Raw genomic sequence first — 257,432 nt, forward strand, 5'->3', positions numbered from 1 at the left:
GTTACTACCTGCAGTATCAAACTTCCTCCAGGATCTACAACTGCTAATGTGGCATTCAAAATACAGGGGCCTAACCAATGCTTCCTCCTTTTCCTTTGCACCTCTATCTTATGGCAGGGTTTTGTGCTTGCCCTTTTCCAGTGTTCTGATCCTTGTCTTTCCACCCAGCCCTCAAAGGCATTCCCTTAAGGCTGCCTCAGAAGGGCTAGAGCAGAGTACTTTGGAGATTTTAAGACACTGAAAGTTCAGACCCACAGGGTGGCCATTATATGAAGAATCACAGTCTGACTGTAACAAAAAAATCTACCACTGCAATGGCATGAATCCTTTCAAATCACATCACACTCCCTCTGCGGCCACAAGGGATTCCTCCAGGAAAGCCTCCTCCTCTACAATCTTCACCATACTGTCTAGAGAATGAGGGAACCCTTATATTTGCTCAGCTGCAGTGATTCTCTGTGAAACTCCTCAGTGGAAGCCAAAGGACAATGGGGATTATAGAGAAAAGGAACAGTTCAAAGATTCAGGAAATCTTAACGCAATTTTGTGCAGCCAGAACTGTGCAGTGAAAACAGATCTCTGCTTTCAGAAAACCTGTCATGAGAGTTACTTGCTACTGATCTCTACTAAGAACACTGCTGAGCACAAAATTCTGGGAGATGAAAGGGACAAGAGTCTAATAAAATTATTATGTAGGATTTCCACTGCTCTCTTCTAAACTGGTCTTATATCAGAAAGTTTGACCTTTGGGGAATTGCTTCTTGGAACAACTCGTTCTGGAGCACAGGGGGGAGAGGATGTTCTGACCCTTGTCCTGAAAACACTCGAGCCTGGTCTGGCACAGCTCAAGAAGCAGCTCTAGGGGGGCTGCTAGTGACAATTACCAGCACAGAATCCATGCAATAGCCTTAAGGAGCAAATTGCTGGGGACAGGGGCAACATGTCAAAGGAATGTTCAATCTAGTAGAGGGATACCAAACTCTAGAAAGAGGAACTTTTTTCAAACTTGACTTTGTTAAAGGCACCCTAAAATGAAAATATGCAAATAGAGGTACATAGCAAACAAATTTTGATTTGTTTGAATCAAAAATCTATCCTGAGAAAAGAGAAATCCACCCCATACTGCTCAGCAACCTTAAGTAAACTAGGAACAAGAAACAAATCCACTGAAATATTCCACATGACTCACAGTCAGTGATCAGAAGGATGTGACTCTGATAAAATTAAAGAATTAAATTAATTTCCCTCTATTCCCATAAAGTCACAAGTGCTGATATGTCCTCTGTTTGTTCTGCTAGGTTGTCCAGGATGTGGGAGAATGGAGCTGGGTCTCACCAGCTAGAGTGACACAGAAAAAAAATGGTCTAGCAGGTACTTTAAGGCATAAATGAACTTAAAAATAACATTAAATGAATTGGTTATCAATAAGTTTATGAACCACACCTCAAGTGTACAGTTTGAAAACACATAGTGTTATGTATGAGAAAACAGTTTGTTTTCTAGAGAGGGAAATTTTGAGCAAAAAGTAAAGGACAAAAAAGGAAATTCCTCAGTAAATAAAGCTGTATTATTGCTATAGGTTAGAGGGTTCCTTGTGTCTTCCTTTGGAGACTGAGATGGTGCTAGCCTTTGGGACAGGGAGCTTAGGTGTGGCTACAAGTACCTGTGCAGAGAAGTGCACCTAGCACCAGTACTTACAAGCACAGCAGAAGGCAAAAAGCCACACTGTCTTGCAAATTCATGCAGGATGTTATGGGACATGGCTCCAGGTTTCTCAAGGCTCCTGTACTCTCTGCTGAGTACAAGGTACACATTGATGTCTTGAGATATCTTCATAATCACCTTCCTCCATAACATTTTTCTACAGCATCTTCCCTTCTTTAAAGGTTCATTTGCCTACATCCAAAGGCTGCTCTAATACCACACAGCTGTATAACCTTGAATCCAATTTCCATAAAGGCAGGGGAGGTGTGAGAGGCAGGGTTTGTGCTTTCACTGTGCCCTGACTTTTTCTCTTGACCTTGGACCTGCCTAGTCCCCAGACTTGTCTGGTGATCCCTGGACTCTACTCTGGACCTGGGTATTCCCACTGGACCTGCTGCTCCCTCTTTCAGGATGAGCCTTGTCAGAGGGGCTGCTGTCTGCCTGCCAGCCCAGCTGTCACCCCCAGCTCCCTGGCACACATGGCACTGCACCACAGGCATTCCAAGCACCTCCTGAGCAGTACCTGTGTGCAGCTCATGTGAACAGCCCAGCACTGAGCCTCTGTTAGATCAGAATTTTTAATTCACTGCTGAAAGTATCAAGGCTGCAGAGTTGCTTCATCTTGGGAAAACTAGGGAGAGCTGGACTGATGTTCATGTTGTGATGGAAAGTTTTTTTGGCTGACTTTGTGGGGGGTGGTTTCCATCCCTTTGTGGAGCCATGGTTTATTTTGTTTCTTGATAGTTTGCCAGCATTCTCTGGGATAGATTATTCCTCAGCATTTTCTGAATCTCTGTCAGTACAGTCCAACACTTCCTCCTCCCTGCTCTCATACATGCAATGACTCAGCCCTGGCTCTCACTTTCCCTTTGCTGAACTTTGTGACAATTTTTTCAGCTGCATTTCTGTGTGGCCAGAAGAAGTATGTATAAACTGTGCCAAAAAGGCATTTCAAACAACAGAAAGAAAAAGCAAGAAAGCTATTTGTTTCTCTTGCCTTAGAATATATCTGCATTTTGTGTCTCAAATCTGTGCATATAGGGACACTCACATTTATCTGTGCAGGACAGGAGTGACATGTAAGATGCTCAGCAGTTGCTAAACCTGCAGAAACATTTACTCAGAAAAGTTTAGAAGAACAATTTCTTGCTTCATGGGCCTCACATCACATTATCATCAGAAGTCACTGACAAGAAACATCTGAGATTTGAAAAAGTTGAGTGATGAAAGGAGCTGCAGTGGTGGAGTTGTGGACATACAAAGTAGCTTAAGGCAAAAAGTTTCTTTGAATTACAGGCATAGAATGGGTTGCAAGCAAACAACCCATTAATGTTTACTAAACTCAAGCATGACAGAATTAATGTCCACAGCATCATAGAGAAATACCACAAGGAGTCAGTGATGTCCCCAGTCGAAAAGGAAGGATGGCATAGCTGGAGAAATTGTGAGCCACTCTAAGGTAACTTCCAATTGGCCTTTGAACGGGCAGAAGCAGGTAATAATATTCTTGTTCACATAAGCTTAATTCTATTTTACCCAATTCTATTCCAGTTAAAACATACAAGGAAGGAAAACTCTTAATGACCAGGGCACTGTGAGGGTCGGGGAAAGCAATACAGGTACATGAAATCCTCAGTTTCTGGCATTACCCAATCCCCAGTGAAAATCCACATTTAAAAAAAAACCCTTTATACTGCACCACATCACTGTATGTTTATTGTAAGCTTGATGCACCAGTGTTTCTGAACCTATGGAACAATTAATTCTTCTGTGAAAGGAGCCTGGAGTACCATTAAATTCCAAACTGAAATCTTGATTCAGGCTTACTAGAATAGCCTGAACTTTTTCCAGGTTTCAAAATTTAGTGAGAAACTCATCAATTAAGTAGAAGTATTTGATAAGCTGTGCACATATTTTTCCATTCTTTCTCAGACTAGCTTTGTTACAGTTCTGCTCTGCTACAATATTTTATCCAGTTGCTGAATAACAATAACTTATCTTGATCTCCCAGGCAGAGCCCAGTCTCTTTTGATTTCATGTGAACCCTCAAACACACAGATGAAGCCTTTGCCTTGGCATAAGGAAAGCACTCCAGCTCTTATCTAAGAATTGCTTGTACCATTGCTGCTGGCCAAGGCATCCACCTCTGCTGGAATCTTTTGGACTTAGTTCTCTTGTAAAACTTGACCAGTGCTCAGATTCCTAATTCCATGAAGACTTGTTATAAACAACTCCTCCTCTCACCATTTTTTCTAGGTGACAGTCAGCCACCTTCCCTGGGAGGGATGTGCTGCTGCCATGGCCTTTCCTTAGGATATCACTTATGTGACAGTGCAATCTCTGCAGTGACACAAACCTCCTGCATTCTGCAGCAGCATGGTGTGTGAAACCTGCATCCTCCAGGAAATCATGGCTCAGCTCTAGCAATGATCTACTTGGCATCCCAAGCTAGAGATGGGCCTGAGCTAAAACTGTGGTCAGATTCATGTGTTCTCTGGAGATCATGACTCTTAGTATGTACATAAACCACTGCCAGGTTGTTTATGTACATACCACAATGTAAAAAACACAGTGTTTTTATTCTACCTCCAGAACTGCTCCCAGCTTGACAGAATCCATTCCTGTGCCATGGTTTAACCTGCTCAGCCTTGAAAACAAGAACTTTTTAATTAGAGCATATTTATCTGTCCTTCAGGTTAGCTGTAAGGAAGGGTGGGAAATGTGGAGGCAGGAGAGTCTTTCATCCACTATTTTACTGTCAAATAGTTTATAAACCAATAAATACAGATTCTGCTCCTGCCTGCTAACATTCAAAGAAGTTAAACTATTTAAAGTAAACAAACAGGGAGAAAAGTAGAGGCAACTCCCTCCCATTCTGGCAGCTGGTGAACAAACAAGCTCACACTGTCCTTGTGACTACATGGTATGGTTTCTGTCTCCTTCCTATCTACACTAATAATCTTGAATGGAAAAAAAAAAGAGCTTCAAGAAACAATGATGTTTATATCAAAATGCCTTGGTCTTGGCAGAGCATGTTCATTTTAATAAACAGTTATTTCAATAAACTTCAGCATCACATAGAAGCTTTCTGATTTCCTTAAATTATGATTTATGGCATTCTGTACAGTGATAGCACTGTAAACTATGGTTTAAGAAAGATAGGTTTGTGTTTGTTAAGCTAGGAATGAGCTCATTCACACTAGACAGGATTCTCTAAACCTTGCCTGATTTTAGGAGTTTAATAATATTTGAGATTCCTAAAATCCCAAGTGCCCTGAGCACAAGGGCCAGGTGAGAGGCTGGCATAGGGAGCCAGCTGAGCTGGCAGAGCCTGTTCTGCCCCAGTTCTGCCCCATTGCCAGCCCAGGCACGGGATGAGGCAGCAGGGGGGAAGGAGGAAGATGACAGGGACCAAAGGAATGTGTTAACTATATAGAGGGCACAACAAGAAGAGATGTTTGTGCTGTGACATCAGAGCTGCTGGCAGGACACTCAGCACTCAGTGTGGGAATTGGACTTCACATGAAGAATTAACTCTGACTCCCAGGTTACTCATTAGGAGCATTTTGGGTATACTACTATCTGCAGCTTTAAGGGACTTGGTCTCTTTGTTTTAAAAAACTGATGTATCTTTACAATTTCTATTTGATGATATGAAGGGAAAGCAGAACAAGAAGAGGGAACTAAATATCTGTTAGACTATGTGTACAAAATTGTGCTATATCAGGGAAATTATTTTTCTTTATCTAGTGGAATAACATTAAGCTAATTTCCCCCAGTTCTGCATAAAAATCTGAAGTACAGCTTAGGTGACTATTCCAGGGCAGATCATCATTTTTTAGGCACAACAAAAGAGGGAAAGACTGTTGTTTTATTCAGGCACAAAAAAGTTAGAAAATGGAATTCACTAAAAATTTACAATTTGCTGTATAAGATGTATAAATCACCAAGTAAAATAACACAAAGTCAAATCTATTATTCTTCTGGGGCAAAATTGAACCAACTTGACATTTTTACTGAGGAATGGGAAGGTTTTTGCAAAGAGTGCACCATTTCTATTCTACTCCACAGATTTCTGTAAGGAATCAGAAACAGCAGGAGGTTTTCTCCAGTACAGTGGTAGCAGAACTTATCCTGATGGGTCATGGTGTCTGGTTCATTAGCTTTATTCTATTCTGTTTCAGAAGTTACTAACAGCCTGTAAGTCTTTCACAAGCAAAACATATTTGGAACATTATTCTGCTTTTTAAGGGGACAGCTCAATTTATCACATGTTTTAGATGTAATTCCTATCACACACAAGCTAGGAGACCACTTTCAGTGGTCTTTGAGTTACAAAAACTCAAAGAACAGTTGAAAATCTGGATTGCAGTGTTTCTTTTCTGGTTTTGAATGTAAGTTTTCCAAACTTGGCAGTAAAGAGAACATTCAAGTGGCCGGTTTTCTCAGTCTTACCAGATCACAAGAGTGTGATGCATCAAAGAAAGCCTTTCTCAGAGGCCTGTAGGGATATAAAGGGATATTGACCTCAGGTAATCTAGAGAGGCATCTTCCCATGTAATGTTTGTTATAACTAATGGGAAGGATTGTGTGGCTACTGAAACAACCAAAGGCATTTTGCATTTATTTGCAAACCCTCCCTAAAGACAGACATTTATCTGATCTTAAGTTCCCCTCTTATTATCTCTTCCTCCACAACAAGATCACAGAGCTCCCCAGTAGTAAACCTTTGTTCTGAGGATGGGAATCCACTATCAACTTGCCCATGTTGGGTGACTGCTGACTGAAAAAGCCAGGAAAATTGGAATAAATCACTGTGATGGCTTGCCATCCTCTTTTAGTGGCAAAGAACCACAAATTTAACTTTGCTGTGTAGCTGACATGAGAACTGGCAGCAGAGAAAACCCGTTGCAGACACACTGAGCCCCACTGCCATGGACATGGCCAACAGGGAAAGGCTGGAGAAACCACAATGAGGAACTCTTCTGGAAATTTCAAGTTACAGCAAATATGGGAGCCCCAGGAACTCTTACTTCATGGGCAAAGCTGTAATTTAATGTTCAGACTGAATTCATTGCACTGTGCATTGGGGAGACAGTGTGGTCTGGAGGTTACAGAGGAGGGCTGGGAACCACAAGTATCCTCTTGGGATTCTATCCAAAACGAGCTGCTCGCTGCGTGACTTGAAGGAAGTCACTTAATCTGATTTCTGTATGCCTTAGTCAATTTAGATATAAAACTGGATAGAAAGCAGAACAAAGCTAAAATTTCCTGTTGCTTCGGTTAGACCTTATCTATGCAGAGTAAATAAGTCCTTTTGGCATAATTCATTATGGAAAGGAATATCAGAAGATAGGTGACCCAGAAAACAGCCTGGTTTGTTAACAAGAAGCAAAACCAGGCACAAAGAGAAGCAGCATTTTCAAATATTGAAGAATGTATAAAAACAGTACAACAAACACTATATTGCTCACAGAGCCTGCAGAGAGGGGCTTTTGGATGGGAAAAAAGTCTGAGGAGCCTCAGTGGCATTTTGTCATCCATTCATGAGCAATCAGAGTGGCTTTGTTGGTGCTGAGAAGAGGGTGCTCATTTGGAGTAATTAGATCAACAGTTTGCAGTATCCACTTGTGAGAGAGAAGCAGAGAATATCAAAGCTGTAAGTAGATGTCTTGCTGCCCTGATGGCCTGTGGAAGAGGACAGAGCAGCCCTACAGGGTCACACAGTATCCAAAGGCATTCACAGCCAAGCAAAGTGGATCACTGTATACTCTGCTGCCTGTTTGGAAGTCCATGATTTTCTTTCTGTAGCTGGAACCAGGGTATTAGAGGTCTGGCTTTATCACACTGAGGGCTTTCTAAAAGCTGTTAATCTGTTTCAGCTCTGAACATAAATGATCATGAAAGAGAATCGAACTCCCCTCAGGATGGAGAGTTAAATAACCATAAGATTTTAAGGCAAACAAACAAAGCAACCAATCCTGGCTACCCACAAAGTGGCCTACAAACTGAAGCCCGGATCCATATTTCAAAATATTCTGAAAGTTTAAAGGGTTTTGCATGGAAAACTACTGAAAGAGAAGTGTGGATCCACCATTCCAAATATGAATTCAAGAAGCAAAGACAAGCAGAGGAATTGCAGATCCCTGTTTGATAAAGGAGGGATTCTGAACCCAGTAAAGTATAGCAACAGTTGATCAACAGATGGAGATTTTAACCCCTGGATTTTCATATATTAAATTATTCTTTATATATATATATGCATTTTATTTCTCAGGAATACAGGCTCCACATTAGAGTAGCATGGGCCTGCCTGTGAATAGAGAGCATATCAGTAAAGCTGTGGTGAGCAGCAGAAAGATGTTCCATTTGGAAAGTCTGCAGGAGCCCAGCCATCATCCAAGGAAATTTTACTCAAAGAATCCTGGACAGAACTTAAAACATTAAAAATCATTCAATTAATCTAATCCAGTATTCTCTGAAAGCTGCACCAGGATCCAACCAAATTAATGGCCATACATTGAGCCAAAAAAAAATAGCCTTAGCTACAGCAAGATTTCCCCCTCTCTTAACATGCAACATACTGTCAACTAATATAAAAAACTGTACGATATATTTTAATTGCATTGGTACTATTTCTATGTTAATTCCTTTAAAGCATACTCTTTAATATTGCCTTTAAAAGTCATGTCAAATGAATATGATGGGAAAACATTCTGCAATAAGCTTGCATTCTCCCTCTGCTCACAAATGGCTTATAAAATTCAACAGTAACATTTTGGCAATCAGAACTATTTACATAGGAGACAGATGACTAGGCATGGGAAAGCAGCTTTTGTTCACATCAAAGGACCACATACAAATTCTCACATGGAACTCTCATTTTAAAAAATCTTCATTTTTATTTGCAGAGAAAAGAGATTGAGCAACTTGATAAAAACATGAATGGTGAGAAGGACAGTATGTTGAAAGAGGGAGAATGCTGCATTGCTAGTATAGCATAAGGAAAAATTGTCTTATTGCATCATATAGGAAAGTGTCTCAGAGTTCAACCTGGGGACACAAAAGCATGGCTCCTGCACCATCTGCACTCTGTAAATGTCCTGCAGCACAAAAGAGCTTGCTCAGTGATATTTCTTATTTTGACTACCTCCTTACAGCTATCTCTTGTAACTGCTGCCTCACATCAATACCCTTTCTCACTACAGAAAACTCCCCAGTTTATATAAGGAAAAAAAATGGGCATAGAAACCCGCTTTTATATGTTTGGGGAAAATTATCCCAACAGGATATATTGTATTTAAGAAATTCTTTCACAAGCAGCTCTCAGCTCTAAAGTTACTACTTCACACCATGGCCACTTCAGCTTGATTGAAGAATTTTTAGGAACCTAGTTTCAATTACCATGTGGTATCACGAGTGCTTTTGGTGATGAATAAAAGAACCTATAACATACCACCTGATCATACAAAGACTTGCACATGATAAAAAACTTTACTACTTTTTCCCCCTCCCTCAATGGCTGCTGGATTTTTTTGAGAGAATTTGGTCCTCCCAACTTCAATATGAATTCCAGCAATTTTAAACGCCTAAATAATATTTTTTTCATGATAGAAAAATGTAGTTTGCTGTGCACAAACTGTGAACCACTGAGGTACATTGGCAATTAGTGAGCAATGACAGTTCAAAATCCCAAGGTATCTCAACAGTATGCTGCCATTTCTGCTCGTGCATGCACATACACATTATGTAAACACAGGGTGTTTAACCCAGAAATGGGCACTGAAGCTCTTAGAGGCTCCAAGCCTGCCCTCAGACTGCCCACAGTGTATACCCAAAATGTAAAAGGCTATTTTCCTTCTGTAATGAGGACTATGCTCAACACATTCATTCCTTGGGCATGGTGGAGCTCTCTACAGTAAAGGCCAGAGCTTGTCTTCTCTGGAGTCAGACATCCGTCAGAAACAGCCAGAGACTATCTAGAAAACTCCCCCAGGAATGCAGGATCCTCACAAGGCTCCTTCCCCTCCTATTTTGACCACTTGTGTCATTATTCCTTTTTTAACACGGTTGCGTAGCAATGTGTGTTTAACAAGCACAAACACAGCCATGACACTTCACATCATTGATGCTTCCCTTCAGGGAGAGGATGACAGGCACCCTGTCCTGTGCCAGATGGTGGTTATATTATTTAACATTCCACTGGAAGACACTGAGATATTCCTACAGATGGTAGGAGAAGCTTTGAAGGGAAGAGTTCCTACCCTGTGAAATGAAGGAGGCAGACACCATTACTTGCTGCAAGACCACTCATTTTCCCTTCCCTGGATCTGGTGTAGTCCCATGTGCTCTTTCCAACTAACAAACCAGAGCACATCAGTCCCAGAGAACTGACTTGAAGGGACTGACAGCTCAGACTTCTTGCCCACTGAATTGGCAAATTCCCCGTGGCTGTTGCTGGCCTGGTGTGGATCTTTTCCAGCTATTCAAGCACAGTCTGAGCCTACAGAACTCCAGACAGTGCAGAGTGCCTGATGGCAGCAGCTCTAATCACTGTCCACCTGCAGCACACGGACCACAAAGCTACAGCTCACTCACTGACTCATGGGCAATAGTCATTTTTACCCACTATTTTACCAAATGTAAAACATCTCAAGTTTAAATTTAACCTGTGGCTTTAAATTCCACATAGATGGTTGTTTCAGACAATTTGACCTTCTCTGGTCAGGGATGAGTGACTTGTGGATGGGAGGAGCATTTCTAATACTAAACATGAATTTAGAAGTAATTCAATCAAATTGTTTACCAAAGGAAGAGATGTGTTTACTGTACAGTCAATACTACTTGATCTTAGAGAAGAACAGACTGTAAGGAAGGAGATTAAATGACTCATTAAAAGTTGTAATATGCTTTTTTTTTCCTATTCCCAGGGAATAAAATTTTCTCCCATTTTATGAGTGAAACTCAAAGTTCTGGACATGCATAGTTCTTTCTTTGGTGCTAAATTGTTTTTTTAGGTGCAGGCTACTGATCTGGGAAATAAACTTTCCACCTTTATTGCATAGATATAGGCATCTGGAAGCAGTCAAAGAGTATCTCGATTCCTGATAAACTAAATCCCCAAAAGTAGACCTTTTTCCCAGGTATAATTGCAGTAGCAAGGTACAACTGTTGCTATGGAATCACTCTTATCAGATAGGAAATGCTGCTTTTATATGCAGGTCACTTACTTGCAGAGCAGTTTTGACTAGAAAAATGTTTGGAGAAGATGGGATGCTAAACTTGCCTTTTCCATATTGGTGGCGGCTGGAAGCTCCAAGGATTAACCAGACCATTCCACCACCTTATAAGGGACCATGCTTAACTTCTTCAGCAGCCAGAGGGGATCTGAAATCCAAAGAAGCTTTCCCAAACATTTTAAAGTATTCCACAGCTCCCTCAGCCCTTCCCCTAAGGGCCATTTTACTTTATATAACTTAGAAAAGCAAAGAGCTGAGTGGTTAAGGAGATGCAATGTATAGTTTGAACTCAATTCAGAAGAACTGTGACTGAATGGGTTGGATAAAAAAGGGAATAGCAGCTCCATTTAACATCTCCACAACCACCAAGGGGAAAAAAATTATCTTAATTTATTCCTTATTTCAGAAGTGTTTTCATTCGAGACCTCTGGTTCAAAAAGAAGCATTTTAATTTTGGCCAATAAAAAGCAATTCATTTTAAATCTAATCTGTCTAAGAAATCTTTCTAGCTGTTGAACTTCAAAGACTGTTAGCACAAACCAGAATGCCCTTTATTTGTCTGAGATTGTTTAATGTGCATCAGTAGCAGGACAAATTTTCTTAACCCTCAGCAGTTATTTCACGAGGAAAGGAGTTTTAATAGAAACCTAAGTTTGTTGCTGTCTTTGCCTGGCCTGCATGGTCCATAACTGTTGTCTTCCGAGACCAGCATTGGAGCAGTCTGGGCTCTTGCAAATCAGTTTGAGAATTTTTAAATCCAGACATAAAGCCTGATACAATGTGAAACTCAGTACATTACTGAAAAAAAAAAATTGGAGATGCATTCAAGTTCAGTGTTGAATGATAAGTAGGGTCAAGATTCTTGTTTTCTCTAAAATGTCATAAACCTCTCAAGTTTTGGCATGACACCCTTCAGCAGTGCAGCGCTGCAGCCTGGTCCCATTGGCTCCCACTCAGGTGGGATAAGGCACACGTGGCAGCAGAAACCTTTTCCTGGCTGAGACAGACAAGTTTATGACAAAGCAACCAACCTACTCTTTACCTTTTATTAAAGAGTTGTGTGTAACAAATTACAATCCAAAGGCTCTCCTAAGCAGAGTGAAAGGTTTCAAAGTTTCAGCATAGTAAATACCACTTGTCACTCTCTCTCTCAGTGAAAACATTTTATGCAAGAGCTAACCAAAATAAAAAACCTGCAGCCAGGAAAACAAGTGTTAAATCATGCTGACAGTCTTGTCAATTTTACATATTTTCACTGGAAACAAAGGCACTCGCTACTTATTTAATTCTACTTTAAAATATGTTAGCATGCTAAATAAGCAGTGCAGCCTAAGATAAATAAGACATAAATAGTTACTAGGATAGTCTAGCATCATTTATTATTTTTATTGATTCTTCTTTTTCCTGACAGCTACAGATCTGTTGTTTCTTCACTTACTTCTTTGTAAATTTCCTCCTAAGAAGATACACTTATTTCTTGGGCAATTACAAAGAAAGACTTGAAGAAATTTGGTGACAATCAGACACCAGTAGACCTCGTGTGAAAATCTTTGCTCACTTCTGTCTTAAACAATTAAAAATAGTTAAAATATGAGTATATATTGATTAAGAGCAGGACTCACAATTCTCCTGAGTGACAGTGGCAGTCTTGGAGTATCCAAGGTCCTGTGACACTTTCTGCAGTGCACAGAAAACCCTCAGCTTGTTTCCAATTCCAGCTTCACCTTGATTATGGGAGTGACTTCAGTCATTCTAAACATGGACTTGGCCATACTGCTGGTTATGGTTTTGGGAAAATACATCTCAGGGTTTTCCTCCATAGATTAAGCTGCTCCTCACATGAAGAAGAGTTAAGCTGAAGAACTCCACTGTGGGATATTATAATGTTAAAAGTTTACAAGTGTTCAAGGGAAAACTGCATGTGTTCATGAGAGGGAGATTTATTGAGTGTTACCAAATACAAAGGAGTTCTGATGGCTCAGGAAATCTCCAAGCTGGAAATGGGAGCCTGTGAGAGCATTCACAGGGAAATTGTGCTCAATAATTCTGCTCCCACATTCTCTCCTAGACAGGCACCCACTTTCAGTCACCATCAGAGAAGATGCTGGGCTGGGTAGGTCTTTGGAATTAAATTAAGGTTCTTATGTTATTGTTTCCTGTAGATTGGAATTTCTTCACTTGTTATTTTCTTAAGCTGTTGCTCACTGCTGTTATGCACTGTCTCAAGAACTGCTTTCCTCACCGAGGCTTCTGCATTGAACTGCTGGATCTGAGGTAACCATTGAGAGTATAATGACAACAGCACATGAACAAACTGCTTTACAGACCTCTACACAAGCTCCAACCATGAAATAACTGAAAACAGTACCAGCAGAGCCTGCTCCTGATCTCTCCTTCTAACAGTTTGTAAAACACAAAATTATTCATGTGTCTTTCCAAGCCTGCAGAGAATTCAGCTACCTGATAATGAACAACTGAGCTACACAACGTCTACCATAACAGCTAGACTTGTTGTTCTGCGCAGTACTTCAGTTCATCATGCAATTTTCACTACAATCACTGTAATTCTGTATAAGCATGGAAGCTCTGCCTAGTTATCCCTGGCAAAATACACTGTTCCATTCATTTCCCAACAACAATTGTTTATTTCTTCTTCCTAATAACATCAGCTGCTTTCAGCTCTGTTGAGCAATGTAAATTAGTTATTCTACACTAGAAAGGGAGTGAACAAATAGGCCTTGCTCACAATAGCTTCTCAAGCAGGAATCATTTGCCAGAGATCAGAAGATGAGCAGCTAATTGTGGCTTTCTGGAATGCTTTTCACATCCTCCACTACAGAAGTAGTCTTTCTGCTTTATTTAGCTGGCAAACTCTGTCAGAACTGTCCCTGTGGAGGTGGGCTGAGCTTCAAGACAATGATCTCAGCTCTCTCAAAAGCTCAGGTGTTTTGCAATCTTAGATTTTGGTTTTTCCCCTTTGCAGACATTAAAGTCATCTTCAAAACTTCAAACTTACTATTTATCAAATTTCAGGCTGAGCACTATGCTTCTGAAACATTTTGAGGTACTAGAATGTTAAATGACGTTTTCTAGGGATGAACACAAATCTTTCTGCTGCTGGAGGTCAGCATACCTTAAACAGTTACAGAAATCACAGAGAATAGATGCTCCCATCCATGCCACATGGCATCTCTTGTTTGAAGCACTTTTCCTTTATAGATTCTGCCTACAGCACCCACCTAAAGTAGAGGCCAAGCCCAGCCACGATGATAAATTGACCAGAGAATGGTGCCAAGGGTTAGAGAGCCCACAAAAACTGACAAGATAAAGAAACTTTGGCTACCTCCATGCTAACTGAATGAAACCCATGGTGGCATAATACAGAATTTTAAATAAGCTTAGAAATAACCTCAGAAAACACATGAAATGTGGTTCTCAAGCACAGGACAGAGCTCAAGCTGGATCACTGAAAAATTGCTCTTTGATGACCACATTGCTGTCAATTCTAATAACATTACAAGAGAGAAAACAGGCCAGAATTCCACCACAAAAATATTAAATTTTCTAAAGGAAATTATAGAAAAATTATGTGGTTAATCTTAGTTGAAAGAAAATTTAAATCAGCAGCTACAAGAGCAGGGCAATTGCATGCAGCAGGGAAGCAACTCAAAACATTACATAAAGCCTCTCAATTCACAGCCATCTGAGGGAAAAAAACTCCAAAAGCAGCAATAAGAACAACAGAGTGGTTAAACTTCTGAGGAAGGACAGATATCAGAAGATATATTTTAAAAAAATTAGAAAATGTGGAAGATCTGTCTAGATGGAGAACACAGGAAAAGGAATTAATTCTGTCAAGTTAAAGGTAAAAGCACATTAAAAAATATTTTCACTGTTGGCATAAAGTACAAGTTGCTGTAGGTATAAAGACTACTAATAAGAAAGCTTTGAAAAAGTACTGGAAGCCAGGAGCCTGCCAGAAAGTTTCTGAAACCAACAGATCACACAGACATAAACACTTGAGCAGATAAGCCCGTTTCAGAAACTCTACTGAATTCTTTCCATGTGTGTGCAGCACACGGAGGTCAGGCAGGTTCACCTGCTGAGCCAGGCTGCCAAGGAATCAGGCTGAGGAGCTGCCTCCAGCCCAAGTGTCCAAGAGCAGCTTTTTCCCTGCTGCAGCAATTGCCAGGACCAGGGAGGGCTCACCCTGGAGTTCCAAGGGACCCAAGTGTAAAATCTTGCCAGGATATTACAGTGCACATCTTGTCATGTAAATCTTCCTCACTTGCAGAGGGGTGTAGTGGGCAAACACCTCCCAGCTCTGCAAAATGGATTGAGGCTGCTCTTGCACACAACAGACCAAAGAATTTAACTGCTTATGTAAGTCAGTAAAGCATTTACTGTATGTCAGAGTTAATAGATACTGGGATAAATGTGATTTAAGAAAGAGTCAATGAGCCTTCCAAGCACAGTGATGCCTAGGACAGCTATCAGAATGCTTTGAGAATTGATCAGTGTGATCAATAAAGTGATTCGGTGTACTAGGATTTCCACCCACAGATACTGACCAAGGTTTGTGAATGTTCTTGAAGCCACTACTCTTCTGTGGACTCTGATTTTGCTCTAGGATAAAGCAGGGTCTTTAAAGAATTACTGAGTTCAAATGACAGAAACAAGGGGTTAATTTTCAGATGAAATACATCTTAAGAGGAGTACTCCAAAAACCAAATGTGGGACCTGTGCTACTCAACATTCTCTTAATCTGAAAAGGCCAAACAGGGATAGAAACAGAGCAAGAGAGTTTGCTAATCATAAAAACAGGCAGGAAAAAAACCCCAAAATTAAATCCCCATTCTGGACTGTTAAAACTTAAACTGAACTATGAAGGATCAGAAGCTTCCCAGTATTTGATAATTAGCTCATTAAATGAAAATAGAATTTATTGTCAATAAAAAGAGAGTAATGCACATGGGGAAAAGCAGCTTTAACTGTTCCTGTGTGATGATCTGATTTTGCCATTAGGATTCACATCTATTATCCAAATTTTACTTCAGGTAACAACTAAAATAGCAGATAAATTGTCAGAAAGTAGCTAAAAATACCCAATCTAGTGGTACAAATTATTTTGACATGAAGAGGTAAGAAAACGTGTTCTAGTCAAAACCCATTGTTCACATGTTAGACAATATGTCGAATTCAATATTTTCTTTTACTGCTCTCTATCTGAAAAAGTTCCTTAGAAAAGGAATTGGAGAGCATTCTGAGGAAAGGATCACCTAATAAATGACGAGGGGAGATGTTGTTTTGGTTTTTAAAATTTTTTGTTGGTGTTGTTTTGATGGGTGCACTGTTGACTTCACCAGGACTCAGATTTTATTTTTTCCATGAGGGAGATAAAGGAATGGATGTCTTTATGCATATATAAAGACTTTCTGAGAGGTTCTCAGCAATACAGAAAGCAGTGCATTTCATCAGAGGTCTCCATCTTTCATGCACAAGTTGCACCTCGCAGAGCACAGTGCCAAAAGCAGGTAGCACCATTTCCAAACAAACCAACTCCTGGACCATTTTGGTGTAAATAAACAAAGCAGTGCATGATACCAAGCAAAAGAAAACAAAAAAAACCCAACCCAAAACAAAAACAAAACAAAGAAACATAAAAACAACTCCCCCAGAAAATCTTAGAACTCACAGCCCACAAAAGCTCTAGTTTCCTGAAAGCTCAGTATTTCTAATTTTTAAGCATCTTTGGACAAGAAACAAACAAGAAAATACTAAGTAGGGGAAAGGGAACACAGTCTTAATTTTGGAAAAACATAGTAGAGAGCTTTCCTCAAATAACTTGGCAGCAGGCTTCTGCTATCTTGGATGTCCACAAGCAACTGCTCTGAGCCACATCACAGCCCAGCATCACCAAATCCCACTTGGAGGAGCACCAATCCATGCAACTCCTCCCAGCCCCAAGACAGCCATTTGATCACCACCAAACCCAGCAGAGAAAAAACAGGTTTATTATGGTCCTCAGAGACTATCACAGCTTCATTCCCACCTCTCTCACACAGGAGCTCAGGGCTCAGAAATTTGAGAAAATCTCAGGCGCTTGCAGCCAACTCCTTTCTTCTCCCAGTTCTCTCAGCAAACCTCCACCTCATCCAAGTCCAAGCAGGGACAGCAAATACCTGAGTGACAGGCAGCTCCCTCCTCACATGAGTTTCTGTAAAACATCACTTTTCCACACCACTATTAGAGAAGTCAAAATGCACCAGAGCTTCTCGAGTGAATCCTTCTGTTAGAGTTCATGTAACCTAATCTGCAAATACCAAAGTAACAGAAGCCTTTTGCCAGTTCTATGACACAGGTTTATCTTCTGCCCAAACCTGGTTACAGCCAGCTCTCCTTCACCACCGTGCTCACTACTGGCAAAGTGGGATTACACATCAGTCACCCCTCACACCCTGTGCCTTTCACTCTGCCAAAAGCAGGGGGAAAATCCCACAAAGCAGCAGCAACAACACACCAGGAGCTGCAGCTCTTGAATTTGAGACAAAAACAAAATGGAACTGACTGACAAACAAACAACAAAACTATCTTTTCCCTTTATCTTCAACATTGGGCAGTGGGAAGATGGACAGAAGAAAGGAGAAGCTGTCCATTTTCCCCTCAAAGCACACTTTGTAGGCAAACCATGTCTCAAGGTACGGGAGAAGTTTGCTAAGTTTCACCTTGCTAAGGAAAACAACCTGAAATTTGGATATTTTTTTAAATAAGCATCATTCTTTGTCAAATAATTGGAGAGGAGATCTCTCTTAGAGATACTGTATAAGCAAAAACTATACAAAGTAGAAACTTTGAGTTTGTTTTGCTTCCAAAAGAAAACTGATATTTGTAACTTCAGCTAGAGCTCAGCAAGCAGAGCCTTTCAGTGCTAACTCAGATAATTTCTGTGCTGGTGGTGCAGCCAGGCTCCCTTTGCAGGAAGATCAGCCGTGGCTGAAAGATGCAGTGTGAAGGCACAGTCACAAACTGAGCCAGTGCACACAGACAAAGGGATATTCCTTTTCCAGACAATAGTACTCAACAGGAACAAGGGGTATTTGCCCAGGGGAACTTCATAAAGGCCAGCAGTACCAGATTTCCTCACCCAATTCCAAGGAATGGATCCAAGGGCTCCTGGGAGAGCTGCCCCAGCCTGGGAGGGTGGCGCATTCATTGAACCTGCTCACTGCTTTGCTGTGTTCCCAGCAACAGCATGCTGAGCATTCAAAATGTACAGAAAATTAAAACCATGCATTGAATTCTTTTTCTAAAGATGGCAGATCCAATTACTCATCTGTTTTTTACTTCCACAGCTGCTCACTAAGTGTCGAACCAGGGCACAGACAAATGTTAAACTACCAACTGAAACATTTTCCATATGGTATCCAATTACGTGGCTTGGATTCTTTTAGTTTGAAGCTGAATATTTGAATATTTTTAAGTCTTTTTAGGAATAGCATACAGGAAATAAAACCAAATTGCCTCAAAAGTCAGGATAAAAATCAGTCTAATAGTCACCTGCTTCAATGAATCTGCGTAGTTGATAATCACTAATGTGTATGAAAACAGAAAATAATGGACTCTCAGGAGTGCCCCCTGTGTTGCCTGCTGCTATCAAATACATAAAAACACCATCACCATATGGAGATTGCAAAATTTCTGTGTTCACTCGTGCTTAACTCTGTTCAAACTATTTTTTTCTGAGTTTCCCATGTTTAGATATGAAGGTGGATTTTTTTTCTGAAAAGTCTGAGATAACTTCTTTCAGCTGTTTCAGAAACATGGGAGTTAAAACTCTGTTTAAAAGAAAAACCCAATAACCCACCAAACAAACAGCCCCCTCCACCAAAACAAATCAAACCCACCCTCAAAAATCCTCCTTTTAAATGGCAGTGGATAAAACAGCAGCAGCATCAACAACTGAAATATCTCACATACCCTTCAGTTATTTGTTTAATTTTATGGTAAAATTTTAGCAGGTTTCCTGTGCTGGGCCTCACACATTGGATATGTGTCTCAGAGAATCTGCTGGTTGGGGATACAAAAATGGAAAATTCATCTGGCAGCATAAAGCACACTGCAGGATTAGCAGAAATCCCACCAAGCTTAGTTTATTCACTGTATTAGGAAACCAAGAGGTGAGATGAGCTGCCTTCTTTGTGAGGAGGACTGGCAAGGACACTGGAAGTGGCTTTTATTGGCTTGGCTTTCTGTACACCTGCAGCAGCCAGACTTTCACAGGGCAGAGAGCTGGGGGAGGACAGAGGCTTCCTTGGAGTATACCAGGGAGACTCCCCAGCAACACTACACATTCAGGGTCAGGTCAAAGATCCCTCTAATCTGTTGCTTTCCCCCAGAGCAGCTGGGATGCCTAGAGAAAGTAGCACAAGTACACAGTAATATTTCCCAAGTGTATCCTCCCAGCTCTGAACTTCCTCAGCAGAGACTGTATCTACTGTTCAGGAGCCTTGGGTGGAATTTTTTCTTCCATTGATTTGTGTCATAATGGTTTGGAACATTTGGCCTTCAAAACATCCTGTGGCCAGGCATGCCATCATTTAATTATGTTTCTATGGAAAAAAAAAGTAAGGGGGGTTTTGTTTGTCTTAAACTTGTCAGCTGGTTATTTCATTATGTACTGATAGACCCTGTGTCATGAGAAATATTGAATATGCCTTCACTGGCCACCTTTTCCTATCTCTGAGTTCATAAACTGCCATGGGCTGCCTTTCCCACCCTCTACCTCACATCATATCTTTCAAGTTTAAGGAATGCCACCATTTCCTACACAGAAACTTCTGAACACTCTGAGAAGTCCTAAATTGCACAAAGTGAGACAAAAAAAAATCAAAACAAAAAACCCCACAACACTATGAAGATATTCTTTCCCTTATTTTTCCTAATTTTATTTTTCTGCCTTTTATATTATTGCCAACCACCATGGAAAGCTAGTGCTTTACTCCTAACTCAGTCTCTGTGAGGAACTTTGAGGGTGTGTTTTGGGGTTTTTTGCTTGTTTTGGGTTTTTGTTTTTGTTTGGTTAGGGTTTTTAAGTAGTTCTAGTACTCTAACATAGACCTGATGGAGAATTAACTCCTTAATCATTGAGACCTTACAAAAACATCATAGATGTGAGGCATGGCTTCTTTGTGCAAATCTCTCCTCCTCAGCATGTCTATATAACTACTAATTCTATTGTTTATTATCATTGCTTCATAGTTTTCTCCTGTACAAAGTCATCCTTACCCAATTAATCTTGCTGGATTCCCTTAAGAATCAGCATCAATTTGACATCTTGCTATTCCTTTGGCACCAAAGCTAATTTAACTCCTATATTATGCACCACAGCAGCTCAACAATTTCTGTTTGACTACCTTCAGAACACCCAGGCTACACTGCTCAGCTTTGAATATTTGTTACTACCCATTTTTATGGATTTGTTACAAAAACTTCTTCTGACATCACAATACCTCTCTGAGAAATAGTTCAAGTCAGTTAGACCAAGTCCCCCCAGCACACACACACATGTAAGGGTGGAGACTGCCCCCCAGAAAAGGCTCCTCAGAAAGGGCTGGGTGCCACAGGGATGTATTCTGCAATTAGAACACAACATTTACCTTAGAAGTGTAAATGCCCATTTTGGAAAGAGTCAGAGACCCTTACCTTCACCCACACCAACAACATTAATGTTGACACCATTTATAACTCACCACAGGAAATTTCCAAGCTGACTGGCAAAACTTTTTGCTAGTTCTATAAAAGTGTGCTATAAAAGCCTGAAGACTAAACATTACACTAAGCTGTAAGCAATACCTCCCAGGATCACATTAGCTGAGGCTAGGGAGAGTACAGAATGTCAAGACTGAATGAATACCTTCCAAAGATAAGCAAACAACAAAGTGCTTTGTCCTCAGGGCCCTTGTTGTTTTGTAAGAGATTGCTAGCAAAGCCAAAAACCACATGCTTTCAGGTTTAAGCTTATGCATGTAAGTCTTACAGTATGAAAGTAAAGTTTCTTGAAGTTATATAATGAAGGTTATTTGAGAAAAAGGAAAAAAATAATAAACTGAGCTATTTGCACAAGCACCCTTCTTTTCCTCAGCCTCATTCTTTCCACTTTCCCCTACTTCACATTTGAGTTCCTTCTGCTTATAATCACATCCCAACATTGCTTCTTTAGCGTAGATGTAAGTTTTGGTTAGAAAGAACCAGCCCAAACAGAACAACAACTGTGCTCATTGCAGAGCCCTAATGAAGCGTTCCTGTTACAGCTCCTGGTTTCCAAAGGACCCTCCAGTTTCACACTCCACCTTGGAGCTGTTGCTGCCATTTAGCTGATGATTTGGACCCTCACTAAAACTGATGCCTTAGTTAGTTACTCTGGCAGCTCTCACACCTCTGCTGGACAGGCTTGGCCCTCAGCTCTGTATTTGTATGAGATTATGACAAAAACAATAAGGACAGCCTAGCTAACAAACCATACTTCGTTATCTAGAAGCCAAACAGACAAATAGGACTCATCCCTTAACCTACATCCTTGTTCTCCTGACATCATGGGATCCCTGCACAAAGCAAAACCCCTTTCAAGGACTGCCCCTCTGCCTGACCCCAGGACTGTGATGCCCAGGGCTTTAGAGGGAGGTGGCAGAAGGGCAGGAAAGAATGAATTGCCAGCACTGATTAGTTCCTTCTTGATATATCACCTTCAGGATCACAAGCAGAAAGGCAAAATGCAAATCCCCACACAAAAAAAAATCCCAAACTATCTCCATATGTAGGAAATCACATAATTTCACTAAATCTAAAAGTCTGAACCCTGTTGAGAACGACTTTTCACTTGGGTGAAATGGCATTTGTTTGCTCACAGGGGAGACTGGAAAAAAGGAGGATTTCACATCCTCTGACTTATTTTGTCAGGTTGAATTTGATCTTACCCACATCATCTGTTCAGAGAGAGAACACCAAGAGCTCCAAGGGAAAGGAAACCAGACAGTTCATGAGAAGAAATCAGATCTTTTGAACATAAATATCACAGAATATCCCATCCTATCAGGCATGTGCATGTGCTAAAAAGTGCTTACCATCCTCAGCCTGATGCAGTTTCTATCTACATTGCTTCTGCTGAAGGAGCACCATTCCTACCTTAATTCATACACTCCCACTGTCCTTTCCCAGTGGGTTTCTAAAACCTGGAGCCCCAAATAAATATCTTTGTAGGAATTTTCACAAAAGCCAGAGCTAAAGCAACTCAGCCAACACCCCACCTGCAAGCCAAATCCCTCTGCTCCATCAGCAGGGAGAGAAAGACAACAGTGGGGAGTACAGAGTGCAACAACCCAAGCAGGCTTGGTCCTTCTCACATCCCTGGCCTGGAGGCTCAGATTTGACTCTGAGCATTACAACATGAAGAGCTGCCACCTTACAGCTCTGCAGGGACCAGCTGGCACTGGAGGGGTGCTCAGGTCATGGTTTCAGTGATGTGCATTCCCATAACATGTGCAAGGCACATCCCTGTCCTTTCCTTGGGAAACTGGGGGTCAGGTCAGGAACTGAGCAAGTGAGGGAAAACTTCAAATATCTTTCCATTTCCAAAAAAACCACATCACAGCTCTTTTCATTAGCACTAATACTCAGACCTTCAAATATGTTAGTGTGCTCAATTCCTGTTGAATTTTTTACAGATAAGGCAACTAAATATCTACAATCCAGTCTTGATTGAATTAGGTGATGTATGTGCTTTCTTTAGATATTTAAACAATCTCTGAGTCATAATACAATAGAATAAAGAGAGGAAAACACATTGGCAGAGACATCTCAAAAATAAAAGGGAACAGGAATTAGCAAGCCTAAAAGCAGCATCCATATGATAGATCCAATGACATAAGATAACATTGCCTCTGCACACATTTAACACTTTGCTCTTATCCACTCTGGAAGATAAAGCTACTGAGGTTTTTGAGTTATTTTTGCTCAGACTTTCTGCTCAGTTAAGAAAGATAGGTATGAGCCACAAGAATCTTTAAATTCCGGCCATAAAATACAACAGGTGCAGCTTTGTCTCAGGACAACAAACTGCACCACACATGTTGGAAGGATCTAGAGTCTCTATATACATAGTCCCTACTCTGGAATTGCATGATTAGGCCATGTGGGTCATTATTAAGAACAAAATGAACTGAAGGATTTTGCACAGTCAAAGAAGAAGAAATGGTAGAAGCTTTAAGTAGGTTTAACAGACTGAAATTCAAATTCAGAGTGCTTTGGGATTAAACTGAGGTTTTAAGATTAGAAATCCATTTAGAAGATCTGGTAGGACTGAAGAAAATGCATGTCAGTGTTCCCTGGCACTGGAGAAAGCAAAGCACCAGGCAGCAAGAGGAGAGTTGCTCTCTCAGCATTACCCTTACATTTTACAGGTCTGGTCTCTCCATATCACTTATTTATAGAGAACACTGGAGACATCTCAAGAGCATGTGGGGCATCCACAGCAAAGTCCCTGACAAGCCAGCGAGGTGTGTGCAGCAAGGCCGGTGTGCCCCAGGGAGCACTGGGTGTCTGAAGTGCCTGCTCTGCTCCTCATGCACAGTGAGCCCACCCCAGAGAACACCAGGGCTGGTCTGTGGAGAGCATGGAACCATTGGAGCCACTCTCATCAGCCCCAGCAAATGGAATTCTTCAGGGCTGCTGCACATGAGCACAGCAATTTCACATACACTGGCTTTGGGGCAAGTTCAGAAGTATTAAACCAGCACACCAGGGACCTGCACAGAGCCTTAGGTCACTGTTAGTAAATGCACCACTCTGAGGAGCCCTTCCCCAAATCCTGCCTGGTGCTTACACAGCACACAGTCAGTGCATTCTCCTTGCCTGGCACCATCTATACCCACAGAGGAATGAACTGTTAGTTACCCAGAGTTTGGAGAGGTCATGGACACCTCAATGCAGACCACTGCTCACCCAAGAGCTTCACCCAGAGCCTCTCACCTCTCAGTATGCTGTGGTTTGCAGTGGGGCCAGGACCCACCAAGCACTTGCAAACAGACCCAGACACATGAAAGTTGTGCCCAAGGGCAGACCTTAGCAGCACTCAGTGCTATGGTGATATGAGAAAGCCAAGACTTTGTAAAAATAACCAGAACAGCAATTTCAGAACCTTCATGTAGTCAAAATTCTTTAAATTCTGTCCTTAAGTAGACCTGAAGGTTTTGACTGCAGTGATACAAACCTCCCTTATAGCAAAGATAGATACCCAAGCCCTTTATTTGCCTGCACAGGTGACACACAAACCCAAACAATCCTCCTTGACTTTTAAACAATTATTTCACTGGCACTGAGGGCAACCAGTTTCAGCTACCCCTTATGCCTTACATGTCTCAGAATGGACCCTTTTCTGAAAGTGGCACATCACAGGGAACCACACCACTTTTTTGGAAGCAAGTGGCTACAAAGGAACTTAAGAGTTTAGGTAACTTCATCATATAGACAAGATAAAAATCAGCTCTTAATTTGAAAAATACTCTTCCCACCTCTAAGGGTCTCTGTCTAAAATCCCCTATCCACAGAGCTACCAGTGGGCTAAACTCCAGCAGTGTCACAACCTGCTTTCACTACAGGTGTGGCCAGATTCTCTCTTCTCCCCATGACCTGTGTTTGGTTGCACCTGCCTTTCTGTGCACCTGTGAAGGGCCAAACTGTTGGGAAGTCATGGTTTACTGACATAATTATTCATTTGCAAAGCCAATAACAGCTTGCAAGCCTCTGGCTGATCTGAGCAGTGTGTGCACAAACTACTTTTTCTCATGGAGATACAATTTTACTGCCTCACATCTGCTGAACCTGCAGCCTCTCTGAGAGTGACACAAAATGTTATCATTCTGTGTTTCCATGCATGTCAGCTCAAGGCTTTCAACTACCAAGTTCTGCTCACTTTAGCTGTACAACAGGAAGAATAAATGTCTCTTTCAACTTTTGCAAAAAAAAAAAAAAAATAAAAAATATTTGCAGAATAAAAGGATATAAACTGCATTAGCAGATAATAACCCCTTTAAAGTCTAGGTGTGATTATCACACTATGATTATCCAAGAAATTTGAGCAGCTTACAAAATCAGTAATGCAATAGCTTGTTAAAATTTTGTAAATATTTTAATAAGCTTTTTCTGTGTAAGCAGTTATTTTTCCCCCTAGGTAAGGTATATGTGTAAACCTTAGGAAGATGATAGTATTAGCTTAGGAAGATGATAATATTAGGCTGTTACCTGATAGACCAGAAGAGCCATCTAGCACAGTATCTCCAAGAATACCCTGGAATGGATGCATACAGAAAGGAATAAAACCAAGGGAGCACAGGATAAGGCTTGCACAGAACAGTCTCTCACATCCTGACACGTTGCTCAGCACCTTTGTCAGCAAGAGACCACAGTGGTCAGTTTGATAACTTCAAACCCTAATAAAGCTGTGATTACAAGAATAAAATCAGGGAATGTGCCTCTAGGAAAGTGGGATTGTGCCCAAAAATGAGAGAAAACTATGAATATAAGCCAGGTGGAGCACCAAGACCTGCATTGGCTGAGTAGTGCCCAGACTGCAAAGTCCTGATGGCAGATCCCACTTCAGAGAGGACAAAATGCCAACAAGGGCTGTACTGCCATTTCACAGAAAGGTTCAGGGAGCAGGGGGGTGACAACAGCAGCAGACAATCTACAGAATCATGTCTAGCACACCTTGATGGCAGCTTACACCTGCATGGAACAGCAGCAGCCCTGCCTGCAGGGACTCGTGGGGTGGCACCGTGCTCTCTCTCAGAGCTGAGGGCAGCACAGAGAATTCCTTTTACATCCACAGACTGCTCCAGTGCCATGGCAACATGAACAACAAATGAAAAGCAAAGATAATATGAACTTTGGGTAGAATTTGCCATTTTCATAATTTACGATTTAAAAAAAGGTTTTGAGAATTTTTTGCAAATTTTTGTATTTTTTGGAACCTCTTCTGTCAGTAATTTATTAGACTCCGAGATTAGAGCTTGACTTCACATCACTTTTCACAGGCAGATCCCCAGGTAATTATTATTTTATTATTATTACTTTATTCTTTATATAAAATCCTTTGGCAGGTTTTTTTCCAGGCAACTTTTCCCATACATTTTATAAAAGCAGTGCCCAAAGCCCAATCCACTGGTGATAACTGTCCTTTGCAACTTTTCCCTCAAGTTCCAGGTGGCAGCTGCTGCCGTGAGACAAAGTCACACAGAAGCTTGGGAAGAAAGGCAACAGGAAGGACCCATTAGCATACTCTACAGCTTCTAGGGAACAGATACTTAAAAATAAAAACATCCATTTCTTTCCACCTTCAGTTTGTCACTCTCGGGGTTCTCTGCTCATTGTGCTCCAGAAGAGTTTTGCCTCTAACACTTCCAAGAAACTCATGCTTTGGGGCAGAGCCAGGACTCTCACAGATGATGATGCTCCACATGAAAGAGCAAAGCAGCATACTGGAATTGCCACCTGGTTCTCAGCTCACCCTGACTGCTCCTTGGTGTACCCTTCCCTCCTGCCAGAGGTTCTGTTCTTGCACCACAGGAGCACACAGACAGAGGGGTGAACACAAATGGGTTTATAAATGATACAACTGAAATTCTGTGGCATCTTTCATTGACTCATCTTCTTAGAGCATTTGATTGCCTCTTAAAGAGAGTTTTGAAATATTTATCCACAAACCTTCTGCCCAGGTTTAGTGATGATTGAAGGGACTGTCAGTGAAAGGGAACTCATCATTGAATTTGCACAACTTTCTGGCTTTACAGGAAAAAACCCCAAAACATAAAAAAAGAGCTGAACAAACAACCAAATCACAAAAAATCCCCCACATTAAGGTTCATCTTCAGTTTCTGAAAGCTGGACCTAGCCTAGTGCAGTTGAGGAGCAGGGTGATTGTGCCTGTGCTGTGATAAAGCTGGTTTGGGGGGCAATGAGACATGGCCAGTGGAACAGAAATGGTCAGGAGGGGTGGTTTAACAGGAAATGAAAATGAAAAGGATTCATTTGGGACCTTGGGATAAGCTTGAGAACTGTGAACAGCAGAGCCAACCCATAAGTTTTCAGACAGGAGCTGTGACATCAGCAGCTTTTTGGGGTTTACAGAAGGTTTTTTATTACTTGAGCAAGAAAACTGCTTCTCCTGGAGCTCCATCTCTTTGCTCTTCAACAGTTCAGTGGCACTGCAGCTGGAGCAAAGCTCAGAGATGTGAGCACACCACCACAGGAGGTTTTAGCCAGAGCAAGGACTGAAGCAGGGAGCCAGAGAGCTCAGAGCTGCTGCAGAAAGAGCAGGCTCCGAGTCCATGTGCACACATCCTCTGTGAGCTGGGCACAGCTGGGGAGTCACAGCACAGAGCCCACCCACACACTGCTCCTGGGTCACCCAGCAAGGGTGTGGGACTAAGGATGAACACAGCACTGCAACGTGCTCACTCAGCTCAGCTTTGCACCCCTGGCTGTGCAGCAAAAGGAGCTCACTGCCATGCAAGGCACCAGAAACTTCCCAGCCACCCCAGCAGAACTGAAGCTCCATGGTCTCCTAGACGTGACTCACCTTTAACAGGCTACCAGGGTGAGCCCTTTGACTCCCTCTGAGCAGCTCACAAGATGGAGAGCACATTTTCCTGATGTGTCACAGAGGATTGTACAGACAAACCTCCCTAAAACTGAGCAGGGCTATGAATTGGAAAAGCTCTTGTCCCACAGAGATCAGTTATTACATGCTAAGGTACCACAACAGATCTCACCCTACTTACAAATTCCTCCACCAGAAAAGCCTGATAGCTTTCTTACTACAAAAGATATTCCAGGTCACAAAGTAAAATTATTTTTAAAAAAACCACAAATGTGAGCTAGAGGAAAGAATCAAAACCACACTTGCCAGGCACAGAGGCAGTACTTAAAGCAACATCTTCCTGCTTCCCAACTTCAGAGAGCAAAGAGGAGAACTGTAGAAAAGGAGCTCAAAGTCCTGGGTGTCACAGCACACCACAGTTGAGATGGCCACCATACAGAGAATGACACCATACAATTCCAGGAATCTTCAACCCATCCAGAGCAACACCTTACCTCGTCAGAAGGCTGCAGGCATCTGCCCGTACAGAGGAACATCAGAGCACTTCAGAAGGCTGCACACATCTGCCCTTGTGGTTCTTCAGCCCAGCCTTTTATCCCCTCCTGTTGATGCACTGCACCTGTGTGCCCTCTGTTCCCTTTGGTGGTTGGTCAGTGCCCCTGGGCACTCCATGGCTCATTGCTGTCAGTGCTGCTCACCTGCTGCTCACAGCTGAAACCAATTGGGGATGAGGCTCACACAGACCCATCCCAATCACCACACCTGAGGGCACTAATAAGCTTAATTACCCTGATTGGCCTCACCCACACCTGCCTGCATGGCCCAGGATCTCCTTTGCAGCCTGGGTTTGGCACAGCAGCCCCAGAGCACACTGCAAGGACGAGCCCCCAGCTGGCCTGGGCTGCCCCAGGACCTGAGCCCAGCACCCACAGCCTGCCCAGAGCTGTGCAAGGACTGGTGGTCCCAGGGTCCTGGGAGGAGAAAAGCAGCTGTGGCCCCTAGAGGAAGAAAAACTAAAGGGTGTCACCTTTTGATATTGTCTCTGAGCCATGTGCCCCAGTCAAACTCTTCAGCTGGATCAATCTCATTAAATTTCCCCTTTGACTATCTTGTTATTCTAGGCTTCTCTTGAATTAAAAAAGAATAAAGAAATTCTGTGCAGCCTTTGTGATGCAGCTGTACATGACTTGTCCAGCAGGGTTTGCAGTTTTATTGAGACAGGAATACTTGCCTCAGACTGGTAGCAGGTAAATGCATTTAGTGAGCTTTGGGATTGGAGACTGGGCATGGTCTGGCAGCTCATAAGACAAATCCTGTGTGCTTACTCACTGAATTGATGAGAATTCTATCCAGTGCAAGCTGCTGCACTGCTGCTTTTCTCTTGTAGATATTTGCTTAGAGATAAATCCTGGAACTGCTGATTGTGCTGGCTCCTGCATTCTCTGTCAACCAGCAACCAAGGAAAGCTGTGCATTCATTTACACATGCAAACCCAGAATATTACACATTTCCCTTCAAATATCAGCACATCCTTAATATACACAGGAATTAGAGCTCAATGGCTGGGCATTAACCTGCAACAAATCTGAGGCAGCAAGCACCAAACACCAATTCCTGCACAGAATTCAGGCACTCAGCAAATGATTAGGTACCTGCTACTTCCACCTAGGCCAAAACTGCCTGGTGCTTTCCTCAAAGACAGTCATACACCAAATGATGAGCTCTGGCCCACCTGAGTGTGTCAGTGAGCTGCTGGTGTCAGGCACAGAGCTGCTCCATGGCCCACCATGGTCCTGGTTGCTTCACACCCCCCTCTGGGCTGCTCTCCTCTGCCCACTACGATATTGTGCAGCCAGAGCCTAGAGGAATGCAAACCCTCTTCAGATCCGCTTGTGAAGGTTCTCTTCAGCCTCTGCAACCCCTGCCATGTGTTCAGCTGTTGGCTGCATGGGTCGGGGTGGCTGGGGCGGAAAGGCACCAACACTGAGATGTTACTGCACCACTGTTAGCTGCCCATTCAGCTAACTGGAAACAACTGCAGAGACGCAGCTGAAATTCAAGCTTTCTTATAGGTTATGCTCTATAAGAATTTATTATATTAAGAATTTATAATATGTATACATATAAGAATTTATTATTTTAAGTATTTTCATCCTTCCTGACTCTGAAAGGAATTTTATTTTTCCCACTGGAAACAGGTGTATAAGGAAATGAGCAGAGAATGTTGTGAGTCATCCTGAACTGATCCAAAAGCCTGTGCTTATGGGTTTGTTTTTTGTAGGATTTTACCCCTGACATTCTGCCCACTGCACCCTCCCCAGTACTATCAGCTGCTAAGAAAAAGACAGGACATATATATTCTCATCAAAATCTAAGGTCTGTTTCCAGTTAAGGGTGCAGTAAAATAACATGTCATTTATAAAATCAGATGGAAAAACCCAAAGAGCAATTTAAAGACAGGCTGGTTTCTTCTCAGAGAAATAAATGTCAGCCTAGCTCCACTTTTTCTTCTATGCTTAGGACAGACTGAGGAGAAGAGAGGTCAGATGGTCCTTTCTGTCTCATGAGCTGCCTATTTCCCTTATGCTTGCACTAGGAAAGTCAGTTGTAGCTGGCAGCCCTTTAACAAGCACCCTGAAGCAGTTAGTGGGATCCAATTATTGCTTTCAGGTTGTTTTTAGATATTAACACAGTTAATTATCCATTGCCTGCCTGACTCATGACCCCAAACCACATCCCAGATCACTTTGTCTCAGCTCTCTGTTTACCACATCTCTTCTCCCAGCCTGCAAGCTCTGAGTTGCTTGTTTTGTATCCCCTCATTTAGCAGCTGCAAACGAGGCCCCACTTTGACAGATTCATGTGAATAACTGCTTTTAGTCAAAAAGATTATTTACAAATTTAAGTTGATGTTTCCTCACCAAAAACTAAATTAACCTGACTTTTACTTGAAACACAGTTGCTTCAACAAAGCATTTGCTTCTTAAACAGCAAAAGAAATGATAGGATATGTAATTCCCTGATTAAATCCAAGAAGCAATGGATCCAGACTGACTTCTACCTATGCCCTGAGAGAATCCACATCTCTTATGGGAGCACTATGGCTGCCAGGCTACAGGATAAACCAATCTCACAGCATCTTTTTATTCTTGTACAATTTTTTACCAGTTATAGTCAGATCAGATTATGTAGCAGAAATTCAATATACTCTTGCCTCTGCATATTCACTAACCATCATACTAGGGAGTATTTGTAATTTCTTTCTCTCTGGCTCAGGGAATACATATTTTACACTGTAGGGACACAGGTCCAGTGGTACATACTGTGGGTGTACTGCCCTTTCTTCCTAACATACCCAAAAGTGCTGGCAATTCAGTGGGAATGGATTATCCAGCTCTACCCGAGCATGGACTGAAGCTGTATGAGGGATTCCCAGTTTCTTGGCAAATGCATTAACCCCTGAGTTTAGTAAAAAGGAAAAATTAATCCAGTCCCAGAAAAAAAAATTAAATCCCAAGAGGAACTACACAGAAAATTTGACCTGAATTCATAAATAGTTTTGGGATGACCTAAATACCATTTTCCCAACAAACTTACTATTCACCAGATTTTTTTTTCCTTCTGATCTTGAAGGCCAGTTGGCTCATTTGACGTCCCTCACTATAGGCATTAGACAACAAACAAGATTTTCTTTGTATACAGCTTGGATAGAAAGGACTTCCCTATGGGATTCCTTAGTCCACACTTAAAAATCTGCAGTCTGGTTTTCTAGAGTGACCATCACCATAAAGTTATCACTGTGAGGAGCACAGCAGACAAAATGGCCACAGCCATCCTGAAGAATGACATTCTCCCAAGTTAAAGGTCACAAAATGCCTGACAGAATTGCCCTTTTCATAAGCCACTGGAAATATTAAAACTCCTGAGAAAAGAGGATGACACGGTATCAACCTCAGATACAAAGCAAAATGAAAGGGCAGCTAATTAGAGGTTTCACAAATATCAACAAGGCTCAGCCAGAGCAGAGCTTAGCCTGGGGGGAGGAAATGCTTTCTGATTATCCTGTGATGGAGATCACAGCTGTGGTCACCACCACCACCAAGGACTGCCCATGTCCCACTGGCCTCTCCATGGACACAGCCAGAAGAAACAGGTGTTCCCTGAATCTCTCCACAATCATTTTGTACCTTCACAAGGCAGCTCTGCAAAGGCTGAGGAGGTGTCAGAGCAGTTTGTATAAAAGCTGCAGCAAAGACAAGGCAGCCATTGGGTAAGCTTGGCACATTCTCCCCAGGCTGCTCAGTGCTGGGATGTGGATGCTCTCAGCTAATGGGGCCTGACAGGCTGAGCAGCCAGAGACATTACTGACACTGGGATGTGTAATTAAACCATAAAGTGCATCCTGACAGGGCTGCTGGGGACTAATCACAGGCCTTGGGGGATGAAAGAGCATAAAGCTGTGAGCAGCAGCACCTGAGAGGTGTGATTAAGGAGGAGCTCACAGGGTTTGTTATTCCTCTGGTCAGCCTGGTGCTGATGGGCCAGGGCAGGGAATTCTCACAGAACTCTTTCAGAGATCCTTTTGGGGCTGCTATGGGACTGTAAAGGCCCTGGCTTGGGCTGTGCCCCACAGAGACCTCTCAGAGATGCTCCATGGGGCTGCATGCCGCCTGCTGCCCTTGCTGGAGGCAGGAATCTTCCTCATTTTAAGGCTTTTATCACCTGACAGCTTCTTCTGAGAGTCAATCTGTGTAATTAAGAGATTTTTCCAATAACTTCCAGCTGCTCCATGCATATGAACTAAACAGCCAGAGGGCTGCACAGAAACACTGCGTTAAGGCAATTTCATGGCCATAGCTCATATCTGCCCCTTCTCTGCAAGATTCTTCTTCATCCCTGACAGACTGAACCCCCACAGCAGGTGGAGGGGGTAGTTGGGGCACCCCAGCTTGCCCCATGAGGGTCAGAGCCCTGTGTCAGGGCAGCCTGTTTCCTGTGCAGCTGGTCCAGGGCAGAAAAATGCAAAACAAACATCTATGAATGGCAGGTTAAAAGCAGCATAACCTGCCCTTGGGGACATCTGTGACTGAAGGTGAGAAATCTGGTGTGAATTGGACCAAAAACCCAACAGATTCAGGGTGAGGAGACCCAATTGACATGCCTGGAAACCTAGAGGACCCAGGGCCACTGGAGCTCTTTTGAGGCCATTTATAGGGGAACCCCACTGCTGCAAGGAGCCAAGAGCAAACCTGCACATTTACTGGGTTGAGAAGAAATATGGAAAGTTAAAGAAACAGGATTTATTTTAATACTTTAATTCTACTTCTACTATGGTATACAGAAAGTGACCCATGGTGCTGAGCAGGGCAGGGGAGCCCATGGAAACTGAAGTACTGGGGGAAGGTTCTGGATCAAAGCTAATGGAGCAAATGATGATATGTGTGAGGATGAGCTGTCCTAACCAATCTTCAAAGCTTCTTTTTTAAACCTTCACCAAAGGAACCCATTCTCTGGGCCAGCTGTGTTTTTATAGCTCCAGCATTCCCTGTTTGGCTCTGTCTGGGCTTTAACATGCAGATCCCACGGCAGCGCACGGAGAGTGGCAACTTCAGCCAACTTCCAGTAATCAGGGTTGCAGTAATTGTCCATATACTGTTAGCCTCCCAATGCTTGGCATACTTATGAGGCCATTATTTCCACACAGAATATATCCCCACTGATGAATCCTGTGCAGGAGATGAGGGGTAAAAGGGCTGGGCTGTAGCTGACATTAGAGCAGGGTGCTGTTTTCACTGCGCCCAGCTGGTAACTTGCAGCCCAGGCTTTCCCTAGGGCTTGGTAGCACAGTCACTTCTATAAAGCCGTGCTTGAATGGAACAGCTTGGCCTTCAGATGCAACAATAGCTTACGTGCAGGACTCCCTAAAAGCACAGGTCCCTGGGGAGGAGCATGAGGATGTCTACAGGAATGAGCTGGCTGTGGCCCGAAGTGGCCCAGCAGAATCCTGCAATCCCTTACAGACCAAAGAGAGGAGTTAATCATTTTCCAGGCAGTGCTTCAAATTGGATCACTAGGGATATCTGTGAGGATTCCAAAAGCAATGTTCCTGATGGCCATTAATGTGCTCCCAGTGACGTACAAGATGCACATGCACACCAACAAAGCAGAAGTTGGCCTGGAAAAACCCCAGCTCATGTGAAAAGGTGCACTTAAAGTAAACTTCATTGCAAGGGACTCATTCATTTCCAGCACAAATAATGAACTCCCACTGCCCCTCCACGTGTGCTCCCAGCAAGGGGTGAGGGAGCTGGATGCAGGGCATGTGCACAGCCCAGCTTCCAGCCTTGAAAACTCCAAGGGGCCACGCTCTGTTTCCATAACACTTTTTACATGCTTACTTTTATGGGTCTCTTGATGACAATCTAAATCCTGCCTGTTCTTCAATAAACCATTAATCTTCCAGATAGAGTTCAGGGAAGTTGCTGTGTAGCAATAAAATGCATGTTTCCAGAGCCCAGAGGGAACAAAAAGGAAAAAAAAACAACGTGAAAGGGAGAGACATTGTTTCTGAAAGACAAATTCCTGGCTTGCAGGGGCTGGGGGGCATGTAGGGTTATCTCCCCAAACCCTGCCTGGAACCTGTCCCTCCCCTCACCACACCCTGATGCCACTCTGAATGTAACATCTGTGAGAAGGTCCACCCTCCAACATCTCTATCAGTGTAAGAAAGGGGCTGCTGACCCCTCTGCCTCCCATCCTCATGGCCCAGGAGCCTTTTGTGATCAGTGCCAGCTGGGACTGTGCTTTAGTGAGCAGATACCAGCTGGGGAGTGTCAGTGATCATCACTGCCCCTGCTAGGAATGCCTTGGAGATCGTGGGGAGAAGGCTCTGCCATTCCCCACCAGCCAGGGACTTCAGCAGCTACCTCACATCACCCAGTTTACAGACCTGCTGCTGCTTGTGCAGAATCAAGCATAAATGTCTGCTCTTCATCTTCAAACTGCTTCCTTCAGTGTGCTCAGGGAACCAGCCTCACAAAAGCCACCAAGTCCCCACACCAAGGTTGGTCAGTCCTGTCCTGGGTTTGCATTTGAACTGGTGACCCACAGCAGAAGTTACAAGCTCTGTGCCCCACTTGGTAACAGGAGCAATGAGCACAACCCCTTGTGCTTCCAGGCCCCTATAAAAGTGATGGTAACCATATGTCAGAGTGTGTAGCTGGTAGGAAAGCACGTACTGCACTACTCAAAAGAGATGGTAGCAGTCAGCATTAAAGAGTGCCAAGGAATAGAAAAAAAATCAGGTTCAACCTGACTTAAGTGCCTTAAGCTATGTCTTTCATGCAGTAAAGAAGGCAAGGATAGGCCTGAAAAAATAATTTCCCCAGGCTATGGTCCTTTAGAAAAATGGTAGAAAAGGGAGAAAAGAATAGGCACATCAAGAACACACATACAGATATAAGTACAATTATTGGACTCTCCCAGTTCAAACTGACACAGGTCTCAACAGAAAAATGAAGGAAAATCATTGTCTGTCTAGACATCATATATAAATAAAGGACTCAAAAAGTTTAGTACTATTACCCTTAACTCCTGGGTTTCTGATATTTCCCTGGTACACACATATCTCACAAATATTCCTATACAGGACACTTGTAGTCCCCAAGTTCTGTCTTTTTATATGAATGTTTTGTACTCGTCTTTCCACATGAATATAATGTTCTTGTTGTTCCTGATGATAGCACTTCACATGACAAATTAAAGGTCATGGAAGAAAAGTTGTGGAAAAAATTCTTTTTACTGACAGAAGAAATCCTGGGATCTACTGAATGCTCTTCATGAATTTTATAATGAAACTAATGCATAATGCACTGTGTAAATGTCTACACAAACAGTGAGTAAAATACCTACAGATCACCTGAAGCCATAAAAGCCTTGAGCAGCCACCTCTAAGGCAGCACTTTACTTGCCACTGCAGCATGGTGAAGGTCAGCCCTTTCAGCAGGCATTTGCACCTCTCTGCAGAAGTGAGCTGCATGATTATTTTAATCTGCTCTTGAATTCTTGATGAACACAGGAGAAAAAAAATCTTTGCAGTGAGCATCCATCTGAGATCCACCTCCTGGCCAAAGAGCAGCTAATTAGATATGACTGAAGTTAATTATGCTTAACACTGAGCAGATAGACCCCAAGAAATAGAATGTGACAGGGCTCTTGCTGCTGTTTCCTCCAGTGGAGGCACAAGGAGCTGTTTCTCAGTAAACATAGGTAGGTGCTACCATCACATCCCCACTGGCCTCAGTGTCATTTTTTAGATAACACTTACCCCTGTAACCAAAGCCAACAGCATCCTTTGGTGCAAACAGCATCCTTTGGTGCAAAATCCTGTGCAGCTGATGGAAATTAACCCATATGCACTGAATGCCCCAAATTTCTACAATGTAGTGATGAGTGAGGAAAGTCAGACCTGGAAAAATGCCCCAGTGTTTCTTGGGCTTTCAGCAGAGCCAGCACTGCTCTGTGCTCCTTCCAGGAGTGTTCCCTGCTTGCCAGCGCAGGGGCAGCACAGGGCTTGCAGGCTGGGGAGCAATCACTGACACTCAGTGGCTGCTGCAATGGGTCCTTTTGTAGCATCAGGTGTTTGTAAGGAAAACAATGGGATGGCTCTTCAGTTAAGGCCTGGAAAGAGGCACCACAGGGGCTCTCCTGTGCTGTGTTCAAGGCAGCCTGTGTGCTGCTGTGTCACTCCATACCTATTGTTGAAAAATGGGAAAACCAGCACTGGTTTTTCTCTTCCCCTCTCTTCTCTTACAGGAAACCTTGTTCAATCAGTTTATCCTGACCTGAGGAAGGAGAAGGGGGATGTACATTTTTAGAGGTACACAGTTTATATTTCCTCCTGAGGAGAAGGAAAGCGTGGGCTTTTGTGCATTGGCCAGGGTAGAATTAAAAACCACTTTTCTGTCTCACATCCTCTCACTTGCAGTGTTTAGCTGATGTTTGCACTGCTGGGATGAGACACAGCTGTCCCAGGGAGGGCTAGGCTGGGGACCAGCCTCACAGCAGGCTGCTCCAGGGCCAGCACTCATAGGTAAGCTGCAGGGCCTGGAGGCATCACACAATAGTTCCATCTAAACAGCTGGAGCTCACACCAGAGGAAATTCTTTAATTGGTTCCTCCTCTAAGGACAAACAACTCCTCTGCCTTTTCTCACTTACCATCAGAGCTCAGCACTCTGAAATTCTCAGTGTAGTTATCTTCACATCAGCCTTAGGCAGGGAAGGTGTGCTCTCCTTTGAAGTTTATAAAAGGGAGTCTTAGCCAAGGCAAGAAATTTTCCAGAGCACCACAGTGAACCTCGAGCTGAAGGGGGAACTGAATTTAGTCTCCCATATCCCAGAACTATGCCCTGCTCTCCAGCTCTCAACAAAGCACAAAACCCTGTTCCACAGCTCCTGAGGAGGGATGAGCTGAAATATTAGAAATTGGCATTTATTGCCAGTGGCTACTGCTGAATCTAGTAGTGTTAAGGAGGGCAAAAGACATTTGTTGTTCCTAAGTGGGCATGGGTTTTGTATTTATACCATATCTTTAATCTGAAATTCACAAGCCTTTCATATCTGTCAGAAACACCTCATATTTTCACAGACAGCAATGTAAGTAGGTTCATATGATAATCAAGAGAAGCATGGGCCAGTCGAAGAGATTACTGAGGGATAGAGCTGGGAGCAGTCTGTAATGCATCATCCAATTGTCTTTATTATCCTTTTTTAATCATTTATTTGTGTGGCAAAAGCCTCGGTCTAACCTGGCCTAACACAAACTAGAACTCTACCCAAACCAAACCAAATTAAACCTTGAAAAAGTGGTGCTCATTGATTTTTTGATTATTTTCCATTTTCTTGCCTGGTTGAGCTGGTTACAGAAGTGTCAATGCACCAAGAAGGTGCAGCTATTTTTGGCTGTACACAGCAGGACCTGCAGAGATGTGTGAAAATGGAAAAAATGCAGAAGTAAATCAACAAAATACACAGAGGCAAATATAATCAGTGCATGAAAACCAATAGCATAAACAATTTTACCAACTTTCTTGCCTCTTAGATCCAACTGTTAACTCAGGAGGAAATCATCTCCCCAGTAGGACAAGTTCTAAAAAGATTATAACTTGGCCATGGTAAGTCAACAAACACAGGAGAGCATGGTACAGCCTTGCCACAATTGCACCTGGCACATCCAACTATTCTGTGCTGCACCCACCTTGAGCACCTCTGAGCATCTCTGTTCACTGTAGGTCCTGGAGCCAGCCCATGGACACAGCCACATGTGGCCATCTTCTCCTTTCCTCTCCAAGGGGATATGTGTTAACTACTGCAGCAAATGTATAGCACTGCCAAGAAACGGGAGCCCAATTGCTGTGTTCTTTTAAAGAAGAATGCATTAGTTAAAAAAATCACCTCCATTCAGTCAAATTACCGTCAATTATCATGGCCTTCAAGCCAAGACCTATTAGCTCTGAATCTAACTTAACTCAGTTACTGAAGCACACTGGAAATGTCATTCATTTTGGAAAAAACAATATTATTACCTTTTACTCCTTAGTAGTCAAAAGGATTTTGAAACAAGATTAATGGGAGCAATTTTTTTCCCTTCTGTCTGTAGCTTTTGAAAATTAACAACACATCTTTTACTTCAGAACAATAGCTACCTGGCAGCCTAGGGTCACTGGGCTGTCTTCAAGGCATCATTGCATTCACTTGCACAGGCAACTTTTATAGCCAAATAAATTTTTTTTTTCCTCCCCCGGTGTCATCAAAACACTGATTTGGACAAAGACAACCCCCTTAGGACAAAGGCAAATACTGAAATACAAGAAACTGCTGGAACAAGTTACCTTTCTGATCCATGCAGCAGAGCTATAATTTACATTTGGTTCTGCTTTTCCTCCTTATCTCCAGCGCTGTCAGAAGTTCCTCGATTTATTGTTGTGGCAATGGAAACCCTGAAGCCCAAGGAAGCCCAGTGGGTAGACGTGAGATGTTTGGGACTGACCCAGGACACCAGTGTGTCCCAGGGCAGGGCTGCAGCCAAACACAGACTTGCTGTGGGCAGCTTCAAGTCCACAGGAGCTCGGAACCAGGCCCCAGAATTATTTAATAGGGAGCTTGTTTTGTGGGAAAGCAAGCAGATGTAACTTCTTAGCAATCTGATTTTTGGAACAACCTCAAATTACCCCATGCATGCAGATCTTAACCAGTGCTGGTGAATGTGTACTTGGAACTCAACAGATTTAGGGAAGTTCAAAGTTGCCTCTAAACATTTATCCCCTTCTTAGGGAGGCAGATTGTGAAAACCTCCTCTCTGTGTAATACTGGGAATGACAGAGCAGCAGTGAGACCCAGGGCCAAAGCTTGTGGCAAAGCCAGTGGAAATCCAGTGGGATCAGAGATCTGGGTCAGATACTTGTCCATAACCACAACCCTAGCCCACTCAATTTGCTACACTGCAAATCTAACTCTGAAACTCCAAATGCAGACATCTCCAGGGGCTGAATAAGCAGCACAAGTTTCCATAGCAGTTTTGCAGCCTCCCCATTGCCTCCCCAGCACCCCAGGTCTTTGCAGAAGGGGATCCCTGTGGCCCTGCTGGCACACGCTCACACCCTGAGCGTGCTGCCCAACAGCCCACAGGGACCAAAGGTGCATTGGGAGCACCTGGCCCAGCCCTGCAGCCAGCCCATGATGCTGCAGGACAGTAAAGCTCAAGGAATCATTTCAAAAAGAGGCTAAGAAAAGGATCCTGCAGGAATTGTGCCCAGTCTCGTTACTGGAAATCTGTTTGACGTAGTGAAAAAACATGGAGACTTTTCCAGGAAATGTGTTTCTTTATTTAAATAAAATTAGTGCCAGTAGAAACAATAAACTTTAAATACATGAGACCATTATATACAACTCGATGTTAGGAATTATATACATCAGTTTTTTACAGATACAAATACATTTATACCAAAAGTAAAGGACGAAGGAGAAAGCAATGGAAAATGTGACAACTTGTACATGTCAGTCTCATTTGGAAAGTTTCAGGATTCAAGTGATTCCAGGCAAAGTGCCAAACTTAATTTGGCTCCTTTCGAACTTAAAACAGCCCCTTTTAGAGTGAATCTACCAAAAAGCTTTATATGGTCTGATCCAAAGTTCAGTGAAGCTGATGGAAAAACTCCCACTGCCTTCAGTCTGCCCCAGTCAGCCCTTTGGAGCACAATGGAGCCTTTGTTCTGCTGTGCTCAGACAGACAGACAGACAGACAGACAGAGATCCCTGATCCTGCATGCATTAACCCTCTGAGCCCTCCCCAGCGCCAGCAGCACTGCACACTCTGGCTGCAGTTCATCTCTGCCCTTCTGCATTCATGTTTTCCGAGCTGTCTTCCAAGCTCTGGTGCCAGTGGATAAATCACAGAACTATTTTAGTGCAGGAAATACGTGGAGACATTTTGCAAATATTTTGCTGTGCAATGCTTTAGACTCAGGCTCTTCAGCCCTCATGCTTCGAAACTAATCAAAACACTGTAATAAGTTATTATAAAATATAAGGTATCACTGAAATATTAATTTTCCTCTTTGTATTAATTTTTACTTCTTGTAAAAGTGCAATAATTTAGCAACAAATTTCATGAGCATTTGAAAAATGTCACAGTACCATTAAATGGGGGGAGGGGGAAGTCTGTGGTGGTTTTAAAAACTAGTTACTAACAATTTTATAGAAATGCATGTGTCACATGCGAGCTGATTAAAAAAAAGATGTAACACAATGCTTACCTACACTGGCTTAAACAGAGCAGAAAGTCTAGATCCTTTAATGATGTAAATGGGTACAATTTTACTGACCTCAAACAGAGAATTTAACTCCAACAGAGAAGCATAAAATCTTGTGCTGGTCCCTGACTCAGCTGCTGATTTCAGTGGGGCCAGGAATTCACCCTTGCAGGTTAAATTCCATTCAGAATTCCACCTATTTTTGAAGGGGGCGCAGCAGAGCAGCATCTGTTGGAGGCTTTCTGCGTCTTACAGCTTGTAACAAAGATCTTTTAACCTCTCCTTTAACTTACAAATCTTTGCCTTTAGTGACTAAAGGTACACATCTTTAAAAATACAAAGGCAAAAAAACAAAACCACCTTTCCTGTTAGTAACTGAGTCACAGGCTGGATTGCAGCAGAAGGTGGTGAACCTGACCCAGCCAGTACATGAATAACTTCAGCAAAGACACAGAGAAGTGTCATGGGTCTGGAGCCAGGCTCTACAAACTGCATAGGAACTCAGTGCCTCCTTTTTTCTGCCTTGTCTTTCAGTTTTTCTGTACCTAAAGCCAGTCTCCAGCCATGCTGCAATCTCCCTTCAAGTGCAGCATAAACAAATTTTCAGCTTTTGAGGCCTCATTGAGCAAATGTGCTGCTGGCTGTGGTTTGTCATAAGAAAAACACAGTAAGAGTATTTCTAGTCCATCACAGCTTTGTGTGAATGAGCATTACCCATCATCTTTAAGAACCAGGCAATTGCATGAGGGTAACTTCCCCAAACATTTCCCAGATATTTACAGAATTCTGAAATATGCAGAGACATGCCAGTAATAATTACCTCATTAGAAAATACATATATATTCACCATGTTCTTAGCTTTCATAGTAAGAAATAATAATGGAAAAATTAAAATTAAGCAACCCAATTATGTGCAAGTCACACTTTGAAGTCAGGTCCCACTGCTTCCTTGTCCTGCCAGCTCTCAGGAACACCTTGGGCCCAGGAGCACAGATACCTGTTCAGAGTTCATTGGAGAGCAGAAAAGCAGAGCCACGAGTTCTTAGTGGGAGCTCCACTCACGCTTTGGCAGCTGATCAGGGGAGCCCTGCAAGTGCTAGGAGTTCTTCTGGAGGTTTTCCACAGAGCCCTCGCTGCTCTCATTGAGGGGCGTTTCTGACACTTCCCCCAGCTCAGAATCCAGCACTTCCTCCTGGATGGTGAAGTGCACATCTGGGGAGGAGGACTCAGAGCTCACGCTGCTGCCTTCCATGGAGCAGATGGCACAGGACAGGGAGGGCACCATGCTCTCCTGCAGCATGTTCAGCATCATGGGGATCTGCACGGACCTCAGCCCTGCCACCGTCGGTAGAGGCTTCACAGCTTCCCCCCACTCCCTCTCCTCATCTTTGTAGAGCAGAAGCAAATGGGATGACTTCTCTTTTCTTTTGGATTTCATGTAGCCAAGCATTATTCCTATCAGGAAGATCCCATAGAAGGACATGACAATCAGAATGTAAAAATACTCATTGCTGTTGTTCTTCTCTGTGCTGGGGGATTCAGCATCAAGCATAGCTTGGGTCACATTTGCATGGTCCATCTTCAGCATGGAAAGAGTTTTACCAGAGCTAAAGCCTAGAGGAGAATGTAAATGGATATTTAAGATCAAACTTCAGAGCAAAGGTGTAAAAGAAACATCTGGAACAGGTTACCCCAAACTCTTCCTTATTCTTTGTAATTGTAAGCTTGCAAACCCCCCACCTGATTCAAGCTCTCAGTCTGTTATACCTCTGCATTAGTACTGTGAGTGAACAAACTCTTATTCAGATACAGAAAACATTAAAGGAAAGAAAACACATAATACCAAATTCAATGCTGAATTATAAAACCCCAATCCATATGATTAAAAAAGAAAACTATATAGAAATTCTCTGCTAGGCACTTAAACATAGTTTTGTGCTACTTGATCATGTTTCCATGGTGGGGGAAAGTTAGAAGTATTATTTTGTTCAGTGATGCAGGAAAAAAAATAATCAAAAAGCAACTTACGCCAGTATGCAAATAATTCCTCCTTTTGCAAAGCTCAAGAGACCTTTCCTCTAGCAAATGCCGGGTGTTCTGAAAACTTTCCTCTGCTGCAGTTGGAATAAATAGCTCTCAAGAAATGTTTCATCACGTGTTTTAGAGGCACAGTTTATAATAGTTTTGTGTTGGAGTCAACAGATGAACTTGAAGGATTGCAGTTCAACCCACTGAACTCTTAACAGCTGTGAAAAGAAAAAGAGTTGGGAATTCAGATTTTACTCTTTCCTAACCAGTTCCACACTGGCTCTTTCAGCCTGTGAATCTGTTCCTTTAACATCCCAGTTGCTAAACGTGACCTCTTACCCTGAGAGATGCTACACAGAATGGAAAACCTGCAGATTGTTATTCTGTGTTTGTCATAACATACAGAAAAATATACATGTGAATTTTATACCAGACACTACCAAGTTATTTACATATCTGCTATACAGGGTCTTCTCTAAAGAGACAGAGAAGGAAACAAGTTATTTTGTTTGGTCAGGACTAGTGACAAAGCTTTGGAGAATGTGTGCAGAGCAAAGTGGTGACTTTCAACTCACACTGCAGCTCCACTTTGCCACAAGGTGAGGGGCTGGGGAGAGCTGAGCCCTGAGTCTGGAGTGAGTTTTGGGTGGATGGGTGCTGCTGCTGCCTAACTTTGGGCAGCTGTGGGATCTAGGTTCTCCACATCATCAGTGGAAGGGTGCAGACTCCTCCAGGGAGCAACTTGGGGCTCCTGAAGTTTGCAGCTGCATTTTGCCTCCCTAGAAACAGCTAAGAGTTAATGCTGTGAGCAGGATATTATGCCTAAATAGAGGCCAGGGCCACTGAGTTAGTGATGATTTAAGCACAAAGGGACCTTAGCAGTTGCTGGGCAGAGGGAAGCTCTGCTGCAGGCTGCTGGGCAGAGCAGGACACCTCGCAGCCCACTGGGGAGTTTGGGTGCAGCCTGGGTTGCAGGGCCCACAGAGTTCCCAGTCATCAGCTCAGTGGCACAGGAGGCTCTGAGACCCCCTTCCAACACGTAAGCAACAGCCCAGGCCATGGGAAGAAGGAGGCCCAGCTTGCACCTTAGGGATTTCATTTCCTTATCCTCTCCATCCCCGTTCTTCACACACAAAGCCCAATTAGTCAGGGCCCACATGTGAATGTCACCCCTTCTGCAAAGCTTCAAGGATGTTTATGTAACAGAACACTCCACTTCCAGAAAGCAGTGGACTGGTGCTGGAGTTTCCCAACGGTAGGTCTGGGGTTTTTTTCCCTGCAGTCACTTGTGGATTCTTTGCATAGACAGCAAATTCTTTTCCAAACTCTGCCCTTACAATCCCTCTGAGGTAAAGGCAGAGAGGATTAACTTCTCTTCACATGTAAGAAAAGGCAAGAGAGAGAAGTTAAGCAACTTTAGATGTAGCTGAGCATTCGAGAAAAGACAGGATTGCATCTGTGTTTGGAACCAGCATTTTCCATCATTTCTCTGAACGACTACAGAAAGAAAGGAAAAAATTACATTAGCCAGATTGCCCTCTCTGCACCTTAAAATAGAGGATCCTCCCTTTAGGATGTTGGTTTTATCTCCCTGTGCATTCCCATGTGATAGCTCAGGAGCTGTTGATGTTGGGCTAACGTCTGCTGGGATTTCATCTGACAAAATCTGTCTGCAGCACCAGCTTGCCAAGTCTGAATTCTTCTTCCCTGTTCCCGACAAATTACCGAGCAGGCAACAAGAGCACATCAACTGTAGGCTAAAGCAGAACCCAGAGCAAGTCTCTGGGTTTTCTAGCTAACTCTAGGGAATATTTACTTCACAACTTTCTCAGCTCCATGTGATATCTGCCCTCCTCATTCAGCTCTGGAAATTTGGGAGTTGAAAAATTAAAGACAACGTGTCAGATTTTAGCAACACCTTCTCATGCAGGACCTTCACAGACTTGTGAGGAAGCGCCTTGCACTGTTGGGTCAATGAAAATTGGTTCAGTACAAGGAGAAATCCTTTCTCTCTGCCCATGAAACCCTCTTGGAAGTTGCTTGATCCTGGGAACAAGACCAACTAAAGCCTGTCATCAGGGTCACTGTTCACCTGGACACGAAGGCACACCCAGAGGCACGGACACCCCTGGGCTCCCAGCAGAGCAGGGGCAGACCAGCTCTTCTCTAGGCACCTGCATGTGCAAGCAGACTCCTTTGTTTGCTCCAAACCCTTGTGTTCTTCTGTAGGTGAAACTCTGTACAAAATTACCAAGAAGAACTGGAGCACCCAAATGGAACACAGGAAGACTGCTCAGGTACATCCATAGATTTATGCAATTCCCCAAAAGTTTGACTGAAAGATGACTGGGTTGCATAATTCTGCAGAGTTATTGACGAAAACTCTTTGCAACTATGTTTACTTTGGCTAGCTGATGACAGCTCTTCTCCATCTGTTAGCCCATGGTTCTTAAAAACAGTTTAATTTTAAAAAGGCCTGTAAGGAATTCCTGAGCCTTCTATAGACATGAAGAGGAGGGATAGCCAGACACTGGGGAATAACCACCTGAAAAACATATGCCACTTGCTTACTGATGCCATCAGTCAGCTTTCTCAAGCTGTACTCTGTAGAAACTATGTTTTTGTCCAAACATAAGCACCTACAAAATTAAAAATTGGAGTTTTATTTTTGTGTTTCAAAATTATATTTGCTGCAAATTATATTGTAAAAGCCATTGATCACAGCAAAAATTTTCCTAATTTGAAATAACTTATTTTAAAGTTAAGCTTACTAGCTACTTCTCTTTTGATGCTTCTTTCTTTCTTACTTTCAGATCAATTCTTTTCCCCAAACTTCAGAGAATTTTCCCTGAAATTTCACCTACACATCTCTTATGCTTTCAGCAATTGCCTCTCACACGTTCCTCTTCACCTTCTTTGCACCCATCCCAAACAAGGTACAACATTTAAGAATAATCCTTGTGCTGCCACCTTCCATATTCCCCCTTTGGAAAACATTCAGGCCACTAAAGCAGAGCAACAGCCAGGCACTCCAACAATGAAAAGGTCACAACATAGTTGTTGATGCCAGATTTTTTTTCTCAAGGTCCCTGTCTCCTAGAGAGCCTTTTGTGGCAGCAACCTCCGTCACCAAAGGACGCAAACGTTGAGGCTCGAGGCATCCCACGGGGCAGGAATTCACAACATGGCTTAAGGGATCATATAATGTGAGCCCTTTCTCCAAATAAAAATGTGAGGACAGTCAGAAAACTGAACAAAGACAGAATCTATTATGAAGACAACATGAAACCTCCTTAGAGACACAGATGACTCTGCAGGCTGCCATGGAAAATATACGCCTAACCCTTCATTATGGGCATAGTCCGTGCTCTGATGCTGCATTTATCTTTCTTGCCCCAGTCAGTGAGTTAATAGGACTAAAGACACCAAAGAACTGTTAAAGGGCCAGCTCCTGTGGGAAGCTGAGCCTGTTTGATGAGTGTTTGCTGACAGTACCCAAGAGTACTAAAGAGTACCCAAGTATGTGCTTTTTTAGAGTTATCATCTGAAAAAAAAAAATAAAAGAGAAACAGGAAGCACAGAGGACTTGGGTTTTTTAATTCCTGCACACGCACATTTAATGGAAGTAAATGCTGGATAATTTACTGCTAGGGGGAAAAGGAAGAGAGGGCTTTGCCATGCAAGTATTATTTTTGATTTGCACCTTCCAGACACTACATTTGGCAAAGGACAACCAACCAATGATGATCGAACAGATGATCAATATGTTTCACTCACACATATTACTTCAATTAAAGTAAAGTTGGAGCTGCTTTTGACACCACAAAGGAAGACATGATAAAATAGATGTTTCTGGTCCTGATCTGGTCTTGCGTTTAAGGACAAGCCACGCTGAGATGTTCACACTGACTTTGAGTCCTGCTGCAAAGCAGAACCTCACTGAGCACCTGAGCCAAAGCCCCCTAAAGTTACTGGCACTGCCTCTCCTAAAACAAACATCAGCACCTGCTCCTTTTGAGTTCTGTACAACTCTGAATCCTGTGAGTGTATTGGAATAAAAGCTAGCTCAAAAGCAGCAATTCACTCACCCCCAGAGCAGGCAATGAGGGGCAGAAGTGGCACAAGCCCCATGCCTCCTCATTGTTAGGTGTAATAACAGGATGAAATTTATGACCTATACTACGTGCACTTAGTGCTTCTATGCCTCATCAGTTCAGCCACTTAAGTGAAATTAATCTAATAATACCTACAAATTTCTTGTGCTGGGAGGCACAGCAGGGTAACACCACCCAAAAAGGCAATAACCACTGTGTCCACAGGCACAAGGGCTGGGCTGGCATTTGAGCCACTGGCACATGGCTCCAGGTTCAGTGCCATTTTCCATCACTCTCCCTTATTTTTCATACTGCAGAAATAGATGACATTCTTCATAAACTTGACATGAGCAATTTCTAGAGGAAGATGGCAATTTCCTCAGTGTCATCCATAATATACTGTGTTGCCATCTGGATGCCAAGTGGGAGTAATGGTCTGATCTGTTATTAACTATAAAAAACTCAGTAAAATGCTACAGCTCTGCCTTGTTACCTTACACCCTTCACTAGGGCAAACATGCAAATATAACTCCAGAAGAATCATGCATCAGCCTTCTCTCCAACTTCAGAGTTTAGTTTGCTTTAATTTGAATTTTGTTTAACCTTCATAGCAGATCCATATTCATGAAATCTCAAATTTCTCATGCCTTCTCTACACACAGGGCAACAAAAAAAATTTAATTAATAGAAGCAAACACAGGGTTTAGCAGCATCTCACAGCCAAGGTGACCATCTGCACTCACAGTGTCAGCTCTAGCAGTGGCAAGAGATTGCCCAGAAGCCACGTCTGGAGTGTGCAATTGCTCTACAAGCACACAACAAAGACCTGTAAAGGCAAATTGGTTTCAGATTCTGAGAGATGACAAGCAACAGAAAACCTCAATGATATCTGCAATAACAGTTCAGACTAAATTTAGCATTTACTGTAAGGCATGTTTTGTGAGAGTCTTGGAGTTTGGAGAAGCATTCCTTTTCAACCTCTAAGCTGAATTTCAGAAAGCTAGGAGTGACTGGAAAGAGTGCAAACAGGTAACTCTCATGATAGCAATAACCAGAAATTACATTAAAAAATGACAAACTTCTCTGTGGCTAATATAAGAATCTGAGTTCAAAGTCATCACAGCTTCAATTCTATTTCCTGTATCTAAGACAGGTTACAAAGTTATTTTATCAACATAGATTTCCATAAAATGAAACCCATACTTCACATTATCCAACCCTTTTCTTTTGATGTGGCACAGTGCATGTAGTGATGCTTGATTTGAAAATACTTTTTTTCTTTTTCCTTTGCTTTTTCTTCTACCAACTATAATTATCTGTTGGATGCACTACCTTTAAAAATGAAATTAACTCAAAGCGTACTTTGATTTGGAATCAAATAGTAGATTCAACTCAACTGTGAAGTAGGCTCAAGTAGGCTCAACTCTGTTCAACATTATTTGCTTCTATTTGGATCCAAACCAGCAAGCAAAATACTAAATTCTGGATGCCACCAAAAAAAAAAAAAAAAAATTCAAGAGCCTTTAAATGTGATTAGCCGTGCTCAGGAGAAATTCATTGGCAAACCCAAGCACACAATTCTTTCTCTTCAGCAAAGAGAGAGTTCTTGCTCTCCCAGCTATGGAAAGGTCCTTATTGAGGTCCATTCATTCCCCCTGAACAGCTTCTAGCCCTAATCTGCTCAGAATCAGCACTTTGATTTACATTAGTGAAACTTTTCAATGAAAAATTTTAGATAAGGAGGTAGGTATCAGTATTTACAGGGCTTTTGAAAAATTCCTCTGCATGCAGCATGAGGATTTGGAGTTTTTTTGTTTTGGTTTTTTGTTTTTGTTTTTGTTTTTGTTTTGGTTTGGTTTCTTTTTTGGTTTTTTTTGTTAATTTTAAGACTTTCTACTACAAGAGAAACTCAGCAATGCCAGTAATTGCTAAGCATAAGATATAAAGGGGACAAAACCGCTGAAAATATTCAAGTGCTCAACTTGAACCCTCACCTGACTACAGATCATAAATTAAAGATAATTGGAAAAGTTAAGAGTTGCTTGCCCAGCATAAGGTAGAAAGCTTAGGGAGGCACTGATAAACATCCAGCTGTCCAGTTAAACACAACCAGAGGTCAAATAGGAAAGCATGCCAGGAAAAAAATTGTTAGAGTGGGTTCCCAGCAGCTGGGACTCTGTTGGTTTGTGAGTAGGAGCAGCCACACATCACCTGCCACCACTCGGACAAGCTCATGCCTCACCGCAGATAATCCTTCCTCTTCTTCAGTTCTATGGAGAAGCCCAGCATGGCATGGTCATTCTGCTTTGAGCTTTTTAGAAAAATAATATTTGGAAGCCAAGGAGAGCAGGATCCTTCCTCTCCCATGAAATGAACAGGGCAAGGTTCACACATGCAGTGGCTTCACCTGCCCAGGTTCAGAGGTGTGACTGTTCTCAAAGTTGATCACACTTCAGAGAATTTGAGAAGAAAAACAGACAAAAATTTGATCATGAGGGAAACCACAGACTCTGAATTCAAGGAGACAGCTCTTGCTTAGTCCCACTAAACCACAGCATTGTGGGTTTAATTTTCATACATCAAGGAATGGTAAAGACGTCAACATTTAACAATGCAAGCTCTGCCTCAGACATGCCCAGAGCTCCCCCTGAATCCAGCAGAATTTGGCTTCCAGCATGGTCTGTGTCTATTTTTCTGCCCAAAGATTAAAATACCTGCCAGTACTAAGGGGTGCTTCATATCAAGTTCTAACACTGCTCTTGAAAACACAGAGTTCAAAAGAGGTTGGAAACAGAGAGGGAGATCATCACGGCATTTACTACAAAAACAATTCTACCCTTTTAGGAACTCACACCATAAAGTAAAGACTACAACCTGAGTGTCACAGTGATCTTCCACCCTCCCAAGGACAGAAAACACATGCAGGGGGAGATTCACTCTCCTCTCCCAGAAACTGGTGCAGGGCAGAGATGAAAGGAGCAGAGAGTGCTATCACAGTAGCACAAATCCAGCCCCGCCAAAGTCAAAGCACTTGCGAGACCTTATAGAGGAACAACCCACTTTTTTTTTATTGTTATTTCTTCCAATTCCACAAAATGAGTTCACAAAGAAAGAAGCAGCCCTTCTTTGTTTCACAGCCATGTCAGGAAAACATCCCAGGTCACTGTGACCTTCGGTGCTTGTGAGGTTTTCATTTTCACATGAGCACCAGATGTTGAGCCCTCTCCCTCTGATATTCACTCTTCTACAACACCAGGCACTCCTCACCATGTGTGTTTGTAGCACTCCCTCTGAGTTTTGGTTGTGAAACCTCCCCATTTAACTGTAGCTGTTACAACAAACATCCATTAATGTCAGCTCTCAACCCTGTTGACCTGAATCTTCATGGGATTTCAAATACAGCTTAGATTACATCACTGCTGTTCTCAACAGCAGCCCCTTTCTAGCTGAAGCAACTAAGATAGCACTTCAGCTTGATCTATTACATCTTGGCATCTGTTGACTGTATTCACTTTTTAGAGCATTCACTTTTTAAAATACTCAGAACAGCTATTTGTATTCTTGTTCCAAAAGTCTGCTCTGGAAACACAACAAAAGGAGCCAAATAGCAATCTGGGGTGTAAAGAGCAGCAATAGGATGAGCCCAGGTGTACAGAAGAGAGAACAGAAGGTGTACAAAAGAGGCAGCAACAGCTCGTGCATCCTCTCCAGAGGGAGGGGCTCTGCCAGGCAGGGGAGGGAAAGCACTAAGCTGTGATTTCTGAACCTGAGATTTGTTCCTGTGTTTCAGTGTTTTGGTATTAGTCCTGATAGCCACAGCTGTGAGTGTGCAGGGAAGGGGTCTCTGAATGCAGAATGTAGAGAATGGGCTGTGAGCAATGCAGGATCATGCCAGCTCTAACAGGACAGCATTTCTTTCTGTTTAACTCTTAGGAAAACTTTAATTCATTCAGTCAACACAAGCACTCCTAATCCAGCCTTGTGTGGACAGCTGATGGAGTCTGAATAACCTAATCCTCCACTACCAGGACCATGGGTAATGTAACAGCCCCTGAACCCTCCCACACCTCCTGCACGAAAGACATTTGGAAGGAGCTCCAGGAGAGCTGGGAAGGCCCAAGGAGGAGCCCTGAGATCTCCCTCACCACTGCAGATCAGGCACACCCAGGGGGCTGCACTGGCACCAAACTGAGCACAGTGTGCACCCCTGGGAGCCACTGCCACATTCCATGTTCTGCTGGGTCTGTGCCCACACCAGCCATGGCAAACTGCCCCTGTGCCCTGTGGGGAACAGAAACAGGGGAGAGCACACAACCACAGGGCAACAAGGCTGATCAAAGGAATCCAAACTAAATTCCCAAATGGATTATTTAAAAACTATACCAAAGAAAAGAAATTTAGCAATTAAAAAATGCCTATTCTAGGCAGAGGTGGTTTACTTGCAAATGATAAAAAAACCCCAGAGGGGATGTATTTTTCAAATGCAATCTTTTATATCTCAGTGGGCAGACAGGAAAAAATTTTCTTAACGCAAAGATAACCATTGTTTTGATGTTTTTAGGGGAAAACTCTCTCTTCCTCTCTTGGCTGCTTGTAACATGTGAATAATCAGCCCAAAGTAAACAACATGTGGTCTTGTGTGGTCTTTTCATAGGAGGTTGGTATTTCACTTGAAACTGGAAGTGACAGGAAGTGGGGAGTTCTGCACAGGAGACCTTGTGCTTTCCCAACCAGCTCTGGAAATGCAGTGTGTTTGAAGAAAAAAAAATCATTCCTGTTGCAGATGGGAAATGCAAAAAAAATTACATCTAAACACATAGAATGAATAAATGTTTGAGTCACATAACTAAAGAATTTTGTGTAGCCTTACTTACAACATTTCCTGACTCTTTCATGAGTATTTCAATGCTCCAGCATCACTGAGTACCAGTCAATTCTTAAACTGCAGTGTTAAAGGACTACCTGAAAGCAACATAATTTGCAGTATAGCTCTTGATGTGTGGTGGCTGCTGCCATAAATCACCCACCTGGGAAGAGGAACAGTGCCCTGGCAGACAGACAGGCTCAGCCCGGCAGGGGCTGTGCTCCCCTTGTGAGGAGTCCATTAGCTGCTTTCCTCAGCCAGGCTCCTGAAGGAATGATGAGTGTTTAACATCCTGCTGCTGCCCATTTTCACATCCACATGGGCTGTGGAAGGTTTGTGTTGGTTTTCTGAACCACTGCTTGCTCACCCAGCCCCAGCATGCCCAGCTCCTCCCACCATGGCAGGGATGCACACACAGCACCAACTCCCCGAGGTTTCCAGCTGCCTGCTCCCCTTCCCAGCCCCAAAACCTCTCTCCCACACAACATATCCACATCCCCATGAGTCCAGCACTCCCTCTGTGTGGTTTTGACCTCCACCCTGCCCAGCCATTCAATCCACTCAGCCAAGGCCCAGGAGGGGTTTGTTCCCTCCAGGCACCCCACAGTCTCTGGCTGGGTCCCTGTGTCCCCCAGGCTCAGCTTTGTGCTCTGTGCAGTGCAAGGGCAAGGGGACACAGCCTGCTCTCATACACAAAATCTTGCCACTCTGAACTGAAAATGCAAACTGGAAGCCATTGCTTTGACTACTTCATGGGATTCATGTGGTCCTTGCCTTCATTTCTGGGCTTGTCACCTTCTGAGTGAAACATCCCACCACCTTCTCCCTCTGTGCCTCTTGTCACCTCTGATTTCTCCCAGATTATCTCATTTTCACAATCAGCCCTTCAAAAACCAGGTTGCCAGAGCATCTCCTTAAACCCCCTCTAAAATCAACCTGCTGTCTTGTAGGGTGGGAAGTGAGATAGAAAAAAGATTTTAAATAACATTAAAATACTCTGAAAAATACTCATGTGCACTCAGTACACATCCTTGCACTTGTCCATACCTTCTGTGTCTTTTCTCTGACATTACTGGCTGTAAACACAACGTGTCATATCAAACCAAATGGCTGTGTTTGTGCTGGGGCAGGACTGTTTTTCTGGAGCTAAATACCTCACATTTTTCTGAGCCCTGAAGTAGCACTCACACCTCATACATTTGGGAAGCACGCTGGGCTGGGACAGCTCTGCAGGGCTCCAAGTGCTTTCCCAACATCTCCCTTCAAGAAAGAGCTGCCCAGACCAGTTCCTTCCTTCTCCCCAAAATGAACTCTCTCTGCCAGATTTCCCTGGGGTGCAGCTCAGCACCTTGCTCCCCACACCACCAGCACTGGGGCTGGTCAAGGCACATTCCAGAAATGTTCCCAGCCATAGGCTGTGCTTCCAGCTCCTAACTCTCCTTTTCCTGAGAGTTCACCCATGATTTAGTCAGATTTTTTAATTTTAAATAGTTGTTCATTTGAAAGCAGAGAGGGATGCACCTATTCTGGAAGGTTCCTGCCCAGGTCCTTGTTGCTTGGTATATTCTATTAGGATTGGAGCACAGACCAAGAAAATACTAATCTGAACTAATTTCCATTTGTAAATAACAGAATTAAATGAAAGAGTGAATGCAGATTTAACAGCATTAGGATTAGCTAGCAGAATAAGCAAAAAAAAAAAGAATAATGAAAAAAACTTCACCAAAAAAAAAAATTTAAAAGCCAGTTCTTTGGGATTAAGGAGTTTTGACAATTAAGCTTTGTGATTTGCTGCTGAACAAACCAACAAGTCAAAATATGTCATTATTTTTTTCTAAACCCAAGAACTAACAAGGAAAAAATAAAAATAAACTCCAATCAATGTTTTGGTCTATTATAAAGGCTTTTTTTTTTTTATATCAGGATCTGAAGATTACAACAGACCATAACTAAAATGTAAACAGCACAAGATCTCCAGTGATGAGCTGTGCCAGGGTGCAAGTTTGAGATGACAAGGGCAGAACCAACTTGTTCTGGCTCCTTCATGACGTGGGGTGAATAAAACAAAATTAATCTCTTCCAGTTACAAGAAGGATGAAAAGCAGCTGCAGAGTCACTCAGACAGGCACAGGTCAGCAATCCCTGAGGATGCCACCACCTTTACCTGCAGGAGCAGCAGGCAGGACCTGCCTCTGCTGCAGCCCCACGGGCTCCTGCAGCTCTCTCAGGAGGCAGGGCTGAGCTGAGGGATATTACAGGATCCCGAATGTTCCCTGCAGGAAGCTCACAATCCCCCACCACACTTCATTTTAAGGAAAGAAAGTATTTCTTTTATTATGGGCACTCAACCAGCACAGGCACAGCCTGGGAGCTGCTCAGTTCCACAGGACACAGCAAACCCACACAGACATCGCTCCTCACTGAAGTTGCTGGGTTGATTTGTTTTTCTGTAAGGTGAATCATACTCTGCCCTTTGGGTTTAATACCTACATCCTTTTCTAGAAAAACTTCCTACCACCTCAGCTCTGTGAATTGCCTCATAACATCCCACTGATGTCAACAGCAACAAGGGTTGGTCACCTCTTCTCTGTGCCCCAGAACACCACAAATCTGCCCCTTTGCAGCCACCTCCAGGTCTCACAGGTCAGTGTTTGCTGGTCCCTGGTACATCTCTGCCATAAGAACCCCTTAAACACAACTCATGTGGACTCACTTTGGTATTCAACAAACCACAACAGGTTTCCTGCAGGTGGGAGCTGTGATAGATCCTGTCTCATCAGAAATCTCAGGGCAGGGAAGTTTAGATCACCACTAAAACACAAAGTTGCCTTTTTAGGTTTTTTGGTGTTTGGCTCGTGTCTTTTTATCCTGCCCCCCATTACTGCTTTCAGGGTCTGATGAAACTCAAAAGGGAAAGAAAAGAAAATGAAACACAGCCATTAATTTGGGTACCCAGTGCTCAGACAGTTCCAATAAATTGCCCAGTGCCTTGCTGTAATCTAGCTCAGGAAAGCAACCCTTTTGCTAAATTAAAGATATTAGAAGCCTTATAAGTAAAGTGATCCTAGGCTTTGCCCCTTAATTTATTAGCATTTTCATTTAATTTCTCTTCTTTTACTCAACCCTTCATTTAGAGCTGGTCAAGTTACAGCCGCAGAGGTTCATTATCACATGGACAAATCCACGTGCCTGGCCGGTGCCACAGACTGCAGCAGCACCTTGAGAGCAGCAGTGGCTCCAGCAGGAGGGAGCGGCACATCCCCAGCCTGGGTTGCCATGGCTACCAGCGATGCTCAGGGAGATGAGATTGCCATGGCACCGGCAGGAGAGGCCACCGGGGGCAGGGGACACACTCCTGATTCCAGACGCCATCGTTCTAATTAGTAAGGGATTGTAATGGAGCCAATTGTACACAGGTAATGCAGATTTCTGGGGCCATTTCTGTTGGGCTAAACTTAGCAGAGGTTCTAATCCAGCTTTAAAAACAAGTGGCAAAACTGCACGAGTTTGTTAACAAAATAAATCAGAGACAAAACATACTGGATTTCTATTGTTGCAACAATAAAGTGGGTGCAATTAATATGGATTAAACATAAGTAAAAACCAAATGAGGATCCCTCACATCTACATGAACTCCATATTACTTTCTAAAGATGAAAGGTGGAGGCTTCCATCCCAAGAGGCAGATACAGGGCAAGGAAAACCGAGCAAGCAGCAATCTCCTCTGTACCAGCATTTATAATCCTGGAAATTTATCCACAACTGGGAGTGTTCAAAACTCCCTCTGTGTGACTCACAGGCACTCCTAAGCAGGACCATGTAATCAAGTGCCCCCATTGAATCAGACACCTTGCAGCACTGACACTCACCTCACACAGCTGAGCTGTTGCCAAGACACCATTCACACTTCTGGCTCCCATTAACATCAGCTAATAATCTTCTGCCCTGGGCTTTCAAAGCTCTCCAGAAGGATCCAAGGCTGCTGTAAGAAAACAGAGCAAGAGAAAAAAGCTTCTTGCTCTTGCAAGCAGTCAAATTAAGTTTAGCCCATGGCTTTTACATGCCTCAGATAACCAGGAAACCAGAAAAATAAAATCCTAAATCCATTACTTTAATCATCTGGGGATCTGAGTTGTGAATTTTGAATTACAACTTGCTAGGAGTTGGCAGGAGCAATTAAACTTTAAAAAGCAGACATGACCACAGGTTCCCCTGTCTCCCCCTGTTTCTCCCTCGAGTGCTAACAAGCTCTGTCTCTGCTCACATCCACAGCTGGGTCCCTCCTCCCTCCCTGGAAGCCCACAGCACTGCCTCTGCCCTGCTCAGCTGCTTTCCCATTTTGTTCAGAGGATTTGAGCACAGGTTCGGGCAGGGGCACAGAACTGTTCATCCTGAACAAAGCTTCTGGGATCAGCATCCCAGGGCTGGGGCTGGGGAAAGCCCTGCTGCAGAGGCTCCTCAGCATGGACAAGGGCAGGGAGACAGAAAAATTCCAGCCAGCCTCATCTCACCCCATTATTTTGCTCTGACTGAAACAAACTGTTATCTTTGACCCTACTCTCCTCCTAGGATGCAATCACAGCACTTGTGAAATGCTGCTGCTTCTGCAACACTAAATCCTGAGTAGGGAAATCATTTCCATAGATGTGAGTCTGAGCAAGAGCTGCAGATATTCAGTGAGCACCACATTTCCAGGGCTGCGTGTGCCAGACTCTGCACTGCTAACACCCCATCCATGTCTTTGCCCTCAGCAGGAAGGGAACAGGGGCACAGGGAGATGAATGCCAAGGCTGCTGCAGGAAGCCAACAGAGCAATAAGTGTCCAACTTCTGCTGCAGCAACCAGACTGCTCTTACCCTCAGGAAGGTTTGTGTCAGATCTTATTTCAGCTGAACTTGATATTAGCCTTCAGAACAGGTAAAACAAAGAAATCCTTACATCTATGAAAAAAAAATATTGCAGGCAAATAAAAGAGGGATAAGAACCCCAAACCAATACATTTTGAGGTTGGTGTGATGATACCTGGGTGTGAGAAGTGGAGATTTCTGGCTTGCACCCTTCGTTCTGTCGCTGGACACGTCACTGGCTCCAGGACTGAGAGGAAAACACGACTGGGTCACTGCCCAGCAGGAGCACGACCTCCAGGAAGGTCAGGGGCTCTCCCCTGCAGCAGGAAAACTACAAAGGATGGATTCAGAAGGGATAAAGGTTTTTTTATTTTGCTCTGCTATTGTGAAATAGACAGTCAAAATCTTTTCAAAATAAATAAAGTAGGACTGGGAAGATAATTCTTTACAGTAATGAAAGGTATTGCTTTTTTCCTGATCCAAAATGTGAAGGAATCATGTCAGAGCCATGGGTCTTTGCTCTTGTGGGAGATGCCCAAATTCACAGGAAAACAAATGTCCCTGTTGCTCACCAAGTCATCCTGCAGTCACCAAGGCATGCACGCAACTGCTGTCGTAACTGAGTCACTGAGGAGCTGCAAACATTTCCCACAATTTTCCTGTAAGGTTGTGGGGTTTTTTTGGTCTAGTGACTGAAAAAAAAAACAAACCCAAGTCAGCTCCAGCCCAAAAATTTAAAATTACATTTTTAATATTAGTTAGATTACTTTTAAATAGTATAAATATCTATTGCCATCCTTCACACCTTTTGTCAGCTGCATTTTCTTACACTGCAGTTTCAGGGAATGAACAGAAAATCATCAGTAGAGATTTTTTTTCTTTGAAATTACCAGCACAAATATTTCATTTCATTAGCTGAGGAAACAAAATAAATTCAAGTAAACGATCCAACCTCACACAGTCTGAGTTACTGATTCCCTGAGTGCTGCAGGAGCATTCCCCCCCAGTGGCTGCAGTGACAAGGGGCCCTGTGACACTTGTCTGCTGATGTCCCCAGCACCCCACGCTGGATGGGGACCCCCTGGCTCAGGTGGGTGCAGCTGCAGGGCAGCCAGGCTGCTCCAGCCCCACCTCTGTAAACACCTCCTGAAGTGATGCCTGCTCACACCAAAAACTCCTGCAGACAGCTGGAAGTACTCACTCCAGAATAAAGCAGATGAAGAGGAGGGAAAATGAAGAGGGTTAAAGTTTCTATATACTTTAGAAAAAAATTTTGACAAGACTTCTGTCAACTCAGTTAATACAGAAAGTCTTTTGCTGCAGCTAACACGTGCTTCCGGTTTTAAAAATGATTTATAAATTAGGAGTAAGATACCAGATGTGGCGATGATGCAAACATTTGAGATGCATCAATTTTTAAAACTATTTCTCTCTGAAAAATATGAGAAAGGTCTTGGCAGCAAAATCAAAGAGTTTTTAAAAAGGGTGAAAGGATACTAATTGTTTATTAAGGGGAGCTGGGAAGAAAACCAAAGCAGGACTGCGGGCCAGTGGAAGCTGGGTGCAATATCTGCAGCCTCTGCTGAATGTTACCACAGTGTCCTTCGCTGTATAAAGTCAGTGTTTAGGGGAAATGAGCTCAGTTCAGGGGCTGCTGTGGGGAGGAAAGGCTCCGTTTGCCCGGGGGGGGTTGTGCCAGCCCCGCATGGGGCGGGGGCCCTGCCCTGCCCTGCCGCAACCCCGCGGTACCAGGGCTGAACTGCGGGAGAGAGCCGGGGCTGGAGAGCACCCACTGCCAGCGCTCCCATGGCACTGACACTGCTCCCTATGGAGCCACCAGTGCCCCCGTGGCACTGCCAGTGCTCCCCATGGCACCACCAGTGCTCCCATGGCACTGCCACTGCTCCCCATGGAACCACCAGCGCTCCCATGGCACTGCCACTGCTCCCCATGGAACCACCAGTGCTCCCATGGCACTGCCACTGCTCCCCATGGAACCACCAGTGCTCCCATGGCACTGCCAGTGCTCCCCATGGCACCACCAGTGCTCCCATGGCACTGCCAGTGCTCCCCATGGCACCACCAGTGCTCCCATGGCACTGCCACTGCTCCCCATGGAACCACCAGTGCTCCCATGGCACTGCCACTGCTCCCCATGGCACCACCAGCGCTCCCATGGCACTGCCACTGCTCCCCATGGCACCACCAGCGCTCCCATGGCACTGCCACTGCTCCCCATGGCACCACCAGCGCTCCCATGGCACTGCCACTGCTCCCCATGGAACCACCAGCGCTCCCATGGCACTGCCACTGCTCCCCATGGAACCACCAGTGCTCCCATGGCACTGACACCACTCCCCATGGCCCACTCAATGCTCCTATGGCACTGCCAGCGCTCCCCATGGCACTGCCAGCACTCTGGCTCTGGCAGACAAGGGAATAGCCAGAGACCCAAACAGATACAGGCAGAAGAGAGCGTGGAAGAGAAGGAACCACACAGTTCTTTAAAGAGGTCTCACTTCAACCAAAATCTGAGAGAAGCCAGAGGCTGGCTGCAAGCTCAGCCCGGAGAGGGGAGGAAGATGTGGAATGGTGTCAGCATGTGTTCCTAAAGAGACTTCCCAAGGCTTTGCTGCACTGAATCAGCACAGGATTCTTCAAACCACAATGGGCTAGAAGTTTCTATCACAATAAAGCTGTTCTGAGTACTACTGGAGCTTTCTTGAAAAAGTAAATAAACAAAGACAAACAGATGGAAATAATTATAATTCAAATACTTGGAATTGTTGGAGTGCTGCTTTCAACTGTCCCAAATTGGTTTGGGCCCTAATAAACCCATCCAAACTTTTTCTAGCTAAGGCCAGAAAAGAGAAAAAAAAATAAAATCAATAAATAAATCCCTCCTGGCATGAAGAGGTGGGGGGTTCCTGGGCTCTGGCCCACCCAGCACACACTCCATGGAGCCCTGAGGAACAGCCTGGCACCCCGGGCAGCCCCCACCTTCAGGGAGGGACAAGCCCTCGGAGTGGCACAGCCAGGGAATGGCCCAGCAGTCCAGGTGACTGCCCAGGTATTTCCTGTGGCACACAAGGGCCAGGACCATGGTCTAGCAAAGGAGAGGGGCAGCCAGTGACCCCAGCACAGAGGGGATGGAGAAGGGGTGAAGGGGCAGCATCCTGGCACCAGGAGTGCATCCCATGGCAGTTAAACAGTCAGACATCACATGGCAAGTCAGAACCTTGTTTAATATTAACTATGGGATATTTATACTAATAGAAAAAGAATGGTGTCAGGATAATGTAATTTTTTTCTGTTTTCCTTTTTTTTTAATCAGGTTTTTCATTTCCCACTGAACTGTGGCTGCTACAGACCAGCAACACTGCTCACAAATCCTCAAGCCAGAGGCTGAGGACAGCAAATCTTTGCTTTCATGGCAGGCATTTCTCAAGTGGAGTTCTTTCTGTCCATCAGATTAGCTCACCCTTCCACCAGGAGCACAGAGACAGGGTGGGTACTCACCTGCACAGTCCCTGAGCACAGGCTGCTGCAGGTGACACCTGGCAGGCACAGCCTCACTGTCCCAGCAGTTCAGAAAAAATCCTATTAGAAATCTCTGCCAGTCAAGACTTACAGAGAGCATCATGCCTCCTGTGGAAGCAATCAAATTTATCTACATCTTTTTGTAAATTCTGTAAAATAATATAAAAAGACAAACCATCAGTTATGGGAAAAAAGCACACCAGAAAGATCTGATCAGCCCATGGTATAATGAAAAGTTACTGGTAGAAAATAAAAGTGATAGAAGGAAATGGAAAAATGGTTTAAAAACAACTATCCCTTAGCAGCACTGGGAAAAATTCTGGGGAAAGTCCCAAATCTCATCTATTTATGAAAACATTAGGAAAATTACTGCAAAACACACACTTCCCATCAGCAACATGCTGCCCTCAACCAGACCTGTCACCTGCCAGTCCTGGAAAACCTCAGATAAGCTCAGAAAACCTCCACTACTAAGCACATGGAGGAATAACCATATGAGATGCTTTCAAAGAAATTTTTCAGAAGTCTATCAAGTCTTCAAATAAAAATGAAAGAAATTTCTGACAGAAGTTTTAACACATTTTACTAATAACATCCTTGGAGAGACATCAAACAGTTCAGCAGGAACCACCTCCCCCCAAAGCTCCATTCTGCACCAGGAAGGGAAAACCCAAAACCTTCTGGCCCTAAATTGCCCTGTTGCAGGTCACACACATGATGTTTGCCTGTGCCTGTGAGCCCATGGGAGTGCAGAGACACAGGCACATGTCCCACTGGAGCTGCACTCCACCAATAACTTATCAACCATTTTGATACAGAAATATATCAATGGGTATCAATCAACCCATTTTGATACAGAAATTACTCTTGAAAAGTCTCCCTTTTTTGGATTCTCCTATTGTTTTACAGCTCTTATGCAGCTTTGGCAAGCAGGGGAGGGAAGAGGATGTGATGCTGAACAGGTCACATTGCTCACTGGCATTCTCAGCCCTGCTGCTAATTGTGTTACACTGCTTTAGCTGGAACAGTCCTGAATTGCAACAAAATTGAGCAAAATCACCTCATTTCCAAGAAACCTGGCAGAAATACCTAGTAAATGTGTGTGAGATCCAGAGAACTGATGAAACATGAAATGCTTAATGAGTTTCAGTAAATAGCTTCCTTACAGCTTGTTAAACATCCACAGATTATCTTCCAACTACACTACATAACAGGAACTATGCTTTCCAAACCATTTTTCCAAACCATTCTTCAGTCTTTTAAGCTATATGCTTAAGATTTAAAAACAACTATGCAAGTATGGTACTAGAAAATGTACCAAAAATGGAGAGTTTGCTGAAAAATTCCCAATACAAACCTTATTTAAAAAAAAAAGAAAACAACAAAAAAACCTGTATCTGACGAGAATTAAGAAAAATACAATGAATGTTATGGGAATTTGATAGTTTCATTTGCTATTAATAATTTTGCATTTCAAAATGATGCTTCTTTCTCCCTTAACCTCTCTAGGAGTCTAAAGTAGCAGAAACTTGATGTAAATTCACTTTATGTAAGGAAACTCACTCAGTGTAAGAGTCTACATCAAAATCTCACCATTTCAGAGGAATAAAGGTTCACCAGGTTCATTGCCAAACACTTCTGCGATTGCACATCAATGGGAAGCCATATAAACTTTTCCACTGAAGTTTAACTCTTACATTCATAAAGTTGTCTCCCAATTATCTGCAAATAATTACCACAACAAAAACCAACCAACCTACCCAACCTTGCTCCCAATAGAAGGCATTGCAGTTCCAGAGAGAGAAATAAACACACACTTGTAACGCAGTGGGAAAGGGTACTGTGGAATACATGCAAATTCAGGAGCTAGGGATTCAAATGTGGTGCATGGCTTTTCCTGCTGTTGCACTTGGCATGGCTGAGCACCCCTGAAGTCTGATATCAAACATTTTGTGACATTTCATGCACGGCAGGCTGCACTATCCCTTTGGGTACACGTGCTCCCAGGAAACTGAACCCACCCAACTCCAACAGGGAAACAGTGTTTGCATTTCTGCCAAGCACCTGGTACGGGAGACCAGGCAGCATTTGGGGATGCCCATCCAGGAGTACCTGTAGATAGAAGCGCCCTGATGGCCAGCGCTGTGCAAGGTCTCTTGGCTAAAGCCCAGCCTTTTTGCACATAAAGCAGGAATTAAATGCTGAAGCCAGTCCACATAATGAAATCTGGGATACAAATCTTAGAGACACTACTTGCTAAAAGCCACAGGTACTATTTTAATTGTAGCTAGAGTAGGGAAAACACTTGCCAACACTCTCTGAAACGTTCAGCCGCCCACAGCTGCTGTCCCTCCTGCCCCACACAGCTGGATCTGTGCTGGACAGCCCTAGCCCCAGTCCCACTGCCACCACCAGCTCTGCCCTAGCTCCAGCTCTCCCACTGGTGCAGAAGCTGCCCTGCCAGGGAACATTCCCTCATTTCCCATTTATCACTGGCACCTTCCATCCCAAACAGAAACTCTTCTTCCACTGGCTGCCCAGCACAAAGAAAAGGCACATCTGTCCTCTGCTCCCTGCATCGCTGAGGGCACGCAAAGCCCCTTTACACCAACTCCAGGGAAAGGCAGAGCTCCCATCCACAGCACTCTGGTCAGCAGGAGAACACTGGGCAGGAGGGCAGGGGACTCAGCAGGGCCATGGCCAGCACTGCCCAGCAGCTCCCTGGCACAGCAGGGAAGGACAGGCACTGCTCTGAGCAGAGCTCAGGCCTGGCTCTCCTTTAACCTTCAGTGCCAACAGAGAAATCCTACACATGCGGAAATAACAACAGGGTTTAAAAATATTTTAAAGTAGTACAATTATTTTTTCAAAAATTACTCACCTTTTCAACTGTTGGAGTACTCCCTTTTCCTGCTGTCGCCCAGGATTTTTTTGTGGACAATAAGAGCAACTCAGGTCTACAATGTTTTTATTTGTATTTTTATTGCATCTATTTTTGATCCCATGCTTCTCTAATGGCTACATTAACATATTTTCTGATATGGTTACATTTATCCATCCTGAAATTAGTTTCTGTTACAAATACCGATTATAACAGGTCTGAACTTGTTCATTTCTCTTTACTAAAGAGAGCCCTAACAGCATTTTATTAGCTAAAAATGTCTAACAAAAGCAAAACAAAAAATCAGTTAAAGTGAATCACATTATCCTAAATCACTTGAAATAAGTCTTCAGTCTTCAACCCCCCCCCCCCCAGTATTTTTGAAAGAAAAAAATAACTACTTTGGATATAACTGAACCTAGAGGAAGCTGAAGCCTTCTCATGGCTGGTTAAAGGGATAAACAAAAATATCAGCTACACAGCAAGGAAGGTTTGACATTTTGTCAGCACTATGAATGACCCTGGGCATTTGGGGAACCTGTAAACAGACACAAAAAAGGGAAAAAGAGGCTTCTGCTGAGACGCCTCCAAGCTGGAGTGTCACCACCAACGGTTTGTGAGCTTGTAACCAAAATTTGAAATTTAAGTGCTCAAGATCTCTTAAGAAGTCTAATTACAAACATCTAGTATCTGACCCTTCAACACACAAACTTAAGGGAAATTACACACTAAATATGAGTCCTAGCACACTTGGATAGGAAAAAAAAGTCATAAGCCTACAGCTTTCCATCAGGTATTACCCACAGCCAGTGCTTTTAAATCCATGTAAATGGCAGAGCATATGCAAATAAAAATTGGCCAAACACAATTAATTTTCCTGCAGTGAAAATCCAGGCTAACCTGGGTAATTTCTGCTCCTGCATTCAGTCCAAAATGGTCACATGTATTTGAAACATTTGACAATAATGAACACATTTCTACATTATCAACTCTGTACCACTGAAAAAACTGGATATACAGGACCCAATTTGTGAAATTAATTTTATTTTTGAAACATGATATCCAATTACAAATAAATAATTCATACAATATAACTCAATTAGGGTATACAATGTTCAGGCAGTTCATAGTAACAACCAAGATCACATTGAAAATGAGTTTACATTAAATAACCCATTACAACAACATACAATTGGTCATTCAATTCATGTTTCAGCCTGGTCCAAGGTGTAGGCAAGTTGAAAATTGTTCCCCTTACCAGTAAAGAAACAGATGTACACTATTTTATACCAAGTCCAAAGTAGTTAATACACCACAGTAATAAAAATTAAAAATGCTGCATTGCATCACCTAAATGTAGTTTTAGTACAGAATAAAAAGGTTGTGAATTTTAGCAGGACAAAGGTTATTGCAAAGGAGTTTTATGTCCTATAGCAATTTCTGCATAAACTTACCAGCTTTACAGGGTGTTCCTAATGTAGGGTTTGGATTCCATACCCTTCTCTGCATCTGTCTGTAAAGCAGTGGGATGTAGGGACCTGCTCTGCTCTTAGCTCCAGTCACACATTGCTGTTCACTGTCGTTCCAGCAGAATCTCTCCCTGCTCAGCTACAGCTCCCCTCTGAGATGTGCTCCTGCCTCTGGGAGACCTGCAGCAGCAAACTCACACTGTCTTTTCTGACATGCAACTTTTGAATTTCTCACCTACCCCAGAAACCCTATGCTCTGTAAAGAACACTTACATCTAGATTGAATGATAGCCTGAAGTCCTGAAAATATTTTAAAGAATTGTGGAATTTAAAGGATATTCACAGCATCCCTGGAATTTCTTGGTCAACCATTTTAATAATGAAATACATCGATTTTCACAAGAGAGTAAGTAGTTACAATTTTCAATGATTCAGAGACCTGATAAGTTTTTATTTACAAAAGTTTTGTTAAAAATCCCCTCTCTTTTGGGGGCCCTTCAGGTGAGGTATATGCCCCTTGCTCTTAGTTTGAACTCAGATTGTTTAAAGTTACAGTTCTTTCCATTACAGATCCCCCATGTGATCCTCCCAAAACACATTTCTCACTCCTCCCAAACACACAGCTCTCAGCTCCTGCACAGCTGCCCACAGCCCCTGGGACACTGCAGTGCATTCCAGCAGGTACTTTTGTACTTTTGTTCTTGTTACTCAGGGCATGGGAAGACACACACTCAAAAAAAAAAAAATTAAAAAATTATGGAGGAGATTCCCAACTGGCAAGCAGTGCATCTCTGCAGGGCTGGAACAAACCCCTCCAAAGCTGTTCTTGTGCTCAGCAAAGCAGGAGTGGCAGCCAGAAGGACCTGGCAGCCCAGAGCAGCAGGGCAAGGAGCCCCAAACCTGAGCTGCAGCCTGAGTGAACATCCCAGTCCCCAGCACTTCCCAGCACAGGTGGCCTCAATGGGACATGGAATACTCACAATCCAGCAGGAGTGGAGTTTCTCTTCTGCTATAAATCAAAAGAAAAAACCCCACACTCATCACAAAGATTTTTAAAAAGTCTATCTCCAGCACTGAGACTGAACTTAATGAACTGCTTTGTTTTCACATTCTGTAGAGGAAATAAATGTCCACAATGAATCTTAATGCCTAATGAAAGAGAAACTATATATATGACATCCATTTTAAACATAAAAAACCTGAACTGTAAAATCAAATGCACAATTAGACTGCAACCCCATCTTGTGACTGGATTAGAAAAAAGAAATAAAACTATTTCCAAACCATTTTAAAAGTTTCCTTTACGCAATTTCTCAAAAGGGGATTTAAACCCTTAGCAGAACAAAATACTAACTTCAGATTTGTTTAACCAAAAGCAGATTTATTTCCTTAAATCTGCTGAACAATGCACCAAGTGATATACATAGTACTTCAGCAATTTATTATTTTTCACTAAAAATCACAAAAATATTTGAACAATGTACAGTCTGTGCTGAGTTCTATTTAAGAACCTGTTGATAAAGCACAGATAGAAATTTCAGTGTTAGTAATGTCTAATACATGGTGTGACACTTCCCTACAGCCTTGGCAATTTTTCCAGATTTGGATTCTTCAGTCATTTTTCAACATTTGTCTTGTCTCTATTTGTCACAAGGTTTTCATTCATGATCTGGATATCTAAAGGCAATAATCTCAACAATATGGTTCTGATTTCTTTTTGTTGCTTCTATTTCCATTTGATTACTTACACCAAAATTTACCAAATGTTAACAGTTTGTCATGGGCAGCAGCAGGGGAAATCCATAATTAGCACAAACCACCTCATCATTTCATCAGGGAACCTGCTTGGTAACCTTCAACTACTATGAATCTGCTTTCAATAATCAATGGAGAGCATTAATTAAAACAATATTTCAGAGGTTTATAAAATGAGAATTTGCACATCAAATACTTCCCAAAACCTCATGTCACAAAGACAATCAGCAGGAACTCCCTCTCCCAAACCAAGCTTCAGCATGGCTATGTGCTACCATAGCAGGGCACTAAGTAAGCATCAGGACCTTGAGTTTTACTACTACAAGTAAATGATACACAAGAGAGTAATCTCCAAATTAAAACCATTTTAGTATTTGCTTCATCACCAAGTTGACTAATGTATGCCTTTTCACATTCTCACGTAACCCTGAATATTCTTTCCAGAAATATTTTGAAAATAAAATTCACATCTGAAACAAATCTGAACGCTGTCACTCAAGATGAAAAGAGCCCCCATATTTTTTCAAACAATATCCATGAATCCCTATTGAAACAGAAATTGAGACTTTTTCCCAAAGTAAGAATTAGGTGTAACAAACCAAGCAACATAAATAACTCTGGCTGACAAATGCTTCAGATATCTGTTTTTAAAGCAAAAAGTACTACACAAAAGAACAGAGAATCAAAGGGAGATTTTTAATGGCACAAAGGGCAGCTAGGCACTGTGTGAGCTGAGAACATAACTGTCATTATGACTTTAAAAATCCCCCCAGGAAGATTTGGGTTGCAGCTAGGGCAGAGCAGGGGTCTTGCCAAACCTTAATAAACATCAAAAGAGGAAACCCACTGTAATGTCCTAATGAGAAAAGACAAAGGTTGCTACAGTCCCCCTGTTAAAAGGACACAGTCAAGCTTGTAAAGTGTAAGGTGAAATTAATGATGAGAGTTCATATTAGCAGTACACAATTCAGCTCTGGATGAAATGGTCATGCGCTATTTAAAAAAGGAGTTTCTGTATCTGAGAGATTATTCCTAGGTTTAACTCCTGCTGTGTTAATAGCATCTTCTGCATTAAAGGAGCTTTAACTAACACCTGCAAGAGTACCTGCCTTGAGGCAGAGCTGTGCCACGACCATCCTTCCATTTTCACATAAAAATAAAAGTAACCATTAGGCACATATTGAAGGTGCATTACACAAGCTGGAATGTCAAACATTTTCTCCCTCAGATTTACACAGAAAAATAGCACAGCAGCAAATAACCTGGTCCTCTGTTCAACAATTGCCTTGTTACAAGCATTTTCAATGTACATAATGTCACAACATCAATACCTTCTTATCTTTAAATAATTAGGTAAAAAAACGCCCCCAGTATAACCATTTCTTATATAGCCAAGTTCTCTCTATATACATCCAAATTTTAAAGATACAAATAAAACATTATACAGGATTTATAAATGTTTAAAAACTTGAGGCTTCAGAATCATGGTTTCCCAAAAAGACCTGGGAAAATCCACAGACTGACAAGGTAGCAGAGAAAACTGCAGAAAAGGAGACACACAAATTTGCTGCCATAACATTTTACCAAACTCGCCAGTCATCGTGGTGATGTCATTAAAAAGAGCAGTTTAGGCTGGAAATGAGGAGTGGTGGTTTTGTGTGTTGATCTCAAGTGTCGGGTTGAGACAGGCAATTCAAGTATTTGCTGTTTGATCCCAGCTCAGCAGAGCAGCAGTGGGCAGGGGCTATTTGACGTTCGTGCCGTACATGCGCTCAATGTCCGGCTGGTAGAACGCCGTCAGCTCCTTGCGCTTCAGCTTGAACGCGTCCGTCACCAGACCAGTCTCTGGGGTCCATGGGTCTGGGCTCAAACGGATCTTCACTGGGATTTCAAACTTCTCCAGGTTTGCTGTGAAAATAAATATTTTTAATACAGAACCTAAATGGAGCCGTTTTCCTGAAGTTAAGCACAAAAGGAGAAATCATGTTCTCACACATGTGACCCAAATGAAGAAGTGCCCCTCCAACCCCCCATGGTTGGTTTAACCACCTCTGGGGTCACAAGCAGGACAGAATCTGCTAGTACATGTTTGTCCAACTTCCACAGAAATACTGGAATAAAGCCCAGCTGTTCTGCATCTCTGCAGCTCCCTAACTTCCATGCACTTCCTCAGTGCAGGGAAATTATATCCTCAAAACAAACTCTGTCAGAATTCAGGACATCCCTCTGGCTGCCCTGGATGGCTTGAACCCCTGCCAGGGGCCTCAGAGACCTTAGCACAGAGCCCAAGACTCCTGTGACTTTGATTTTGACCCATGGAAAAAATTACCAACCTTATATGAGGATCTGCAAGCCACGGAAGTCTTAGTAGAATAATAGTTTGTCACGGGGTGAAAAATAGATTTTTGGGGTTTTTTAGAATGGGGCTTCAGGAGGCAAGATGGAGGAATCTGGATGTGCCCAGTCTTTCTCCTCCTTCTTCTTGGCCTCCCTCTTCTGCTGTAATGCTGGCATTCTGGATTGGTTTAAGGTAGAAACTCACTGTCTACCATAGGTGATAGGTATTGGGAATTTATTGTAAATATTGTACATGTAGTTTTTAGTATAAAAGATAACACTGCCCCAAGGGCGGCCAGTGTTCCTCTGTCTGACCTGCTGAATGGACCTCAGCAGGCCAGAGAAAGAATTTTAGAGATAAGAAACAATAAACAACCTTGAGAACAAGAACAGAAGAGTTCTAACTCCTTCTTTGACTGCTGTGCTGGGAACAGAGACTTTCTAACGCATCTTGGGGTCACTCTGACCAGCAGAAGGACCAAGAAAACTCTGCTCTATCAGCATCACGGTACCCATCATCTGGAGAGAATATCTTAAAATCCATACTACTTAGGTTAGAAAAAATGGGGGAAGTTGTTTCTTCCTCATAGTTCTAAACTGATCAAGGGAATTCAGTTCATATGAGAGCTCTTCCCTATACTGAAAGAGAGCAGTGCTCTCCATGTTACACCTTCAGCACAAAACACTATCATTTGCAACAATTTCTGCTGTGGTTTCAGATATGAGAAGAGAAAATAACTAAGAAAAGTAGCCAACAGATAGCAATAATAGAAAAATACTCTCATTTCAAGTTGAATTTCAAAAATATATACAAATATATTTATCATGTGCAACCTGCCATTTTTAGATTTTCCTGCCCCTTTTCCTCCCTCTGGCATTAGATTACTAGGTTTGGGTTTTCAGGGTTTTTTTGCAATTTATCACTAAAACCCATAGTATTTAAAAGTAAAGCCTGTGATACCAAAGTGAAAATGAAAACCAAATATAAAATAACATCAAAATCACGGAACCAAATGCTACCTTTCATCAAATTTAAAAGTACTTAATTCTTTTAGAATAATGTTACACAAAAAATGAAAGCAACTTTGTACATGCTCTCCATCACAGGAGCTTCTGAGAATGACTTTGGCCACATGCTCCATGCAGTGAAGAAAAGGAGGCTAGAGAGGTGGGGCAAGGAAAGAGCAGCTGCAGTGTTGAGACTGCACTCATGGCAGAAGGGTGCTCCTGGGATGGAGCTGGCAAATGTCTCATCAGAGTTTAACATATTCACAAGCAATATGGAGAAACAATTAATATTGACAAGCAGAAATTTCTGGAAGCATGTAGTTATCCAGGGTAAAAAGGATGAGGATAAAGAGCAAAGAGGGACAGAAGGACATCATGATGCTGCAAAACAGCAGGCAACATCCATTACAGGAAAGTGCCAAGAGATGAGTATGGAAAATTCTACACCCCTGACGATCATTTAAAAAGAAAATCATCCTGTGGCCATAACTGACAGCATTATGCAAAAAGCCCAGTGCTCAGAAATGGCCAAAAGCAAAAATAAGGCAGAAATTATTATAAAGAACAAACAAAATATCTCTGTGTCACTGCTTTATTCTGCACCAGAACAGCCTGACAGAGTATGGCCAATTAGCATGAAAAAGATACTGAGGGGGAGGAATAATCCACACTGCCAGAATCACAACCACCACTGGAACTGTCCACTGCCCCTCCCAGAGCACAGCTCAGCAGAGTCAGCCTAACTGGCAGATGGAAGGCTGGGACAAACAAGGCATTTCTTCACACAAACAGGCCAAGAAGCTACAAACGCCCATGAGATACTGTGGACACTAGTACAGAATATCTGAGTAATTTTCAAGTGTGGCTAGAGAAGTTAATTGAAGCAAAGTCTTCTGAATATTACTAACTACAAAGATGCTGCTTTGGTTTTGGAAATCCTTCAGATGCAAGTGCAAGCCAGGAGAGCCCCTGTCACCATGGCTTTATTTCAACTCTGCACTGGTATGCAGCATGTGAGACTGTCTCATACCCAATGCATAATTTATGATTATGGATCTATAGCTGGCCCACACTGGTTTTGGACCAGCAGCAAGGCCAACAAGATACTACAGGACATCTTAAAGAACACACACACAGAAAACTATACTTGTAAAGCTTCACTGGTTTTATATTCTTTCCTCAGCTATAGGCCACAGTAAAAGAAGCTGCATGAAACAAAAGGACTGACCCAATTAATGTTTTGTTGTTGGGGGTTTTTGCATGAAAATTTCACTTCGTACAGGTTCAATGAAATGTACACACTCAAGTAAGAATTTTAGGGCCTATGCTTACCTATTTCACAGACAATGCAGTCCACAAAACTGATACCATCGACCCAGGCACTCACCTGCCACAGCAGCCTCAGCTAGCACCTTCAGAACCTCTTTTTCCATCTCAGGACTGTTACAGATCTCTTCCCAGGTTCCTTTAAATCCTTTTTTTCGGGCTAGTTCTGCGAGCTCCTTTTGATTTGGCACAACAAATCCAATGACATAAGAATGGAAACTGAGAAGCACAATGTACTTTAGTATGAATTTGGCAAAGTAAACAACTCTTCAAAAATAACATTTCAAGTTGGGGGTTTTTACACTTCACATAGAGATATTGCTCTTAACAGCTGGCTTTTGTTCACCTGATAATCCTCTTGAAATAGCACACAAATTACCTCTGCCTGCTTTAAAGTAAGTAGAAAGAGAAGCTACTTACCTTACAGTAACTGGATTGCTTCAAGGTGTGCTGTCCATATGCATATTCCACTGTGTCTCATGCCCAAAGCTTTGGGAAGCAGCACCCACACGATGTCACTGCCTCTGCTCATGTTTGGCAGCCCGGAATGGAGCCTGGTGTGCGGCCTCCCTACCTCAGTTTCCTCTCAACTGCAGAGTCCAGTTACTGTAGAGGAGTAGAGGACTGCAGTGAAGAGGGGTTGGACAGCAGGTTGTGGAATGAGCATATGCACAACACATCTCAAAGGATGCCTGCTTCTGTAAGGGAAGTGACTTCTGTTTCTCTTTCAAGTGATTGTCCATACACTCACTCTACTGTTGGCACTCTTTGTCTGCTCCTGACAAGCCAGAACATACAAAGATGTGATCTCAAAGTCTTTGGGCCCTGAAGCACAATTCACTCTGAAACAGGTATTCAAAGCTTTTCTGATGGTGCAGAGTTTAGGTAAAATGTGCACAGAACCTCACACAACAGCTTGACACATTGTAACAAAGCAGATCACAGAGCCAGAATTGAAAGTGATTTCAGAAGAGCTCCTAATCAATTCACCTGCCCTGAAGCAGGGTCAGATACATCTAACAGATGTTTGTCTACATCTTGCTTAAACATCAGCAAGCACTAATGCCAACACTTCTTCACTCATAGCATGGATAAGCTGCTGCTGATGGAAATTCCTGACTCTTCCTCTTTGAAATTTACCTCACAATTGTCAGATGTCCCTCTCTTTTCCACAGAAGCTATTTATCCATCCACAGATTTTCCTTGTCATCTTTTTAGTCTTGCTTCCTTTCTGAGGTTTATTTAGACATATCAGCAGTGCCCTCTCCTCCCAATTCATGCCATCACAGGTCACTAGCCAGATATTGCCATTTTTTTCCTGGACTCTTTTCATGAGGTCCATGTCTTCAGATGGGCTACATGTGGAGCTCAGACCCCTTAATACTTGTTAGAGCAAAGACATCATCATGCATTTTGTAAGCAATAGATCTGATTATGCCTTTTACCTTCTTATAACAGCATGGCACTTGTGGACTCATGTCAGCTCCTACAGAATTGCTACCAGCTGGTGGTTCTCACCCTTAACTTCTGCAGTTTATTTAGCTGCAAGTATAATCTACAACTCCTCTCTTTCAACTTACTGCTCTTTTCAAGCAAATCTCCATCTAGGCAAGCTTGCTCTGAATTCTCATCCTATCCTCCACTGTGGCTTTGGTTCCCTTCCATCTTCATTATCTACAGAATTATTAAACCTTTTCAACTCTCACCAGACAGATCATTAATACAAAATATAGAAACATAGCCCTAGCATGCAGATTACTGTACTATATCCTTTAAGGTCTTAAAGATAATTTTAAGATACTACCTCTAAATATGCTTTTGGTTAGAAAATTACAATTTTCTCCTTTGTTACTAGAATGAATCATAATGGGCATCTGCCAGGAGCTGAGAAGACTGCACCAGGGTCCATTATAAACACAGACTTCCCTGGCAGCATCATCACAAGCTTTGCCTGCCAGCACAAAACCATTCTCATTTTCTCTTCCTGAAAATGTATTAAAGGATGACTTCAGCTTAGCCTCACTATCATTACTGCTTGTATCTCGCCTTCTGCCTTTGCCTCTGCCCCATTTCCTCCATGCACACTCATGCTGTACTCTGCACTGAACCCTTGTACCTTTGCTCCCTGCTGTGCAAGCACTGTGTGTGAAGGCACCTGGGACACAAAGGACTCTGGCACTTTCACCCCTGGTTCCTGTAGTCTTTTGACATGCTCAAGATCATGTCCTGCAATATCACCAGTGTCTTCAGGGATAAACAGCACACAAAAGTAATCCATTGGCTGGGTAAGCATCAAACTTTCTGTTCATCTAAAATTCAGCCCCTTCAGTAGAAGTGTACTTGTTTTGGACAAACAGGTTCATCCAATTGTTATTTTCTTGGAAAGAACACCTTGCAGCTCTCAGTTCCTGGTACATGTAGTTTTTCATTCTGTGCCACCAAGTTAAATCTTCACTTGTTGCAGTTCAAATGCTAAAGCACTGTTTTGTCTTGAGAGGTATCCTGAAGGTACATCGTCCCTCTCGAGCAGCTACTGCCCTGTCACTGCTCCTTATGCTGATCCTTTGTACTTGGTACCTATGTCTTGGAAGTGATTTCCAGTGGAAATTTTCAGACTTTGGTCCTCAAGACCTCTTTAGTCATCTCTTCCACGATGAAAGAGAATGTCAGTCCTACACTAGGCAGCCTCATTCCCTTGCTGTGCTTACAATTCTACCCATGTATGGCTCTCAGACCTGTAGTCAGAAACATATTTAATGGCACTACACATAGATACCACTCTTTCTATTCTGTAAAGCCTGGTCCTTATCTCCTTCAGATTACTGAGGACTTCCTCCAGTTTTTTGCCTGTTTGCTCATTCCTCAGGTAACTGAGCTACTTATTTTCCTGACAAGATGCTTGAAACTCACTTCATGTGTCTTGGATGGGTGAAGTGTTGATAAAGCAGTAGGAGTCTCCCCTGACAGAGCTCTAATCACAATTCCTTTCAGCAAATGTTTTTATTTCTTATCTCACTTATTTTGTCTGAAGTCAATACAGCTTTTGAAGTAGCAATATCATGCAAACAATTCTGATTCCCTACTACAGTGTTCAGAGGAGCTTTACACCCTAAAATCTAAGGTCAAATCAGATATTTTAAACCCATTTGTACAAGTCTGCCCTCCTTGTCCTTTTGCACGTGGGAGACAGAACAGCTACAAATAAAGGACTCCTCCTGCATACAAGATCACCCAGGCAAAGTATAAGGAGAGACAGGATCCAAGAAAGGTCACAGGCACTGTTACAAAACCTCTCTGAGCTCATGCTGCTGAGGTGAGCACATGCCCACAATGAAATGTGCGTAAGGACAATCATTCAGGGACTCTATTACTTGGCTACTCAGGCCACATTACACACATAATAGTATTAAGAAAGTACAACAGCAACAGAAAAACCAATCTGGAATGTCTTGTCTTGTTTGTCCTTGGTCTGGACTCCTGTTTGTAAATTACCTTTAAAAATTGCTCATAGGTTTTCCTGTTTTTAAGTAATAGACATGACCTATCAGAGTCAAGTGTCTGGTTGGCAAGTGCATTTTAGCTTCCAATGTTATGTTGGCCTGGCAAAATTAACACAAAAATTTGGTAGCACAAGTCCAATAGTGAACTGCAATCCTGGAAGAGAAGAAATCATGTAGGAAGCTCTTTCTCCACAGATCACAGAGGGTGCTTGGAACTGCTGCAGCTTCAGGCTGTCAAAGCCAGCAAATGTGAGACTCACACAGTGAGTCCAAACCACAAATAAAGCTCAAAAGAATGGAAATTTCCTCAGCAGTGGCTGGCCCAATGCATGCCAGCCTACTGATCCAAAGCTGTCACAACTGCAATTAAAGAATGACTACGCAACCCCTCCCAAAATTACAGAGAACCAGGTGAACAAACCAGAAGTTAATTGTTTTATTTATTACCACTGAGAAATTCTCTGGTATGCTTATCCTGGCTGCTTTCAAATCTAAGTGGGGCTTTTTGGGACATCAATGGGAGTCAGAATACTTCTGATCATTCAGAAGCTCCAAAATAATTTCCAAACATCAGTGATGTTGTTCAATCAACAGGAAACAAAGACCACCTGAAGTATATTTATATGTGTAAGAGATAAGAAACTCTAGAAATAGAAACTTAAGACATGTTAGACCCCTTATCACCTCATTTATTAGTATACATGTAAAGCAAATAGAAATGACATTTGATTGTCATTTATTCTGTGTTCACACAGTGTTTAGATTGTGTTTTTTTCTCAAGCTTCAAGGTGCTGTACTGCAGGGATAAAGAAAAGGAACTTTAATTCACAAGCCAGCTACTGGACCATTGGTGCTTTTTTCTCCCACTTTCCTCTGAAGTACCACAGTACTTCCTCTGAAGGACAAATGACAATTAAACACAGCAAGGAACAAGGTGTCCCAGGGCTTCTAAAGGTAACACTGTCAAAGTGCTTGAGTGATGCCTGTAATTAATGCAATACAGCTCAGCTGCTTTCCAGATAGGGGAAGGAGGAATTCATCCATTCAAAAATGGATTTCAGATCTTTTAGTTTTGATAGGGAGTTATTCCATTGCATTTTAAGTAAAAGCCTTTTTTTAACTGATTAAAAAAATTCTACACATTGAGTGGCAAAACATTTTGCTTCAAGAGGACAAAGAACAGAGAAGTAACAAAGTATAAGCTGCTCTTACCTGCTTGCATATGCACAAATATTATCCACCAGTGGGAGATTCTTCAGAGCTGCTTCCACTTTGCCAAGAGAAACATACTCTCCTGCCTGCAGCTTTACAAGATCCTTTTTGCGATCTATCGAGGAAGAAAGGAATTGACTGTTAATTACAGAATAGAAAACTCTGAAACATTGATTTTACATTTTTCTGAAATGCTTATTTAAATATCCAAACTGACTCATGTTCGGTGAATGTACCAGAAACCTTTAATGTTAGGTTTCTAGAGTGCATTTTATCAGTCTGTCTGTCCCAACAAAATTAGGGATATTACAATTCCATGCATTTTCTGCCTTCAGAACAGCATTTCCTATATGACAGCACCATCATGTGCATGGAAGACAAATAGGACTATGCAAAAGCCACTGTTAGCCAGGAGCACACATTTTGTGCTCACTGGCCCAGACCCATAAGGCAGGATATGCACCATTTGGTGGCATTATTTATTTCAGGCTAAATCCATATTTAAAGAGCAATTGTTCACCTTTTACTTGAAAAACAACAATAGGAACCAAAAATTATGCCCAAATTACTTGAGGTTACTGAACACAACTGTATAAAATTATACAATATAAGGCAGCCTATCTACTCAGTTTGTATTCATCTCCCTAATTACTACCCAGTCTCACTAACTTAAGGACTCAATGTTAAGACTGTTTCAAAGTGAACTAAAAATCAGCTTCTAAAACACACAAACAAGTTCACATTAACATATCAGAACTTCCCTGAGATAAATGGGAAGGCTTTAGATTGCATGACAAGATATGGAGGTTTTTTTCATTACTGTATTTCACAGCCCTGAAAGATGTGTGTGTATATGAATATCTATACAAATACATGTTACCTGAATTTATTAACTCACCAATAATTTTTAGACATCCATCATGATGAAACTCTCCAATGTCTCCAGTATGGAGCCACCTCTGCCCATTCTCATCAACAGTGAAATCTTTTTTGGTTCGTGCCTCATTTTTGTAGTAGCCCACAGTCACATTCTGCCCTCCAATAAGGATCTCACCTCTAGGATATGGTTTGTCAGTGTTGTAATATCCACCTGGAAGGATGGGGAGTTTTATTAAGTTTATGAGAATGAAAACATATTCCAAAGGAAAAATTTGTGCCATCCTTCTGGTAGTAGTAAGTAATGTGCTTTATCAGTTTCACACAGGCTCAAATAAAACCAAATAATTTTGCCTCATAGTTTAGAGAAGGAAAAATCCGTAAGGTTTTGCATTAGTCCAAAACACACTTAAGTATTATGTATTTCTACTCTACAGTACATAAAAGCCCGCAGTAAAAGGAAATACCCAAATGCATTTCAAAACTTATTATATGTATTTTATAAAGTATCCATTAAGCTTCTATTCTACATGCCAATTTTAATGACTTTAAGAATAATATTGTAAAGATTATTTTAAAATAATTTCTTAATGGCAACTGAAGGTACCATGCATACTACTACCTAGTCAAAATGCCACTTGCATTGATAACTTGTGTCTGGATATTTCCCTGTTTTGAAACTACTGAGGGATTTATTTCACGTTTCTTCTCCCCAAGAGCAAACTTTTATAGACAAAAGTAGCATTTAAAATGCAAACAGCCAAGAAATAGTCTTTAATTACTGCCACTGAGGAAAGCCCAATAGAAAAACACAGTTCTTACAAACACATTACAATTAAATCATAAGCAGGAATTCTCACCTTCTTCCCAGTTCATTAACTTGATTTCACAACAGACCAAAGGTGCTCCCACTCTTCCTGTAGTGTAGTCCCAAACTAGAATTTAAACAAGCGCATTTTCAGAAAAACAAAAAACCAAAGATGGCCAGAAAAAAAATATTTTGTTGTCATGCATCCTCAGTGAAAATTAACTGCTATTTATTTCTAAACTTTAATTCACAGAACCAAACCTCCAAGAAAACCCAACCAATTTATCAAGAGAACACAGATAAAAATTCTTATCCCTCTAGGAGAGTAGACGGCTGTATTGAGAGATACCCTCAGTATCTAAAAGGCAACTGATACCATTAGGTTCTGTTATACGAAATTAACATCTGGTGCAGGAAGATTTTAATTCCTGACATGTCAATATACTCAACAAAATCTGAAAATTATTATTAAGTTGATGTGGTAAGTACAACAACGCCAAGATCCCATTCACACTAGAATGGGCGGCTCTACCACTCATTTTACACGTGGGTCACCTGCTTTAGCACAATGCAACCAAACCAGCACTGTTTGATACATTTTTGGGAACACCTGATTGCAGGATACCCTGATGGCACTTGGTGGCACCAGCCAAGGAGCAGGTGGGCAGGGCTGAGCTGCGCAGGGCTGAGCGCGGGCGCTGGTGCCCGAGGGACACAGCGCCACCCACCTTGGGTGATGGTGCCAGCCCTGAGGGCCACAGCGCCACCCACCTTGGGTGATGGTGCCAGCCCTGAGGGCCACAGCGCCACCCACCTCGGGTGATGGTGCCAGCCCTGAAGGCCACAGTGTCACCCACCTTGGGTGATGGTGCCAGCCCCGAGAGCCACAGTGCCACCCACCTTGGGTGATGGTGCCAGCCCTGAGAGCCACAGCGCCACCCACCTTGGGTGATGGTGCCAGCCCCGAGGGCCACAGTGCCACCCACCTTGGGTGATGGTGCCAGCCCTGACAGCCACAGCGCCACCCACCTTGGGTGATGGTGTCAGCCCTGAGGGCCACAGTGTCACCCACCTCGGGTGATGGTGCCAGCCCTGAGGGCCACAGTGCCACCCACCTTGGGTGATGGTGTCAGCCCTGAGGGCCACAGTGCCACCCACCTTGGGTGATGGTGCCAGCCCTGAGCGCCACAGTGCCACTCACCTTCGGTGATGGTGCCAGCCCCAGCAGACTCGGTGAGGCCGTAGCCCTGCCCCACGGGGCAGCAGAAGCAGATGTTCATGAAGCGCTGCGTGGCTGCCGAGAGCGGGGCACCGCCGCACAGCAGCACGCGGATCTTCCCGCCCAGCAGCATCCGCACCTTGCGGAAAATAAGGCTGAAAGGGAAAGGGACATCTTGGAGCTTCAAAACAAAGCAAGAGAGAACCTAGTTTTGGATCTGAACTGAGTTTTCACAGTCTTCAAATATGCTTTTATGACTGCCAAGGAAAGCCTTGAAGGAGCACATTGAATTTTTCAGAAATACAGTCACAGATTTCTAAGATTGTTTCCATGTTCTGATTTAATGAGGTAGTACAGTTGCATGATTTTCTCCTAAAAAGACTTTAAGTTGTATAAATTTTGGAAATACATTATCCTTTACTCTCATGGAAACCCAGAGTTAGACTCAATGGTCCTGTGGGTTCTTTCCAATTTGAGGTATACCATTGTTCCCCTCTGTTAAAATATGGAGCCTACAATTTTCTGAAGGAATAAACTTCTCATCTTACCCCAAAATGGTATAAATCAATTATTAAATTCCTGATAAAAATTCAATAAATGTTAATTTGCTATCAGTTTCAAGTTAAAGAACACTCAAATTGTATCAGTAAGTATTTAAATCCATCACACAAACTCCTGATTTGTTGTTTCAATTTACACTTAAGTATGGATTTGTTCATGTTCAAAGTGTCAATGATAAAATTAAGAAAAGCACAAGAAAACCAAATACTGCTCCCATGGTAAGACTTTGATTTTTTGGTGGCATTACAAAGGAAGTTAACATTACCTGTCACAGAGTGGGGTAGTGTAACCTTTGGAAATCTGTTCCATTTTGTAGTTGTAGGCCAATATAAATAGATTCCTCTGGAAACTGGTCATTTCATTCACTTTATTCATGACATTTTTGTAGATTCGATCCATAATTTCCTAGTTATGTAAAAAGATGTACTTTATCTCAAAGAAACAGAAATCCTGAATTCAGTACAGCAAAAAGAAAACACAAACTAGAAATTCAAGCGAGCTTCAGGCAACAACCCCATTTCCCAGGTTCCCTCCTGTTCCCTTGTAAGAGACAGCATGATGTTCATGGAAAGGAGGAAAGCAAAATCTAGGCAGGAACAGCAGTTAACCCCCAGCTGCCAACTCTATTCATTCCACTCCTTCACTGTAACAAACTAGAAATTACTAATTAAAATGGCAATTGAATCGCTCTAGCTATCTTAACTTTGAAAAAGTTTGATACTCATATAATAATTGTTTATCCCCAATGTACAAATAAGTACCAAAATTATTATTTTAAGACAGCTTAACATCAAAGATTCTACCTTTTCTATTTAAATGATAATGGTATTAATCTTGTTGCTAAAAATTGAATTATAAATATTATATTTAAAAAAAGGTTTGAAAAATCATGCATCCTTCAGTTACTTACCGGAACTGCTGCCATTAGAGTTGGCTTAAGTGTAGTAACATCCCCTTTGCTTCCTTTCTTTATTTTAGAAGACTAAAGTGAAGAACAAGTTTACTAGCAGACACATTCAAGATCTTTAACATCAGAAACAAAATTTGTACTGTTTTTAAAGAAATATTACAAAGATCTGATATAAGTAATTTTTTTAAATTTCTTTTTTACTTTAGTGTAAGGACTTACAACATACCTGGTCAGCCAGTGTCTGAGGGGAAGAGTAACCGATGCGGCACCCGTGAGACAGACACACAAGCTCAGCACTCAGCTCCAGGACATGGGCAAGGGGCAAGTACCCAATATAAATGTCTTTTTCCCTGCAAAGAATTTATTTTAAAATATAGGTTTATGCTGTACCACTAGAGTCCTCAGATGCATCACTAAGCCAAATTCATGCAAAGTTTACTGCAGAAATGAGAAAGTAGAAAATGCCTTTGAGCTTGAGAGCATATTTCAAATCATAATGGTTTTGTTTCAAAAGTTACATACTACACACTGTAGATTTAAGCCATGAAAAAAGGGTGATGGCTACTCTGGTTACTCATCCCCAGACAACCATGTTTAGGGTTGCAAAGGCAACCTAGTGGATGAGATTAAAAACTGCACCACACAGAAAGAAGCCACAGAATTTAAACATTAACCAAGGCAAGCACTGCTTAGGGAGGCTTTCAACCACTCTAGTGCAAGGTGCCCTCACAGGTTTTTGTGTCCTGGTCTTGCCCACATACCAAAGAGGAGAGAACAAAGAGTACATGAAGTAGTATCATGTCATTAGTGCAGTGCTGGAAGATGCTCAATTATCAGTGCATAGTATGATGTGTCACAGACAAAGCAATATAAAACAGTTCATATTTTACACAGTAGTTAACGTAAAATTAAATGCAACCACGTGACTTCTTTACTTGCTGGTCAGTAACAGTTGGTACCCACCCCAGATTTGGGATCCTCTCAGCCATTCCAGTTATCCCAGCAATTATGTTGCAATGGGAGATCATAACTCCTTTGGGAATTCCTGTGGATCCACTTGTGTACATGATCACTGCAATATCCGAGGGCACAGGTCTGGATGGCTGCTTGTTTCCTGCAAGTTGTTAAAAAATAGGATGTGTGATGTGTGGAGAGCCTCTCAGGCTGGGAGATCTGACACACTGACACATTTCAGCAGTGCTGCAATAGCACCACAGGACTCCTGATATTACATTCTGCTTTTACTTAAAAAAGATTATGGTCAAGCTTAAGTGCCTCCATAAAGAGTAGGAACTTTGCACTAGCTGAGCAATACTTTGACTGATTGACCTTACCTGCCACAACAGTTTTCCTATTATTTTTCCCCTGCTCCTGCAGTGGAGAGAAAAACAGGCAGAGCTTTGTCTTGTCCAAAGCACTACTGAGCATCCCTGCCCTGGGAAGGTTCACTGCCCTGCTTCCACCCCTCTGTGCAGGGAACACCACACTGCCTCATCTGCAATACCTGTAGCAAAGCACTGCTGAGCCAACCTGAGCTCCCACCTCCATGAATATTTAAAAGCAGTTCAACAGCTTTAATTGGATTAAAGTGCTTTTTAAATACTTGTGCTGAGAGCAAGAAAATACAAAAACTACTGTGCTTACTCAGAGGAAACTGCATCACACACAGTGCATGAGGCACAGTGCACACACTGAATGAGAAGCAAGAAAGCAACATGTAATAATTTTCCACTCACTGAATCCTGCCTATCCTGCACAATGAACAACACAGAGGAAAAGAAACATAAGCAATAGCTCATCCACTTAATATTAATTGGACATGCTTGACCATAAACAATTCATGATGGCATTTCACAGTTTATGAATGGTTAACTTGACAAAGATAATGTTTCTTTATTGTAGTGCAGAGTATGTGATATTTAAAAATTAAATACCTTTTTACATAGCACATAGATTAAAAAATTTCAGGGAGCTAATGAATTACAGCCAAAAATTTTCTGCTGGTGTTGTATTAAACTACAATGTTACTACACTGTTACTAAACTGTTTTAGTAGTACATGAAACTGGTATATCAAATAGGGAAATGCATCTCCCAAAGAAATTGAGAGGTCATGATGTTTGGAGTAAATCTGCCATTCCCCTGAACATCAAAATCAGATGGACTGACCACCCCCCTACTCCTAAAATACAATCCAACATTCCTGAGCCTGCAGTAGTTAAGAGATTCTGAAAACACAAAGGATAAGAACAAAAGAAAGCAATTACTGAATATACTGAAATCTTAAAATATTAGGATCAGCAGCTCTTCAAAGCCAAGAAAAATTTTTAAGATTACAATTAAAGTAAGATCTAAAAATCTGAATTAGAGTTCTAAAAATATCACACAGACCAGAAATAGATTTCAATGAATTTACATAGATTGATGCTTTCAGAAATGCAGTAAGTGACCAAGTTCTATCAGATTCAAATGACTATTTTACATTTTGCTATCTGTGAATTTTACAAAGGTTAATGGTAACAAATTACTGATTTCTTTTGTTATAGAATACACAATTATTTTCCTTCTGTGCCCTGAACAACCTGAATTTAATATGTCTGATCATAAGAATACTTTTTAAGTTTCTATCCTGAATTAGTTGCTTATCCTAAAAACTACCCTTCAACCTGTGACACTTGATTGTGGAGTCAGTTTTTACTCTGTTGAAAAATAAAAAACAAACTTACACCCCAAAATCCAACCACCCACAAGGAAAATAAAACAAAACAAAAAAAACTACACGGATTTTATTTAAAGGAAAAGGAGATAAGAAAAGGTTAAATCTGCAGTTTCTTCAAGTTTACTCAACAGGGTCAGACTAGGACACCAAGAGAAATGGTTTGCAGAGGAAGAACCTACCAGTGTCTGCCTTGGCCCCCATGGCTTGCACAGATGCCATGGTGTGAACAATGACCCCCTTGGGGAACTCTGCCCACGTTGTGGGTTTGCCATCCACTGTAATTATGTGCCGCAGTAGTGGAACTTGAGAAACAATTTCCTGTGAAAATGAAAAAGGGGTTCAGAAATTAAAAATTATTTTATGCCAGGAAGTAAAAGCAAAAAACAAAAACAAGAACAAAAACTTCCATGCTATCTGCTGTATACTTTTTTAAAGGCATTAATATAAAACACCTCAGAATTTTAAAGAATAAACCTGCCAAGCTCAAATAGCTGCAAAGCACAAAGCTTTCCAATTTTAAGTTGAAAAACTTCTCCAAACATTCACTGATTTGTATTTTATTTCATGAGAACCCCACAAATAAGACTGCAGTGATTTGTAGACATAATTGACTTTCCCTTCCCATAGAACACAGAGAAAAATTACTGAGCTCACTATAATTCTTAGCATAATAACCAAGGAGCAGCCTATTTAAAATAAGCAACAGCTAGCAAAAATCCTCAAAATTACTAATTAAGCATTTCAAGCAAAATATGAGCTCAAAGACATTTATCAGTGTTCTCATGGAAGAAGAGATCATCACCTATAGCAGAGCAAATACATTCTCTCACTGCAAGCTGAAATAAATGTGCATGGCATAGATACTGTCATTGTAGTAACTTCTTTTTAAAGTTTGGGAAATTCTCATTCAAATTTCCACAGCAGCACAGTTTTCCATTAAAACAATTTCCTTAACTGAAAGGTCCATTGCCCCAAAACACACAGTGATGAAACTCATGCAGATTAGTTGTTCCACTTGGGTATTCCACCAGGGTCAGTTCTTTGACTGTGCTAATGTTTAGTGAGCTTTTTCTCCCCCTGCATGGAAAGACAGCTCTAACTCTTTAAAGACCCATCTTTAGATGTAAAAACCATTCTCTGCTGGGAAAACATCTGATAATAAGCCAGGAGCATGATCACAGTCAGCTCTTTATACATTTTTCTGTTCTTCCCATTGTTACATTTATAGGCACTAAATCCACCCAGAAACCACAGCAGTTTCTTGTAAAGGTGTTTTTCCAGGCAGCACTCCAGCTCTGCAATACTGTAAATTGCTCATTCTGCAGTCACTGAGCAGCCTAAAACCCACTAAAAGCAAAGTACCGCTTTCTATACATGAAGACAGATACATAAATTTTCTTCCCAAAGTGTCTGCCTTATGGAAAGGCAATAAATCATTGCTCTGCACAATGGAACCAGGCCATTTAGAATGGTGAACAGACGCACTGCAAAGAGATAGCCAAAGAACAGCTTTCCGACCTTCAATTTTGTTTGCATCAGCTCTTTACTGGTAATGATGGTGGTCACCTCTGTCTCGTTCAGCCCATGAACTATTGCTGGGCCTCCTAGCGTGGCGTACAGGGTAACAACTGAAACACAAAACAGGGCAAATGGTCAGTCCCTGGGTTACATTTTCAAGTGTAGTATACAAAAAAGAACTGAGATCAATCTATTCCAACTTGGGCAACACAGTAAAAATATTTGTCAACTCAAAGATGGGACGGTTTTGTATTTAAAAAGCCTCTTAACATCTGAATTTAAATACAGGGTGATCTTCAGTTACTCCCAGAAGGAATAATGAACAACCATTCTCTATGTGACTGTTTACTCTTTTCCAAGGTCTAATTAGAGGTCCCAAAACCACATCACCTTATGAAATTCTCCTGGATCTACTCTCATACTGTCACTGCTTTTACCATTTGAAAAGTAGGCAAACCTTCTCAGTTTAATCACTGTGTAAAATTCCTCTTGCACACAGGAAAGAAACAGCTTTCATCCATGTGACTTCTCTTTCCAGAATTCACATACTCTGTTACTAACCTTTTACAATTGACTGCTAATAACAAATTATTACAGCATGGCAATATGTGTCATCAGCAGAGAATTCTCACACAGAGAAATAAATCTGTGACTAGCTGGTTCTGCCATCTATTTAAAATAATGTAATAAAGGTTTAATCATCACAGTCATTAGACCTTGAACTGACATCATGAGAGTCATACAGAATAGCAAGAAAGAAAATATTTAGAAAATTTACTAAAAGAAAAATTGTTTCCTGTTTGTAAGGTCAGCTCATTAGTGAGTGTGTTACACAATTATTTCATATTATCACCTTTAAAATAATATTTAATTTCCTGGCATTTTTAATGGAATTGAATGACAAGAGATCAAAAGAGACTAAGAAAGAAAAAGGCAGCTAAAAATTGAAGAGAAGTATTGCTCTCAAAAAAAAAAATTTGTATTTTCCAAGCACAACACTAAACAGGGATATCTCATAAAAGCTCTGAGATCAATCAACACAATCCATAATTACAGTATTCTTGCTGGGAGTTTTGTCACATCAGGTATCTGAGTATCTTCTGCTTTTCTTCTGCTTTTTAGTCTGTACATAGCTAAATATTAAAAGAATGTAATTATGAAAATAAGACAGCCCGTTGTACATTAGGGCTGTAATCACTGCAGCAAAGATTAAAAATGAAATTAAATAAAGTTCTGTTGTATTCTAAGTTTTCTATTTTAATATTTTAAATCCAAGGAGTTACTAACCCAAAACAACTCAAAAGCAGTCTTCTTACACAGAAAAGTAAATAGTTGACCTCTACTTATTTTTTTTCTTGTTAAAACAGCCCATCATAGTTCAGAACTGTTGCAGGGCAAATGCACATGCACTGTGTTTTCTTTAATTTGGTGGGAGCAAAGTCCAGAAGAGTGCCTCTCCTCGTTCCCACGAGCTCGCTCTCCTTACTGCAGTGACCCCTGTTATGTAAACATGTAGCAGAAATTCAGCTGCCCCGAGCCAAGGAGCAGAACTGAGCTGACAACACCGCCCAGAAGGCAGAGCATCATCTCGGGAATAACCACGGGGTACTTAATTACTCATCTGCAAATAAGTACATTAAGACACTCAGAGCTATATGACAGAGCCAAAGGGAAAGAGAGACCATTTATATGACGGTGCACTGATGTCATGGAGAGAGCAAAACTGAGCAATGACTCATCTCTGAAATCCTCCCTTCTCCACACTGGCACCCAGAACTTTTTCAGGCAAATTTGAAAGATTTGAGTTTTCTCTCTCCTCATTCTCTTGAAAACGTACTGAAAAGGGATTATTTTGTATTCACTTTTATACATGCAATTGTACAAGTGACTCTTTGTTATCTGACCAAAGGCTTGAAAAAAGAAAATCCCCAACAACACTGAATTTACCAGCTTGTAGGAAAAGGCAAAACCTTACCCTAAAGAAACAAACAGAACTTCTACAATTTATGTCAAGGTAACTGGAATGTTAAACTGAGTACTTCAACACCCATCACACATCAAGAATAAAAAGCAAAATGCACCTTTAAAGGCTTCAGCCAAATTTACTTCTGAGAAAACCACTTCTGCTCAAGCATGATTGAAAAATGAAACCCAACCTGTCCTATTCCACCATTTGGCTATGCACTTCTGTGTTTTATCTGCCTACTCTGGTGAAGAGCTGTTCACACACATGAAGAGGTACTCAGGAAGAAAATCTCTTTTCATGCTAGTACTACTTCTTCTATCTCTGATCTAGCAATCCCACTCCACCTCGTGCAAATATAAGACTTAGAGAACTTCAGAAAAAAATACATTTAAAATCAAGGAAGTATTTCTAACCATAAAATAACTTGTTTGTGCAAGTAATCCATAACAAACACAATTTTCCTCCTTTTAATTCTATAGTGCAAAAGGCATTGTCTCCAACACTGTACAAAGCAGATGAACCTGCTCTGGGCCCACTCCCTCAGACTGAACACATCTCACATTTGGAAAGAATGTCCCAACACCCCCACAGCAGTTAGCTGGTATCAACCCTACACACTGAAAAATGCTAACATAAGCCACTTAGCAACATCTTGCCACTATTACTGTTTCAACATCATCTGAATCTCCCAATTTGTCCTGCAAGCTGCCTGCGAACACTGCACAGCTCTCTCCTCATCTGCCAGCACAAGTCAGCCAAGTTCACAGAAGATGACACAGCTTAGCTGCTGAACACCACGTCAGAGTGTGCGCCGAGGCACGTCGCAGCAAGGGGATTTAAAGCTCTAATCTAGCAAACCCAAAAACACACACATACCATTCTGCTCACAACATCCAGCCCCTAGCTCAGATTTCCCCCCTCAAATTACAAATCTCCCTAGGATTTGTAAATGTGCTTCAGCTCCAAAGGAAAAAGAAATGATACAAGCCCTTGCATTTTATTCCCAGGATAGCCACTAGGAATCTGACAGATCCCAAAAGTGATAAAAGGGAACTGGCACAGAGACATGTACCTTAAAAGCAGCACAGGCATCTTATGTGAGAATAGTCTGTGCAGTTCTCTGCTCTGGTTGGCAGGCCAGCAGCATTTACCCACTGAAGAACCAACCAAAACCATCACCAATTTAGGTGGGAAGGCACCTGCAAAGATCACACACCATCCATTGCAGCAGAGTGCTCAGAGCCACGGCCAGTCTGGGGTTTATGGCTCTCCAAGGATGAAGATTTCACAACCATCTCTTATTGAAAGGGTAAATGTAGCACAGGAGGGAAAAGGCAAAGCCTGTGAGGAACAGCAGTTTCTGGCATGCTCTGAGGGACAAGATGTGTCCCCCTGAGAGCATCACAGAACTCAGCCAGGCTGGGCTTAGTTAGGTAAAGGACATTAAGGAGTGATGATGAAACAGACATTTAAACAGCTATAGCACACTGAGACCAGCATTCAGTACATTCCTGACCAAGAAAAAAAGGCCCAACCAAAATCAAAATTGAAGAACTGACAAAATATCCAGATAAAACAAAACTTGCAGGCACAGATGAAGGTTTGACGTCAACTCCTGAAACTGAGTCAATGAATTCATGTGTGATTTTTGTTTGTTTGTTTTCAGAAACTTGGGAATCTGTACTGATTTGAGATGAAAAGAAAATAAACCTCTCACAAATTCATTGAGCAAACTATACTTACCAAATCCATTCTTCCCATCTGCCAACAGATACAGGTTTCTCTAGTCACCAAAGCAAAAGGCTATAAAGTGCACAGTTTCCACATTATGCAGTATTTTTTAATATGAAAACTTTAATGTTCTCTATAAAATCTAGATGAAGTTTTCTTAGTACATAAAGCAAAGCAAGAAAGAGTTTTGTTTTCAGATTGTGAGGCTGAAAGCCATAAAACCTTCAGGGAAGACAGGTACTCACGCTGGTAGTTGCACATAAAGCAGGCCTGGGCTGCAATCATCCACTCAGCTCTGGTCTCACAGAAGATAGCAATGTTAGTCTTTGGCTGCTGACCCAAGACTGCTAAGCCATTTCCAAAATTAACAGCTTTAATGTACACATCTTCATAAGAAAGCCAGGTGTACTTGCCAAGGATGACCTAATAAGAACAATAAAATCAATTCAGAAAATGAAAACCCTTAACACATGTCCTACTACATCTTCACCCATGAGAAGAATCCGTGGATGTTTGAGTAACATGTGCTTGAATTGTAACTGCAGTTTATTCTAGATAAAGATGACACTCTTTCTTGCCAAAAGCTACAAGGCCTGTGGAAGTTCCAACATAAATACCATATCATAATGCAATATCTCCATGCATGTTACCACCTCAGTTTCTATTTTCACAGAAGGGAAAGCACACGATTCCCACCATTTTGTGTAGCTTCAGGAGCCCTCTGAAAGACTGTTTGGTTATCTGGCCCACATACCTCTACTTTTTAAAAAGGTTTGGTTTATGTAAAGGATGGGAAGCACTAGTTAGCACAGCACATTCTCTATATTTGCTTTCTTGGATATTTGGGCTACAATTCTACACAAATATGACACTCAGATGTTCATTTAAAAAATATTTTAAAACTGGAAACTGGACTCCAGAAAGCAGTATATCCATGGGCCCTCAGTCAGAAACTGTGAAATCCCTTTCCCTTTGTTCTGAAACAAATGTCAAGGGGATGAGCAGCAATATTTTTGCCTTTTTTTTTTACAGTTAAACAAAAGTGGGACAGAAGACAGGATAGGAAATGACTGGCAAACCTCAGTTCTGAGAAGTCATGTAGAATATATTATGCAATCTCACTTTTCCATACGGGAAAGCTGGTGCACAGTAAAACTGGATTTGAATTTACAGGTTTCTGTGTGCACTTGCACCTTGCAGTACTATTTCCTTACTGACTGATAGGACATTTCTTTGAGACCAACCTAGAAATTTTCATATATAGATATAGTGTGAAGAAGTTTTATACTGAAAATCTATACTTCAAATGATTATATCCTACCCATCTATTTATATAAGCACATTGACAATTCTGAAAAATAATTTATTAATCAAGTATTTTAGACATGTTTTTTACAAAGCATTAGTAATAAATGCAAGCAAACAGTACAAAAAATAGAAAAGCTAGAACTAGAATAGCTCCTTCATTCTTTTTTCCATATTTCATTCATCAATGGGAACTAAATTTCAAACTTTGGGCTGTCAAATCTAACAATTTTTGACATGTAACTACATTTCTAATGAGTCTGTATTTCCACATCTGCTTCTTTAACAAAACATATTTAAAAATCTCCCTCAAATTCTTAAGAGAAGAATAAAATTTAGTAGATTTCCTTTGTCAAGACCCTTTTCCAAACTGTTTCATAGTTAAAACTAGTTGTAACAATGCATTGTACCTACTACAGCTCACTGCATACTGCTCATTAACCTACTTATTTAGTAGGACAAACAGGTACACGTGCAGCTGCTTGGAATTTCACAAATGTCTGTATGGGAAAATATCATTTAACAAGTCCAACAAACAACATTTGTCAACAACAGCAATATATAGCAATTCCACCAGAAAATACAGATTTCTCACACAAATATCTGCTCAGTTTTTCCTGGTTTATTTCCAGAAGCTCTGTTTCAGTGGCAAACACGCTGTTTCAAAACCAAAACCTGGGAGTCCCTTTTTGTTTCAACACACCAGGATATTTCTGGTGTGGAAAACTCTCACTGCTTCCAAAAAAAATACTGCACCTCTTCCTGTCCATCCAAATTTTGGTAATTTGGAATTTAAATTCCAATTTGGGATTTTTTTTCCCCAAAGGCAGTATTTTGGCAGACGGGGAAGTTCTTGACAAGCTCATCAGCTGAAAACAATTTATAGCAGTGACTTGGGCAATACCCTTTCCCTCATTATACTCTGCCTACAGTGCAGCCTCAGGAAAACTGCTCACAAATAATTAGGCCAAGAAATACAAGCAGATTCTTGTTACTGTTTTTGGTAAGCTTGCCAATCCATAAGAGGTTTTAGTAATTTCCACCACTCTCACTGAACTGGGAAACATAAATTAGTAATTGGCCAAAAATCAATCTCTCCAAGTAATACTTGTGATTCTGCTTTTTTCCCCTTTTTTTATTCTCTTAAATAATTAATCTTAAGCTTGTTGATATGTAGTGAAAGATCACTCATTGGTGCTTTCTTTTCTCAAAAAGGAAAAAATTTTTTTAAGGATGTGTAGCACCATTGGCGGTAGTATTTATATAAAAATACATTTCTGAAGAACACTGACATGAGAACAAGTAAGACCTTTTTCAATGCAGCAATTTTGAGTTTTACTTTCCTACTGCCATCCATCTATTCAAATTCCAGCGCTCCTTCCCCACACCCAGTGGTTCTTCTCTATTCCATCCCTATGACATTTACATTATACATACATTAGTGAATAACAGCTATTCATAGAGCCAGCTTAGTAATACGGATATAAGTCCCTTTCTCCGGCATTTCTCTACCAGCTTCCTCTGCAGAACACAGCAGGTTACAGTTTATCTCATACTCCTCATGTTGGATTGTGTCTCCAAACCCATATTCCTTCTTGGCCTTGCCCTCAGCAGTTTTGCTGACATTTTCCAACGCACAGGCAAGAAAGACAAGGGGTGACTGGAGAGAGTCCACAAAAATGGGGAGGGGTCTGGAGCACCTCCCTCGCTAGGAGAGACTGCAGGAGCTGGGCCTGGGTAGTCTGGAGAAGAGAAGACTGAGGAGATCTCACCAATGCATACAAATATCTCAAAGGGGTGCCAAGAGCAAGGTGCCAGGCTCTTTTCAAGGGTTTCTAGTGATGGGACAAGGAGCAATGGCCATGAACTAAAACTATAAGAAATTCCACTTCAACATGAGCAAGAACTTCTTGACACTGAGGGTGGAGAACCCTGGAAGCTGCCCAGGGAAGGTGTGGAGTCTCCCTCTGGAGACATCCCAAACCCACCCAGACAAATTCCTGTGCCACCTGCTCTGGGTGACCCTGCCTGGGTAGGAGTAGGACTGGATGGATCTCCAGAGGTCCCTTCCAACCCTAACAAATCTGTGATTCTGCTTCTGCTGCCAACAGGTGGTAAGACTGGCATTAGGCAGCGTAACCCTTTAAACAATCACCCTTTAAACATTCACACATTTAACTTAACACTTTCAGAGCTTACTTCTGCTTGGTGAATAACGGAAAGAAACTAGCCAAGAGCTGGCAGAAGGGCCCAAGAAGTGAGTTTGAGCAGAGATGGAAGAGCCCCACAGAGGGCAGGCAGCAGGAACTGCAGCTCTGGGTTTTCCCTGGAACCACGGCATTCCATGGGAGAACGCTGCCCTCTCGTGCTGCAGCCTTCCACTGCAGCCTGAGTCACACTGGCACACAAAACACCGCGAACTATCCAGACTCTATCGGTATTTGGAAATCCAGAGAAGCAGAGACTAAACACACGGCTAGCATTTCTTTTACCTGGATTTTATAAACATATGAAAAATTTTTGTGCAAAGGTGTAATAAAATGTTCTCGATAAAGCTGCAGGCTCATGCAGAGTCATTAAACTACCTGATCTCAGTTACCTTTGAAGGTCTTCCTAACAGTACCTTATAAGGTTTAAAGAACATTGACTATGATCATGAATTAAACACATCTTCCTGTAAAAGTATATTGAAAACAATACAAAGGAGGTGATTTGAAACGCCCACTTTTGGCCCTTCTCACATGAACACATGGATTGCAGCTGAATACATCTGAAAACCCCCACCCTAACCCTCACATAGCAATCTATGGTTTTCAACATCATAAGGTTCTTGGTGTGGCAAGAACCTTCCTGAACCTTCAATTTAAGCTTCAGTATCAGCAATAATGAGTAAAGTTCTGAATTGCCAGAGCAGCCCATGTGCTTGCTGTTGCACCCAAGTCTCTCAGGCTTTAGATGCATCACCTTCCCCAACAAAGCTGCATTTTCTTCTCCCCACTATGTCTTATTTATTATATTCCCAGTAATTCTGTTCTTGGTTACTGACCCTTTTTAAAGCCAAGCAAGACAGACAAACAAACAAACAACCCCCAAAACAGACATTTCCCTCATAAAATAAACCAATGAAAAAACACACACACACTAAGCCAAATCCATATACCAACATAGATCAAAACAAGCACCTGATGATATAACCTACAACTAAGATGACACCAAATAACGAAGCTCATCTTTTGGGCATTATAAAATTTCAGCTGTGGTTAAATTAAGTCCTTCTTCCAATTAATTACATCTTAATCTCAGAGGTATTTTCAACATTATTTTATCCTGACTTAAATGCATGGTTTATGAAATTAATATTAGGTATGCATGATATTGGAGAAGGAAATTGCAGAGTACAATATAGAAGGAAATAGAATAACTAACCATTTATGAATTACTATGAAATGCAACAAGTGTATAAGCAAGTATTTGTATTTTATTCACATCCATGAATTTCTGCTACTTTGGAATCTGCACAGAAACAAATATTTTTGCAACAATACACTACCATAAAAATTTTTAAAATTACAGATTATCTGAGATATCATTGTTTTGCAAGAAATTAATAGAGTATCTGATCTTAAAGATGTTAAGAAGCTCTAAATAATTTTAGCTGCAAATGCAAGGACACTTAGTTTTCACAATAATCAAAAGCTGAATACTTTACCTTTTTATTGAGATATACATATATATAATATAAAAATATACTGCAATACTGTAAAGTACAGAAATAACACGCATTATACCTAAGAATTAAACTTGTTGTGCACCTTTTTGAAGGACTGCACCAAACCTCAGCAAGTTGGCTTTGTGCTAGAGGGAACCAGGCAATAAAAGATGCCTGGAATGAAAGAAATCAAAAGAAGAGAACCCTGACATTTGGAATCAACAAGGTATCTTGTGAAATGTTCTGATTTTCCTCACTTGCTAACACATGCCATGAGACCTTAAGAAACAATGTATTCCCTAACAGGATAAAAAAAGAAGAAAAAGAAAACTAAATGGTCTTCTGTGATAAAGCCACAACTTGGAACAAAGTAACAGGAGAGTAAGTATGGGAATTGACCACAATGAACCCTTGTGTCAAGCTTAGACAAAATTACCTAACTTGGGTAATTTCTAAACCTAAATACTCACAAACAAGTAATTTAAGTGGATCAACACAAACATCCTTTGGATTTCCAATATTCACAACGCTTTGCTTGCATAACGGAAAAGGCTAAAACTCCTAAGACCTTAAGTCTTACCTTCAAAATTGTTATTAAAAAACAGGGCACATGTTTTTTTGTGTAAAAAAACAGGGCAGCCAAAATTCTGATTTGTGCTCAGAAGCCATTCTTTGTACAACATGAATTTTTAGTTTCTTTATAGAGTAATGAGGCAGCAAAATGTGCATCAAGCACATTTCCTTCATACTGCAAAACTACTCCACAGCTAAGGGCAAGTTTCACTAACAATAAAGTTGGTATAAAGATTTTAACAGAACTCAATTTTCCACCACTTTCCATATATTGTGTTATTAACCAAATTTGATTTTAAACATACTCCTCTATCAGAATTAAAACTAGCAGCATGAAGAGAAATTTTCTCCATCTGCACAGAAACTAATCTTAACTAGAAATTACCTATTGTGGATTTAATAACTTCTAATACAGAAATGCAGAACTTTAACACACAGAGATGCACAAATATGAACATTCTGTTGCAGTATTCTGCCCTTCTTCAGGCAGAAGTGCATTTTTCAATGTGTCTGAACAAATACAAAGCAGCAAATGACAATGGTGTTGAACATAATAAACTATAAAAAGTCAGTCCCTTGAAACAACAGAGCAGCTGTCAAACACTGAAATCACATCTCCCACACACATCAGGATTACAGATTACCAGAGTGGTTCACCTTAAAGGAGACTCAAAGAAAAACAGACTCTTCAATCAAATCTGAGCAATTCTTTTCCAAACAAAAAATTCATTTAAGTCCTGAATTCCCTGGACAGAACAGCAAATCCTTAAATCACAACTAAGGCTGCTGAAAAGGTACATATGAGTACTGGCATCTAGTACTTTTGCATATTTATCTGATGACAGTTCAGAATAACACAAAGGGAGACTTTCTAAAAATCACTTCAAAAAGAAACTTTTAAAACCACTTACATCACCAGATGAATATTAAAAACAAATACCCAAAACATACTTGTGTTTTTCCTTTGAAACCACAAATAGGATATCTATTCAAAAGTGCAAAAAGGTTTAGATTTGGCTTAAATGCCAAGTATTGAAAGATTGGGAATGAGATAATTTCTTTTCACAGGTACTGAATCTAAGCAGAGAAATTTATTTTTTCCCCAGCTTTGCTTTACTGGACTAGAAGTGCTGCATAAAAAAGTAAACATACTTTAGAAAAAAACTCTTGAAGGCAGACTGCAAAAAGACTAACCTTTTTAAAAACTTTTCCTGATGGCTGGATTTCATCTTCCTCTTTCAGAATTTCACGTGTTCCCAAGAGTTTTTTGTCCTTATATTTCGTTTTAGCATATTTAAAAACTTTGTCGAGTGTATCACACCCAGGATATAAAACTGAAGCTAAGCAATGCAGACTGTTCACAGATCTGTATGCACCTCCAGGCTTGTTATTCACAGGTCTGGCTTTAACCTGCTTGGCTTTTGCTATAGCCTGCTTTGATCCTGAAAGGATGTACCATGGAATGTATGTTACAAGGGAGTACACGAGGACTATGAAGTTTATAAGCTGTAAAAGAACAGGGTTGATGTTATGCTTCAACTTCATTTTGGCCGCTTGAGAATGTTACAAGAGACAGTTTGGAAACATGGATCAGCTAGACAGGGGCCCAAAAAGATCTGAAAAGAGAAAAGAAAAAAGAAAAGGTTAGTAGTAAACTATCACTGTTGGCAGAAGGTATTTTTACACATGATATTGCAATCCATATCCCAGCAGGTGTCTTTATGAAGGAGTTAGAAGTCTAAACCCCACACAAAAATGAAAGCAGACACATGAGGTAGAGCTGACTGCAGTACAATGACATACGCATCTCAGGTATTTATCTGAAAGTGTTTTGTGATTATACAACTTAAAAGATCCTCTTCAACATCAGAGCACCTCCATGTGCACCTTACTAGGAATCCCTATGACCTCTGACTGTGAACCATCAGCCTCCAAACAAGCCCTAAGAGCACAGGCACTGTCACCACTCTGCACATGAGAACCCCAACCATTAAGGATGCTGGAATGTTTCCCAAGTGTTGGACACACTGGGACAGCCACCTGAGAGAAGGGAAGTTGTGTATGTGACAGAACTTTGCTGCTTTATTCCCAGGGACTTCCCATCAGTCCTGATTTCAGTCTCAGAACCAGTATCCAACGAGCCCACTTGTACCAATAAACATGAGCTAAGTAATATTGGGTAAATACCAAAAAAGAGCTTATAAATATCCCCAAATTCCTAGCAGCAGCACAATGAAGAGATGTGTAACTTTTTCCAGAGTCCTTAATGATGCCAGGATATTCACTTTGTCTTTTTTAAAAGCATAATTTACTATATCTAATGACTACAATGATGATGCAACTTTCTAATGTATTCTACTGTTGAGTCATGAAATTATGCGATCTGTCTAAAAGATTAAAAAGGTAAATCAACAAAATAACTGAAATCCTTATGGAAATCAGGGATGGTTGCCATAATGGCTAAAGATGAATTTCTGCAACAGTCCACAAGCCACTAGCTAAAAAACAGTGTTTTGTACACAATAAACTACAAATGCACTGCACCCAATTAACCTTTCAAACTTATTGATACAACTTATTCAAAGCAGTATCATAAATCAAGCAACTAATAATGATGTATACATAAGCTGCACAGCTTTTGACAATTCTAAATTAATTTTTATTCACGAGATGTATTATTCTGTGCTGATGTCTTACACTCTTTGACTTCTCCTCCATTAACTCTCTGAAAACCCTAATGAACAGAAATTTGAGTTGAAAAAAGTAATGTTTAAATCATAAAAGATCTTTCAGTAGCAATGGAAAGAAACCTTGCTTCATTAATCCTAGATCTGCATTCCTTTTGGGAATGGATCAATCCAGCATCCTTCACTTCTAGGATGAGATTCATTTCATCTTTCCCTGAAACACAAAACTTCCTAAAACTCCAAGCAAAAATATTTCATTATCAACTTTTCCCCTAACAAGCTGCTGTAATCTCACTGTTAACAAACTGCCTGTAATGATGCAGTGAAGGAACCAAACAACATCAAAGTTTGTTCTGCAGAGCACCCTGAGACACATACTCAAATAAACCACAGGAGCTCTTCACAGTAGGAACTTACTGCAACAAGCAGCAGTGAAGGAAAGATTTAAAATATTAAAAAAATTAAATGGAAGTGCATATATTTTAATTTTCAGATCAAAGGCAAAAAGCAATGACAAACAGAAAACAAACTCAAATAGGCAAAAGGGCAAATTCAGTAATCGCTTGAAGAGACTTATGTTCTTAGGGTGCCACTGAAGGATGCTTAATGAAAATAATCATGAGCCAGCCAATCAGCTACTGTGGGCCAGAAAAATTATACTCTTGTTGATAGCAGCACAGAACAAGATGTTTAAAAGCTGAATCCAGAGTACACACAGCAAGAGTTTGCCCATTTAAAAAAAAATTTATGTTGTACTATTATTTTGCCTGGCACAGCTCAGGAGATGAACATCTTTTTTCTCCTTATAAAGCTGGAGAACTTCTCGCTGCCTAAAAAGTAGAAACAGAATTTAACCAAACACTGCTACACGTGAAAATTAAAGCAACTCATTTAATACCTTTAGGCAAACTGTTCTTCAAAGAAATTCCCTATCCAACACACAGTCAAAGCTGTTCAAATAATATTCTCTCTAGGTTTCATAACTTTCCTTGGTTAGAGAGGCACTGAACCCTTCCAGAACAGCAGCCTCCCATTTCATTTTGCAATTAGTTATCCCAACAGCTTTATTTTTTCCTCAGAAGGAGAGATGAACCTTTTCCACTATTTCCATGATAACCATGCCAAGGTGCCATGTCAAGTTCCTCTTCTGACTCACCCTTGCATAACACCCCCCAAACGTGGAAATCTTGCTTTGAATTGCAAACAAATTGTGCTTTGCTCACCATTTCATAAAAGGCTGCACTGCAAGTAAGGGTCTAAGGAACACTCCAACAACACAGACTAAAGGGAAATGTCTTGGACTGTCCCCTGGCTCAGAAAAGCAAGCATCCTGCTCTAGAACTCTGCTCTGATGTACATCTCTTAAATTGCTAATTATTTCAGTTATTCCTTCACAAAAGTCAAGTCATCTATTGAAAACAGTTTATTTTAAAAATTAAGACAATTTCTTTCACTCAAAATATAATGTTTTTAAGATTCAAAATTATCTTTTGCAAATGAACTTTCTTGTCTTACAGGCAGAGTAAGAGTCCATTTTTTACCTTCAAAAATCTTATCATTACAAGATAGCAAACTTTAGCAAGAGAGAGAACTCAAGTGCCAATGTCTTAAGAATTTGGCAATGGATTGAAGACTGTGATATTTACAGAGCATCTATGCTTGTAACTAATTGTAATTACCATTGCAATTGGACACTGGAAAAGTGCAATGCCTTTTGGAACAAGAAAGAAAAATATATTCCAGTAGTTTCATTAGCAGAATAAGCTCCAGGATCTTTGCAGGGTGATGGTTCTAAGGAGAGCTGAGCCATGACACCAAGTTCTTTGGTGGCAGTAGAAACACTCCCCCTCTTTCCTTGTGTAACTGAAGAACAGAAGCTGCATTTTTACTCATCATTTTGTTGATTTGTTTGCTATGTTGTTGAAGAGGAAAATACCAGGTAAGCAAAGGAGATGCAGTTTAAACTGCCTTTGTGCCCAACAGATTTATAACTGCCATTCCCAAGAGAACATCAAAGTCAGTTAAGTGGATCACTAAACATTCAATTAAAAATCATTTTGATGAGAGTATAGAAGCAAAACTCTACCCTGACTTGAGGCTGGAGTGCTAGATGTAAGGCAATTATGACTTACAGCAAGCAAAACCAATGCAGCTGAACATGACAGTACATTTTCTGTTGGTTTTTATTTTCCTTTTACAAAAGGTCATTTAACCTCCATTAAGAAAACCATTTCTAATGTCAATGCAAAAGAACAACACTGTTTACATTAAGATACAATGCTTGCTCATGCATTCTTCTCTGTAACAATTATTATTTCAAACCTTTAATGTATGCTATTTTAAAAACTCAAAATGAAAATGCAGTATTAAAAATCAACCTGCAGAACTAATCTAAAAATTAGAAGTTTTAGTGAAATTTTCAAGGTTATATCAAATCTGAAAGGCCTAAAAGGGAAGCAATGTTTGTTGCTTAATATTCTGCCTTAAAAAGAAAAAAGTAGTACCCAACAAAAACGAAAACTTTGAAAAGTTTAGTGAAATACTATACATGGTTTTAACATGTAATTGAAGTACAATATGTTGTAGTTTTCAATTTTGGAAGTAGATGACTGCTTCTGACTATAAAAAGAGTGTAACCCAGCATTCTGGGGCAGGGAACAGAAAGCAGAGGACATGATCCTAAGCAGTTTTTGCAAGTATGAGACTATGGCACAGTGGGAAAGTTCACTGCATTTTCAGCACTGGAATTTTGTTCTTAGGTAGCTCCTGCTTAATCACTGACAAAAACACATGACATGTGGTAATATTCTAACTCAGTGGTTTGGCCTGCAGATCAGCTGTAAACACTCAGGTTCTTACAGAACATGAGTCCATCCTGGTTTCACATAATCCTGCTGGGGTTTTTGAGGATTCAGCGCTCAGACCCTGACTAGTGATGCAGGAAAGGTTGGGAAGTGAAATCCTGGATGAAAGGGCCAGCAATTTAAACAAGAATATAACTTAGACAAAATCTGCTCAAGCAAAGGGTTCTGGACATGCATGAGAGCTGTTCAGTTACATGTAATTCATGTTTAGTCTGGTAGTCACCAAATGGGAAAGAGCAAGACCATAAATTAAGTTTGACACACTTTTTCAATAACAAAAAGAAGCAGCAACCAGCACACCCATTCATGAGTCTGGAGAAATAAACCAGGACTTTTCAGGACTGATCCTTCTTAATACATAATCAGTGATTTGGCCTGACATACTACTTATACTAATACTGTTATACCCTTTAGTTTCAGAAGAGAACTTTTGTTCGATGACAAAGAAAAAAATCCTTCAAGGAATGTGTTTACTAATTGACCTGCTTATAACAATTACACGACAATAAAAGCATGAATTAACAAGAAAAAAAGGAACCTTATGCAACTTCTCATCGTGGCAGGTACAGGTACAAGAGCTGATACAAGATGTTCCAGTCTCAGTTTACTCAACAGGAGCTGTCACAGGCAACTGCATGAAATCTAAAAATGGAAAATTCCCATTAAATATGGCAATTATAAAACACATCCTCCATTTCTTTTCACTTGTATTTTGTAATAAATAAAACCTTTTTCTCATCTGATACTGCACTGTATCACCTCAGAGTCCATGCCCACTGCACACAAGTTATCACAAAGCCAGATGTGACACACAGCACAGCCACTGCTCAGACTCGAGTCCTGTACAATCAAGGTGGCTGCACTCAGGAGCTCATGGCACTTGTCTCCCTGAGAAATTCTAACTCCCCAGTGCCTTTCAGTGTACACTGCTTCTACCATTTGGGGCAGGAAAAAAACAGACCTGTCTTTGTGTATCCACCCACACAGAGAATGCACTTCAGCCTGAGTAATAAAATATTCTTGAACACTTTACAAAAAGACTTAATAAAACAGTAATAATTGTATTTACTAACTTTGCTCTACTATACATCTAAGTTTTATTTATTGTCCTTTGCAGAAAGAAGTCTTGAAAACCTCTGCCAGCAAATCACATATAAAATAGGCAAATGTAAACATTTTGTACCTATTACCTTTCTGCAAACATTACTATTTACACAGTTCTTAAAGATAATCTTTTCCAGTTTCAGTGGATTAACTATTTGCTGCTTGAGGTGAGCACCCAGGGTGCTCACTGCCCTGGTTTTTGACCTCCATGGGTTCACACATTCCAACCCAGAGACTCCAAGATACTCTTGCAAAAAAAAAAACCATTTTGGTCAACAATTTATAGTTGTATAAATACATATTAAATTTCTTTTATCAGTGAATCTTGCGAACCCCCCCCCCCTTTATTAACATTCACTGAAAGGATAAAAATGTTATTCACTGGGTTAGGCTTTAACAGACAAAATAACAGAGTATCTTCATGTACTGCCCAATCTCTTGACTACAGAATATAACAATAGGACTTCTCAAGACAATGTAACAAAGCCCTTAATACTTTAAACTGTACCAAAAAATAGCCTATATTAGTTTATATCTGGACTTAAAAAGTAACATTAACAACCCTGAAGAGGCAGGCTTTTACTACATCTGGAATGCACTCAAGAGCTGTCATATTTACTAACACTCAGCAAGTAAGCCTTTATTTTACAAAAAAAAGACCAATAAGAAAGAAATCCCAATCACTGATTTAAAAATACTAAATGTGCACAGACACAACAGCCAATGCTTCACAAGCCAACTCCCTGGACTGTGAAGCAAGGAGGGCCTGAGGCAATGAACAGGGCAGAGGAGAATCCCAAACATGCACCTATCTAAGGGGAAGGTCTCCTTTGCAATATGGGTTTAAGGGACAGTTCTATTTGAAAACAGATGCTCTTCACAGGTACAGCACAGGTGTTTTCACATTTTTCTTGAAACAGAGAGGATAGAAATCCCAGCAAGCCCTATGGAATGCTGGAAATCGATGCTTTGGGTTCCTGGAGAGGAGTTGGTCCTCAGCACATCCTCCCAAATTGGAACCAACAGCATCGTGGGCACAAGGACACACCTCACCTCCCCAGCCCACCCTTCACTGCTCTCCAGGGCCCAGCACCCTCCAGGCCATCCTGGCAGACCCCTCTCTCCCAGGCCCTGTGGTTTCCACACAAGTGCACACGCTGTCCTTGTCCCCTGCTTGCTGATTTTCCAGCCTCTGACCCCTCCCAGTCACCCTTTTCCAGGCTGCTGCTGGGTCTCAGCATCACTTCTAGCCCAAGGGAGACCTTCGATGAGCCTCCCAAACATCCCCAGACCCTTTCTCCAGGCAGACCTGGACCCTGTTACGAACAGGAGTGCCTCTCTGCAGTCAGGCTGGGAACAGGTCCATGGCTCTGTCCCAAAGGACATCTGCTTTCAACAATGAGGAAAAGCTCTGCTCAGCACTCTGACCCCCAGGAGCCCCCATCCACTGGGAACCAGCCCAGCAGGACCTTCCTCAACAGCTCCACATGACCACACAGGGCTTGCCACAGCCTCTGCTACAGAGAGATCTACAAGAGGACTGCAGGGCTGTAACCCAGGTGTGCACTAAGCCAGAGGTTCTCCTGAAACTCTTTCAAGCACACAAGAATGAAACTAATTCCCACATCAACTGCAGCCCCTGATGTCTCACTCCCAGGCCTGGACAGGAGACAGCCTGTCTCTCATGGACTTTGGCCTCCCTGCTGCTCCACATTCTGTGAACTGCTGTGGTCTCACACAGAAAGAGGGATGGTGGGACACCAACATTGCTATTGATTATGTCTCTGCTCTCAAAAGGAAGCAGATCTTCAGGACATTGAGAGAATAAGGACACATAGGGTAATTCTGAGCTACCTTATTCAGATCATCTGCAGCCTCCAGCTGTAACCCACCTCTAGCACAAGCCTGGGTGAACCCTAAGGCTCTTTAAATGTTTCCCCTCACTCTGCCAGGGAGCACAAGGCTGGCAGATGGCCAGAGCCAGCACAGCACTCCCACTCCTGCTTCCACAACTCAACCCACTCAAGGCTTCAGCACAAGCACGTCTACAACTCGGCTCCAGTCCTGAGGGAGCCTCGGGCACTGCTCTGCAGGAGCGTGGCTCTGAACAGCACAGGGGGCACACAGAGCAGCAGGGAACAGGCACCATGACCTGGAACAAACCAGCTCCCAGGTAGGAGTTTAACACACTGCTGGGGCAGCAAAGGATGTGCGCATGAACTGCACAGCCCGAGGCTGTGATTTCAGTGTGGCTCAGGCAGATTTAATGCTGGGCTGCTAATAAAAACAGACTGTTCATCTCCAAAAGGTAATTCCACTCTTGCCCTCCATTGTACCAACATACAAGTGCCTGTGTGGTTGGAGTGAGTCAGTTAGCTTGTTGATCCAGTTTAAACCCTCTCCTTCTCAGGGTGGAATGGTGGATTTTCCTTTGTATCAACTTCAGTTTGAACCTACCATGAGTCACTGCAATCACCTAAATCAACAGAAAATTAGCACTACAAAAGATGTTATTCTTCTGCTATGGCAAACGGAGTAACCATGAACTGACAGGAGTTACTGACAAGGCAAAACCCGGGGAGCAGAGGGAAGGAGCCTGGCCGGGGAGCCGCACAGGAAATCCCACTGGGCTGTGGATGAAGCAGGCTCAGCACAGGGACAGCAGGAAGGACACCCTGTGACACGGGTGTCACAGCACGCTGCTCCGGGATCACGGCAGAGCTGCAGGCTGGGGATTAACCTGCTGCTCTCCTACTCATGATCTCACTGCTTACTTTTATAGGAGCTCAGCCTTGGGGGTTTCAAGTGCTACAAGCTTAAATACCTTTAAACTTTGGGTATGGGCTAATACACATCCTGTAAATACAAAGGGGTTTAATTTATGTCCTTCACATGTCAATGCTACGTTTGTAAAATTATACTCCTATCTCCTTAGGAAGCAGCCAGAAGGCATGTTATTAAGATTAATAAATTATTATGTCCTTGATAAACACCAAGATACTACAAAGGTAGGAATTACAAGAACCAAAGAAGTCCTTCTACCCTAGAGAGACAGTCTCTATGGTATTAACTAAATTTTGATACAAAGGAAGAAGTTTTATTATCTAGAAAAGATTCATTTTCCTCTTAGTAGATTAATTTACATCAAGTGGGGCAAAAAAAATCACACCTAGTGTTGGCAGACAACAGGCAAACAAATGCAGAAACACAGAACTAAACTAGACAGACGGAACTGACACATCTTGAGGGCACAGAACTGTGCTTTCTCTAAAATACAACCTTAGTATATCCAGCTGTTCTAAAAAGGTAATGGTAAGTGGGTATTAAAAACTTCTATTTGACATCAACCTCTTTAGGTACACCCAAGCCCCACTGTTTGAAATATCACTGCACACTGCAGGACAGCAAGGTTTGTACATTTCTCCTCTGCTTCCTAACGAAACAAAGTGACATTTATAAGAAACTGAAAGCTAAAGTGACACCACAAAGCAGACAAACAAAACAGACAAACAGATTTATTTCCCCCACAAAAAAGCTACAGGTCTCCAACGCACAGTCTGACTGCACAGGCTACAAACTTAAGTTCAAACCTTCGTTCCAGGTGAAAAATAAAACTAAATCAAAGTGAGTTCAACACTAACAAGCTCCAGGAACAATAATTAAACACTCCTAAAGCTACCCTGACCCACAACATGAACACCCTTCCAATAAAATAAACTAAAAATGCAAGCCTCATTGTAACACTGCATCATAGATTTTTTTCTATTTAAAACATTTTAAAACTTCTTTTCCTTAAATAAGGGTTTTTTTTTTACTTATCCAAGACAGTATGGATATCTAGTGTATTGACAAATACATCTTTACTAATAAGAACAATAAAACACAGCTCTAATGTGACAACTTTGTCAGCAAACCTGAAAGCACTTCCAAAAAGAACTGTGCTAAAAACACATCCTTAAAATCATGTAACAAAGTAACAGCTATGCCAGAACATAATCCAGTGCTGCTCCATTTTTCATATTCTTCCCCTCCCACTACATACGTGACACTTCATGGCAAACAAGTGTCTTAACTCATTTCAGGCACTTTACCAGACATTGTCAATACACTGCTTCCATTCCTTTTCACAAGCAATTATTAGAGCATTTAAGAAATGCATTTAATGCCAAACTAAATTAAATGTTTTCATATTTGTGACAGAGAAAAAAGGAAACTAATGGGTAAAGTATCTTACTAGTGGAGAAGGCCTCAGAGGAACTTTGGCATCTGCCAATTCACTGTTAAGAGAGAGATGAAACCACCAATTTCCCCAGCATACTGCTAGATTTTCAAACCACGGACACAAATTAAACGTGGAAGAGCACATTAGCAAGAACATCAACACCACAGCACATACAGTATGAGAAGAGTCTGCATAAAAATAAGCCTGAAGCTTCAGCAGTAACCTTTGCCTACTGAAGAAGTGGTGTAACAGCTGAGTTATCACTGCCAGCTTATCACTCCAAATTCCTACAGTCATTTTCCGGCTCGTTTAAGACAATTGCCCTAAGTGCTTCCACTGGGAGGCAGACTCTGCTCTCCATCCCAATCCAAAGGACTCACCAGAATGGTTTCATGTGCTGTTTTCTACTACAAAACACAGCCTAAGATCAGCTCTCCAATTTCTGGGAAATCTGAAACGCTAAGGCATGAACGGTTCTGGCTTGTTTGTTTCTTAGAAAATAGAACAAAAATAGATGGTCTACTGCCATACATTCAATGTGGTTTGCACTGCATCCTAGTCATGTATTCATTAGATCAGGACAAAAAAAAATTAACAAAACAATCCCACATATTTTTAACTGTAAAGGTGCTTTGGTATTTTTTTCTCCAGCAGAAGCTACACATGCAGAAAATTGTTCTTATTTACTTTTAGATGAATTTGAGCTCATGTAGTGTCACAATAAAAATTATAATCCATTATCCTATATTCATTTTCCAACGAACTTTGGCCAGGTCCAAAATCTGGTAAGCCTGTATATTTATGTTGTCTTTGCCTTCTTCCTTTAACATATCTCCTCCATTTGATGAGATTTTGTTAGGGATAAGTGTTGACCCTGACGCTGGCTCATTCCCTGGTGTGCAGTGTCAATTCACACACCAAGATGAGATATTTGATTTATTCTAGTTTGCACAAAGCAGGGATCCCCGTGTAACCCCACAAAGTCAGCAAAACTTGACACTAGTTACACCAAGGGCATCAGTGTTACAAATACACAGCCTTCTCACTAACTAGTACTCAAACCCCTGTTCACTAGTTACCTCTCTCACCACTCCTTGCTCATTAGTCCACATGCCCAGCCCTTCTCTGCACTGGAGTCAGGGTCTGATTTCAGTAGGTGGTCATGGGTGGGTGGCCATGAGCCCCCTGCCAGAATCCCCTTTCCCCAGTTACTGCTCAGTCCTGCTGACCTCACTCCTGTGGCTCCTGTCCAGACAGCCCTCTCATCCTGGATTGTGTTCCCCTTCCCTCCAAACAGAACATTAGCCAAGCCTACAAGTCTCTACAGGTTTCACAATGCAATTGCTTCATCAGAACTGCCTACCTATAGCTACTAATTAACATCAAAAGAACTGCACAGTTCAGTTCAAATGTTGGGGGATTTGATAACCTTACACCAGAAGCTCCTGAAAAACAAGAAGCAGATGAATATCAGGTAACAAAACAAATCTGAGAGAACAAAATAGAAGATATAGATTTCACAAGAAAAAGTGTGAAAATTCCAAGTCTTTAGACAAATTTCTCACAAGAAAAACACCAGATGAACAATACATATAAGAGAATTTTACAATACATTTCAAAGCAAGAAGGATAACCACAGTATGGCCTAAGTTATCAAAGTGATAAAGTGGGATGTTTCACCATTTAATTTGAAAGGCTAAATGACATTAGCTGGTGACATTTTTAATACACTTTCTCTTTTGAAGGATAAATACATTCTCAGGTTCCAATTATTTGGGGCTTTGCTAGATTTGGTTTGTTATTTTTTTTAAACACCATCATTGTGTCCAGTCATCTAGAGAGATTTACTGTCAAAATAATTGGAATTAAGTACATCCCACAAAAATATCTACTTTTCTCATACCCCACACTTCCCACTGTAGTGCCCCAACCTCCAGAATAGGAACAACCCCTCTCCTCTGGCCTGCAATGGAAGTCACAAGTCCTTCACCACCTTATTAAGGAAACACTACTACTCCCAACCCATGTGCATGGTTCAGATTGTGTTATCCAACACTCACTCTTGGTACAATGAAGAGATCCCCCTCAAGCCACACTGCAGAAAAACAACAGGAATGCAATTTATAAAAATCACAGCCCTAACAAGTCTTGTCTCAAACCAATCCTCACACAAGAGTCATTGGGAGTTTCAGAGCTTGTAGACTGAATCTCTCTATAAGGACTAACAAGACATCTCAAAAGCAGTGTTTCACTCCAGCAGCAATATAAATGCAAAAAATAACCTGTGGAGCTTTTCCTGAGCACAAATACAAAGAGAGAAATGAAATTTGCTCCAAGGTCTGGGAATATGTAATTTTCACTTTTGGTAACTTTACCTCTGCCACAGGTTATAAACCTATTCTCAAAACCAGAGTTATCTGCTTCTTAGATTGCTTTCAGTGGTGTCTGTGAAACCCCACATCCTAAACACCCAGGTTTACAGATGATTAAGCCTGACTCTTAAACTGGCTTAACAGAAATACTTTGCATAAGATTTGGGGTATAGGTCCAACTATTGTCCTGCAATGGCCAGAAACTGCCTCCCTCCTAGCATTATTTAGGACCTAATGCTAAAAAATAACTTCACTTATTTAACTTCAGATTTCAAAAAACTCCAACTAAACTGAATCAATTTATAAGACACGAGAAATGCTGCACCCACAATCAGCAGAAATGGGACTTCAACAAATATTTCCTATGGATACAAGTATAGCACCATAAACACCAAATTGCCAAAAGGAACTGGAAACCCTGGAAACCATGGCCAAACCATCGACCAATTAAGCACTTGATGAAATCTGGGGAAAACTACCAAAGATGATTTTGGCTAATGCTTTGGCCTCACTCCTCCATCTAATCATGGACAGACAGCACATTTTGCATTCAACAAGTTCTGGGGTGACGGATGGGAAGTCACAAAAGGCTGAGCTACAGAAAGACAAGTAGGCTGTTTCTCTGCAAACTGCTTTGTATGGGTTTTATTTCTCTTGGCTGCTCTAAAGTTCCAAGGACAGTGGGGAATATGGTACTACAAAATAAAGAAACAGCCAAGGAAAAAGAAAATATTTCAAATTCAGTGTTTTCCTAAAGAGCTACTTGATCTACATTTTATATCTATACTGGTTGGGGAAAAATTACTCTTTTGCTCAAAATCCAGCACTATAATTTATTTAAACACGGCATAAAGAAGTCTATCCTGCTTATTTGAGTCATCATCCTATTTTCTAGCTTTAGAAATAACAGAGTATCAGGACAACCTCTCTCCATCACACTGGAACAAATATCCTTTTCTCTCTTTTTATCACTCTTCCTTTCGTAAGCAAAGCAAGGCAGGATCAGTCATGAACATGCTCCACAATTGCATAACTCAAAGCAAACAGGGAACAAGGCCTCATTAAATTAGAAGCCATTTTATTCTCTGAGAAGCAGCATTACACAAGTGTGGTTCTCAGCTCCAAGTCCTTATGTGTCACCCTTAAAAACAAAACTTACAAACACAGGTGGTGACAATCAGAGGACAATATCCAGTGCCCACAGAATGGGATGAAGGTGAGGAAGGAACTCCTCATCCTCCCAGGAGATCACTCAAGTCAGTGGCTCAGAATCAGTACACAAATACTGCGTAGGTAGAGGGAGGTTTGGGTAGAAGAGAATCCTGTTTTTCTCTTCAGGGAAATCAAACACACCCTTAGACTCTGATTATGTAAACATGACCAAAATTGAGGTATGTGGCTGGGTAGAGCCTTCACTGCTAAGCTTCAAGAGCACTGACCTTTTTTAAAAAGAAAGGTGCCACAGTAGCAATGCCATTTGTAGGAATTTTGTGAATATTCTCAGGAAAAATTATTTTCTGTCTTATACAGACGTCAGCATTAGATTAATACAATCTGACAAGCTGGAAGTCCAGAATAGACTATTAAACATTTCTAGAAGAATAATATAAATATTTCAAATGTTTTATGATCCACTAGCATTTCAAACAAGAGAAATACATCTTGCTTTTTAAAAAAATTCCCCAAAGAATCATGAAATATTAAGCTAATGATGTAATTAAAATATATGCAGTTTCAACCACTGTACTCTTAGAATCTGTTATCTTAGATGTATACATCTAAGATGTTACAGATGCACAAAAAAACAAGTCAGGGTAGCAGATGTGTCAGTCCTTTCACAAGCTGACCTGGCCACAACTGCATTTGTGACTGTGTAACACAGGATTTGGGCAGAGGACTATATTTTTTCTTAACTATAACTGATTTTATTAGCAAATTAAAGATTTAAATTTTTTGGAGCATCTGTTTTACCTAGCTTTCCCAATCAAAAACCCTCACCCCACCTTCCAACACCCACTAACAGCCTTGGCTTGGTGACCTGGACGTTCACACATGAGCACACAGCCCTGCTGGGAAGTGGATTTGTACCTTGTTCTTGAAAGTACTGGATGTTACCACGTTAAGCCTTTGGTGCAGATTGGAAGAAAAGCAGGTAAGAATCTCCACAAGCACCCTCAAGAAAGGTGAAAAAATAAAATCTACACAGTTTTCAGCATTGCAGAACTGGAAAATGTTTTCTATGCATCTCAAAGTTATCCATTAGGAAAAGCATTTCTCTATTCACAGTTTCTCTAGAACAATGCAGTGCAGCAATACTTCATCAGGACAATTAAACTGCAGCTCTAAATGCCTGGAAAGTTCTGTTACCAGGGCTTTACAAGTCATTTGTGGACTTACAATGGGACAGACCAAACCCAGTTTGCCACAAAGATCACCAAGCTCCCTGCCTGAGCACTCCTGGGACAGCTGTCTCCCCTGGGTGCCTGCTGCCTTTACCTCTCTTCAGCACTCACAAACAAAAATCCTCACAGAATCTGCAGACATAAAAACCCAGATGTTTCTCTACATAACCACTTAAATCCTCCTGCAAGCCATCGCCTCCTGCTTCTTCTGTTCCCTTCTGCCTTTCTCCATACCCATATACTCAAATCAACCACATATACTTCTTTACCAAACACAAATAATCAACTCATCTAAGTTCTAAGTTAACCGCAGATGCTCCACTTTCCAGTTTTCATGGGTTCTCACAGAATGAGCTCATAAACATTGATTTTAATAATGGTTTGGTGAAATTACTGCAGACCACACTCAGTTTCACAGACTGTCTTTACTTTGGCTGGTAGAAATGTTACTGTATGTCTGATTAACAGACCTTACATCAGCATGCACACTGATGTATGGCACTGCACTAACTGCTCAAGCAGCACAGCACCCATGGAAAACCTTCCTGAGGATGGCCAAGGCTTCCCACATGTCTGAGCAGCTACCCTGAACAAAATGAGGGATGCTCCATGCCCTGTCCTGGAGAGCAGTAAGGTAAAGGCAGAAGTCTTGCCTCTAAAGACGCAGAAGAAGCTTTTTTACACAGTTTTCAGTTTGCAGTATCTTTATGAAATTATCTCAGGAGAGAATGTTCTACCGGCAGGAATGTCACACAGCAAATAGATGGGGACTGAATATGGCAGTACTGCACTAGTGCCACTCTGCTGCTTCAGCAAGTCACTTCTAATCTTCACTATCTGTTTTCCCCTTCCAGGTCTCATACTGGTTTCATCCAATAGATACAAGCATTCAAGGTAAGGATATTTACACAGCTCAAAAAAGCAATGCACTAGATTTCCAGTTTTATAGTGCAACGGGAGAAGGTTTGCAGCTTGCTCTTGCTGTTTTCAACATCAGCAGTGAAAATCCATAAGCCAGTAACTTCAATAATCTTATCTTCCCTGCTTTTCAGGAAACTCATCAGACTGAGAAGCCAGCTTGTCCCGTTTCAGATATGGTAATTAACTAGCACATTTTTGTAATTAACAAAGCTCATGAACACTGAGGGAAAGACAACGTCCCAATGCACAGGTGGTGACAAATTGCCACCTCCTCCTTGGGGATTACAGACACCTGAAGTCAGCACCTTGACTTCCCATGAGCTGCAGGCTCACTTAAGGAATGAGAGGACACATGGGTGAGGATTCCTTCCCAGGGATCAGTAAAAGACTCTTGCAAGTTTTGAACTGAGTTGATTCAAACCATTTTGAATTGTGAAAAACTTTTCTCTAATTGATTCACAAGGAAATACAGAATAAGATTGGAGTTTCCTTCAGAGTTGTACTCCTGCCCTCACCCAGTATTTCAGAATAGCTATTCAGGAGGTGTGTTTAGGATATGGCCTTGTCTACATTATTTCCTTCAACAGACTCAAAATCATTCGATCCCAAACTGTATCTTGCAGCTGAGTACTGAATCCTGAGAGCCCCTCAGGCTTTACTACATGGCAAGCCCTGATGTAGACCAGGCCCTCAGGATGAAGAGCAGGTTCTTCCAACTCTAACTGCATAATTAAACAAATACAGTCCTGCCATTGAGAACAGCCTAGGACTGGCTTGAGTGCTTGCTATACTGCTTCAAGCCTGACATGTAAACCTGCACTGCCAGACCACACGCAGCCCTAAATAAGCTGGCTCACAACCTTCCACTGCAACTGCTCTGTCGGCAGACACTACATAGAGCCATGGGATAATTCAGGTGGAAAAGGACATCAGGGGGACTCTGGTACAACCTCAAGCTCAAAGCAGAGTCAGCTATGAAATCACACCTGCTTTCTCAGGGCTTTACCCAGCTGGATTTTGAAAACTTCCACAGAAGGAATCTGCAGGAGGTCTCTGGGCTACCAAGTCCCACCACTTGACACGCCTCTGGGTGAAAAATACCTTATGGACACAGACCTCTGTGACTACAATTCACAGCTGCTATCTCTGCTCTTCCCACCATGCACCACTGTGAAGAACTTGGCTTCACTCTCTTGAAAACCTTCAACACAGGTGCTGGAAAGGCCCCCCAAGCCTTTTCTTCTCTAGGCTTAACAACAGGCACAGTTCCCCTCACAAAGCAAAAGCTCACAACTCCAGCCAATCTTGGCAGCTGTCCACTGAACTCACTCCACTTTATCAACATTTCCCTCGACCCAGGGAGGGGAGCACAACTGGATGCTCTATTCTGGATGTGGTCTAACAAGTGCCAAATGGAATGGGATCACTGTCTCACCTGACCTACTGGCTGTGCTCAGCTCACTGGCCACCATGACCCCAGAGCCCTCTCAGCTGGGCTGCCCCAGAACAGGCTGTGCTGGTGCAGGCGTCACTCCTGACAGGGACAGAGCCAGAAGCCCCCACCCACCCCTAAGGAGCTGCTTAAATGGTAAATTTGCTTAGTAATCGGCAGCAGATGAAACGGATGGAAATCGAAGCCAAGTCCTCTTAGTATTAATGCACCTTACTTAGTAGGACTAAGTCGCCTCTTAGGGCCATATTCAGATGGCCTAAATTCCACATAAATCCTTCTGCCTCCTATTTCTTATTAGCTGGCTTTCAGGCAGCTCCCCACTCAGTGTCTTATGTAAATTCTCTGAATTGCTTTTCAGAACCACCTAGAATTCTCCATTGACTGGGAAAAGGGCCTGCAGTGGAATTCAGGCCACCTGAGCCCAGTTTTTAAGGTCCAAGGAACACTGCAGCATCAGACTGCATGATTTTTTGGATTTGTCACCATGGCAGTAAGTAGCAGTTGGCTGTCAGGACAGGTTTAGTTACTCTCCCACTGGAACAAGTATTTTAAAAGAAAATGTAGACTGCTAAACAATTCAGGATTCAGTTCTTCCTGCTACTTTCTGGAAATTTAATCCATAGCTGGATCTCCTTTAGCAAGAACACTTTATCCATAGTTCTTTTGAATTTTGTCCTGAGCCATGTGCTATGTTTGTTCCAGAAGTCTTGACAATCCATTCAAAAAAATTGGGTCTTTAGTATGACTCAATGGCTCAAACCATTCATTGGTCTACAGAAAGGAAGAATGAAAGCCCTACAATCAGCACTGAATGGGGGCTGGGGAAAACAGTGGCTTAAATGCGCCCCAGTTCAGCAAAAGCACACCATGCTTTAAGCCAAACATGAAGACAACTCCGTTAGTTCTTCAGAGATTAACAGTTTTACAATAAACACCATTCTGATTTCTGAGGTTTCTGGCTAAACCACATCTTGGGTTTTGAGAAGTGTCAAAAGTGAGAAATTACTCACACCAGCACAGTCAGCTCAACAAGCCCTACTTAGTGTCCTTACATACTGAGGATTCTCCAAGCAAAAGAGATGGAGCAGGGAAGATGGAAACCATCCATAAACACTTCTGAAAAGGGGAACCAGATTCTACACACCACAGTCCTCACACCTCTTTTTAGGCCATTAATAATGCTTTTATCAAAGCCCCACAGCACTCAGGTGCACAGCTATGGAGAGTCTACCCCTTGTCCACAGCTGTAATCAAGAGCTTCTCAAAACATCCCACTGCTGTGAAATATAAAGAATAAAACTGAGGCTGAAATTTATAACCTGCATCCTGACTTGAGTAGAATAGGACATTTGAAGACAGCACAAACACTCAGAAGCAAGTGCCAGCTTATTGCAGGTCAAAGAGACTACTGCAGAATTAAGTCAGTGAGCCAAGAGGGACCAGATCCATACCACAGATTTACAAGTTTCGAAATTTTTCACCACGCCGAGCAGCAGCTCCCTCAGACTAAATGAAGTTTGTCAGCCAGCCATCAACACTGAACAAACAAACGTTAAACCTGAACCTACCTCCCGTTTCTCGGGACCAACAATAACAAACATGCTGAACAACTACAAACAAAAACAGGTCTGTAAGTCACAATGCTTAGTTTCAGCCATTCCTGAGGCATAAATCTACAGGTCAGGGAAGAATTACCAAGTTTAAAAATGTCTTTCCTTAACTTTTCAAAGCACACTGAACAAATAGTATGAGAAGTGCTGCAGACAGTAATGAATACAAAGTCTTATGAATGCACCCAGAAGATTACCTTCCTCTTAGGATACAGTTAAGACCTGATAACACACCTATTATTTCATGCTTCTGTTTTTTTAGCCCCAGGAAGTAAAAATCAGAAGCCGCAGTGAATTTTTGCACAATGAGATGGCAATCCACTCTGGAGAAAGACTGTATCAAGAGCAGAATGTAACCAGTCAGAAATCACATTAAGGCTGTTGGTTTCATTTCATGTTTTTCTTTACATGATGCTTAAAACAATAACAAGACAAAAAAAAACCAAACAAATTTCATGTGAACTCAAATTTTTGCATTTTGAGTAAAAATGACTGCCCTTACCCTTAACAGACTTTTTAAAGTAACCAAAACCTGTTATCATTGGTATTACTCTTTCTCATTAATTCTGTACTGATAACACCACTTGAAAACGGACACTACTCAAACACAGGAATTTCACGCCTGGTGTTATCAAACCCATTTGACAGGCCAAAAAAAAAAGTGCTAAACTAGAGAATCTGATACTCCTAAACAAAATGCAGTAATACTTTACAATAAATAAAAGATTACATAGCAGCTGCTGCACATAATTAAAGTTAGAGGGGGGGGCTTGTTTCTTCAGTAAGGTAAAAAAAATGGAGTGGTCATAAACTACCTTACAAATATTTTTACTGTATTACTGCCCTCATTTTTCTGGAGGTTACTGTTTTCTCATTTCCCAGGGATTCTGTATGAGTCCCAAACACCGAACTTCATGCTATTTATGGAACTATCTGCAGCAGTATTTTAAGGCGCGCTGCTCTCCCTACAAGTGAAAGGTGTTTCTGTGCCATCCTCCCCGGGCGGGTGCTGGAAGGGAACGCACCTCAGCCTTAAATCGCGCATCAGCCCCAGGAAACCGAGACCGCAAATCTCCGGCCCGCTCCTCCCGCGGCCCTGCCGCGCTCGCATCACCCGCGCCCACCGACCGCCAGCCGCACGCCGGGACCGCGGGGCCGCCGTGGGTCCCGGAGCCCGCGGCGGGGACACGGCAGGCACGCGGCGGGCACACGGCACCGGGCACCTGCCTCACGCCGCGCTCCCGCCACCGCCTCGGCCGCCGGAGTCCGAACACAAAGCAGAGCAGAGAGCAAACCCGCGCCTGTTACCGGCTATTATCTCGCTAATTATCCGGAGCGCCGCTCCCGCGGGGCGGCGCCGGTGCGCAGCCGCCGGCCCCACCGGCAGCCGGGCCCGCGGCAGCCCCGCCGGGCGGCTTCAGCACCCCCGCGGCCCGGATGGCCGCCGCACTCGCCCCCGCGGAGGCGGCGGGACGCCCGGTGGGGCCCCGCGGCACCGCACGGCCGGGCGGGCGCGCTCGTGGCGGCGCAGGGCCCCGCAGCCCGCCCCGGCCCGCGGCCCCGCACTCACCGGCCCCAGCCCCGGCCCGGGGACGCCGCGGCGGCACCGCCCGCTCCGCGCACCGCCCGAGTGCGCGCCCGCGCTCACCCGCGGCCGGGCCGCCCGCCGCCGCCGCGCGCGCTCATTCCGTATGCGCCACGGCGCCTCCTGGTTGGCCCGCGCCGGGTGGCGCGCGGGGCCGGGCTCCCGCGGAACGGGGTTACTACAGGTCACCGCGCCGGGGGGCGGGGCCGGCGGCGGGGGCCAATGGCTGGCGAGGGGCGGGGCCGCGTCAGCAGCGTGTCGTTCCGCGCTCGGCGGTGAGCGGCCTGTGCCGGTGCCGGTATCGGTGCCGGTATCAGTACCGGTATCGGTACCGGTATCCCCCTCACGGCCCCGCGCCCGCCGCTGGCCGCGCTGGCCGGGATGCGGTAAAGAATGCTTTCTGCCAAGTGTCCCGGTCAGAGCGAGTCGCCGCGGCATGAGCGTCCCCCAGAGCCCCCGGCGCGGGTCGCTGTAAGAGCCGGGGCCGCGGCAGGGCCTGAGGCCGCCGTTCGGGCTTTGCCGGCTCTGAGAGTTTACCGGAGCGAGTCACCGCGGCAGCTGCTGCAGGGTTCCTGGCCTGCACCTCTGCTGGGAGATCGCTCATGGCACATCCCCCTGACCAGAGCTGGCCTCACCTGGAACGGTTTTGGTCGGTGCTGCTCAAGGCTGGGCTATCCTTAACAATTCCTGAGGATCTTTTATCAATATTGACTCATCCCGGCTCTGCGAATGTTCCTGCAGAATTAGAGGTTTTCATTTAACCGGTGTAACACAATACTGAAACAAAACACACGAGCACCTGCCAAAGAGAAGCGAAACAAAAACAACGAATGTGAAGAAGGTTTCAAAGCCCAGGGGAAAGCTTTAGTTCCTGCGGGTGCCGGGCTGGCTCTGCGGCGGTGACAGGCACCATTGTCACAAGGGGAGGTTGGTTTGGCTCGGCTGGGGCAGGTCGAGCCCCTGGCACTGCAGCCCAGGGATGTGAGGGCACAGCACAGGGCAGGGGGGAGAGCAGGATTGCAGAGCTGAGGGCAGAGCTGGGACACTGCCGTACCCACAGAGCACCAGCAGTGAGTTACTGAGCCAGGTACGAACTGTGCAGCTGCCACTGCCCGTGCCTGGGTCCCGTTCCTCCTGCCCCTCACAGACACCACCTTTCAGAGGCAGAAACACTGTTTGCATCTCCAGTCATCTGCAGAGTTACTCGAGTGGCAGAGAATGTGTTCACTCTGGCTAAAAGCAGATTAACAGGATATATACTTGTAATCCAAAGACCAACTAAGTCAGTCACCTCAGTTACTGGAAAAAACCCTTCCAGGTGTCTAGCACTGGAACACAGGAGAAGGCTGCTGGCTGTTCTGAAAAGCAGGAAAACATTATCCACAGGAGTTACCTGAGCTATAGAGGTCATGAGCTCCGTGAGCAAAAGGGATGCTACCTGAATTATGGATAGGAGTGTGGAGACATACTGAAAACAGTTGCACACTCACTGGAAAAAACTGAAAAAGGATAAGCAGACATGGAAGGAGAAGAAACTCAGTTTTGAAAGATGAAAAATGCAGACATTTGTGCAACAGAAGGGAATTCAGGCGTTGTCTGCCAAAAGATTTACTAATGTTGGTAGAGACAGAGTAAAGTTGATAAATTCAGGGAAAAGTCCTAGATTTGTGTTACACTATCTAAAAGTCCTAGATTTGTGTTACTCTAATCTTTCACATTTCTTTCAAGGCAAGGAAAGTTCAGGATAAAATACAAAAGTGATTTGATGTAAAGGAAGATGGGAGATAAAGCACTGGACAGCACAGAGCTTGTCTGCTCAGCATCAGATCTCATGCTGAACCCTCTGCTCTTATTTATTTCTGGGTTAGCACCAGCAACTGAGCCATAAAGCCTCACTTTGAGAAATGCTTGGAATCTGTAACTTGAAATTAAATATTATCCTTATTAAACTACAAGATCTGAATACTGTCAAGTTTTATCAGAAGGAGTTTTCAAATAAACTTTAACTTCAAATACAGATTTGTTGTAAACCTTGTACCTCAGCCTCACCTTTATTACAGGGTGCATCAGTTTAAGTTTGCCTGAACTTTTCAGTCATTTGAAATCCAAACACTAACTGTGTAACTGGCTATATTTATTCCAAATAGACACAGCTATTGGCTGCATCCCTAACAGTTCTCAGGGTAAATGAGGAGTTGATGGCTCCTAATTCAGCTCAGCATCAGAAGAGAAACAATAACTGTAGCCTACAGTGATAAAGCAACTTCAACTTTACAAACATCTAAGGGTTGAGAAATTATACATATCTACACAAAAAACAGCATGCTGATTTAAAGATTCCTACATGTATGCAGTATTTTCACAAGGTTCTTCATAGATCCCTGATGTTTACATACAGCAGAAGTAAAGCTTTTTATGATATCAGTGATATTACCACACCTTTTGCTTAAATGTGGATTTTACAGGGCGGGGCTTTGAAAGATACTGGTGTCATGTGTTACTTTAGCACTTTTCTTGCATGAGCCCATGCTGAGTATTCCATGGGGAAACCAAAGAATGTGGGGATAGATGGTACACATAAGAGTCACTAATAAATGAGGGAATAACATATGTTTATAATTGGAAATTTAACCTGCACAAGACACTATACTAGTGACTGTGGGGGACAGTGGCCTTTCCTTCACAAGTTGTGCATAATGATAGGAAATTGAATAGTAGCTTATTTATATTTTCATTTAAAAGGCACAACAGCACAATTGAAGGCAGGAAAGGAGTAGTTGTGTCACCCAAGAGCATTCAAGCAGGGAAGGAGTATCTGGGAAAACATGCATGGCTGTTCCTAACCACATTCATGTATTCACAAATTCTTGTTTGCCTTGGTTCTTTTGATTTCCAGAAGGAGAAGCTCATTAACTATTCTCACGTTCCCTTTTAAAGAGTTTCAGGCATGCAGTCAAGGAGAAAAAACATTGCCATATGTTTTGTTCAACAACAGAGAACGAATAGCAAGTGGTAAATAGCAGGGAAGATTGCAAATGATCTTATAAAAATACTGATTGGGAAGTACAGTCAACTGACTCATCAGGAAAGAGAACAGCAAGCCAATGTTGTATTTGGCCAACTCTAACTATTATCCAGAGGGAATTTATAAAAACAAAACCACGAGGCACACTGAAAGAGGAGAGTCTCTGAATGGGTAAGTATGTGTGGAAGGTTGGCATTGATCTTTCATGAGCAGGCTGCTGCCCACCTATTCTTGGGAAGAAGCTAGAGGGGGAAAACCCAACAGTGCCACAGATATAACAGATGTGGGAGCTTTTAACTAAAAATCCTTGGAGGGACACAAAATTTAGGAGTACAGGACAGTACATATGTTTAAAGTAAAATCAAACTGACTTATGTGAAATAACAGGAACCATTAAAGAAGGGCTTGAGTGGGACAAAGCTCATGCTCTCAACAGAATGTATTTCAGTGTATGCCTTCAAAACTGTGAAAAATGAACGACTCTAAAATTACAAAACTGTCTTCATGGCTCTTTAAATAATTGAATGTTACAACTTTGTATTGGTGTTAGTCTAAATAAATTGTAACTAAAGATAACATTTTTAAACAGTTTGCTTAAAGTTATTTTGCTGTAGTTACAAACAATAACCTGTCCAACAAAAGGATTCATATCCATGATCATTTTTAATTAAAGACTCAAACAGATGTTGTAATAATTTATATTTAAAGATATCCTGTTAGTGTGGCATTTTGAATGCCCTTTTAAGCATAGAGAGGGCTGAGCTACTACTGAAGGGGCAGGTAGAGCCAGCTGGGATGCAGGTTCTGGCAGCAAAAACAGCTTGTGTTCCTCAAGTGATCATTCTCACAGCTGTTAATTTTGGGGTGTTGCTTTAAAAGATGGAAAAACATTTCTAGACCAAGCAACATGAAGTTTCAATGCTAAATAGTCCTCATGTACATATCAGTACATTTGACTCATTTTTATCTGTGAAGCTTTTTGTTTCCAAATAAAGAAACAAATGAGTAAGTTGCTAAGATTAAATTGGAAAGCAGCAAACTCTGGCAGCGTGTCCCAATGATTAATTATTTAGCAGAACACTTGGTCATATGGGCATGCCCAGAGCCACTTTTCACAGAGAGATTGATGACATTAATGATAAGGTGATTGAGGGTATAGTGGAAAATTTATCACCACTTGACACAGGCTCAGCTTTGTTAATGCTTAAAGTACTTCTTTAAATTCCTAGCTTGTATTTTCTCATCCTCCAGCTCTGTTACCAACCCACTGTGATAAATCAGAGTGTCATTCAGATATTAATAGTAGGATAACCCCACAAACCTGAAATTTCTAATTAGGGGAAAGGATGTAAATGGGTTAAATCTGTAAAACAGGCTGCGAGGCACACTCGGCAACACTGCCACACCCTGGAACTGCCATGCCATGAGAAACTGTGTCACCCACGGAAAATCAGGGGAAGGATTAAAAATAGAATTTATTTCTGCTCCTGAACTTTCTTGCTCAAAAGCTGCCTGTCATTTTCTAGGCCAGTGAAACCTTACAGAGGAGCTGAGTGTCAAAGGCAGCCAAGAGGGATCTAATCATCAAATGGTGTCTCAAACCTGCAGAAAAACATTCATCCCTATGGGCTCCAAAGACAGTGGAATCCTGAGAATCTCACAATACAATTGAATCATCAATTAGACCATAAAAACATCCAAGCCCAGACCTATTTCCATGTCTGAGCCTTCCACACTGCACCCCAGCATCTGCCCATGGATGCACTGGACATGCTGCAGCCCAGCCCACCACCACCCTCCCAGCTTGGTGCAGCACATGTTTAAGAGTGTTTCTTCATTCAAGCAGCACTGGCACAGAGCCCTTTTGTTTTACAGACCACCCTAGCAAGACTCACCAGGTTTGTCTGGATTAGCCTGTATGTACCTGGAATTTGAGAGGGGTGGAGAAAAGCCCCTTCTCAGGAGAGATCTGCTTTCTTCTGACATTCTGAATAAATAAACATGGTAAACAAGTACTGTTACTGATAGAGATGGCACATTATAAACTCTGTAACATGACAGTGAGTGGCCAAAACAATCCAAGAGTGCTTTCCTGGGCTACCAAGTGAAGGCTGCAAAGGCTTCCAATAGTTTGCTTTTATTAAATGGGCTTTGTTTAGTCAACTACTATACAATGTTTTCATAAAATAAAACCACTTTTCTGTCTGAGGCTTCAACCAGAAAACAAATGTGGCTAAGGGTTTTCAAAACAGAAGCTGAAATTTGGGTTCTTGTGCAGGAAGGATGTTTGGGGTTATTTGAGAAAATTGAGGTAAACTACCACATCTTTGGCAGCTTGAGAAATGCTGTGGCTTAGGTGGGTGCCCAGATGTACCCAAGACACATTCTGGGAGAACATCTTCCAATTATTCTGTCTTCTCTGCAAACCACATTCATGGTGGAACTGCCGCTCACAGCTGGGCGTCTAAAAGCCAAAACTAGAATACACTCTTTAAAAAGAAAGATATTGCAATAAGTTCCAGATCTGTTGTGCAAAAACCAACTGTTAATGTTTTGTGACTCACAGACTCTAAGGTGCTGTCAGTACATTCAGGGAATGACTATTCAAACTGCTTTATGATTCAGACACAAAGCTGATTTTGAATTTGGGGTTGCTTGCATCCTAATAGTTGCATCTGATTTCACTTTGGGATAACAAATCAGTCACCTGAAATTTAGTCAGCAAAACTTAAGTTCACTGAACACACTTGGATTTCCTTTGTAGTGCAGTACAGCAATGCTTCCATAAAATTGTCAAAAGAATGGCTTTCAGTGTGTTTTATAAAGGAGGAAACATCTTTCTTCTGGCAGAGATATGGAAAGGAAGCCAAAACCATCCCAGTTTCAGTAAGCTTAACTGGGGAATTCAAACAACCAGGGCTGTAGCAGGGGTGTCTGCTTTGGCAGGCTGAGCTGATCAGGGCCAGGCTGTCTCCTGCCTGGCCCCTGCAAGGCAATGCTTTGGGACTTGTTCTGTTCAGTGCCATTTGCCCATCACCCTTCTGCAGAGCACTCTGGAGACACTGCAGCTACGCAGGAGTGGAGTAGCAGACATGCCAAGCAGAGTGGAGAAAAAAGTGAACTATTTCCTTAAAGCCTCACTTAGGACATTTGTACATGTGTTAAATCAGGGATTATTTAGGGGCTTACATGTCTGTGGGTTCTTCTGGGAAATGCTGAGCTGAATGTCAGATCTGCTCAATTTTATATTTTCAGTGTTCCTTACTGATTGTACCAGACAGTCCACACAAACTACTGCTTAAGGGAACCTTCACTCTCCAAATCACTCCTCAGTAATGATAAAATTAGGCTCATTTAAGTTTTGGCTGATGTACATACTCCTTTCCTTCATTACAATTCCTTAGTGATTCAAAATCTGATATCAGAAACAACAGCTTCCCTAGCAGATAGGTTTTATATGCATAAGAAAATAATTGTATGTTAAATAAAGTGATTGCCAAATTCAGTAATTCAGTAATAGTACTTGCAAAATTCAATACATTTTAATGCTATCCCATTGAAATACTGGAGAAAGAGATCACTGATTTAAAAAAATCTAAAATTAAATACTAATATACTTTCATACACTAACATTCCATTCTATACCATGAAAACATATTAGAAAGCATTAGAAACATATAGAACTGAGAACTCACAGTAAAAAGTACAATCAGAAAATACACAGAAAATAAAAAAAGAATATGCATAGGATAAAGCCAGGAGGATTTAAGAGTAAGGTCTCATTCAAGATTTCAGAGCTGAAGGTGCAATAATGAAGGTATGATTTTATAATCCTCCTACACCTTGGCATTATTCTGAAGTAAATCTATGAAGGCATGAGTAAGTGAAGGCAGTGTGATCTCTTTGCTGATTAAAGTGATCCAACACTGAGTTCAGATATAGGGTGGTCTGGGTTTAGGGAAACTAGGCCAGTGGTAGCTGGTGAGCACATGGAGCATTCATCCTCACCTGACACAGGAAAGGTCTAAGGATTGAAGGATTAAGATTAAGGCAGACAGTTTATGCGTGGGGCAGACTACAACCATGCTTGCTAAACAACACACAGACGATGATCTGCATCGTTGCAAAATACTCACTTCTCAGCTAATGGAACATATGTGTGTCCCTCAAGACACTGCATTCTGTACCTCTTCACTCCTCCGACATTTCAAAGACATGAACTTTCCCAAGAAATGAACATAAACTATATACAAATGTGTGAAAATTGGAAACAACAAATGGTTTGTATGTGCTGTGAATGTTTCTTGAGGGCTGTCTTCTAAATGTTTCACATAGGAGACCAAAACCCTGCTACATTCACAGGAGACCACCACAATTCAAAGAAGTCTTTTATTCTGAATGGTGGTCCAGCCTGAGCACAAGCAGCATTTACTCCTGAGTACTGATGCTGTACCTTTCTGGAGACAGCCCACACCAAGAAGTTCTAACACCAATCTAAATAGCTGTTACCTTTGGCAGGAAGACAATGAACATGAATTTCTCCTCACAACAACAAATCCCTCACAAAATACACTTGGGGCTGGTGTTTGCCAGCCAGTGTAGTTACTGGGCCAGTGTGCTCAGTGGTGGGTGAGGGCTGTGAGCATTGTGCTCCTGTGCTGTCAGGCAGTAGCCCCACAGCACAGGTACTCAAGGGACCTCCTGCAAACACACATTCTGTGCTTCAGTACAGTAAGTTCCCACACACACCACCTTGGGGAAAACTGAGCATCCTTTAGCTGGAGATCACCCAGTTATTCACTGTAAATTTTTAAAATTGTATCTGCACTTTGCTTGGTGCAATTTGGGTTGCTTTAAAGGCATTTTGTCTCATCTAATTCTTTACTTGAGACAAAGGCCTGGAATTCTAAATCACAGTCATTAGCACAGCTCACCAAGGTCATAATCTCACATAACCTGTTTTGCTCCTGGAAGACAGCTCTGAGGGCTCGACTGCATGCACTGAGTCAGCTCCATTTTCTTCCAGAATAGGATGTTAACACAGCAGCAGCATTGCTTTTCCTTGAAGTAAGGTATTGCTGTTCACCAGGAGAAGGTTTGGCAATAATTACTTCTTCTGTAAACAAGCAGAAATGAATGATGTTTTCTGGACACCTAAATAAAAGTCTTGTATGGAAGTAAAGATGTATGGAAGTAAAATCTCAGGTCTGATAAATATTGAGACATTATACACTTAAAGTTCTATTTCATCTCTTATGTTGAAAGAATAAAGCAATAGTGTTGTATTATGTGGATGTGTTAGAAATGCCTGCAAACCATAGGGCTAGTTTATTGTCCAGTATTCTTTGAATATATTAGAGAACAATTTTTTCAAGATATTAAGTCTGCAATAGACAAGTAGACTACTCAGCTGACACTGTAATTACTGTGATATAAAGGTAGTGGTGAATAATGAGTGTTGCTGCTGAAAGTAGATTGTAGAATTACGAATCAGTGTGTGAAATCTGGATACCTTCAGGATAGGATCAGCCAGAAGAACTGCCAGTAGGTATTATTTGCTTTGTTCTATCTGAGGCAAAAAAACATGGTACAAACCATTAAGAACCAGTATTTATTAAGAAACTTACTTTAAAATGCTTTCAACTCTCCTTACTACTTCCTTATTTGACTTGTGCAAGGGATATCAGATTTTATAGCAATGTTAAGTTTCCTCTGACTATCTTAAAGGACAAAATTCCTGGAAAAAACACGTTGAACTGTTCCATCTTTATTTCTATACTTAACAGCTTGCAGTGCTAATCATGAAGCCTTTTATACTTCTTTATCACTCCATCCATCCCCTCCTCAGTACCCAGCACTAAAGGTAACAATCAGCCAACATCACAGTCATTACACCATGAAAGGAGCAGTTATTTTTAAGTGAGAAAAAAATCCAGCTTGCAGTTTGATCTTAGAAATTCTTTGGTAAAATGCTGCAAACATGATCATGCAGTGTGGAACAGATCTACACCCCATCACTCTTATTTAATAGTTTGATATTATATTTAGTAATGTCTTTTGCCTAGACGAATACTAAACAGCCACTTTCAATTTTAAGGAATCAAATAATCTCCCAATCTCCTGAAGACACCACTCCCAAAGCTCTTCTAGCCCTCACAGTCTGTCTTGGGGAAGCACACAGTTTTCCTATGTTTCATCTGCCAGAGACAAGTACAAAAGAAAAACTAATCTTCACCTAAAAAATCCCAGCAAATAAGACATTGGTGTTCCTATAAACAAAGTCTGAAATTATGACAGTCTTTGAATCTAGAAAGATGAATCTTAGATTTGCTGTTAACATTTTTCAATTTTTTCTGTAGTGCAAGTAAAGATTTTTTTTTTAGATTGAGGCTTGCAGTGGGGCTTTCAAGAGACACTTATTGCCTACAGAATCCAGTTCTTGGTTTAGGACATATATATATATATATATATATATATATATATATATGCTGTGGCTATATATAGGGGATTGGCTAACCTAAGTCCCAAAAAAGTCATGTTTGAGGTGCCAGCTGCAGGGCAGCCCAGCTGTGGCCAGCTGGAAATGCAGGCAGGAGAACTGCCACTGGTATTTCAAGAAGATATTGTATTTCAGCAAGACCTCAACAAAACTGGCACTGGGAAAGGGCAGGCCAAAACCAGGTAATCCTCCTGCTGAATTAAATGTTTGGGTCCCCTGAAAGTTCTGATTCTTCCCTTTCTGCAAGAGCTGTAGACATCAAGTACAACTTTTTCTGGAGCAGGCTGTAACTCACAACATCACACAACTCAGCTGCCGTAACCCCACCCTCCATGACCCCAGTGCTTGTTGTGCTAAGTGGAGCACAGCCCTTGATCTCACAGCAGTTGTGCTAGACTAGGATCAAAGTCTAGCAGCTGGCAATTAACCACGTGGGACTCCAGTCACGAGGAAAAGGCCTTTTCATACTTGAAAAACAATGTGCATACTTGTGCTGCCATGTAACAGAAAACATAGTTATGGTTAGATACGTGATGGTGAGTAACAAGGATACAGATCACTGGCTCTTGAGTGCACGGAAATGTGTTCACATCATCCAAAATGCTGACAGTGCCAGGATTCATCACTTGCTTTTAGTGACACCTCCCCCTATGTGCTTTTATTTAGCTGTCATGAGCTAAAATTTCAAAATGTGGCAGTATAAGCTAGTAATGGATGTCCTGAACTGACAAGTTATTCACAGAAAGCCAGGTATATATAAAAAATGGGAAGTTCATGCATGTCTATCCTGTTTCACCAGCACTACTTGTGGTAGCAGCCTCTCTACATGACAGAATGGTGATCACCTCTCATCAGCTGCATTCCAGGCCCCTTAGCCTGGCCAGGAGGTGGCTGACAGCTTCTGCTCAAATGAGACTAAGAGGGGAGTTAAAACTGAGCCACCTTCTTCAGGGCTTGGTGGCCCTGAGCAGCTCTTGCTCTTGGTTTTCACTCAGTCCTTCGGTGTGTGATGAGGAACACAGGACAGAGGGCCTTTGATGTCATTGGCAGGGGTAATTCTGGGACCTGCAGCCAGTGTTGGCAGGATGACAGCTCTCACTGGGATCAGTGGAGGCACTGCTGCTCCCCAAAGCCAGTTATTTTAAGTCACATCTAAACAAGGAATTATCAGCTTAAGATCAGCCTTTCTCCCCTGCAGGTTCAATTAGATGCAATACTTGGTAACTGAAAGGCAAAAATCACATCCCTCTCACTTGAGCCAGACTGCTCTTGCCTTCAGTGGGTGTTGGCTGCTGCTGAACTGAAGAATTCACAGCCTGGCCAGAGGTATGTGGGCAAATACCTGGGAGGCTGACATGCCCTGCATGCATGTTTGCTTCAGCAGAGGCACAGCAGCCTCATTTCAGACACTTCCCTGCATGCCAGTGCCTGACATCCCTGCCTGTGGGAGAGATGGTGACTCTGCACCATTTCTTGTGCCACCTGCCTGGCACCACCATGCCACAGTGGTGGTTGTTTGCCTTCTCTCTTATCTCCTGAGCAAAATTAAACCAACAAGCCACCAGAAGCTACCACTGGACTCTACACTTCACAGCCTGCCCCATGCACGCCCCTTTCCCTTCTTCCCTCCATACTCTGCATTTGCAGTGGGTGTTTGCTGCTCCAGCCATGGTGTACTTGGGGGCAGCACATCTGCACCAGCAGTCTGCATCACTGCCATAATGCAAGCAGAGACTAAAAACCCATTGCAGACAAGGTCTTAGAAACATGAAGGGGCTTGCAATAAGGAAAACAAGCCAAAAATGCTCTTAACACATCTATGGGGTTTTCCTGTGACACTGTTTTATGAGGCTGGGTTTTTTTAATTCATTGCTAGGTCCCTATGCAATATTATTGCCCATTAAATAAAAAGATTTACATACCAAAACAGAAAGACACACTGTATTTACTAACAACCAAATCCCAACACCTTTCTAGGTTCCAGACCTAGCTCAAGAAACCTCTCTCTGGGCTGTAGAGCTAAGCACCAGCCAGGTGCTGACAGACATTAGAGATAGCCCTGGGCAGTGATGGCCAGCTCCAGAGTGAAGCCAGGAGCAAACCCCCTGCCCCCACAAGTCAGAACACCTCTGCTAACATCTGTTGGATAAAACTTCACTCTATATCCAAATACCTCTGGAGTTGAGATGGCTGCAGACCCACGAGTGGCTCTCCTGTCCTCCTGAAATCCATGACGTTGCTCCTCAGCTTCCTTGCAGCATTCCTGGCCCACATCTGAGGCTGCAGCTCCACCAAACTTCTCCTCCAGCGTGTGGGGCTCCTGAGAGACCCCGCTCAGCTGCTGTGCCCTCAGCTCTGCTCAGCCCTCTCAGCTCCTCTGGCTATGGCTGCCTCCCCAGCCAGACTTCTGGAATGATTCAGCTCAGGGAATAAACAAAATGGAGTTTCCTCCCTGGGGTGAGGCATGAGCAGCAGGTGAGCAGTGAGAATACCAGCACCCTGCTGTCACAGCCCAAGAGTGTCATTACCTTACACCACAGGTAATTAAAGCCAAAATCAGTCACACTGAATTCATTTGTTCAGTCCTCATTCACTTGCTTTTAGTGGAGGGGAATCATTTGAAAGCAGCTGAACTCCTGGCATCAGGTCATCTAACTACACATGGGTTTCAGGTGTGAAGTCAGATTTCAGGTATGTATTCTTCAAACTTAAAATCAGAAAAACACTGTCAGACCCCTTTTCTAATTCTCCATGCCTATTTCTTCTGTTGCAAAGATTTGTTTGAAATTACTAATAAATCAGGAAATGTTTGAAGTATCTGAGCAGAACAGAAATCCAGGTGAATTTTGTATATATAGATTTTAAAATTCTCCATTTAATGTTATCAATTTTGCTGTACTAAGTGCAATAATTTTGAGAATCCAAATATTCATTTCATGTAATAAAATGGAACAAGCCTGGGACTGATGATGAGAGTGCTGATGGAACTAATGCACACTTTAAAGGAAAAACCTTGCCTTCAGTATTAATTTGATCTGAGCTATTGTAGAGCAATCACAGCCCTCAGATTGCTTTACACTCCAGTAAATTAGACTTAAGTGCTTCCTGAGAGAATTAAGAGAACCCAAGATATGAAAAGCATCATTCAAAATTTCTAAGAGCTATTAGGAGTGGTAATCAGCTACAGAAGGTTCTGCCATTTTATTAAATATATGCACACACATGCATGTAGAACTACTTATTTACTTATTAATTAACTTTTTGTATCTCCCATCCATTGTAGCTCATTTGCTGCAATCCCCTAATCTAAAATTAGGGTGGCTATACATCCCTTTTCAAACATTAACTGGACCTGGGAATTTTGTTCTAATTCTTTGTATTTCAAATGTTCATAAATTATTGAAATAGGAGATGTAGCTGACTGCTGTAGAGAAATCATGTTTTACCTAAGCTCAGACTGTTTTTTAAACAATACTGTTTATTCCAATACTTGATAAATTCAAATATATTGCCAGTGAACACATAATAGAAAGCTATTTTTTTCTGTTGAAAATTTAATTGAAAGTTATGCCAAGTAATAATGAAAGCCCATAGCAGCACTGGCATTACATCAAACAGGGCTGGTGCATTACAAAAGCACCTCTGTACTGTTCATGATCAGAGAAAAGATTAAGTGATACAAAGAGCGGGCTGGGGCTTTTTAATAAATTCTGGCAACAAGGTTACAACTCTGGACAGTGGCCAAGGGTGCAGTTTTCATGTGCAATCAAGGGTATAGCTTAAAACAGAGAAGGAATCAAATTCTCCTTTGCAGCCAGGGCTGGAGAGGGGACAAGCCAGCAGGTGGCCACAGCGGAGCCCCGGAACCACAACTGGGGCCAGTTGTACACTAACACTCCAATTAATTTTCATATATTTTTTAATGCAAGTGATTAAAGCACAGCTGTCCCTCTGCACTGCCCAATGACAGCTGGTTCTGCCTTCTCCCAGATTAAGTAAAGCCAGTCAGCCTCCAGAGCCCACTGAGACCACTTCCCATTGATGTCAGGGCCTGGCTCAGCCCCAGTCCCACTCCACCCTCTGACGGGGAGCACAGGTGACTCCAGTGGGACAGCACATGGCCAGGGCAATCCAGAGGCCTTTGTAAGACAGGCCAGGCTGGGGAGACTGTGCCTGACTCTGAACAACCACAGGGCAGAGCAGCCCTCCTGTTGTGTAGATGGGTCAGGAGTGGCAGCAGGCTGAACAGGAATTGTGAATGAAGCAGAAAACATCATACCCAAGATGGCCTTTGAGGGGCACCTTAAATCTCAGCACACAGCTAAAAGGACACCCTTCCACAAATACCACTCTGCCTTAAGCAAAGAAGTTGTATTTATATCAGAAAGGGTCACAGGGGACCTGCAATATGAATCTTCATTGGAAGCAATATCAGATGTTTTTGATGAACTGTGTAAAAACTGTAATGGCATGTGATTAGCAATTTCACAGGGAAAGGATCAATTTCATGCTCTTCTCTATATTTTCGAGCTCTTACAATCCTGCACTGTGAAATCCTAGACAGCAAACAGCAATACAATTGAGCAATATTAGAATATCCTTCTAGTACTGGAAAGGATACATCACATATGTTAGCAAAATCTCTAATAGTGCCATACAAATATCAAGCAGGTCATCATTATTATTCAGCTACCACCATGAAGGACTTACGACAGATGGTGCAATAAACAGTTTTAGAACTGGTAATTTCCATGCAGGTATCCAAACCAGTTAGGTTTTTTTCCCAAAGGTTCAGAGTGTCAGACTATCACCAAACAAAATCAGGTGAAGAGATTCTTGTAGAAACAAGACATGGGGTTTAGTATTCCAGTTATAAAACAATTAGTTGAACTTCAAAGTCATTTCATGTTATTACTTTCATACTTTTGGTTTTGTTCTTTTAAGTGGGGATCATTTTCTTGTACTATTTTATTTTACTAATGTAAATAATGTATCCACTTAATTTTTCTATCTCTTGTAGAATAGAACATATATGGAGTTTATACCAGATTTTAAAACAAAAAATATTGTCTAAAAGAGGAATCTAGGAGCTCTCCCTTCTATGAAAGTAAATTTCAGCACTCAGAAAAGAAGATCCAAGTTGATGATAGTATAACTTACTAGTTTTACCTCCACTGACAGCATGCTCAGACTGAGATAAGAATCAGAGCACTTCACACCCATGAGTGGTTTTCTTCAGAGGGGAATGAGTTTCTCAAGATACTCCAGGTAGGGCTGCTCGCCCTGCAGCGAGGGCCAGGGTTTCAGCACTGGATTTTGAGAGACAAGCAAATTCAGAAATACCTTATTCTCTTCTAGTTTTTACACCAGTGTTTGTACAGACTGGTTGTCAGAAGTGGAGCTCCAGGTGCCACAGGGGATGCAGCCATAGCACAGCCCTTCCTGCCAGTGAGTGCCAGCAGGATTTGGGATCTGGCTATAAACTTCCAGCCCTTTGCAGCAGTAGATACCTGCGAAGCAGAAATCATGCTGTGCCATAGAATTTAACCCAGCCACAGATGATGAAAGTCCATTCCCAATCCCAAGGCAATCAGTTAATGAACTCTGATTTATTACAAAATGTTTAGTCCTTTGTCAACCTGTTCCCTATTTGCCAACCCACTGTCCTGACTTCTAGACCATGTCTAGACTACTGGGCTAGACCTACTGTTAGCTGGTTAAAAGGATTGAGGACAATTTTCCCTTTTGTATTTGCTTTCACATGCTTCAGGCAAATTGTTGCACCATCAGCACCTGTAAGTGGAATCCTCTTGAGCTGATTATTCCTTGGCAGTAACTTCTCCCGAGGTCACTACAGGTTTTCAAGTCTGAATGCCTCTCTGGTGTGCTTCATGCCCACAGGGTTTGTGACACTGCTCTGAGGTCCATCATACCTAAAGGTTCTGTTTACATCAGCAGCGCACATTTCTCAATAGTTCCTAAGGCATCTGCACTGCTATGGGACTGTTTGGGTGATGAGAAAGTTTGCAGTGCTTTGCTTGCTCTGAAATGTCTGAAGACAACACACCCAGAAAGGCAAAAAGGTCTTGAGAACACATTCCTGTGAGGTTTGCAGGAGGACCCTGAGTCTGCAAGTCAAACAAGAAACCCACATGGTCTTCGAGTCAGACTGGATCAAACCTTTTTCCTCAAGGTGCAGAAATTTCAGCTGACCTGCTGGTGACTCCTCACTTTTGTCTCATATAAAAGTAAAACAAGCTCCACACAAGACCCAGGGTAACACAATGTATAGTGGGAAAGTGAAATCTCAAGTTTTCCTGCTGACTTGGAGACCTTTCCCCTGGCACCACATGTTTTCAAAGAAAGAGAAGTTGCTACAGGCCAGTGTATTTCAGCCTTCCCTGCTGTTCCTCTGATTCAAAGCAGATCTGAATTGGCTGCATCAGATATATTTAAGAGTGAAAAGGCACATTGCTTTGGACTTTTTTCTGTAGTGCTCCTTGGGATGGATGCCTTAAAGTCAACAGACATTTGGCCACTGACCAGAATCCAGCACTCAAGGACAGTGGAGATTATGGGGAGATCTACATTTTGGTTCAGCTTAGGGTTGCACATTTGAACTGAATCTCCCAAGCACAGCAGTAAGAATTAGTTAAAGGTATGATTCCTGATGAGTAAAAATTATAAAACTGAAGGAATAAATTCCTAGGTACAGCTGCACTTCTCATATAGGAATAACACAACATAGGACTAGAAACAGAGACATTGCTCCCATAGTTGTGTGGATTCAGTGAGAGCTGTGGATACCAGTGCCCATCCTGCCTTTTCAACACCTGTGTGATTTTCAGCACACCTTGACTCCTGAAAAAATGACAGCATTTCATTGTGACCCTGCGTGCTTCCTCTCTCCCGCTCACTGTTTCCAGCTGAAATTTCATCTTCCTTTGCTTCTCCCCACCTTCCCCTCTGTGCTGTGCCCAGCCTACAGAGCCCTACACCATATATACAGGACAGGTTGCAATTCAAAGGCCGAAAGTTGCTAAAGAGCTTATGCAAGTTAATTACTGTGCCTGTTTAATCCCACCTAATGCAGATTAGTGCTGTCAGCTACTGCAGGGAGAGCAGCTGATGTAACAGGGCTGGCCCTTCCATAGGGAAACCAGAGGAGATGGTGACCAGTGCTGGGAATAGAAAGCTCATGTGCTGCTCCCCAGCTGCTGTCAGAATAGCAGAGTTGGGCACAAAAGCTGGATATGAAAACCAGGCAAGTTTAGAAATGGTATCACCCCCCTCATTTCAAGAGGAATTTGTCAGCTTTGACCCCATACCCCACTTCTGCACCTTGTGATGAAACATTTTTAGTTCCAGCAGACAGATGCACAGAAGACATCCTTACATCAAGACATGAGCCATGGTGAACTCAAGCCACCAGACCCTACTTACATATCAAACAAAAAATCCTAATACATGTTTCCTGCAAAATGAACACCAAGAGGTCACAGAAAACCATCTAGTTTGAAAGGCCTATTGTCCCTCCAGGCAGGAGAAGATGGAAAGGTGGAGGGAAACCTTCCTGGGAACTTGCACTTCTCTCCACTGGAGTCCAATCTAACAGGATTAATTCACAGCCATTACTCAGGTGAAATGCCCTTTGGCAGCAAGGAGTGTTTACATAGGGCCTGCTTATTCCACGAAAGAGTGCAAATACTCTGTGTTCTGTTGGCTCATCCCAACAATTAATGGCATGTTGTATTTCAGGATTTCAGCTTTTCCTGTTCTGTTCTAAAGAGTGAAATAACATGGGTAGTCTTGATTTGTAAGAGGTAGCCAGGAGTACAGCATTTCACCTGACACCTTTGGTAACCCAGCTACACTAACAACATCCATTTCTCAACCCACGCATTATCTGACAGTTAAGCAAGTATTTTCCACCTCAGCAGGTTTTACGGTCAAATTACAGATTTTTCTTTTTCTGGTTCATGGCTGATAAAACTTTGACTGATGGAAGTAATAATGGCAATATGGGATAAGGTGGTCTGCCACTAGCTGAGTCAGGGCACAGGACACTAAACTTCATTCAGAAGCCCTTTTTATTCCACACGACTTACAGATGCAGTAAAATTTAATAATTATTTTAAAGGAGTATAATCAAGTCTAAATCACATCAATCCTTTGTTTACATTAGAAATCTAAGTAATTTGTATTTTGAAAAATTAGATTTTGCAAGCAAAAAAGATGAGAGATTAAAAGATTAAACATTTCTTTCACATATTTTTTGTTGAAGATCAAAAAGCAGTTAAATCTTTCAATAGCTTCCACAGCAGCAATGGTTGTGTCAGTTTTCCTGTGCCTTCCTTCCTCCTCCCAGCCTCAGGAATTAAAATCAGGCTACAAAGTCATACGCAGACAGAACATTTTTCAGGTGAGACACAATCAGAAGGGAGGCAGGCAGCCAATAAAGGCATCCGAGCAGCAGCGCCTGCCAAGCACGGAACACGGGCGGCAGAGCCTGCTTTGGCTCCGCGGAGCCCGAGCAGTCCCAGCGCCGGAGCCCCGCCCGGCAGGAGCAGGAGAACGAGGAGAACGAGGAGAACGAGCTCATTTCCTCCGCTGTCCCCTCTCATCCCCCCGCCTCCCCTTCCTGCTCGGGACGGAGGGAAGCAGGGAAGCACTGTGAAGTCGCGCACTGTCGGGCACGACTTCGTCCCTCCGCGTTAGCGCGTGCCTAAATCCTGTACCCAGGGACGGAGCATCGATCGCACCGTCCGCCCCCCGTCTCCTGGGGCCGAGCACCGGCCGTTCTCAGCATCCCGGGCCCGGCTCCCCTCACGGGGCCCTCTCCTCCCCTCCCTTCCCCTCCCGGGGCCCTCCCCGCACGGGCCGCGGCGCGACGGCGCCACCTGGCGGCCACCGAGCTCCCTGCGCCGGGGCCGCGCAGCTCCGCTCCGCCCTGCGCAGCCCAAGGTTTTTGAAACTTTAAAAGTCAATTCTGTGTCACTTACCAGAAGCACCACTGAAATGAGAAACAGCATAAATTTTAGCACTAAATCAATCACCTGGCTTCTGCTCTAACGTGGACCTCAGTGCACTTACATACCCATATTATTGTGTGTAAGACTCAGTCCTAAACGATTGCCCTTGGAAAACACTATCATTCCTCTCTCTAGAGGACAGTCTCTGCTCTGTAAATAGGAGAATGCCAGATTTCCAGGTAGCACACCTATTCCCTAGGATAAAAGACTGCCTGCTGACTGCAGAAGGGAAAGGTGAGCCTGCTGCTGATTCATATTAGCCAAGGAAAGCTCACAGCCAATGTGACAGGCTCTTGGACTGTTCATTAAATTTCATCATAGCCATTCCAAAAAGCAATGGGGCTCCCTTTGTGCCAGTGGGAAATTTAACTGAAAATATATTGGGCAAACAGGTATCAGCAGGCCAACAGTTTTAGCTGTAACTGCTGTCCAAAATGGAAAAGGATCCAGGCTAGATGTCCACCAAATTAGACAACAAGTATTTCTTGATCCCAGAATGCTTTAAGGGAGTCTCTTTCTCTTTGCACTGGAAAAGGCTTTTCTGAAGCTTGTGCTATTTGTAAAACTCAATGTTAGGGTATGAAAAGCAACTATAAAGGATATGGTTCCTCACCTGTGGTTCTTACCTTACTTTTTTAAATGGATATATTTCTCAGCATATGACTACATTAAGAAAAGTTATTTCCTCTTTTTTTCCTCTCCTAATCATTTTCTGCAGCTTTTTTCTGTCTGTTAAACTGGGAAAATACAAGGGAATTCTGGGATCTGCACTGTAGGCAGAGCACTGCTTGAGCAGTTCAGCTGACATGAATTGATATCAACCTTAAGAACCCTCAGCTGAAACACCATCTCCATCCCTCAGGCCACCCAGCTGCCTTCAGAATCCACCCCCTGGCTGAGGAGGTAACATCACTTACGTATCACAAGCAATGGTGATGGGTGTTGCTGCAGCACCTCGGAAAGCATGAATGTCCAGTTCCTCTCCATTCCTTGTTTTTCTGTATTTCTTGCTTTACAGGTATAACTTGCTTCTTTTTTTGTATTTCAGCAAAACCAGGATGTGATGTTGATCCATTGATGAACAATGACACACCTCTAATTTACACATGTGCACATTTACACATAATGGGGCTACTTCCAAACAATCCAAGGCTACTTTTAACCCATTTTTTCTCTTTACACTCTTCTGAGGTGCAAGGTGGCATCATTCCATATTAAAAAGCATTTCACTAGTAACAAAATACAATTAGCCTTTGCCAGTCTTTGGAATTGATAGCTGTCACTACAGCTGTTAGTGCTGCATTTAGCTGCCATACTCTAAAAAAAAAACAAACAACCAAATCCTATTAAATACATCACTGTTGTCAGGTGGGTGGTTTTTCTCTTCCCAACAGACAAATGTAATCCATTTTTTACTCCAAGCAGCTGTTTAGCTCCCCAGTTGGTAGAGTGAAGCAGAGACTCTGTAGTTTGTTCTCTCTAGGGTACTGTTACTAAGGTTTGGACACCATGCAACTTTCACTTAAAATTCAAACCTTTCTTTAAAATGAGGTTGAATTGATCTCCAAAAGCTGTTATTTCACCAGTTCCTCAGAAGATTGCCCACCCTGCCATGCTCCAGCATCCCTGCTGCGCCCCCCTTGGCACTGATTGAGGGCGGCTGCAGCCCTGCCCACCCTTGCTGTGGGTCACTTCTCCCTCAGACCCTCTGGAACTCCATCAGGAACCTGGCTTCAGGTTCTCCTCAGGAGCCTGCAGCAAGCAATCCACCCAGATTTCTCAGTGTGATATGAGCACAGCCTGACAGCCAGGCTAATGTGGCCACTCGAGTTCTGCCAGGATCCAACAGCAGTGAATTCCAGTACCTGAATTCCAGCCAGCACAAGCCCCCTTTGGTACAAACCTTTATTATCTCACATCTCCTTGCCACAGCTATCATTGAAACAACTGACATTCATATTTTACAGGTACCATAAAAAGTTACAAAGTGTAAATTACACTGTGTAGTTCACAAAGTAAAAATACTCGAGGATTGACTTTCTGTCAACGTAATTTGGCACAGAGGTGCTCACACATGGGGAACAGGCAGGAACTTCATCCTGAGCGTGTCAGGCAGGCAGTGTTTGCAGGTTTAGAGGCACAGCTTCTCCTGTTGATGCATGGCTGGCTTTACCTGTGGCATTGAAAGGCACAAAGAGAAACATCCCAGGAAGCTGGCCCCAGGCAGAGATGCATCCCACCAGGAATCTGAGTGCTGCCCAGCTCTTCCAGGTGCAGCTGGGGCAGGGAGTGTCACCATTCCTACCAGCTCCTTGCTCTTGCTGTGTCCAGCATAAGCTGCAACTGGAGCCTCCTGCTGCAGCAAACGTGGGCAGCTTCCTCTGCCTGCAGCAGGGCTGGTGTTGGTGCCTGTGGTAGCCAAAATGGGTCTGTGCTTTACACATCCACACTAACACAGAGGTAAATGTTTCAGATGACACCATGTCTATCGCATTTAGAGACAGAAGTTCTATTTTAAAATAGCCCTGGGTACACTGGTCAATTGGATAATAAAAGGTAGTTTGGAAGGACCATCATAAGCATATGCAGTGGTAACTGAGCAACAATAAATATTTGGGTTGTTTGGAGATTTTGTTGATTTGTTATTTTTTGTTGGGTTTTTGGTTTTGGGGTTTTTTTACCATCTCCATTGTTACAAAGCAATGACAGTATCAGTAGTCATAGCAACACAATCCCTACTTGTTCTACCTGAGCCAGTTATGGATGGTACAGAGAGCCCACAGATAATTTCCTCGTGGAATTCAGAGGAAAGCCTGTGTATAGGATACCCTTTTGACCTGATATTGTCCTAAAATCAGTATCCACATATTCTCTAGAAGTTTTGATTCATTTAATCAACAAAAAAACATTGTTACTTTCCATCCTCAACCCAATGCTAATATTCTTAAATTTACAGCCTGATCTTCTGTATCATCAAGGTAATGGAAAAAGAACAGACTGAGAATGAGAGGAAATATGTCATTAGAGCAGGTGATCTAGGAGAGCACAGTCTGACAGACTCCAAATCCTTCTTTCATGAATAATCCTCACTACTCATCAGGGCAGGCAATAAAGAGTCAAATCCAAAGCAAATTTCCAAATCCAAAGCACATAGCTGACTGAGACAGAGCAACTGCTCAGGGATCATCACTTTGTACAATCCTCAGGACCCTGAGCCCTCTTCCCAGGTAACAAACCTGCCATGCCTGACCTCCCTAGAAACATGCCTTTCCACAGCTGAAACAGCCCTGATCTTAAGCTGGTGTCAAACATGCACAGGCACAGTGCTTCCTCTTCTCAAACCCTGCTCCTAAACCCCATTTTTGCTGAATGATAAGACACCACTCAGTATTTTCCATGCATAGAGACCAGAGATCTCAACCCAGGGAAAGGAGGGCAGAAAGTGAGGAAGCAAGACGCCTGCACCACAGTAATCATCAGTGATCAGCAAAGGCATGGGAAGGGAAGGCAAGCATACATGGCACCAAAAAAGCTCAGGTAGAGGTGAACTGTGGGCACATTGACAGCAGTCTGTCAGGGAAGAGGGGCTTCTTCAGGCACTGCAAATTCCAGCCCTGGTTCCCAGAGTGTTTGTGTCATTGTAGAGAAAATGAGAGCAGGACTCAGTGTTGTTTACAACCGGATGACAGTAGGATGACAAGAAGGAAGAGCCCTCTTAAGGAAACCAGCTTGTTGCTGGAGGGTTTTTTGGAGCACAAACATCTGCTCTGTCTGGCAAATACTTGTCTGGCTTTGGGGTGTTGGTTCAGTCAGGGTTCACTCCATAGAAGTAATTTCCACTCTTTTCTATAAACACTGTCCTCTTTCTAAGAATTTCCAGAATTTCTCTGGAACTTACTTTCCAGAGTTCTACCTTGTTCTCAAAGCCCCAGCTGTGTTTCTCCCAAGAGCCTTCAGCCCATGGAATACACAATGTGTTCAGACTGCTATTCCTGGAGCACCTCTGTGCTCAGCTGAGCCAACTGAAGATGCCCAGGCTGCCTGATAAGCCCATGTCTGACCTGTCAGAGCACCTCACTGATGTAATATTCAGGCACCAAAACTGCTAAAAGCAGATCAAACTCTTCACTAACATCAGATTGCAAAGTCTGCAGGCAGTCAAAAAGTTTGTACAAATACAAGAATTTAGCTCATAAAAATTCAGTGATACGTTACAATTCTTTCCATACACAATAATCTCCAAGACCTAGGCATTTTCACTGAAAAAGAGTTCGGCTAAGATTTTTTTCTTTTCTTTTCTGAAGTGGATCTCCATGTTTAGGATAAACCTTTTCTCAAATTCAGGCACCTGGTTTATATACAATGTGCCCTCTTAACCTGCTGCACCCTAGAGCTATGCTCACACTGCCTTGGCACTGCAGCTGTGTCACCCTGCAGCTCCAGCTTAACACATCCCCACATCTGTCAGTGGGGAGAAAAAGGCATTATCAAGTACAATTTCCTTGGTGAAATTTCAGAACAAACTGGGCTCCACTTCCTTCTGTGCAAGTGCTTGACATAGGATTATTTTTAATTTGCACAGGATGAAGAGTTCACATGATTCCCTCCTTCTCCTGTCCTGTGCCTGCCACCTCTTCTGAGGCTGAAACTACCAAAGCTGCTTCATCTTCCAAACTTATGATCCAAAGCACAGATTGTCCAGTAAAGCCACATCATTCAGTGCTTCCCACCACCCAGCACACACATGGACACAAAAATCTCAACACAGTACTCCAAACAGAAGGTTTGCTCTGCTCCATGACTTGGACAAACCATTTTTGCCAATATCCAATTCAAGGCTGAAAGCTCCTATTCATTCTTGAATTCTCATGTAAGTGGTTTACAGTAGCCATGTGCTGAAAACATACACCTTCATTCCTGTGGAAGAACAGCAGGGGTTTCTGACATTCAGAGAAGAACCTAATGTCATGTTTGATAAATGCTGGTAAATCTCTCAACCTCTAATCGAAGACTTCTTGGATTTATGATTCTGCTACTGATCTCATGCTGGGGCAACTTCCTGTCCTCAAGCTGCGGTAAGAACATCTGTGTGGAGTCTCTCACTCACATTTCTGGCACACATGAACCTAAAAGGACAACTCAAAACAGCACCGGCTTCAAGGCAAGGGAGGGATCATTGGCAAGCAATGATCCCTCCCCCCACCACCCAAGAATAAGATAAAAATCATTAAATCCTCTAATAATCCCTTCTTAAAAGTATTCCTTACATAAGGATAATTACAGATTGCAAAATATGGATTGCAAGAAAGATATCTTTGAGCAGACACTGTTTCTTTGCATGAGATTTGGAATTACAAATTGCAATTTGCTACTCGAAGATGAGAGATTTATGTGCAGGGATGCCATAATTGCTTTTGTGTTCTTCAAATAATTTCTTTAGTTTCTGTAGATACAATGCATGTAGTTGATCAATTTCTTCAGTGGTGGGGTTCAAGTTCTGTTTTACAGGGATGGGGCTTCCCACTGTAAATCAAACACAACAGCATTAGCTTAATTGACTTCTCTTTTTAAGCAGAAGTAAGAGCTCCACCACAGCTCCCATCCAGAATGCAGAATCACAGAACAATTTTCTTACTCTGGGGCCTGATCCTGCCTTTCACAAGCCTGAGCCCTGGGGCTGGATTTTCACTGACTTTTGCTGAAGTTTAGATAAAATTAATTAACACCCCCACCCCCCAACATTTCAGTTTGGCAGCAGAAGAGCAAATGAGAAGAGTGATAAGCTCTAACTTGAAGGAGCAGTTTATACTTCAAGATACAATCCTATGGGTTATGTGCTGTCTAGAAGTTCAACACAGTATTTTAAAAAATGTACTTTCTCACTGTCTTCTGATGTGAATAGTAAAAGCACTCAGTGTGGAGTGTGCTTAAGAGGACATGGTGCCCTCAACAACACTGTCACATGGACAGGACTAAAGGAAATACTTATCTTCCAATTTATTCAAAATGGGTATCATTGCACCAAAAATGTGACCTCAGCCTAGGGAGGGGTAGCGTGTAAATCCCCTAAACCCTGTGAGGTGTCTCTGAACCCTCCACTGCCCACAAATGTCACTGGAACCAAAATGTTCTCCAGGCACTGTGCAAAGCCTGCTAACTGCTCCATGGGAGATGACTCCATGGAAATCCAGAGCGCAGCCTTCTCTTCCACAAAAGGCTATGGCTAAAAAGTGGGTTGCTAAGAGAAGCTTCCCATGATCTCAGTCTCTCCTGTGTTGTTCAGTCACCAGATTTTGACAGCTATTCTTGTGCTGGAAGCACCAACACCTTAACAGACCCAAGTGGGAAGCCTAGAAAAACAGAGAGCTAAAAGCACCCTCAGGACTTTTCCAAAGGCACCTGAAAATTCTTGTTAAGAGATGTTGCCACTTCAGATTGGATGGTGATGACTAAAGGGAAGCCTAGCCAGAACCACAAAGAGCTGAGCCTGCATTTTCCTGCTGCAGCTCCAGTTGCATGAGCTCTCAGGCCTGTGTGGGGCTGAAACTCAGACTTTACACAGCTGGGGTGGGAACCCGTGCCTGGATTGAGCAATACCTTAGAGGGGTGTGAAATCAATATACATACAATACAGGATTTCCAGAGGCAGGACTGGAAACAGCAAACAGCCCCCAATCCCTTCTGCAAGTCTCTTCTCCCAAGAATGAAGATTTCTTGTGGGATAGAGAACTACACTCATCTGTCTAATATAATATGTGCAGCTTTAAGGAACTTGCTTAATTTGATATTTTAGAGTTGCTTCTATTTCTGTAAAGCAGTAATTAAAAAAAAAAAAAGTAAAGGAAAACCAAAAGCACTCATCAAGCCCAAACCCCTCAAATTCACAGATCTTGGCTGGGCTGAATGGCTCTTGGATCCATGGCTTCTGAACCAGGACTGGAATTACCCATACTTGGCCACGTTGGCAGCACAGCTCATCACCTCAGGTGAGCTCACTGCAGCTCTCAGGAGCTGAGGCAATGCTTTCAAAGCCATGTTGAGGCATACCAAGAACACCCCACACACTTCCAAGGACACAGGGACTTTGTGATGATTCTCAAACATGGGGAAAGAGGCACAGAAGGCAAAGGACCTTGTGAGATCTTACAAGTTCTGTTGCAAGACTCTGGTCTTGTTGATTTGTAGCACTCCTGTGCTTTTGTCATGATGAAGAAATGCCTCATAAAATAAGACATTTTAAGCTTCAGAACAGCCCTTGTTTCATCAGCCCAAAAAAAAAAGCAGATTATAGATCTCATCCAATACATCTCATTCCAAAGTTCTGATAACTTTTTGGCTTTAAAATAAATGGCATTTTTAGCCTGCCTGTGTACAATGCAGGCATTAAAAATTAAATATTTTCAAAATATTCAACTGCACGAAGTGATAAAACACAGATCTGCTTGAAATTTAACATAAAAAGAGCTATGTTTTTGTCTTAAACATTTTTATTTGCTTCATACTATAATCAAATCAACCCCATAAAAAGGGAGGGCCACCTTCAAAGTCCCTTGTGGAACACCAGAAAAGCTCAATTTTCTTTAGTTCTCTCAGGTCAGAATCTGGCTAAAAATGATTTATCAAAAAATTTACAAAGAGACAACTATTGCCTTTGCATGAGACCCAGCATCACCTATTTTGTAAAGGTGTGGTTGTCAATAGCACTAGTAAAACCATGAAAAATGTGTTCAATTCCACACTCCAGTGAGAGTAGATGAGCAGTAATGAAAGCTTTTGGGGAAAAACACTCTCCCAAACTGCCTGTTGATGTGGCATGCACACTCCCAATTAAACATGAAAGGATCTTTCCAAGGGAAAAAGCCAGCAGGGAAGGAAACACCCTAAAGAGCTGCAAAGCCATCTAAGTGGCAGCCTGCCCAAGGGCTGTGGCATCACAAGGTGTCCTCTCCCTTTGCTCCTGCATCTCCCTCTGGCCTGATGAGCACCAGCTCAGGACCACTCAAGCTCCTTCCAGGGCTAAGAAATTAAGGTTCTGGGCTTCACATCAGAAGCATCCAGAACCCACAGCAACAGCTGCAGAGCTGTGGCAGCCCTCTTGGAAAAACTGAACAACTCTAGGATTTCATTATGGATGCCAACGATAGGAGCCTATGGATAACTGAGAATGAAGAGTAAGATTTGGCCAGAAAAGGGAAGATAAGAACTGCCCCCTTTAACTGGGAAGGACAGTAACTTGTTTTAGATGCACACTAATTAATTCTGTTAGAACAGATTTATAAATTTACAGATATTAGCAGCACATTGATGAGTTTTCAAACATTTGCAAACACATTAGAAAAGGTGCAGGGAACTTACCAACAGTATGAATGGGTTGCCTGTAGGGTATTAAGCCAAAACTGTATTGGAATACTCCTCTAGCATGAAATAGTGGTAAAGCAAAGCCCATTATCTTTTGCAATTTCTCCTGTACATTCCTGAGCCATGAACCTTTGGGGTTTGCAACTTGCTTGAATAGTTCATTTTCACCAAAGGAAAACACTGGGACCAGATGAGCCCTGTAAAACAAAGAGGACACTGAGAATTCTACATCAGCCTGCACTTCCACTGCAGTTCACATCAGCAGCATGGAAACAGTTTCACAATAACCAGCACAGAGAGTTTCAGCAGCTTTGGATTTCATCAGCAGCAGGCATTCAACTCTTCTCATGTGCAGCAGCTTTTTGGATGCCTTGGCTGGTTGGTGTTTAAAATAAAAAGTGATTGGCACACAACTAGCAACTTGCTTTTGGCAGCATTTAGTTGGTTGCTATCTATTGCAATTTGTGACTGTTTGGAATTATGAAAATGAGTTATTGCATATATCATAAGTATATCTTTATCCACCACTATTTCGGCAAGTCCACCCTTGTTCCACTACATTTTTTCCCTGGGCAAGCTGAGAAGCTTCATTGCTAACTTTATAATGCTCCCAGCTGGGTGGCATCAAAACCAGATCTTGGCTTTCCCTTGTCTTTTGACCGGAGTAATGCGTGCCCTTGATTTCAGCACAAAAACCTTGATAAAAACCAGACACCCTCACAGACACGAGTGCAATGCCAAATTCCTTCTGTGTCCAATTCCCAGCCAAACCCTGCTTCCTCTGGACTTCTTAGAAAACAGAAGCTGTAATCCATTATTACCAGAGGTCACATCTTGCCCACAGAAATTATGTGAACCCACTTTGGCTCTTGCACAGTCTAATGAATTCTCATTCAGTTCATGAATTGGCCTGGGAGGAAAGGCACTGACTAGCTCCTGGACAAACAGCCTGAGTGGATATAATCAGTGCAGGTAAACCCATCATTGTATTTAAAACCTTGGCTGTGTTTTGATTAATGCTTAGTTTCATTAACTATTCTACAAAGTTTAGAGGAAAAAAAAAAAAAACAACAGGGAAATCCTAAGCAGTCTCCGAAGGATTCAGGGATATTTTCTTTACTTAAATCATAGTTTCTGAATCTTAGCTCTATTCTGTACCCACTACCTTTGAGAAAAACCTTACTGTGAAATAGCAGTATTGCTAGAACATTGTCAGAATGAGTATCTGCAGAGCTGTGAATGCCTGAGGAGGATGCACTGAGGACAGAGCTGGCTGGAAGCACTGAGGACTGTCAATATCCACCTGTACAGTAAAAAACAGCTGCTTCAACAGCTTCTTTAGCCTGAGGACTCACACTGACTATCATTCCCACATACTGTTATGACTAGTGTCTGCTCAAAGTTTCTTCCTCCAGTGGATTTATCACCCTGCCACCTGTAAAAGAAATATCATAAAGCCTGGTACTTACTGGGGCTGTGTAAATACGTAACTTTTTACTACAACACTAAGACAAACAGGAACATCTTGTGGTGCAATAGCTGTGGTGCCCTGACACTGTGGGATTTGCTTTAATCTAGTGAAGACTTTTGCAAGATGCTATGTAGGAGGCTGAGACAGAGAACTAAGTAACTTATGATTGTGAAATTAAAGATAAGTTATCTGATTCGTCATTTGTTTTGTGTCTTTAGGATTTCTTCACTTTGTATCAGATACTTGTACTACCTTGGACCAAAATATCTTTTGCAAAAGTGCAGAGGACATTTGCTGACATATTCAGGCCACATTTGACAAGGTCCTAGCTGAGGAACACAGCTTCCCTGTGCTGGCAGCACAGGAGTCAGGGCCAGAGAGCACAAGCCTCTGCACTGCTCCTTCCTTCCTGGGTTGGTATTTGCTGCTGCAGATCATGAACACCAGCAATGTGTGCAGGCACTGGTGGCAGATGGGGGCTTCTCATTTGAGTCCCACAAGCCTCCTTGGCCCTTTCATTTCCAGCTGAGTTGGAAATTTTCTTCCCATTTTGTTAATTGTTAAAAACAAGACTTCAAAAGCAGAAGCAATTACTGGATGCCAAGTCTTTGGGCAAGAGCTCTGTTAGACTTGCACTGTCCTCCAGCCCTGCTGGACAGATGAGGAGTCAGAATTCCTGTGCTTCCCACAGAAGCAGGTGTTTGTGCTGGTGTTTGTAGGAATGACTTGGAGCCTGCTGCTTACGTGACCATGTGAGTTGTAGCCCTTAGCCACTGGGGCAGAGACAGGCACTGCCACCCAGAGGAGGGCTCTAGACAGCCATGACCCTTTTAGAAAGATGAGGACCATCACTGGAATCTAACTAAGTGGAGGGGTAAAGGGGCCATTCCTGTGTTTTGTAAGTGTCCCACTCTTGCTGTTATGTGTTGGAGATACTTTTGAAATCAATGTCTTGAGAGGCACAGGTGTATCTGATTTCTCAATCCAAATCAATTTAGATGAGAGATAACCACCACCAACCTTTGTGATATGACAGACCAGACATCTACTAACATACTACTAAAAAAAGTATCTAAATATCTTCTAATCTTTATGGTTAAAACAAATAAAAGCTAGTGAGTGTTAAGGATCCCACTGAATTAATCAACAGTTGGACTAAGGACTCATTTAGTCAGTAAACTCCTAATTCAAATAAACAAGTATTTTTTCTGGGTACAAATTAGACTAGAATGCTACATTCTGTTGGCACAAAAAATTCTTTATGAGAATCCTGGTGATATGTATAAGAAACACCCTTGGAATTTTGGCACAGAACAGTTTCTAGTTTTTTGCACTCTGTGTAAAAGTAGAGAGCCTCTCTTCTCAGAGACCACCTTTTCTCCAGTTAATAGCTTAAAAAGCTCTTACAGATTTCTCAAGACTAGTATTTTTTATCATTGCTTCACATGTCAATATTTAATCCTGGGAGCTGTTCAGCAAGTGTACCTGGAACAGAACATTGGTTTCAATATTTCTAATATACAAACCATCTAGACCAGTCCAGAACAAACACAATCACTTACACTGTGTAAATCACTCAAAAGACATTGATACCATCTCTGTTTAGTAACACACTGATGGCTGCTTCATTGTAAAAAGTTATCTAGTTTTTCTTGAGATTTTCACCAAAAATTCCCAGGAATTTACTTTTGCAAATGGCCATCTTCAAAAGTCTTTAGAATAATAGTAAAACAAATCTTCCTAGACCATAATTCTCAGTCATTTAATGAAACCGGGCCTGGCTATCCAATTTGTTTGTTTGCTTAAAATGATAAGAAAATTCTACCTTAATGCATCTTTAATTTACAGAACAGAAAGCAGAATGTCAGCCCTACTCAGAAAACCAGTCAAGATTTACTAATATTGTTTCATAATTCTTACTCTTTGCTAGTGCAAGAAACAACTGAAATAAAACAAGATATGCTAACAACACCTACTGTTACAAATTATGAAAGAGAAAGGGAATTTTCAACACTCCCAGAGTGGATCTAGGTGGACAGATTGGCTCCTGTGACAGATATCTGCATGTTCTTAGACACTTAAACTCTTTCAAATTCTCCAATTTCATATAATATGAACTATATTTAAGAATCAATCTCCATTCAAAGCATGCTTCATGGAAGACCTACCCATGTTTCAGGGCCATTTTAATAAAGCCCTTCCTCTTGAGGATGTTCAAGGTGAGACTTCCAGGATGTGCATTCAGAGATTCCTCTGCTCCTCCGATGACAATGACAGATGCATGGCCACCTCCTTTATTGCTCAGCACATGGGAGACACTTTCCTTGGATGCAGAAACCATTCCTTCAGGAGGAAACATTTTAAGAGTGACCACTGGATCTTCATGTACAAGTACAGTGGAATTTAAGAATATTTTTAAATATAATTGATATAATTGATGTTTCAAAATTATAACAGCACAGACGAGATTTCAAAGGTTTGGGTCAAGCTCCTTACGCTGGAACAGATTTGGTTTTGGGCACGTGCTTTGATTTCACACTGATTAGTTACATGTTATTGCCTATTGCAAGAGTTTTGAGTTCTTCAGGGTGTGCTCTTCTGGCAACTTAACTCCCCCTCAGAGACCCTCTGTGCCCAAGAACAGGAGGTGAATGGCAGCAGATACTGCTGAGAGGCAGCTGCTAAAGCTGTACAGCAGGTGCATAGAAACACAGGCACAGAAGGGTTAACAGAATGTGTAGAGGACTTGTTAACTCAAATATGGAGCTACAGTGCCAAGCAGATCCCTCCACTCTTTTCACAACTATAAAGCAGCAGCTCCATCTAAGGAACCACATGACAGCATTAGAAGAAGCAGAAAAGACTCACTTCTACCATTCCTAATAACTGCATCAGCTCATTCTCTAGTAACCAGGCCCAGGCACTCATCAATATTTAGGCTAAAATAGCAGATTATATGAAGCTTTTCTGGTACTCCTGCTGATATAGATACTTGCAGTAGGAGGTACACTGCTGTACAAGACTTTATCATCTTCTCAGGTCTTGCTCTGGACTTGGTGCTTTGAAAAATCCATGTTCCACCAGATATGCACCTAATCTTTCAAAGGTTCCTCTTCCTTCTTGCCCTATGTTTCATTTCAAAGGCTTATCGTGATCCCATTTACCCAGAAGCCATGTTTAATTACACTGTGTTGAATTCATATAATCTACGTGACAATTTAGAGATCAAATCTAGTTCACATTGTTGGTTTTACAGAACTGGTATCAAAATGCACTTTTGGATGTTCTGCTCCCTGCTTGGTCTTTTTACCAATACGGACATTACAATGTGGATTATAAAAATTTGGGAAGAGAGGGAAGATGACTCTGATCTACTTTTGAGAGCTTGCCACCAAGAGGAATAGCTTGCAACTGGAGCAAGTCCAGACCTTAGCAAAAAGCTACATCCATTTGCCACATCTGCCTTCACAGTCACTGTTACTCTGAAAATTCAGCTGACCTGGGACTCACAAATAATTCAAGTGGTGGTCATTCATGTCACCATGCATTTTCCCTGGAAAGGAAAGCACAAATCACTGCCTTTCCCCAGGACAAATGTGTCTCCTGCTGAAGCAGAGCTGCCCTGCATGCAGGGCAATGCTCCGTGCTCACACAGCAGCTGCACTGCCAGAGGCAACAACTACACGTTGTTAGACACAGACAGAGAAAGAATGGGACATGAAACATTGTGCCAGGAGCATGGCTTTCAGGACATGGAAGATTTTGCAAGAGTCTTATTATTGGAGTGGTGATCTGTATTACACCAAAGGTCGCCTCTCATTTATCAGCTGCATACCTGTGAAAACCAAGCTCCAATGCTGGCTCCTCTTTAGTGCGCTTTTTACTGCAGCTCTTTCTCATTCTGCAGGTAAATATTTGTTCCCATGGGTCAAGATGCCAAAAACATCTGACTTCCAGACAATGATTAAACAACAGTGTTTAAAATTGCACTGTTCTATCACTGCCAATCCTTCACTTTGCAAGCCTCAAAGAACGCCCTCAGAAATTACATTTGCATGGAAAGGCATTCTCTGATATGCTGAAGCATACATAGATAAGTAATTCTGATATTAATCTGGGAAACATCATAGGCATGTTTCTGTGCATGGAGCAGTGGAACAGCTTCTCTGAGATTGCAGTGTCTATGTTGCAGTCATGAATAAAGTTAGAGCTCTGTCTCCTGAACTTAGTCTTGTGCATCAGAACATGCTTAAATGCTGTTGTTGAGTGAATTTAAGTAAAAAAACTCATGTATTAAACCACTGGGGGGGAGCACTAGTTCTTATTTCATTCTTCTCTTTTTTCAGTTCCCCCAACTCAATTCCTTGTTATTTTTATCTTTTATTACTGTAGTACCAGTCATGAATACCTTTATGACAAATGCTTCTCAGAACACAGAAAAAAGGTCCTTCTCTTTAGAGTTTACATCTCAATTAAAATTAGACAAATTTGCAATATAGGACTTCAATCAGAAGCAAGTAATTAATTTCTGAGTATAAAGATATTTGCAATGTATAACACTAAGCCCTTCAGGTAAGACATTAGCCTGAATTTGTTTTACAAGTGTCTGCTAATGACTAAATAAAATTACAAATTATTATGCTGTTCTCTTCTTGTATATAATGGGTACTCAGGACTGCTATCTGAGAGTTCAAAGGAAAAGCAGCAATTTCTTTTCAGAAAGAAAAAACAACTCAGTGATATAGTTTACAAAATTATTAATAAAACCTTCCAATTTTTTTTGCCACAACAGTTCATCATAAAATAGAGGTTAAATTTAGCACCAACAGTGATCCTTCTGAAATTATTTACCATATGTAAGTAGAGGAATAGACTCTACATTTCTAACAGAAGCTAAAATATGGAGCAACAGCTGAGACATTCTGCTTTTACCTACCAGCACTCATTATGTATTCTCTGAAGAAGGGACAGCCAAACCAGATGGGCATGATATGGAGATATGGAGTAAGGCCAGGAAATAAATTTTTGAAAGGAGGATCAGTGCAAAAATTTCCGAAGGCTCCAGCAACCAGGACCCCATGAGGGTGAAAGCCAAGTAAGTAGTTGTGATTTGGGTTCAGTTCTGAAGTTTTTATAAGCTGAAAAATAGAGTCAGTGGTGGGCATTATAATATTTACCTCAAAAACAACACCTATGGAGATTGCACATTGACAGGACATAGAAGCAATGACAATGAGTTTCCTTCTGAGCACTTAAAATTACTGTCCTGCTTTACAGATAAACAAAGCTTGAATGGATGTGTCAGGATACCATGTCTAGATTTACTGTGCTGAAGCACTACCTTGTCACCCAACAGTCCTAGAAAACCAGGCCCTGTCCCCTTTTGTCACTAAATCTTAGATTTCCCTTGTTTTAAAAAGAAGTCAAGTTCACCCCAGAAAGAGTATTAGAATTTTAGCAAAGATGAGTCTCAGATGTCTGTCCATGGTTATGGCAATTCAAGCTGTTTGTGAGAAACCTTTTACTCACATGAATGGGGAAGTATTCCCTGAAGTACTTCCAGACAGTCCAGCTCCTGACCCAGTGGGACCGTCTGCCCCCAGCACATGGTGTTCTCCAGTCGAGGTACAGCCACAGCAGGTACAGAACAGCAAGGAACCAAAAGTTGCCCAGGATCAGGATCACGAAGAATCCACAGCAAAACTCTGCTACAAGAGACAAAAAGGGAAAGCATAGCAGGCATTAATCACATCTGTGTCCTTTTGAGAATGCCCAACCCTGATATGTTTTTAGAGATTTACTCAAAATGCACACAAATTGAACTCAGCTTATTCCACACGGTGCTGTTACAGTGAGGGTGAAACATTACAAGGGTGTATTATCTCAGTCTATTATTTCTCCCTCTACTGCACAACTGGGTGTTTGGTAGAGAGCATCTGGTTTACCTAAGGCAAAATAAAGGGAGACAGCAAGAGTTAACAAGGATGTAATGCTTCAGGGAGTGAGAAGAAAGGAAAGCTGGGGAAGGAAAGAAGGGAAAGGGAGCCATAGCAACTTCTCTTTTCTAATTACAGGGATATTGGGCAATCATTTTCTATGCTCCTTCTCAGCTTCCCTACCTATAATATGGAGTGGTAGTTCTACTCCCAGCCAAAAGTGCTGTCACTGGCCAAGGAGATGCACTAGACAAGACCAAAACACAAAGAGGCTCCACTTCAGCACTAAACATGTCAGTCAAAGGGGAAGTTCAGTCCTACTATGGGAATACCACAGCAAGTAAGTCCTGATGATTTCAAACCAAATGCAGGAAGAATTGTAACATCCTGCTTCAACAGTGATACATAAGAGTTGTATTATACACAGTTCAAAGAGCAGGAAAAAGTTGTTTGGTTAAATATATTGTGTTACTTGGGGCCCAGCCTTGAAATAATTACTCAGGGAAATCCTATGGAAACTTTATATCTTTGTAGAACTTGCAGAATTTTAGTTTTGGAGAGTGTTGCACAGCTGCGGTCTGAGATGTCTGAGGAGTAGGAGCTGCTGCTCTCTGCCCTGTGGTACCCCTGCAGCAGCCTGCTTGCTCTGCCACCTCCTGAACAAACCCCTCAGGCTCATGGATCAGATGCTAAAGTCCAGGTTGCAAGGGAGCCAGGGCTTTAACATCATAAATTTATACAGTGGCAAGCAAAACAGGACCTAGCTCTCACTGAAGACTCAATGGGCAGAGTTGCAGGAGCCCGGCGTTCTTCAGACAGATTTTACAATGCAGAAGCAGTACTTTCTGTCTCACAATTGACTGGCTTTCATGAGGGCAATATCCTGTGAAGTCCTAGAAGAAGTTACACCAGTGAAACATACTGAGCTAATCACTAAATAGAGCAGATTTAAAAACAAATAACAGAAGTACTTCAGGCAATAATTTGGCTCACACAATGTAAAATATCACCAGAACTGAAAACTTTAGAATAAGTAGATGAACCAAGAGTAAAACCCACTCATCCTAGTTCAGATCACCTTCATTCAGGAGAGACATTACTTGGGTGTTAAAAAGTCAGCAGATTCCCTAGACTGTGCAAGTTTTCAGCTGAGATCTCAGCTTGGTCTACAGGCAGACTAGCATTTCCTCCAACCTGAATATTTACTTTTTCTGAACTTCAACCAGTTTGTTCCTGAGCCTAGTTTGACTGTGCCTTCAGAATAGAATTGGATATCTTGTCTAGGAGGGGATGAGCATTCATATTTCCAGCAGGAATATGAGCAGAAAAATAAGGAATTGCATTTGCTTTGAGGAAGGGAGAAGGAAATGACCATAAACAAAAGCAGGATGAAACCTACCATTTTCAAGGATACTCCATTCTTCAGTACAGAAGCTCACTGCTTCTTCCTCAAGCAAGAAACCGTGGTCTTGCACAGAAAAGCATTTGAGCAAGAGCTCTTGAAAACACCACAGCTAACTGAGGCCCATAGACTCCCAAAGTCAATGTGGAAAACTCACAAGAACTGAAACCAGTTCTAAAGAACATCATTGATGCAGGACAAGTAATACAGATGAAATATGACACTCCAATTCCACAGGGAATTTCACAGGGAATCCCACAACAGCATCACTCCAAAATAGGGCACAGAAGTCTATTGAGGAAAAGTCATTACCTGGTCCTTGAAGAAGAGATCCTGAAACTATAGAAGTTTCTAGGAATGCTACTCTGGACAGGATGCCAAGGTTTTTGGTTTGAACAAGTATGAGAAGTTTTTTCTAGCAGCTATAAATAAATTAATTTTTTTATGCAAGATTTAATAAGTATTTAAATTTCCTACCCTTCCTTTCAGAAGCACTTTTGACTTAACACAGAATCAATCACATGGCTTTTTTTTAACACAGAATCACATGGCTTTTTACAATCAGTTTGCTAGCAAACAGCTGAAAAGTGCTTTGTAGCCAAGCATCCTTGCTGTGAGAGTTAATTGCATCAGCAGTGAGAAGGCCCAGATAGCAGTTCTTAATCCTGTGCAGACAAACACCATCAGATCAACAAGCTGGCTGCTTTGCTTTAGCTAGGGCACCTTCCTGAGTGCAGGCAAGGTGTGGGGAGATAAGTATGCTACTAGCACTTCCTCGGGGGAGCTCAGCATCTTGTAGGACAAAGTTGATTACTGCATTCCCAATGAGACAGGTGAGGCAAATTCCTTTTGCCATACCTCCTCATTATTTCAACGAATTAGCAGCCTGCAAGATGAGCTAAACACTGATGACTCAAAACCAATGAGACTGTAAACATAAACCTGGTGTTTTTTCCTTCAGACAAGACAGTGAGTAAATAAATAACAACCATTTAAACTAAATTCATAAACAAACTCCAGTCAAAAGGTGAATAATTTGGGATTTGTCACTCTACTGCATCATGTCCTTGGATGTAGTTCCAGTGTACATTCTAAGTGTAATTTTTTTGGTTGAACTTGAATTAGAGCTTTGAAAAGTATCTCTGTGATGTATTGGATTTTGGGGGTAGGTGAGGGGAGATGAGGAAATATAGACTAAAAGACAAATCACTGCCACAGAACTCTGAACATTGGGTTTGTGAACCAAGGTCGGTGTGTCACTTCTCCTCCATTTCCCATTTGCAACACATGTATGCTCATATTTTGCAACAAATGGTGAAAACCACTCTATGTAGGGTGAGCAACCAGCACTGGCAGCCATCCTACCCAATGATGTTTGCACACCTGATCCTTCAATCATTAATCAGGCTCTGAGTTTGCAACTGGGGGCACCAAATTTATGAAATAGTTAAATGCCGGAGAAAGGAAGCACAGGTCAAATCTGGAAATTGGAAGCTTCAAATGCATTTGGAGTTACTAGGGCATCAAAAATGTTTGATTAATATCTGTTATGAAGCCACCAAATGCAAGATTGTCCCTAGAAGGGAAAGCTCCTATTATGCTCAGAGCAGTCATGGACAGCACGGGCAGTGCACTGGTGCCCCGGGTGCTGGTGTCACCCCAAGCAGCACTACAGGTTCTCTGCAGTTCTCCAAAAACCATGCAAAGGAGCTCACTCCAAAACTGGCTGGGCAGTCAGCATTTGGTGGATTGGATCAGTCTCCTGTGAGGGCCTTTTTCAGGTTATTGGTTACACCTGGGAGCCACAAAGATACCTGAGCACTCCTACCAAGGCAGCTGTATCTCAGCAGTGCTGTGACAGCAAACACAAACACTCAGATTCCAAGCTTTAGAGGCCTGCTGATGCTGAAACTTGGTTCCAAGTTCCCAAGACCTTCCACTGGCAAATACTGATAAACCAGAGATACAGAGCATTGCACACAACTGACTTGCAGGTAGAGTGGCCTGGATGCCATAAATCCCCAAGTTACTAATTGCCAAATCCCAAGACAGCATGCCAAATTTAGTCTACATGTTTCCCCCTTCTTTTCTTTCTCCTTAGGCATTCACTGTCACTTATGTTCACATAGGGGCTGTCAGGCTAGGGTCTCTGGACTGACACAGCAGAGCTGTTTTTTCTTAGTATTTTTGAGAGATACAAACAAATACACACAAAGAAATACTTGGTTAAATTCCCTCCTTAAGATGTAGGTAACAGAGGCAGCATTCCAAGAAATACTAGTCAGTAAGTACCCTGTTATTCTCTGTGATCACACTTCAGTCCCTACCCATAGGCAACCAATAAATTTCATGGATAGATGAGTACAGAGTGACAAAAACAAGTAGCAATACCAGCCAGCTTGCTAGGAAAGGCTTATGGAGCTTAGCTGAGTTTGCTTAAGCATCAAAAGAGGTTTTTTGGGTTTTTTTTTTAAGACTTTGAGGAAGAACAAAACTATATTAGTTATCCAGCTATAGCTGATTAATTAAATCAGCACCAGATAACAAACCATCGTGGCATGTTTGCAGGAAAGGTTAATATTTGCTTTAGCACATTACACTGACACCTTCTTTCTCAACACAGAAACCACTTATTATTCCAGCAGCAATCTCTCACTCTCTGGCAAACGTTTCATCATTTCTATTCTTTTGGGGAAGCCAGATCCACAACTCAAAACTGTCTCCAGCAAGTTCAGTTAACAGACTGCTTCATCCTACATGCACAGAAGTTTAATCACTAGAGAACAGGATGTAGTTTAATATATACCAATGTCTTCAGCATATTATTTTGTGGCTTTGTGCATATTAAAGTATATCTTACATTACATACTGATTTTGCATTATTAAGGGTTTTGCAAATAAATACAGGGGTGCCTGCACAACAGTCACTTCCTAAATCCCCAGTGAGGAGACCAGAGACACTTCTCCAAAAGTGGGCCTTGGAAGATGCACCATTCTCCTCTACCATCACCTATTCTCAGAGAAAAAACCTGGTATCCCTGCTGGAGAGTTAAACTCTCATTTCCCTCTCTCATTGTCTGGCCCTAGACACCACCACTCACCCAAGCTGCTCAGTTTTGCATTTGATTTTGTACATGTTCAAACTCCATTGTCCATTTTCACATGAGAAGTTAGCAGGAGCACATAGCTCACCAACTCACCTTCTAGCTTTTCTTTCTTCAAAAATGCTGTCATTTGATTTGTGTACATTAGAGAGAAAGGAAAACAAAGGGCTAAAGCACTGGGAAAGCAGCATTTCAACCAAATCTGACTGATTTTTCTTTGTTTTAATGGTTTTGCCTTTAAATGAGCCCTTTGCTCTACCTCCTGATACAAAGTGAACCTCACTGACAGATGTGCAGTATGAGGCACACAGCTCACAGCACACACCAAGGATAAATGCCCATCCACTGTGTGAGAAACAGAAAACCTACACCTGCTCCCAATAATATCAGGATATCAGGCATACTGGTAAATGCAGCAAAATTAATTCAAAGTTCTTTAGAAAAACATCTCCAAGCTTAAAAACAAAGATTTCCTGCAAACACTGGGTATATCCATTGCATCCAGTGACAATTCCTTTAGTGCATATGCACAATGAAGCTATGATCCAAAAATGGGGGTTATGCAGCCTCTTTGCTTTGTCAGTCCAGCAGCACTTACAGGCTTGGAGATGTTATTTCTCCAGGTTACTTTCTGCCTGGGGTTGGGTTGGACAGTGGCACAGAGTGACCAAGAGCAGCCAGCACACAGGCCCACAGGCAGACATGGTGGGGGTGCTGCATGAGCTCGGAACAGGGCCAGACCTGCCCCAGGACTGTCAGCCCCCGGCCAAGCAAACAAATCTCAAATAACTGTAATTACAGATATAAAACTACCATCTGTAAAAACTGTCTGGTTTGGCCTTTTATCCAAAGTATGAGATTGCAAAATTTCATGTATCTGCTGTTTCAGCAGTAAAACACTAATGGCTTGACACTATGCTTCAGCCTGAAGCTGTTTTGGATTTGTGCTTAATACAGTGAGAAATAGCATTTGCCAGTTTCAGTTTTAACAGCTTTAGTTTTCTGGACTCAAGACCGGTAACACTTGTCTTTCAAAAGACAGAAGCCCAAGTAAAACACTTCTCTCTTTCATGGAACTTATATACAAAATTTTCTGATCTGCTGACTTGGAGAACATAAGATAGAAAACCACATGGCATTTTCAGTCAACACACAGTGGGAATCTGTTAATGGGCATTTTTCTCATCTAATCCAGAAACTCTTACATTCACCCCCCAGTATTTCAGAACTTATTTTTGTTTCTGGTGTCATGCCCCTGTATAATGAACAGGCAAATCATTGTTACAAAGAAAACTTGTCTTTTCCCTTTGAGGGTGAACTTTGGCAGCTTGCAGCACAGAACAAGGAAGTACAGGAACTTGCAGCCAGAATTTTAAAGAGGTTCCTTTTGTACCTAATGAAATTCTGTGCACATCTGTACAGCTTTTTTTGAGACAGAGGCATGTTTACTCTGCCTACGCTGCACAGCAGAAGCAATGGATCTCTAGTGCAGATCCAGCCCAAGCTGGAACACTGCATGAAGAAGCAGAACTTTGCTTATACCAGGCTGCTGCCGCTGTTTTTTTCAGTATTTGCAGACTGATTCACACTTTCTACAGTGAGGATGAGATTTAGGCTTCAAAAACTACTGCATGTCTGTATTTCAGGCCAGCTTGTGAGTTGCACAAGTAAGAGGGCATATTCAGTCATCAATTCCACAGTCTCAGAAAACCATGCAGCATCACAACAAAGCAAGCCTGGAGAGCAAGGGCTTTTTACATTTTTCAGCCAGGAAGATAAAACCAAGAGTCTTTTATCCAAGTCACATTGTGAATTCTAAGTTGTAATAAGCTCACATGCCCCTTACAGCTTACTCAGTGTGCGAAATCATTTTTTTCACACGTCACTCCCCAGATTTGAAGCATATCATTGACCAATTCAGGGCACTAATTTACAGTTATCTTACTTCATCTGTTAGTCCTACAGTTCATTTTCCTAAGCTATGGCAGATTACAACACACCTAGATGGACAACTTCAGCAGCTAAGCCAGTACCCCATTTATTCACTGCTCTAAACAGAATCACTCTATCTATATCATGAATCATTAGCTGTCATAGGGCATTATCTGTTCAAGTTTTCACATGCAGATATGTAACACAAGACAGATAATCAAGATCGTGCTTGGCGTAAACTAGTTCCAGCTGCACACAAATCCCCAAAGAACACCTAAACCTCCAATCTATTCCATGATGTGACAGTACTTCACTTGTCCCAAGGCATCCTCTCCCTGATTTGAAAGCGTCGCTATTGAATCCAAAGCTTACAAACAAACAACATCTGTCCATAAAAAAAAAAGGCTAAAAAAGCCAGACATAGGGGCAGTCCAGGACATCAGAAATCAGCCCATTTCTCACTGGTTTAAGTTATTTAGGACTCACCCACCTGAATTCTCCTGCAGCTAAGTGAAACATTTTGGCCAGATCACTGGCTGCCCTTTCACTTGAAAGCATCCGCCTACGAAATGACAAGGTCACACTGGTCAGCTCTAAAGATAAACATCCCCATGGTGCACAAGCAGATACTTATTATTAGAATCAAATTGTTAATCAAGCATTCTTGCAAATCCATTTTTTCATGATCACATGAACTCACTATACTCAACATAACCAGCCATAAGACCATTTCTGAGTTGATTTTCCTTGACATGCCCAGGCAGTGCCAGCTGCAGGTGACAGCTCCCTACTTTGCCCACTAAACTACAAAGAGGGCATTTTCTGCATCCTGATCACTTCAAGCAAGCACAGGAAGATGTGGTTTTCTGCAGCAGTATTGCTCCATTAGGGGGAAAAAAAAATTTTCTTCCACTGCCCCTGAACTTCCACTGCTTTATGAGACTTAAATAATGGCTCATGCCAAGACCTAATTCAATAACAGAAAATTAAAAGTACAGATTACTTACAACATAGCCACAAACAGAAACTGTTTATCATTTAACTACATATAATTTCGAGGTAACATAACATCTGCTGATTAATCTGTGAAGATGCTTCATACCCTCCATACTTCCCCCAAATTTTTCATGTGTGGGTTAACAACCTAAAAAAAACCACCTGAAAGACATCAGACCACCTATAGGATAATATATTTGTAAGACATACAAGGAAGATAAGTGCACACTACTTTTTGCCTTGTACATCCTACAGCATAGACGATCTTGAAGTGTTCCAGCATTTCCAGTGATACTATTCAATAACCACTTCCCAATTTATACAATCCATGGATTTAGTCTCATAGAGTTAAGGTTTATCTTACCTTATCAAGTGATTAATTTCATCAAATTCAAGATACCTACCCATGTGAATACAATTTGCCGCTGTGAATAGGTGCTTAATGATAGGTGTCTATTAAGATATTAGGAAAATTAATTATAGAGGAACAATCAGTAGAAAAAGATTACCAAGTAGAATTAGCAACACTTTCTTAAAGCCAGTGAGGATATTTTTCATACACTTACACAACTGTCTGCATTTGAATCAATTCACTGACAATGCCCATTATTTTTCATTACCTTGATAAATGAGGATTTTATTAAACTACAGCATATAAAGTTATTTTACGAAATTATGAATGAAAACAGCATTAGTCATGTACCAGAGTTTATGCTCATCTTCGATAAAAAAAGTTGCTGTCAGAAACATACTGGGCGTCTCAATGAGGAGCCACCGACACTAGCTTTTTAGGCTCATATTTGAAGCAGAACCCATAGAAAGAAGCAGACCCCCAAAAAAGAGGAAAACCCATCCAAAGCTTTCAGGGAATAAAGAAGTGCGATGCTCCGTCCCGCCCGGGGATCGCCGGGGAACTGCTCGCCCCCGCCGCTTCTGCACCCACATGGAGCCACGGCTGGCACCGAGCGATGCCCACGGGTAACGCCGGTCACCGAGAAAGCCGCTTCTCGCCCTTTTCTCTCTGGGGCAGGGGCAGGAAGGAGGAAGGCTGTTACCCAGCAGGAGGAAGGAGAAGATCCACTGCAGAACGGCGACTGTCTGGATCCTCCTCTTTAGGGGGATATTGATGGGGGCAAACTCGACCTTCATGCTGACGGAGAGCAGCGCGGGAGGCACGGAGCTGCCGGCCCCGGCTCCAGCCGCCGCACTTGCCCGCTGCACGCCGTTCTGCCGCGTGCCCGGCGGGCAGGACGCGCCCCTCCCGCCGCCGGCGCTGCCCACGGTCGCGGGTCCGGCAGGCGGGGACGGGGAGGCGGTGCCGCCCGCCCCGGCCGCGGTAAACCCGATCCTGGAGCGGGAGAGGGCAGAGCCCGGGCACGGCTGCGGGGACTGGCGGCGGCTACACCCCCTCCGCCCACAGGCGGCTGGAGTGGGTCCCCCGGCCCGGAGCGCCGCGCCTGCCACCGCTCGGCATGAACGGCCCCGGGCGGATCACCGCTGCTGTGTTGGACCGAGCCCCGCGCCTGCGGACCCAGGTGCGCCCTCACACCCAGTACCTGCGGTGCCCTGCCGGGCTTTTCCCCTCGGAGCACCCGGAGACCCGGCACTCCGGGGCGTGCTTAAGGCTCTTACCATTAAAGAGCTTATGGAACTGACCCAGAACTTAGAGTTCCTGCAGTGTTTGGCGTCAAGCGTTTCGTTTTTAATTACACCGGCACACGCACAGCCTCTTCCCGCCCGCGGCGCTTCGCCCGGGGCGTCCGTGACAGGGATCGTCAGTAAATAAAACTTCGGCGTGAAAAAGAAACCACCCCCCGAAAGTTGCACAGCGTTGCCCCAGCTGACCCCCCTCTCCATGGGGACGGCGGCAGCGCCGGGATTCACCATTCCCCGCGGGGACAGGGATAACGCTGGGACTTGCGTCCCCCACGCGGGGACGGGCACAGCGGCACCGCCGGGACTCGCGGTCCCACACGGGCCGCCCCTCCGCCCGGCGCCGGTGACAGCGCGGGGCCCCGGCGCGGGCTGATGTCACCGCCGTAGCTGCCCGCTGCGCTGCCGGGGCTCGGCGCGCCGCCCGGCCCGTCCCCAGGCGCAGCGCGGGCTCGGAGCAGCCCCACGGCCGCCCGGGCGCGGTGTCACGGCGCCGGGGAGAGCGGGGGCGGCGGCCGCGGCCGGGGGTCTGAGGGCGGCCCGCGGGCAGCGCGGCGGGAGCGCGGCGGGGCCTGGCGGGCGCGCGGCGCAGGCGCAGCGCGGGCCCGGGCCGCCATGCCGACCGTCAGCGTGAAGCGGGAGCTGCTGTTCCAGGCGCTGGGCAGGAGCTACAGTGAGTGCCCACCATCCTCGCCGTGCCGCGGGACGCACCCGCACAGCACCGCGCCCGCCCGCTGCCATCGCCGCGGCCCCTCCGCCACTGCCCGCCCTGTGCGCGCACGGTGCCGCCGGCCGCGTGTCCCGTTCCTGGGGCTGCACCGGGGATCTCGGGGAAGCAAAGGGGCTCTCGGGGAAGCTCAGGCCTCAGCGTCGGTGGCTCCTCTGCCGCCTGCTCCTCGCCTGCCCACGGCACGCCAGGCACAGCCATGTGTCATCCCCGGCCCCTTCTGCCCACTGCCCTGGCACGCACTGCTAGAGCCCAAATCTCTCGGGAAAGCCCAACCACGCGTCTCCGCATGACGGTTCCTGGTTGGAGTTTCACTGTCTGCGTTAGGATCTGGTTAAACAAAGGAGAGAGAAGAGGGGGGAGCAGGCAAAGCGAGCGGTGAATAGCGTGGGTTTATTCAGTCCTTCCATCCTGGCTCACGAAGCAGATTCCAGAGCTGCTGGGCTGAAGGAGCATTCAGGAAGGAGCATGCAGTGGTTTAGACCAGACGGAAGCTGTGGCTCTGCAGGCAGCCCGGTGCATTGTCAGAGCAGAGCATTGTCAGATCTGCGTTGTCAGAACAGGGCTGCGTTACTCGCATGTTACAACGCAGCCTCTGTAGAGCAACCTGTCTGATCAGAATAGGAGCGCTTGGCAGAAGCTGCCCAGTTATTCCCTTCTGATTTCATTATCTGTTCAGGCCAGAGTTGCTCTGACAGATCCGGTTGAGGAGCTGAGCTCCAAAGATCAGAAGCCCTCCCTTGTGACTGTCAGAATACCCTGTCAATAAATCAAATATATACTAAAGCTGCTACTGAGATGCATATATAAGGAAAAATCTTCAAATCACTTTTATCTTTTTTTTTTCCAAAATAGCATTTGTTATCTTGTTTGAAAGCATTGTAAACACATACACAAAAATTAGGTTTGAGGTCTGCTTATTAACCAAAATTCACCCTCTTCCTTCACAGCGGATGAAGAATTTGATGAGCTTTGCTTTGAGTTTGGTTTGGAGCTTGATGAAATTGTAAGTAATGTTTTTATTTGTTGCTTTTTGAGTACATATAGCATATTGACAGCATTGATTTTTGGTAAGAGTTTGTATGGCATTGTTTTCAGCGTATCCCCTGTTACAATGTTCTAATGGACTGTATTAACACAGATGTTTTGGATCTGGAAGAATCCTCTCAGACTTATAAAAGTTACTGCTTTGGAAGCAAGAGCCTCCAAGATGGCATATTGCAATACTTTCTGGAGGTCAGCACTCCATGCTGCTTGATCTCGGGCACCATTTTATTTAGCAGCATAAATATGGCCACAGAGCATGTATTGGTCATATTTGGCTTGGCTTTGTTTGATATGCAGTCATCTGTGCAATATCCACAAAAATGTATTTGTCCTGGACATTGTTAGTTGTAACTAATTTATATTTAACATTTTGATTTAGATTCTGTACTTGTAGAGATCTGCTATTCCTGATAACTCTCTCCATGCAAATCTTGTTCAAGTAGACCTGTTTTGGTTTTGCCATTTAATTTTAATTTGTTGGCTTTTTAATTACATTTATCAAAAGACATCTGAATGTCATACGTTATGCTTTATTTCAGAATAAATTTGATTATGACAAGTCATTTGCCAATCTATTGCCAAAAATGTGGTCTCAGATCTCTACTGGGATCTGACAGCCTGGAGGTTCTTGCTTCTATAATATTTTTTCTTGAAATTAAAATTTTAATACTGAATTTTTCTTTTGGTACACTACTTTACAGTTTCTGAATTTGAGGTTTTATGTCATCTCTTGTATTTGGTTTGTCCATTTGCTGTATAAATGCAAATTACAGCGTTAAACTTCTAATTAATACAGTTTCTCCTATCATATCACTACCATACTGCTATCAATATTAAGATATACCAGGTTAAAACCACATTTTTGCTTGATTTCAGACATCTGAGAAGGACATTATAAGTAAAGAAAAAGGTGAAGAAAAGGCCAAGGGTGCGTCTGATGTCGTTCTCTATAAAATTGATGTTCCTGCCAACCGCTATGATCTGCTTTGCCTGGAAGGGTTGGTCCGAGGACTGCAGGTCTTTAAGGAAAGGTAAGGCAGAGTTGTGAGATCTCTGTGGTGTTTGTTGAAATTTGGGTCCATTTCTGATCAGTAAACAGAAATTCCTACTTGCTTGCATTTGGAGTATGATTATATGTGTAGATGAGATTCATCAGGTGTTCCTCTGGAGAGGATCTATTGCATAACTTAAAAAGACTAGACTAGAATATTTCTGGGTTTTGTATCTGTTCTAAAAAGTCTTCAGTTACTGTTCCATTTGAGACTTACTCTCTGTAAAGGACTCCTGCAGAGAAACTTCCTTGTGATCCTTTGTAATAAATACCAAAACAAATAATTTATTTCCCTCTTCTGCAACGACTATCTTGCTGAGTTCTTCCTTTCTAGTTCAGTAATTTGTTGACCATCCCATAAAAACCAAGTTTTGCACAGTTAGCTAATTACATTATGCAAGAAACGTTACCACGAAAATTTTCTTTCATTATATTAACATTTAATTATATATGTTATATATAATGTTATATATGTTGTATATCTTATATATACACATATATATAATATGTTATATAAATATGTATATGTTAATTATAATTATTTAATTATATTAACATATAATTCCTGCTACATTTCTAGAGTTTGCTGTATTTCAGCTACAGACTTACTTCTGTTTTTGTTTTAGGATGAATCTCCCTAGGTATGAAAAGATAATACCAGCTGAGGGTGAAGGTCAGAGGCTGATTATCACTGAACAGGTAAAATTGTTTATTGCACCTTTATAAATGAACTGAGAGTTGCTGAAGCAGCAAGATCCATATCAGTATGATTTTGTAAGAGCAGTGAGACTGGAAATCTCATTTGCAGAACAAAAGCTAAAGACATTTAAATATCCCTACTAGTTTTGATCTGTTCTTAGGAATGAGGAGTGGGAGGAACAATAGACAAATTATTTTGGGTGAACCTAGTAGCAGATCAAATCAAAGTTTCAGATGCAGCTGAAATCAAATCTCTTGAGGAGCTGCTGTTGTAAATTGCAGACTGCCCAGATCCGGCCTCACGCTGTGGCTGCCATCCTGCGAAACATAACTTTCACCAAGGACCGCTACGACAGCTTCATCGACCTCCAAGAGAAACTACACCAGAACATCTGCAGGTTAGTGCTTAAATTTATAGTGTATAGTGCCTGTGTGTATGATTTTATCACATGTTAAAACTGCACATCCCTATTGCTGAGAAGTGTTATGGATATGCCAAGGAAAATCTTGTATAGGAACTCTCTTGATCCTTCTCATTGCCTTGCCTGTTCTTGTCTGCTGCCAATACTGTTCAACATAAATAGCTGTTACAGTTCATTCAGCAGTTGAGACAGAAGTGTTTAGCAACATTCCCACTGGATTTGTCTTGACAGTTGTGTTGCTATTCATAATAATATTTATTAAAATGTTATTCATCAAATAATTTCTAGGCTTCTCAAAATTATCCTTCTGCTTTTTCAGTAAGCTCTTTTTTCATAAAGCATCATATTCTAAGAAACTCCCAAGTATTACTAGTAAAAACATTATTTTGCCTTCTTTATTTCTAGGAAAAGGGCATTAGTAGCAATAGGTACCCATGACTTGGACACCATCACTGGTCCATTTACTTATACAGCCAAAGCACCTTCTGAAATTAAATTTAAGCCCTTGAATCAATCCCAGGAGTACACAGCCTCACAAATTATGGATCTGTATAGGGTAAGTGGAATTTTTCAGACTTGTTGCACTAAATGAGGAGGATAAATTTCCAAGGCTAAATTATCTCTCATATCCTTGTTATTAGAAGTTGTTCTTACAAATAAAACACAGTTGTCTTCTGTAGCTTAAGAGCCATCGAACATTCCATATTTTGCTTGTCATATTGGAAAACACATACTGACCCTGCAGACAAATCCTCAAGTGTCTCTGACTAGAGAGTAAGAGAGCTCAGAAACAAGAGAGACTAAAAGGAAATTAGATTTTCGGTACAGCACATACTTATGTCATTAGAACAAATGTAAATTTTGAATCAAATTTAGGTATGTGTCAGTATCCAGCAATTTATAACTAAAAGTATTCCAGTGCTAATTTTTATCGCTTTTAAGAAGAGTTCCTATAGACTGAGGATATTTGGCAATGTTTGTGTACTGTGGGGAACAAGGGTATCATTTGGACAGAATGGCCTACACATGTTTGAGAGAATTCTTAAATAATCTTCAGCACTTCTGAAGAAAGCCAAAATCCAGTTCTTTAATTTCAGATTTTTCCTGCTGCTGGGAGCAGACACTCTTTGCTAGTAAAGTACTTAACTCTAACCCAATCCTTCCCACCTTCCAATCACTCCCCAAAGGATTGTGGCTCTGTGGAAGTTCACCTGTGAGCAGAAGTGGAATTCAGTTTGTGCTTTGTTTCTCCAGACTGACAGCCACCTTCGGCACTACCTGCACCTGATTGAAAACAAGCCACGTTACCCTGTCATTTATGACAGCAATGGGGTTGTTCTGTCCATGCCACCAATCATCAATGGTAAGATTAGTTTTTGACTGCTGTGTACTTTTACTGCTGTTTTGTATGTGAATTAGTGCCTGACAGAAATGCTGATGTGTCATAGGGATTATTATGTTTTCTTAAAGTTGTTTCACTTACAATTTCTTAAGTCTTCTTTCCTTCTTTCAGTTTAAAGATAGTCAGTTTTTTTTGCTCTCCCTAAGCTTCTAGTGTTCATTTTTTCTCATCTTCATCAGAAGGGTGTTAAAATCCTACTGCAAACCTCTGCATTGAGCTTCTCATACTCTTCCCCAACTCAATAAAGTTCCTTGTGACAGGAACTGTTGTTATGAAAGCATTTTGTTTAGCTAAAAGAAGCCAGCAAGAAGTTATTTTGTAAGCTGGTAACTGCAACTTTGTACTCCTCATGTACTCCATGAGGTCACAACAGGGAACTTAACAGCAATGGGAACTAGTCTTTTATGAATCCTATTGCTATCACACTAAGTGATTTCAGAAGACTTTAATTGATTGAAAAGAAAAAATTGGTCTAGACTTTTTTTTGCATTGTTTCTAAATATGGGTTTCCTCTGAATACAAAAGAAATCATGGGTGATTTTTGAGAACCAGGTTTACTGAAGCCATTTAATGGCATGTCAAGAATTACTCCTTAAAGACAGATAATTCAGTATGTCTGTATACTGAAATATAGGTGAGGAATCAGTAAATTGCCCTGCACTGACCAATAAATCTGCAGTGATAATCTCTTTGGATGTATGCTTCTTAATAGGTCTTTATCCAGCTAACCCAAATCTTCTTAAAAGGCAGCTCAAACTCTCTGGCAGGGACTGTAACAGTAACTGTTCTGAATTGAAGATGCTGTCAACCACTGTGCCAGATCCTTCTTGGTTAGGCTCATTCCAGCTGGGGTTGTTCCATGCATGAGCACTGCATATTTTTTATATTTTACCATTTAAAAAGGTTGAGCTAAATTTAACACCTGTCTCTGCTTCAGAGAACAGTATCTAAGAGAGGCTTCCAGGTCAGAGGTGCTTTTTAAACAGATAATGCAATGTAAACATCCGTATTGGTTGTTTGGGTTATCTACAAGCACTGAAGTGAAGGCTTGTGTTTGCTTTGAAGTGAGTCCAGGGATGCTGACTACATTCTATGTGCAAAGAGACACAGCACAGCTGTAAGGGAGGACAAGGTCCCTCAGTCCTAAGATCTCTGCTGCACCTAACTCCCAGTCTGGCTGTGACCTCATTTCTCAGATAGGAAACTAAACCAGAGAAGCTAAGTCAGGGTCAAGCAGAGGAAGCAGGAATTCCCATGTATAGCCTAATGGGCTCTGGAGGGGTGCAGCTGCGCTAATGAATGGTGCAAGGAAAGGCAAGAAGGACAAAGAGGCTGGACTTGACATGATCCTACATGGTTCTAGGACTATGTGTGCCCATTCCTGCATGGTTCCCAGCCATGGATTCACTCCAGGTGTGCGCTGCCCATCTGTACCTAACAGGCAGAATGAGGTCTCTGTACAGCTGCTCCAGACTGCTTGTGCCTTACTAACAGACCCCACTTTTGTAGGGAACCATCTGCTGGGAGCTTTCACATCCAGTTTGCAAAAGAGACACTTCTGGTGCTTCTTCCAGACAAGAAAATTTTTGAGTGCAACAGGGATGTGCTTCCGTGCACACATCATTACTCCCAGTACAGACAAAGCAAATTCATGCCTAGAAGGGACCCATACTAGGACCTAAATCACTACAGTAGAGCAACCTTTAGGGTGTCAGCAGACAGTGTCAGGAGACCACAGAATGACTATTGATAGTCATTAGTCTAAATCAGTTTTAAAAACCCATTTCATTTGTTCCTGCCCAAGGAAATGACATACATCACACATGTGATGGGAATGTGGGACTAAGCCCAGGGAAGATGGGATGCTGTGGCAGTGCAGAGCCCTTTGCTAACAGCAGATGGCCACAGTTCTGTTAGCTGACTTTTCCAGCTGGCTGCCAGGATACTGAAGATCCCTATGTCTTGCAGTGTAAAGCATAACCCAGTCAGTGTGTCTGATCTGCCTTTTTCCTTTTCTTTGATTCATAAATTCAAATATAAAACGAGCTGCAATTCTGCCAACAACTGTGAATGTTGGTGCAGTAGATAGTGGCTTTTTTAAGCTGTGGAAAATGACAGTGATCTTTCTGACACAAAATTAGTGTCAGTGCTATTGTAATAAAACTAATATTTCTTAACATGTTTTTGTTTTCACATGTTTTAGGAGATCATACAAAAATAACGCTAAATACCAGAAATGTGTTTATTGAATGTACAGGCACAGATATTACCAAGGTAAATTAATCTTTTCTGCTTTTGATATGCTTTAATATAATTGTTTTCCCTTTGGATAATAGAGCTCCAATACAAAGACCTACAACCAAAGGCATTTACTGTATGGAGCCAACCTTCCAATGCAAAAGTTGTAGGACTGTGGAATTCCCTGGAAACAGTTTCAGGCTTGCTCTACAGACAGCATTGTGTTTTCACTGAATTTTGATTTTACTGTATCTTTATGTTGACACTAAGTGTTCAGCTTGTATGAGAAAATAATTCAAGTAAATTAGAGACTGTTTGTTCTTTTTGAGCACTTTTTCTAAATCTGAAAGACTTAGAAAAGAGTAAAATTTACTAAGACTTCCTGTTTTGGCAGAATACTATTTGTGAAGATTCATTTTGTCTCCTACTGAAAATTTGGGCTGAGGGAAGAAAGACAAGGATTTTTCTACTTAGTTATCTTTATCAAGCAGGGATGCCATGCAAATAATTGCTAAATTCAAGTCTTTCCATATGCAAATTCTGTAACTCAAAGCTGAAGCATGAAAGCCATGGAGCTATAATTGCCTGTTCTTGAATATAGGTTGTGCATTCATTGATAGTTTCCTAAAGTGTGTAACTTGATGCTTAAGAGCAAAACTGCTTTTAACTTACTCTACTACAAAATGGTGTGTTAACAACACAAATAAATTTGCATGTTGGGGAGTGGCTTCTAAGCAAACTAATAAATAACCATTTCTTGCTACTGCTTGTCTTGATATTAAAATAAATATAATGTTGTTCTTTTACATGAAGGAAATTACACTGTCAGGCATCAAAAAAACCCTTTGTGGATTGAGAAGTTCATCAGAATCTCATTATTACATTTCATTATACTAATCTCTTAAAATATTAACTGTAAACAAAAAAAATTGCAAACGAGGTTATTTGATAATGTATTGCTAAACAATGCAGTCCTTCAGCCTCTCCATTCTCATTTGAACTTCAGTAAAATTACTAATTAGGATAGGAAGACCCAGTTCCAAATGGTAATGAAAACCCTGTGTTTCTAAATAGAGTTTTAAAAAGATACAAAAAGACTTTAGAAACTTGAAAAACCAAAGATTTTCAAGCTTTTGCACAAATGTCTGCTTCAGGAGGAAATTTTTTTTTTAAAATTCAGTTTAATATTCTAGACTGCTAGGAAATAATAATAGAATGAAGAAGGTGCAAGATGAGATATTTTCCCTGTTTCTTGTTAAGATATTTTGTCTACTTCAACACAAGTAGATGACAGATTTCAGTGTGATTCTTATGTTTGTTTTGTAGGCAAAAATTGTTCTTGATATTATAGTCACGATGTTCAGTGAATATTGTGAGAAGCCATTCACGTGAGTATAAATCTCCAGGGCCACATATGTATAAATCTCCACATTTGAGCCATGTGTTAAAACCAGTTTTACTTACATTTTTCTGTCTCTGTCAGTGTTGAAGCAGTAGAAGTGGTTTATCCCAATGGGAAGACCCACATCTATCCGGTAAGCACAGCATGAGGATATCTCTGTGTCCTTAGGGAGGGGGCTTGATTTACACAAAGTCTGGTAAGAGTGACATTGTTTTCTTTTCCTGCTGTGGCAGCATCTGCTGGTTCTGAGGTGTAGTGTAAAAACACAGCTTGGCACTTTCTCTATATTAATGAGTCAGAACCTCCTCTAGCCCCACAAAAAATAACTCCAGCTCCAGCTTCTCCTTGTCAAGGAAAGTCATTCTGAAGCTCCATTGAATTATGATGAGGTTAAAAAAAGACCACTATTACGGTGTAGCATGTCTGTGATAGGAACTTTTTCAGGAACAAGTAAAGATTGCAATCAAAGGTCATCATCTGTGTCTAAAGCTTTTAAAACCTACATGTTCCAAATCAGGAAGAATGAATGCAGGAAGAAGTCCTTCAGCCTTAAGCCTATGGACAACTGAAATCAGCCTCAGCATAATGTGCTTATCAGATCTGCAAACTTTAATGCCCTTCAGTTGAAATAACCTTGTAACACTGCATTTTTCAGTCTCTCACTTTACAGACACCAGCTATGTAGAAGTCTAAAAGGCAGAATGTTGACTTCAAGTTCAGTTCAGAGCCCCAGACAGATCTGTTCACAGTAATGGAGTCTTACATTTTTATTCTCTTAATAAGTATAAAGAAAGCAATTCCTCCTGTTTCCTGAAAGTAACTGAAGACAGAGTTGAACTCTGGTTATGAACTGTGAACTCTGAGTTATGAACTCTGGTTGTGTTCATAAAATAGATACACCAAGGGAGTACAAACTGTTTAGAGCAAAGAAACTTATTTTTGCCAAGAGGTTTTCTAGTGTCATTTTAGCTTCTTCTTTTCACAATGTCAGTTTTAATCACCAGAGGAAAGATGTAGAATCCTGAAAAGATATCCAACAAAATAGAAATCTCTGCAGTAACCAAAGAGCTTCCCTAGATAAAATAGAGGAAAAAACCTAAAAGTTTCAGATGCTATGTTTTTTAAGGATTTGTATATCAAGAGGATTAGAAAAACATGAAAGACATAAATACGTATAAAATATCTTCCTTAAATATATTGCACACTTCCTAAGTAAAATACTGGTAGGTATTTGTGTGCCAATAAAGAAATAGAAAGTTTTCCTTCCTTTTCCTCTTAAAGGTCATTTGATCTGTAAAAGACCATGAGATCTCATGCATGACCAAAGCTTTAGGGCTGGACTTAGGATGAACTCATCAGAAACTTGCAGTGACTCTGTTACTTGCATATATCAGAAATTATCGGAAGTTTCAATAACGGGGATTTCATGCTGCATTCACCCTTCCAGCTTAACCAAGAGCAGCTTTTGCATCACATACTAGAGTATATTTTCAATAATCCTGTTCACTTTAGAATGCTAAATATAGCCTAATATTCCTCATTTGTCTTCTGTGGGTGTCATTCTAGTATGGTAATTAGAAGCTACATTACTGAGATTGAATCCTCTCAGAAATGGCAGGCGCTGTATATGTATATTAAAATCTGTATATGTAATAAGTATATTAAAATCTTGTCTTTCTTTTTAGGAGCTGGCTTATCGAACAGAGAAGGTGAAACCTGAATACATTAACAAGAAAGTAGGAATCAGGTGTGTTACTGCAAATTAAAACATAGTTTTTATTAACCATGACAAAGGTACTAGAAGACATTGATTATTGGTTTATTTTAGAAATGTTTAGACTTTGTGATTTTTTTTAATTTATCAAAAATTCTGGGGTTATCTTGGGTAATTAGATTGACTCTGTAACAGAGTTCCCTGATTTCAGAGAAAGTGAATGATTCTTTATGGCTTCCCACGACTGTTATGAAGTAAAGGAAGATGACCATCTCATGAGTGAAAATCTGAGCTGGTTCTGTTTGAATGCTAAGTCTGTGTACAGTCCTTAAAGCACTTACAGATTGTTCAGGATATGAGGCAATGCAGGAAAAACATTGATTACTTTACAAAAGCAGTCAATACATTGCAAAATCCATAAATTACCACTCTCTTGTTTTGTTTCAGTGAAACTCCATCAAGCCTGGCAAAGCTGCTGACTAGGATGTGTTTGAAGTCCCACGTCACAGGGAATGGGAACCATCTAGAGGTTGAAATCCCTCCTACCAGAGCAGACATTATCCATGCCTGTGATATCGTAGAAGATGCAGCAATAGCTTATGGTTATAACAACATTCAGATGCTGATCCCGAAAACGTACACCATAGCTAATCAAGTAAGATTGCCCCTTCAAATGAATGCTCTGTTGTCAGTAAATGACTGCTGCATGCCAGAAGGGCTTTGGGGAAAACAGAACCTAGGAATTAAATATTTTGACATGCTTTGCCTTGAGAAGTATTTACCATGGATGGGATACAAAACAGATGCCCCGCTGATTTGAATAAGTCTAAGACCAGTGGTTGCTGGTACTTGAAAAAAGACAGGGTTTAAGTAGGGAACCCGTATTAAATCTCTAATTGGGAGATTCATTTCCTCAGGCAAGCCTAAAGGCAGCTGGCTAATGCTTTCAAAAATTTTAAGCACACAAGCATAGTCCCTCCCTAGTGAATTCACCATCATGTAACAGGCAGAATCACCTCGGGAAAGAATAGCAAAATGCTTTTAGATGGAAGCTGAAAACTGTTTTGTTTCATTTTAGCTCCCCCTCAATAAGCTTGCAGAACTTCTGAGGCTGGACTTGGCAGCTGCTGGATTCACTGAAGCACTCACTTTTGCCCTGGTATATTACGTTGATTTCATATTTTTCTTAATTGCATGTTTGAACAGTGATGCAATCAGAACTGCAGAGGGTGGTCTGAGGATATGTTATTGTATAAATGTATCAGTATCATCCAGTACTGTTTTGGCAGCTGACTGTTTACTAGGGCTTTGGAATCACAGTATAATATTTGGTGAGTTTGTAGGTCAGAGAAATTAAATGAGTCACTGTTAATGTGGTATGCAGTTCTAAGTATAGAGAGGGAAATAGCTGCTGAAGGACTGGTTTTAGTTTAACTTGATAGGATGAAATTGTAAGACAGCAAATCTCTCTCAAGACTTTGGTCACCAGATGTGAAATTCATCATAATTCAATAATCTGGAAAAACAATATGAAAATATAGTACTTTCTGGTGGGTATTCCTACAGTGTATTGAGATTTACCTGTTCGTATATTTTTCTTTAGTATTGTCACTTGTCCACGATTCCTTGCATTAGATTAATTCAGTCTGCAAACAGCTTATTTTAAGAATACCTATTAAAAAGTTACAATGCACAGACACTAGGGGGACATCCTCTGTAAGTTTCACCACAGGAAGGGTTTAGCATAGTGATAACAAGTAGATATATGGTACATAGATAACAAATGTAGATAAAAAATATAGCATTGTTATCACTTCGTTAGGTATTTTTTGTTACAGCCATGCCAGTAGTCTTTGACCAAGAATTAGGATGCTGCAGGAGCAAGTGCCACTCTGGTACTAACTGATGCCATAATTTGTACTGTGGAAATTACAACAGGATCATTGTGCTAAAACAGAATCTACAGCAGGAAACAACATCTTTGTCATGGCCACTTGCTCATACCCCTTAGCTGTGAACTGGATCAGAGAACCTGATCTGCTATTAAAAACAAGGAAATTAAGTATGTTCCTATGCCCTCCAAATGTATGTGGTAACTACTCCTATATGGAGATGGCATACACAGCTATTGAAAATATACTGTACATTTTAAAAAAATCCTTTCTGTTGCAAGATCAAAGCCTTTGCCTAAATGTTCAGTTTGTGTGCATTTTAGCATATGGGGTGCTACCATAACATATTCTGTTAAAATCTCTGTGGAACTTCTCAACTTCTTCCTGAAGCTAAAACTTACTAGATGGCCAGAGGTATAAATCCTTGAAAGTACAGAAAGTACACAACCTCTGAAGATAGGAGAGAGTGATCTGCTCACAGATTATTTTTTACTAATTTACTCCAGTATTTTAAGATGCAGCATTTCAGGCTCCTAAAAGACTTCTGGTAGTTGTAAGGTTCAGGTATTGCAAGCAGATTTGCTAATTTGAATGGACTGAACAAAATTTTAACACCTTCAGATTTCACAGAGCTTGAAAAGCAAAATTTGGTCTCATTCTGAAAAATATATTCCAGTTTTAATATTTGGTTAATAACTCATTTAAGTAACCAGGACAAGAAGTAGTATTGTGCTGCAGTGCTAATATCTGACAGAGGTATTCAGGCCTGTGGTTACTACCATGTTGAGGCAACAGTACATATAGTCAAGCTTTTAAAGTTTTTCTTTATTCATTAATATCCAAAATTAATATTTCCTAATTCATTATTCATTTTTGAGTGCTGCATTCTTGCTTGATTCTTTGAACATATAGTTCATTTTATTCAGCACTGAAAAGGTAATATGTCTATATGTCTATTCCTATAAATAGGAACATTTAATATATTACATTGCTAGAACTGAGAACCTTTATGAACTGCAACAGCAGAATTTTTGAAGGTCATGCAATGTGTCATGCTATCACATTTCCTATTTTTGTATTTCTGCTGTGGCAGGATGAAACTCACAGTCTGCTATGTCCCCAGCACTTTATTAAAACACCAGTGTGAGGCTTATGATTTTGATAACTTTGATATAATTTATGCTACAACATTCTGTACCCCAGTCTTATATGACAAACACTGCTTATGTATTTTTGCACTCAGTCTGTTTTCTTGGGTAGAGCCCCAGGTTACACTTGTACACAATAATGTTGCCTTCTGTGAGGAGCTCCAGTTTAGCCAGAATCCATGTAGTTAAATCACAGTAACATGCTGAAGTTTAGATAGACATATGAAAACTGTTTAACACAGTTCTCTCCTCCTAAATTCAGCATTCCTTGTGTTATTTGGGATTTTTTAAAATGATTATTCAATAATCCACTTTTTCAGACGGTATCATCTGCTCATTTTTCTCACAGTTGGTCTATCAACACACTTTGTGAGTGCTGCCAGTGCAAAGGGAACACTTCTGGGAGACTGCAGTACACAAGTAAATCCTCAATTACATGCCTAGTCTGCTACTGGTTTCTTTATTACTTTAATAAAGCTATAAATTCTGGAAATCTGAAGTGAGGATCTTGGAAGTAGCATCTATTGCAATATGTGCACAGACATTGGCTGAGCCTGATAAAGTGAATGGATATTGTTTTACTGACCAGCTTAAAAATACACCTTTAGAACAGAGGCTTTGAAAACACTTCAACCCCAAAAATTGAACAAACTACAAGAATCTTGTATACAGTTCTGAAAACTGAAGGCTTGGCCATATGAGGTGTTTTTCATAGACAGTACTGTACTGTGTTTAAGTAAAGTAAAATCCCCTCAAGGGATTGTTTTACTTTGTGTGAAAGAACAGATACCAGTCCCTGTACAAGTGCTATTTTCAGAATAAAATACTTCACCCACTGCAAGTCAGGATGCAGAATCTGAGCCTGTTTTTAAAATAAATTCTAACAATCCATGACAGAAGCCTAAATAAGCACTTGCTTTTTTTTTTAACCCAGCTTAATTTTATTTAGTAATTAACATTTATAAATAAGACTAAGTAGGCAAACTGGTTTAAGACTGAGGCTTAATTTGTATTATGAGTGTTACGTGAGAGGCTGTATTATGGGCCAGTGCTACAATTCTATTGTTCATTCTTGAGATCAAATTTCATCATTGGCTTACTGTGTATTTTAACCACTTGACCTTGATATGTTTTTGTCTTGTTTTCAGTGTTCTCAAGAAGATATTGCAGATAAACTTCGCACGGACATCTCTGCAACAAATGCCGTGCGCATAGCTAACCCCAAAACAGCAGAATTTCAGGTGACATCATTTACACTCTGAGAGCAATATTGTCATGGGTTCTATATTTAAAAAGGAGAGAAAGGAACCTACAGGAAATAAAATTTATAATCTATAAGCTGCATTTCCTACATTAAAGAGGTTGTGTATATTTATGTGCTGAACGCGTCATCTTCTGTTACTGCACTGAGAAATCTCTCTTCTGCTGTGAAATACTATCAGCTTTTCAAGAAAGCAAAGTACCATGCTCTATGTGGCAAAACTGAGCAGTCTTGTTCAGAAAATCCCAGATGGTTGATCAACTCCCTTATCTAGAAAACCTATTCAGCATAGAAGGAACTATTAGACTTGGCAATCTCTGAACTTCCTGAGCTTTGGGTAGGAAACATTTGGGTTTTTTTTTAATATAGATCATTTTTATTACTCTTGGTTTGGTTTTTTAAATTTTGTGATGCTCTTGAAGTATTTTAATACTTCTTTCTAGATCATTTGCTCTTAGCTAGAGCAAACTTAGAATTTGCCTTTTGTATAAGTGAGAATAAATGTATGGGGATTTTTTTCACTTTCTGTATTTTTTCTATGCTGCACTGCAACTCAGCCACCTGTGAAATGGTACCAGTTCTTAAACTGATGTATAAACTCTTAGAGAAAATGCAAGATATAAAATATGGAGAGAATGTACATTTCCATGTTTCAAAATTCTAAATCAAAGTTGCTTTAACATAAGAGATAAGTGCAGTATTTGCACTTGACTACTTTTAAATTCTTGTTATGAATGGCAAAACAAAAAAAAAAAAAAAACTAGATATTTTGGAAGGCATTTGACTTGCAGCATCTCTGTTTGTCCTGCAGGTGGCACGTACAACCCTCCTTCCTGGGCTGCTGAAAACTATTGCTGCCAACAGAAAGATGCCCTTGCCTCTCAAACTCTTTGAGATTTCTGACATTGTAGTAAAAGATCCTAATACAGGTAAGAAGAGAAGGTTCCTCAGAATCTTTGATAATGGAAGATACATTTGCATACTAAATGGTAATAGTAAAGGAAGTCTGTATTTCCTTTAAAATAGGCATTTCCATGATAATAGTACTTCCATACTACATTTGTATTAATGTGCACAGCACAAGATTTAAGAGCTTGTTTTATAGGCTCGATTTTAGAGTGGCTGGAAACATTGTTCATTTTAGATGCTCTCTCAAAAGTACAAGAAGATACACTGCAACTGCTTTTAGGCATCTAAATATTCATTAAAATCTGTCACAGATACTGAAAAACTGCATGCCTAAACAAGACTAAAAAATAATCTGCTCTGAATTTTTGTTGCTCTTCATCTAGTGCTCCTTCGTATTCTTACCAGGAATGTAATTGATATTCTTATCAGGGTTGTATCTCATGAGAGAACCTGCTGATAGTGTTTGCAAGTGGCACAATCCCTGGAAAGCAGAAATACCAAAGGCATTTTGCTGTTACAGTTCTAGAGCCTGCTTAGGGCACTGCAGTCTCAGTCATGTGCAGGGCTGTGCCAGCTGGAAAGCAGAATGTCTCAAGCCTGGGAAGAGCAGGTTTTATTTATAGGCAGATTCTATCCCAGAGAGCAGTTATTCAGAGGAAGATTTCGGGGTCAGTGTGTCTCAACATGAATCCCTTTTTCATCATCTTTAAACAGGATTGCTTGGTTTTGTTCTCCCAAATTATCTTCTGAGAAGCTGATAACTGGTATGAAGAATGAGATTGGTAGCACAGATAAGGGTAGAGAATGGAAAAGTCTGTGTAAAAAATTGTATCCATAAATAAAAAACTCCACAGTATAAAATTTTCTCTCTCATTGATAAAAATATTATCCTTATCTCTCCACTTCATCCAGCTATGCTAAGAAAGCATGGCTGCCCTAGCCATGTAGCCTTGAATGTTGTAAGTGAAACAGGCAAAGCAGCTGGTTCACTTTCCAAAAGCCTCAGTGAAATCCTTCCTGTATTTTGGGGCCTCTTTGCACTGATTTCACTGTGTATGATAAAAATTTCAAATTACCTTTATCTGGAAAAATATTATCACAATAAAATGAACTGTAAAATCAGATTTTTAAATGTTAAAAATTAGCCTACATTTTACTGATTCATGTCTCTTTCTCTACGGTATATTGAGAGAAAAGGAGTGCCCAAGCTACAACTTTTGGGAGGAGTTGAATGGAGTTTTGCCTCAGTAAAAAGGCTGACATTACTTTAAAGTCAGTGGTAGCAATGGTTCTGGTGTTTCATTATCTGTTTTCAGATTTTACTGCTGGTGTTTAAAGTATCTGGAATCTCAAACCAAAGTTTTATATAAGACCTAAACAAAAAGGCAAGTAAATTGCTTTGGTGATGAATTTAATTGGTAGATTACCTTTTTTCCTTTTTGAAGGAAAAAAGAGCCTTGCCAAGCAAAACAAGCAGTTTTAGCAAACCATGTAAGCTCATTTTTATTAAATACAGACAATTTGGTGGTGCAGCTCATTCCTTGTTGGGCATGCAGTTAGCTAGAATGCAAAAAACGTGGGACAGATGGCAGAATAGCATCAGCATTCTTTGGAACCAAGAGTGGGGCTGTTTATCTTGGACTAAGGAGCACATTTACTCTGGCATTATAAAGTTTATGAGTTAAATTGTTACTTTTATTTTAGGTTTGTCAAGTGCAGCTCTTGAAAGCTTTCATTTATGTAGATGGCTGCTTAACAGTTTTAAAAAGAATGATTTTACGGTATACTTATTTTTAATGGGAATCATTGCAACAGACAAAGACTTCTGAGACAGCAGCTTTGTGCTGTGTCTGCTCTTGGGCAGCCCTCTCTTGGACTGAGCCCTTACAGACTATGAACAGTATCTGAAATGGGTTTTAATCTTGTGTTTAGAATCACTACTGTCTTCCCCAAATTGATTTCCAAAATTAAACTTGCCTAATAAAAAGTTTGGAGGTGGGGGGGGGTGGTGGAGAAAGGCAAACATTGAAAAATGTGGGATTGTCCTCTCGCATATGGAATGAGATTTTTTGCACAAGGCTTATGTCATCAGACTGACTTAATTGAATTTTATTATTTCATAATTTTGGCATGCAGAATTCCCAATTAATAATTTCAAAAGTATGGGTCAAAAGAGTACTGACATGAACTGTATTTGAAGTGGCATCTTGCAGTGATCCAGGTGTGAATGAACCAGCTCTTTTAAACACTCTGGGTTTTCATAAAGTACACAGACCTTGTGCTTACCAAGGTGAACTAAACGTACTTCTCTTTAGACTTACCTGACAAAGTTTTGATGTATTAAATTGGCAAAATGTGTGACAGATTTAATATAACTAAATGGAACCAAATTTTAGCAAAAATGGTTTTTCTCAGGGCAGAAGGAAATCTGCTGATTTTGAATATGTTGCACAGCATTTGTGTGGGTAATTTGTAGCACTAGGTAATCACTTCAGTAGGATGGTTACACTAGTTTAGGATATAAATCAGGACCTTTACCACCAGGCCTAAGAGAGAATACCTTTTTTCTCACCACAACAAAAGAAATTAATCCATTAGAAAATCATCTCCGACCAATGATCTTGAAGAATCTGGCAAGCTTATGGTAGCACACATTTGGCACAATTTACATCATCTGTGAATACAGCTGCTGCCACCTTTTGAAGCATATTTCCAACTGTGGAAGTGTTGGTTTTCTGCAGAAAATAGTTTGGGAGGCTAAAAGAAAAGTTTGCAGGAGCAGGTGTCCCTTTTCAGATCACCAGGTCATTTTTCTGAAGCAGCTCTAATTTTCAAGGGAGCAGTATACAACACTGCTTTATCTTCCTCTGCACTCTTCTGGCTCACATATTCCTAAGCAGCTGCCCATCCTTTGGATTGTTTTTCAGCAGCATCCCCAGGAAGTGCTTTGAAGTCTCAGAAATATATACACACACATATATATTTATATATAATTTGGGTTGACATACTTGGCAAGCTCACTTGAAAAATAGAAATGTTTCATGGCATGACATGAGAGCTCTTAAGTGACTTATAAAGAACTGAAGCATTTCTAACATCTGCCAGCTTTTGCCTACAAATCTCAGTATCTTTTTTGCTTCCTATCACTTGTGGTGAATGAACTTCCTCTGTTGTGATAGAACTCTGTAAAGGAGTAAATGTTATAACATTTGGGAAAAAAAAACTTTCCTGTACCAAAGATTCCTAAAATTGAAAACATGAAGTATAAAGAAATGTTGTGTATGTTTATTTCTGATGCTTTAGTTAAGAACTCTGGTCTGAAGGCACCATTGAGTATCTTAATCATAATGAAATTAAAATTCAGATAGTTGTCACAACATCTGCTACCATAATTACTCACAAAATAATGAAACCATTCTACTGAACCTCTAGTCCAAAGAATATGCTGTCATAGGGAAGGAAAAATCATATTTTTCCATTCTGTTGCTCAGTACAACACGAAAATAAATTGTTGACTATCTATGACTGCACTACTTGTTGGTATCTTAGAGCTGGGAAACAGAGACACATGTGACACACAGAGAGAGCAGCCAGAGTGCTCAGACCCAAAAACAGACACTGCATTTATTGATATTTTCCCCCTGTAGCCTTTACTTCCCTGTGTTGCCATTATAACTTCAGGATTGGATTCTCCAGCATTATTTAACACTGCACATTTTTATAATGACAGGAAAAAAACATTGAATGACAAATTGCAGACTTACTGCCTCAGTAAGTTCAGCTTTCAGTGACTGATGAGAGAACTTGCAGCTGTGGTACTGAGTAGCTGCCCTAGAAGTTTTGAACGACTTCTGTCTCAAAAAGGCTGAGCTTTTGATCTTGTATTTAGGCTCTGCTCCTGTGTTTTACTGTGTTTTAACCTGTCTGTTTCTGGTCACTTGATAAGTGTTTTCCTGTTTAGTTCCTGACAGATTTTTTTGTCACTAAATGTTTAGTTGGAGCAAATAAACAAGATGTAAATTTCATTTAATCTCTAATTTCTCATGTGGTAGATATGCCCTGACTGTACCTCCAGCTTGTCAGGGCAGAAGCAGGAGAGCTTCTGAGGTACAAGTGGGTAATGCTGCCAGAGGGCTCCCTGCTCTATGGCCAGGAACAGCTCAGGGATTTCCCAGCATAAATGTGATTCTTTGTAGTAAGAAGCAGTGGATTTATCAGCTATGGACTCCATCTGCCTCCTCAGAGCTGTGCAAACTCCTGGCATCCACCAAATCCTGTGGTGAAGAAGTTTCACTGCTGAACTCTATGCTGCCTGAAAAATCCATTCCTTTTCTTGTTTCTTTGAGCTTGGTTCCTGTTGACTTGATCCAAATGCTGAAAGCCATGATTAGTAAAGCCTCAGAAGCCCCACTAATCCCAGACAGTGCATTGCAGTGGGGTAGCCTCAAGGTACAAGTGTAACAACATGCTACAAACATACTCATTCTGAACATTTAGAAAAAAGGGAAGCATATTTTGCTGAAATCAGTAATGTCAGAAGGCATAAGGTAGGGGTTTGACTTAAGGAATTGTCCCAAGTGGGACATACTTATGTCACTGTCTTGGGTTTGTGCACATTTTTCATAATCACTTGGTTGCAGGGATGCCCAAGATGATCCCAGAAAGTTGGGATTTGGGAACCTCTGTGAATTAAAATCTTTTCACAGATCACCATGCTAACATTATTACACTCATTTCAGGTTGTGGGTTGGTTGTTTTGTGCTGGTAGTTGTTCTACAGCTGAGTTCTATAAATATTTAGCTGTCCCACCAGCACCACAAGCTTCTCCATGCCTGCTGGGTATTTACATTTTGGCTTGTCTATTTTAAATTTCTTTAACACTTAGCTTTACACTCACTACCTGTCATTGCATACAAGATCCTTGTATATAGCAACCCTCTTTCCTGCTCAAGGCATAGCGTACTTTAAATCTTTCTTTACATTTCTGACTGTGAGAGTCCAGTGGGTTAAAGAAATTCCATTATTTCCTCAGGCTACATTGCAGTTTGTCAGAGAACCCATTTTACATACTTATTTCTCCTTTCAGCCACAAGTGCCTCACAGGACAGCAGAAGAAAAGTGATACAAAAGGCAAGGTTAGTTAGAAGTGTGATAAAGTTTCCCAGGTAACATAATTGCTTTCTTCTTCTGCAGATGTAGGGGCAAGAAACTACAGACATTTATGTGCTATTTATTACAACAAAAGCCCAGGCTTTGAGATCATCCATGGTTTGCTGGACAGAGTCATGCAGGTCCTGGAAGTACCACCAAATGAAGAGAATGGCTACACCATCAAGGCAGCTGAAGGTAAGGAAGAAAGAACTACAATGTACAGCAGAGGTTGTTGTGGAACTTAAATGTTCCTCTACAATCTGAGGAGAATTTTGGTTCTTCTCAGCAGTAGAGACCAAGGATTTATATCATTATATGTGCAGCATATGTATGATATATATGTCATGCTGCAGCATGATGGAATGATAGTGAAAAGGCATTGTCTGCATTCACTGGCTGTAAAATGGGATTGCTGTCTTTGTGTGAGCTGCCCTGAGCAGCTTAATGTAGTTTGTGGGTTCACAGCATTTTAAGGGAGTTTATAATATAGCATGTGTCCTGAGCTTCATGGGCTGTTTATAATGATTTAATCTGCTGATGGTAACAGGGTATGTAGGAATTCACTGAACTGATGCACGTGCCAGACACCCACTGTATTCACCTTGGCTAACAGAGCCTGGAAAAGGCAACTTCTTACACTTTATCTTTTGGTTTCTAGCTTTATCTATTGCCTTTTTTATAGGTACCTTGTATTTACACATTCATGTGAAGACACATGCCTTATACATCTTTGATTCAAAGAGCTGCTGTCTTTGAGACTGACCCTGCTGCTTAGATAGTTGTATAACAGCCCTCTTCCTTCTCCATACAGGGTGAGCTGCACATGAATTAAAAATAACATCCTTAAATGCACAATCTCCTCTGTGTATGTGCCTGTGCATGTAAGAGAGAAAGCAAGCAGGCTGACCTGATTCCTTCATTGCAAGAATACAGGTTGATGGAAGAGAGCAGCACCAGCAACTCATCTATTCTGCTACCTAAAATAACAGTGTAGAAAATCCAGAATAGAAAAGCATGGCTGCAGGGATGGCAGCTATGATTCTGTTTACATGTCATGCAGTGCTGCTCAGAGAGATGGGACACTGACTCAAACTGACTCAGCTTGAAGAAGTGCCTCCATTCTGCACTTCCTGGAACAGTGGCACTGACACGGGGGCCCTGGCAGCCTGACCTAACTCTGCTGTTCAGAGAACTTTAATGGAAGTTTGTTAGGTGTCTCCCTGTTCTGCAGTGTACTGCCAAGATGCCAAACAACATTTGAGCTAAGTGGTCTTCTGACACTTGAGTGCACACTTGTGTCAGACATATTGATGCTTTTTTTTTCCTTGCTTTTTTTGAGAAAGTACTGTTTTGCTCAGTGTTTTTTAGGCAGACTCTCAATGGGCTTGTTAGAATATTGTTAATAGGATGCCCAGATGGACCAGAATAATGTTTAATACAATTACACTTCTGGTTCTAATTCTATCATGTAATAGCAAAACCTCTTGTTTGGAAGGGGGGGTGTTGTAGTGGGGAGTTAGGAAGAGCCTCTGGGAGTTGGGTACTCAGCTGCCATTGAAGTCAAACTGAAATGTCCTCTTTCTATTCCAAACTCTTCTGTAGCTGGTTTTTGAATAGACATACCAAGAGTTTACGTTAGTACTGAAAAATATTTGCAAGTGCTTTATATTCTGTATTGTAACACGACAGCTGATTTCAAGAAACTGGAAAAAGGCCTCAAAAATAATCCTAACACAGGGGAGTTGTTATTTCTAGATATTAGTGCTACTCAGTATTCCTGATGCTGTGAGATTTACAATGCTCTCTCAAAATCCCTGCATTCCCATGACATTACTCCACCACACATTTAGTGCACAGGGTGGATTATGCCTTGTCATGTGCAATATATTACAAGCAGTTTGTGGCTTTTAGTCAAAAAAAAAAAAAAAAACAAAAAACAAGCATCTACTACTTTCTGTTTCACCAGTGATTCAGAAACCCTCCTGGGATGGCACATGGATTCCTTGCAGTTGTCTTGACATTGGAATTTAACCTTGCTATCAATGCAGATGGCTGATACTCTGGTGCCATAGCAAATGCAGTGTCACTGTACCAACTTAGCTTGAGACCTTCACTGCAGAGAAGTCTGGGAGTCAGAGTAACTTGGAGAATTTTGGTTGGTTTGCTTATTTGTTTGTTATATATTTGTTTGCTTATTCGTTTGTTATTTTTTTTAAAGTTGCTTCACAATTTTTAAATTAAGCATGTGTGAGAGAGATGCCAGCAGATGATGGAGTAAGATAACTGCTCACTGAAACAAAGATACCCTGCAACATCTTAAAGAGATCTCAGGATACTGAAAAAATTCATAAGAGCAGTGCCAGTTACTTCAGAGGTTTGAAATTAGGACATTACACATGGCACAGATTTTTAGAGGCATGTGCACCAAGCTGTTTTATTGCCTGTGCCAAATTACAAATTTGTACAGTGAGAAATAGATTTATCCTAGGGCTCTGATTTTGAGAGATTTAGTGTCCATAATCTTAAACAAAGCTTGAGACCAGTAAGCAGCACAGTGTCAAGGTAGGGTTTAGACCAGTTATTTTTGCTCCTTGTGTAACTGATGAAAATAGTTCCACTGATTATTGAAACACAATACAGGGAATAAAATCTAGCTTTAAATGAGCAGCAGAGAACAGATAGAGATGTGTTGGGCACATATTTGACACTTCTCCAAATCCCTTTGGATACTGAAATGCCTGTGCTGGGGTCCTGCTTGGTCCATATGTGCAGTGATGGTCATTTGAGCTCCTTCTGTTCTGCCAACACCTCAGTGCCCTGAGATTTGACCTCAAGGTCAGCGTGCTTTTGCCTCTCTAGCAACACCTGGGAAAAAAAGTACAGATGCTAGAAAATATGTGTGAAATTGTGATGTTCCCCTGGCCTTTGCACTGTGCTTTGGTGTAATCTGAGCTAGGTAATAAATGGAGAAGAGCTGCTTACAGCAGCCTTAAGGAAGAGAGGCTTTTGACTGACTGAATTTGAGGATTTCAACATACATTTGACACTCAATGCCTTCCACTTTCTTAAAAGTTACTAATGGAACCTACTTATTGCCACTAAACATGCAAAATTAATGTTTTAAAAACAGAAGTCTGAAATGCTCCCCATTGCTTTAAAATGCACAGAATTAACTTTTTGACAGTGAATCCTACTGGCCTAGAAAAGCATTCTGGTTTTTCTCTTTGTTTGATGGCATAGGCATCCATAGTCAAATATAGATGGAAAAGATCAATGATCAATCGTCAAACTTGTATGTGCCCCATAATAAGAAAAAATATAACATTTTTTGAGACATAACCATTCCATACCATTAATAAAATGTAAATAGCAGTATGGATGTGTATGATTAGAAAGGAAATAATTATTTAAATATAAAAATACAAGTAGAAAGAGACAAATTTACTTATATGTTTTCAGGTAATTTCATAAAATTATTTAATTTTTAGTTCACTTTCATTGGCTTCAGTTCCCTTGAACTGAAAACTAGAGGCATTATTATATTGGAAGATAGTCTTAAGTTCAAGTTTTATTCAGGAATGGGTGTGTTTTCTGCAATATTTTAGTCATCTTGTGCCTTTGCATTACCATCTAAGGTGACAATTTCTTCCAGAGATCAGGACAACAATCACAGGAGGTGATGTTAATCATGGGGTTTGGGTCCAGAGTAAAGCCTTTCTTAGGCTGAAAAGAATAAAGGAGGGCTTAGGAAATCCTGACAGTGGATTATGTATCAGAGTCTTCAAAGGAGTGGTGTGAAGTGGAAGGTGTAATTATCTTCACTCCTAATGTAACATTTAAGAGTCCCTTATTTAAGGAAGAAACCCCTGGTTTGGCAGTACCTTTCAGGAGTCTCCATACTTTGCACATGGAATTGAACTGAGCACAAACTGTTTGAAAAGGGAAGATGATATCCATCTTTTATCAAAATGAAACAACTTGACAGGTTCACAGAAAATGTTACAGAGAATCTTCTCCCCTGTCTGCCCCACTGTCCTCCCTGACAAAACTGAAATAGCAATCTCATGAAAACAAACAGCCCCTAAAGAGAATCAGCTTGTGACAGGAGCTTCCTTTTTCTACAGTATTGAGTCTCAGGGATTTCAGCTACCTCTTGAATTTATTAATTTAATTTTTTTAAACTAAATGTTCATGCTAATCATTCTTTTAAGGTAATGATCAGTTTAGCAAAGCTGAGAAGTCAGCCTGTTCAACGTGAATGTGTACATAATAAATGCTGCTTCATTCAGTAACTGACAGTTGTCTTTAAAAAAAAACCAAAACCAAAAAACCCCCCAAAAAACACCAGAAGAAGTTGGACTCCCTTCTTTTTACTGCCCTTATTTAATTAAATGAAAGGTGTGGTGAAGTGTAGAAAATTTTAATTCCACAGTAAATCATAGTAATACCTTCCCATTTAGTAAGGTTCAGCTGTGAAATTAGAGGTGTAATAGTTAGCTCCATAACTAAGAACATCAATAAACATTGGCTTTTATAGTAACAATTACACAATAAACAACTTTAAAAGAAGATTTACACCATGAACCTCAATTCACAAGACAAGAGGAGGGAAGTCTGGGACTAATTCCAAGTTAGAGGTATGGAATTGAACTGCAGCATCTATCTCTAGTGATCAGCTCAAATTGGGAAAGTGAACTATATGCAGATATTTAGTGCCTGTATTGAGCTTGGCATTATTAATACCTGCCTTATTTTAAGAAATTGTAGCTTGATTGCTCTTAATGGCAATCCTGGCCTTTCAGCTGCCTGTCTTGGCAGCCTTTGCATTGGTCACAAATGTCAATAATTGTCTATTTACTCATAGGTAACTAAAGGAAATGTGCCAATTTCTTTTTAGTAGGCCTCCAAATATAATTTCTGACATACTGAGAGGCATCAGACAATTCTTAGTCCACTTAACTGGCATTCTTATAGGTGCCATTGCATAGTCTTTCAAATTACAAGTTTGCAGATAATCACATTTGTTTGAAAACATCCATTCTTAATCAAACACAGCTGGTAATTCACTGTATTCCACTCCTGCTAGTTTCACTTTTGGCACTACCCCACAATTTTTTTTAACACCAAGGATCAACTTAGATCATCCACCTTGAAATACTGGCACCACATGAACATTTTTCTAGTACTGCTGAATTTCCAGTATTGGAACTCCGAGTTAACAGGAGCAGGCAGGATATTTGCTCTGAGAATTGTACCACAATTCTGATGCCTGAGACTCCTGGTGTTTTAGAAACATCCTGGTAGATGTAATCAGACATATTCTTCATTTTGTCAGTGGACTGGACAACATCTTACTCCACTCAATAATATCTCGCCCTCACCTCAGATGAAAAGAAACATTTATTAAAAACTTATTACACTTCTGTATCTTTAGCCAGTCTTGTTAGTAAATGAAAGTACTCGACCTACAATTTGTTTCCAATATCCCTAAGTCTTTCTGAAGTGCTGTCTTTACTGCAGCCAGTTATTAATCTTTCCTAATTTTTTCAGTTCCTTGATGAATTTCAGCCACTGTTATTAATCACATTTTCTGAAGTGCAAATTATTTCTCTCATTTTTGTCTCTAAGGAAGTTTCTGATTTTTGACCACATTCATTTCAGCACTAAATATGGATAGGGTTTTGGACAAAAACCTTCTTTTTTATTATGAAACTGCTAGTACTCATTAATCAAATAAAGTGTTCTTGAAGGTCTTCCAGTGTTTCTCTGTTTAGCCCCCTCCCAGACAGTTTAATGAACTAACATTAGATTAGAGGTAAGAACAGGTGCTTTTTTTTTTCAAACCTGACTGATTTTAGTACTTTAAAATGTATTACCCTAATTCTGCAAGAGGTTTCAGAAGTGCCAGCAGTGATCATTAAAATGGCTTAATTATAAATTATCTCACAAATCTGGATGCTTGTCACTAGCTCTTGTTGCTTTTCCAGTGTTGGCCACTACTTTGAGATCTAATTAACTTCTCATCCTTTTCTCTTGAACACATTTTTCTGTAGCATCAAGGGAACTTAGTTACATGAAGAATAACAGTTCCAACAATTCAAAATTGCATTAAATTATCTAATACAGTGGGTGTGGCTGCCTGGTTTATGTCCTTTAATTGTCTTTTATCTCTGGTCTCTTTCTCCTTTCTGTAATACAGGTGTTCAGATTTATAGGAACTAAATCCCTATAAATTTGTGCCAAGCTTATTTCTATTCTATCAAGTATCTTCCCACTGTGGTGTTAATGCCTCAGATTTGATTTTAACTGGTTTAATACCCAAGGGGGTACCCAAGAAAGATGTGAAACAGGATGATTGCCTGTATTATTGATGTAGCTAAAGTGGGAGTCTACAGTATTTGGAGTACCTCCAGATAAATCTGGTTTATCAACTCTGACACTGGACACTCAGAGGTGTCTTCTGTTGGAATTGATTCTGGTAGGCCAAACAGCACAGAATTTGTGGCAAAACCCAGTGTTTGATTTTAGAAATAGGTCTCATTTCTTTAGCTTTGTGTTATACTGTTGATTTTTAGTACAAAAAAAGGCCTTCAGAGATGAGTTTGAAAAGGGCTTTTTCCATTCCTGTGGTCATTTCAGCTCTTCTCTAAACTTCTGGAATGTCCCTTCTCAGTACCCTTCACGTATCAACCCTTGTCCCCAAAAAGGTGTGTGAGTTAAAGTACATTATTTTAACACAGCATGGGATAATAAGAGGCTTGACAGGCTTAGACTTCTTTGTCTTTTTAACCTTCATCACCAAATTATGTTTGACACACTTTTTTTTCCCCACATATGAAATAAAAGAAATTCAATTAGAGAACAAAGAAAGTATTAGTTTCTCAAATCCAGGAGATTATTTTAGAAGAGAAACTCCTTTTAATTGACTCATTTAGAACTATGTGTCCTGTAGTGGGAGGGGGAAAAAATCTGTGGCAACTGCAAAAACACAGTGAGGAAAGGTGTCAAGTGAGTTTGGAAAGAGACAGAAGCTATCTTCTACTGTCAAAGCTGTCTCCTAGTGCCTCTTTTTGTAAGCATTAACTATTAAAGATTACAATCTTTTTCTTCAGAATAAAATTGCATTTTATTCTGACAGGTTAGGCATGCTCCAAGGAGTAGTAGCATTTCTCCTGACAGTTAAGGGTTTTCATTTTCTATCAGTTTTTGCCAACCAGAACCATCTGAATCACTGGTATTTGTGTTCCTTGAGCTCAAGATGTCAATGTCTTCTCCCTGACAAGTCTTTGCTCTTCTGCCATTCCTTTACTGGAGGGGCCTCTTCAGAGTTTAATTCCTTTGGTTTTGCCCCCCCAGAGGCAACTATCTCTTTTAATCACACATCATAACAAGTCTTAACAGATAAAAGTCTTCCTTGCATCAAGAAGTTTAAATGTCTGGCACAGCTTTGCATTGTATAATTAGAGATTTAGGTAATTTTCTTTTTTAATTTCCTTTTCCCAACTTTTTAAATTTTTAAATAGAAAATTATTTCTTAATAATCAACTATATTTTCAATATTGCAAAGCCTTCTTAGTAAAAGAGATTATTAATCCAAGGCAGTAGCAGAACGAGCAGCAATAGCACAGCTCAGGGTTAAGTTCTGGCTTCTCTGAAGAAATGCTACATTTGTCCATCCCTACAGCTCCATCTTTCCATTCTGTTCTCATCTGCTCAGCCTGCTGTGGCTGTATCTCCTATCTCCTTTCATTTTCAGTACCATACTGATATTAATGCCACCAAATGTGAGCATGTCAATTTTATACTTGATAGTTTAGCAGTTCTCCAGTCTGGTGTGATTTTTCAACTTTTATAGGAAGGCAGAGGGGTGGTGCTTCAAATTCAATCTTACTTTTTTTTTCTTTTTATTTCTGCAGTAACATTTTAAACATGGATTTGCAAGGTACTAGATCAGTGTGAATGCAGGCTTCAAAAATACCTGTTGCCCATGGTGGAAGAACTGACTTTATCTTTGCTTGTGGTGTTAGGAAAGAGCAGATACACAGAGAAATGCTGAGCTCACCCTCAGCTCAGGCATTTCTGCTCCTGCTGGAGCCACTGTGCTTCAGCCACGAGGCATTGCTTTGCAACATAAGCCTTAGCTGCTGAAACTAAGTGATGAACAGTTGCAGTGACTGCTGAGATTCATTGTTTAATGATCTATTATTCCCTGCCAGTTTGTCCAGTCATTTTCTGCAAGGCATGAAATGGGGGAGCTGTGAAAGCAGAACATGACGTGGCTCTTGGTTACCTCAGCCAAGTCACTGGGAGAGGAGGGCAGCTTGGTCTAGGACAGCAGTGATTAAACAACATGCAAACCAAATGTGACACACTAAAGTAGACTTGCAGCCTGGCTTAGTGCTGGTTCTTGTTATTCTCTAGTGCCTGTATGAAAGCAGAGCCTAACAATCTAAAACCTGCTGCCTTGCTGTGCAGTTATACCCTCTGCCAGAAAGCATATGGTTTATTGTTTCCTAGTTTCTGACAGATTCTGCTGTTTGCAAGGATTAATCATTCCTTTAGATATCCAAAAAGTGATAAAAACACTTATGGGACACAAATAAACTAAGTTTTTTAATATTCAAAGCTTTGTGTTCTCTAGCTCAAGTGAAATAGCAAGATTTCTTTTTTTAAAAAGTGAGCTTTACTTGGGATTTGGAATTCCTTAGTTTTATAGACAAAATAGCTGTGACATAATATCAGCTTAGGTTTGTGACTTTTAGGCAAAGGATAATGTTTCAGATAAATCTGGATAAATCAGATAAATCAGCCTTAGAGCAAAGATTGGCTGTGTAATGGTAACTCTGCAAAGCAACTCAGCTCCGGAGAGTTGGTTCCATGGAGAGTTGCTGTTTCTCACAGCTGCCCCACAAAGGCAAATTTTTGAGCTTTAGACACAATTACTGATTTCTAGAGAAATACTTGGAATTTGATAGATATCTTTTTTAGGTTTCCTACTTATCTTCTTTTCTGCATGCAGTATTTAATAAGAGAACCCCAAATACCTGCATTCCTTAGCCTCAGCATCCACCCAAGTATTACTTCCATTAGGAAAGGCAGGAACACAGTGATTTTACCCAGATAATTTTAATTGTCTGAGGCTAACACAGGTGAATAAAGAGGTGCTCAAACCTACTGCATTCTTGTGCCACTTTCTGACATCCAGCAACACCAAACAACCTCTGCTAAAGCTCCTGGGACACTCCACAGCAAGAATGAAAAACAAATTCAGCTTATAGGGTTGTATATGAGGGTTCTTACGAGATAGAAAATGAGTTTTCCTCACACCCTCCCTGAAATACAAATTAATAGGAACTCAGCCATTGACTTAGTTGTAATAGGAGAAGCTGATTTACTGACTGACCACTGCAGATCTGTGGATCATTCTCCATGTTCCCAGCCTTGTAGTCTGCACAAGGACTCAAATATTCTATTTTTGGATATCCAGTGTAGCAGTCCAGGTAAATAATTGATTGTCACTTTACCCTCTATTGGCTCTGCCCTGTATGAGGAAGCTTTTGGAAAAACAGAGGAAGAGATCAGAATGAAAGATGCCCTTTAGACAAGGGCATATTCATTCACATCACACAGATATTGATTCTGTGATTTTTATCAAGTGTTAATTATTTTCTTGAGAGGGGTAATTAAAGCACATGCCTTAAATTTACTTGTACTAATTTGAATTTCCTGGTGTGTCACTACAGTTAGGTGGGCTCTGGGGAAATGGCAGTCATTCTGGCACAGCTTTAGTCAGGATTTACAAATCAAGAGACTAAAGCTGACAAACATCCCACTGATCCCAAAGTATGGTTTTTCTGGGCTTGAGAATATAAGGGCGAAGAGATGCTGACAATGTGCAATTTATGAGAACAATTGGTCTCTCAGTTTGTTCCAAAAGTCATGGAAGATTGGAGATGTCTGTGATTTTAAGAATTAGCTGCAGGTAAATCATTCCTTGACAAGGTCTGATTTTGAGGTTGTTGGTTTGCATAAGGTTCTTGGAGCCTTTCTGTGCTGTGTATGTGGGCAGAAAGAGGGGGCTGGGCTGAAAGTGCCCCCGACTCTGCATTTGACTTGGGTTTTCTGCCAAAAGGAGGAGATCAGTCAAAAGTGTGAAGAACTTGATCCTAAAGCCAATACCTAACCTCACAAAACTAAATTCCATCCAGTGTAGCACAGGCAAAATACTTCCCCAGGTGAGTTTGGGTGAGGTAGTGAAAGGGCAGCTGGAGTCACCAAAGGGAGGAAAATGAAGATGAAAGGCCACTGAGGCCAGATAAGCTCTGCTCTGTTACCTCCTTAAGCTTCAGCTTCCAGTGTTCCTTCAAATTACAGGAACTAACAAGTGGGTTTGAAGGCTTAGTGCAACTGCAGGCCTATAATACAACTTTAATCTATTTCTTTTTGAAAGGAAGGGAGAGTAAGGTAGAGAAAAGAAACTGTGCAAGGTGTTTGACAACAAAGAGTGCAGGGAACTCAGAGCTCTTTGAGGGTCAATTAGCCAGAAAATGTGCTAAAGACTACATGCTCTGTTGGATTATTGGCCAAAGAATTACCCCAAAGCAATCAAAGTGGCCCTATTGCCTGAATACAGAAAGGCAATTACAGATTTTGAGGACATGCTACAGAAGCTTTAATTAAAGGTATTACTTCTACATCACTGAACATTAGAAATTAAATTCTTACTTGCAGCCACGGGAAGCAGCTTTTGTCTTTGCCTTGTGTGTAGTGTGTCAGCATAAGGCAGGGCTGGCTTTGGCATCCTTTCTTTAGGAACATGGATTGGATTTCACCCCACCCCTTCTCCTAACTACCACTTACACACCTGACATATTAAGAGGTGGATTTCCACTGCTAGACCTTCCTCTGGCATTGTCTGGGTCTCTATCAGCAAGGACAATACAAGCTCTGACTAGATTTCAAGGTGAAGTTTATGAAGTTTATTTGTGTGCAGAGCAGAAAGGATTTGCTATGTCAAGAGGGATAAATCTGGTATCCCTAAAACAGAAGTTACAGTAAACTACAATTTTTAAATGAATTTTGACTCTCAGTGTAGTTGATGGTACAACCAACCAGTTGGACCCACAAGAGCAGCCTGTCAGGACAATTGCACCAGCAGCAAACACAATCCCTTCCTAAGACACCTGCTCAGAGTGAGTGGGGCCTCCAGGTGTGCTTTTCTGCCTCCCTGACCAGGGACAGCTTCTTGGGGAAGACCATGCTCTACACAGCCATGCTGTTCTTGGGTGATACTGCATAGACAGGCAGGACAAACTGTGGTGAACTCCTGCTCACAAGCTGCAGCTCACACTGCCAGTGATTCTGGAAAGACTCCTTTTGGCATGAAGGCTTTGCTGAAGCTTTAGAGCGCTGGGCTTCAGATTCTAGTGTGACTTACACAAACAAAGTAACAGTGTGTGCACTTGTTGCTGATTTCCCATGTGTGCAAGTAGCTTCAGCACATGTCTTTCAACCACCCTTAACTCTCACTCTGAAGCTTCCAGAGTTGAAGTCACCTAACACTGCCCAGTCCATAACAGAAGCTTTGTTAGAAATCCTAACCACCATTGCTATTTACTTGATAATACCAGAAGCACACAAATTAGGATGAAAAGAGTCCTTACCTTTGTTTCCTGGTTATTTTGATGACCCTCCTGGTTTGCTGCCCTGCTCCATGGGTTTCTCAGGTCCTCCTGCAGCCTGTGTCTTGCCTCAGCACAGCAAGTTCCTCTCTTCCAGGTCTCCTTTTATGCTTGTGGTTGGTCCCTCAATCAAAGCTCTCCCCCAGCTGCAAATGGTTGTTTCTCTTTCCCCCTTCCTGCTCATGATTTTCATGTTTCTTCTGAGATTTTTTTTTCCTTCTTTGCTTCCCTTTCAATGTCTGAATTTTTTAACCTGGAGTTTACATTTGCTCCAAATTCTGGTTCCATGACAGAGGCACATGGAGCAACACCACCCTGTCCAATGCATGAGCCAAACTCCTTCCCTCACCACCTGTGTGGTCAAAGGAAGAGTCACTAAGATGAGGAAGGCTTTAGATCCCCCTGAGGGATGCAGTCTGGAGGCCCTTTTGGCAGGCAGGAATATACTTTGAAGCATTCTGTAGTGCAGCCAATTACCATAATAATGGTTCCATTATGAACCAGAGTTCATAAACTCTCTGTAAACCTGTTTCTCAGCTCATGTTTCTTTGGTGCAAGAGCCATGTGTTGGCTGGACAGATGGGGGCTCTAAAGTTTTTAACAGGTTCTTTCATTTTTATTTGCCTATTGTCTGATCTTTTCCAGCCACAGAACCATGGCCTGCAATTGCCATGTCTGCAGAGCATGGGGCACACTGGTGACTGCCCAACATTTCAGGGCCAGCTTAACTAGAAATTGAGATGTGGTTTGAAGGTCCCATGTCCTGCACTTTGGGGACCTAAACGTTCCCCCTTGATATTAATTATATATTTCCCTCTTAGCTGCAAGGAAGTGCAAAGAAAAGTACCATCATGGTCCAGCATCAGTTGCTGCATGAGATGGAAAATTCTGCCCAGTGTCTTCTAACCCACAGCCTGGAGCAGCATATTTGGAACTCACTGGGACTAGGAGATGGATAGCAGAGCATTTGTTGTGTATGAAAACAGCATTGTTTCACACAATGGGAAGCAGCACAGATCTGGGAAACTGCCCTTGTTAGATTGATTGAGTACAGTATTATTTTAGACCCCATCAGATATCTACAAGAAGTTTGAAAACAATTAAGTCTCATGACACAGCTGGGTCTAGATGTGCAAGAAGATAAAATAACTTTCCCAAGACTACACAGAAGGAAGCTCAGAAGAACAGACAAGTCAGACTCACAGCTTTTTAACTGACCCTACTGTCAAAGCTCTTTTTTTCCCCTGTAGATTTATAGAGGGGTACCACACCAACATTATGAACTTCTGCTTGGCTCTTGCTCTTGTGCCAGTTCAAGCTTACAGTCAAGTGTCTAAAAGAAAGTCTCTGTGTGCTGCTCACATCTTTGATACAATACCATCTTTATTTACAAATAGGAAAGCCTTTACCACTAAATAAAAGGCAACTTTATTTTTAGGTTATGTTTTCACCCACAATCTGCAGAGTGATCTGTATGTGTGACATTTGACTCTTTTCTAAATTTGTTTCATCTTGTTTTGAATAGTGCAGCCTGGCAGTGGCAAGTGTCTCTGTGGCTGGAGTCATGTGCCAGTAGCATCCAGGGTGAGGTAATTTCACTGTTGTACATCCAGTGTAAGTAGCTGGTTTGTGCTTGTAGCTAAGACTGGAACTGGATAATTTAAAAGATTCTACTTCTGGATATTTTTAAAACAGCCTTTAAGCAATGTTACTGTGGTCAGATTTCACAAGGTGGCCAAAATTGATATGGACATAGAAGTTAATTTGCACCTGCAGCAACTTGGGCAAGAAAAAGACCTAATTGCTGTTCTTGTAGCTGCAAGTTACAACTACAAACCTCATAGGAGACACTTCTTAAATAAATTATTTCCACTGGGGAGCTAAGAGAGAATATCTCTGAGCTTGACCACTAGTGATCAGAGGATCATGAAAATGTTCCTAAGGTTTGAGGCTCATTTGGACATTATTGCCTTTTTAAGTAGCTCCTTGTACACACAGTAAAATGTCCTGGGCTGATCCTGAACCTTAAATAGCATTTGGTGCAAGCAGGGAGTAAATTGCTGTCAGGAAATTCTTGTGATCCTTTTGCAGAGGACACTGAAGGCAGCAGCATTAAAAAACAGGGTGGAGGAGCTTTCTGAGGATTCAGAACCTGTAGGATTCAGTGGCCTTGTTTCATCCTCTCCCCTTCCCCTTGATGTCCCAGCATTGCCTGCTGCACTGCTCACAGGATGTCCCACACAATGTGCCTTGCTTCCACACTGGTTTGGAAAGAGGTGCTTTCAGAAGGAGCAACTGGCTGGTCTGGTTTGGGTTTGTCTTTAGAAGGGCTATCAGATAAAAATGCGACTCACCTCAGGACAGAGGCCGAAAAAATGCAAGTTTAGTTGCAATAGACAAGCTTGAACACAGTGCTGGTAGAGCCACCACACACAGAGAAGTTCCCAGGTAGGAAAGTCTTTCCATGGAAAGGTCTGCACAGATGCTCCAAGTTCTTCATGGCAAATCTAACTACTTTTTTAGGAAAAAGCTTCCATGTAACATTTAAAAACTGGGACCTGGTTGGACGTAAGAGGAAGATAATCTTTGGCTTTCTTTGAGTGTTCATTGTTTCACAGTTTTATGATGTACAGGAGAGTGATTAAAAAGCTCTTCCCCAGCTGAGGAATGCAGGTTGTTTTTAATTATGTGATAGGCAAACAAGGGTGACATGCCTACTTACCCTTTAGATGACAGCAAGCTTTATTTCTTTAAACAGACTAAGGTGGGAGACATTCTAATGCTAAATAGCCTAAAGGCTGCAAAAGTTCTTCATTTCAGTAGCCCTCTGACTCAACTGTGCTAATTTCTATTGCAGGAGGAACTTAGTCAAAACAATTGAGTGTGAAAAATGCCCACGATTTGGGCTTTACATTTTATTTTTAACTCTGTGTTTTCTCAATCATGACAACTCTTAATGCAAGAATGTGAGAGCCCCTTCTGAGCATCTCAGCCCAGAGAACCATTTAATACTGAGAGCTTTGTTCTGCACGTTCAATGCCTATTGACTCCTCCGGCCCAAAGAAATATTGATTTTTCTCTCACTTTCTTTCCAGGCACTGCTTTCTTTCCTGGGCGCTGTGCTGAGGTCTTTGCCAAAGGTCAAAGCATTGGGAAACTTGGAGTGGTACACCCTGATGTTATCACCAAGTTTGAGCTCACCATGCCTTGCTCTGTCCTGGAGATCAATATTGAGCCCTTCGTGTGAAGACGTGACTTTTATCTGCGACAGCCGTCCACTGTCACCTGCAGCACCCTCTCCTCTTTTGTCTGCCTCCCAGGGGACATCCTCTTATGCTTTTATGTTCCAATAAACCAGAAAAACAGACCCTGTCTCCCTGAGTAAATGTGTTCTGTGCAGTGCAATCTGGCTGGCTTCTGCAGGGAAGGAATGTGGGATCGCAGACGAGGCTGTGCCCTCAATGTTTTCAAAGGGCAGGGGGGAAGAAACAAGTTGGGTCAAAGCCCAGGGTTTTACAAGAGAAATGTAATGGCAGAGCACATGATTAGTTTTCAAAATCAGAAATGTTCCACAGACACAGCTTCATACTGTAACTGATTATGGCTGCATAACAGGAATCTCATTCTTTTCTTAGTGCATGAAATAAGATAATTGATTAGAGCAAATGTTGAGTGAATGTGAGCAGAACTAAGGAGTTGAGCTTTTATTCTATACGGTTGTCATGTGCTCATCAATGGCTGGGGGAGGAAAATAAACTTGTTTCATGAAAACCAGAGCTATTTTGTAAGCAAGATGTGTGTAATATCTGCTTCCCTGCTCCAGACATAACTGTTGGTCCTTTATCATTCTAAATTCAGAAAGGGGAGGGGGTGGAATTAATTTTTTTTCATTGTTGATGTCAGCCTAGTGGTTTTTGAAGCTCCAAACCAAATGGGGAAGTGCATTTAAGAGCATATGCCAGTGGTGTTTTGCATGAGTAGCAGAAAACTATCAAAGCCTTTGTCTGCCTGAGGCTGGCATGTTTGTCTGCACAAGTGAGCGTGGGCCCGCTGCACTCCCAGCCCCACCAGGGCTTTCTGGACCCCAGCTGTGCAGCAGGACATGCAGCTTTTGGGCAGGGTTACGTTTCTGGCAGTTCTACCCCTGCCAGTACATGAGAACCTCTCATGGGTCAGGTTTTTCCTTCTAGGTGGCTTTCTGGCAGCCCTTGTGTCACAGCTTCGTGCATTGTGCCTCTGCTCTCTCTGAAACTGAGAAGCTCCATCCAGCATAGTGATGCCCAATCCTTCCTTTCTGCAGGAATGTCACCAAGTGGGTGGCCAGCTCAGTACACTGAAGCAGCTCTTGACTGGCAGCCTGGTGGATCTGGCTGTCCCTCCTTTGCAATACTATAACCATCGCTAATGCTGCAGGCCAACAACAGCCAGGATTTTGTGTTAGGCCGATGCACTGTGGCTCCTTTCTGCTGTGAGAGCCAGGAGGGGCTGTCCAAGAGTGGACATCTGGGAAGGGTTTCACAATGACTGCCCCCTAAGCAGAGATGTGCAGTGTGAGGTAAGCCTGTATGAGCTGCACAGACCCCTATCACTGGGCCCACAAGGGCTTTTCAATGGCAGCCCCATCAATAATCTCAACAGGTGGGAAGGCAACAGGCAAGGCTTTTTGGTGCAAGTGATAATCCAGTATGAAATATGCACTACAGTTACCCATCTGGAAACCCTACGGTTCCCCTCAGATGGAAGTGTAGATTTTAATTATCTCTGCATGACAGACGTGAAATGAGAACACAGCTCTTGCCATACGTTGCACCGCTGACTCCAGTGCCCACGGAGAGTGAGAAAACTGCAGCTCACATTTTAAACCTCCCAGGGGATTAGGCAGCTTGGCATTTGCAGGATGTCTCTCTCCATGATGCCTACACAACTGTAAGCAGGCAGGCTCACAGTGTGGGAAGCAATGTGTAAGGCAGATGGAAAGCATTAACCCCCCCTTGTTTATTGGTGTGTCATGCACGGGGATTAGGACGACAATGAGGCAGATTTGCATTGCAGCAGAGCGCAGGCATATTTGCGTGCACTAAATATATTTCTCTACACAAGGTTTTCTGACTCTTTGGGTGTCCCAATTCTCCTGTGAATTTAGCTGTCCTTTGAGTGTAAAGACTAGATTAAGCTGGGACTAAGGGCTTGAGCTGCAGTGGCATGTGTTGTGAGGCTTTTAGGGATCGCTTCTTTTTCATACCATTTGCTCATGCATTGGCAGCTAAATGCTCCAAAACCACGAGCTTTGTCCCAGGTAAGTACCATTACTTGCTAAAAGTAGAGGATGAGAATTGAGAGAAAGGTTAAAAAGCCTCTTCAGAGTCCCTGACCCCTCCAGTTAACTATGGTGCCAGCAGCCTTGCAATGAAATTCAAGCTCTGCTGTAGTGCTGAGCTCAGGATTAACTGTGATTCCTGATGAGTGGGACACTTCATATAAGTCTGGTGTATTTATTGCAAGGCTTTGTCTTTCATAGCTCCAAAGCAATTATCTGGTATTTACAGCCTGCTCATAGCTGGGTGCAGTACTGGAGGTAGTCATTACACAGCTCCGTGCTGGAGCCAGCCACTGAGCACTGAAATTTGCTTCTACCCTTTGCTGTAGCCATGGGCTCTGGCAAAGGAAACCTTTGCTGCTGGTGGGGGCTTCTGAGCAGTATTTAAACATCTTTTGAACTTGGGTTTTCTTTTTAAACAAGAGTTAGAAGCGGGATTTTTAACTACTACTCCTCAATTATGGATTATTTTTGGCCTGCTCCTTCTCCCTGTGGGTGCTGGGTCATTGCTGGGGATCTGAACACAAGCAGAAATGGCTGGGGAGCTGGTGACAGAGAGATCAGAGCTGGTTTACTGTGATGTCTGAGCGATTGCTGGGTTCCATTCTGCTGGACACATGCTCTGAGCTCTGGGTTTGTACTTGCTGTGCTTTGGTGGTGATTTTGCAAAGAGCAGAACCCTGAGGCAGCCTGTCTGCAGCTCCCAGGCCCTGCTGCCTGCAGGTTACCCTTGCTATTGCACAAGGGTGTTTATGTAAAGGTGATGCCTGGGACTGTTTCCATCTCCAGGCTGGCACTGTTCTCGCTTGAAATTTAAATCAGCCTTGGTTTGGCAGGTGAGAATGGAATAGGCTGGGCAAAAGTGCTGCCAGGAGGCTGCCAGGGGATCATGGCCTGGCACAGGTGACACCTCTGACCGCCCAGTGACCTTGAAACTGAGCCTGCTGCCAGGGTGGGGTGGCAGCGGGGTGACAGGGGGGTGGCAGCAGGGTGACAGTGGGCAGGTGGGAAGACAGTGAGACAGCAGGGAAGCTCGGACAGGAGCAGGAAGCAAGAGAGGGACTTGCTTTACTCATGGCTCAGCAAATGTGCAAGATCCCAGCCACACTTCCACCTTGCTGTTCAGAGAGGTACCTGTGTTTTCTAACTTCTCCTTGTAGCAGTTGAGCAGAGTCAAAAGTGAAACTGAGACTGTTTTCTTCTGTTCCCTGAATTACATCAACTACATCCAGTGATTTTGCATAGGAACTTGGATGGATTAGGAGACTGGGGTCATGACAAAGCTACTGCGGGAAAATTAAAGCGGGGAAATTCAGTGCTTGCTGCTTTGGCTCTTAATCCCTGCCAAAAGGTGCAATATCCATTTGACTTCTGACAGAGCAGATGGTTCTGCACTGGGGCACCAGCACACAGAGATGCCCCAGAGAGGGGGAAGCCTGGGTCAGCAGCATGTGCCCAGAAAGCCATTTGCAAAGTAAGCTGGTCAGGAGAAGGCAGCCTCCAGGCAGGACAGAGTGGGCTAAACTATGGGTGAGGTGCCTGCTACATCCCTCTGGAGACATAACAAAGGCAGCTGAGATTGTCTTGCATCACCCCTCCAGCTGTAGGCAGGCACAGGAGGGAGAGCTCCAGCACTGGAGCAGACAGCACAGACAGCGCTGAGAACACAACAGCCCAGGCTGACTCGCTGGAAGTCACCTCCCACTCCATTCACATCAAAAGCAGTGTTTTACTCTAAAGCACACTTCTGTTTTACTGCAGAGGATTCAGCTGGTGCCTTTGTCTTACAAAGTAAAGAACATGGCCAGCAAACCCACCACAAAACCTCATTCTCTACCACCACCCTGGAAGTGCAGAGGCATCTGCACTGCAGGGATGAAGAGCATTTCCAAAGACAGCAGACAGGGATTTGCAGTGAGGAGCTGATGCTTCAGGTTAATGAAATCCAGAAAGGGTGATGTGTCTCACCTTGCCTCTCCCAGCCTGGCCCTGCAGGAGTGCCTATGGTCCTGTGAGCATCCCAGGAGCACAGCCCCAGCACAGAGCCCAGCTGAAACCCTGCCTAACCCAGCTGAACCAGGGATGCTGCAGCAACTGGGCTTATCCTGATCAGCTGTGGGCACTTGCAGTGACACCACTTTCAGGCGAGATGTGATGCTGAGAGAAGGATGAGGCCATATCTGGTTTCAAATACACTTTTTGACCACAAAACCTTTTTAGGCTCCTCAACTAATGCAAAATATTCTGCAGGTCATGGGCTGTCATGCTTATCATTGCACATGTTAAATTGGCTTCCAGTTAACTGTTCAGTCTGTTAGAAGCAGATATTGAAGGTGAAGGAGATTCCAATGCCCAAAAGTCCCCCAGCACTAATTACATGCAACTCACTCATTTACATTTGCAAATGTTGTAACAAATAGTCATTGGTGGATCAATAATCTCTTCTTAAAATGCTTTTTAAAAAGCAGGATCCTTCTGGAGGAGCCAAAGCATGGAGCTAGACTGAGCAGAGACAAGCAGGACAGCTTGGGAAGAGAAGTGGGTGCATGCACTTGGAAAGTTCTTTTAGATGGGACTCATTGCCTTTACATCAGTCATTTACAAGTATCAATAGAGGATGCAAAACAAACAGACAGACAACAAACTCTGCAAAATAGGTTTATTTTAAAATTTGAACCAAATAGAGTTTGCATTTATTGCATGAATCACATGCAGGTGAATACTATAAAAATACCTGTGCAGCATTTATATATAATTTATAAAATCTTCATAGCATAAAATGGCTGTGAATCAGAACAGAAATTTTACACATAAAGCTGCATGAATGTCCCTGTCAAAGTGTGCCTTTCTTGGGAGTAATTCCAATCCCCAGCTTAAATTCTCATCTTGCTGCCAAGTTTTTTCTGCAACTGTGGCCCCTCTGCAGGGCTCCAGTTGTGCACTGCACCTGTGTGTCATGCAGCTCTCTTACACAAGGTGTTTAAAGGTATTTTAAACCTGATGGCAGAATTTCTGTGGTGTATGGGAGGGAGAGAGGCTGAGGATGGAGCCCCATGGTTGTGGTGGCCCACATCCAGCACTCACCCAGGGGCAGGTGTGAGTGGCCATGTGCCCTGCTGAAGGGCTTGCTGGAGCTGTTTGCATGCACGTGTAATGTCCACACAACCTGATATAGAACAGTTTATCCACAGCCTGAGAAAATCTAAACATGGTTAAAATCTCTGCCTGCATTTCTTCTGGAGAATGGCAACCTGGGTTTAGAGTGGTGCAGCTCTTTCACCTCGCACTCCTCAGACAACTCCCAGCTATTCCAGTTTTGCAATTGATTATGTTTATCCAGGCAGTCAATGGATGGCAAAGCACCTCTTTTACATTCTTCAGGTTCATTTTTCTTGCAGCCAGGAAGACAAGTGGGCATGGTTAGACAGCTGGCTCTCACTGTACATTCTGCCAGGCAAGGCACAGGGGCCATGCTTGAAGCTCTGCAGCAATAGCGCTGTACATTTTCCTAGCCAAGCCGACCACGTTCACTGCTGTATTTCTCAACAGCTCATTGGTCCAACAGCTGAAATATATTGTTTTAAATAAGCAGCCTGAGTTATAAGGATGCCCTTCCTATGGACACACCTCCCTGCTAATCTACAAGTGTACACAAAGTGTTGCAGGATGCATGGAAGACCAACTGTGATGCTGTGCAGCAGCAGAAAATGATGGCATCTTGTAATTGTCACATGCTGTAGTCACCAGAGTCACTGCTCAGCTCCTTCCACAACGCAGTTTACGGACTCTACTTGTCACCCCTGTGCAACAGGAAGGACTTTTTTCTTTCCTCTAGCCAGGGGAACTAAACTGCAGTTAAACAGTTTGAACTCAAGCCTCAGTGCTGTGCTAATAACTCTGCTCAGTTATTTGTAGGCAAAAGATCATTTAGTAGAGGCTTTCTTATTAATATCCAAGGAAATTTGTCACAAATCACATTAAGTATTTTGCGTTAGCTTTTCCTTCTCTTCTATGTTTTGGGTTTGGGATTTTTTTTCAGATTGTAATAATGGTAAAACCATCCACACAGAACAAGCCTGGTCTGGCAGTGCCATCAGAAGACACTATGAGCTCTGCCCAATGATGGCATTTTGGTTTTTGGCTGGTCACATCTCCCCCCACCCCACCAGCCACTTTTTCCCTGATGCCCCAAACCTGAGCCCTGCTTGGCTTGCTCTACTGTTTCAGGAGCAGCCCCCAGCCAGGCAGGCAGAGGCACAGCCCTGCTCCCCAGCAACCCCAACCCCACAGCAAAGCAGCCATTGCTACTGCTCTGGCAGGGATTCTGGCTGTGTGCTTGTCACATTTAGTTGCCTGGGCAAAGTGTGTCTAATTGTGGGACGCAGTGGGGTCAGTGATTTCTAACCCAAAGTGATCTGTGCACAGGAATTCCCATGACTCCTCCAAGTTAGATTTTTTTAGGCCAGTTGCTTTGTGTCTGTGTGGCAAGGGCGTGGTTGTGGTGGAGGGTGGCCATAAAGGTGACTTCTCTCAGAAGGTGCCAGAAGCTTCCCCTGTGTCCAACAGAACCAATCCCTGCTGGCTTCCAGACAGATCCACTGCTGGCCAAGGCTGAGCCCATCCGTGACAGCAGCAGCACCTCTGGGACAACAGAGTTAAGAAGGGAGGAAAAATCTGCACAACTGCAGGCAGAAAGAAGAGTGAAGACATGGGAGAGAAACAACTCTGCAGACACCAAGATCACAGAAGGAAGAGAACAAGGTGCTCTGGCTGCCAGAGCAGACTCCCCTGCAGCCTATGGTGCAGCCCATGGTGGTGCAGCTGTGCCCCTGCAGCCCATGGAGAACAGAGATCCACCTGCCATCAGTGGAGGACCCCACACTGAAGCATTGTGATGCCCTAAGAAGGGTTTGGAGACCACCACTGAAAAAGGTTCGTGGCAGGACTTTTGATCCTTCAAGGGACCCATGCTGGATGAAGCGCAGCCCATGGAAAAATTCACCTTGGAGAAGTTTTTGGAGAGTTATCTTCTGTGGGAAGGACCCCATGCTGGAGCCAGGGAGGAGTGTGAGGGGTTCTATCCTTTAGGAGGAAGGAGCAGCAGCAGCGACATGTGATGAACTCACTGTAACCTCCATTCCCATCCCCCTCTGATGGTGGATAGGAGGAGCTAGAGACTTCAGGAGGGAAGTTGAGCCTAGAAAGAAGGGATGGGTAGGTGGAAGGTGGTTGTAAATGTTTGGTTTTATTTCTTTTTATCCTACTCTGATAATTTGGTAATAAATTAAACTTATTTCCCCAAGTCGAGTCTGTTTTGCCTGTGACAGTAAAACTGCTGAGTGATCTCTCCCTGCCCTTGTCTTGAGCCATGATCCTCTCATTATATTCTCTCCCTGGAGAGAGAGGAGTGATAGAGCAGCTTTGGTGAGCCCCTGGCACGCAGCCAGAGCCAAACCCACCACACCAGTGCAGAAAGGCACAAAACCACTTTTTGGTTGAGTCAGCAGCCTGGACTGTCCTGTCCCCACAGCAGTGGTGCTGCAGGCAGCTGGTGAGGAGCAGCTGAGCTCACATCAGCCCCAGCAGCTGGTGCAGCAGCGGCACGAGCACGGTGGCCGTGAAGCCAACGCAGGAGTACGTCACAAACTTGTAGGGCACCTCAACCTCCAGGCGTCTCCGGGCTTGCAGGTCACCCATGGGGAACTGGTACCGATAGCCCAGCACGCCGAGGACCACGCTCTTCATGAGCCAGCGTGTCAGCAGCACAACCAAGATCCCTGTGAAGAACCTGGCCAGCACAAACACCATTGTACTGCTGGCCAGAGGAAGCCCAGGCTGAACACCTGTGCCAGTGTGGGCTGAAGCAGCGTACTGGTTGTTTAACCAAAATCCCACAGTTGCTCCAGCTGCTGCTCCTAAGATGGTAGTGGTGTCTCCCCTGGTAGGGCTGTAATAGTCTAGTTTGGGGTAGTTGTAACATAAGACAAGAGGCACAACTATGGAGAACAACGGGCAGAAGGGGCTGGTCAACAGCAAGTGGTCTATTGTGTCCCACGCAGGATACAAGAGCACGAGCAGCACGGCCGAAATCAGTGCTCCTCCGATCACATCCTGTAAAGAAATCATGTTTAAAAGCCTTTGTGAGACCTGGAAGGCAAACCAGGTGTTTGGGTGATGATAAAAGACCAGTATCTGCATTGGTAGGGCCCAGCAATGGAGGAACACCCAGAATCCAGTGATGGCATTATCCACGTGCAGGGAAAACCTGAAGCACAGGCTAAACAAAACATGACAGTCCATTAACCCAACCTCAGCTTATGCATATGCATGTGTCTGTGGCCACACATCCTCCTCCTCACCTGCTCCCATGTTTTGAGGGCATTCTCCACCTACAACCTGGGAAAAGGCACGTGCACAACTCCATCTCAGGGACAACATTGCAGACAGCTGCTTTCACACAAACTCTCTCCCTGCTGTAACCCTGCAAGCAATTTCATCACATCAGTGTGATTATCCCTTGCTTGCTTTGCATGAAGGGGGAGATGCTGCCCTTTGTCAGAGACAGGCTCCCATCCCAGAAACACAAGCTCCAGGGATGGAAAGTGCAGAGCTGTGGGACGTGGTGCGTGTGCCATGGTTTCTGCCAGCAGTGGGAGGGAGGCACCTCCAGGCAGGGATACAGCAAGGAGAAATTCATTGCCCAAGTTTCTGAAATCTGGCTTTCAGTACACTGCCTGAAGCAAGCATATAGTTAAACCCTAATTTATTAAAAGAGGCAAATAAAGTGTTTTGAGAACTTGATTGTTGTCAGCCACAAAGCTGAGACAGGAGGTAGCCCCTAACAAAAGCCCTCTGTATGGGAGCAGCCAGGTAAAAAGCAATAAAACAAATTTCCCTGTGCCACCCTTCCAGTGCCACATAGAGGCAGCAATGTTAGTACAGCCACAAAAACCTCTGCAAAAGCTGAAGTTAGCCACAGACAGAAATGTCCTCTTCTAAGATTGTATCTTCTTCATGAGTCATGACAGCTGACTACTACCATGCTTGGTCACAATCTAAAAATTATTTATGCGAGCTTCACTTCGAGTTAGGCAGGAATGAGGGGACTTCTTCACAACAGAAATATTTAATGACACTCTGGTAAATGCATTACTCCTGTAGAGCTGAACTTCAGCTGTTTACAACTTCCATTAGATTCACAGCACATTTGGTTTTAAACAACTCCCACAGCCATTTTGCATATCCCTAATACAAATTTCCATTTATTCCCTCATCCAAAACATGAGGCTAGCCATGGAAATACACAAACTTGATCACAGATATCTAGTATGTAAAATACCATTATATTATATACCTTTACTTCACAGTACTTCATGTTTTGATGTAAATTCTTAGATGATACCTTTACATACAAAGCTTATTTTGGCCCAACACTAAGTAACTGCCTCAATACAAAAGAGCTGGGGGCTGCTCCCAGAACTGATGTTCAGAAATCCCATCCCCACCCTGTACATCAATTTCCCACGCAGATGTTTGTCCACCTCATGTTAATAGAAAAAGTCCTCACTACCACTCTATGGGTGATCAAGGAGCAAAACTCAAAAGCTGTTCACATGCTTTTCTGTTCCAATTAAAGAAATGTAACCAAACAGTAACATTTCCTCACAAAAGCTTTGCTCAGATTTACCCAGCTGACTCCAGCAGTTCCCAACCCAGCTGCAAACAGTCCCTATTTAGAAACCTGATTAAAGTTTTCTGCATTTTGTTATTTTCCCATTCAGCCTCAGTGCAGTAATGTGGCTCTTGGAAGTTTCAAGCAGGACCCAGACAATCAGCTCTGACCCTGACCAGTGGCATTGTACCCGTGGTCTCCAAACTGGGTGCACAAAGCAACCCATGGGATGGGAGAAGAACATACTTTTTGCACTGCTCATAAGTAAAATAAAACATGCATTTTTAAGAAGTAATGCTTATTTCATCATTACATTTGTTGATTTTGTGTGTTTTATAATGCATGTATCAGTACGGTAGCATATGTATACAATTTGTAAGTGTATACATATAAAAACATATATCTGTATCAGTACAGTAGCATATGTATAAAATTTGTAAGTGTATATATATATAATATATATTTTATATATTTATATAGGAGGCCAGCGGCTTATTCTGTTTTTCCCCCCATCCACTAATATCTGGGCTTCTCATTTTGGAAACTCCTCCCTAGAAGCTGCTGGAGAGCTCAGGACATGCCTGGCTGTCTGTGGTGGTCCCTTCATTCCCGGTGTGCGCGAGCAAATTTGATTTTTTGAACACCCAGACGAGGTGGGCAAGATCCACACCAACAGCTACATTTAGCAGTGCAGAATTAATGATGTCTCCCCTTGCCTGTTCAGCTAAGGACAAGATGGGAAGAGGAGGGATGGCTCCAATTTCTGCGAGAACTTCTTAGCGCACCCTCCCTGCCGTGCCCCCCGGAGCAGGAGCTGAGTTTTCCCCGGGGGTGGAGCTGCTGTTAGCACGCCCAGGAAGCACATTCCTGCCCGTCTGCCTGTGTAAACAGATTAGCCTCTCGCCAAGCCCTCAATTATAAAGGAATTTTTAAATAAGGGCAGGCACGGATTTTGCTCAAGGTGCAGAACTACCTGCAGAATTTAAAACCTCCGGTTGCTGGGAGGTTCATCCATCCTGCTGGGATGCTCCAGCTGTTTTGGCACAGACGAATCATCCCCAGGCTCCATCTACCTCCCCTGGAGCCCCTCCACTGCCACGCAGCTCAGCCCTGCTCCCGCACAGCGCCAAACATCTGCCCTGCTTCCCTGGTATTGCCAGTCCAAGCAGAAAGAACGCTTTCCTATTCTGTCTGGTACAGGGTCACTTACTGCCTGCATCCCCTTACATTTCACTTACTGTGAGACACCACTCAGGCTCCTCAACTCCGCTCCTAAGGACTGTGCTACACAGTGTGTGAAGTACTGGGACTATGTTGGGTGTTTATCAGCTTTAAAATATCTAAGGTAAATTCAGGGTTGGTAGTATTAAAAAACCTGAAATACAGCCCAGCAAAGAGGCAGAGGGGGAGCTTCAGAACACACACTCCCACCCCTCAATGGGAAGTGTAATCAGAAATAAATGCATCAACACTAAATGGGTACATCTCAGGGGGAAAAAAGCTCTTCAGGGTTTTTTGGTTATAAAAAGTGACCATGCTGCTCAGCACAGGAGATTCTTGCTTCTAGCTCAGGGCAGTTGCAGTGCCAGCGAGTTTCTCCCCACATCAGCTGTGGCTCTGGAGGGAATGGCTCATATCATCTCCAATTGCTTCTTGTTTCTCAAAAATAACCTCTAAAATCTTACAGAATCACTGTTTCAAAGTGTGTCCAAATTTTTACATTTTTTTTAACTATGCCTTTTCCAGGTAGCTCCAGATCCCCTCTTTACCAGGTCCTCGGACTCCATAATTTGAAACCTGCAAAAAAAGAACCCTGCATTTCCCCTGCTTTTCCACACACATGGGACACACTGATGTTGAGGTGGTGGAGATGGGTGGTTGTAACTCAATTGCCTGTCAGCAGTCTGAGTGCATTGCTCCCACCCCAGTCTCTGGCTGGGTGATGCTGTCCTGGTAACAGCCTAGGCCATGGGTGTTTGTTCCCTTTTCCCTGGGCATAGTATTCATTCTGGCACAGCTGGAAGGATGCAGATAGCTCCCATACCAGCTGACTGCCTCTCCAGGAGGTCTTTAATAGTAATATCTCTTCTAATTACATCACTACGCTGTCTGATACCACTCCTCATTCAAAAGCAAGGCCAGCAGTGCTAAAATACAAACAGATTTGTAGAGTTGAGACTACAGAAGATGAGATTCTGCACTGGAGCTGCAGGAAAGCACAATGCAACTGCCCTTGTCACTCGTTCTCTGGTTCCTCAAACAGGAAAAATTCAGTTACACCAAGTCCATGGATACTTGTTACCCATTCCTTTGCTTTACTAAAATGCTATGACCACTTAATACATTATTCCATCCTTTCTGTTAAGGCCGCAGTTAAAAACCCAGAGGCTCTTTCAGCTGATGGCTTGGCACTGCTGTGCCTCAGCCTGGTGATGTGACAGCTCAGGGCAGGAGCTGTCCCACCAAGTGACACAAACAGCTCTGAGCTTCTTCCCCAAAGAACCATCACTGCTGGTGGCACAGCAGAGCCAGTCCCTGTGGTGACAAGCTGCTGCAGAGAGGGGCTGTGTGTGATCACTGGGGCCTTTCCCAGCTCCATCCCCACCATGGCTCACACAGGATAAAGACCCCAGGCAAGCACATTTGCCCTTTTGGAAAGCAGCATTGCTCACACTTCAGCTAAGAAGCTTTTTTTAAAATTTTATTTTACAGCCCTTTTCTATCATGTCAAAAGCACAAAGGACTTTTTCTTCTTTACCCTAAAATCCATCTAAATTTAGAGGGGTCTTTCATTATGATGGGCCAGCAAGAGAAGTATGCAAAGAATTCTTCCTGATTGACTTAAGGTCAGTGGCCCAGAAAGGGTGTCTGCAGCCTCCATGTAAGATATTGTTTTGGTCCACTGGGCCTGAAAGGGAAGGTCAAGCTATATTTTATAGCTAACCTTAATCTCATGAGGGGTCCCTTTCTTACAGCCATCAAGTCTCATTATAAACATAATTATAACTTAGTAAGAAAGGTTCAATTATTTATGCGTATGCAACCAACAACATATCAAACTCCTGTGAGGAAATAGCCTGAAGTTTTTATCCATATTTGGGAAGCTGGACTGCCTCTCTGTCCACTGCATAGAACAGATCAATAAAGTTTCCTCTTGTCCTGAATGAACCAGCTATCACAGGCACACTGAAATTAGCTCCTCCTAAAGCAGCACTGATGTCTCTAAGCAACTATGCCCAGCAAGTCTGTCATATAAAATCACAACTATTTTATAATTATTTTCAGACAAACTATTTGTGCATCTCAGTCCCTTGGGAAGCATTTCCTTCCAGCTGAAAAGAAGAAAGCTGTCATTTGTGGGTGCCTGCCCGCTGACAGGAGCCCTGCTGCGGGCCGGCCCTCAGGGCAGCTCGCTGGCCACGCTTTAGCCCGTGACTCACGGAGCTGCAATCCCTGCCGGCACTCCCAGGCTGAACCAGCCCCGGCTATTCTCGCTGAAAACAGCGATACTATTGCACAAAGGCCTTTGCTAAGGAGCAGCGTGGTTGCCCAAGCGCATTCCTCGCAATTAAACTTTCGAAATGGAGAACCCCATTGAGGTGCCGGGCTGGGCTCACCCGGCTCGGCCCAGGCCCAGGCGCTGCGGCCTCCCCGCGCTGGAATCACCCCATGGAGACTCCAATTGCGATAGCCCGAGGGATTCCCCGCAGCTCCCCTCAGTGCACGGCCCCAAACCCAGCGGCACAACTCGTCTGTTCCTGAGCTGGCACGGCCACCAGCTTGGGGAGCTGCAGGAAAGCAGAGCTGGAGGCACATCCTTACCAGGACCGTGTGCATCCCTGTGTAGAGCCTGCTCAGGCACACCAACGTCGAGAACACGAACGCTGCTGCGAGGCCGAGCTCGAATGGATACTGTGAAAAGGGGAAAAAAAAAATTAAATACACCATTAAACCAAGCAGCTGGACTGACATAAGGATCTTGTGCTGGGAAGGGGCTCCTGAGCTGTGCTTTCCTCAGGAGATGAATGTGACCTGAGACAAGGTCCCCCTTAACCAACACTCAACCCTGCTGGAAGGTCATTTCGTCTTCTGCAAGATCTGCTCTCTCTGTGGCGACATCTGGGTAATAAATGGTACTTGCAGAATTGTTCTCTACAATATCTACCTGCAAAACCCACATTAGTGTTAAAGAGCTTAAGGAAAAAGGCACGGCATGTTGTACAAGGCATGGCTGAGGCAGCGCTGCAGTCTGAGCTCAGCCAAGGGGACTGTGACAGCTGCAGGGTGTGACCAGAAGTGTGATCAATAGTCCTTGAGCAGTGGGCTGAGTGGGGAGAATCAATGTCTGGGCTGAGATCACAATCCAGCTATTAAAGCAGTCAGGAGCACTCTTCTCCATGACACTTAAAGGTTTAATTATCATATGAACCTGGTTTTGCCTAATACCCTCTCTGAGTAGCCTAAAAACACGGAAAGAACATTTAAATAAATCAGCATTTAAAATTTTAAAAAAACCCCACATTTGGTCAAGAATAAGCTTAACATATTAGCCTTTAATCCATTCATTCAAACCCTGAAACTGAGTGGGCTGCTGGGCTCCTTTAAGTCCATAAGGGAGATTTTTCTGTAAAGAGTAAACCAACTCAAAATATAAATAAATGCAATTAATTAATCCAATTTGACACAAAGTCTCCATATTCTGCCTGAGGCTCATGACTGACCAGGGTGGTCACAGGTCAGCACAAAAATGCCCCTGTGGAAATTCTAAGCATAACAGCTCTCTTCTGACCCTTTTCCCTGGCATATTCCAGCCTGCTAAATAAAGAGCTCAGACCCAGCTGCATATGTCACTCCCAGTTCATAAAACACTATTTTTCCTCATTTCTCTAAGCCTTTGAAGCATTTGCACCCACTTGACTCCTCCCTCAGCAGGCAGCCTTCAAGCTAGTCCAGATCAGTAATTGATGATTAGGGCATGTTGAGAAGATAGCAGCATAATGTACTAGGAGATTTTTCCATCTTAATAGAGGCAATTAAACCATTTAATTATTTGACAGCAGCTTTATAGTTTCATGGCAGTTTCCAGGAAGCACAAGACAGCCTGTGAAGAGCTGCATGTCCCTCTGGTCACTTGTGGATTGAGGAGAAGGTGATGCTGACCTGGTCATCCTGGCAGCCCTGACACATGGGGTGGGTCTGGCTTCCAAATATATGACAATATATATGACAAATATTCCCTCTTATGGCTCCTTGTCCCCATGTCGCTGTCAAGCTGCTCTGACCAGTTACCACACATGGGTTTATCCTTTGAGGGGGCTGAGAAATATTCTTAAATACAGTGCAGCCAGGAAGTTATTATTGCTAGGGTACAGGAAACACAGGCTTGGATTCATTAAACAGAATGAAAATAATCATCATGGAGAAATGAGTTTCCAGGAAATAAACATTTTAGGAAGATGATGAGGAAAAATGAGACTTCCCCAAGCAGCCTGCAGCTCCTACAGTGCAGTGAAGTTGCTGTTACTCCTCTGACAAGCATGTTGTGTTACTCCCCTTCCCAGTCATGTTGTGTGCTGTTAGTCTAACACAGGCTGGAGCCAGGGGATTTCCAGGAATGCTTTTGCTTTCATACAGAAACCATGTGACACAGAGCTCCTTTGGTTTCCCTGGGAGCCAGCATGTCCCAGTGTGCAGCAGTGACTTGGTGGGCATGGGGTGAACACAAAATGCTGGCTGCCAGGCACCTGCCCTGCGTGGTCACCCCACATGCAAAAACACAGTGACCCCCCCAAACTACAGCAGTGCAGTGCAGCCTGCCAGCAGCTCTGAGAGGAATCCATACATAAAAAAGGACATTTCCACTAAATTTCTTTTTGTGTCTATTATTGACCAGCTACAGGTAAGCGCAGGGAAGAATACACATGTGTGAAAATAAATCAAGAACTCTTCTGGAAGTAGCAACATCTTTGGATTTGCAAGCTTTATGTGGCTTGCTGGAAGCAAGCCTTTTCTTTTCTTAATGTATTTTCTTTTTCTTCTTCTGTTTTTTTTTTGTTTTTTGGTTTTTTTTTGTACCCCTACCTTGTACTGGTTCATGGTGGCAATGAAAAAGGAGAAGGAGATGGCTGTAGCTGCCATGGCGTGGGTGGATGGCATCCCATACTCTGCATTTGTCCTCATCTCGAGCTTCACAACAGGTGGTGACAGGGGCCGAGGCCACTTCAGGATGTCCTTGGAGACCTGGCCTATGTACATCACTATCTGGGGACAGGAAAGGCCACAGGCTGTCAGTCAGCACAGGCAATCCCCATGCAGCCCACCCAAGAACCACCTGTATTTCTGTGCTTTTTCCTGCAGAATCCAGCCCTCCAAGCAAAGAATTTATCCCCTGAATTATTAAAGGGGTTTCCATTAGCTCAGCCAGCGAAGGAAGTGGCGGTTTTGCTGCACTCTGTGGTAACCTGAGCAGAAGTGGGACCAAAAGGAGGGTTGGCTGATGAGATTCAGCAGTACAGGACAGTGTGAGACAGACAGCTGGCTCCCACCCCATGCCAGAGTATTTTATGTTTCCTCCCTATCTCTTACAACCTCTCTCCTGCAAAGAAAGCAGCCATAGGAGAAAATTTTCCACCCCATCTTCAAATCAGAGCTGTGTCCAGCAGCAGCTCCCCCATTTCCTGCAGCTCCCACTCACCCACAGCTGCAGGAACCCTGCCGGGACACAGCACCCCTGTGGTTATTAAATGACAGCCTCAGCATCCTCACAGAGGCTGCAGAGGGAAAACTGGACAGGCAGCATGAACTACCAGTTCTCCTGCCTAACTCCCCAGTAAAAGGCTTCTATTCCCTGCTTGGGACACCAGAGGTTTAAGCAAGGGCTGCATTAATTCGCTCTGGAACACAGCAACACAGTACTGTTAGGGGAAATGTGTCACATTCTCAGGTCAGCAAGGGAAGCAGAGGCAAGGGACAATGCTGTCCAGTAACCCTGAGAAGTGCTGCCCATTCAGCCATGGGCATCCGTGGCTCCTTAGCACCCTCTTCCCCAAGGCAGTAGGCTCTCAGCATCCACAGTGAGGACATCTGAGAAAAGTTAACCAGGCTGTGTCTGTAGGATGTATTTGCTTTCTGTTGTAGCCCTCCTCCCTTTACATAATGTAGCCACACATAGGCAGAGGAGGCTTTTTAAAACAAAGCCAAGCAAACCTTTTTTTTTTTTTTTTTTTTTAGTACAAAAGTCAGGTTAACTGATGTCTACCATGAAAGCTCAGTTGCTGTGTGAGACAGCTTACTCTTCTGCTTCTCATGCTTCCACCAGCAGAAGAGGGGGCTTAAAATAACATCCTTCCCTTGCTACTGGTGTTGGCCATATGCTGGAACAGCAACACGATCACCCACTGCCACATTTGTCACCAGGCACATTGCATCCCTCTCTCTCTCTCATCAGCCATTAAAAAAATGGTTTCACATAAAAGAAAGGTGGCAGGATTCAGGATTCAGGACCAGGAAAAAGCCTGACATTCCTTCATCCTTCTCTCTACAGCACATGCCAGAGAGTGCTAGACTTACAGCCAGCACCAGGACCTGGAAAAGTGACTGCTGGTGCCTTTGCATTCTTTATCCCTCACCCTGTGAATCACATCACTGCCTCATTATCAGCAGCAGGTGGGACATACTGGCTGCTCCTGTGGACACACACAGCAAAGGGAAGGCACTGAATACCCTGCCCCACACTGCACAGTAAACAAAGGCTCAAGGAACAAACATCTTTTAAAAACCTACTGTGTGGGTTTATTTAGTTAATGCCTTCAGTTTCCAAATGGATGCAGGCACATGTTTGGAAGTTAATTAAATTCCAAGGTTGAAAGAAAAATTGCTCTCTCGGGCAGAACATAAAACATTGAGGCTGCCATTTGTGATACCATCTGAGAGGCAAGGTAGGATGAGCCAGTTTATCAGCAGTCCTCTGTAATAATGACTTCCACTTGTGGAAGTATTATTAGCACTAGAACATAAGAGCATTGCAGAAAAGGAAATGAGTCATCTCAAAAATGAAGGCTATGCTAGGACTCCTGTGATGGTGAAAAACAGACTGAATGCTGGAGGTGGGATGGGTAAGTGAAAATACCAGGCATCCTCACAACACCCTCCCCTTCCTGGCATACCAGATAAAATTCTGACCCTTCTACTTTTTAGAAACAAATTGTATAGAAGGTAAGGAGAGGTGAGACGACTTTCATAAAACATGCAGGGGACTCCAGAATATGCCCAGACTAAGCACTGATCTCTGAAACACCAGACCTTTGCCTTTATCTCCTTTGGGTACCATGCACATGGCTTTACACACATTATCCTGAATTATGGCACTTGTGGGTGGGGTAAAACACCCCCCAGCAGCTGAACTGGCAGGCTGCCTGAGAGAATGATGGCAGGTGCACATTGCTAAAGGCCACCCCGCACAGGTGGGGCTGTCACCTGCACCCCACGGGCTGCAGGGGCAGGGGGAGCTCGGCACTGCCCAGGCTCTGTATGGGCTGCAGGGGCTGGGGGAGCTCGGCACTGCCCAGGCTGCAGGGGCTGGGGGAGCTCGGCACTGCCCAGGCTCTGTATGGGCTGCAGGGGCAGGGGGAGCTCGGCACTGCCCAGGCTCTGTATGGGCTGCAGGGGCTGTGGGAGCTCGGCACTGCCCAGGCTCTGTATGGGCTGCAGGGGCTGGGGGAGCTCGGCACTGCCCAGGCTCTGTATGGGCTGCAGGGGCAGGGGGAGCTCAGCACTGCCCAGGCTGTGCGGGCTAGAGGGGCTGGGGGAGCTCAGCACTGCCCAGGCTGCAGGGTCACAGCACTACCCAGGCTCTGCCCAGGCTCTTTGCTCACAGCACGGCAAAGCAAACAGAGCTCCTGGCAGAGCTGCCTGCCCCAGGCAGTGGGTGCCCTCCCTGGGGACAGCCCCGTGCAGGAGTGGCACTAGTGGGATCCACCCGGCAGTGCCTACCCCTGCCCTTCTCTCATGCACATCCATGTTTTCCCAATGCAGTGAAAATGGCTCTGAACTCTGCCGGGTTAAATCCTTGCAACAAATTTAAGCAGTGATAAAAAACAAACAAACAAAAAAAAAAATCCCCAAACTGTAAGCAACTTAAACCCAAGACCTTGTTCAAACTCTGGTGCCTACCACTACAGCTGGGCTGTGCTAAGGGCAATAGCAACCCTTTACAGTAAGCCAGGACTCCAGGTGAAGTAAAGGCAAGGCTTTATTGCCACTTTGGGTGAACAGCATTACATTTTACTACACAAAGGCAATTGGCAGTTGCTATAGCAGCAAGACAGCCTTTGTAGTCTTTTTCTGAGAGCTTCCTCTTAATTTGCTCTGAGTCATATATATGGTCTGTCTCCAAAAATACTTCTTCATCTGAGCCTTTGCATCAGGATAAACAAGACAAACCTATCTTTGTATTTTAACAGATTTTGCTTTAGTGAACAGCTACAGGACCCAATTTGATGCATTAACATCCACACAGGTGTGGATATCTATTCATTTGTTCCAACATCTGCAGGAGATCCCTCTGGGGTGAGGGGCTGCTCCCCTCCTCCTGAGCATCTGAGTGCCATGAAGTGACCTGTTTCCCTGACATTCCCATGCCTCCGGTGTGTAAGTCAACCATGTAAGAGGAGGTTTTTCTCACCTGCAGGTGTTGTCTGGCATTTGCAATAGTTTCCCCTCACTCCTCACATGCATCACTCCCATGACAGGAAGCAAGAGCTCTGGAAGCAGATTTACCACCACAGTGCAGACTCAGTGCAGACAGACACAACTAAGCCAGTTCCCTGTGCAGAGGTGTGGCAGCACTGCCACAGAGTGCAGTTTCCCCTGTGGAAAGTTCCTATGGCAGCTGCCCAGACCCTGAGCCTGGCAGCTTTGAGGAACATGCTCAGTGCTGCAGGTGGGCTGTGTGTGACATCCTCCTTCATCCCTGCCCTGCTACAACCTCTGCACAGGATGGACACACCTGAGCCTCTCACTGGCATATGAAGGTCAGGAGGACCAATTCTTTTTTTATTCTGTAATATTTCAGCTAACAAAAGGGAACCAGATCATATTTGTTTTCAGCTTCTGATTTTGCAGCTGTCCTTATCTTCATTATTGATCTGTTAAAAGGACAAAATTCTAGAGAAGACACATGGTCAAATTGCATTGGCAATTTCTTCCCTGAGACTCAGTGTGGCAGCCTGACTTTGAATCTGCTGGTTTAGCTCCAAAATAGAAACTCTATAACCTGGCTCTAGAAACCCTGGGCTGCAGTAGTATATGCCATCTTCCCAGAAAGGAAATTTACAGTTTGAAAATGATGTTACTTTGGGTTTCTTTCACAAGCACTGTGCACTGATAGGAGTGACCAAGCATATTGAAGAAAAAAAAGAAAGATGCACTATTAATAAACATTTTCAGATTAGTCAAGCAGCAGTAAAGACTGTATGTGGTTGGTGAGGCAGGCGTGACTCTGATTTCCCATACAGAAATTAAGCCAAGCACCCAGCCTGCACTGGTCTGTTCTCAGCATCCCCCAAGTGAAGTGACCAGATAAACACTGCAGCAGATTCTAACTGTGACTGTGTCTCTCAGGCATCACTTGGTTCAGAGTGGAAGAGGAGCAGGGCAGGGAAGAGCTTGTCCTTGTGGAGGTACTCCTCCTACCCTCCAGTCAGTGCCAAGAGCTAAGGCTTGGCTCCAGGAAAGCACACCATGGAAGTCACTGAGCAGCACTGCTGGCCCCTTGCCCTGGCAGCAGCCCAGGTGGAGGAAGCCCTGCAGGGCAGAGGAGCCCCAGACAGCCCCAGCCTGGGGCCCTAAACCACCCACAGATTGTGTCCTGCTCCCCAGCCCCCCCTGAAACGCCGGGCTGCTCCCCATGTGCCAACCCCAGCAGCAGGGCTGGCATCCTCCTTGAGGCACACACACCTTGGGAGAGGGCAGCTGGCTCTCCCAGAGCTGCACACACCTTGGGAGAGGGCAGCTGGCTCTCCCAGAGCTGCACACACCTTGGGAGAGGGCAGCTGGCTCTCCTAGAGCTGCACACACTTTGGCAGAGAGCAGCTGGCTCTCCTAAAGCTCCAGCACCTGCTGTTTCCAGCGTGAGTATTGCTTCCCAGAAAATACATCAACCTTGTCCTGGCTGCACAGGAACTTTGCATGTTTCCCAAGGGTTTGGCCAGGGTCCATGGGACATTCAAGGTCACATTCAGCTGGTGGGATGCTCAAATCCTTGGGCTGTCCCAGCCACCATGGAAACAGCAAATCCAACAGGCAGGTCTCCAGCCCACCAAGCAACACAGCATTCACAGCACAGCACAGGGCAGCAGGAGGCAGGGGGACGGGGAAGACACAGCATGGGCAGCTTCCAAAAAAGTTATACATATATATAGATATAGATACAGATATATAGATATAAAAGGAAGGAGGACTTTGTCTCAATTCAGGCTTCAGAAACACAAAACCAGAACCAGATTAGTAGAACCTCGAGCCTCCAGAAGCACAACCAGCCAACACTTAACACATTCACTCTGTCTTTAAAAGAAGCCTTTAGACAAAATCTATGAGGTAGTTGACTATCTTATAATGGGTTTAGAGAAGGAAATTTGGGTCCAGGCTCCTGGCAGCAAGGAAAAGTACTGTCACATTGATCTGGTTTGTCATCTAACTTCTAAAACTGTAAACTGTTACACCTAGAAGTTCTATTGAAATACAAAAGGTTTCCTGTTGAAACTTCACCTTAAATGATTCAGAGCTTGTCTCAGTTATGAAAGCCTTATTGGCACTTTTTCTTCAAGGGTGGAGTACAGCTGCCAGCTCTTGCAAAATTCCCTTTCAATCAACACTTTATCAACTTGCACACAGCATTTATTTTTGTATGCTGACATGTAGTTACTCATGTGCCTGAATACAATTTTACATGTTCTTGTGCTGTGCAATATTTGGAGCTTGGCTTTCAAGTGACTGTGTTTGTCAGCAGCTCCAGGCTTGTTTCAGTGAAGTGTTGCAAAGGCACTAAAATGAACAAACATAAGAATTGTTAAACCCAAAGTTTGCTTCCAAGGGTGTTTTCAATCACTGCACAGCAATATCAGTGGCATCACAATTGCAGGTGAACTCCTGCTGGTTAGGAAACTCCTGGTTACCCTGAGAGGGAGTTCAGGGCTCATCATTGCTGAGTAACCAAGTGCTGACAGCCTTTAAAAAACTGTACCTCAGAAAAGCCAGATGGAATGCTGAAGTGCCATGGATTCAGACCCAGGGCCTTCTCAGATTGCTGCAGGTGTCCCCACACAGTGCTGCTCAGGGAGCCCCGAGGGGCACACACAGCCTGGCATCACCAGACACCCAAACTCTGCCTCCCTTCAGAGGTGCCACCTACCCCTGAGTCAGCACTTATCATTGGCACATGCCAAAAGCTCCCACACCTGCCCCGACAAAGTCCACGCTGGCCAGCTCGTATTTACACTGCAGAAATTAAAGTTGTATAGGCTATGAACAGGTGTGGCCTGAGGAAAAAACACAGAAAAAGAGATTTCCAGGCATGCTGAATAGCAAATTGAAACAGTAAGTATTTCTTTCCATGTCTCTGCCCTTGAAATTCCGCACCAAAATAAAGATTTCAAACCTGAAGCAGTACAAAAAGTAAAAAACAAACAAACAGAAACAAAGTGAGCTTTCACCTCTTGACCTGAGATGTGTAGTAAATTTAAAGTACGTTTGGGGACTGTGTGAAGCTGTTTCTCATCTCTGCACTTCCTGGCTGAAATTGCAAGAGTCACAGGCATCAAAGCCTTGCCTGTGCAGTTTCAAGAGTGTTTACTTCAAATTGCTGGAGAAGAGAAGCAAAGACACCAGGGGACCTTCATTACTGACTCAGCACCTTGCTCAGAGGTTTCATACAGTTATTTCCTCCATCTGTTCACAAAGGTAAAGCTAAAGCCTGCATATACACCCTGAATCCTCAGAGGCAAGGCCCCATGGAAGCACAACATGCTGCTTTAGGCTGCCAAAGCATCTGGATGCAAAAACAGTCAGCATTTCCCACAGCCATCCACCTGAACAGAAAAGCACAAGCAGCTGGCTCTGGGGATCCAGGGCTGGAGAAGCCACTCCAGGGTTCCAAGTCTACTACTCCTCTGCTGCTGCTGCTGCTGAAATAAACTCTTTATAATTTTTCTTTCTGCCCTTCACCCTTCTAGAGCTATTTCACAACCTTTGGCTTCAACTGAAATTATTTATGACTGCCTTATGCATGTTTCTTCTTGTGACTGTAGTTTTATTTTAAGAAGCTCCTTCCTTCCCATGGTTTTTGCAGCCAGCCCCATTCTCTCTCCAACTTCATTTTGCTAGGGATTTATCTAAGCTTTCAGTCTCTGCTCAGAAAATAGTGTGTTCTTTAATCATCCCTGGCCCTGCTCCAATTTGAAATTATCTTTCTCAAATGGGGGTGACTGGCTCTGCATAAACTATTACAGATAAGATGGCAGGAAGTCTTTGTAAACAGCATTAATGCTGCTTTAATTTTTAAGGGAAGAAACTCCCATGATTCATCCTGGGACACCAACATTGTCATTTCCCATTTGCAGCAGAAACTCACAGGTTTAAATGGGAAACAGCACAGAAAGTACCACCCTCAGCACCCTCATTCTCCAGAGCCACTTCTCCGGGCCAGTGATGTCACCCTGTGTCACCATCATCCCTGCCAACCATGTTCCCAGCATATCCATGTGCTTTGTCCCAGGTTCTTGAAAAAGTCATTGCTGGTCCAATCTCTCTCCCTGCTGAGGAGCTTCACTAACAACCTCTCCTCATCCTGAGCACCCCCTTTAAAGGAGAACTACTCCTGCCTTTCCCTTGGGGCTCTCCCTTTGATACCAGCCCCTTTCCCCAGATGGATAAGAGCCTTCTGCAGAGCATGCCTGGGTCCTGCAATTATCCCTCCATGCTCTTCCCAGCCCTCCACTCACAGCTGTTGTCAGAGACTCTCAGGCTGCCTGGATTAGTACTGTCACCTAGCACAGTTTTTCTTAGCCACACGTCATCATCATGCATTCAGAAGCATTTCTTCAAAAGTCCATCACCAAAAATCTCCAATTTAGATAAAAGCACAGCTCTGTCCCACTGACACCTTGGTGTTTCCCTTGCAACTGAGACAAATGTCACATCCATGACCAAGGCATCTGAGGCCAGGCTGGACAGGGCTTGGAGCAACCTGGACTAGTGGAAAGTGTCCCTGCCCACAGCAGGGGGATGGAAGCAGGTGATTTTTAAGGTGCCTTCCAAGCCAAGCCATTGTGTGATTTTATGACTGTTAGACCAGCAGCAGCAGCACTGCGAGTGCCACTCCCTGCTCGCCAGCAGAGACCCTCCCAGCTGAGCATGCCACAGCATTAACACGTGGCCTGCAAGGACATTTTTAGCCATTTCACAGTTACATATAATCAATGTTTTAAAAATACAGATTGTTGCAAGCCCATGCATTTAAAACAGTTTCCTCTTTTCAGTATAAAGGGCAGCTCCACAACTCAGTAAGTGAAAAATAATATTAATTATCATAATATCAGATGCTTGAATTAATTATGTCAGACTAGATCTAGCCAATGCTCAGATGAACTCCTTGCAAGGAAAAGACAAAGCAAATCTACAGAAATGCATGTAAAGTACTCTAAAGGCTCATTTTTTGAGCAGTATGCAAATCCAGAAGGCAGTGACTACCAATTTTCATCTTCTGTGGCACATTTCCAAAGGCTGTAGGTGTACTCCTGGCCACAACCCAGCTCTAGTTATACTGTGTCCACCTACTTCTAAATTTCATCTGCAAGTTATTTTTCATGTTCTGTTTATAAAATGCACTGACTAAAGTTATTGGCACAAAGCAAGTGATGTATTCTGTCCAAGACTAGGTGTATTTGAAGCATATGACTCAACTCAAGTTGTTTTCATTATTTCTTATCATATTATTTGGTCAAAAGACAAAATATGATTAACCAGAATTGACTGGATCACGCAGAAGCTTCACTGTAAATTGATGAACTTGGACATCATATTTAAGTTTTCACCAAGATTCAGTTTCTTAAATCAGTGTAGATTGATAGCAAAACCTTCAGGCTCTTGCACCTAGCAGAGGTGCTCCCTACCTCCCTTCTCTGCTCTAAAATGGTTTTATTTGGGCAGCAATATCTGATCAATACCAAGATGAGCAATGGTAGTGACAAAACAGCCAGCCCTAGCCTGAAGGGCCTGGTTATCTCCTGTTTTTTCAGTGCTACAATGGAAATGCATTATTCTGGATACCCCAAACTCATGCTGAAGCAATGCTGAAGCCAGTTAAATTGTGAATGCTGTCTATTAATAAAAATCAATGCTTTCAAGTCTTAGACTTCAACAGACCATCTGATCTTTCCCCCCTCAAGTGACAGCAGAAACACCCTGCTTATTCCACTGCAGTCTGCATATCCCTTTACTATCAGGTAATCTCAGCCAAGCCAGAACCATATGAAATTACACAGAAAAAATGAAAATAAGAGAAAGATTTCCTAAAGTGATGAAAAACAATCCCTGAAATACAATGATGCATTGTGAAAAGTTTTTTCCCAACTATTCTGTGCAAACTATATCAAAAGCAGCTCAGTCAGTGATTGTGCTGAAAAAAAGTCAGCCCAAGATGTGGCAGAGATGAAGAAACCCTGAGCCAGATGATACCTCTCACCTCCTCTCTCAGTATTGCAATGCCTTTTCTTCCTAAACACGAGCTGCACATGAATAGTGTTGGTGCTTCTTTGGTTTGAAGGGATTTTGTTCATTTGAAGGGTTGTTCTTGTTCTTAAATATTGAATTGCTATGGATACAGAATTAAAGTTTAAATTAATAATAGAAATACTTACAGACCAAACAATTATCATTCTTCTAGACACAGAGTGATCTATATTCCAGTAGGTAAATGGAAGGAAAGTGATATAAAAAATCTCTTCACCCAAAGCAGCTGAAAACTTGAACAAGTAGTAGTAGAAGTAGTTCTTCACAATATACTTCTGTGTGCAACCCTGGAAATGAGAGAATGTTACTGTTTTAGTGAAGTAGAAAAATATAACAAACACTTAAAATATTATAACTGCTACAGTTCCCAGTCCTTAAACCAAACAGTTGTTATAAGAAGTGTCAAGAAATGAAGTTCAACTTTTGTACTAGAATGAAAGCTGTAGTAGTGATAGCACAGCTACATTTCCTGCAGAGCAGAAATCCAGTCAGACTAACTAAGGCAGCAGTCACAGGGACAAAGACTTTCAAGAGATGGGATCAGCCTTTCCTCCAGGGTAATCAGGTGTATAAGTTTGAAGTTTCTACATCAGTAGACAAAGCCACCACTGCTTTCACTGGAAATGCATCTTGAGGTGAAAAACTTGAATGGCAATCACTGAACTACTTCATTTAAAATTTGCCTCTTTATAATCTCTGAGATTTGCTGCCAGGTGCTGCTGACAACAGCCCTCAACACTGATTTTTTCCCAGGTACCTCCAATCCCTGTGCTCCTGTGCAGGATCTCACAGGATCACCCCACACTGAGGTGCCACAGCTGGAAGATTCAGCTCCTGCTTGGGACTGGGCTCAGCAAGCACAGCTGCAGAGCAGGGCCAGGGCAACACAAGGCTCTGAGTGGGCAGAGAAAAGAGCTGCACCTGTCACCACCAGATTTTCACTCCAACATTTGAAGTAATAACCACAAGGTTGTCTTTTTAAGCATTACCAGTAGATACATTGCAAACAGTGACATTTCAGCACTCCATTTATTCATTTTATTTAGCATGAAATTTCATACGGTGTCTGGATTCGGTAGCTAGATTATTTCATTAGATGTACCCCACCTAACATGTTTCTCTCTTCCAAAAGGTGACATGTGTGGCTGCAGAGCTGGGAAGCCACACAACAGCACACATTGCTTGGGCCATGACTTTGGCCACTTGTTGAATGTGTCTAGAAAAGGTTTGCTGCTGCTGCCATTTGGGACTAGGACACCACAAAGAAGACTCACACTGTTAGCAGGAGCAACAGACAAGTGAATCACATTTTGTAGGTACACCTGTCACTTCAGGAAATGAGGAGACAGACAGACAGATAGATAGACAAATAGAGTTCTGATTCAGGGGAGGAGCTAAGGAGCCAATCTAGTCTCACTCCATCCTCCCCCAAAAAATTAAAAACATGTACATTGGATGTGTAAATACAAGATGAAAGAACTTCCTAAAGATGGGAACTGAGAAGGAACCATGAAGGTCTCAGCACAGACACACTAAGTTAAGAGAGAGCTTTGACATAAGCTTGTAAAGCTCACCAAATAGGAAAACTTAAGCTTGGAGCTGGCTGTGTAACTAGTTTACTAAAGAGAAACTCTCACCCTACGTGCTAGTGAGAAAATGTAAAAATTGTCTAAGGAGTCCAGACATGCACTTGTGACTCACTGCAAAAGCCATTAGAAGCTTCAGTCTCTTCATCTGCTTTTAATGCAGAGATGAGGCAAACTGCACAGAGATGACAAAAGCAAGATGGAAAGAACTTGCATCCATTCAAGTACCATAAAAACCCCACAACTTTAATTGATTTTTGCACTGATGAACAGAAGAGTCAACATTTTTGGAAATGCCAGGGTCAGAGGAGTGTTCCCCCATCTCTCTGTCACAGAGGCCAGAGATGAGTTACTGGCATCCCTTTAGGATAACAGCTCTATGCCTGGCTGTGTGACAGAGCAATCAGTCTGAGTGCCTCAAGTCTCATCTGCCACTTAGAAAACACCCCCAGTGCAATTAGCAGCTCCAGTGCTTCTGTCTGAGATCCTGGAACTGAATTTGGTGACAATGTGGCCCCACAGAAAGCCCTCTGCTGGCACCACTAACTCCTCACTTAAGCATTAATCTCCAAGGTACTGGCAATTATGTGTGCTTTAGCTCAGAGAGGATCAGACACATCCCTAAGGTAATGCTTTTATACTTGCAACCTCATGGGATGAAGGATAAAACCTTCTAATTCCAGTAACTGTTTTGTGGGGGAAAGTATGTTTATCAGGTTCTAAAAGAAATGTGCAGCTAAAAAATATTTCCAGGTCCAAGTCATTCCACATAATTCCATTCTGATTCTTTAAACCTTTCTCTTTTTTTCTTCCACTCCTTTTCTATCAGAAATCACACACATGTTTGGTTGGATTTTTAGCACCTTTTTTTAACTCTACACCAGCAGTTGTGACAGCCAGTGTGTGGCAGGGGACAAACAGAGCCTGTCTGTGACACGATGCCACACCCACATGTCAGGCACTCAGAGTGCAACAGAATTGCTCCACTTGGTGCTTGGCAGTGCATGGTAATGAAGTGATGTTTGCACTTGTTGTGATCCCAAAGCACTGTAGGTACAGCAAGCTTTCTCCATGCACCTTCAGCCTGCAGTTAGCTCACATTTGCTATCTACATCACTGTTTCTGCAGAAAGCAGAGTGCAGTGCTTTTTTGAAGTGCCTTCCCTTTTTATTCTCATTCTAACCCCAGTGCAGAAAAAGCCATTATTTGTGTCAACATCTAACATTCCCAGAAATTTATTCAATCTCTAGTTTTAAGTAACTCCTATCTTTAGACTTGGTTTTTCTTAATGTACTGCAGTGACCTGATGCCTTCCACAATGCCTGAAGCCCTTTCAGCAAATCATTCTTCCATCCATCTCCATTACTACTCAGTCTGGATCAGAGAGGCTTTAATGGGCAGCAATTAAGGCTGTAGATAAAGTCAGAATTTTTAGAGCATGTCCAAAGCAAGATGTAATAGGCCTCAACATTCACAGAAACAGGTAATTTCACAAAAATGACCCTTCTCACCAACTGTAGAATGTCTGTTTTGAAAAACCTCAAGTGGTCAGACTACAAGAAACTCTCATGGATGTATGAGTCTCCATAAGTAAACTACCCAGCTATTGGCACAGAAACGGCTCTTGCAGGTCATCCACATTTGCAGTTTCTGCACAGGGATGGGTCACCCACACCAGGAGCTGCCACAGCACCCACCCAACCTCCCTGGAGCAGGGGAGCATCCCCAAAACATTCCCACAGGGCCAGCAGAGCAGGGCAAACCAACACCATGGTGGCTCTGGGGATACAGTAGCACACAATGACACAGCATAGGAGGAATCCATCATTTTAGAAATTATGTATATATGTAGTGTTTAGCCTTCAAAACTGAAGCAAAGGAGCAGCAGCTGAGCCACTAACATAATAAATGTAAAAATGTATTTTTGTACATTCCCAAAAAATGGGTTTTTTTGGGGGAAGTAGTTGTGCAAAGATAGTATTCCTTGCAATTCCTCTGGGAGATTTCTTGTCAGAGAGCAAAACAGGCCCCAGCTTTTCCTGACCTGTCTCTAGAGACAAGCTGTGCACCATCAGTCTTCTAAGGCTCAGAGTGTGACCCAGAGATCCCATTAACCAACACTCTGTTCTCAGCTCTCAATTACTGTGGATCTTTCAGAAGATGTACATGTTTAATTGAAGTTCTTGAAGTCCCTTACTCCCCTTCCAACAGAATTGCCTTGCAAAGGATTAGGAGTTTCCCTCCCAAAGTCCCTAATTAACACATTACATACTTTTCACTTTAGGGTTTTTTAATGCAGTAAAAAAAGGGGTTCTAAATTTAGAGAAACCACCAAAAATCAGGCACAAAAGAAAAAATCAAAAATTCCAGTCTAGATGTTGCTGTACACAAAGACAGTGTAAATCAGACAAATCAGCCCCACAGGACTGTACTGTTTAGAGTAAAACTAGTGGGAAAAGCCTTCTGTACTGGAGTACTCTGCATAAGCAGACAATTTTACATCACTTTATGTTTATTTACTGTAGCAAGTTAAAAGGGAACCTATCAAGTCACAACAACAAATTAGATATTGGTAATTAGATTATGGAAAATAAGAAAAAGCAAAACCTATGATTATCAAAAGCTTCAGCTCTTCCATCCAACTGCACAGCTGCAGTCACACACATTGAGTTTTCTGAAGTTCCAGCTTCCAGGGGCAGCACCTCTGCATTCCCCTTCCCTGGGAACACCAACCCTGCAACCCATTGCTCCGAGGGAGGGAGGGAGGGAGGGAGGGAGGGAGGGAGGGAGGAAGGAAGGAAGGAAGGAAGGAGGAAGGAAGGAAGAGGGAGGGAGGGAGGGAGGGAAGGGAGGGAAGGAAGGAAGGAAGGAAGGAAGGAAGGAAGGAAGGAAGGAAGGAAGGAAGGAAGGAAGGAAGGAAGGAAGGAAGGAAGGAAGGAAGGAAGGAAGGAAGGAAGGAAGGAAGGAAGGAAGGAAGGAAGGAAGGAAGGAAGGAAGGAAGGAAGGAAGGAAGGAAGGGGTGGCCAGGGACAGGGGCTGTGTCCCACTGGAGATCCTGCTGTGGCCATGAGCCCCTGGCTGGGTGCACAGCACCCGTGGTAGGGTGAGGGGAGCCAGCAAAGGAGCAGCACAGAGCCATGGGAGGAACTGCAGGGATGTCAGGAGACACCAGGGGCAGGACAACAGCACACAGAGTCCACAAAGCACACACAAGGAGCCCCAAGGCATCAAAAATACACCTAACCAAACTCATACATATGTGCAGCTTCCCACTCTGTTTAAATGCTTTAAAACAAGGAATTAATTTTTTAGTCTTTGCAGAACATGAGGCAGCCAGTTTTCAACAGCTGTCCAGGTTTACAGGGTGTTGTTGCTGGCACACTAGAGCCAACCAAAACCTCAGAAATGTAGGGATGAAGACAAACAGAAATCACAAGAAAATCCTTCTTAAATATCATAAAATCTTGCCCAGCTCTGCTGTTGAGCAGCACACAGAGGACACATCCTGATCCCAGCTGTTGTGCAAGCAAAGACAGCAGCAGGCACTCCTGGCCTAATGAGCAGGGATGTGGCCTGGAACCATCAGCTGAGGCAGAAGCAAGGCAATCATTGCATGAGACATAACAATGCTCAGCCTTCAAACCAGAGAGTCACAGCACTTTCAGTGGTCTCAGATAAAGAACCAGTGGGCAGCCTAAAAACCAGGCAGAATCCTGGTAGTAGTTCAGCAATTTCTGAACTCATTCCAAAAGGCCATTAGATAAAATCCTCAGCAAGGTACAATAGCAGAGCAGTGCTGCACAGCCAGCAGCACCAGGGATGGCTGGAAGCAGTCAGGCTGGAAGGGGCTGTGGTTTGCCACACCAAAGGCTGAGCCCACTCAGACAGACACTGGGAATGGTACATGCAGGTCTCCCACCAACACTGCCCCCCTGGGCACAACGCCCATCCCATCACCACACATCAGTATGTGCTCATCCAAAGTCTCCCTTCAGCCTGTAAAGGATGGTCAGCTGAGACAGATGCACACATCTGCACATCTGAAGCTGGGATGGGTCCATAACACAGTTAAGACACTTCAGTTTATGTGTGAAGGCTTCAATTTTTAATCTTCATATTGTTTTCCTTCCACTCTGATTAATAGTTGGGAGATGGACTGAATTACAGGTTTTATTTTTGTATCTTGCTCTAGAAGTAACATGATTAGCCTCCTTCCTTGTGCTGAAGGAGCATGTGTAGAAGTAACAGAACTTGCCAAGTCATTTAAATATAAAGTAGAATGACATAAGAGTAGTGTTGACAGAGCATTTGTTCAGGCAATTAATAGGAAGAATCAAGGAAGGAAAAATTGATTATGTTGTCTTCCTTAAAGAAAGCTGTCTTAAAGAAACCAAAGTCTCTTTCAGATAGAAAGGGGAGTGGCTGCTCAGGAGGCTGAGATTGCTTGTGGGGGACCATGCCTGCAGTCACTGGGAAGGACAGCCTCACATTTCCTGACAGACAGCCTAAACCAAGGCTGGTCCAGCTTGTCCACCAAGGATGGATGGCTTCCACTCCCACCACTCTGGGAGGTTTGTCTAACCTGTCCTTACTAATCCAGAGCTGGAAACTCCACTGCTTGCTCCAGGCCATGTCCAAGAGCTTTGCTCTCCTGCCATCTAGCCTGAAACTCTTGCTGGAATTGAAACTTATGGCTATTTTCTCATCTACTGCAGACAAGGAACAAATTGCTTCCTTCCTGTGAAGGCTGGCACAGGAGAAGGTTGTTATAAGCATTCAAAAATGACATAACTCTTTCACTCCCCAAACACCTGGTAATTCTTACAGGGGGTACTGAGCATTTTGCAGACACAGCACCTAACATACCTGTCTTGAATTACAGAGCCCAAAGATCAGATGTGACTCTTCAGCAATGCTGAAGGAACAGTGCTGCACAATGTCATTCATTTTGTGGGCAGTTTTCAGAGGTTTGTCACCATTGAACCATGTCAAACCTGTGATTTCAAACAACTTCTTTTTCCTCCATGAAATCTCTACCACATCTATTGTTCTATTCTACAGTTGAGTCCACACCTGCTTCTTCAATAAGTATCTGCACCTATTGGATAGAAGTCAATTTTCAACCATACCTACAGCTTGACAAGACTGACTTCTGTTCTCATCCTCCAGCCTATCTGCACCTTCTTCTAAGTTCATCTCACAGGCATCATGCCTCTCACACCTACATTTCCAGCTGGTGATTTCCACATGGCTCTGAAACCTGTTCTGAAAAGCCTCTCATCACTTTCCATCAAAAGGTGTCCATTGTGGCATTCAAACTCAGGCCATTTAACTTCCTATGTTCCTTCCTTAGCAGAGGCCCGGAGAGTTGACATCCATGATTCAGAGCATCATAGAGTAGTTAGGGCTGGAAGGGGACATTTAGTGATCATCTAGTCAAACCTCAAACCTACCAGCTCATATACCTGGGAGCTTTTGCTTGTTGCTATTAAAAAGGCAAGGCAGTCTGACCTTCCTCCACACAGTGGTGTCATGGGGTCAGAATTATGTTTCACCCCTTTTCTTGCAGTATAATTTTGAGAATTCCAATAGGTCTACCTTCCACCATGATCTTGAGACTTTTGAGCACACACCTGAAGGTTCCTGCCAAACATGGGGGGTAGGACCTCTGCATTTATTTCCTTGCCCACTCTTTGTGGAAAGCTGTTCCTCTCATGGCCATTCACTCCTCAGAAGCCCAGCTCTGACACTTTTGTTACAAATCACCGATGTGTATCTGCAGCACTTTTCTGCCAAGAAAGCTGCACAACAGCAGCACAAATAGAGCTGCATTTCTCCTCCTGATGGGCTCACCTCCTTCATGCCCTGAGCCCTGCTTTGCCAGGCAGAAGCTGGGCAGGCTGGGCTCTTTCAGCTGCCCTGACGGATGTGGTGGGTGCACTTCAGCATCCTCCCACATTCCAGGAAGAGCTGGCCAATTTGTGCAAGATGGAAACAACAGGGCAAGAGAGGCAGGCAGGGGAAGAGCAGAAGGAAAAGGCTTCCTTCTTCCCTGTTTTACAGTGGAAGAACAGGTTTATTTAATTGCATTTTAATTTATGAGAATTAGACTGCAATTTTGTGGGGTGCAACACAGAGCCTGCACCTGGAAATGCCTGAGGAAGGTGTTTTAAGGATTAGGTAGCAGCAGTGTCTCTGGACAGAGGGAGGAAAAGGCAAGTTAAGAAACAGAGGAAGCAAATTTTAGGCAGTTCAGAAAGATGGGGATTCCATCTTCAAAACAGATATCAGATTCCTCTGAAACTTACTGTACTTCATATTTCCAAAGGTACAGTGTTACTAAAACTGGTTTTGGGTAGAAGGATGTGCCACAACACAGCAGTTTTCCAGCAGCACAGCATTCAATGGTCACCCTACCCACACACCCACCCATCTCCCTCAAGCACCACCTCCTCTTAGTTTTGACTTTCTGCCAAAACCAAATGAGTCAGTGTTACTAGGGCCTGCATGAATGCTGGATACCCAAGGTGCTCTGCAGAGAGACTGAGGAGGGGGAATGGGAAGCCTGTCACTCACTTTTGCCCCAGCACACCAGGTCTGAGAAGATCCTCAAGAGAAGCTTCACTTAACCTAAACTAATCCAACCAAGACAAGCTTGCAGGAACGACCAATGACCATGGAGAACCAGGACTTCACTGTTACATTTCTTTGCAGAGCAAAAAGCTTGTTCTTACGTTAAGATTTTTTTTAGAAATTAGCTTTAGCCTGGAATAGACACCATAGATTAATCACTTTTTTCTACCCAGCAGCATTGTGAATCCAGTCAGCTAATTTTGCACAAAGATTAGTTCCATGGCAGAGGTCTGTTCTGAGGCACAGAGCAGCAAGGCTTCTAGAACAGAGTAACACCATATCATTTTCAGCCAGCTAAACTATTTGTTTTAATCTCTTACAATCAGGCACCAGCATGGGATGAAGTGACATTTTTGCCAGCAGATGGTTCCACGATTGGAGTCAAAGAGCAGCTTCCTAAGGTAGTGCTGAGTATTTGGGTTAAATACCATCACATGTATACAAGTGCCTTGTCCCTGAGCTCCCAAAAGGCACAGAGCCCTGTGAGGAGGAAGGGATGTGTTCAAATTGCAGCTGTGGCTGTGAGAGGCACATGGGAGGAGAGCTCACAGCCAGCCCGCCCCTGGGAGGAGAGCTGCAGATAAGATGCTCTTCATTCACTTGCTGCCTCATGATTAGCTGCATTTAGTGCAGGCCATGCTGATGTCAGCTCTCTTTCTGATGGAGCAACACACAAGGAGACCAACCTGATGCTGCCAAGTGCTGCTGCAAGGCCTGGCTCTCCTGCCCCACTGAATGAGTGCAGCCCCCTGGCACTGCCCCAGCCAGCAGAGCGTGGCACCAGCTGGTGGCACTTTTTGGCAGGTGCTTGCAAGCTTTAACACTTCAGTCAGTCCCAGTTCAAAACTCACCCTGGCACCTCATACCTGCAGGTGACATGGGTGTCACTGCCCTTCCATAGAGACTCTCTTCTCCTCCCTAGACCTTTCTTTCAGTCTTTTGCTTGCTCTGCCCTTTGCTTCATGCCACAGATCCTGGAGGGTGGGCTGTACATTTGTCAAGGGAACAGGTTCCTCACTGCTAATGCCTCTGGGCCCTTCCCACTGCAAACATCCAGGCTTTGCTCCTGTGGCACAACTGAGGTGTCTGACACTGACTCCTCCTGTAAAATAAAGCACCCCAACACTGTCACTTGGCAAAGAAAATGGCAATGGGGAACACTGAAGGCACTACACCCCATAAAGTGGTTGACTTAAGTAAGCAGCCACAATTCCACGCAGTGGAACAAGCTGCAAAGGGAATAAAAATGACCTGACCAGGGCTGATAGTGACCATTTCCTATGTGCCAGAACCCACAGGCTCAGGGAACCCTATTGACAGTGGTTTGCAACTGCCAGCTGTCTCCAAAAGGAAGGATTAAACATATTTTTTATTTTTATATCTAGTAATAAATATTCCAAAATTTAGTAATAAAATAAATAAATCAGCAATTTAGGTCCATATTAAAGCCTTCACACTCCTCTACATCTAGACCAATAACAGTTTACCTTGGGAAAGTAAGTTACAGGTGCTCACCAAACCAGGCTAATATGAAAGCCTTTAAAGCAGGAAAGTGAACAGACATTTCAAATAAAAAAATCATGGTTTAGACAACACTACCTGTACCCTCTAGACCTCAGATTTACTTGCTATAGCAGTCATCAGCCACCTTCCACTGCCCAGATGACCCATACACATTCCCTGCAGAGCATAAAAATTAGATAAATTGAAAGAACTGGCTGTCCAAAGGGATTTTCCAGACATTTTCTCTGGCTCTTGTTTGTTAAATCTACTCCTGTTCTCCAGAGACCCAAATGAGAAAAACAACACCAGATTACCTTTATTATTCTGGTTGATATCTGAATTAATGGCCCAAGACAGTCAGCAGAATTATAAAGCAGTGGGTGGCTCACCTCCAAGCACTGGAATTAATCCTGGGTTCCTGACAGCTCCTCATTATGAGGTCCAGTGGCCTCCAACAAGATGACTGTGAGCCAGCAAGCACTGAGTCATGAAGCACATCATCACCATCAGTGTGAGGAGCTGGGCTGCCAGCACAGCCCCTTGTGTGCCCCGGTGCCAGCACCCACTCTCTCAGCAGCAGGCACCACACAGGACATCTACTGCAATCAGCAAAGCTTCACAAACTCCTGTTAGCTCCAGGGGATTCTGCAACAGGATCCTGAAGATGAGATGGTAACAAACAGCACAGAGCTGTCTGTGCAGCCTGTTCTCCAGAGGGGATGCTCCCTGAGGAGAGGCAAACCCAGTGCTAACAGATTGTCCCAGGGCTGCCACATACTACCTGAATCTTGGATGTGATTCTGCTGTCATCTTCCAAAAGACCCTCACTCAGGGCTGGCCAAAACCCTCCATGAAACCTTCTCATTCATTTAGATTAACACCATCCCTCAGTGGCTGCTAGAGCCTCAAACCAAGACCTGGACACTTGCAGGATGGTTGAGCTCCCACCTTCTCCAGGAAGGGGAGATCTGACCACGGAGTGCCAGAGCACGGAGAGATGCTGGGGAATGTGAGCCTTGTGCTCAGCCCATTGAAACCAGAAACTGCAGCTCGTGTTTCCCCAGCTGCAGCTCCAAACTGAGGAGCTTCCAAAAGTTCAGCTGTATTCTCTAGGGGCACAAAGTGTTAGCATTAGAGCCTGTTGTCCTAGCAGTGCTCGTGGGCTTTTTTCACAAGGGTTTGCTTCTCCTGCTGAACATATCTCAGCTACCACCAACTTAACTGCTGCATGGAAAGGGAAACAACATGAAACAAAGTAAGCCTGCAAAACCATTTGAAAAGAAAAAGCAATACTCTGAGGCTGATGCAAAAATCTATTGCAAAGGACCACCACAGAAGAGAGACCTTGACTCAGGCTCTAGAGCAAACATGCTTCAAATTACCAACCACCCCATCACAGCAAAAACAGTGTTTGCATCTATATCTTGCAACAAATTGACCACATTTTTGGGGACACCTGAGATGGAGGTGCAGTTTGTACCTACCTTTTCTGTTTCTGCTACCATCACCTGGCTGTTAACCTGGTTATTGTCCTCCTCACCTACAGCATGAGCAGGAACCATACAATCACTAAACAGCATCAGGCAGTTTGTAAGCATTGTGCCAGCTCAGAGCAGTTCTGACAGTTAAGGAATAACTACAGTGTAAACATGAACTATACTCTCTGCAAGGCAGGAAGACAGATCTTGAGATGATAAAGCATCTGGGAGAGGAAGAGTGGAGAAAGACAAACAAATCTCTACAAAGAACTTTGAATAGAAGGCTGTTGTTTTCTTTCATACCCTTTCATTCAGGCTATCAATTTCAGGAGCAAAAGTCCACCAGGAGATTAAAGATAAGCAAAGCTCCACTTTTAAAATATATATGGCCTTAATTTGACCACTCACAGAACACCAGCTTCAGGTAGTATATTTGTGTTTTTAAGAGCACAGCTTGAGGATTTCCTACAAAGCATCAGGAAAAGATACCTTTCAGCTGTTCCAGAAATAAATTTCTGGTGAAACAAACTAATAATAGAAAGCACTGCAGAAAAGAAACTAGTATTAACCATAGACAGGATAATTACAAGGAGTTGCTCTCTTCTGTAGTAATAAACCCAGACAGGTTCTCCACTAAAAGCCCGTAGGTTCAATATCTAGCCCAAGCCAGGACATAAACCTAGTAAGTGTGTTGGACTAGCACAATTGTGTATCATCCACAGACACCAGAATTTGCATTTGAGATATTAAAAAATGATTCTAAATGGTCTGCTACCCAAGGACCTTCAAGCACACAGGCTGGGTGACTGATTCAATATTTAAGAATTGCACACAGCCACAGCTGTCACATCTAAGCACTTCATTCCTTGTCTAATCTCATGGCAACTCCTGTGGGGCAGGCAGGACTGATTTACAAAGATTCAGAAACACAGCCACTCATGCTGCTGCTGGCCACTGTAATCAGGCCTTGTGGCTTAATTTTTTTTTTTAACACACACATCATGCTAGGTTATACATAAACAAAGAAAATTATGAATCGCAAGCAGCACTCCTGGCACAAACGTTTGCAATAATTAAATCCTTCTCCTTCCAGAGGAAGAGCTGTTCTGTCTTTTCACCCCTTTGAGACATCCTCTCTCCTCTCCATGCAGTATGGCATCTTCCCTACCAGGTGTGTCCATCCCCTCCCAAACTGCCACCAGCCCTCAGCTGGGCCACCCTGGCACACGATCCAGCCCAGGTCAGATGCAGGGGCCTGAGAGCTGGCACTGAAGAAAGGGGGGGCATGTCCTGGAGACTTGGAGCTGTGGCAGTCCCATCATCCAGTAAGCCATTCAGATCTTCACTGCATGCAAAATGTTCTGGTTTTACAGGTATAACCTGGTGGTTGTCCAAGAACTCACACAGGAGAACCTGAGAATCTTTAAGACAGTTGTGACAGTAAAGGCAAAGCAGTGTGAAAGTTACAACTCTATAGAAATCAACTGTCCTGATGACAATGACTCCAAAACTCTCGAGTTTCAGGAAGGGATGGATGAGCAGAGCCACACAAGGCTCCAGGAGGGAGATGCAGGAGCTGCACTTCAGCACCTTTCTGCAAACACCTGCAGCTAGTGGCAAGAAAATGACACTATCCATAGAGAATTAATGGCCAAGGAATTAGCTATTTAAATGAGATTCCTAAACCTGTTTACTTGCAGATACATCAGGGTAACCTCAGGTCATTTGGCAACAAATCGGGGGTCTGAGCTTTAGCCTAAGCGAGACCCAAATTCACTTTTCGCATTTCTTATCAGGCTGCAGAAGATGATCCTTGTAAAAATGGACTTTTCATTCCCACTTTAGATGAAAAGGAGCAGAGAGAGTGTGTCTTTATAATTCTAGCACTTCACTGAAACACTGTTCAATCTATTCTCCCACGTCCATTTTGGAGGTGTTTGAAGCCAACTTTCATGTTTCAGAAGTGAATGCCATAATTCTGTGGAAACAAATCCTTCTGCTTCTATCTCCAAGTTTCATGGAGTCTCAAGCAGGACACATTCACCCTTCACATAAAGGTAATTGTGCCTTGCTTCATGAAACCCAAAACAATTGCTCAAGGTGAACAGCTGCATTCATGGAGCATTAACTTGGATAGGATTTAGTATCAACACTGCTACATGAACTATGTCACTGTTCAAAAGAAAGCAGTGACAATAAATCCTTTAGTGAATTATTGGCATAGTTACCCAAAATAGGGCTTACTGTAGTTCAGAAGTGAACACACTGAACTACATCTAATTGAGAAAGAGTCAAGCAGCAGCTAAAGAATTTTAGATGTTTGAAATGGGAATCTGAGCACTGGATATGGAACAGGGAAGAGTAAAATAGCATGGAAGGGAAGGAGTGGTAGAGTTGTGACATTCATGGCTGGTCCATGTTTATGTTACAGGTAGCATTTGAAAGCCCATTATCACACCTGCTTTCCAAAAGGCACCACAAAGCGATCTGCTAATGAATTCGAGTCATTACAGTAAGACAAAAGCAGGTCGTCCAACCTGTACACACGGCTTGCATCATACCTTTCCCTATTCCTTCTGATGCACAGGGGAATTGCAGACTGTGCCGGGGAACGCCGCGACCTGCCTGGCCAGCGGGAAGGGCTGCCCGTCTCCATCGGCAGCACCAGCACGGCTGAGCCGCTCGGAGCGGGCAGGGGCAGGGGCCGGGCTCACCGTGGGCAGGGGCCGGGCTCACCGTGGGCAGGGGCCGGGCTCACCGTGGGCAGGGGCCGGGCAGAGCGCAAACCGCGGGCAGGGGCCGGGCAGAGCCCCACGCCGTGGGCAGAGGGCAGGGGCCGGCAGAGCGCAGCACCGCGGCAGGTGCGCCCCGCTCGGACGCAGAGCCGCGAGCGGCAGAGCTGCTCCTTCCCGGCCGCATCCCGGGGCGATGCTGCGGTGCCCCCCAGGCCCTTCCGCAGGCAACTCCCACTCACACCGAGCGCCCCATCCCGGGGGCGTCAGCGATGGGGGAGCGCCGAGAGCCCGCAGACGCCTCCCCGGCGGGGCCGGGATGCAGCCGGGCTGCGGCAGCGCACAGCGCTCCCCGCTCGCAGCCCCAGCCCTTTTTCCCTCCTCCCATCCCGAGGCGGCGGGATGCGGGGGGACCCTCCCGGGGCATCCCTGCGCGCTCAGTGCTGGGGGCGGCTCTGCTGAGTCACGGCCAGGCCCCCCCACCGCACTCACCTGCGGGCCGCGGCCGCTCCGCACCCCGCCGGGGGCAGCGCCGGCCGGGCGGCGCAGCGCGCCCGCTCCATTGCAGGCGCCGCCGGCCCGGGGCCCCTCCGCGGGCTCGCCGCTGCCGCCGCCCTCCTCGCCGGCGGGGAAGAGCCCGCAGGAGCGCTGGAAGCGCGCCACGGGCTGGGAGCTGCGCAGGGTGCCCAGCAGGCGGGCCATGCTGCCGCCAGCTCCGCGCTGCGCGGCCCCAGCGCGCCCCGCCGGCCGCGGGGCCGCGGGCAGGTGCGCCCGCCCCGGCCCGCCCCGCCCCTCCCGCACAGGTGCGATGTCCCGCCCCTCCCGCACAGGTGCGCTGCCCCGCCCGGGAGCGCCCCTTGCCGGCCCTGCGCTTCCCCTCCCCGGCTCCAAACCCCGCGGGCCCCCCCGCGGAGAGGACAGGACGTTCAGCGTGTTCCTTTTCTTTGGTGTTTTCTCTGCCACGATGTTCTTACTTAAGATAGAATGCTCTACATCGCACCAAGATCTTTGGGAAAGACACTTAGGTGTGGATGTCATGCTACATGGGCTCATCTTCTGTAAAATATACCCTGAGCTGTCCCCAGTTTCGTTTTGTCCGGTTTCGGAATCAGCTTTTATTTCTTTTCCCAAATATTTGCACACCTACATTGTATACCTCACATGTATGCATACACCTATAAGGATACATCTCTAAATATTTTCTCCCTTAAATACAGCTGTGGAGTTTCCTACAGAAAAAGAGGAGTTATCCCTTGGAAGATGTCCCTGAAGTTCTGGGGCTGCAAACCTTGCCACAGGTGATGCCTGCTGATTCCTATATTTGAAACATTTAGCACCTTAGTTCAATCAATGCATTTTTTTTTCTTTTTAGAAGAGCCCCATTTCCATTCTCAGAAATATATTTTGTACAAGGATTGCACAATCATTATTTGTTCAACATACACTCGTTTAAAGTTTGCTGCTTTTTTTTCTCAAATACCCTAAATTATGCAAGATTGCATCAAAGCTTTTTTTTCCCAGAGCACTTAGAAATCAAAGCCACATTCCTCTGCTTTTTTAGCAAACCAGTGTGTCCCTGTGCCACAGTTTGGGCTGCCTGTAGGAGATGCTCACCCAAACCCCATGAGTACCACTGCTCTCGAGATGGCAGAGCCATCTCATCACCCAGCCTGGGCTGGGGCCACATGGCCTCTGTGAGGAATCCCAGGGGCAGCTCTTCATCACCCCATCCACAATCCAGGGCAGACTCCATAGATCTCATCTAATTCTTTGTGTGATTAATTTTCTTTCATCTTCTCCAAACACAATCTTCTATCCATAGAGGTTTGCCCAACCATCCTGTGTCGGGTGTTCCCCTCACTGCTGGTGTGTGCACACACTCAGCCCTGGCCATGAGGACAGGGCTCCCCTGTTAGAACCAGCTCACAGGGACTGAGGAGGGAGGCAGCCTGTGCAGGTTATGTGTTTGTACTCTTTACTTGGGGGAATTATTTATTGTTTGCCTCTGGGTTTGTTTTTTAATAGGTGTAACATTTACTGGGTGCGCTCATAAGTACCTGGGAAATGTTTGTCTTCTTTTTCCTGTTCCTTGGATATGTGAAAAATGCACAAAAATTTGTAACAGGTTAATTTGAAGAGTAAAATTACAGCCCTTTACAGGGCTGTATTACAGTAAAATTGCAGCTGGGAGCCTTGCCACTGATGCCAGTGGGATAGGATCTCATCCAGGGACAGAGTGGAAAGCAGGAAAGCAGGAATGAAAGTGCATGGCTGCAGCCAGCACTTGGTGGGTATTTTAAAACATCTCTTTGTCAACCACAAGTCAATATTTATCTGATCTGCCTCCATAGTTATGTCATTATAATACTTCCCAGATATTAAAATAGAACTCAGCATTCACAGCCAGCTTCTCATTAATTCCTCTTTAGGTGCACATGTAGGTTAGTGGGAATGTGTCTCAGTGAGGACGTCAGCATCCAGCTGATGAGAATTCAGGTTTTATTAATCAAACTCACTCTAAACTTAATAGAGAGAAAAAATAAGGGGAAAATTTCTACTTATTGTTAATTTTAATATGCCAGTGGATCAATGGCACCACAAAAGACTAGATGAGTAGGATTCTCAGAGTGTTTAAAAGAAGTAATTTATAAACTGTCCAGTAGCAAAAAAGCTTTTAGAGCTTTATCTAGTGAAACTGCCTCATCCAGAGCCAAAATATCTCACTAATAGCTGGTTAGTATTTAGCTACATTTTCACAAGGGAAGAAAATCACCCCTGGGCTGAGGAAAAGCATGAAAGTTGAGAATACAAAAGATAACTTTTGAGAAAGCTGAGAATAGTGCCTTGTGCTGAAGGCATTTCCTCAACAACAACGGGTGTCATTGTCATGATGGTGGATAATTTTGCCTTCAGCATCAACAAAGTTAAGAGTGAAGTACAAATTCCAGGGCTGGGGGTGGATGATGATGCTAGGAGAGCACAGCTCAGTTTTCAGATGTCAGCCTGAGTTCGCAATCCTGACAGCCAGACAAGCCTTGTTTTCCCTCAGGCTGAGAGAATGGGTCTGGAGGAGCAAAATACAAGCCCAGGTTTTACTGTCACTCTACAGACAGCAGCCACATTTCACTGTGGAAACTCACACTCAGAGTTATTTCTGCTGAGATCCCTCTGAGGAGGCTGTGGCTTATGATTTACAAACACAACTGTCAGAACTGTGGTTTTCCAAACAAAAACCCACTGAAGTGACAGGAACATGAACAAATTGAAGCCCCTGCTGAAGCTGCTGCAGTAGGTAGAGAGCCACTGCCTGGTGAGATGTGTCTGGTGCCAGGGAGAGGCCTTGGCAGTATCCCTGGTACCTGGAGGGATGCTGAGGATTTGGCAGGGCAGAGCTGCAAACATCAGCACACGGTGGCCTGGGACCACCGACCTTGACAGTGAGATGTGGGCTGTGCCAGAGGGAGGGGTGGCACTCAGAAATCCTACACAGACATCCTTTGGCCATAAGTCAAGACAAAAATCCTACCAACTCATCAAGTACCACAGCATTGTATTTAAACAGGTTTGAGCAAATTCTCTCCTCAGCTTCATCCCACATGTTTTCATTTCCTCAGTCATTTTCTCAACATACTCAGAGCCCTTTGCTGGCAATTTGCATTTTTTACTCTTGCTACTGAGAAAGAAACCATTAAAATGTGTATGCTTTAATACTACAAGTTACAAGTACTCTTCTTATAAGACTTTTGCTTTTTCATTATATTTAGTTGACAAGCTACTGAACACATTATTTTGGATCTGAGACTTTCAGTACTGAATGTCAGACCCAACCACCCACTAACCTTGCAGGCAAGAAAGTGGAGCTTTCTCAGATTAGCTGCAAGAACTGAAGATTTTGAAATATGGTGAAGAGATGAAAAAAAATCTGTAGAAAGTGCCCTCGGAAACCAACACATGAGAGACTGTGGTTTCCACAGCACTTGAGTTTTTGCTTCTGATTTAATGCCTACCAAAGGTCAAATAAAATCCAGTTTGAAGAAATTTTTTAGAGGAAAAAAATGCAGGAAATATCAATAAAGAAAGAATCTCAACAGGAGTCTGCACAGCTGTAATTAGTCTCAAGTCTGTACATTTTGTAGGCCTTTTCTGACTAAGAGAAAATGTTTTCTATGCCAATATCTTCATTAGTTTAGCTGAGTGATACAGAAAGATTTGAACCTGTGATCCCTCTGCAGCCTTCAAGGCACTGAACACACAACAATTGTCATTGAACAGATGGTTGGAAAATGTAAAGCTGCAGCACACAATGTGTGTTAAATTCATCAGTTCTTTGGGCTCCAAACTGCTCACCAAGTCCCACAACTTAAGACATGGAGGAAAATGGAACTGTAGACCCATTTGTTAATAATTCTCACATAATTTTATTAAAATAACCTTATTTTTTATATATATATGATTGTATTTTCAGTTTTAGAGAATGTAAGTACAAAAGCAAAGCAAAGTTTAGAACTTGAGTTGATGAAAGCAACTCCAAAAACTGCAAGAAAGGGAATGTGCTGAAGCTGTGGCTGCTGTCTTGGGTAGAAATAATTAACTTTTCTGTTTGCAGTGTAAGTAACCAGATAATTCCATGTAATTGCTTATGATTTGCATTGCTTGAAATGGTATTGCTAATTTCCAGTGAAGATTAGCATGTTATTTAAATAATTATTCTGCACCATATCACTTGGACACTTCAATTGCACTTATGTCTACTGTGAAATTCCTGGAGGTGTTCACAAGGTTTCTGGTTATTTGTAGGCTACCATTGCTATTGCAGTGTTCTAGGAGACAACAGCAGAAGAAGAATGAATAATGTTGCATTGAAATGTTGAACTTAACCCCTAAGAATTTTTAAAAACTTAACTGTCACAAGAATTGACCCATCTGATATCTTATTTAAAATATCATATACCAGCTCTCTGGAAAAAAAATCTGATTTTATCAACAGCAGTCTGGGCTTAAAATGGTAAAAACTTCTTTCTCTGGGCTGCGGGTTGCCTCAATGTAGCTGAAACTGTTGAAATGGTTGTTAGTGTATTTTTTGCAGCAGGTCCCATGCTGCTGTCTGCTGTCTGCTTACAGCACTCAGTGCCTGCACTGAAGGGATGGCACAAAGACAAGGGAATTCAGCAGGTTCTGTAAATCACTGCTGTGAAAGGGCCTGGGAGGGTCTTTGCTAAGGGTGACCAGTTCCAGACCCTCTCAACCAGCTCCCCTGGAAATGGCCAGGCTGGCAGTACAGCTTTGCTGAAGAGACAAGAGCAGTGCTGGAGGGGCACAGCTGGGCAAACGTCCTTTCCCCTTGCTTGCTTTATTCTGAGACATCTCCTGGCATGGGCTCTTCAATGAATCCTCATTCAGCAGGTGTAAAAATGGAGACCAGATTACAGTTCTCCGGTAATTATTACCAAATACAGAGTAATACCCTACTTTTTGCAGCTGCCTTTTCCTTCAAGAAAGCCATTATTCTAGAAAAGCCAGTTTTGGTCTGAGCCCACATGCACAGCAGGAAGCCTGAGCACAGCGTGCAGCCTCGGAGCAGTCAGCTAATAATGGGCAGCTCACAGCCAGCACACAGGAAACTGAACAAAAACCAGGGACAGGAGCTGCTGAGTTTAATCCTGCACCTCTTCTGGGGCACAACTGACACTCCCCAGTGCTGGGGAGCAGTGCTTTATCTTGCCATGTCAGAGAGCACTTCCAAATGCCCTCTGTACCCAGCATGTTCTCCATGGTCCCTCCTCCTGCTCAGAGCAGAGGATGGATCTGAGGTACCTCTCTGCCCTGCCCCTTGACAGCTTCTCTTTGTGGCCCCTTACATGCATCAAACTTCCAGCCATCAGCCCTAAAGCTGCAGCTTTATGTCTTCCAAGTGTTTATCCCTGCTTTGTGGCAGCATGAGTCACTGCTGTCAAACACTTGTTTGGAATGCAAGAGAAGTAGGGCTCTTTTCTTTTGTCTAAAATCTATTTGCAGTATGGAGCTGGGCACTGCCAGGGCAGGTCAGCCTGGCCATCAGGGTTGTTTGGTCCCTGCAGAGTCTCAGCTAACAAAAAGCATCCTGGGAAGGGCAACAGAGGCTTTTGCTGGGAGCTGCTGACCTCTTAAATTATGTTTTTTCAGGCAATTTATGAGTTTCAGCAAAAAGACTGTTCAGGAGTGAACAGTCCAGAGAAAAAAGGGTGGGAGTGAGAAATTAGCAAATAAATGGTTTGAGATTTGTGCAGCCAGTTCACAGGTTTATCTTTAGTTCATACATTTATTTTGCTTGCATGCATGGACTTTGCATAACTAATGCCTTTTAAACCGCTAAGAAATATATGCTCAGTCAACTCATTCAATTATGAACAGCTTTGAAATTTTCTACTTTTCATTCTACGCCGCCCACATTACAGATGTCATCCTTAAAAACATAAATAGCTCTTGGGTTTTTCTGCTTTATTTCTACTATTTACATGACAAGCTTTAATGTCATTGATCCTATTTTAAAGACAGCAAAAAATCCCACATCCATCTGTCAACACTTTGACATTGATTGACTGGCAGTAAACCAAGAAGGATGCATATGTACATTTTTTAAGGTATAGTAGATAGAAACAACCATTAGGAGGCCTGACAGCATTTACCTTGATTCATTAAAAATAATACAAGTTATCCACTTGATATAGTGGAAGCTGTGAAATTAACTGCACAGGGCAGTGGGAAAAACCTTTAATAATCTGGGAATTAGCCCTGATTCTAGAAACTACTACTGAGCTGCTGATGAAGCAGGGGCCCTGCTATTCTTACATGTGGATAAATGAAACTGAAAAAATTAAGTTTTTTAGGTGTGACTGGTGTGTTTCCAGAGCCTGAGCCTGTCCTGCCCTTCCTTTCTGAAGCAGTTTGCAAACCCTTAAAAATGTGACCATCTTTGGCCCAGAAGGAAGAAAGGAAAAGGGCCCATATGGAAGGCAGAAATACAGGGCTAAGCTCCATTTAGAGACCTCCTTGTGGAGACATCACTGAACTGGGGGCAGGGAGATAGAGCAGGGCCTTGCCTGGGCAGCTCCCTCCTCCCTCTGCAGAATAGGATCACAAATGATCCTTCACCTCTAATAACTTATAGTAGGAGAGATTTTCTACTATACCTCATTCCAGACCAAACATTTTGCTTGAAATGTATTTAAATATCACCAAATGGCTGGCTGGGGGAAGAAGGGAATTTGAATTTTTGTTTTTTGCAGGACAGAAGTATGACCATAATTGGTTATCTCCCTTTAATGCAAACTCTGTGAACTGCATGGAGGGTTATTTTAATATTTTTTAAAAGTATCTTAGTAAAATATTTCTTCTGCATCAAGCTTTGGAATGTCAGATGTCCTCTGAGAGGTGTTCAAGCACACCTGAGAGAAGCTGCTGCACCCTCTGCCTGGGAGGGGGAAGTCAGGGCAGCATTTACCATGGCTCCTGCACACACACTGGGCAAGCCAGCAAGACTTGAGAAACCCAGTGACTGTTTTAGACAAGACATCCATGCCCACCCCATTATCTCTCTTATTTATTTGGGCTCTTTTGGGGAATATGCAGTTTTGAAAAGCAGTGGCAGCACACAGAACTTTTGACTGTGATTGTTAACCATCCACCACAGATCATCTGTCTGGCTGGCAGCTTTCCTGCCAATGGCTGAAGAGAAAATCAGGTTTTAACTCCTTTCCTTAGTGGTTTTGAGGTCTCTTGCAGTGCAAGAGTTGAGAGAAGCTGCATTCCTTGGGAGCTTTCTTGCATTAGCATCTACAAATCCAAACCACAACTCTTAAATCAATGTTCAAGCTTCCTGCAGAATTAATACAGAAACTTGGGATAAACTTCTAAAATCTTATTTGAAGCCTTAGACAATCAAAAAGACAAGACAACATAAATAAATAAACCAAAAATATTGATCTAAATATGTTGGGCAAAAATGCTTCGCTGAGATTAGGGGATAAGGTTTTTGAAGGCAGAAGTGTTTACATAGACTTGAGGTGGTCCTAAGAAAAATTCTCTCAAATATGGTCTTTTTCTCTCTACACAAAACCCCCAGTCAGTATAGATCACATCTAAAATGAGATATATGTTGATTTCTAGCATGGAGAACAAATTGCCTCTTCTGTTGTTGATAAAATCATCCTAAGGTCTCTTTTGAAGTCCCTGCCAAACTAAGCTTGTTTTTTACTGATTTTATAATCTGCATGTGAAAGACTTGATCTGGAATGGAACCTCAGCCTGGATCCTGATTATATTCCCTCAGGTCCAAAAGTGGAAAACTAGTGCATGCAGGGTCTGATTCTATACTGGCTAAGGAAGGTGCAGCCAGAATAACTGCAATGAATCCAGTGGAATTCTTCCAAACTGGCATTTACTACTGGGTCCACAAATTTAGTCCACATTTTTGTGGGGAAAACAACTGTGAATAAGAAATGTCAATTTAATCAATTTTCAGTTATTCTTACTCATAAAACTCAGAAACCGTACACTCTTCAATTAATGTAATTTAGATTTTAAATTGGGATGAAGGAATCTCTTGACTCAGCTAGGACCACATTTGTAGCTAATTGACGAGTTTTCTCTCCAAAGGTTACATCCTGACTTCTCACCCTCGTTAGAAAGACATCCCAGTGGTAGTTGGTTTTGTTACAAAATATTTAATATCGAATCAACCCATTACAATCAAGCTTCTCAACTTCCTCAGCAGTACTGTGAGAATGAGGGGGCCAGCAGCAGGGACAATGGAGCAGGAGCATGCCAAGTAACAAATCAGATATCCCTCTCCTCCTGGAGTTAGTCACCCCTGGCAGGGCCAGCTCAGGAGTTGGCAGCACCCCCTGGCAGTCTCCATCCCCCTGTGCTGCTGGAGATCTCTGCACTGTGTCTGAGTCACTTGGCTGGTTCAGCAGAGCCCATTGGCCTGCTCTTGCATCCCTCTAAGCCACCTCCTCCACAGGCTGTGCAGTCCTGCTCTGTTGGGTTTCCTCAATGTGCAAGATCTTCCCAGTCCCTGCTCCTTCCTGCTCTTGCCTGAGCATCTCCTTGTGGCCACATTTCTCTTCACAGAGAAAAGCAAGGCACAACTTCCCAAGGATATTTCCTGGGAATTGCAGTGAGGAACCTCAGAGAAAGAAAAAAACAATTCTTATCTCATGTGCTGCTCCTCTTGTTGTGCTCATGTGCAATGTATTCTTGCTTACCCAAGGTGACCAGTTGGATCAGTCATGGGTTTTTCAGAAGTTAGAAGGAAGTTAGAAGTAGGTATGATATGATGGAGTATAGTTTAGTATCTCTCTTTAATGTAATATTATTATAATATAGTATAATTCTCTCTAATGTAGTATTATTACAATGCAGTATAGTTCTAATAAAGTGAGTGTTCAGCATTCCAAAGCAATGGAGCCAGATACCAATCAATTCCCTATGTCAGGAAATCCCTGATTTTACAATATTTCCTTCCTAGAGGGAAGGCACCAAAGGGCACCCAGTACCCAGTACGTGGTTGATACAGCAACCAAACAGTGTTTTCTGTTGGAATCTAGAATTGTTCCAAATTCACCCCTAAGATTTTCTTTTTGCTTTTCTGCCTCTTTAAAAAGCAGGGGCTGGGCTTCTCCAGGGTTGCAAAGACCAAGGTAGGTTTTAGGCTCATGTCAAGCAATGTTTAAATTTGCTATTTCTTGTGAGAAGATGTTAAAGTTTATTTAAAAACTTTATGGTGTTTTTCTCTCTACACAAAACCCCCAGTCAGTATAACATGTGTTAACTTCCATGTGTTCACTTCGGCTCAAAACAAACAGACAAATTATAATTTTAATATCTGCACATTTGCAATAGTACAAATGTAAAATCCCAAATTCTTCATCTGTTTCTGATTCTGAATTGACTCAAGCACATATACATAATACTGTGGTCTGAGCAATGGTAGTTGTTTCCAAGCTGTCTTAAAAAAAAATGTCCCTGTCATTATCAAGGACAAAAACTTGGCCACTTTGAAGCTGATGACAAAAATTCTTAACCAGCTTCACTGGCTCAGGATTTCACTTCAGAGATAACCATCCCTATTTTAACTCAAGGTTGCCAGTGATATCCTGAAATACAATCAGTAACTGGAATGTGTACTGTGTCTTCTAAACAGAGTCCCCAAAAGGACAAGTAATCTGTTAAAGTGATTCCATAGACTGTATGCAAGGACAATTTGGGTAGCATAAAGTAACTGCCCAAGAGCTAATAGCCATGCTGGCATTCACTAATTACTCTAATCACAATTAATAATGATTATTAATCTCGTTTTTATACATTTTCCTACCCAGCTGCTTTACTGTGGCCAACAGAACCATAATTTTGAGCCCCAAGGTGCCACTGAGACACAGCAGCTCCACATCTAAAAATGCCCTGCTCCACAGAAATCCCTCTCCTTGCAGAGGCTGCTGCTCCAGGCAAACCCAAACAGGCTCTGCCAGCCCCACACTGCATTCAGCACCCAGTGTTGGATTAAATTTTCACTATTACTCTGAACTGCAGAAGACAGAGTGCTGGCTAAAACAAAAGACTCCTCTGAGGCTTTTCGTCTTTTTAGCTTGTTCTTTTTGGGAAAAAAAAAAGCCAAGAAACCAACAGTTAAATCCAAGAATGAAATTCCTGGATTCTTGATTCAATTATATTATCACCACATGGTTTGAAGAAGTGCCATTAGCTGAGAAGAAGGTAAATTTTATACAAATACATTTGTTTCAAAAGCTGCAGCCAACCTGGAAGGCTGCACCAATTTAAATACTGTTTTCTAAAAGATTTATAAAATTTATAAGATTTATAAAATCCCTGCAAAGACCCAGGGCAGATCTGCCCTCACACAGTTGCTGCTCCAAGGAGCCATTAATAACGTGCCACACCACAAGAGATGGGCACTCTCTTGGAGCTCTGGAGCCCAAACCACCCAACCTGAAATTCCCATGGGCTGCACCCAACCCAGGGGGACACCAGAGCCACCTCTGCCCAAACTGCAGAGCCAGCCCATAGCTGCCATCAGCTCAGACATTTCTGAGCTGGGTTTCCTGTGGATAGCACATCTGTGGGGATCTCTTTGTGCTGTTCAAGCTTAGCTGTTGGAGAAGGAGAGGCACCTGCTGGACATGGACTCACAATTTCAAATGATTCCTCATCATTTCTTAACAAAAGCTTGTAGTGCAGTTACCCATTTGGGATGTGCTGACATTATGGAAAAGACATGGATGGGAACAACAAGAAATCATTCCCACCAGAAATTATGCATCACCCCCAGGTTTAAGCCCTCACCCTTTTATTGCCAATAAACCTGTTGCACAATTTGGCATCAGAGTGATGCCAGTGGGAGTGTGTCTGTGCTTGGGGCTGCAGGTGAACACTGTGTGAGGAGGAGAAACTTAGAGCTTAATCCAGGAGAAAAGAGGTGAGTGCTCAGCAAAGATCTGTTCTTCACACTTTCTCATTTCCTGAGCCAATTGAAATAGGACAGTATTTAGCAGATACAACACAAGAAAGGTTTTACTGGGAGGAGAGTGGTGTCAAACATTGCATCTACTTCTGCATCTTTCCTATTACATACATTGAGAGATTAACATATTTTTATATGGCTGTGACTGGTGTAGAATTGCTCATAATTGTAATCCATTTTCTCTTTTTCAGCTCCCTGAAATGGCCATTTTCAAATATTATTGAAAATGAACGTTCCTTTCAGTACTGAATGCAACAGACCAACATGCAATAGCTTTTACAGAAGTTCCAATACAGAAAAGGTAAAAAAGCACTTTAATTATAAATTATTCAGAAATACTTTATACGAAATAAAATGTCAATGTGAAGAAAGCAGAAGATGATGCAGCATCCTATTATGCAATGATGGGGCATAGAAATAAGACATATCATTTGCCACCCATTAGAATGGAAAACCACCTATTGTACAAGAACACAGACTTTCTGGGGAATTAAACTACCTTAACATGACATTACTGCTGCAGGGGTGTATGTCAATATGTCCCTCATGAAAAACAGGAGGATTCTTCTATGAGCTTTTGGGCTTGACTCATTGATGAGTTAATTTATACTGTTACAACTCTTCTTAGACCAAATCTTGCACCAGCATGAAACTGGCACACTGCACAGGATAAATCAGGCCCAATATTTACCACATTAAAAATCAATTCTTACCAGCTGCAGATTAAGTGGAAAAATGCGTCTTTTGTAAGGGTTGTTTGCCACTTTTGCTCTGAATTTCTAACACAACTTCTGCTGAACAACATCCAAAGTCTTCTGCAGTGTTTAAGACAAAAGTCAGCCCTCAGAATCAGCTCAGCTACATTCTGGGGTTTTCTTACAATAAGTAATACATGTTTCCCACTAAAAAAACAGTCCCTACATCCTGACAATCCAAAAAATAATAATCCATTGTCATTAAAGTGACTAAAAGAGAGAATACATCTGGATCTCTGTAAATATGGTAACTTTTCCAAAAAGCTGAAAAAATATTTCATTCCCTGCTGAGGAGGTCTTTAAATTCAGCATAGAGGTATTTTCCAGTACTCATGGTCCAGCTCCTCTGCTTGTGAAGAATCACAGGGTCAGTCACCAGAAGGATCCAGGGAAGAGGCCACCTTTAACTGCAGGCTGAGCACCCTCCCCGTGCAGGTGACGGAGGAGCCAGGGCAGCAGCAGGCAAAGGGAGCAGATGTGGCACCAATGCCCTGCCTGGTGAACCCAGAGCCTCCCAGAGAGCCACAGGGGCACTCTGTCCTGTAGAGGTAAGGCTGCCAGGGGCTGCCAAGCCTGCCTCTGCTGTAATACACACATGACAGGATGCTGGACTAGGACACAAGGGCTGAAATCATTCATGGCTTTGTTCCATGGTAAGGTAAATGTACGTAAATCAGCCACGCTGTGGTCCCCACCTCATTTCCTCTCCTGACCACACAGCCTCTGGCATTTTTCCTCCCACTGGCTGCAGACCTCATGCACCCAGGCAACAACCTGCTTGCCTGAGCTGTTTCAGCAGAAAAACTCACTTAAAAAGTAACAAGCATTGAGCTGGATTTTCTCCAAGAACTGACTGGCCGTGTCATCACACGAGTTCCTGTGCTAGCAGAAGGGTAAGGACAGAACCTGCAAGTGCCACTAGAGACACAAAGAGGTGAAGAGCAGTTGTGCTGGTCCAGAACAAAGCAGCATCTCACCAGGAGCGAGGCCCATGCATTTGACATGTGGTGCTTCCTGTAGGCACTGCACAGCACGGGATAACCTCGCTTGAGTGGGACTGAGTTATCCAGCACTGTGCTCACAGGGGTGATTGGGAACTAGGATGTTTCTGTGACTACCCGCTAGTTTTCCTCATTCTTAGTTTTAGCAAAGAAAAGAGTAAATTTAATCCTAATTTTGCATTTAGCTGTTTTTAATGATTATTATTTTTTCAGTTATGCTCAACTTCCTCATCTATCTTGTGTAGTTTTCATGCCTGAATTACAGGAAGCTTTTCCAGTGCTGACTTTCATATACTTATTAGATGGAGTTTCAGTTGACCTCAAGGCAGATATACATCAGATAAGAAAACTCAGAACACAAAAGGCAGGGGTGAAGCACTCTGAACCAGAAATGCAGCTGATGTATCTGGACCTTATTAAAGCATTTGATACAGTGCCTCAAAAAAAAGTACTTGAAATAGTAATTTGTATTTGTGTGGATCTGAGGACTTTCACGTGTTTTGAAAATTGTTGGAGGTTGTAGAGTTATGAAAATGGCAGTAATATTAAAGAAAAGGGCAATGCCTGAGATAATCTGACATCTTTTAACAGTGAACTAATTAAATAGGAAGATGATGCTAACTGGGAAAGAGTAGCAAGCAAAAAAACCAAAGCAAATCAAATCAAAATAAAAACCCACACAAAAAACCAAAACCAAATAGACAAACTACCAGAAACATACATTTTAGAATATAAGAATGCCTGACGAAATACAATGAGATTTCATTTTAGAAAAGGAAGTTACCAGAGTTACATGAAAAAGTCCAGGTTCATCAGCCAGATTAGCTCTGAGGTTGCAAACAGTGTGGGCCTTTAAAAAAGGGTAATTTTTGACTGCACAGGCCAAATAGCACTATGGACAGTAACAACAAAAGTCACCCTTCTTTTTTTTAGAGACACAACCAATATTTTTAAAGGATTTTAAAACATCTCTTAGGATAAATTATAAAACAATGTCTCTCTGTACAGAGAACATTGCTACTTTTCACTGTTTGACTTTAGCCCACAATTTCAGTTTATGCTAAGCTGAGATATGCTCCCCCTTTGGCTAGGACAATCATCAGATCTGTCATCACAGTTTACAAATACGTTGCTTTTTATCTTTCTAACAAGTCAGTCTTTCTAAACAATGATTCTCCCGCTCTTCAAGACTGCTCAGAGCTCAAGAACAAAGCCCTAGCACAGACAGCACTGAGAAGGAGAGAGCTTTCACAGCATTTGCTGTGAAGCACTCCTGGTCCAGCATGTCCCACAGCAGAGGAGGGCAGAAGGCATCTAAGATGACACAGCTCTCAGGCCAGAGCTGATTTGCCCAAGATGCAGCTGTAGCAAGACAGCAAGGCAATGCAGTGTACCTGGAACACGGGCCTTACTTGCCTAGAGCTATCCTCAGAACTGCAGAGAGAAATAATCACTGTTATGGCCTCTGCTACACCTGAGAGAAAAGAGTTTCTCCAGAGAGCTCCCTGATGAGACAGCGCAGGTTTGACGTAGTGAAATCTATCAGGTTGTTTAACATATAACATTACAGCTGTGGACATCTCACTGTTTGGATGTTTTTCCTTAAACTGGGTGAAAGCTCTCAATTGTATAGCGATGTCAGGATGTAAATAACAACATCAGCATCTCCTTCGGCCTCCAGCTTCCGGAATGAAACACCTCTTATATTTCAGCGTGCACAATGAACGAGAATCACAGGGCACAAAATGTTCTTTCCGAAACGCAGTAAAATATCAGTTAGCCTGTGAGCTGCGGTGTATGAAAGAGATGTCACCCCACCTTCCCGTATTAACCCTTCATCTGCCGTGTTCGTGCCTAACGAGTGTCATGTCATTGTAACTGCGGGTCTCAAAGCATACTGACAGCGGGGAATCCTCGTCGACTGTTAAAACCCACAGAACCCTTTTAAAAAACGCTCTCCAGGATTAAAAGGCTGCCCGGCACCCAGGCGTGCTCCCCGCAGCACTGCAGGGCGGCGGGACTGCGGGAGAGCGCCGAGCCCCGCCGGGTCGTGCTGCGGGGGCGGCTCCCGCCGGCGAGCCAGCAGCGAGGCGCTGGGACCCGGCATCGCCGCCGCACGGCCGTGCTGTGCCGTGTCGAGCCGTGCCGTGCCCCGCACGCCGGGCGGGCAGCACAGAGGCACCGCAGCCGCCACCGCGCACCGGCGGCCGCTCCCGGGGGCGGGCGGCGCCGATCCCGCCCCCGCCCGCGGCAGCCGCCAGCAGCCCCCGGCAGCCGCCAGCGCGGCGGGCGACGCAGGCAGGCGGCCGGGCCCTCCCTCCGTCCCCCGCCCCTCCCCGCCGGGCCCCGCCGCAGCCCGCGGGCGCGGCCAGGAGGCGGCGGGGTCGCGGCTGCCCCGGCTCCCCCGCGGGCCGGCCCGGCGCTCCCCGCCTTTCCGCGGCTCTCCGTCCCCTCCGGCGAGATGTTATGGCCGAGCCGGCGCAGACGGGCGGCGTAGGGCAGGGCGGGCGGCGGGAGGATGAGGCGGCGGTGGCGGCGCCGGCGGCGGCCGCCGCCGCCCCCAGCTCGGAGGACTACGAGTGCAAGATCTGCTACAACTACTTCGACCTGGAGCGGCGGGCGCCCAAGCTGCTGGAGTGCCTGCACACCTTCTGCCAGGAGTGCCTGAGCCAGCTGCACCTGCGCGCCGCGCAGCACCCGCCCGCCGCCGGCGCCGAGCCGGGCCCGGGGCGCTCGCCCGGCGGCTCCCTGGCCTGCCCGCTCTGCCGCCACCGCACGGCGCTGCCCGACCACCGCGTCCACGGCCTCCCGGTCAACACCAAGCTGGCCGCCGCCTGCCCGCCGCAGCTGCGGGCCCGCGACCCGGTGCCGCAGGACCGCCTGCCGCCGCTGCCGCCTCGCCGCCCGCCCCGCGCCCGGGAGGCGGCGGCCGCGCTCGCCCCGCCGCCCCCCGCCCCCGCCGGGCCGCGCTCCTCGGGCGGCGGCTACGAGAGCTGCCAGAGCTGCAAGCGGGCGGCGCTGAGCGCCGGCTGCGTGTGCGTCGTCGTCTCCTTCCTCTCCATGGTGGTGCTGCTCTTCACCGGCCTCATCTTCGTCAACCAGTACGGCGGGGACGCCGCGCCCGGCGCCGCGGCGTCGCCGTCGCCGGTGGGGCCCATCTGCCTGTCGGTCGCCAGCATCCTCGCCCTCTTCTCCGTGGTCGTCACATGGCTCATCTGCTGGCTCAAGTACCGGCCCGAGGCGGGCACCGGCGGGGCCACGGCCAACGGCTCGGCGCGGGGCCGGGCCGCCCGCAGGAGCGACACGTAGCCGCGGCGGAGCCAGCGGGGCCGGGCCGGGCCGAGCTGAGCGCGGCCGCAGCTCCGGGAGCCCCGGCCCGGGGTGAGCCCCGAGCGGGCGGCGGGGAGCGCACGGGCGGGGCGGGGTGTCGGGTGCCGGCCCTGCCGCGGCCCCGGCCCGCTGGCACGGTGGGCCCCGCGGCGCTGGCACGGCCCGAGGCGGTGCGGACGGGCTGCAGGGTGACCCGGCGAGGGTCCGGCCGCTCGGCAGGGAGGGCAGGGCGCGCCTTGCCGGCAGAGATGGCTGGAAGGGCCTCCCTGGGGAGCTGGAGCTCGGGATGTGCGCGGTCCCCGCCTCTGCGGGAGCGCATCCCCGGGTGCTGAGCTCCTGATGCAGAAGGACACGATCGCGACTAAACAAAACTGGCTTACTGTTGCCCCCACCTGGAAGATAATTGGAGAGGTTCACTGTGGTTAGGAGCAGAACAGGAACACGATGTTGAATGCGCTTTGTATTTTCCCTTTTATGACGTTACCAAGTTAACATATAGAAGAAGCTGTAACAGAAGTGTATTATCTTAAAAGAGACTGAGCCAAAGTTTCCTACAGTGTACTGAGTATGGTTTCATTATAATTTTATTAGAAGGCTGTTGAGCCCTCTGATGGTTGCTTAAAATAAGCTGTATTATTTAATTCTTTGAAATTCTAATTTAATGTGGGAGACTGAAACACTACATTGAGCACTTAAAACAATTTATGGAAGATTATTTAATTAATGGAGCTCTAAAATAGAGCTAAGAGCCTCCTGTCACAGGGATTAATATTTCACTGATTTCAATTTGTATGCGGTGAGAGGAGCCCACATTAAAGTATGGACTTTCAGCTTCACTGTAAAAGTGGAATGCAGTAGTGTAATTTGTGATTGAAAATTCGGTCGAGGTAGCTGTAGTAAGACAATGGGTTTCCCTCTTGGCAGGTTTATCTTCTGTGTTGGGAGTTTCTGTAATGGACAATAGAAAACAGTTTTGTTCTGTGAGGCTGGAACATCAAAGGTGTCTTTGAAATGTGACAAGATGTTCATAATACGAAATGGAAAAACATTGCCATACAGCTGGTTTTGTAGTATATTAAGGAGAGCACTCTATATAGATACTGTTCTATGTTGCAGGATAATTCATTTGGTGCCTGAATTTTTTAAACTTAATTAGTTGTTATAACCTATTCTATTGGGAATAAGATAATGCTGCTTATTCCGTGTTTCTACACAGTACTGTAATGGAATGAGGTAATTATTTTCGTGCTTAACAATTCCAGAATTTTAAAAGTGATCTTTTAGTATGTGTATTTTGCAAGCTGTCTGCATGATATTCTGACAAGTATCCTCTTAATAGACCTTTACTTGACCACTTCTGTTGATCACAAGTGCAAAGAAATTGACTCTGTAGAAATGTAAAGACAGCAGGTGAAGATGTGTGATGTGTTTCATGACTGCACAAGTGGTGTGTGCTGTGCAACGTCTTGATTATCACAAATGTGTGAAAAACAACCCCCTGACACCCAAGAAACCCCACAAACCAAGCAGTATTTGTAGAGACTGATGAAGGACGCAGTTTGTGGAAACAGTAGATGATTTTTGTGTCACTTATGTCTATTGAAAAAGATCCACACCAGCCTTTTAAAGTTGTATATCATAATATAAAGGCCCTGAGGAGATAAATTACTGGGATCAACTGTGGCTCTGACTGAGATTTGTGTATTTAGACCAGTGTTTTCCAACTTGGAGTCGCTTGTTAGCTGTCTAAAAGGTTATGCCTCCTAAAATCAGGCCTGACCGTTAGCCCCTGTTGACTTCAGCAGTAGTTGTAGATATTCTGCACCAAAGAAAATCACAAGACTTTTATTTAAGCATCTAAATGAGAATTTAGGTGCTTGACTTCAGGTACAAATATTTGAAAATTTGGGCCTTAACCTCTCTGTTCTTCAGTTAATGCATCTGTAAAGTTTGATAATAGTATTGACCTACCTCACAGGCAAGATGTGAGGCTTTATTTATTAATGTTTTTAAGCAATTGGAGATCCGTGAAGAGGAGGTGCTATAGAAGTGAAAGTATAATTGTAAATGATACTGTAGTAGGAATAAATATATGTAAATTAATGGACATAAACAGCAGCAATGTTTTCTAAGAAAAATAAATATATAAAATATGTACATGTGTACATCATATGCACCAATATATGATTTCCCTTGTTGTGCTTCTCCTGCAAATGCAGTGTGTGTGTCTGCAGCTCCGTTCAGCCAGGCCAGCTCCAGTGCCTGGCAGTCCAGGTGAGCCCGGCCAGCTGTCAGCACTCTGACTCTGTCTCGTGGACATCAGAGGTGGCTCTGTGTGCTCCTGGAGCTCAGCTGGAGCTCCTGCACAGCTCTTTTCTTTACTTTGCCTTAGTCCTGCAGGCCTGGGCTGCAGGCAGCTGCTGGGGTGTGCCAGGGGTGCTGCCAGCACTGTGGGCACACCAGTGAGCTCCTCCCAGGTGGGAATGAATGTGTGTGGGAGCTGCTGTCCCACAGAAGATGTTATGGAGCTGAAATACTGATCACAAGAAGGAGTGTATGCTCCATCTTTTTCTTTACTTTCCACATCATAGTTTTATTCTTGCCTTTTCTCTGTAAACAGTATTTGCCATTTTGACTAAACCAGTGGTTTCAACTGGGATCCATGGACTACTAAAGAGCTGAAAAGGTAAGTAAGAAAAGCAAATTGATCATCAGACACTTAAATCTTTTGTGTGAGGGTCAACTTTAAAGCATTTAGAGGTCGGCACGTTACAAAAAGTTGAAGATCACAGGCCTAAACAGGATTTTCAGGCTTATTCACATTGAATGATCATATTACATATCAGGTTCTTACTCATATGTATAAAAATATATCAGAGCCAAATTAAAATGGACAGTCTGATCTTATGCCAAATCCTTCTCTCTGCTTACACAAATTTTGGGAAACTCCACCGGTTTCAGGAGCGTTAGTCTGGATCCACATCACAGTACCAGTCAGAAAAAATCATGCATTGTATAAATCTCTGGCTACTGTAGAATCTGAGTGTTATATTTGTATGTTGGGTTCCTTTGAGTGTACAGATTGCTTGTCCAAAGCCAAATGCTGCTCAAGTTTCAGTAAAAAAAGTTAAGTAAAAATACAGAAAGATAAAATCTGCGTGGCTGGTGGTGTTTTATTGTTGTAGCTATTTCAGTCACAACACTTGTGTGTTCTGGTTGTTTAAAACCACACAGAGAAATGCAGCAGGAGTGTGCATCAGTCACACAATCCACACATCTTGCAGGAGAAATGTCACTTTGGGGCACTCTGTGGGAAAGCAGGGAAGACAGGGTAATCCACAACACCATGGGAGAAATCATGGGAAGTACAAGCTACAGGCTGGGGTTTGATCTTGCACTCAGTTTTTTGGCATTTTTTTTCTACTGTGCAGTATTTTCCTGTGTTACTCAGTCTGAAGCACAGGAAATGGAAACACCAAGAAAAGAAACAAAGGCCTGATGCTCTCTCAAAAAATTTTTGACCTCTCCATGATCACAGTTTGGGTGAACTCTGGAAGATCTGTAGTTTCCTGTTGTGCCTAAAGATCTTAACATTTTTGTGGCAATAATCCCCAGTTCCTCTGCCTAACTGAAGCGTACTGGACTCCAAATGGGAAGATCAAATGTGAAGCTTGAGATTTGGAATAGGTTGCCAGATATCAGTCATGTTAGAGCAAGAGAAGGAGAGACAAACAGGAGGGCAGAGCCCAGATAATCAACACACAGCCTGAGTGAGTAATTGTGCTGCAAACTGGGCTGTTCTATCTTACCTGGGACAGGCAGCAACTTCTGCTGGACCAAAGAGCATCTGCAGGAGAAATATCAATTTGTGCTATTGACAATATGTGGGGATGTGTTAGGGTAATCACTACCACAGCTTCTTTAATGTTGTCCTGCTGTGTAACTTGTGCCTTGGAGTTCAATTTTTTAAAAACAATATGTTTTTAATATTAATCCTGTACCTTCAGTGGCACAGTTATTTCTGCTCTCTCTTTTGAAAGTGTCTTTAATAAATCCTGTGGTTGCAGAGAAGAAATTATATTCCTTTTTTACTACTAGCTCACAAGGAGTAAAGAATCACACAATGTTCATTTATATAATAGTGGGTATTCATCTTGGAAAGGCAGGTTTGATAGAAAAACACTGAAGTGTTTCATAAATGGAAGGAATATTGTCTAGTTGATTGGTTAAGAGGCCTGTTTATGGATAGAATTTTCTGGTTTATTATGTATAAAGCAACATAACAGTTACTGTCATATTTCTGATAATTTGAAATTCAGCACAAATCCAAATAATAGAAAAGGAGCTAACAGCAGTGGTTATTGAGTTGTACATCCCTCCAATTAGAGCAATGACCTGTATTTCCTGAAGTGACTGGTAGTTTGCCTCCCGTCTAGTTTTGTCTGGGTTGAGACAGCATTTTGGAAGTATATTTTGAAAATCATAATTAATCATAGTACTGTGGGCTGAGAATCTCCACCTTGTTACTCTGAAAAATGAGTTTCTGTTGGCATTTATACTTCAAAGAACAGAAAAGAATAAATTTCTAGTATTTTTTCCATGTAAGTAAAAAAAAATTTAAAATATGGTGAAGGACATGTGCAATGGAAATACTGTTGCTTCTTACCTTAATGCTCTTTCTGTGTAGCTCAAATCATCATTCACAGGGTGTGTTTTCAAGGCTTGCATCCCAAGGCTTTATGTGTTCACCACATAAGACACCTTTTATGTGTGATAGGAGAGTGAGTTTCTGCACACAGGCAGTCACCACGGGCTGAGAGGTACAGGTATAATTACAGAATTAATGTGGATTCCCTGTTTAAATCCTACAACTGAAGTGGGAGAACTCCTCCAGCTGGCTGTAGTGGTTGTGCAAACAGACAAAAGCCACTGAGTGGGAATAGAAGTGTGTGTGAAGTGCAGTTTCTCTGTAGCTGTGCTGTGTGCATTCACCCCTGGGGCTCACAGCTTTGCTCAGGTCTCGGTGAATCCCAAGGGAAGGGGCTGATGCCCCTTGCTCATGCTCATGACTGGTACAATCCCATCTCTTTCCCATAACAGTGTATTCTCTGCATCACTGAAAATTTTAACTGCTGCTGGAGAAGGCAGTGTTTAAACATGAATGTGTTCAGAGGAATGGTTTTTAACCATCTCTGACCCGCCAGCTTAAACAGTGCAATTGTTAATATTGTGAAATATGTTTATGGACACAAAATTGAGAGCCTAAAATTCAGTGAAATTAAATGTGTCTGACTTTGTCAGAGCTCCTTGTGTACACTTAAACCCTCCTGAGCTCAATGGCCCTTTCCCCTGTGTTGTGGATGTTTTGTATCTCTTCTGTCCTTGTCTGTTCTACCAGTCAAGAGGAGAAGCTTTTCTGACTGCAGGTTAGTTAATTTTTTTGTCATGCTTTATGGCAAAGAATCTAAAAAATAAAGAAAAGATAAAGAAAAAAGATAAGAAAAAGATAAATGTTTATGTTTGCTTGTGATCATCCCCTTTAAACCACATCAGAGGCAGCTCCGTCAGTTGTTCCTTGGTGCAAAATCTCTACACAACCAGTACAAGTGTTCCCTTCACCTTACCAATGGGTCAAGGAAACAATGGGATTTTCATGGCAATATTTTCTAATGTTTCTGAAGGATATTTAAATTCAGTGGCTCACTTTTATTAAAGCTAGAAAATCCTGCAACTTAGCCTGCTTTCACATTTTATCCAGGTGCATGCAGAAATGGAGATGGCTGGAAGAAATGCCTCAACTGCATTAACAAAATATGGTTTGTGTCATGGGGGAGTCGTACATTCATACTAGACATATTCAACTAGGCTGATCTTTGATCAATGCAGCATAAAATACCCTTGCTCGTGTTCAGGGAAGGAGCAGTGTTGGCCTTCTGCCTGTATCTGGTCTTACTGAAAACACCTGGGTCTGAACCGGCTTCACAGCCCCGCGCCTGAGCCGTCCCAGCGTGCTGTGCACATGTCACGCAGAGTGAGAGGTTTGGCATCCAGGTGATCATAATCTCCTACAAATAACTTCAAATGAGAAATATTTCAGCTGTTTTAAGAAGATTTTTACAGTAATCAAATACCATGAAGTTGATTAGTCTCATTGGATTATGAAATTTGAGGGGAATAATTTGAATTATTTTTATTCTTTTTTCTCCCCCAAATCTACTTCTAATTCGTCAGGAAACCTAAATTTTAGACTTCAGCTCATTACAAGTCTCGATGTAAGCTGTGTTTCCCCATCTTACCTCTAAATTGTTTGATCGTTTAGCAAAATCTAACAAATCCATTGTAGTTATTATTTTGTGATATTTTTATTATTAATAAATAGCAACAACAGCATTTAAGTTTTGGTTAAGGTTTTGTTTGTTTGTTTGATTGTTTGTTTTCGTGAGTGAAATTTGAGAAGTAAAGAGAGAGATAAAGATCAAAATTTGCTTTCCTTTAAAATGCAAAGAACGAGACTTTTTATGACTTCGAAAAAGTGATAGTGAACAATAATGCCAGCTTGGTTTCCATGTGGAAAATAAGGACTTGTTAGTTGGACAGTTAATATTAGGAGAAAGAAAGTATTCCTCTGTGGGGAAAAAAAAAATCTGAAACTTTTGAAAACTCTGAAGTAAATTAAATGACACCATAAAATAGAAAACACACTTTCCTCTAGTTAGGTGGCAAACCTTTCTATGTGACAAAAAATTTAGATGTCTCTGCACTACGTAAGTATCAACATTGCTCAGAAAATAGGTGACATTCTAGTTTGGAACTTCCTTCTGCTTTCTTTCTGAAGGGGAGGGAAAAGTCTATCTTTGGTGATGATTATTAATATATTAGTCCAGATATTAATTGGGTCTGTTGCCCCGAAAAGAAAAAAACAACAAACCAAAACCAAAACAAACAAACAAACAAAAAAAACAACAACCAAAAAACCAACCAACCAAAAAAAAACCAAACCAACACTAAAAAATGAACACCCTAAATTCTTTATATTTTGTGGGCAGTTGTTTAATTGTGGCCCGAGGCCGAGCAGCAGCTCTCGGCTCGCTGCGGGAGCTGTGACGGGTTGGTGCCCACGGAAGGTGCCCCGGAGCCCCGCAGCTCACTGTGTCTGCCCCGCTGTGTTCTGCTCAACACGGTGATGCTGTGGCGTTGGAACTGAGCGCTTGGCACTGACGGGAGCTGGGAAGCGGGATCCCTGTATTCCAGCGTGGGATGGGTGGCCGGAGAAGGAAGGAGAAGGCAAAAGAGCGGCATCAGCCGGGTCCCGGCCCCGCTCGGGGATGGGCAGTGCCCGCTGCGGGAGCGGGGGATGGAACCCGGGGATGGAGCCGGGGCATGGAGCCGGGAGATGGAACCCGGGGATGGAGCCGGGGAATGGAGCCGGGAGATGGAACCGGGAGATGGAACCGGGGGATGGAACCGGGGGATGCAGCCAGGGCATGGAGCCGGGAGATGGAACCCGGGGATGGAGCCGGGGAATGGAGCCATGGCATAGAGCCGCGGCTGAAGCTGGCCGCCTCCTGCCCGCTGCCCCAGCTCCGGGA

The 257,432-nt window shown here is 42.8% G+C and overlaps 5 protein-coding genes across 7 annotated transcripts; 1 reads left to right on the plus strand and 4 right to left on the minus strand.

Annotated features, from left to right (window-relative positions):
• Nucleotides 1-41,213: 41,213 nt before the first annotated feature.
• Nucleotides 41,214-42,571, minus strand: KCNE4 (potassium voltage-gated channel subfamily E regulatory subunit 4). Its single transcript, XM_030954504.1, has 2 exons — nucleotides 42,434-42,571; nucleotides 41,214-42,019 (listed from the first exon to the last, which is right to left on the minus strand). The coding sequence occupies exon 2, from the start codon at nucleotides 41,991-41,993 to the stop codon at nucleotides 41,502-41,504; it is 492 nt and encodes a 163-aa protein (XP_030810364.1). The 5' UTR covers nucleotides 41,994-42,019; nucleotides 42,434-42,571; the 3' UTR covers nucleotides 41,214-41,501.
• Nucleotides 42,572-63,681: 21,110 nt separating this feature from the next.
• On the minus strand, nucleotides 63,682-114,539 carry ACSL3 (acyl-CoA synthetase long chain family member 3). 3 transcript variants are annotated; one of them, XM_030954200.1, is made up of 16 exons: nucleotides 114,444-114,539; nucleotides 99,250-99,353; nucleotides 94,355-94,776; nucleotides 87,819-87,996; nucleotides 83,877-83,986; nucleotides 82,538-82,676; nucleotides 80,604-80,754; nucleotides 79,867-79,990; nucleotides 79,641-79,712; nucleotides 78,996-79,135; nucleotides 78,152-78,324; nucleotides 77,003-77,077; nucleotides 76,165-76,356; nucleotides 75,267-75,381; nucleotides 70,616-70,773; nucleotides 63,682-67,791 (listed from the first exon to the last, which is right to left on the minus strand). In XM_030954200.1, exons 3-16 carry the CDS (start codon nucleotides 94,703-94,705, stop codon nucleotides 67,628-67,630), a joined length of 2,142 nt encoding a protein of 713 aa, XP_030810060.1. In that variant the 5' UTR covers nucleotides 94,706-94,776; nucleotides 99,250-99,353; nucleotides 114,444-114,539; the 3' UTR covers nucleotides 63,682-67,627. The 3 variants fall into 3 exon arrangements, with proteins under 3 accessions (XP_030810060.1, XP_030810059.1, XP_030810061.1); XM_030954199.1 differs by lacking the exon at nucleotides 114,444-114,539 and adding an exon at nucleotides 114,366-114,434; XM_030954201.1 differs by lacking the exons at nucleotides 63,682-67,791; nucleotides 70,616-70,773; nucleotides 114,444-114,539 and adding exons at nucleotides 70,810-71,160; nucleotides 114,366-114,434.
• A 20,374-nt stretch (nucleotides 114,540-134,913) lies between these two features.
• Nucleotides 134,914-158,141, minus strand: MOGAT1 (monoacylglycerol O-acyltransferase 1). Its single transcript, XM_030954792.1, has 6 exons — nucleotides 157,191-158,141; nucleotides 148,295-148,473; nucleotides 147,702-147,903; nucleotides 144,934-145,108; nucleotides 141,292-141,491; nucleotides 134,914-138,459 (listed from the first exon to the last, which is right to left on the minus strand). Exons 1-6 carry the CDS (start codon nucleotides 157,282-157,284, stop codon nucleotides 138,305-138,307), a joined length of 1,005 nt encoding a protein of 334 aa, XP_030810652.1. The 5' UTR covers nucleotides 157,285-158,141; the 3' UTR covers nucleotides 134,914-138,304.
• Nucleotides 158,142-158,384: 243 nt separating this feature from the next.
• FARSB (phenylalanyl-tRNA synthetase subunit beta) lies at nucleotides 158,385-193,887 on the plus strand. Its single transcript, XM_030954467.1, has 17 exons — nucleotides 158,385-158,461; nucleotides 159,466-159,521; nucleotides 160,439-160,593; nucleotides 161,240-161,312; nucleotides 161,595-161,710; nucleotides 162,140-162,290; nucleotides 162,989-163,097; nucleotides 165,340-165,410; nucleotides 166,701-166,762; nucleotides 166,858-166,909; nucleotides 168,462-168,523; nucleotides 168,938-169,145; nucleotides 169,569-169,649; nucleotides 172,679-172,771; nucleotides 173,603-173,720; nucleotides 178,894-179,046; nucleotides 193,628-193,887. The coding sequence occupies exons 1-17, from the start codon at nucleotides 158,404-158,406 to the stop codon at nucleotides 193,777-193,779; spliced, it is 1,770 nt and encodes a 589-aa protein (XP_030810327.1). The 5' UTR covers nucleotides 158,385-158,403; the 3' UTR covers nucleotides 193,780-193,887.
• Nucleotides 193,888-199,849: 5,962 nt separating this feature from the next.
• Nucleotides 199,850-233,941, minus strand: SGPP2 (sphingosine-1-phosphate phosphatase 2). The gene is made up of 5 exons (XM_030954547.1): nucleotides 233,732-233,941; nucleotides 219,436-219,594; nucleotides 209,603-209,782; nucleotides 207,344-207,433; nucleotides 199,850-201,960 (listed from the first exon to the last, which is right to left on the minus strand). Exons 1-5 carry the CDS (start codon nucleotides 233,939-233,941, stop codon nucleotides 201,418-201,420), a joined length of 1,182 nt encoding a protein of 393 aa, XP_030810407.1. The 3' UTR covers nucleotides 199,850-201,417.
• Between the last annotated feature and the right edge of the window lie 23,491 nt (nucleotides 233,942-257,432).

The sequence above is a fragment of the Camarhynchus parvulus genome, chromosome 9 (genome assembly GCF_901933205.1).
Source record: "Camarhynchus parvulus chromosome 9, STF_HiC, whole genome shotgun sequence".
NCBI lineage: Eukaryota > Metazoa > Chordata > Aves > Passeriformes > Thraupidae > Camarhynchus > Camarhynchus parvulus.

Excerpts from the sequence above, each read along its gene's own strand:
- KCNE4 (XM_030954504.1), bottom strand. The coding sequence starts at position 41,993 with ATGCTGAAGATGGACCATGCAAATGTGACCCAAGCTATGCTTGATGCT.
- ACSL3 (XM_030954200.1), bottom strand. The coding sequence starts at position 94,705 with ATGAAGTTGAAGCATAACATCAACCCTGTTCTTTTACAGCTTATAAAC. Across the intron at positions 82,677-83,876 it reads TGATGCAAACAAAATTGAAG|GAAATTGTTTCTCAAGTTCC; the intron begins GTCGGAAAGCTG and ends TCATTTTCACAG. Across the intron at positions 78,325-78,995 it reads ACTACCCCACTCTGTGACAG|CCTTATTTTCCGCAAGGTGC; the intron begins GTAATGTTAACT and ends TTTCCCTTTCAG.
- SGPP2 (XM_030954547.1), bottom strand. The coding sequence starts at position 233,941 with ATGGCCCGCCTGCTGGGCACCCTGCGCAGCTCCCAGCCCGTGGCGCGC. Across the intron at positions 219,595-233,731 it reads GGAGCGGCCGCGGCCCGCAG|GGTTGCACACAGAAGTATAT; the intron begins GTGAGTGCGGTG and ends TCTCATTTCCAG. Across the intron at positions 209,783-219,435 it reads GAATGATAATTGTTTGGTCT|ATAGTGATGTACATAGGCCA; the intron begins GTAAGTATTTCT and ends TCCTGTCCCCAG.
- MOGAT1 (XM_030954792.1), bottom strand. The coding sequence starts at position 157,284 with ATGAAGGTCGAGTTTGCCCCCATCAATATCCCCCTAAAGAGGAGGATC. Across the intron at positions 147,904-148,294 it reads GGGAATACTTCCCCATTCAT|CTTATAAAAACTTCAGAACT; the intron begins GTGAGTAAAAGG and ends TCTATTTTTCAG. Across the intron at positions 138,460-141,291 it reads GCAACCCATTCATACTGTTG|TGGGAAGCCCCATCCCTGTA; the intron begins GTAAGTTCCCTG and ends TTTGATTTACAG.
- FARSB (XM_030954467.1), top strand. The coding sequence starts at position 158,404 with ATGCCGACCGTCAGCGTGAAGCGGGAGCTGCTGTTCCAGGCGCTGGGC. Across the intron at positions 159,522-160,438 it reads GTTTGGAGCTTGATGAAATT|ACATCTGAGAAGGACATTAT; the intron begins GTAAGTAATGTT and ends GCTTGATTTCAG. Across the intron at positions 169,650-172,678 it reads AAGCACTCACTTTTGCCCTG|TGTTCTCAAGAAGATATTGC; the intron begins GTATATTACGTT and ends TCTTGTTTTCAG.